General features: G+C 41.8%; 7 protein-coding genes and 2 long non-coding RNA genes across 12 annotated transcripts; 4 read left to right on the plus strand and 5 right to left on the minus strand.

The window, feature by feature from the left end:
• Positions 1 to 9,959: 9,959 nt before the first annotated feature.
• LOC141499667 (uncharacterized) lies at positions 9,960 to 22,928 on the plus strand. Its single transcript, XM_074202318.1, is given in 4 exon segments — positions 9,960 to 9,987; positions 15,586 to 15,684; positions 20,256 to 21,289; positions 21,343 to 22,928. Coding segments are annotated over 4 exon segments (1,896 nt in total). The 3' UTR covers positions 22,078 to 22,928.
• Positions 22,929 to 32,212: 9,284 nt separating this feature from the next.
• Positions 32,213 to 180,193, plus strand: LOC141497086 (uncharacterized). The gene is given in 8 exon segments (XM_074199674.1): positions 32,213 to 32,233; positions 34,433 to 34,559; positions 35,126 to 35,221; positions 37,536 to 38,985; positions 38,987 to 39,166; positions 137,627 to 138,637; positions 176,600 to 176,691; positions 179,138 to 180,193. Coding segments are annotated over 8 exon segments (2,982 nt in total). The 3' UTR covers positions 179,143 to 180,193.
• On the minus strand, positions 43,473 to 61,058 carry LOC141497092 (uncharacterized). Its single transcript, XM_074199685.1, has 4 exons — positions 60,639 to 61,058; positions 52,995 to 53,121; positions 52,486 to 52,581; positions 43,473 to 48,910 (listed from the first exon to the last, which is right to left on the minus strand). Exons 1-4 carry the CDS (start codon positions 60,654 to 60,656, stop codon positions 46,686 to 46,688), a joined length of 2,466 nt encoding a protein of 821 aa, XP_074055786.1. The 5' UTR covers positions 60,657 to 61,058; the 3' UTR covers positions 43,473 to 46,685.
• On the minus strand, positions 64,401 to 92,106 carry LOC141497057 (uncharacterized). The gene is given in 11 exon segments (XM_074199645.1): positions 64,401 to 65,852; positions 82,233 to 82,419; positions 82,422 to 82,668; positions 82,670 to 82,830; positions 82,919 to 83,181; positions 83,183 to 83,838; positions 84,318 to 84,331; positions 87,225 to 87,320; positions 87,756 to 87,879; positions 91,635 to 91,881; positions 92,027 to 92,106. Coding segments are annotated over 11 exon segments (3,366 nt in total). The 3' UTR covers positions 64,401 to 64,561.
• LOC141497189 (zinc finger protein 90-like) lies at positions 66,370 to 79,688 on the minus strand. Of its 4 annotated transcripts, none has more exons than XM_074199841.1 (5): positions 79,594 to 79,688; positions 78,947 to 79,073; positions 75,836 to 75,931; positions 68,929 to 69,025; positions 66,370 to 66,459 (listed from the first exon to the last, which is right to left on the minus strand). In XM_074199841.1, the coding sequence occupies exons 1-4, from the start codon at positions 79,651 to 79,653 to the stop codon at positions 68,943 to 68,945; spliced, it is 366 nt and encodes a 121-aa protein (XP_074055942.1). In that variant the 5' UTR covers positions 79,654 to 79,688; the 3' UTR covers positions 66,370 to 66,459; positions 68,929 to 68,942. The 4 variants fall into 4 exon arrangements, with proteins under 4 accessions (XP_074055942.1, XP_074055940.1, XP_074055941.1 ...); XM_074199839.1 differs by lacking the exon at positions 68,929 to 69,025 and adding an exon at positions 69,126 to 69,282 and having other exon boundaries at positions 66,375 to 66,459; XM_074199840.1 differs by lacking the exon at positions 66,370 to 66,459 and adding an exon at positions 69,126 to 69,282 and having other exon boundaries at positions 68,955 to 69,025.
• Positions 93,195 to 101,700, plus strand: LOC141497238 (uncharacterized). The gene is made up of 3 exons (XR_012471258.1): positions 93,195 to 93,244; positions 93,821 to 93,953; positions 101,116 to 101,700. It is a non-coding gene; the product is annotated as an uncharacterized LOC141497238 (long non-coding RNA).
• Positions 119,137 to 137,045, plus strand: LOC141497244 (uncharacterized). The gene is made up of 3 exons (XR_012471264.1): positions 119,137 to 125,751; positions 126,811 to 126,866; positions 127,190 to 137,045. It is a non-coding gene; the product is annotated as an uncharacterized LOC141497244 (long non-coding RNA).
• LOC141497228 (uncharacterized) lies at positions 152,026 to 163,308 on the minus strand. The gene is given in 5 exon segments (XM_074199875.1): positions 152,026 to 157,909; positions 158,254 to 158,422; positions 159,944 to 160,039; positions 161,919 to 162,045; positions 162,380 to 163,308. Coding segments are annotated over 5 exon segments (1,761 nt in total). The 5' UTR covers positions 162,392 to 163,308; the 3' UTR covers positions 152,026 to 156,552.
• A 21,363-nt stretch (positions 180,194 to 201,556) lies between the features above and the next one.
• Positions 201,557 to 249,758, minus strand: LOC141497212 (uncharacterized). Its single transcript, XM_074199859.1, is given in 7 exon segments — positions 201,557 to 204,803; positions 209,708 to 209,713; positions 234,013 to 235,546; positions 241,601 to 241,696; positions 243,163 to 243,289; positions 247,975 to 248,027; positions 249,678 to 249,758. Coding segments are annotated over 6 exon segments (3,789 nt in total). The 5' UTR covers positions 248,008 to 248,027; positions 249,678 to 249,758; the 3' UTR covers positions 201,557 to 202,810.
• Between the last annotated feature and the right edge of the window lie 8,003 nt (positions 249,759 to 257,761).

Raw genomic sequence — 257,761 nt, forward strand, 5'->3', positions numbered from 1 at the left:
GGAATGGCATGGTTTTTTTGAAAATTTGACTCAGTTCTCTGTATATTTTAGAAAGGAGTCCTTTGTCAGAAATACTGGTTGTAAAAATTGTTTCCCAATTTACCACATTTCTTTTGATCTTGGCTACAATGGTTTTGTCTGTGCAAAAGTTTTGAGTTTTATGTTTTTCTCCTTCCCTTTCTTTTTTGCTCCCTCTCCCTGAGAGAAAGCAATCTAATATAGGCTCTACATGTGTAACCATGCTAAACATGGATCCATATTAATCATGTTGTCAAAGAAGAATCAAATACAAGTAGAAGAGAAAAAGCATTAGAGAGAAAAAGAGAACATAACACATCAGACAACTTTTAAAAATCGAAGATAGCTAGCTTTGGTCTACTTTTAAACTCCACGGTTTCTTCTCTAGATATGGATGACATTTCCATGACAAGTCCTTTAGAATTGTCTTTGATTACTGTACTGGTGAACATGTCCATTATAGTTGATCGTCTTCCAGTGTTTGTTAGTTTCCATAATGTTCTGGTTCTGCTCATTTCACTGAAAATAAATTCATGCAGGTCTTTCCAGACTTTTTTGAAATCCCATTCCTCATAATTTCTTAGAGAAGTATAATGTTCCATCTCATTCACATAAATTTTTATTCAGCCATTCCTCAACTGATGGACATCTCAATTTCTGAATCTTTGCCATCACAAAAAAGAACTGCTTTGAATTTTTTGTGCATGTGGATTTTTGCCCACGTTGGGTTTACAGACCCAGTAGTGGTATTGCTGGATCAAAGAATATACCCAGTTTTATTGCCCCTTTGGGAATGATTCCATGATTTCTGCTCCCAAGAAAGGTTGGATCAGTACACAACTCCTCCAACAATGCATTAGAGACCTAGTTTTCCTACATCCCCTCCAACATTGATCATTTTCCTTTTCAGTCATATTGGTCAATCAGAGAGTTGTGAGGTGGTACCTCAGAATTGTTTTGAATTGCATTTCCTTATGATTTAGAGCAATTTTCATATGCCTATAGATAGTTTTAATTTCTTCATCTAAGAATTGCCTTTCCAAATCCTTTGACCATTTATCAGTTGGGGAATGACTTTTTTAAAAATAAATTTGGCTCAGTTCTCTATATATTTTGGAAACGAGCCCATTGTCAGACTAGTTATAAAAATAATTTCCCAACATGATGCATTCCTTTTAATCTTGGTTGCATTGGTTTTGTTTGTGCAAAACCTTTTCAATTTAATGTAATCAAAATTATCCCTTTGACATTTTATGTTCTCTTCATTGGTCAAAAACTGCTTCCCTTTCCAGAGATCTGACAGATATACCATTCCTTGTTCTCTTAATTAGTTTATAATATCATCCTTTATATCTAAATCCTGCACCCATTTCAACCTTATCTTGGGATAGGATGTGAGATGCTGGTCTGTACCTAATTTCTGCCAGATTCTCTATTACTTTCCCCAGCAGTTTTTACTGAAAAGTGAGTTCTTATCCCAAAAGCGGGAATCTTTGGTTTTATCAAATAACAATTATAGTCATTTACTGCTATTTCTTTTGCACCTAATCTATTCCACTGATCCACCAGCCTATTTCTTAACTAGTATCAAACAGATTTGATGACTGATGCTTTATAATATAACTTTAGTCTGGTATGTCTAGGCCACCTTCCTTTGCATTTTTTCATTAATTCCCTTGATATTCTTGACTTTTTCTTCCTCCATATGAATTTAGTTACTATTTTTTTCTAACTTAGGAAAGTAATTTTTTGAAAATCTGATTGATATATCACTGAAGAAGTAGTTTAATTTAGGTAGAATTGCCATGAGCAATTGACATTTGCCCAATTATTTAATAGATAATGAATTTTTTTTTAATTTTAGAAAGGTTTTGAGTTTTGCAATTTCTCCCCCAATCTTGCTTCCCTCCCCCATCCCCCACAGAAGACAGTCTGTTAGTCTTTACATCATTCCCATGGTTTGCATTGATTTAACTTGAATGTGATGAGAGAGAAATCATATCCTTAAGGAAGAAGATGGTGAGTTTTTTAAAGAACAGGCTGATTAGCAGAATTGGAGGGAGAGAAGTCATTTGGCAATCCAGTTTAGGTACTTTAATAAAGTGAACGAAGCCTGGGGAGAAGAGGATAGTCAAGTTAGAGAGGTGAGTTTCTGAAGAGATAGCCACAGGTTGACAAAGCTGAATTTCTAAGGAATTAGTCAAGTTAAGAGACAGCCTCAAGCTGACAGAGGAACTGGAGCACACAAATCCAGCTTAGAGAAAGGAAGGGGAAAAGAAACCAGGCAGCAGTGGGGAAGAAAGAGTGAATGGAGAAGTGATGACCCCTTATGTACAGTGGCTGTGCTAGGTGAGCCAGGGCAGGACTTTAAGGAGGGGCCTATCACCTGGTGGAGGTGTGATTTCCCACTGCCCATGCCTGTTGCAAGGTATTAGCCTAACCTTTGTTGAATGCTGAGCATACTTGGTGTCTTGGCACCGACTCCTGCTCTAAAGGCATGACCAAGCGCAGCTATGTTGCCACCCACCAGATCCAGACATAGGGATACCTGGAGGGGTTTCTAAAAGCCATGCAGAACCCATACAGCACTTTAACAGTATTGAAAAAGCAACACAGGGGAAGGCTAGTTGATGTAGTGGATAAAGCACCGGCCCTGGAGTCAGGAGTACCTGGGTTCAAATCTGGTCTCAGACACTTAATAATTACCTAGCTGTGTGGCCTTGGGCAAGCCACTTAACCCCCCTTTGCCTTGCAAAAACCTCAAAAAAAAAGCAACACAAAAAGATCACACTATATCTCTGTCCCCAGAACTCCCCTACAACATAATATGGTCTCCTGGGGGCATTTCTGTGCAAGTCATCTCGGCCATGTGTGCTTTCATCTGGAGGCCAAACCCTGGACCTTTCTCTGACTTCACCAGAGTTGGGCTTGTGAAGGAATTTCAAGGGCCTGGGTGGTGGGGGGCACAGGGAAGGCCCAAATTGATCCTCATCACTCCTTTTTTTCCCTCTGCTCTACCTCCTGATAGCATAGTTTTTCCCCAAAAGAAAAACTTCCAAGGGAAGGGAATGGCCCCCACGTACAGCCCACACAGTCAGGTTAGGGTTCTTTCCTGAAAGAACATCCCATGTTTCATATAGTTCATATGGAGACTTGTGATTCTTTTAAAATTGTTTCTTTGGTGGTCTTTAGCCCAATCATTCTTTTGGGGAACATTTTAAAATTTCATTTATCATTATCATTTGTTTCCATGTCCTTGATGGGTTGCAATGTTAGTTCCATTATGGCCCCAGAGAGGGAAGGGAATAAGTATTTATATCATGTTTATTATATGCTAAGGCTTTATAAATGAATAAATAAATAAATAAGTAAAAGTAACAATATAAATATATAAATAAATATAAATAAGTCTTTATCTCATTTGATCCTCACAGCAGTCCTGTAAAGTAGGTGCTGTGGTTATCCTCATTTTACAGTTGAGGAAACTGAGACAACAGATTTGCTCAGGGTCACCCAGCTGGGATGTTTCTGAGGTTGGATTTAAATTCAGGTCTTCCTGCCTCCAGGTCCAGCACTATATCTAGTAAGCTACCATGGAGTTTGAAAATGGATTTTCAGTTTTTGCCTTGAGTTCCTCCTGCTTCAGCATTTGATTACCTTTCCTGTGATTTCAAGGAACCTGTGCTAAGATTCTCATTTAGAAATCTCCATTGGGCCATCAAATCCATGTTTTCTTTTTCTATTTGGTTTTTCAAGCTCTCACAGAAAAGGTTGCTTAAATTTAGTGCCTTTTTATGTCATTTCACTTCTCCGTTCTTTATATGAGTTAGTTTCTCTTTGGTAGTCTCTTATGAATATTCATATTTTTCTTTTCATCTTTCACTTAAGTCCTGTCTTTGAATTTCAAAGTTTCTCCAGAATTTCTGTTCAGTAGAAATGCTTAAAAGCCCTCAACTTCATCAAAGATCATTTTTTCACTATTAAGAATAAAGTGATTCTTGGCTGTAATTCTGTAACTTTTTGCCCTCTGCAATATGACCAATCAAACAAACTCTCTGCTCCTATATAGTCCTGGTTACTAAATTGTTCAAGTCCTTGTAGTTAATTTTTTTTCTTTTCTGACTGCTTGTGGTTTCTTGGGTTTGTTGTTTTGTTTTGTTTTTTTGCTTGGAAGCTGCAAGTTTTTTCATAGAAATTTTCATTTTAGATTTCATTTAGGAGGTTTAACAAAGTATTTCTTTAAAATTTTTTTTTTATTTATTTAAGGCAATGAGGTTAAATAATAGCCCACACAGCTGGGCTATTATTAAGCGTCCAAGCAGAATTTGAACTCCGGTCCTCCTGACGTCAGGGCCAGTGTTCTATCCAATGTGCCACAGAAAGAAGGAGCTTGGAGAATGGCCTAAATTCTCAGTGATCTTGGTGAGAAATGATACTATACAAATAGGAATTTGTAATTCATGTTTAGGAATCAGGGACCTTCAAGGATGTGGCTGTGAACTTCTGCTGGAAGGAGTAGGGACAGCCAGTCCCTCCCCAAAATGAGCACTAGGAGGTGATGCTGGAGAACCAGAGGAACCTGGTCTGCCTGGGTGAGGGCAGCTTTGCCCTGGGTCTTTACTTCCTCTCATATTTCATACTCTCTAATTTCCAAACCTGATATAACCTACCAGTTAGAGCATAGGATGCCAGAAGTGGGGTAGCCCAGAAAACATCTATTCATGTGAGTGATCCCACTTAGACAGATAAGCCACTGTAAACAGAAGATGGAGCTTTGAAAAGCAATATTTCAGAGTTAATCACATTTTATTGTCATACAGTTTACTAAAAAATATGAAGAATACAGCATGGTTCCTTTCCTTTTAGCAAGACTAAATGAAAAATTCCTCTTCCTGAATCTAAGTCCATTCTATAACCTGTACCCCCAGTAATACCCCAAAATACATGTCCTGAAGTGGTCATGTTTCCTCCCTCCTACCCTCACCCTAGTCTGTCTAGACTGTCAATGATACTGAGAGAGAGAGAGAGAGAGAGAGAGAGAGAGAGAGAGAGAGAGAGAGAGAATGAACATAACTCAGTATTTGGGAAGCACAGAAAGTGTGGGAGAGAGGTGGCATTAGACTACCAAACTGAAGGTCTGCAGAGCCAATGTGCTGACCACATTGTTGTGTGTCTATGAAATCTGGACAGTCTATTGGTACCAGGCCAGGAAACTGAATCACTTCCATTTAAATTGTTTTAGGAAGATTCTAAAGATCTCCTGGCAGGAGAAGGTGCCAGATACTGAGATCCTTTCTCAAGCTGAACTGCCAAGCATTCAAAGGTTACTATGAAGAGGGCAACTACAATGAGCTGGCCATGTTGATGACTGTTATCCCTGGTAATTGAAGAAGACCATACATCAAATGATGTGACATGCATATTATGTTGATTAAAGAGAAAGTAATGTTGTGCAAAGACATCCTCCTCCCTGCCTCTTTCAGGACTGCCTTAACCCAGGGGCCTGATGGTATAGGAACTAGGACTTCTGGTGTTGGTCTAGATACATGGGAGACCTTGGCCCCTTAGATGGTAGGTCTTTCATGTTATCAAGGTACCATAGCCTGTTCTGTTGGGACATTATTATGTCAGTACAGTAAAACTAATCTATTTCTCGATGGTCTCATCATTAGTATAGTAATTTTATGGTGATGTTAAACACTCCTTAGTGAATTCCAACTTCCATGGTCACTGTTCTGCTATCTTATATCCACCAAAACTTTTCTTGCCAAAAAATGACTATTTTAGAGAGCTCACATAAGGGCAGTGCTCACAGGGAGGTCAGGAAAAGCAATACCAGGATACTCTGAAGGTCTCTCTTGAGAACTCTGGAATTGATTACACAGCATGGGAGGCACTGGCACAGGACCATGCAGTATAGCATGCCCTCCTCAGAGAGGGTGATGTGCTCTATGAGTAAGGCTGAATGGATGCAACTCAAAGGAAAGAGGAGATGCAGTTTAGAGAACTTGTTCACATGAACTATTTGTGCCTGACCTGTAGTAGAGCATTCTGAGCTCGTACTGGTCCGATCAGTCATACTTGAACACACTAACTCTTCATAGTGATGTTGTCTTGGTGTCGTCTTTGATAAGGACAAGAACCAACCAATAATTGTTGTGTCATTTGATCCTCACTCTAACCCTGAGGAGGTGCTGTTATCATCCCTGGTTTTCATTTGAGGAAACTAAGGTTTACATTTGAGGCACCTAGAGATTAAGTGACATAGCCAGGATCTCACAATTAATAAATGGATGAAAATGGATTTTAATTTATTTCTTTTTGATCCAGGTGCCACTTGCACCCTCAGAAGAATATACAAACCTGGAGGAAGGATTGGTGTAAATGGATATTAAATATATTTAACTCTTACCTGAAACAGGCCAAGGAGGGCATGGTTTGATCAGTAAACCAGGGGAAACTGAAGAAAACTTCAATCTAAAAGCTTCCCTAACTTTACTCCTCAAACCAGACACAAAACCAGTAAGTGAATACTCACTGAAGAAGTTAGCTGCTATTGTGGGGGAAATTGAGAAGAGTGTGGAACCTTCTAGAGAGGCTGTTCCCTTTTGTGGATGACATGGTGCCAGTTACATTTAGACCCAGAACCCTGAATGAGTGAGATAAAGGACCACTTAAATCAGTTTCACCTGACCACAGATACAGTGAAATCTAAGTGGAAGAAAAATGTCTTTTCAAGTCTATGGTTTGTGGTTTAAAGGGACCACTGATAGAACTCTGTCAGAAGTGTTTTTATGGGGTGGCTAGGTGGTGCAGTGGATAGAGCACCAGCCCTGGTGTACTTGAGTTCAAATCTGTCCTCAGACACTTCATAATTACCTAGCTGTGTGGCCTTGGGCAAGTCACTTAACCCCATTCCCTTGCAACCCCCCCCAAAAAGAAGTGTTTTTATGTGTTTCTATATAAATATATAAAATGTATTTTTTATATACGCAAACATCTATATGTGTGTATGTGTGTGTGTGTATACATATATATATATGTATATATATGTATGTATATACTTCATTCCCCTCGCTGCCATAACTCAGACAACTTCTCATTTTAGAACTCCCTAGTATTTCCTCCTCACCCCTGTGGCTTTTTTGTTGTTTTTTAGTCCTTTCTAACTCTTCATAACTCCATTTGGGATTTTCTTGGCAGAGATAACTGGAGGGCTTTGTGCTGTTTCCTTCTCCAACTCATTTTACAGATGAAGAAACTGAGAGAGACAGGAAATGTCTGAGGCCAGATTTGAATTTGGGGCTTCCTATCCTGTGTATCCACTGGGCCATCTGGCTACTCCCAGCTTTTTTTGTTTTATATATTATTTTACTTCATGAGCATGTCATGCTCTTGAGGGCAGGAACCGTCTTTTGGTTTGTAAGTCCCTAGAGCTTAGCACATTGTGGACATTTTGTCTTTGATGCCTTACCTCGATTTGAAACAGATATAAAAGATACTGAATATAGATCATGTCTTAAACCCAACATTAGGCAATTATTTTGACTTTGAGTAAACACAAAGTTTGATGACATACAAGTGGGAAGACTCCTCTTGAAACAAAGACCTTTGTGCTAGCATTCTTATGGCGTTATTTGACTGAATCATAAAACAACATGGTCTTTAATAAACTAAATAGATAAACTAAAAACTGAGAGTTCCTGGGTGAATGTGAGCTAATTGTGACTTACTGCCAATAAGAAACTATGGATCAAAACTAGAGAAAAACATGTATTCAAAGAAATGTCCAATTGATAAAGAAAATGACCTTATTATGTGGTGAGCATAAAGAATAATTCTGCTAATTATGATGATCCCTTGGTATCTTTGTCATGTAGAGTATGTAGGGAAGACCTTCTGCCTGTTGGCTGAACATTTTGTTGTGAATTGATGAGGGTTTTTGTATGTACGCCATTTACACATAGGATCGCTGATATTGCTAGAGCTGTACATCTTTTGTGGGAGGCACCTTTGGTACCAATGAGATCCCAATTCAATCTTAGCATTTTGTATATTAAATAAAATAACATACCTTATTTTCTTTCTTATCCTCTTCTGATCTATATATTTGGGGGGGGTGGTATAAATTTTGTTACCTAGCTTGGATCCATCCCTGTCTTCAGATCATTTCTTCATTTTGTCACTTCATGTAGGTCTTATTTGTGGCTTCACTAATTCTTACTACCTGAATTAGATAAAAGATTTAAAACTTTTTCAGTCATGTTAAAAAAGGAATACGAAATCGATTTTTGATGAAAAAAAATCAGAATTCAGATGGAAGAACAGAAAGCCAAGATATTGAAGGAAATAATAAATAAAAGTAGAGCTGAAGAGCTGGGGCATCCCAGGTTCCCAACATCATATGAAAAGGCAGAAATTATAAAAAGTCTCATTGGTTCAAAATAGTCTGTCATTCTGATACTAGATCAATTTAAGAAGGGGCTTTTTTAAGGTTTTTGCGAGGTAAATGGGGTTTAGTGGCTCGCCCAAGGCCACACAGCTAGGCCATTATTAAGTGTCTGAGGCCGCATTTGAACCCGCGCCGCCTCCAGGGAGCCCCGGGCCCGGCCGGGCCGGCAGAGTGAAGGGCACCAGCCAGGGCGGATTCGAACTCGGGTCCCTCCTCCCCTCGGGCTCCGCCTGTGCCCAGGGGCGGCCTCTGCCCGCAGGAGCCCGGAGGCCTCGAGGCTGGGGGGGGGCGGTTACCGTGGAAACGGGGGGGCGGGGCGCTGCGCCCCCGTGACTTCCGTTTCCGGATCCCGCCTCACCCCGGCTGAGGGAGGGGAGCCGGAGTTTGCGTAGTGCGGCCCCCTCGGCCCGCCCCCTCCGCGAGCTCCCCTCTTCATTGGCTAGCGGGGAGAGGCCTGCCCAATCAGAGGGGCCGCCGCCTCCTCGTCCCCAGCGCCGTCCAATGGGAGATGCGGCCGCCGCCGGGCTGGGCGAGGCTGCGGGGGGCGGGCGCTCCGAGGACCCGGGGGCGGCAGGTGCCGGGACGGCGTGACCCGAGGCCTGACCCCGGGGTCCCTGGGGCGCCGGCGCCTCCTGTCAGGCCCCCCGTGCCCCCCGCCTGCGCCCCCCAGGCCTGTCCGCGCGCTTCCTGCGGCCCTTGGGACCGAGCGGGTCCGAGGCGCCTCCGCCCGCCGGGAGGGCCCCGTGGCCCTGACCGCGAGGCGCCCGGGATGATGCCAGGGGGCGCGCCGCGGGGGCCGTGCCAGGGGGCGCGCCGCGGGGGCCGTGCCGGGGGGGGGGGGCGCACCGGGGCACTGCGGGCATCGCGGCCCCCAGAGCCTGGCAGGACCGCCGTGCGGCCGTCCGGCCCGCGGGCCCCGCCTGGCCGCGAGGAGGAGCCGGGCGGCGGCCATGGCCCGGCCTCGCGGCCCGCGGGCCCGGTGAGGCCTTGCCCGCGCTTCTGTGGGCCGCCCCCGGGCTCCCGTCCGCTGGGGGCCTTCTTCTTTGCCTTCGCTTCTGGTGCCCGCGGCCGAGCCCGGCGTGCCTTCCCCACACTGGCAGCTGGCGGCCCTAGGCTGAGCCCCCCGCCCCGGCTCTTGTCTTGGACTCCTGCCCCAGGCTCCCCCCGAGTGCGCCGGCTCCAGGGGTGGGCAAGCACGAGGGCTGTGTGTCCGTGCCGCCACCCCGGGGACCCCTTGTTTCCCTCCACACTTGTCCCGTTGCGGAAGGTGCTCCCTCTTCACTGCCGCCCGGGACCCCCGGCTCCCCCCGGCTCGGTGCAGGCCCCCCACCCGAAGCACTTCTGATCGCCCCCCTCTCTCCTCAGCCGGCTCCATTTAGACAAATGAATCGGGGCCCAAGACCTGATTGTGAAGTCCTTGCAACTCTGCGGGTGCCCCTAAAGGATCAAGATAGTCTTTTCCAGGGCAGGAGTTCAGGAGCCCCCACCAATGTACTTTGCTCCGTCATTGCCAGTTGGTAGGATTTAGTCCACTAGACTGCACTGACTTTTAGATCTATTTACTAAAATAATGATAAAAACATTTGATATAAAATATTCTCCCCCCCCCAAAAAAAAGTCTTTCTTCCCAGTGTATATAGAATCCAGAAGAACCTGGGTTCAGACTTCGAAAGCACACGAAGCCTAATTTGTAGCTTCTGGAAGCCCTTTTTTCCCTGGAATACGGGGGTATTCAACATTACCTTTCCACCTGGGGTGACTTCTCTGCTGGACCCTGAGAAGCTGCGAGTTTTCATCTAAGTCAGTTGTTTCAGGTTCACAGCTCGGATTCAGATTGGGAAATCCTCCGCTTGCTCACAGGCATGTCAGCCTATCTATGGCCATCCAGCCCTTCATTCCCATGGTCTTCAACATGGGAAGTAGAAGGATTGCCTTAGTCCCAACCCCAGGGCTTTGAGACTGTCCTTAAACCTGAGTGCTGTGGCTGGGTAGTTTAGCAGGTATGAAAGGGACCAACCTTGGAGATTGAATGGAAGAGAGACAATCACAAGAATGTCATGTTTAGGAGAGTTTGCTAAACTTCTCTACCTGGATTCAGTGACATTTGCTCACTTATCATCAGTAGAGCTTTGCATTCCTTGACTCAAGGAAGCTAAACTGCCCTTTGAGTGCATGGGAACTTCTTGATACCGGCATCAAACATGGAATCCCTTCTGTCCTCTAGGACCTGGCAACCAACCGGTCCTCAGACTAGTTTGTCTTTTGTGCTTGTCTTTCTCCCTGGCTTGGCTTATGACGCTTTTCCTCTATCATGACTCTTAATATTCCTCCTTGAATTCTCTCATTGTTTCAGAGTGTTGATTTGTGAAATGTGGTGGAAGGTATTGGTCTAAATCTGTTTTCTGTCAACTTCCAAATTTCACAGTCAATTAGCATTTTTGGATTACCAATGCATGCCAGGCACTAGAGATCCAAAGAAGGATAAGACAGTCCTTGCCCCAAAGGAGTGAGGGAATGTCAGATGTTCAAAGTCTTTAAAAAGCAGGAAGGGGGTAAGGCTGGGTTAGTCCATCATCTGAGTAGATATGATCATTGAATCCCATAGGAATGGATAATTCACCGAGTGAAGAAGCATGGAAGAGCCCTCAAGACAGGTCTTTGGGGGATACCTACAGTTACTAGGAATAACCTGGAAAAGCAAGGAGTCCTTTCCCCAATACTTTGTATTCTTGCATTTATTGGGCAATATTAATCAGCTCAATTGTTTCTGACTTCTCTATGGCTAGCATTTTTATAATGCTTTAAAGTTTGCAAAAAGCTCTATGAGCATCTTAGGTGTTTATCTTTTCCATTTTACCAATGAAGAAACTGAATCTGGGGGTGTTTGACTTGACCAGGGTCAAATAAGAGTCTCAATTTGAACTAGTAAGTGTCTCAGCTTGAACTCAAGTCTTCCTGACTCCCAATCCACTATCAGCCACTGTGCCATTTAATTACTTAGTTTGATTGCTTTATCATTACAACTGTAAATTAATTTAGATCAAATCATTTTTTATTAAATTTTAAACCAGTTCACAGGTCTGCCAGGAGTTTTCACTCACATTTTTCATATTCATAATTTGAAACACTTTTTTTGCTCTGGTTATAAAGAATTCTCATTATGCCTTAAAAACTCTTTATATTTTGATCACTTGTCTTTTCATCTAATAAATCTATATCAATTCTCCATGGATTTTGGATGTTAGATTATTTTCAGAAATGTTGGATACAAAGACTTTTCCCCCTATTCTATATTTAAACCTTTTTTCTGGATACATTTGTGTGTGTGTCACTGTTTTGTCTTTCATGTGTGTGATTATCAATTGATTCCTTAGTTTAACAGAACATCCCAGCCTCTACTTTTTTGGGGGGGCAAGGGGGAGGCAATGCTATATAATGGTCTATTGAGATCATTTATCCACTTACTATTGTGGATATAGGGCCACCTTGGAGACAAGAAGAGGCAGTTCAAGTTTTGTCTCTGACATATATCTATGTGACCAGTTATTTAACTTATGGGTGTCCTAGGCAATTAGCTAAAATTAAATTATAGAAGATTTACTTCATGAAATCACAATTCATGGGGTTATTTTGCATGAGGTGTTGGCCTAAACCAGTTTCTCCCAAAATATTCAGCAAATGTTGAGATAATGCAATAAGCTGTTTTTTTCAAGGATCCTCCTACTAGGTATGTCTTAAAACATAAAGTGGAATTATCACCACCACCACCCCCCCCCCCCCAGATGATAACTTTGAGTCACCTTTCCATCTTTTATCTGTTTGGTCAGTTTGCATATGAAAGGGTCTACCTAGTTGTAGGTTTCTCATTTGGGAATTAAAATTTCTGGCTTAATTGAAAAACCACTGTTCCCTTCATGGAGTATGCACATATCTGCTCATATATCTTGAGGTACAGGTTGATTTTCCCTTGCTTTTATCATATTCTCGCCTCTCTCAATTCTTTCCCTCGTTGAGTTGTCTTATAAAATAACCTCTGGTGGGTCAGCTATGCACAATATTCCTCTTGGCTGCCTTGAAATTCTATTTGTATTCTCTCCTTGGTTTTCAGGAAATTTGTCATCTAGCATATGATGTTTCTCTGTATTTTTCTGAGAGCAGTGATTCTCAGATTGTCTTGCTATACTCTTTCCTAGTTGTTCTGTCTGATACACATCTCAGGCCGTCCCTCAGTTTTGCCATTTTGTACATCTCACTACACTGGTTCATTCTTCTTTATAGTTGAGTCACTGTACTCCGCAGAGAGGTCCCTGCTCTTCCATCGTCATTTGTACTCTGTCAGTTCTCCTAATTCTCATCTTCCATCTTCTTGAATTCTTTTTTTTTCTTTTTTTTTTTAGGGTTTTTTTTTGCAGGGCAAATGGGGTTAAGTGGCTTGCCCAAGGCCACACAGCCAAGTTATTATTAAGTGTCTAAGGTTGGATTTGAACTCAGGTACTCCTGACTCCAGGGCCGGTGCTCTTTATACTGCGCCACCTAGCCACCCCCTTTTCTCTTTATATATTTGGATAATATCTGATCCATGATTTGGGGATATTTAAAGTGAATGCATGACTTCATGACTTAATGGTATTTGTGTGACTTTGAGTTGTGAAGGTAAAGCAGGATATATTGGACTGAATATGGGACTGAATGAAAACCCTGGGTTGGAATCGAAGCTCGGCTATTTTTTGGTCGTCCTCATGTCCTTCCCACTTTATCCTTACCCAGTGTCCGTTGTAGCTCTGGGATTGGCATTATTTTACAGGAAGTATTTTAAAACTCTTATGAACTGTTGATAAGGTTCTGTTTGGTGTATAATCTGATACAAATTGAACCTCCCAGTTGGTCCTCCATAAATGCTTCATTTGTACAGGGGGCTTATGAGAATTTGTGCCTATCGGCTAGGTCCCCTCTCAACTTGCTTCTTGATTCGGTCCCATTGCTAGTCTTACTATCCTGAGCTATAATCTAAGGAGTTGCCTAGGAAGGAGGATTGGATTTGCTAGTGTAGCTTGGCACCTTCTCTCTAACTTCTAGCACTAAGAGAGTTGCTTTGAGCATGAAGTGGTCATGTGACTTGCCCAGGGTCACAGAACCTCAGGATATCAGAAGTGACAGTTAAACTTCTATCTTCCTAACTTCAAGGTCAGCTTTCCATCTATCCATGTGACTCCTCATTCCTCATTGGCTAAAAATATTTCAACATATTCTATTAAATAACTAAGCTCAGAACCCCAGATGAGTTTATTAGACATTACTATTTAATAAACTAGAGAAACATACTTTATCAACAGTAATTGCTCATGTCTCCCTACTTATTAAATCCCTTAATCTCCTAGAATTATTAAAATTGCTGCAAATATACGTTATTAACAATAAAACGAGTAGCAAAACCATGACAGAAGATTATTTAAAATAACACATGACTTTTTATTTTTGAAAACACAGTCCTCAGCTGTTTATTTCACTTAAAGGCTAAAATAGTTCCATCAAGAAGATCCTTCCATCTTCTGCCTCTGTCTTCTCTATCTCTTCAGCCATGACAGAAAATTTTCTTTAGTTTCTCCTAAGCCAGCATTCTCAACAGTATCATCAAGCTGATAGTTACAAAAAATACCCTGCCATTGCCACAACATTGCATTTGACTTTTCAAGTTGCAGTAATGAGTGAAGTGAATAGAACCAGAAAGCAATTTATACTTTATCACATCAACGATATAATGACAAACAAGTTTTAAAGCTTAAGAGTTAGGATCAAATCAATGACCATCTGTGATTCCAAAGGAGCAATAATGAAAAACAACCCACTTCTTGACAGAAGGGATGCTTTTAAGATGCAGAATTGAGGAGTGGCTAGGTGGTGCAGTGGATAGAGCACCACCCCTGGAGTCAGGAGTACCTGAGTTCAAATCCAGCCTCAGACACTTAATGAAAAACAAAACCTAAAAAAAAAAGATGCAGAATTGGGCATGCATTTTTGGATATGGCCAGTGTGGAAATTTGTTTTTCTTGACTGCAGTATAACTAATGCAAGAATTCTGTGCTTGTTTTAGTTGGTGGGGGTGGGACAGAGAAAATAAAAGTTGAAAAAAAAAAAGATGGTCATAATATCCCTAACTTTTCTGGAGGAGTCTAGTGAAATGGGTGCTAGACCTACAGAGATAGTCGTGAGAAACATTTGGTACCATTCCTGCCAACCTAATTTCTCTTCCCACATCTATATAAGGGGTGTATCCTGACTGAGTGTATTTGATATTTTAGGAGTCAGTGACATTCAGGGACGCGACTGGATTTCACTACTGAGGAGTGGAGGCAACTAGGCCCTGCCCAGAAGGAGCCGTACAGGGAGGTGATGCTGGAGAACTACTAGAATTTGGCCAGCCTGGGTGAGGACCCCAGAATCTGCCCACTGCAAGATCTTTGCTTCCTCCCTTAGAAACTGATGTAGGTGTCTCAGGCATTTCCTGAGCCTTTTGAAGAAAGATGGGATGGAAGGATAGCCTGTTCACAGGTTAAAGTCATAGGACCCTACATCTTGACCTCAGAGCCTCTAGTCCCATGCCCACATTTTACATATGAAGAAACTGAGTCATACAGGGTCCTGGGTTGCCCACATTTGCATAGGTGATAACCATCAGCAGTGGCATTTGAACCTCTGGAGCCAGTATTTCTTCCCTGCTACCCTGCTGCCTCCAAGGATGTTTGGAGGATGGGACTAACTTTCTACATCTGGAAATGGTCAGTTTGATGTTGTTGCTCCTGGTCCTTCCTCCCCTGTTTCTTCAGAACTAAGATCACCCTCTAACAAACTCACAGAGACCCAAAGACAAGAAATGTTCCATATCTGTTCATAGTGAACAAATTGATCATATAAACTCATTTTCTCTCCAAACTAAGTCCATTCTGTAAACCATTTCTTTGTACTTCCTAATATCAGAAACAATCTTCTCCAGAGGTCCATTTGCCATCCTTGGGGGTCTCCTTATTGTATTTTCTTAATCCCTTAGAGAGGGTACTTACAATTGAATCCTAAGGTAGTTCTCTGGCCCCAAACACTTTCTCATTTGTAATAAACAGGACTTGCAGACTCCAAACCACGTGTGATCTGCCAACTGGAGCAAGGGGAAACACCATCCTTGCCAGGGAGAGATGTTATCCAAAGAGGCAGCTGTCCAGGTGAGGCAGCTTTACCTTGCAGGCAGTGGCTCATTGAGCCATTTAAACGATATATTGGTGAAGGAATGTCACAACTGGATTTTCATGATTTTTTTTTTCTCTTGATTCTCTCCATTTGATACAACTCACCCTCATTTTTCTTTAGTGACTCATCAGCTGTGTGAGGTCACCCCAAATTCTATCTTCAACCCTTTTATGTCAAATGTTGCATAGGTCCAGAAAATGGATAAAGAAAGGATCCAACTGGACAATTCAGAAATAGATGGTGACTTTGTTTTTGTTTTTTAGGTTTTTGCAAGGCAAATGAGGTTAAGTGGCTTGCCCAAGGCCACACAACTAGGTCATTATTAAGTGTCTGAGGCCAGATTTGAACTCAGGTACTCCTTACTCCAGGGCCTGTGCTCTATCCACTGTACCACCCAGCTGCCCTGACTATGACCTGTTCTTGATGAAACTGCCATGCTTGAATTTTGTATTCAATCCCTACACTTTTTCTAGATGTTTATCAGCTATCTCTTTATAATCCATTCTAGAATTTTCTCAAGTCAAACTCACTGACCTGTAGTGGATGGAGATTCTACTCCTTTTTTTTTTTAAATTGGGCATTTGCCTACTTCTAATTTTATGATATTTTGCCTGTTTCCATGATCTGTAAAAAGATGCTCCAATGGTTTAGCTATCACATCTGCCAGAAGTTTCAGTACCATTAGTATTTCATCCAGGTCAAGGGACTTGAATTCATTAGGAAAAACTAGATCCCTCTTACTCTCTCTTTGTTTACACTGTGTATTAGTTCTGAGTCATTTTTATTTTGACCTTTCCACTGCAGAGTTCATTTGTCTTGGCCAAGAAAACAGGAACTAAAAACAAGTTTGTTGTCACCATGCATAGTTCCCATCCTTCCTTTGATTCTCCTCTGTCTCTGAGCATAATGAAGATGACAACAATGGCAACAGCCTTTTCATGATCTAGTTTTGCATGCCTACCTGAATTCATTCGGAGGTTGAGTATACTGAATGCTGATTTTTCAGCAATGGCCTTCAGTGACTTAGCCTTGCTTTTCTCTTTTATACATTCCATTCTGAATCAAATTTAATTGAGGAGGTTCCTGTGCCATTCACATTGGTTTCTTCAGACAAGTCCCATTTTTTTCATCTCACTATAATTATTTCAAGAAATTTTCTAGGTAATAGAGCATTCATCTTTGAACATCTCCCATCCTTTCTGGGATCACTTCTCAGGTAGCATTTTATAACATGGGTCCTACCTGTATGTCCTATGAGATCCTCTTTGAAAGCCAATTAAATGTACGTCAACTGTACCCATTTCAGCCCTAGATAAATCTAAATAAAAATTAAAATTAAATGCCTGAATAGAATTTTAGAAAAGTTAGATAAGCCAAACCTAAGGGGAATAGAAAGGAGTATGCTGTACATAGCAACTTTACAAAACTTGACCACTTATTAGGGTTTAAAACTTCAAAACAAATGCAGAAAAGCAGAAACATTAAGCATCTCATATATAGCCTTTAGTGTAATAAAAATATTTAATAAAAGACTGAAGAAAAAAGTATTTAAAAATTAGCAAGATGCTAAATAAACAATCCTAACGAATTGGTTTATCAGAGAAACTAGAACAATTCATTAAAAAGGAGACAATATGGGGCGGCTAGGTGGCATAGTGGATAAAGCACCGGCCTTGGAGTCAGGAGTACCTGGGTTCAAATCCGGTCTCAGACACTTAATAATTACCTAGCTGTGTGGCCTTGGGCAAGCCACTTAACCCCATTTGCCTTGCAAAAACCTAAAAAAGAAACCTAAAAAAAAAATGAGACAATGTGAAAATTCATTACAATGAAAAAAATACCCCAAAATTTTGTGAGATGGCCAATACAGTCCTCCTAACAACAGAAAAGGGAATATAGATCAATTGGGGCATAAGACTAAAAAAAAACCCCTAGAAATCAAGAATGTTTTTAAAAGCCAATTAGAGAACTAAATAACAATCCTATAAATTAATAAAGAGATGATCAAAATTGGAAGCAAAAAAAAAAATTGAATTTGTGTACAAAACTAAGAATAGTTTTGTTTCTGTCTACACCTAACTCTTTGTGACCACATTTAGGGTTTTCTTGGCAAAGATACTGGAATAGTCTGCCTTTTCCTTCTCTAGCTCATTTTACAGATGAAGAACTGAGGCAGTTAAGTGATTTTTTCAGAGTCGAGACCTAGTAAGTGTGTGAGGTCAGATTTGAACTCAGGTTCTCTTGTCTCCAGGGCTGGCACTCTGGGCCCCCAGCTGCCTGAAACGCAAATTATTATTATTATTATTTTTGTTGTTGTTACATAAATCATTAGCCAATAAACTAAAACAATGAAATAAATTAATATTTGCAAAGAACCCATATTAACAAAACAATAGAGAATTTAGACAACCCATTCTTAGAAACAGAAATTGAACAAGCCAGAAATGAACTCCCATGGGAAAAACTCTATAACAAAAATTCAAAGATTTAAAAAATAATAAAGTTATGTTGGTAGGGCTGTTTGTGGGTAAGGCTATATAAGCAGACATCCAAAAATGGAGTTTGAGCTTTTCAACAATTCAAAGACCTTGCAATTAGGAATGACATTTATTTGTAGGTTTGTTTGGGTTTTTTTGCAAGGCAAATGGGGTTAAGTGGCTTGCCCAAGGCCACACAGCTAGGTCGGATTTGAACTCAGGTACTCCTGACTCCAGTCTGTGCTCTAACCACTGTGCCACATGGCTGCCGTGGGAATGACATTATTTTTGAGAACAAAAGGAGGAGCATTGAAAAATTAGAAAGTAGCATCATAAATAGGGAAAATAATGTTTGGTTATAAAACTTATAGCATCACAAATGTGAGTAATAATATGATTGACTGGAAATTTGAAGCCCTAGGCCAACAACCCTTCCTTCCATTTTGTTGCTATTATAAAATACTAATTGCTTATGGTAAAACAAGTTAATATGACACCTTTATAAGATAAGAAAAATAACTTGGGAGAAAAACTCTAGGTTCTTCCCTCTGAAGGTTTCCATATCTTCACTCAGTTCCAGAATTACATTCAAAATTGGATTTCTGGGGCATGTAGGTGGTGCAGCATATAAAGTTCCAGCCCTGGAGTCAGGAGGACTTGAGTTCAAATTTGGCCTGAGACACTTGATACTTATTAGCTGTGTAACTTTGGACAAATCTGTTTACCCCATTGCCTCACCCCCCCCCCAACCCCACCAAAAAAATGGGATTTCCTCTTCTTGGTTCTTCCATCTCTGGAAGGTTGAAATCATCCCTATGTTAAGTCAGTAATTCAGTTCTTTTGGCAGAGAGAATATGTGCAGGCACTCCAGTAGATGACTAGATAATTGAAGTACTTATCTTCTCCCATGACTTCTTTTTACCAGGCTTTTGACCTGTTTCTACACTTTTCATAGATTTCCTTTCTGATCAGGTAGTATATAGTATACAACATCACTTGTTTCTTTATCATTAGACCTTCATCCAAATAGTCTCCATTCCTCTCTCTAGTTCCTGGATTTCCTCACCTTGATATGTGATGCAATCCTTCATTTTACCTTTTCTTTCAAAAAAAAATTGCTCATACAGAGCCATTGTTGTTTTATTCATTGGTACCTTGGAGGTAAATTTGATGCTAGTTTATTTTAGAATTAATTTGCCTTATCTTAGGACTTCTGGTTTCTTGTGTTTGTTGCCTAATCTTTGAGTATTTGTGTTTAGACACAATGCTGTGATTTGAGGAAAGTGTTTTTTCTTTGTATTTCTGTGTTTTTTCTATATTCGAGATGGCTCCTGTCTTCACTATTACTGATCCATCTTAGCTATGAAATGCAGAAAGATAGGGGGGGGGAATAAATTAAGGGAATAACTACTGGCCAAGAGGAAACAAAAATTATCCTGTATGAAAAATTATCCTGAAGAAGATATGATGGTTTACTTAGAAAATTCTATATAATCAACCTTAAAACAGACTGAGGTTATTTACCCCCTAGCAAAGTAGTGGGATGAAAAATGAACCCTCAAAATCATCATTTCTGTTTGACCATAAAACTGCAGAAGGTAAAGATAGAAATTTCACTATGTAATAGAATATACATGCATCAAGATGAGGAATCATAAAAATGTAAAATAATCGTTACAGAGCCGAAGGAAAAGAATTCATTGGAGAGATTTAGTGGTCATGAATGGACCACATCAACTAAATAAAAAATATTTAAAAAAAGATTAAATACAGTTTGATCAGAATTAGATAAAAGCATACATAGAAACAGAACATCTAAGATATGATGATCAAATAATTTTTTAAAATTAGGGATGGGAGGGGTGTGTGTGTGTGTGTGTGTGTGTGTGTGTGTGTGTGTGTATGTAGGTTAAATGACTCTAACTCATGTCCTCTTTGTTCCAGAGCAGATGCTCTATCCACTGTACCATCTAGCTGCCCTGAAAATAATCTTTTTTTTTTTTTTGCTGGAAAACTGTTGGTATTTTTCAAAGGGAGAAAATGATATTTACATTTTCTATTTCTTTCAGATTGGAAAACAGAGCATGAAAACAAGGAGTTATTCCCCAAATTGGGCATTTCATCCCAGGAAAGAATTTTAAGAGATAGTCCCTTTGTTGCCACATTGGGAACTGGCCAGGAATGGTATAACCAATTAGAAAAGCATCAAAGCAATGAGAAGAAATATTCTCAAAATGTAAGAATTACACAAAGGAAACCTTCCAATAAATCAAGAGATAGTGAACATAATAAATATGTTGGAATTGTCAATGTGATCTTTGTTCCATCAGAAAGAAGAAAGAGTCTTGACAAGCATGTTACACACAAAAAGTGTTTGAGACTATGTTCAGACCTAAGGATAAATGATGGAACATGCTCCAAAAAGATATTTTCTAAGTATAATGAATGTGGACAGTCATGTAGGTATAATTCAGCTCTACTTAAAACCCATAGAATATGTGCTAGAGAGAAACATTTTGCATGTAATGATTGTGAGAAAACTTTCAAGTTCAGATTAATACTTATTCAACATCAAAGAATTCATGCTGGAGAGAAACTTTATGAATGTCATATATGTGGAAAGGGCTTTAGTCAGAGGTCAGGACTTACTCAACATCAGACAATTCATACTGGAGAGAAACCTTATGAATGTAATATATGTGGGAAAGGCTTCAGTCAGAGATCAGGCCTTACTCAACATCACACAACTCATACTGGAGAAAAGCCTTATGAATGTAACGTATGTGGAAAGATCTTCCGATTGAGAACACAACTTACTCAGCATCAGACAATTCATAACGGAGAAAATCCTTATGAATGTAATGTATGTGGGAAGGGCTTTAGTTTGAAATTGGGCCTTGCTCAACATCAGAAAATTCATACTGGAGAAAAGCCTTTTGAATGTTATATATGTGGGAAAGGCTTCAGTCAGAGATCAGGACTTACTCAACATCATAAAATTCATACTGGAGAAAAATTTTATGAATTTAATGTGTGTGGGAAGGGATTCAAGCAGAAATCAAGACTTAGCAACAGATAAATCATATTAGAGAAAAATATAAATGTGATACATGTAGAAAGACCTTCCATTGTAGGAAGGAATTTATTCTGCATCAGACAATTCATACTGGAGAGAAACATTATAAATGTAATGAATGTGAGAAGGCCTTCCGCTGGAGGAGAGGACTTACTCTACATCAGAGAACTCATGGTGGTGAGAAACCTTTTGAATGTAATGAATGTGGTAAGGCTTTCCGCTGGAGGAGAGGACTTACTGTTCATCAGAGAATTCATATTGGTGAAAAACCTTATAAATGTAATGAATGTGGAAAAGCCTTCAGTCAAAGATCAAGACTTACTCAACACCAGGTAATTCATACAGGAGAGAAACCTTATGAATGTCATGAATGTGGGAAGGCCTTTTGACAGAAAACTGCTCTTACTGAACATCAGACAATTCATACTGGTGAGAAACCATATGAATGTCATGAATGTGGAAAAGCTTTTCGCCAGAAGACTGGACTAAATCAACATCAGACAACTCATACTGGTGAAAAGCCTTATGAATGTGGTAACTGTGGGAAGGCCTTCCACCAAAGAACACAGCTTACTCAACATCAGAGAATTCATACTGGTGAGAAACCTTTTGAATGTAATGAATGTGCTAAGGCCTTTGGTCACAGCCGAGAACTTAAATGGCATCAGAGAATTCATACTGGAGAGAGACCTTATGGGTGTAACGAATGTGGGAATGCCTTCCGCTTGAGCACACATCTTACTCGCCATAAAAGAATTCATACTGGGAGAGAGACCTTATGGAGTGTAGTGAATGTGGAAATGCTTTCCGCTTGAGCACACACCTTACCCGACATAAAAAAATCCATATTGGAGAGACACCTCATGAATGTAATGAGTGTGGAAAAGCCTTTCAGCTGAAAATACAGCTTACTCACCATAAGAAAATTCATACTGGAAAGAAACTCTAAATTTAATTATGTTTGTGGAAAGGCTTTCCTGCACCACAAACACCTTAGGCAGGGACATATGGTGTATGTGGAAAACCCTTTAACTAGGGTATATAACTTAATATTCTATATTTCATAATGGAATGAGGCCTTAAGAGGATAGTGGACCTAGGAATGATTTAGGCCAGCATTAACAATCCTTTGTTGAGAGTTAGAGAACTGAAACTAAAGGGAAACCAAGCAAATTCAAGCCTACTTTCCCATGTTGGCTATTTCAGAATTTTTCTCCAAAACACTGCAGTCTTCCTCCCAGAAATCTCCTAGTTCTTGCACCTTCTTCATTTGCTGAGGAAATTTGGAGTAATTTTATAGGTGCTCATTACTTGACATCTACTCAGAAGTAAATTCAAGAACTTAACTTCCCTCTGACTAAAATTTTGGGGACAACTGTTTTAAGCAGAAATCAGTCGCAGACCAACATTTATACTAAATGATACAATACTTTCAAATGATTTGAAAGCTGTATATGAAATATTTTCTTTTAAAATAAATTAGAAGGGGCAGCTGGGTAGAACAATAGATAGAGCACCGACCCTGGGAGTCAGGAGTTCAAATGTGGCCCTAGACAATTACCTAGCTGTGTGACTTTGTGCAAGTCACTCAACTCCCATTGCCTTTAAAATAAATTTAAAAAGATAAATTGTAAGAACCCAATAGAGTGTATCTTGGATAACTTTGGATAGGGGGAAGAATCTTAACCAAATGGTTATCATTAAAAAATAAAATAAATCATTTTATTGCAAAAAATTTAAAATTTATCAATGAAAAAAATCTTAAGCTAGAATAAGAAAAGTCATGAAAAAAGACCTACTTCAACTACCATTGATACCAGTGTGATATCTAAGAGATACTGGAAATTAAATTGTTAAATTTGTTAGGCCAAAGACCATTACCTAATATGTTTTTAGAGTATGGAATCAGATAAACATTGGAAGGATCTTCCCAAGGTTTTACCAGAACATTGTTATTGGCACAGAATCTGTCTGGGACAGATGAGGAAACAAGACTAGTGATTGTGACTTGCCCTTGTTGATACAAATAGTAAGAACATGAGAATATGATTCAAGCCCAGGTCTTCCTGACTCTTAGTCTGGCACTTTAATCATTTAACAAGATCTATTGCCTCCCTAGGCCATCAGAGACATACATCCAAACACAAGTGACTCCCAGATAGTAGGGCCCAAAGTATACACTTTACTAAGTCATGTGGGACTCGGGTCATCTGCAGAGGGTATACTTATAAAAGCTCCCAAGGCAGGGACCCAGCTGTCCTTCAGTCAATAAAATTTATTATTCTACTGTATGTCAGGTGTTAATTGAGATAGAAGATGAGAGGGAAGAAGCACCACACATCAATTTCTTTGTTCTATTTTATCACGGTTGAAATTCTGGTTATATGGCCAATTATCCAACTGGTGTTTTTTGCAGTATATAATATCAAATGATAATCTAAATGGTATTAGAAGTTCCTAATGATTTCAATGTCAGTATGATGAGCAAACTCCAAGTACCCCAGGGTTCTGGATTTAGCCCGGGGCTGTTTGACATTTTTATCAATTAGTTGCATAAATGTCTTGTTCATAAAATTTTCAGCTGACAATAAGATGAATGAAAGGTAGGATCAAATGGAAGGTAGAATCTGTCTCAAAAAATCTTGACAATGCAACAGCACTGGGCTGAGTATAATAAAATTCAATAGAACTAAATGAAAAGTCACATTTATATATGAAGAAGTCAAAATAGGGAAGAAATTCTAAAAAAAAGATCTGAGTTTAGTGAACCATAAGCTCCAAATGAATCAGTAGAATGTTATGACAGTCAAAAGTTAATATCTTGGGGTGGCACAGTGGATAGAGCCCTGGCCCTGGAGTCAGGAGTACCTGAGTTCAAATCCAGCCTCAGACACTTAATAATGATCTAGCTGTGTGGCCTTGGGCAAGCCACTTAACCCCATTGCCTTGCAAAAACTGAAAAAAAAAATAAATATCTTAAGCTGATTTTAAGGAGTGGAATTTCCACAAATAGGGAAGTGATATCCCTCCAGTTCACTCATAGTTTTCTTTTGCACTTGAAGAAGACCAAAATGACATCATGAGCTCTGAAGCCTCCACCACAGGTTGGGCACAAATAGTCCATATGAACATTGGGATATACTCTAGTTTTGGTAGCTCTCCAGAGTATTGCATTCTGGAATGTGCTGAAGGCTGTCCAGAAGGGGCAGCCAAAACTGTAAAGGAGCATGAAGAATGAGAATATTTTTTTTTAGGTTTGTTTTTTTTTGCAAGGCAAATGGGGTTAAGTGTTGTGCCCAAGGCCACACGGCTAGGTAATTACTAAGTGTCTGAGACCGGATTTGAACTCAGGTACTCCTGACTCCAGGGCCGGTGCTCTATCCACTACACCACCTAGCCACCCCCAAAATGAGAATATTTTGAAGGAAGAGGTCAAGTGTAGCCTCAGGAAAAGAAGCCTCTCCTCTTTAAGGTTTGCATAGTGTTTTACAGGCATTGCCTCAGTCAATCCTTTTAACAATCCTGTGAAGTATTAGTTACTTTCATGTTACAGATGAGGAATCTGAGGCAAAGGGAGGTCAGCGATTTGTCCATGGTAATAGCTGGTAAACATCAGAGACAGAATTTTAACTTGGGTCTTTCTGACTAAGCACAATTCACTATACTATCAGTTACAAGTAGCCATGTTGTCCTCCATAAAGAGAAGGCCCAATTCCTCGTTAAATACTGGACTAAAGAAAGTGAGGGTGAAGGATGATGTCAGATTTTGACAGTATGGACAGGAGAGAGCTCATAGGAAAATGATTATCTCAGTGAGATCCTCTGTTAAAAGGGTGGAAATAGATATGGAAAGCTTGAAGAGAGAAGAGTTGGAACTTTATGTATACAGTGAGGACACGGTAAAAAGATTTTTATGAGAGTCCAGGTAAGATTAGGTATTTCTGTGACCTGTTTCAGCAGTACATGAATAGGCACAGAAGAGGTGAATGAAGAAGAGGGGAATCCAGAGTTGGGGTTCAGCAAGCATTATAGACCAAGTTGCACACTGGTCAGATTTTGAGAGATTGGGGTATATACTAAAATTATAAAAAATGGTTTACATAATTTCACAAAAATGTATGTGACTTGAACCAGCCTCTAACCTTTGTCTGGAGCCATCCAGTGCAAGCTAGAGACAGGAGAGCAAATCATTTCTGTATGAGGAAAATGATGTTTGCAAGCACAAGGCCCACCTCTTAAAAAGGAGGGCTTGGGGCAGCTAGGTGGTGCAGTGGATAAAGCACCGGCCCTGGAGTCAGGAGTACCTGGGTTCAAATCTGGTCTCAGACACTTAATAATTACCTAGCTGTGTGAGACCTTGGGCAAGCCACTTAACCCCATTACCTTGCAAAACCTTTAAAAAAGAAAGTAGGTCTTAAGTCTACTGAGGCTAAAACCACTTGCATACATGAAAAGGTTGGCCCGCAACACAGTCATTCTTAGGTCCAGACAGTTCCAACGGTTGCAATTTCTTGGTACAATCCAGACATTCTTGGGTGCCATGGGAACAGTCACTGTCTTAAATATTGGGGTAGTAATTACTCTTACCAAGTATAGAACCAGAATTCTGGGACAAGAACAGGAGTGCAGTACAGTGAATGTGATAATGGGTAATCCTGGAAAATAGGGAGAGCTAACTCCCTCACTGAATACTTAGTGCTGGTCCAAGCAATACATTTTTACCAGAGGGTGGTATCCAGAGAGAAAAGGATTATTTTTATGCCATGCTCAGGGCACAGCCTCCTTGCTAAGCCTTAGTTCTAGGAAACAGGGTATAATATATTTTAACAAGTTCAATGAAGGTGCAAGTTGTAAGAGCCTGACAGACTAGCAAGCCAGGTGTTTGAAAAAGCATCATTGTGTAGAATGAAGTTCTCTGGTGTAATGCAAGGAGGGAATGAGACAGAGAGGAAGGACCTATGGGCCAAGTTCTGAACTTTTACTGTGCCAACCAAAAAACATGTATTATAAAACATTTTTATCACTCCCAAATTAGTATTTGCCCTCCTCCACTAAGGAACTAACTCCTCTCAGCTATGGATCCACAAACACAGAATTAAGTTTGGCCTGGTTTCAGTTTTTGTCCTTTGTTATTGAAAACCAAAATGACATCATTACATTTGAGACAAATTACAGTGTATCATCCTGTGGCTGATCAGACCAATATGAGCTAGGAATACTCTACCACAGGTTGGGCACAAATAGTCCATGTGAACACCTGGGGTGGGTACCCTAACCTTACGTATGTCACATTTCCTTGAGCTGCTTGAATTCTGCCTTCCTCATGGAAGGCAGCACCCTCACTGATGAGAGCATTCCATGTAGGGTGTTCCTGTGCCAGTGTCTCTCATAATTCAAATGTTCTTCAATGAGACCTTCAGGGTGTCATGGTCTATTGCTTCTTCTGATCCTGATCCCCTTGTGAGCACTTGCCCTGTGTGAGTTTTGGCAAGCATACGTCTGGCATTCTAACATGTCCAGCCCATCATAGTTGTGCTCTCTGTTGAATGTTGAAATGCTAGACAGTTTAGCTCAAGAAAGAACCTCAGTGTCTGGTGTCTTCTCCTGCCAGGTGATCTTCAGAATCTTCCTAAGACACTTTAAATGGAAGCCATTCAGTTTCCTTACAAGGTCATATAGCAATGAGGTCAGCACAATGACCCTGTAGATCCTCAGTCTGGTAGTCAGTCTAAATAACTCTTCTCTCTCACTTTCTGTCTGAGCCTCCCAAATACTGAGTTAGTTCTTGCAATGCGAGTATCAACCACATTGTCATTGTGAACCTCCTTGGAAAGGATACTGCCAAAGTAAGCGAACTTTTCCACAGTCCTCAAAACTTCTCCATTTGCTGTAATCAATGGTCTACATATGATGTGGTGCTGGCTGATGGAGCAACTGTGTTTTCTTGTTCATTGTTAGATCAAAATTAGAACAATCATCAGAGAATGGATCCATATGTAGTTGCATCTCAGTCTCAGAGGCTGCATTGACTGCACAGTCATATGCAAACAGAAGATCTGGCACCAACACTCCCTGCACTTAGGTCTTGGCTTGTAGATTTTACAAGTTGAAGAACTTGCCATCAGTGTGATTGCTGACCTTGAGGTCATGTTCATCCTTAGTGAAGACATTTGGTAACATGGCTGAAAAGATTATACTAAAAAGTATGGGAGCAAGGACACATCCTTGTTTTACTCCATTGGTGACTGGGAAATTTTTTTTAAATTTTTTTGCAAGGCAAATGGGGTTAAGTGGCTCACCTGAGGTCACACAGCTAGGTCATTATTAAGTGTCTGAGGCTGGATTTGAACCCAGGTACTCATGACTCCAGGGCCAGTGTTTTATCCACTGCACCACCTAGCTGCCCCTGTGACTGGGAAATCTTGAGAGCATTGTCCACTATCCAAAACCCAGGCATGCATACCGTCATGGAACCGACATACAATATTGATGAACTTCTCTGGGTAACCATATTTAGACATAAGTTTCCCAAAACCCTCATGATTGATATGAAAGGCCTTGGTCAGATCTACAAATGTTCTTTACATACCTCTTATGTTTCTGGCATTTTTCTGGGAGTTGTCAAGCAGCAAACACCATACTGACCTTCCTTTACCCTTAATGAAACCACATGTGCTCGGGGAAGGTGACCAACTTCCAAGTGAAGGATCAGCCTATTGAGAAGGACTCTGGCAAGAATCTTACCAGTAAGGACTAAAAGAGAAATACTCCTGTGATTGTCAAAGGACAATCAATTCCCTTTACTTTTATGGAGATGGACAATAGAGGCATCCTGGAATGCTTGGGAGATAACCTCTTCATGCCATATAACCTGGAAAATTTCAGTTAAGTATTTGGATGAGTAATGGACCCCCCCCCACCCCCCCATAGATCTCAGGCTGGAATAGAATCGGCACCAGGTGCTTTGCCACTCGAAAGGAGCCTAATGGCTTTTAAAACCTCTTCTTCAGTGGGAACTTCAGCTAGGAACTGATTGACTTCAACTTGAAGTAAATATTCATTGACTTATGCATTGATGATCTGTTAAGAATTCTGTGGAAGTGTTCAGCCCATCTCTCTAGAATCTTGTCCCTATCATTAATCAATGTGGATCTATCAGCACTGAGTAGTTGAGATGTATCATATGTCTTTGGTTCACAGATAGCCTTCAGGGCATCATAAAAGCATTTTTCTTTGTTACTATCTGCATAAAATTGAATTTTATCTGCCTTCTTACTGAGCCAAGAGTCCTGCCATCTATCTAAGCTTCACATGGACTTGACTTTTGAAGGAATTAAAGACTGCCTTAGAAATGGCTGAACTATCCTGCTGGTAAACCCTGGAGTTCTCATTTTTCAGTATTTCACCATCATTTTCATCAGACCAGTCTTAGTGTTTGTGTTTTGGCCCAGATGAGCAAATGCAGTGCTATACACCAGATCTCTGAAAGCTGCTCACTCCTTTTCTACTCCATTATTGCCATCTGTGTGTTGGCTCAGTCTTCCCTCCAAGTTAACAATAAACTGTTCCCCTCAGAGAGACACTCTAATCTCTCGACCTAGTATTCATTTTGCCTTGGGGCTGCTGCTTTGTTTGAATATGAGTATTCAGCTTAGAGAGGATGAGTGTGATCAGTGCAGCACTCTAGCACCACCCTAGCCTTTATCACTCTCACATCCTGTCAATATCTGCTACTCCAATTAGGCGAGGGTGTAATTAGATCTTATTTAGCTTGAGAACAAAGAAGGCTTCTTGCCAATTTTTTGTGGAATAATGCCAAATTTTCCAAGTCGTCCGAAGAGGGAGCCACCCCTCCCTGAACCCCAAGAATTATGGTGCTTACATTCAGGAATGGCCAGTTCCTGAAGAGATAGGCAATGTTAATCAAGCTGTTTTAAATATATGCATGAGATCAATCCTGCTCATCTCCCTTCCCTGTACACCTGGGGTGAATTGGGCGGGGGTGGGGGGGTGTCAGTGATTCTCTATAGCTAAACTATAAGGTCTTACCTTGGAAAATCTTATATCCTGTGTATTAAACATACAGATGGTTTCAGAAAATCCTAAAAAAAACCGCATGAATTGATACAAGTGAAATGAGCAAAATCAGGAAGATACCTACTTTGATCAATATAATGACTCAAGACAATTCCAAAGGATTCATGATGAAAAATGCTATCTACCTCTAGAGCAAAAACAGAAACTCAATGCAAAATGAAGCATACTTTTTTCATTTTATTTTTCCAACCTTTTGTTTGTGTTTTCAAGGTGGCTAATATGGGGATCTGTTTTGCATGACTTCATATGTATAATTTTTGAAGAAAGGATAAGAAGAGAATTTAGAATTCAAATTTAAAAAATGATGCATTTGTATGTATGTATAAATGTGTTTGTATAAACAAAATTTTCAGCATACAATCACCAATTGTATATGAGACATTTCTTTTTTTTTTAATTTATTTTTATTAAAGATATCATTTGAGTTTTACAATTTTCCTCCCAATCTCACTCATCATCTGGCCTCGGGACCCGGCCTCGGCCACTTGTGGATAGAGAGAGCTGGCCTTGTTCAGCCTGGAGAAAGGCAGGAGAGCTGTTGGCATGGGGAAGAGGGAATAGACCTGGTCTGGGAGGCAGAGCCAGGAGGTGGAGGAAGAGGCTGTTCCAGGCCTGGTGCCTGGGGAAGACTCCAGACTCAAGATTTCCACCTAGCCACCCAAAGGAACCCTTTATTGTCCAGGCGATGTCTGCTCATGACCGAGATGGTGACTGTCAAATTTGACCTTTCCTGCCTATTTCATTATAAAAAGCAAAGCCCCTCCTGAGCATCCCACTGCTTGGGCCCCTCCTTTTTAGGAAGGAGCTTTTTGAGCAGAGCGCTCTGTTGAGATCTCAATGGACTGAAGGAAAGGCTAGAGAGAATCAGCTGGGACTCTGTCCAGAAAGCAAGCTAGCTGATGAGATGAGTCCTGAAGACTAGAGTCAAGAAAACCCTGGAGTGCAGAACCCATTCCCTTCAGTTGGTATTGATTAATCTATCTCTAAGAAATCAGGACCTTTAGTCCTCCAGTGAGTCCACCATGTGTTGACAATACCAGCTCCTGGGAATGTCATGGAAAGTGGAGCTACAGAAGTGTGGTGGCTCCTAGTTTGGTCCATGGCCCATGAAGGATCTGTTTCTTGGGGGTTTTTTGCAAGGCAATGGGGTTAAGTGGCTTGCCCAAGGCCACATGGCTAGGTAATTATCAAGTGTCTGAGACCGGATTTGAACCCAGGTACTCCTGACTCCAAGGCTGGTGCTCTATTCACTGTGCCACCTAGCTGCCCCTACTATTGGGCTTTTGTTGAAGCTCCCTAGTGAGTTTAAAAGGCAGTAGGTGCCAGGTATGTTCAGGAGATTCCCTGAGATCCATCTTTCCTTCCTTGAAGGTTGGTTGAATCACTAAGGTGGGTATGAGCAGAGGATGGGGAACTTCTCAGCCTCTGAGGTCAGCCCTCACTTAGCTGAAGTTGTCCAACAGGTGAACAGGAAGTCAAGAAGAGTAAACTAGAAATTACACCAAGGGTTGTCAGGCTGGGAGAGGAATCAGAAGCAAATGCCTCAGAAGGTAAATGAAGTAAATAAGACATGTAGTGGTCTTCTGGGAGGAGTCAGCAGCCTTCAGGCTACAGTCGCTCTCTCTCTCTAAGCATCATATTTCCTTTCTGCAGAAACAGGGTGATTATACCTTACATGTTTGTACGACTCAAGTGAAGGCAAACACTAGAATGTCTGTCATGAGACCAGAAACGAATGTCCTTAATCATTTAAAGAAAAAGGTGGCTTTGGGGGAAATTCCTCTTTATGGATTTGTTAAGGTCTAGTTAGAATTATGTGCTTGAATGTAGACTTGTGCGGTTAAGGTAGAAGGTCACTCTTGGAAAGATGTTGAATAGTCTGAAATTGTGTCATTCTAAAGAACTTGAAGGAAGAGGACGTTTTCATCTAGTAAAACCCTATTGGTTATTAACACAGTGTTTTTAACTCTTTTCTCTGATTGTAAATTAATACATGATTGTACATTAACAATATGACTTGGAAAACATGGATGATTTCCAATAAATGACAAGATAGAAATGTGTGACTTAGTTCTTCTGGGGTTGAGGTACACATGTGTTTGATTTCTTTCTTTTTAGTTTTTTTGCAAGGCAATGGAGTTAAGTGACTTGCCTAGGGTCACACAGGTAATTTTGTGTCTGAGACTGGATTTGAACTCGGGTCCTCCTGACTCCAGGGCCAGTGCTCTATCCACTACCTCACCTAGCTACCCCTGATTTCTTTCTTTAAAAAAAATTTTTTCATACTAACAAAAATCTATTTTCTTTCCTGACCACTTCCCCCTCCTTTCCTTGAAAAAAAGGAAGGAAAACAAAACCCTTCTAATATATCTGCATAATCAGGAGAGAAAAAAAATCCCTGTATATGCCATGTCCAAGAAATTTGTCTCTCTGCCCTCTGAGTCCATCCCCAGTCTCTCAAGATGTGAATCCTTTGGTCATGACATTGCATGCCATGTCACTTTAGCTCTTTTGTGGTCCATTGGCTTCCCTTTATATAGATTTTTTTTCTATCTATAAAATAGACAGTATTTACTTCTGCTTTGTAACTCACAGAGTTGTTGAGAAATAATTCAGGACCATACCAATCAAATTACCAACAAAATTATTTTACAGAACTAGAAACGATAATTTTTAAAAAATCATTTAGAAGAGCAAAAGGTCAAAAATATCAAAGTATCAAGGAAAAAATGTAATGCCAGATCTCAAATTGTATTATATGGCAGTGCAATTAGGTGGATTACTGCTATTAGGTATACAATACACAATTGTTAATGGCCATAGTAATCTTGTGTTTGACAAATCCAAAGATCCATGCTTTTGGAACAAAAAAAAGTCACTCCTTAACAAAAATTGCTAGCAAAACTGGAAAGTAGTATAGCAGAAACTAGGTATAGACCAATAATTTACACTATCAAAGTGGGTACATGATTTAGAAATTAAGGGTGATATCATAAGTAAATTAGGAAGATGGAATATTTTATCTGTCAGATTTATGGATAAGGGAATTATTTATGACTAAGAGATAGCATTATGAGATATAAATTGATAATTTTGATTAAATCAAATTAAAAATGTTTTACATAAACAAAACCTATGTAGCTAAGATCAGAAGGAAATATAGAGAATTGAGTCAAATTTACAGGATATGAACAGTTTTCAAAAGAAGAAATCAAAACTATCCATAGTCACATGAAAGATATTCTAAATCACCATTCATTAGAGAAAATGCAAATGAAAACAACTCTGAGGTACCACCTCACACTTATCAGGTTGGCTAATATGGCAGGACAAATGACATATGTTGTAGATGAGGAAAAAACATGGGAGGGGAAAGTAAGTTGGAGTTGTGAACTGATCTAACTGTTCTAATATGTTTTTAACTATGCCCAAAGGGCTATAAAACTGCATACCCTTTAACCTAGTAATAAACATTCTACTAGGTCTGTACCCTGAGGAGGTCAAAGAAAAAGATAAAGGACATATATGAACAAAACTATATCAGCTCTTTTTGTGTTGGCAGGGAATTGTAAATTTGAGGGGATGCCCTTCATTTGGGGAATGGAAGAACAATAGGATATGATTATGATGGAATACTGTTGTTCTTTGAGCAATGATGAGCAGAATGGTTTCAGAAAAAATTGTTAAGATTTCTCTGGCTGATGCAAAGTAAAATGAGCAGAACCAAAGAACATTCTGTATAGTAACAGCAATACTGTAAAATGATTAACTGTGAATGACTTCACTATTTTCATCAATACAATGATCTAAGACAGTTCTAAAGGATTTAAGATAAAAATTCCTGTTCACCAGAAAAAAAACTGATGGTATATGAATATATGGATTTTAAAAATTTTTGTTTATGTGTAATTAAGAAAACTAAAAGGGAAAAGTTAAGCACGCTTTTTAGTACAAAATATACATAGAGTGATTATTTCATTGCTGGTTAAGAATCTAGTATAAACTGAGTCATAGGTAATGCTGTTATTTAGTTGTATTTGACTCTTTGTGACCCCATTTGAAATTTTCCTGACAGAAATGCTGCAGCAGTTTGCCTTTTCTTTCTTTCTTTCTTTTTTTTTTAAGGCAGTGGGGTTAAGTGGCTTGCCCAAGGCCATACAGCTAGGTAATTATTAAGTGTCTGAGGCCAGATTTGAACTCAGGTACTCTTGACTGCAGGGCTGGTGCTCTATCCACTGCACCACCTAGCCGCCCCTTCTTTCTTCAGATCATTTTGAGGAGCTGAAGTAGACAAGGTTAAATGACTTGCCCAGGGTCACACAATAAATATCTGAAACAGATTTGAACTCAAGACAAGAAGTCTTCCTGACTTTAGGCTCAGCACTCTATCCACTGTGCCACTTAGATACCTCTGAGTTGATTACATAGTGAATATGTGACTTCAGAATATGCTGAATCCTGTACATATCAATGACTCTTGTAGCTTTGTCATGTCCTAGCCCCGAATTCACTTCCCTCTGCCTCCCTTTCATCATTCCTGGTAGCAGTCATGGGACACTTCTGAGGGTACGCCCGACAAAGGAGTGCTGTGATTGTGTTGACGTGTGAGCTTTCCATGAAGATGCTCTCTCTGCCCATTAGGGGAACATCCCCTGCTCAGAGTGAGGCTATGAACAAAGAGGGATTTGAATACCTTCCTGATTGAATTAGTTTACTCCCCATGTTGTAACATTTTGTTGCTCCATGTCACCCCAGTGCTCAGTCTGGGTAGCAAGCCTCTTAGTCTTCCTTGGTTGCCTGTCCATTACAGGGCTCCACCATTAGAGGACAGCGAGATGGAATAGTGGATAGGGTTTCATTTTCTTTAATCTTTGGTTTCGTTTCCTTGGCTAATTCTGTTTTTATGTTATACATTTAAAAACATGATTCAGAACAGATTCACAGGCTTCACTAGACACCAGAGTGGGGCCCTTGATCAAAAGTTAATCCTTGTCTTGGAGTTGTCTTCTTTACTTAGATCTCTAAGTGTACAAGGGAGAGTCTCTAGATAAACATTCATGCCTGGTGTTTCAGGAATTAGTCACCTTCAAGGATGTGGCAGTGATCTTCACCCCGGAGGAGTGGGGGCACCTGGATCCTTCTCAGAAGGAGCTATACCGGGAGGTGATGCTGGAAAATTTCAGAAACCTAGTCTGCCTAGGTGAGGAAGCTTTCCATGGGACCTTGGATCTACCCAAGGCATATATGTTTCCTCCCTAAGTAAATATTGTGAGGGCATCTATAGTGTTGAACATGAATCGTTTGGCATGAAGACATCAGAGATTGTTTATTCTTTTGCGGCCAACATAACAGTATTTCGCAAATAAAAAGTTTTCAAAAGACAGTAACTATTTTCAAGTTAAAAGTTTTGTTTTTATACACCTAGAAGAAGACTTGGTTTTATCATCCCTGAGTTGAGGACCCTATCCATTATCTTCCCTTAGGGCTTAGATTCTCCCTTAAAGTTCTAGATCCTGATGCCTAAAGTACAAAATATTGCTTTCCTCTTAAGAAATTGATCCAGTAAACTTTTTTTTTTAGCCCACATCTACTCTGAGATGCCTCCCCCTGTCTTCCTAGGAAGACATTCCAGAGGATCTTCCTGAGTTTTGTATACTCCCCTCTGGATCCTCCTAAAATGCCAAATTTTCCCAAAACAGACAAAGGCAGGGATTTGGTATTTGAGATAGCTTCTGTTTCTAACACTTTCCTATTTCCAGTGTGCAGGGCTTGTTGCTTCCAAACCATATATGATTTATCAGCTGGAGAAAGGGGGAACACCATGGAAGTCAGGGGGAATGGGCTCAAGAAGCACCTATCCGGGTGAGTGAGCATTCTGGGAGAACAAAACATGGTAAGTCACAGCTCAGCCATACACAGGGAACATCATCATAAGATCATAGGTCAGGGAACTCCTCTCAAGATTCCTCAGGACTGAGAAGGAAAGGTGAAGCTATCTGGCATAGCCTCTGTCACAGCTCCATCTCCATTGACATGTCTTTTCCCATTTCAAAGGAAGAGGTGCCTTAGTGCAGGTCCATTTTTTATATCAAATTCTTCTATGTTTTCAGTATTTCTGTTTTTGAATATTTCTTGTGGTCTCATTGAGTCACTGATTTCAGTTGTCTATTTTAGTTTTCAGAGAGTGTCCCATTTTGTGATTAAGGCGTACCATTTTCTAAGCTACTCCCTAGTAGCTCTTTCTAGTTCTTACCTATCGCCAGAGCTTTTACTTCATTTTTTAAATCTCTTGATACATTTCTCTTAGGGATTCCTGTATTCCTAGTGAAAAGCCATTTGTTTCTTTTAAATCTTCACTCATACTGTTTCTGGTCCTAGGCTGGATTATTGGGCATATCTGGATATACAATACTTTTTTTTTATACTGGTGATTTCTTTGGTTTACTCATTTTTCTAGATTTTTGTTTCTGAACTGGGCTTTGGGAGGGATCATTGGTTATATGTTATCTCTCCCCTACTGGAACTAGCCTGTTCTTTCCTGTTACTGACCCCCCCCATCTTCTGAATTTAGGTCTCTCTAGATTTTTGAGGTCCAAGGTCCTCTGTGGTATCTCAGGACAGAGTGCCAGGAACCTCGAAACTATCTTGGTTTGAGTGCTGCCCTGCTGATGTTGGTTGCTCACATTCCTGGTGTCTTCTGAGTTACTAGCTATGAGTTTCTAATCTCCTTGGATTAGACCTAGTAATCCCTTTGGATTAGATCAACTTCTCTGGGGATGTCCTCTACTCCTCCTGTTTCTAGACACAGGCCATATATCTGTCCAGTCTCTGGTCTTGTTGGGATACTGGCTTATTTGCCCTGGGTCTGACTTTCCTGGTGACCCTCTTTCCTATTACTATTGTTTGATTTAGTACTAGAAAAGTTATCTGTAGCAGAAAGATGCAAAATTAATGAAGGGCCTGAGTATTAATGAGAGGAAAGGAATATTTCTGGAGGTGATAATGATAGGTAATTAAGTAAGAGTTAGAAAATCAGTCTATCACAATAGCAGTGTAAAAATATATATTCCATCTGATAATAAGACAGCCAGCTGGGTCTAGTTCATCAAGGGCTGTGCTCAGATTCAGTGAGACCTGAATTCAAATGTGACATTAGACAGCTGTATAACCCTAGCAAGTCACTTACAGTCTTGGTTTCCTCATCTGTAAAATGGGAATGTTAATTACCTTTCTTCCAAGAGTGTTGTGAGGATCAGATAAGAAAATATTTGTAAAGAATTTAGCCCAGGGGCAGCTAGGTGGTGTAGTGGATAAAGCACTGGCCTTGGAGTCGGGAGTACCTGGGTTCAAATCCGGTCTCAGACACTTAATAATTACTTAGCTGTGTGGCCTTGGGCAAGCCACTTAACACCATTTGCCTTGCAAAAAAAACCTAAAAAAAAAAAGAATTTAGCCCAGTGCCTACACATTGTCAAGGCTATATAAATGTCAGCTATCATAGCTATTAGTATGATGAACACCTCTTCTGGGAGACTGAGTCTGACTTGGGACATCTTCCAATTCTGTTCATGTCTTTAGATGAACAAGGAAGCCAATTCAATACAGCCAACAGTCTTGAACTCCAGCTCCCTGTGCCATTCAAGTCTAGGGGACAGCTTTCTTAGCCTATAGGAAAAGAATTAAGCTAATTTATGTGGGAAAAAGGTAGGAAAGGGGGTGGGGGACTTAGCCTATTACATCTATCATGGAGATACAAGATAGTTATTCAGTATTCATGGATGGGCCAATACAATTCAATTACTTTGTGGTTTTATGCTATTTTCAGTCACAGTTCCAAGAAGTAGACAGTTTTAAAATAAGAACAAAAAATCAGGTATAGCAAAAGATAAGAAAAAAGATCTAACATTTACAAGAGCTCTCAATATTACATCAAAAAACAGTGATTGTAAAAATTCCTACACTAGTTAAAAAGTAAATTTGTGGAATGGAAGAAATAAGCAAGGGTTAGAAACAGACTTATCAGCCTGGGAAGCAAATTATTCTTTGGAAAAACTGTTTGGAAGGCAGGTTTGGAGGAAATAGGTCTAGCAAATATACTTTTGATGGAGAATAAAGTATAGGATTAAATGTATGACAGGTAAATGGGGGATATTTACATTTTTTTAATATTTTTCAGATTGGGAAGCTCTGCTTGAAGCCAGGGAGTCCTCTCAAAAGTTAGTCATTTCTATGGAAAAGTTATCTCAAGAAATACTCAAAAGGGATGATCTTTTCATCTCCAAGTTGGAAGGAGTCTGGGACTATTATGCCAAGTTGAAGAGCCAGAAAAGCAGTGAAGAAAAATATTTTCAGCCTTCAAAAGCCATGGTAAATAAATCTCCCAGTAAAATGAAAACTTCTGAATATGATAAATATAATAGAAACTTTAGTCTGGGACCAATTGTTTTTGCAAAACAGACTGTAATAGGAAAGAATTCCCATAAATGTCCTACCAAGAAAAAATATCAACTTTATGTAGACCATAGGAAATATAATCAAATGTGCTTAAAGAAGATATATTCCAATTATATTGAATGTGAAAAATCCTATAGATATAATTTAGCTTTTATTAAAAATCATAGAAAATATACTAGAGAGAAAAGTTATGAATGTAATGAATGTAGGAAAGCCTTCTACCTTACCTCACAGCTTACTCAACATCAAACAGTTCATCCTGGGGAGAAACCATTTGACTGTAATATATGTGGTAGGGCCTTCTGCCTGAAAACACAACTAACTCAACATCTGACAATCCATACTGGCAAGAAGCCATATGAATGCAATGAATATGAGAAGTCCTTCAGCCAGAGCTCACAACTTACTCAACATGAGAGAATACATACAGGACAGAAACCTTTTGAATATAATGAATGTGGGAAGGCTTTCCACCTGAGAACACAGCTTAATCAGCATCAGTGAATGCATACCAGAGAGAAGCCTTATAAATGCAGTGAATGTGGAAAGTCCTTCAGTCACAAAACAGAATTTAATAGACATAATAAAATTCACACAGGAGACAAACTTTATGAATGTAATGAATGTGGCATGGCATTCCGCTTAAGCACACACCGTGTTAGACACCGGAGAATTCATACTGGAGAGAAACCTTATGAATGTAATGAATGTGGGATGGCCTTCCACCTGAGAGCACAGCTTACTCAACATAATTATCAACATAATAAAATTCATACTACAGAGAATCATTATACATGTACTGAGTGTGAAAAGACTTTCCAATACAGAATAAGCCTTACTAGACATCACAGACATACTGGAGAAAAACCTTATGCATGCAATGACTGTGGGAAGGCCTTTAGCCAGAGGTCACAACTTAATCTACATCAGAGAATTCATACTGGAGAGAAACCTTACGAATGTAGTGACTGTGGAAAGGCTTTTAGCCAGAGATCACAACTTAATCTGCATAAGAGAATTCATACTGGGGAGAAACCTTATAAATGCACTGAGTGTGGAAAGACTTTCTGTCATAGGTCAGGACTTACTCAACATCAGACAGTTTATACTGGAGAGAAACCTTATAAATGTAATGAATGTGGAAAGGCCTTCCAACAGAAGATGGGACTCACTACATCAGAGAATTCATACTGGTGAGAAACCTTATGAATGCAGTGAATGTGGAAAGACCTTCAGTCAGAGGTCACGGCTTACTCAACATCAGAAAATTCATAATGGAAAGAAAATTTATGAATGTCATGACTGAGGGAAGACTTTTCTCCTGAGCAAACAGCTTTGCCAAGAAAACTCCAGGTAGGGGGGAAAAAAATCAGACACATCTGAATGACTCAGCAAAGTGCTTAATAGATGTTTTATTCAAAATATCTTGGTTCTCCTAAACCAAAAGAGATTATTGCAGTTAATCATCATTTGACTTTCTTTCGAGGCTGGTTTCTTGTATACTTTTTTTAAATTTTTTTAGGGTTTTTTTTTTTGGCAAGGCAAATGGGGTTAAGTGGCTTGCCCAAGGCCACACAGCTAGGTCATTATTAAGTGTCCAAGACCAGATTTGAACCCAGGTACTCCTGACTCCAGGGCCGGTGCTTTATCCACTATGCCACCTAGCCACTCCTTTCTTGTATATTATTGAAGTCACATCTGGTTTTCCTATTTTCACTTTGCAAAAATTAATTTATTCCCATAATGCTTTGATTCCCTCTTATTTGTTCTTACCATAAAAATATTCCAATACATTCAACATTTATTAGCCATTCCCTAATTAGTAGACAACCACTTTTCCAGTTCTTTGCGAATCCCAGAACAAGAGGTAGAAAATTGTCATATAGCCCAACCAACTGACATGGTGGTAGGAGTCAGCAACCTTGAGTTCCAATCTGACCTGAGACATTAGCTGTGGTGACCCAATCCATGTCACATAGTCTTTCAATCTTAGTTTCCTCATCTGTAAAAATGGGGATAATAATAGCCCCTATCTCACAGGATTGTTGCAAGGACAAATAAAATGTAAAGTGCTTGCAAACCTTAACAGATTCCCTGAATTGCTCTTAGTGTGCCAAGATCATTTTAATTGAGCATGGTTTGAGGCCTAGCACCTATGAGATGGGCTAAACTGTCTCCGAGTTCACTAATTGAGTGAACAGTTGAGCAAGCAGTTTTTCAATCAATAAAGATGTATTAAGTATTGACTATGTACTATTGTGCTAAACATTGGGGACACAGAAAAAAGCCAGACAGTTCATGGCTTCAAGGAACTCACATATTAGTGGAAGAAACAACATGTAAATAGAGGGGTATGGACAGGATATATGAACAATAGATAGAAGATAGGCATCTTAGGACAAGGCATTGGCAATGGGGAAGACCAGGAAAGGACTCCTGCAGACAGAGATTTGAACTGAGTCTTCAAAAGTCAGAAAATTAAAATGAAGGGGGAAGGGGACAGTATTCTAGGGATGGGGGGCAGACAGGTCTGACCATGTCACCCCCTTATTCAGTCAACTCCAGTGGCTCCCTATTATCTCCTGGATCAAACACAAAGTCTTCCAGTATTCAAAGTCTTCCCTCCAACCACTTTTCAAATATTTTTCTACCTGATTGCCCTTCATGTATTCTGTGATGCAATAACATCAACCATGCTGTTGTTAACACTTCCATCTCTCACCTCTGGGTATTTTCTCTGGCTGTCTACCTGACCTGAAATGTTTTTCCTCCTGATCTCTACCACCAGCCTTCTCTGGCTTCACTGGGATCCCAGCTAAAGCCCCATCTTCTGCAAGAAACTTTTCCAGTTCTCTTTAACTTTAGTACCCTCCCTCTGAGATTAGGTCCAGCTTTTTCTGGTACATGGCTTGTTCGTACATAGTTGTTTACTTGTTAACTGACAAAACCACAGCCATGTTCAAAAAACTCCAAGTAGACCAGCACAACTTGGTCAAAGTGAAGAAGGGTGGCATCTGAGTGATGTGAGAAGAAGATGAGGGGAAAAAATAGTTCTCAGTGATTTCTCTCAAAAAATAGGAGGCAAGGTTCTCACCTGAGAGGGTTGGGGAGGGTTGGTCTTCTGAGATTAGAGATGGAATGAAAAGGTTTGGGAGATCCACTGTGGAGAAGAGGATAATGAGCTCATCACAAAGATAGAAACAGATTGCTTTGGAGCAGTGAAGTCCCTGTAGAGGTTCCGTAGCAAATGGGGCGAGGGATCACTTGGTGTGGTTTCATGATTTCCTCTACCTTCATCACACAGAAGCATCCCTAAGTAGTCTGAGGTTTGGCTACAATGAGGTAAGAAGGCCTCAAGAGAAGAAAATGGTAGGAGTAGAACTGGTTCACCATGGAAGAAAGATGAAAAAAGGAGGACAGTCTACGAACAAGTAATAGCTTGGGAAAGAATTGAGGGGTCAAAGGATTGAACAATGATGATGTTTGTCCTTCATCCTCAAAGAAGACCATGACATCAGGGAGGTGTCATGATAAGCACATGAATTGCATTTGAGTGAGGGGGAGTTTTGCTAAGTCACCAATGTCACTATTTTCTTCAGGTCCATCTGGGTCCAGAAGTCAGATGAATCAGGACCACTGGAGATGGCCCAAAGGATTGGAAGTCATAATTAGATTGAAGAACAGGAATTAGGGTTCCAAGGCAGAGGAAGAATGATAAAAAAAATTGTGAACAGATAAAGTAATTTCAAAGTTCATGAACAGGGAAATGAATAACTTGTAGATGCTGGCAAAAATCATGCCACAGCAATTTATATATGTAACTGCAGTACAGTAGAATGGGGTCATAGGAAATGAGTATATTTGAGAAACTAGTCTGAGTAGTAGTGCACAACAGTCTGTTCTAAAATGTGACATATATCAACCCCAAAATGCAAATTGTCCAATAAAAACCATTGGACTTCCATCTCCATCATGGACATCCATCATTCACTTGGCTGTAAGAGATCTTCCTAAAATGCAGTTCTAACCTTGACTTCCCCAAACAACTCCGTTGGCTTTTTCCAGGATCAAATACAAAATCCTGTTTTGCCTTCAAAGTCCTTTATAACCTTTTCCTCCTTCCAGTCTTCCCATTCCTACTTCTCCACCCTAGGGTCACTGGTCTCCTTTCTGTTCCTTGCACAAGATATTTTGCCCATTTCTTTGGCTGCTTTCCATGGTTCTCTCTCATCCCTGCCTCTTGTCTTTCTTTCTTTACTGCAAGTAATCTTTCCTCTGTTGATTTTCTCCAATTTGTCCCATCTCTAGCTTGTTTATAAGTAGTTGTGTTTTTTAATTTTTTTAGTTTCTGCAAGGCAATGGGGTTCAGTGGCTTGATCAAGGCCACACAGCTAGGTAATTATTGTCCGAGGCTGGATTTGAAATCAGGTACTCCTGACTCCAGAGCTGGTGCTCTATCCACTGTGCCACCTAGTGCCCCTAAATAGTTGTTTGCATGTCATCTTTCCCATTAAACTTTAAGTTCCAGGCACATAATATACTTGAATCTACCCTTTACAATCCATTCAGTTCTTGGCGCTAATTCCCTTAGTGGATCTTGGGGGATACCTTCGGTCTGGAACTAAGGGGCAAACCTATCCTCTGTGAGCTGGAACTCTAAAATTGGCACTGAGAATCAGATGGGAGATGAGGCAGTTGCCTGGCTTCCTGCCCACTCCATGAGCTCATGATCAACCCTCTGAATTTTTGTTCTTTCCTGATCTTAGGTGATAAATGTTCCACTATGGGAGCTCTCAGAAGACCTTGAGTTCAGAAGATCCAGAGGGCCTGTCCATGATTGGTGCATTATGGCAAGCTTCTCTTCATCTTCTGGGGCCAGGAGCAGTGATCTAAATCAAGGCCTGATGAGCACCTTGAGGAAGAGGAATTGAATCACTGTTCTCTCCAACTTCCCTGAGCAGAACCTTCTCCCCAGCTATTCCTGCCCACCATTGGCTTCCTTCCTCCATAAGGTCTGGCTTGCTTGCATTTTTATCTCACCTTCCACACAATTCTCAATACACAGTAAGCACATAATAATTGTTTTTCCATGATGTTCTAATGCTTTGGAAGGGTAGTCAATTCAGAGTGGATGGCAGGTGACCTGAGAGTATAAGGCAATAATCTATGGGGGGGGAACCAGGAAACTACTCCTGTTGAGATTGTCACTCAAAACAGGATCTTGAAGGAAGCCAAGCATTCTTGGAGCCAAAGGGAAGAACATTCTAGGAATGGCAGACAGTCACTGCAAAAGATACAGACATGGAGAGTGCCATGAGCATCTCTCGTAAGGCACATGAGCCAGTATGGCTGGAGAATTTGGAAGCTGTGAACATGGAAAAGTGCAGGTTGTTCAGAACTTTAAATGCCAGAAACATGATGAGGAGTAATTGGAATTGGCTGAGGTGACTTGGCTAGATCTACACTTTGGGGAAAATCACCTTGTATCTATTTTAATGGAATCATTTTATTGCAAAGGATGGGGGGAGATTGCACAGTAATGATCTTGAAGTAAAAAAAAAATTAGTAAAAATTTTCAAAAATACACAGAGATGCAGAAGGCAAAACACAGGACAACATTGGAGTATGAATTTATTAAATACTTTTTAAATGCTATACACAGTACATCTATAGTTTCGTATAAAGTCCTTTTATATGGAAATACTTGTAAAGTTTGCATTAATAAACTTTTTTTTAAAAAAAACTCATTTTGGCAGTTGTGCAGAGAAAGGACTGGAGTGAAGAGACTTGGGATGGGCCAATTAGGAGGTGGTAGTAATGAAGCTCTGAACTATGGAGGTGGCTCTCTAAATAAAGAGAAGGGGTTGGGGGAAAGTTACAAGATTTAATTTAGTTGAATATGTAGGGTGAGTGAATATAAGGAGTCAGGGCTGACACTGAGATTACAAAACTGGATGACTGGGAGGGAATAATGAAGTCTGAAAAGGGGGAACGTTTTGAGAAAACGAGTTCTATTTTGAACATGGTAAGTTTGAGATGTCTGTGATGCACCAAGTTTAAAATGTCCAGTAGGCAGTGGGTAATGTAGAAATGGAAGAGGCTGAAGTTGGATACAAAGATCTGAGGATCATCTGCATAGATAATTGAGTTCATGAGAGCTGGAAAGGTCACTTAGAGGTTACAAAGAAGAGAACAAAATTTTAGGGGAATCTATTAAAGAAAACTGAGAAGAGGTCAGACAGGAAAGACAACCAGGATAAAGTAGAATCTCAAAAACCCAGAGTAAATTTTTCAGAAGAAAAGGTAGTCAAGGGGGGAGTGGCTAGTGGCACAGTGGATAGAGCACCAGCCTTGGAGTTAGGAGTCCCCGAGTTCAAATCCAACCTCAGACACTTAGTAATTACCTAGCTGTATGACCTTGGGCAAGCCACTTAACCCCATTGCCTTGCAAAAAAAAAAAGGAAAGGTAGTCAACTATAATATGTTGTGAAAGGATTGAGGACTGAGAAAGGGCCATTAGAATTGGTTTAAGAGTTCATTAATTTTGAAGAATTTTTAGCTTTAATATGAGGTATCAACTCAAATAGCAAAGGGTTTAGAAATAGGATAGGAGAGGAATGGAAACATTGAGTATAGCCACTTTTTCAAGAACTTTATCTGAGAATGGGACATACACAGTTATAGTTGACAGCCATGGTAGAATCTCGTGAATGTTTTTCAATGAGAGAAAAAGGGGGTAGCACAGTGGATAGAATATCAGTCCTGGAGTCAGGAGAAGTTGAGTTCAAATTCAGCCTCAGAAACTTACCTGTGTGACCTTGGGCAAGTCAGTTAAGTCATGCAAAAACAAAAAGAATGAGGGAAATTTGGCCATATGTACATATGCCATCAGGAAAGGAAACAGTAGATAAGGGCAGCTAGGTGGTGCAGTGGGTAAAGCACCAGCCCTGGAGTCAGGAGTACCTGGGTTCAAATCCAGTCTCAGTGTGTGGCCTTGGGCAAGCCACTTAACCCCATTGCCTTGCAAAAAACTAAAAAAAAACAGTAGATAAGGAGAGGTTGAACATCAAAGATAATAAGTTAAAGAATTAAGATTTAGAGTACTCATAGAGGGGTCAATCTTGACAAGATGGGACATTTTTCCCGTAGAATCTAAAGTGAAAGAGGAAATGGGAAAATGAAGATAAAGGGAGATTTAAATTAGAAGGCAACTAAATCAGATTAAAATATAATTGGAAAATATCTAACAAATAAATAAAATGACAATATAACATGCTGCCCACTGTTATTTTGAGTATGACATTACTGCTTTGGGTAAATGGCTTCACTTTTTTCATTGCTTGTGGGGTAATGTAGGGCACTTGAAGAGCTATGCATAGACCCTTGCTCCAAGAGAATCAGTCAGCTTTGTGGAGGACAGTCTGGAGATCAGCTCTCTGACATTGGGTTCCTAATGGGTCAATACTGAAGCTTGCCTCAAAAAGAACCAGCTCCACTAGATTTGTTCCTGAGGCTGTTTGCCATTGTACATACACTCCCATCTCAAGCTCTAATTGTAAGTAGTAATCAAGTCAAGGCTATCATTGGTCCTGATTCCAAATCACCATCCCTCCTTGACTTGCTGTTCCTCAATATATTCTGACTCTTCATAACAAAATAAGAGGTCATGGAGGCAGGAATTGTTTTGCTTGACATGGTAAATGCCTAATACAGTCTTCATTCATTCACTGAGCCAGGAGATCAGATAGGTGGTTATAATTGGTTGAGTGCTAAGAACCTGAATTAAGGTAGTCTTTCGTGAGTGGATTATATTAGTTGGAAATAGTAAGATTTGGCAATTGATTTGGAATGTGCACATGATAAATGTTTATAGAGTGAAAGAATTTAACTGTAGCCAGCTGGGAAAGATAAGACTGAGAGTTGAACACTAATGAGAGTATATGATTACTGAGATGAGGTCTTGGAGTTGGTTAGGAGGTGAAAGCAAAGGCACAAGAAAAGGAATTAGCCTTGACAAGGTGCAAGGATCCAGCAGGACTATAAAGAAGAGATATGAGAGGACAACTCCCAACTTAACATTCAAAAAATGGGAAGCCCACAGAAACAGGTATTACACATTGCACAGATTTTGGAATTTTTTTCTATACATTGAACAGTTGTGCTGATTTTTTCTCTAAGAAATACTATCATATGGGATGGCTCTCTAGGAGGAGGACAAGGAAGAATACTTGAGATAACTATGAGGTAGGAAAGGGAAGATATCAATAAAAATCTATTTTTAAAAAAATGATAGCTCTGAAATATTCATGTCCATTCTCTTCAATATTTCTCTACAGTATAAGGTATGTGCTCAAGAGGGTTTCCTATTTTCACTGTATAAAGGTTTCCATTCAATATGAATGCCATGACATTTAAGTTCTGTTCTGTGTCTAAAGGTTTTTGTACATTCATAAAGAAAAAGTGTATCTCTGCTTTGAGACTAAAAGGGAGGGGAAAATGCTTGACAATTCTAGAAACTTCTAGAGAGTGAAAGTGAAGCCAGTCTCTTGGAATGTGACAGTCTAAATCACCTGCAGTACATGTGAGGATTTTAGAAAGTAGGCACAGAAGGAAGACAAAGATTTTAGAATAGCTGCCCTGAAAAGTACACTAGAATTTGCTGAAGCTAAAAGCACATCCCTTTAAACTGAAAGATCTTATTTTTAGGACTGCTTGGGGAAACAGTTCTCCTTTTCCAACATTCAAACGGCCTTCCCATAGAAATTATCTGATTTTTAGGATAGTGCTATAGCTAAAAGTTCCATGTTCATTATTTTCACAAGATTTCTATCTTCAACAGCAGATGAGAAATGTTTAATCATGACATCCAAAGTTACTTTCCATTATGAATTCTCTGATGCTGAGTAAGCTGTGTCTTTAGACGAAATGACAATACACATTCATTGCATTCATAAGGTTTCTCACCAGTATGAATTCTTTTATGTCGAGTTAGATGTGTGCTAAGGCGAAAGGCATTCCCACATTCATTACACTCATAAGGTTTCTCTCCAGTATGAATTCTTTGATGCCGTTTAAGTTCTGGTCGGTGGTTAAAGGCCTTCCCACATTCACTACAGTCATAAGGTTTCTCACCAGTATGAATTCTCTGATGTTGGCTAAGTTGTGCTCTCAATCGAAACACCTTCCCACATTCTTTACATTCATAAGGTTTCTCACCTGTATGAATTGTCTGATGTTCAGTAAGTCCTGTCCTCTGGCGAAAGGTTTTTCCACATTCATTACATTCATATCGTTTCTCACCAGTATGAATTGTCTGATGTTGAGTAAGTCCTTGGCTCAGGCGGAAGGCTTTCCCACAAACTTTACATTTATAAGGTTTCTCTCCAGTGTGAATTCTTTGGTGCTGAGTAAGTTGTGAGCTCAAGGGGAAGGCCTTTCCACATTCATCACATTTATAACATTTCTCTCCAGTGTGAATTCTCTGATGCTGAGTGAGATATGAACTCAGGGGAAAAGTCTTCCCACATTCATTGCATTCATAAGGTTTTTCTCCACTATGAATTTTCTGGTGTAGTGTAAGTCCTCTGCTCCATCGGAAGTCCTTCCCACATTCATCACATTTGTAAATCTTCTCTCCAGTATGAATTCTATAATGTCGAGTAAGTTCTGCCCGCTGACTGAAGGCTTTCCCACATTCCTTACATTCATAAGGTTTCTCTCCAGTATGAACTGTCTGATGTTGAGTAAGACCTGTACTCAGGCGGAAAGCTTTGCCACATTCATTGCATTCATAAGGCTTCTCACCAGTATGAATCGTCTGATGTTCAGTAAGCTGTGTTCTCAGGCGGAAGGCCTTTCCACATTCATTACACTCATATGGTTTCTCTCCAGTATGAATTCTATGATGTCGAATAAGATCTGCCCTTTGACTGAAGGCCTTTCCACATTCACTGCACTCATAAGGTTTCTCTCCAGTATGTGTTGCCTGATGTTGTGTAAGTCCTGTGTTCAGGCGAAAGCTCTTCCCACATTCAGCACATTCATAAGGTTTCTCTCCAGTATGTATTGTCTGATGTTCAGTAAGCTGTGTTCTCAGGCGGAAGGCCTTCCCACATTCGTTACACTTGTAAGGTTTCTCTCCAGTATGAATCGTTTTATGTTGAGTAAGTCCTGTACTCAGTCGGAAGGCCTTCCCACAGATTTTACATTTATAAGGTTTCTCTCCAGTATGAATTCTCTGATGCTGAGTGAGATATGTATTCACAGGGAAGGCCTTCCCACATTCATTACATTTAAAAGATTTTTCTCCAGTATGAATTGTCTGATGATGAATAAGTCCTGTGCTTAGACGAAAGGCTTTTCCACATTCATTACATTCATAAGGCTTCTTCCCAGTATGAATTGTCTGATGTTGGGTAAGTTGTACTCTCTGCTGAAAGGTTTTCCCACATTCATTACATTTATAAGGTTTCTCTCCAGTATGAATTCTCTGATGTTTAATAAGCCTTGATTTCCACCGGAAGGCCTTCCCACATTCACTACATTCATAAAACTTCTCTCCTGTATGAATTTTAGGTCGATTAAGCAGTAAACTCTGGTGGAAGTTTTTCCCACTTTCATTACCTTGATGTTTTTCTCCAATTTGTAATTTATGATTTTCAGTGAACTCTGATGTATACTTGAAAGATTTCCCACATTCATTATACTTAGAACATATCTTTTTCACACAGATTCTGCCATATTTTCTTAGTTCTGTATGTAATCTGAAGTACTTTTTAAGTGTATCATATTTACAGAAACTCTTTCCTACATATAGTCTCTGTTGTGAAAAAAGGATTAGACCTCGATTGATGCTTCTGCCAAATTTATTATATTCTTGGACTCTTAGTTTATTGTGAAATTTTTTGGGGGCGATTTTTACTTGCTGAGAACATTTCTTATTGCTCTGCTGCCTCTGTAACTTGGTCTCACACTCCCAGGCTTTTTCTATTTTGGAGATACAGGTACTATTTCCTGTGATTCTTTCTTGAAATGATCCTTCCATTGAAATACTTAGCATTACAGCTGACACCTTGGTTTCAGGCCCAGTACCCCAATCTGAAAGACATAAGAAAAATGACTCTATTATTCCTCCTCCATTGTATTCTCTAACAAGGAAAAAAATAGGCATATTTTTTCACTGATAAGCAGTCAAGATTAATGGATAGAGCTTGAATTTACATCAAATTAGGTTCATATTACTTGTCTATCCCTAATTAGTTTTGTTATCAAATAATTTAACTGTTCTGTATCTCAGGTAATTTTCTTTTTTTCCCCTTTTTTTTAAAAAAAAAAAAAAGGTTTTTACAAAGCAATGGGGGTTAAGTGGCTTGCCCAAGGCCACACAGCTAGGTAATTATTAAGTGTCTGAGGCCAGGTTTGAACTCAGGTCCTCCTGACTCCAGGGCCAGTGCTCTATCCACTGTGCCACCTAGCTGTCTTCAGGTAATTTTCAAACAAGAAATTGATTACCATCTCCACTGTTGGAGGGGGTTATCACATTAATGCAAGCACAAATTCTTGAGAGACCGCCATGTATTTTCCTCAAAACTATGTTCCATGTCTCAGTAGTTCATGTCAAGCAGGACAGTTAAAGCTGGGGTTGTTCCAATTCTAGATTACCATTTACTTCCAAGTGTTGACTATCTAGTCCAGTCCACTAAATTTGAACTATCTGTGAAAAACTCAAGACAGTTTTCATCCTTATTACTGAAAAATACATGCTATCTGGTCATGCTAGACCCCTTTCCTGTCTATCATTTTAAATTATTTCCCTTGAAATAGCTAGCTGGCATTTACAAAGAGCTTTACAGAGATTTCTAATTCTCACAACAACACCAGGAGATAGGTATTATTATTATTATTATTCTCATCTTTGTGTATTGTAAGGCAGACCTGAAGAGTCAAGAAAAAAAAAGGAAGTACCCAAGGCCAGATTTGAGTTGAGGTCTTAGAGACTCCAAGTCTAGGTGTCTATCGAGCAGGTCACTTGGCTGCCTCTAATAAAATTCTTTTACCTTCTACTCCTCCATATGAATTTTGTTGGTTAATTTGAAACAAAGAAAAACAAGTAAACAAAACCAACAAACAATGACTGTGCCCACAGATGCAATAGCTTGTGCCTGTAGTTCATCAGTTCTCTACAAAAAAGACAGAACATTTATCACACAACCAGTTATTATAATTGACTGACTTAAATTTCATTAATATTATTGTTTTCTTTTTGCAAGGCAATGGGGTTAAGTGACTTGCCCAAAGTCACACAGCTAGGTAATTTTTAAGTGCCTGAGGTCATATTTGAATTCAGGTCCTCCTGACTCCAGGGCCGGTGCTCTATCCATTGCATCACCTAGTTGCCCCTCATTAATATTATTATGACCCTTGTGAATATTGTTATCCTAATCCTGTTTTCATTCTTCACTAGTTAAAAGATTTCCCTCATTCCTCAGAATTCAGCCTTTTTGTTTTTACTTATGGCACAACAGTATTATTACTAATAGCTTTAGCATTTATGCATTGCTTTAATGTTTCCAAAGTACTTTATCTCATGCTGTAACGAACAACTATTATTTAATTGGCTCCTTACAACTTTGCAGTGAAGTAGAAATATTATTTGCCTCATTTTGTGTTCAGTCACTTTTCAGTGATGTCTGATTTTTTCCTGACTATATATGAGTTTTTCCTAGCAAAATACTAAAGTGGTTTGCCACTTCCTTCTCCAAGTCATTTTATAGATTAGGAAACTGAGGTAACAGGGTTGCCTAGGGTCACACTGACAATAGGTCTAAAACCAGCTTTGTACTCATGAAGAAGAGTCTTTCTGACTCCAGGCCCAGCCTTCTTTCCACTATGTAGCCTAGCTGCCCTATAGCCTAAGTTATTTTCCCAGCGTCACAAAGATGGAAAGTGTCTGGCAATATCTGAACTTGGGTCTTCCTTATTCCAAGTTAATGAACAAGATAATTTGCCACCTAGCTACCCATTATATCATTATGCTAAAATTTAGTTAACCATTTCCCAGTAAATGGGCATCAGTTTGTTTTTGAAGAAAGATAGAACTATGATATAGATAGATCAAAGAAGAGTATACTGGAACTATTACCTTTCTTGCTTTGGAAACAATGCCTCTTATGATAGTAATTTCTATTTGGCTGCCATATCATAATGTCCTCCAAGTCCATTAAAATACCTGAATTTTTTCATTGTCATGTAGCCCTGCCACACTTGCACTGAATTTGTAAAGTTTAATTTTTGAGTCAAAGTATAGAATTTGGTATTTATTCAATTATTAAATCTCATGTTACTCAATGTGGTCATTTCTTCAAGACCTTCTTTGGTCTTGAAGCTCTCTTTCTACTTTCTCACAAACCACATGCTAGAGTACAAAAATAATAGTGACTAGTGATCCCCCTTAAGATTTCTGAAAATTGCTAGAAAGTGGAAGTTCCAGTGATTAGAATCATACAGGGCAGACCTGAGGTTGCAAGATGAAGTCTGTTTTGATTTTCAAGGAGCCATCTCAGAATGGGTTGCCCTGTATCCAAATATATTACTATCACAAGATGTGATTTCTGTCAAATGATGTCAGGCAAGAATCAAAGGATTGACAATAAAATACAAGACAATCATATCAGAATCAATTGTAATGCAACATCATTGAATGATGTAACAACCAAAGTTGCTACCTAAGTTCTACTAGGACAAATTCTTGGGAAATGTCCTGGGAGCTAATCCATGTGCTTTTTCAAGCTCCCCTGGAGCCTGACCAGCAGACACATGTAAGCAGGTACAAGCCTGAGGGCAAATTCATATAATACAGCGTTCCTATTTTTAAAAAGCCAAGGCTGAGAAAAGGGATCTGTTGACAGACAAGCCTGATGTATCTGAATTCCCAGAGTATCTCAATGGGAAAAGGATGTCTTGGGAGAGGCTTTGGGAAAAAAGCAGCATCCCAGGCAACACAATGCGAATGGTAATGCCTTATCCCACTAAATTCCAAAGCAAGTATCCGCAATACAATGGAATGTTTCTTTGAATAATGCTTGTGCCCATTGAACTTCAATAACCAGATGTTATGGTGTTCATTAGTTAGTGTCTCAATACTCACCCGAAAGACCATCTACTCAGGAAAGTCTAGCAAAACATGCTATGTTAAAGTGATGGAGCACTGTCATATCATCACTCCACAATAAGGAAACAGAATCAGAAGCATGAGAGTCACAATGACTACGTGGTGTAACAACCCTTGGTTGCCACTGTTTAGACCCAGTTCTCCATCTTTCATTGAATGCTGACTGCTGTGATTTGTCAAACGTGGCTTCTGCATCTAATCCTCTGAGTTTTGTTTATTTAATTAATTGTGCCAATTTTTTAAAAAGTTGAACCATCCTTTCTTGAAACTCTGGCCTAATTCCAACTTGTCAGTCTAGAGTTTGCTTTCTCTGGAACTATAAGCACATAAGAGAGGAGAGAGGCCAGGACATACTTGTTTAAGTGACAGTGAGGATCCGTGAAAGGCTTTTCAGCTTTTCTCTTCAGGTCAGGCCATCACCAACTGACCAGGGCTTCCCCTGAGTCCTGAGAAGGTGGTTGGTCACCTGACCTGTTGCTTTTCCAAGACTCCTGTTACTCACCTTGACTGTAACTTCTTGGAACTGCTTCTCTGGGGAGCCAAGGTGCTTCCCCTTGCTCCAGTTGGTAGATCACATCTGGTTTGGAAACTTCAAGTCCTATTCATTGAAAACAAGAAAGTAAGTATTGAGAACAGACAAGACCCCAGAATTCAATTCTGAGTTTGTCTCTTAAAAAAAAAAAGGCCATCTGGTAGTTCAAGGATCCTCAGAAAGACACTCTTTGTTGTGTTGCTCAGAAACAGGGAAGAATGGGCTATAGACTAGAGTTAAGAAAGACTTTTTGGGATCTAAAAATCTTAGATCTGAAGGAACAAAGATTAGAGAAGTGAAAGTCAAAAGTAAGCAATATAAACAAACTGTCAGGTTCTTCTCTTTGTCCTGGCCACAAAAGGATTAGCAACCTGAGTCTTCCTGCTCAGACAGAACTACCTGCTCAACCACTCCCATGACACTGGGATGCATGCAGGAAGGGAAGAGACAAAGACCCTTGGGGAGCTTGTGGGCCTCACCCAGGCACACCAGGTTCCAGTAATTCTCTAGCATCACCTCCCGATAGAGCTCCTTCTGGGCAGAGCCCAGATTTCCCCACTCCTCTGGAGTGAAGTCCACAGCCACATCCTGGAATGTCACTGATTCCTGAAACAACAAAGACATTTAGTATTATCCATGGATCACTGTCACAAACACACACACACACACACACACACACACACACACACACACACACACACACAAGAAATCAAAGACACTACTAGGCCTTTTATGATTATAGCAGTTGTAGTTTCCTTCTAAGTTCTTCTTACATGTGACTTTGTCACAGGAGGATAACTGTGTTGTGCATTTTGCTCTCAATCCCCAAAATTATAATGTTGGAGATTAAGATGCTGCCACTAACATCGATTATCAATGATGCAAAGAGGCAAGAAGGGAATGTAATGATCGAAGCCTGGCCAGGAGCTAGGAAGACCTGAGTTCAAATCCTATCTCAGATACCTACTAGCTATATGACCCTAGATAAGTCACAGAACCACAGGTTCCTCTAAGGCCTCAATTGCCTCAACTGTAAAGTGAGGATAATAATAATAGCAGTACCTCTCTTGAAGGCTGTTGTGAGGAACAAATATGATAACATTTGGTCAAATAGTTACAGATGTAAAGCCTCTATCAGTTTATTTTCTGTTGGGGATAGGAGGGAGGAAAAAGAGGGAAGGAGAAAAATTATAAAACTAAAGCCCTGGGGCAGCTAGGTGGCCCAGTGGATAAAGCACTGGCACTGGAGTCAGGAGTACCTGGGTTCAAATCTGGTCTCAGACACTTAATAATTACCTAGCTGTGTGGCCTTGGTCAAGACAACTTTAGAACATGCTAATGAAAAACAATGAGTTTTATGAGTCATGTACAAGATTAGACCATCAAGAGACAAGTCAGCAAAGTTGTCACCAAAAAGTCATCATTCTGGTGTTCTTTCCCATGTTGCAGAAATGCTGAGATGCCTTACTGATATGGGAAAGATCTACATTCTAAAGGACAAGGACTCCCACAGCACCAAGGCCATTACCAAAAGTCCTGTTTCTGACTAGATCAGGTCACAGAGGATGATGGTTCTGGAAAAGGCAATGAGAAAGATGTCTCTGAACAATATTCCCCTTGCTATAATTGACATAATGTGCGTGTCATGACATCAATTCATTTTATGTCATGGTCGTCTTCAATTCTGAAGGACCACAGTCATCATTACCAACATCATCACGTACAATTTTCTTTGTTCTTTATGCAAATAGTTGTGTTTATTAATATTTCTCAAATTTGGAATAATAAAAACAATTTTTTAAAAGAGAATGTGGAATGATACATAAATAGACAGACTAACAGCTGATTGCCTAGCCAGACTCAAAAAATAGTCAAGAGTGGTTCAACAGAAGGTCTTTATTGGAGATCCCCAGGGACCTATCCTAAATAACACTATCATTACTATACTGTTAAAAGGCAGAGATGGCATGCTAGTCGCATTTGCCAACAAAACAAAATTGGGACGTGCTAACATAACAGCTTACAAAGTTCCTATTGAAGATCCTTGCAGGAAAGAGCCCTGGGTTGAATCAAATAAGATGAGACTGGGAAAGTGGATGAGGTAGGTCATCCTCTGAGGGTGGACAGCAAAGCTGGAGTTTTGAAGTTGCAGTGAGATAACAAAAATTCTTTGGAACCTTCCAAAGAGAAAAGAGAGATCCTCAGCAAAGCCTCCCTGTACTGCTTTAAAAGTTAATCAATGGGGGTGGGGGTGGGGGGTGGAGCCAAGATGGAAACAAGAGAGGATCCTCTCTTAGGCGCTCTCTCATAAAACTTATAAAATAAGGACTCTAAATTTTTGAGAGACAGAACCCACAGAGGGACCCAGTGAAGCAGTTCTCCTACTCAAGGTAACCTGAAAAAGAGCAGAAAGGCTCTGCTCCCCAGGGTTGGAGGGGCAGCTGCCAGAGGGGTGGCCTGCCAGAGCGAAAGAACTTCAGCCTCCCGAAGGCAGCCCCAGGGTGCTGGGAGCCCCAGCGCACAGCAGCGGGGGAGTTTCCTGACCTACACCTTGGGAGCACCGAGTACAACTTGGGGGAACAGCGGGGGACCTCTGCCAGAGCGCCCTCAGGGCACACAGCTAGCAGCAGTGGCCAAGGCAGTCCAGATCCAGGAAAGAGAGAAGCAGGCAGAGCGGGTAAGCAGGAGCCCCAGGGCATGAGCCCATTGGACCTAGAGAGGGGAGTGAAGAGAGAGATTGCTGAGCTCTGTCCTCTGCCCTTGGAACAGGACTCTGGGGCTCTGACTACATTCAGATCCTGATCACAGTCTAGGCCCCCCATAGAACAGCTGGGCCCCACCACCACCTCAGCCCTGTGGCGGGGGGGGGGGGGCACAGACCAGGAGGACAGAGCCTCACACCCTTGTGGGAGTGTCCCAAAAGCTCAGGAAGCACCCCCAAAACAGGCTCAGGCTGGGAAAATGAGCAAGCAGAGAAAAAAAGAGGAACACCATTGAGAAATATTTTGCATATGAGCCCAAGAAGGATCAAAATGCTCAGTCTGAAGATGAGGAAGCACAAGCTCCTGCATCTAAAGACTCCAAGAAAAACAGAAATTGGGCTCAGGCTATGACAGAGCTCAAAAAAGACTTTGAAAAACATGAAAATGAAGTCAGCAGCCTAGTCAAGTAAATCCAAAAAAAAAAAATGCTGAAGAAAATAGCATGCTAAAAACCAGCTTAGGTCAAAAGGATAAAACAGTTCAAAAAGTTATTGAGGAGAATGCTTTAAAAAGCAGAATGGGCCAGATGGAAAAAGAGATAAGAAAGCTTTCTGAGGAAAATAAATCCTTCAGACAAAGAATAGAACTCAGGGAGAATTACGAATTTACGAGAAATCAGGAATCAATACTTCAAAACCAAAAGAATGAAAAATTAGAAGAAAATATGAAACATCTCATTGAAAAAACAACTGATACGGAAAACAGATTTAGTAAAGATAATCTAAAAATTATTGGAATACCTGGAAGTCATGATCAGGAAAAGAGCCTTGACATCATTTTCAAAGAATTACTACAGGAAAATTGCCCTGATATCCTAGAAGCAGAGGGCAAAATAGAAATGGAGAGAATCCACAGATCCCCCCAAGAAAGAAATCCCCCAAAAACCAACTCCAGGGAATATTATAGCCAAGTTCCAGAACTCCCAACTCAAAGAGAAAATATTACAAGCAGCCAGAAGGACACAATTCAAATATCGTGGAGCTGCAGTCAGTATCACACAGGACTTAGCAGCAACTACATTAAAAGCTCATAGGGCTTGGAATATAATATACCAGAAGGCAAAAGAACTTAGAATGCAACCGAGAATCAACTACCCGGCAAAACTGAATGTCCTCTTCCAGGGAAAAAGGTGGATTTTCAATGAACCAGGAGAATTTCAAATGTTCCTGTTGGAATTGTCAGAGCTGAACAGAAGGTTTGATCTTCAGATACAGGACTCAGGTAAGCATAGAGATTGGAGAAGGGGGGAAATATGAGGGACTTAATGAGGATGAACTGCATGTATTCCTGCATAGAAAAATGACACTGATAATACTCATATGAACCTTCTCAGTTAATAGAGCAGGTAGAGGGAGCTTTTATAGTTGAAGCACAGGAGAAAGATGAATTTGAAGATAAAATATGGTGTAAAAATGGAGTCAATAGAAAAAAGGGAAATGGAATGGGAGAAAGAAAAAGGAGAGGAGGAATAGGCCAAGATATTTCATATAATAAGTTTTTTCTTTATTACAATGAGCTATTGCAATGATATGGAAGGGGGGAGGCAAGGGCGAATGAGGGAACCTTTGCTTTCATCAGAGGTGACTAGGAGAGGAAACAGCATATATGCTCAATGGGGTATAGGCATCTGGAGTAAGAAGGAAGGGGGATGGGGGAAGGGTGGGGATGTGAATAGAGGAGAAGGATGGACCATGGTGGTCAGATTTAACACATTTTCTTTTTTACTTCTTGCAGGGGGCTGGGATTGGATGGCCTGTCTGGGATCACAGGGCCAGGTGGATTCTGGGCCTAAGGGGTGGTATGGGGGCTCAGGGCCTCTTGGCCCCAGGACCAGGGATCTGTCTGCTGTGCCACTCAGTTACCCTACAGCAGAGTCAGTGAAAGGAGAGAGAAAATATAGTACATGGTAGTGGAGAAATAAGTAAGGAGGGAGTTGCAATCAGCAATGGCAATGCTGGAAAAATATGGAAGTAACTTTTGTGATGGACTTATCATAAAGAATGTGATCCATCCATGACAGAGCTGGTAGTGTTGGAACACAGACTGAAGCACATTTATTATTACTATTATTATTATTATTATTTTGGGGGAGCGTAGGGCAGATGGGGCTGGGTGGCCTGCCTGGGGCCACATAGCAGGGTGATCGTTGGGTGTCTGAGACCAGATTTGGACCCAGGTGCTCCTGGCTCAAGGGCCAGTGCTCTCTCACCCAGCCGCCCCTACTATTTTACTATTTACTATTACTATTTTATTATATTTTGGGTCTTTTCTTTCTTTTTTTGGTTTTTGCAGGGCAGTGGGGTTGGGTTGGCTTGCATGTCACTCAGGTGGGTGATTGTTGGGTGTATGGGGCTGGATATGGACTCGGGTGCTCCTGGCTCCAGGGCTGGTGCTCCGTCCACTGCACCATCTGGCCATACCTACAATTATTACTATTACTTTTTTTAATTTTAATTTTTTTCTCTCCCCTTTACTTTATTGCTCAAGTGAGTCTATATTTTTTTGGGGGAGGAGGTATTTTGTTTACTCTTAAACAAGAATATTTTATTCATGTATAAAAAACATTATTTGTCCAAAATAAGAATAAATATTAAATTAAAAAAATAAAAAAAATAAAGGTTAGTCAATAAACTTTTATGAGACATCTACTATATAAACTTGAATCATGGAAGAAAAGCCACTTAACTGGTCAGATCTTTGGGCTCAGCATCATCCCTCTCCCACTCCAAGGAGGTCAATGACACAATGAGAAAAGTTTCATTTGTGCCAAAATATTTATATCAACACTATTTGTTTAAAAAAAGAGAGAGAAATTAGAAGCAAAAGAGCTCAGATACTGGATAATGCTCAAATTTATGAAGGTAATGGATTATTATTGTATTACAAGAAAAAATGAATGTGAATAATTCTAAGAAATGGAGAAATTTATGCAACAATGCAGAAGAGCAACAGAATGACATAAATGACTGTGACAATGTAAATGAATGTAATCACAGCTAATAAACTAACTTGTATGTAGTGCTTTAAGGTCTACTAAGGACTTTCTCCATATTATCTCATTTGATTTTTAAAACCTTTGTCCCATATGAGGCAGTATTTGAACCCAGGCCTTCCTAATTCCAGTTTCAACTCTATCCAATATTCTATCCAATTGAAGTACAATGGAAATTAGTGATTCTCAATTACTGATGTTTAAAAAAAAATTCCGTTGCCCTCTGTGTTAGTAAGCAGTAACTACAAAAAAGAAAAATTATAAATATTATTTTCCGTCTTTGCTTAATCTTTTTTAAAATGGCTTGGCAAGGGGCAGCTAGGTGGCACAGTGGATAGAGCACCGGCCCTGAAGTCAGGAGTACCTGAGTTCAAATTCAACCTCAGACAGTTAATAATTACATAGCTGTATGGTCTTGGGCAAGTTACTTAACCCCACTGCCTTGCAAAAACCTGAAAAAAAAACCCTGCAGCCTTTAAAAATGGCTTGGCAATATCCAAAGATTGGCATTTGAAAGAAATATTCCTTGGAAAAGAAGAATAAATTATGAAGACCAATGGCATCTGGTGGAGGGAAAAGTGAATTAAAATCTTGAAATTGGATGGTGGGGCAGCTAGGTGTCGCAATGTATAAGGGCATAGGTCCTGGATTCAGGAAGACCTGAATTCAAATCTGGTCATAGAAATGTAATAATTAATGAGCTGTGTGATTCTGGGCAAATCACTCAACCCCATTGCCTTGCAAAAATAACCCCCCCCAAAAAAAACCCAATTGGATGGCACAGATGTTCCATCCCCAATTCAATTAATCACTGAATGCCTAGAAAACTTTTGTATATCAATTATTTTCTTTCTCTTTGTCTCTCTCTCTCTCTTTTTGTTAGGTTTTTGCAATGCAAACGGGGTTAAGTGACTTGCCCAAGGCCACACAGCTAGGTAATTATTAAGTGTCTGAGGCTGGATTTGAACTCAGGGCCGCCTGACTCCAGGGCTGGTGCTTTACCCACTGTGCCACCTAGCCACCCACCTATATCAATTAAAAGAATATGAAAAAGTCTTTAATTTGAGAAGGTTCAACTATTTTGATAATTTAGATATACAGATGACATTACACAGAAGACATTAAGTGACTGGTTGAAACAAGCTAGTTCTCTGAAGGAGGAAGCAGCTTTAAGCAGCTCTCACATGATGGATCCTATAAAATCATCAAGTCTCTCAGAGGCCAGGAGAACTTCGTGAAAATTCTGTTTTTGACCATACTCTCCCCATGATCTTGTGTGTATAAAGTAAGACTCTAGACTGCACTTTGGGGGTATAATTTTATAACTACTCATTACTGCTGGTGACAGTGAGGCAGCACAGTATATAAACTATTGGGCCTGGAGTCTCGAGTTTAGTAGACCTGAGTTCAAATCCAGCCACAGACACTTATTCTGTAAGAGACCCTGGGCAAGTCATTTTAGCCTATATGCATTTCCTCAACTATAAAATGAACTGGAGAAGAAAATGGCAAATCACTTCAGTGGTTTTCTTTAACAAGAAAATTACAAATGGGATCACAAATAATCAGACACGACTAAACAACAATAATGTTTGTCCTTCATTTTCAAGGAAGACCAACTCATCAGAGAGATGATGCATGAAAAAAACCCATGAACTTGATTTGAGAGAGGAGCTGCTGTATGTACCAAGTCAGCAGCCTTAGTTTCTCCTCCAGTCATCCAGATCTAGGGACCAGATAATGAATCAGTAAGACTGGAGACAGCTCTGGATGCAAGGCCCAAGGTCAAAGAGCTAGTAAGAGTCATGTGTCTGAGGTTGGTTGGATTGGAACTCCTGAACTCCCGACTCCAAGGTCAGTGCTCTATCCGCATGACCACCTAGCTGCCTCTTTTTTCAGTTTTTTGTGAACTAAACAAAGATATCTTTTCAATCAATGAGCAAGTATTGACGATGTGCCAGGAAATGGGCCGATGGCATGTACAAGGCACCAATGTGTCGGTGGCCGCCCCTTCACTGCAGCGAGGCCCCGGCCGGGGGCGCCGCCCGCGGTCAGCGAGCTTCATCCTCCTAAGTTCAAGGCTAGTCTCGGCCGCTCCTGGCTACGTGACCTCGGACAAACCATTCACCCGTTTGCCTCAGCGTCCTCATTTGTAGAAGGAGTTGGAGAAAGAGGCGGCCCACCAAGAAAACTGCAAATGAGGTTACAAAGGATCCCGGGGCCAGTGGCTTCCTGGGGCCCACGCGCCGGGGCGGGCTCGAGCTCCGAGGGGGCCGGGCGCCGGGCAGCCGGGGGGCGCGCGGGGCGTCCTCCCTCCGCCGAGAGCCCGGGACCGGCCGCCGAGCCCCCCGCACCCCCGGACTGCTCACCTGGGGGCCCGAGGCCATGGCCCCCGGCTCCTCCGGGCGCGGGGTCACGCGAAGGGGGCGCGGCGGGAGGAGCCCCGCCCCGGATGTGGAGGGGGCGGCAGAGGATTGGCCACAGAGGCGGGCCCCGCCCCTCGACCACGACGAATGGATTGGCTACGGGCGGGGCGATCGGGGGCGCGTGCGCGGAGCGCGGCTTGGGCTTCTCACTGCGGTCGTCTCCGAATTCGGGCTTGGGCCGCTCCGCGCCCTGCTCCTCCCGGCGCCTGCCGGCTCAGGCCTCTGGCCGCCCCTCTCCCTGGAGCGGGACGGAGAAGTCGCGACCGGGCGGCGGCAGCCCCGAGGGCGGACGTGACGCCACCCGTCATGATCCCGCGGGGGCGGGGGGGTGAGAGTGGCGGAAGCCGCCCCAGACTTCCGCTACCACTTCGGCCAATCCGGTGAGTGCGTTGTGCCGTGGGGTCGGAGGGTCTCGGGAGAGAGCGCACAGAGGGGGCTTCTGGGAAACGTAGTCCTGCCGCCCGAGCCTGTGAGTGCGCATGCCCGTGCCGCAAGCAGCCGCAGTAGGCCGGAGCCCTCCCCCTCCGGAAGGGGCCGCGTCCGGTCCCGGCTCGTGGGGGAGGGGAGGCTGCGGACCCCCCCGCGGGGTCCAGGGGGTGCTTCCCGGCCGCCCCCGGGCAGGGCGCAGCCCCACGCGTCCGCTTTTCTCTTCGGACCTGCGGGGGCACCGGGGGCCGGCCTGGGCGTCGGGAGGCCGCAGTGGGCACCGCAGCGGGCAGCGCAGCACACGCAGGCTCCTCTGGGCCGGGGGCTGCGCCGGACAGCGGGCCGGGGCCTTACTGGGCTCCCACTCCGGTCACCCTGGGGACCTGGCCGTGACCTCCAGGGCTCTTGGTTGGGTCCAGATCCACAGAACACACTGCCCAGGGGATAGTTCAAGCAGCCTCGAAACACCCCAAATTTAACATGTCCAAAAAAGAATTTCGCCTCCCTCCAACCCATTTTCCCCAAAATTATTTCTTTTGAGCACTCGTGACCCCTCCAGGTTCCCAGGGTCCCAACCTTATTGTCACAATCTCAGTGGACACTTACTCCCCTGGAAAGAAAGGATTATTAATAACCAATTAATTGGGGAGGAGGTTTGCAGGGTTTTTTCACCTTCTAATTCCTCATTTGAAGGCTAGGTTAGATGAGACTGGGCTGCTCTCAATCATGGGCATGACCCCCACTCAAGTGGTCTGGGGGGAAGACATCCTTTTGTATGCAACGATAGAGGCAAAATGATCTGGACATGGAGATGAGTCTCTTGGGCCAGAGTGACATAACCAGTCACTCCCCTCATTAAAATAAGCCCACCTTATGCTGAATATATATTTATTGTCCAATTAACTAATTAGAATTGCTACCTACCTGCCGGGAAAAAGTACTGAAAAAAGTATTTAGGCACTCAGGGGATCCCAAGCTTGATCTTTGGCTTCCAAAAGTACCAATGACCACATCTTAACATTATTTGCTAATCATAATCAATAAATTGGTTGCCCAGAAATGACATCTCTTGGACTTCTCATTCATCAAACCTTCATGCCCCTACATCCTGTCCTTTGCAGTCTTGGTGGTTCTGCCTCCATCATCTCTCACACCAATCCTGCTGTCTCCACTCTCCCTCATCCCCTTGCTTTCATCCTCCTTCACTTCTCACCCACTGAGCCTATAATGTTAACTGATGATCCTGCTTCTAACTCTGCCCTCTCCATTTCACGCTCCAACCAGCAGGCAAAATAACCTTTCTCCAAAAGAATTCTAAATGCCATAGTAGCTATGTATAACTCCTAAGAATAAAAAGTACCAACTCCCTATCTTGGAATTTTAAAACCTCCACAATCTGCTTTCATACTCTACATTCCACTAGAAGTCAGGAATCATTTCTTTAACACTTACAATGTGCCAGACCCTTGAGTTAAGAGGTAAGGATACAAAAAAAGGCAGAGAGCGGACAGTAGTTTAGAAGGGAGCAGAGATTAGCAGGGCAGTGTTGAAACTGTCATATGAAACTTGGAATAAACACATACAAAAACCCCAAACTATACACAGTAGATATTTTCTGTTCACATTCATTCTTTTTCTGTATTCTTTGCCCAGGGCAAGTATTTTTAACCTGGAGTTCAGGATTAGATTTCAGGGCATAGGGGGAAAATTTTATCTTTATTTAATTTTTATAACTTATGAAACTTTAATATTTCTTTTGATTATGAGTTTAAAAAATAAATTTTCTAAGAAGAGATTCATGGAATTGATTATTCAGTCAAAAAAATTCATAACATGAGAAAAGTTAAAAATCTCTGGTCTACAGGACAGCTAGGTGGCGCAGTGGATAGAGCACTGGCTCTGGAATTAGGAGTTACCTGAGTTCAAATCCAGCCTCAGACACTTAATAATTACTTAGCTGTGTGGCCTTGGGCAAGACACTTAACTCCATTGCCTTTCCAAAAAAAAAAAACCTAAAAAAAATCTCTGGTGTATAAAATATATTATTTTCACTTTTTAAAATGTTTTATATATTATTTTCTCATGGTTAGTTTGCCCTTTAGTTCTGATTCTCCTTTCACAACAGGACCACTATAGAAATGTATTAAGCATGATTGTACATATAAAACATATTATTTGCTATCATGGGGGGGAAAGAAGGGAGGTAGAAAAATATGGAAGTCAAAAATCTTACAAAAAGATGAAATGTTGAAAACTATCTTTGCATGTAATTGGAAAAAATTTAGAATAAAATAACTTAAAAAATAATTTCTGGTCTAAGGAAATGTTCGTGTTTGTGATGTTTGACAAGTACATAATAATGAAAAGGAAAATTTCTTTAAAATGTTGTACCACACTGCCATGTGTTTGTATTTCTATGACTGACCATCTACCACCACAAAACTTCATCATTGAACCCTCCTTTGAATAAAGCATAGTAAAGCCAAACAAATTCATACATCCTAAAATGCACTCTTCCCTTTCAAACCCTGTGAGCTTCATTTAATGCTCAACTCCATAGCCACCCATTATGTGGGATCCCCTTAGTTGGGACTACTGTACCCATCTTCACATTACAGGCCAATTCCCCAGGGTGTTCTCTACTTTAAAAAGCTCTGAGAAGTGCAGGGCTTTTAAGTTATTGTCTATATCTCTTGGAGCATAGTGAATTACATATAATTTAAAAAGCAGCATTTCTTTAGTTGGACAATTTAACTGTCTGGGAATATCTTGATCTAAATGAATAGAGTGAAAATGGATCATTTCTGGAGTAATATCCTGGAATCAGCAAGGAGAAAAATGGAATTAAAGGAGTGGACTAAGAAAATAGTCTTAAAGAAGGGGAAGAATATTTTTCCTATGAGACAGGAATGAGTGTATGGCTGATAGCCTTCAGATGATTAAGTAGGCAGGTTGAGGAAGTATCTAGGAGATTTTCCCTAATTTTCTTAGAAAATGAAGAGACTAAACCATGGAATAAGTTTGACATTGTAGATTTGAGAATGAATAGCTACTGTGAAAAAGGGTTCTGCTCAGTTTCAATTCTCTAATTTTTTTTTTTAGGTTTATTTTTTGCGAGTCAATGGGGTTAAATGGCTTTCCTAAGGTCCCAATTATTAAGTGTCTGAGGCCGGATTTGAACCCAAGTACTCCTGACTCCAGGGCCAGTGCTCTATCCACTGCACCACCTAGCAACCCCAATCAATTCTCTAATTTTTAATAAAGGATGATAACTGAACAAATCATTGGTTTGTTATATTCATTCATATTATTATGTTCTGATGTTGGGTAAGTTTTGTGCACTGGTTTAAGGGCTTTCCAAATTTGTTAAATACATATTTTTTTTCCCTAAATAGTACAGACTGATGATTAGAGTTCTTACTCAGAAATAGAGCCTTCCTTCAGTCATTAGATCCATATATTTCTTTTGTAGAATGAGTTCTCTGATGGTGAGTATATTCTCTTCTCTGGTGGAATGACACTCCACATTTACTACATTCATAAGGTTTTAATCCAGAATGAATTCTTTTATGTTCTATAAGTTGTGTGCCCCAACAGAAGGCCTTTTCACATTTATCACATTCATAAGGTTTCTCTCCAGTATGAATTCTCCGATGCTGATTAAGCTGTGCTTTTAGTCGGAAAGCCTTCCCACATTCATTACATTCATAAGGTTTCTCACCAGTGTGAATTCTCTGGTGTTCAGTAAGTGCTGTGCTTAGGCGGAATGATTTCTCACATTCCTTACATTCATAAGGTTTCTCACCAGTATGAATTGTCTGATGTTGAATAAGCTTTACCTTTTGGCTAAAGGCCTTCCTACATTCAATACATTCATATGGTTTCTCTCCAGTATGAATTTTCTGATGCTCAGTAAGGTTAGAGCGCCTACAAAAGGCCTTCCCACATTGACTACATTTATAAGGTTTTTCTCCAGTATGAATTCTACGATGTTGATTAAGTTGTGCTTTTAGTCGGAAGGTCTTCCCACAGTCGATACATTCATGAGGTTTCTCACCAGTATGGATTCTCTGGTGCTCAGTAAGAGTTGTGCTCAGGCAGAAGGCCCTGCCACATTCATTGCATTCAAAAGGTTTCTCACCAGTATGAATTCTCTGGTGTTCAGTGAGGTTTGAACGCCGGCAGAAGGCTTTGCCACATTCACTACACTGATAAGGTTTCTCACCACTATGAATCTTCTGATGTTCATTAAGCTGTCCTTTTTGGCGGAAAGCCTTACCACATTCGTTACATTCAAATGGTTTCTCACCTGTATGAATTGACTGATGTTGGTTAAGTTGGGCTTTAAGTCTAAAGGCTTTCCCACATATATTACATTCATAGGGTTTCTCACCAGTATGGATTCTCTGATGTTTAGTAAGAGCTGCGCTCAGGCAGAAGGCCCTCCCACATTCATGACACTGATAAGGTTTTTCACCAGTGTGAATTCTCTGATGTTCAGTGAGGTTTGAACGCCTGCAAAAGGCCTTCCCACACTCATTACAATGATAAGGCTTCTCACCAGTATGAATTTTCTGATGTTCATTAAGTTGTCCTTTTAGTCGAAAGGCTTTTCCACATTCATTACATTTATATGGTTTTTCACCAGTATGAATCGTCTGATGTTGGTTAAGTTGGGCTTTTAAACGAAAGGTCTTCCCACACATGTTACACTGATAAGGTTTTTCACTGATAGGAATATTCTGATATCCAGGAATCTCCATCCTTAAGCAAAATGTGCTCCTATGTTCATTATTTTCATAAAATTTCTTTCCAGTATGAATTTTTTTATGAAGTGTAAATCCCTTCCTTGGGTTAGTCTTCTCACATTCATTAATATCATAGTGCCTCTTTTCAATACACAATCCAGCATTGTCAATAAAGACTGAATTATCCATAAGGCATTTCTTATTTTTAGATAGTGTTTTATTTGAGCACCTATTACTACAGTTTCTTGTACCTGTATGTAGTCTAAAGTACTCTCTATTGGGATCACATGTACTCAGAGTTTTTCCTACTACATGCTGTGGTAATAGAACTGACCTTAGATTGAAGCTTCTGCAATAACTGTTATTTTCAGAGTCTGTAAATTTATTGAGATAGTCTTTTGGGGTGATTTTGACTTCCCAAAGATGTCTCTCTTCATTCCTCAGATGATTTTCTAACTTGATATTATATTCCAATGATTCTCCCACTGAAGAAAGGATACCATTCTTCTTGTGTATCTGCTGGAATGATTCTTCCTTTGAAATATTTAATTTTGGAGTAGAATCCATGGATTCATACTTAGTTTCCCAATCTGAAAGAAACAAAAAATTAAAAAGACTATTGCTGCTTCTGTGTATATAGTGTATGCAATACTACCTCTGAATAAATCAAGAAATATTATTTTCAAACCACATTTTTCTGAAAAATGGGTTCAAGTTCTGGTCAAATAAAGAATCCCTCCCTCCAATAGTTTCTGTTCCTGGGTGGATCCAACAGTAGAAGCCATATGCGGTTATTTTGAGAACTTTCTTTTGATTTAGTGCAAACTACACACTGACTTGTCCATTTAAAAAATCAGTTTCAGTTTTCATGATGATGACAATCATCAAATATTATCTCACTAAATCTATTTTCTAGCAAACTATAAATTCTTTATTTATTTATTTATCAGCAAGCTGGATAAAATAATGAAAGCCTCCCCTAGTAGTTTGTCCTCTACCCTAAATCCAACACTAAGCTGTCATATGCATTTCCCTCTAAGTCTTCCTAATGGAGTACTTGTCACTAATCTATTTTTCTTTTTTAAATTAGTATGACATAATTTTTCTAACTTTCAAATATAATTTTTAAAGCATTTGTTGCCAAACAATATTTGTTCCTATCTTTATGGATAAATGTTATTGATATCCTTTTTTTAATTTTAATTTTGCATTGATAGTCTTAATTTCAAAAGCTTTTTCATATGAATTACATTGTTGTTTTGCATATTTATTTATTTATTTTTGGTTTTTGCTAGGCAGTGGGGTGAAGTGACTTTCCCAAAGTCACACAGTCTGAGGCTGGATTTGAATTCAGGGCCGGTGCTCTATCCCACCTAGCTGCCCTCATGTTTTGCATATTTCATAAAAATTGCTATTGTAATTAGACTGGCATCACAGGATCTCTGGATTTAGTTGTATTATAATGTTGATTTGATTGAAATAATCCATCCATGAACACTGAATTTCTCTCATCATTTAGGTCCTCCTTTCTTCCCCCCAAAATAACTTGGTTTACCTATTATCTTGCCCAATATAGTGTAAATTCATTGAGGACAAGATGTCCTTTTTAGTTTCTATATTCCCCTGTGCTTGCCACAGGGCTTGGAACATAATTGGTAGACTATAATACTAGGTGATTTCAATGTCAAGGTGGACACAGGAGAAGAAGGTAAAAAATATTTTTAAGAATATAGTTCAGGGGGGGCAGCTAGGTAGTGCAGTGGATAGAGCACTGGCCTTGGAGTCAGGAGTACCTGAGTTCAAATCTGACTTCAAATACTTAATAATTACCTAGCTGTGTGGCCTTGGGCAAGCCACTTAACCCCATTGCCTTGAAAAAAATATATAGTTCAGGAAGAAACAAGAAAGGACAAAAAGCTTCTATATGAGACAGAATGTGATGACTATATCAAAAATACTTTCTTTGAAAAGAGTCAAAGACACTGCATATAAGCACCAAATACTATCCCCAAACTGGTATAACTGCCAGACAATCACTACTCCACTGACTGGGCAGTTAGACCACCAAAGATTCACATAAACTGTGCTCAACCTATGGTAGAGCATTCCCAGCTCACATTGGTCTGATCAGTCATAATCAAGACACAGTGTAACTTGACTCCACCTTACTGATGCCACACTGCTCTTCTTCAAGAATGAAGGACAATAATCATAAGACCACAAAAATTCAGAATACTCAAGAAATAAACTATTTACAACTATATGAAATACACCCCATATCCTTAAGAGTAAGATGAATGGAAATTAAAATAACCCTGAAGATTCAGCAAATTAAAAATATGATATAAAGGGGCGGCTAGGTGGCACAGTGGATAAAGCACCGGCCCTGGAGTCAGGAGTACCTGGGTTCAAATCCGGTCTAAGACACTTAATAATTACCTAGCTGCGTGCGTGGCCTTGGGCAAGCACCTTAACCCCATTTGCCTTGCAAAAAAAAAAACTAAAAAAAAAGTCCCTAGCTCAAGTTAGAAGGGCAAGTAGTGTGACATTTAAAAAGTCCAAGAAACATTGTCTCTGATGATATGTTCATTTTATTAATAATGCTAGCATGTTATTAATAAGAGATTAGTGCCACTCTCACAGTGGTACTTGAAGGAATGGGTGCTACTGAAGGTGGCAATCAATTCAGATAGGTTAAGAATTGAGAAAATTAGCATTATAATGTAGGGTCAGCTTGGTCAGAGACTTATCAATTTCCATATTACTTGTCTGAAAAAAAAGAGAAAATCCACACTTTCCCAGACCTGACTGAGTAAACATAATGAATAAGAATCCACCCATTAACCTAAACTAAGAATTTCTTTATGCTCTTTGATTAGATCTTATTCTTAGTCATTCTTTATGCAAGAGTTCCATCACTGGTTAATTTCTGTGACATATGCAAAAGGTTGCCTCTCTGCTCCTTCCTTCAATCACCTTCACTTTCTATGAGACTTCCCAGGTTTCTCTTAATTTTTTTTTAAGGTTTTTTGAAAGGCAAATGGGGTTAAGTGACTTACCCAAGGCCACGCGGCTAGGTAATTATAAAGCGTCTGAAGCTGGATTTGAACTCAGGTCTTCCTGATTCCAGGGCCAGTGCTCTATCCACTGTGCCACCTAGCAACCCCGAAACATACCATGTTAACTAAACAGCATGGCATCCTGAGAAAGAGACAGGAGGCTACATTTGCCAAGTGAGTCAAACCATCATCAATACCTGAATCATTGTTTCCCCTCAGTCCTGATAGTGATAGCCCAGGATATTGGGTCCAAGAGCCTTGCGAATAGCAATATTTCCAGTTCAATACTCTCAGGCACCATAATGGGAAGATACAGGCTGGCTTTTGCTTCTGCAGGCGATAAACTCACAACGGCTAAAGACCCAGAATGAAAATCCTTGTCACCAAGGGCCTTGGAAAGGATGTCAAATGGTTCAACATTACAAACTAATTTGAGTGTAGCAGTGGAAATGACATTTAAAAAGAGGCATGGCCATGTGCCATGCTGCTACACCTTAAGGACCTTTCCCTGACTTGTATTTTTTTTTTTTTTTAGTTTTTGCTAGGCAATGGGGTTAAGTGGCTTGCCCAAAGCCACACGGCTAGATAATTATTGTGTCTGAGGTTAGATTTGAACTCAGGTACTCCTGACTCCAAGGCCAGTTCTCTATTTACTGCGCCACCTGGCTGCCCACTCTTTCCCTGACTTGTAATTGAAACCTTCTCAATTTATTGATTCCCTCATTAGACTGTGAGTTCCTGGAAAGTAGGGACTGTCTGACTTTTCTGTTTGTATGTGCAGTACTTAACACTGTGCTTAATACATAGTAAGCATATAAATGCTTTTTAAAAATACTCCAAAATGCTAATGAGCTTTGCTACTGATAGTAGACTCCGGAGTCTGTCTTTCAACATGTCCTCAGAGTATATGCTCAACAACAGGAGACCTATGCCCAGGGCTAGTTTATGAGCTTTATCTATTTAACTCCTTAATGAAATCAATAAAAGTTGAACCACTTCCAGGCAACAGTAACATTAGGTCAATGTGTCAGTCTTCCAACACCAGCTAAGCCTCAATGTTTATTCCTATCTCTTGTCTCTTTGTCGATTTGCATGGTATAAGGTGAAATCTCAGGGATTTTTTCCCCTTTAGATTTTGAAAATTTTTTAATTATATCCTTGTAAAGAAAAATTTAATTACAAAATTCCAAAAATGATCAGAAGTAATAAGGTAGCAACCTGATCATTTCTTTTCTTTATGTGAATAAGACCCTTTAGAAAATATAAAAGGGTACGGCTAGGTGGCACAGTGGATAGAGCACTGGCCCTGGAGTCAGGAGTACCTGAGTTCAAATCCAGTCTCAGACACTTAATATTACCTATCTGTGTGGCGCTGGGCAAGCCACTTAACCCCATTGCCTTGCAAAAAACCTAAAAATGAGTGCATGACAAATAGTTGAGCTTGAACCCACAGACCTAAGGGGCTAAAAAAAGAGGCTCTTTGTTCAACATTTCATGAGAAATTCACATTAAAGGACCCATTTGCCAGGCAGAATACAGATGGAAGAATATAGACAATATCCAGCCAAATTCTCCCAACATTCCACGAGAGGAAAACTTTAAAGGAATACCACAAAATAAATTCTGGAAGAGGCACAGTCAACAAAATGGTAAGGTGAGACATTTTTCCATTTAACTCCATGACACGTTAGCAGTTTGGAACAAGAGGTTGTGACCCTGGGAAGGGCAATGGCCCAGAATGCACATGACAGTCACACTAGTTGCAGGTCTCAGAGGTAACAGTGACAGCAGGAGCAGCTTCAGGATCTTTCAACCCAGAGGCAGTCAAAGGGACTGGACAACTGATCAGAAAGAGCCACTGGGGAAATGTGTGCTAGCACTGGATGGAGCTAGGGTGCTGTTTGACACCTTCATTATCCCTAAGCACTTCTGGGTCACAGTTCCAGAGCAGCGAAGAACAATTGTGGCTGCAGGGGATCAGAGGCCCTCTCTGGATGAGGACCAGAGTACAGACCAGAAGAGCACTGGCCACATGTCTCAGGATTACACCACCTCAGAAGCACCAAAAACTTTCAAACCCTCAGAACTAGTTTTGGAAAAGTCTGAACATAATCGAAATTTAATATAAAGTTTAAATTCAAGAAATAAGCTGGGAAAATTAACAAACAACTAAAAAAGACCTTGACCATAAAAAAAGTTAAAATGATGACAGGAAAATCAAGACACAATCAGGAAAAGAAACAATGGCAAAACAATTATTTTTAAAATCAAAAGGGGACAGCTAGGTGGCGCAGTGGATAGAGCACCAGCCCTGGAGTCAGGAGTACCTCAGACAATAATTACCTAGCTGTGTGGTCTTGGGCAAGCCACTTAATCCCATTGCCTTGCAACCCCCCCAAAACAAAATCAAAGGGGGAGGGGCAAAATGAAAGATATAATTATGAAAAGAAAATTAATAGCTTGGTAAAAGGCATGGAAAAAAATGACACAGAAAATAACATGTTAAAAAAGTAGAACTGGACCAAAAAAGGGGATAAAAAAGTACTGAAGAAAATAATTTCTTAAAAACAATTCAAATATCAAATATGGAGCCATAGTCAGAATAACATGATTTGGCACCTTCTACATTAAAGGACTGGAGGACTTAAAATATGATATTCTGGAGGGTAAAGGTGTTAGTATTACAAACAAGAATTATCTACCCAATAAAACTGATTGTAAGTCTTCACAGGAAAAAAATGAATATTCAATAAAATAGAGAACTGTCAAGCATTCATTTTAAGAGCAGAGCTGAATGGAAAATTTTATTTTCAAATACATGTCTCTAGAGAAGCATAAATAGGTAAATAGGAAAGAAAAATAATAAGAGATTCGATGATGCTAAGCTGTTTACATTCCTACAAGGGGAGATGATGTTTGTAACTTCTAAGACCTTCTTATTAAGTTAGAAGGAGTTGACATAAACAGAGACCATGGAGGTGAGTTAAATATGATGGAATGATTTCAAAAAATAAAATTGGGGCGGCTAGGTGGCGTAGTGGATAAAGCACCGGCCTTGGAGTCAGGAGTAGCTGGGTTCAAATCCGGTCTCAGACACTTAATAATTCCCTAGCTGTGTGACCTTGGGCAAGCCACTTAACCCCATTTGCCTTGCAAAAAAAAACCCTATAAAAAAATAAAATTAATGGATGAGAAAGGAGGATCTACTGGTAGAAGGATGAGGAGAGAGGAAGAATGGGAGAAATTATTTTACATAGGGGAGGCTAGGTGGCGCAGTGGATAGAGGACCGGCCCTGGAGTCAGGAGGACCTGAGTTCAAATCTGACCTCGGACACTTAATAATCACCTAGCTGTGTGGCCTTGGGCAAGGCACTTAACCCCATTGCCTTGCAAAAAAAAACCTAAAAAAAAAAAAAATTATTTCACATAAAAGAGAAAAGAGGCAAGAAAAGAAGAGCTTTCACTGGGAAGATGGAGTGGCTAACAATATTGAACTTTCATCAGAATTGGCTCAAAGAGGAAATAACATACACACTGGGGTATAGAATCTATCTTACTATACAGGAAAGTAGGAGGAGACGGGGATGGGATGCCGAAGGGAGATCAGAGAGGCAGTAGTTAGAAGTAAAACACTTAGGAGGATGGAAAGGGTGACAGAAGAGAGTTTACCTTTTTATGCTTCTCTTGGTATTTTTACTTTTAGGTTTTTTTGCAAGGCAAGGCCACACAGCTAGGTGGATTATTAAGTGTCTGAGACCAGATTGGAACTGAGGTCCTCCTGACTCCAGGGCCGGTGCTCTATCTACTGTACCACCTAGCCGCCCCTATGCTTCTCTTAAATCTTGTATTTGAATGTCAAATTTTCTATTTAGCTCTGGTCTTTTGGAATCAGGAGTACTTGAAATGTCTTGATTTTTACAAATGTTCATTTCAGTCTTATAGTAATATACTTGGGTTTTTTTCTCTGTAAATTGTTCTTGGTTTTGAACTATAGGTCATCTACCTTCTAGAATATGATATTCCAAGTTCTTCAATCCTACTAAATCTTATATGATCCTGAGTGTGACTCCATCTTTTTTGAATGAATTCTTTCTAACTAATTTTTGTATTTTCTCCTTGTTCTAAAAGTGGGGAATTTGTGTGCAATATTCCTAGAGTTTTCATTTTAGATTCTCTTTCATGAGGTGATCAATGGATCCACTCAATGTCCATTTTATCTTCTGGTTCAAAATTGGGGCAGTTTCCTTGACAATTTCTTGAACTATGTCATCTAGACTTTTATTGATCAAGGCTTTCAGGTAATATTTCTTAAATTATCTCTTCTGTATCTATTTTCCATGTTACTTGTTTTTTAATGAGACATTTTTCATTCTTTTGATTTTGATTTTTTTTCTTGCTGTCTCAAGGAGTCATTAGGTTCTACTTGGCCAATTCTAATTTTTTTTTAATTTTATCTATTTAAGGCAATGGGGTTAAGTGACTTGCCCAAGGTCACACAGCTAGTCTGAGTCCAGATTTGAACTTAGGTCTTTCTGACTCTAGGGCCGGTGCTCTATTCACTGCACCACCTAGCTGCTCCGCAATTCTAATTTTTTTTTGTTTTTGTTTTTGCAAGTCAAACGGGGTTAAGTGGCTTGCCCAAGGCCACACAGCTAGGTAATTATTAAGTGTTTCAGACCGGATTTGAACCCAGATCCTCCTGACTCCAGGGCCGGTTCTTTATCCATTGCGCCACCTAGCTGCCCCAAGAAATTGTTTTCTTTTGTGAATTTTTGTACCTCTTTTTCTATGGAGCCAATTCTGCTTTTTAAGGAGCTGTTTTCTTCAGTGTATTTTTGTCTCTTTTACCATCTGGTTTATTCTGTTTTTAAAGGTGCTATTTTCTTCAGTTTTATCAAGCTGTTGATTTTTTTTCACTGATTTTCTTTTATCACTCATTTTCTTTCCCAATTTTTCTCTCTTATTTGAGTTTGATCATACTTTTGAGCTCTTCTAGGACTACTTTTTAGATGTGGGACTAATTCACATTTTTCTTTGAACTTTTAAATATAACAATTTTGACTCTGTTATGTTCTGAGTTTTGAGCTTCCCTGTCACCATAGTTACTTTATATGGCCAGTTTTTTATTTTGCTATTGTTTGTTCATTTTTCCAATTAATTTCTTGACTTTTGTTTTTAAGGGGTTTTTTTTTGCAAGGCAGTGAGTGACTTGCCCAAGGTCACACAGCTAGGTAATTATTAAGTGTCTGAGGCCAGCTTTGAGAACTCAGGTCCTCCTAGCACCAGGGCTGGTGCTCTATTCACTGCACTAATTTCTGGACTTTTAACTTCCCAGGGTGGAGGGGAACATTGTCCCAAGTGTTGGGATTTTTTTGTGCAACTATTTTCAGAGCTAGTGGTAGGTCTTTAAGTTTTCAGTTCTTCCAAGTTGGTGTGATCTAAGGAAAGGTGTGTTTACTACTCTCCTGGTCTATGCTCTGATTTGTTACTACAGGTATTCTCTTTCACTCTGGAACAGTGACCAGGGTTACTGCTCCTATGCAGCTAAAAGCTGCTGGTTGGTTCTTGTCTTTTGTTATGGAAGAAGACCAAAATAACATCACCATGTTTGAGACAAATTACAGTGCACTGGACTGTGGCTGATAAGACTACTAAGAGCTCAGAATGCTCTACCACAGAATCAGCACAAATAGTTCATGTGAACACCTGGAGAGGATACTCTAAACTTATGGATGTCATTCTGCCTTCCTCATAGAGTGCAGTACCCTCACTGATGAGGGCACGCCATGCTGGGCGGTCCTGTGCCAGGGTCTCCCATACTGTACACTCAATTCTAAAGTTCTTCAGTGAGACCTTCAGGGGGTCTTGGTATCACTTCTCCTGAACTCCCTTGTGAGCGCTTGCCCTGTGGGAGTTCTCCATAAAATGGATTTTTTGGGCAAGCATATGTCTGGCATTCAACAACGTGTCCAGCCCATTGTAGTTGCACTCCCTGTAGTAATGTGGAATGCTAGACAGTTTAGCTGAGAAAGGACCTCAGTGTCTGGTACCTTTTTCTGCTAGGTGATCTTCAGAATCTTCCTAAGACAATTTAAATGGAAATAATTCAGTTTCCTGACATGGTGCCAGTAGACCATCCAGGTTTAAGAGGCATACACCAATGAGATCAACACAACAGCTCTATAGACTTTCAGTCTGGATAGTTCATCTAATACCTCTTCTCTCCAACACCTTCTTTCTGGGACTGAGACCCAGATCCTTGTATAGGCAATGTTACCAAAGATAAGTCCATATCCCAAAGAGATCAAATTAAAATGGAAAGGACCTAATGTACAAAAATATTTATAGCACGTCTTTTTGTGGTAGCAAAGAATTGGAAATTGAGGCAATGTTCATTGATTGGGGAATTGGTTGAACAAGTTATAGTATATGATTGTGACAGATACAGCCGGGCTTTAAGAAATGATAAGCAGGATGGTTTCAGAAAAAATTTTGAAAAGAATTATATGAACTCAAGCAAAATGGAGTGAGCAGAATCAGGAGAACATGGTACACAAAAACAGCAATACTGTATGATAATCCACTTTAAAAGATGTGGTTAGCTACTCTGAAGGATCTAAAACAATTTCAAAGGATCCATGATGAAAAATGCTGTACACTTCCAGAAAGAGAACTGATGAATTTCTGTTTTTGCATCACGGCTAATATGGAAATATGTTTTGTATGACTCCTTTCAAGTAATTAATATCATGCTGCTTATCATCTCAGTGCAAGGGAAGGGCTGAGGGAAGAAAAGCAATTGCATCTCACAATTTTTTAAATGTTAAAAAGAAAGAAATATAATCCTATGAAGGCCCAAGTGAGCTACTGCTTGCAATGATGTACTTGCCTGACTAGACCCACTCACCTGAATGGTTAATCCTGGACATGTCTCCCTCTGGAATCCAAGGCGCTTCTCTTCGCTCCAACTGGTAGATAACATATGGTTTGGAAAATGCAAGTCCTGCTCAATGGAAATGGAACAGGGGTCAGGATCAGAGAAGCAAACTGGAATCCAATCCTAAAATTGTTTCTTTGTAGATGGTAGAAAGACCAAGGAGTAAGACAAAATATTTCTAAAGATGTTTGATAATACCTGAAGTACGGCAGTAAAAAGTACAAGGTTTAAATGACAAAAGCTGAAGGCTTTGGGAAAACAGACACATTGATATGTTGGTGAAGCTATGAAATAGTCCAGTCACTCTAGAGAGAATTTTGAATTATGCCGCCAATGTTAAAACATTCTGAGTATCTTTTAACCCACTGAAGGTGTTACTGGATCTATACCCCAAAGAGATAAAGAGGAAAAGAACTTACAGGTACAGAAAAAGAATAGGGGAGCAAGCGCAAGTAGCCTACTAAGAAGTGATCAAAAAGGAAAAGCTTCCTGACGTGAAGTGAAGTGTACAGAACTGGCCAAACATTGGACATATAAAAGTAATGTTACAACAATGATCAACAGTGAAAGACTTGGGTACTCTAAACAGTATGATGAGCCAAGACAATGCCAAATGACTCCTGTTGAAATACTAACCACCAGCAAAGAGAGAATGGATGAGCTGAGTACAGATTGAAACATCTTTATTTTTCTGGCTTTCTATTTTTTTTTTTAGCAACATAGCTAATATAGAAATAGATTTTATGTGACTTCACATGTAGAATTGATATATTGCTTGCTTTCTTAATGGTTTAAAGGGAGGGAGAGAAGTTGGAATTTGGAAGTTGAAAACTATTTAATGAAGTTTTCAAATGAATTTTTTAAAAAAGGCAATCTCAGAAAATATATGAAAACAACTATAAAATACCTTTATGATAAATAATATTAGATCTAAATAAGTGAACAAATGTCAACAGCTTATGGGTAAGCCGAGCTAATATAATAAAAATAACAATTCTACCTAAATTAAATTACTTATTCAGTGCCATGTCAATCAAACTTCCAAAAAATTACTTTATTGAGTAAGAAAAAGTAGTAACTAAATTCATATGGAGGAACAAAAGGTCAAGAATATCAAGGGAATTAAAATGCAAAGGAAGATAGTCTAGCCATATCAGATCTAAAATTATATTATAAAGACTCAGTCATCAAAACTGTTGGTTGAATGGTGGATCAGTGGAATAGATTAAGTGCAAAAGAAATAGTAGTGGGGCGACTAGGTGGCACAGTGGATAGAGCACCAGCCCTGGAGTCAGGAGGATCTGAGTTCAAATCCAGCACTTAATTATCTAGCTGTGTGACCTTGGGCAAGTCACTTAACCCCACTGCCTTGCAAAAATAAAAAAAAAGTAGTAAATGACCATAATAATCTGTTGTTTGATAAACCCAAAGATTGCAGCTTCTTTGATTAAAACTGATGGGGAAAACTGGACGATACTATGACAAAAACTAGGCATAGATCATCATCTCTCCCTATACTAAGATAAAGTAAAAATGGGTACAGAATTTAGACATAAAAGGTAGTATCATATGGCTAGTCAATAGAACAAGGAATAGTTTATCGTCAGATCCATGGAAAGGAGCAGTTTATGTCCAAGGAAGAGGGAAGAGAATATTATAAAATGCAAAATGGATCATTTTGTTAACATTAAATTGAAAAATTTTGCACAAATAAAACCAATGGCAACCAAGATTAAAAGGAAGGTAGTAAGTTGGGAAACAATTTTTACAACTAGTATTTCTGACAAAGGACTCGTTTCTAAAATATATAGAGAATTGAGTCAATTTATAAGAACACAAGTTATTCCCCAGTTGACAAATGGTCAAAGGAAATGAAAAATCAATTCTCAGATGAAGAAATTAAAGTTATCTATAGTCATATGAAATAATGCTCTAAATCAATATTGATTAGAGAGATGTAAATTAAAAGAACTCTGAGGTACTACCTCATATCTATCAGATTGACTGATATGAAAATCATCAATGTTGGAAGGGATGTGAAAAACTGGGATTTGCATTGTTGATGGAGTTGTGAACAGATCCAACCTTTCTGGAGCGCAATCTGGAATTACCCCTAAAGTTCAATAAAACTGCATACTCTCACCCAACAGCACCACTACTAGGTCTGTGGCCCACAAAGATCACAAAAAAGGGTAAAAACCCCACATATACAAAAATATTTGCAGCAGCTCTTTTTTGTAAGTGGAAAAGAATTGGAAATTGAAGAGATGGCCATCCGTTGGGGAGTGACTGAACAAACTGTGGTATATGAATGATGCAGAACACTATTGTTCTAGAAGAAATCATGAGGGACAGGACTTCAGAATAGCCTGGAAAGATGCTGAGTGAAGTGAGAAGAACCAGAACAAGGCTGCGCATACTAAAAGCAATATGGGGTGATGGTCAACCATGAGGGACTTGTTCATTTTAGCAGTACAATAATGAATGACAATTTTAAAAGACTGTCATGGAAAATACCATCCATATTGAAAGAACGGACTATGGAGTTTAAATGCAGAGCAAAACCTACCATCTTCAATTTTTAAAGGTTGTCTTATGAATTATGTTTTTCCCCCCTCTAACGTTTTTTCCCATTTTGATTTGATTTTTTTTCACAACATGGTCAATATGGATCTGTGCTTGACATTGTTATATTGCTTTGTGTCAGGGGAGGGAAGAAGGAAGGGAGGGAGGGAGAAAAATGTGAAACGAAATCCTTGCAAAAAAAGATTGTTAAAACCTACCATTGCATAGAGTTGGAAAAAGAAATAAATAAAATAGAAACAGTGAAAAAACCGCTGGGGAAACAGTTACTTAAAAAAAAGGCAAACTTTTCACAGATGAACAGGAAGTTTATGTGAAAGGACTAGCAATCTCTGATCCCTGCATTTCGATCATTAAGAAGTGAACGTTTGAGATGCTGTAAATCATGGGATGGTGGAAGGCGAGCATTTGAGGAAGCTCAGCGGCCATCTATGCCAGCTGAAGTGGGAAAGCAAGGCCCTGCTAGGGAGTCTGGGGAGCAGGGGAAGCTAGCCTTACCCAGGCAAACCAGGTTCCCATAGGTCTCCAGCATTACGTCCCTATAAAACTCCTTCTGAGAAGAGTTCAGGTGCATCCACTCCTCCTGGGTGAAGTTCACGGCCACATCCTTGAAAGTCACTGATTCCTGAAACGGCAAATCGATCCGTTTACCTAAGAGGCAGCAACAGGTCTGATCCGAGCTCGTACACAAAGATGGAAATTCGGTTTCTGCTCTGGCAAACTGAAGGTTTTAACAAACGAGTTACACGTAACAAAAAGGCGATGAGAGTATGTTATTTTGTTTAGGTCCCAGGACATTTCTAGTTGATTAGTGTTTATCGTAGAACACATTAAAAAGAATCCGTTAACGCAGGACACGCGTTCCTCTGGCCCCGGGGCTCGCCGGGCGCAGCTCCGCGCTGATGCCCCCGGGCTGGGCCCCGGGACTCCCTGCCCTTGCCCCCCGCTGCCCCTCCGACTGCCAACCGCAGCCTTCACCTGAGGGAGGCCGTGCCAGCCCGCCGCGCCCCCGCGTCCGGTGCCCATGCCCTGCTGCGCTGCCCGTCCGGGGCACCCCCGGGCACACACACGCACACGCGTGCACCGACGCGTGTGGGGGAGACGCGGCTCACGGCGGCCGCCCAGCGAGGCCGGGGAGGACCCACCTGGAGCGGCGGCCGGGCGGGCGGCGGCGGGCCCGGGGCGGCGGGGGGCGCCGGCGCCATCTCCTCCCGGGCGGGCGGAGGCGGGGGAGGGGCGCCGGCCCCGCCCCCGGGAGCTTCCGCGGGGGGCGGGCCCGGAAGGAGGCTCGGGGGCGGGGCCGGGCCGGGAGCCGCGCATTGGCCCAAGCCGCCCGCCCGACGACCAATGGGAGCCGCGGCTGGGCGAGGGGGGCGGGGCTGAGGCAGGCCCGAGGCGCCCGGCGCTGGCTGGGCCCGAGCCCGGCGGGGCCCGGCCGCGGGCGCCCGTCTCCCCGGGCCTGGGGCGCGGGGCTGCGGCTGCGGCCGCCGGCAGAGCGGGGCCCCGGCCCCCACGGCCCGCACCGGACTCCAAGAGGGTGGGGGTGGGGGCGAGGAGGAGGGGCGGATGTGACGTCCTACAGCCCCGCCCCGTGCCATTCCCGCTCCAATCCCGGACCGCCAGGCTGACTCCACCTTCCCTCGGGCGAGCAAAGCTTCCTGGGACTTGTAGTCCTCGGGCCGGCTGCGCGTGCGCATCGGGGGAGCCCGGCTGGCGGCCTTGTCTCCGGCCCCAGGTCTACGCGTGCGCAGGTCAGGGTCGGGGTCCGGGGCCCGGCTTGGGGCCCCCTCCTCTGGCCGCCCCTCCCCCCGCAGCCCCCTCACGTGAGACCCCGTGATAGGCGCCGGCTGCGGGGGGGGGGCGCCCAGCCCCTACCCAGGAGTGAGCGGGCACACAGAGCTGGCAAGCCCCCGGCCCCGGGCGGGGCCCCCGTGAGCTTGGGGGGCGGTGGTCCGGGGGCCCCTTTCTGCAGCACCTTCCTCCCAGCTGGGGCGCCCAGGCCCTTCCCTGCCCCAGTCTGAGCCGTGGAGGGGCGTCGGGCCTGCGCTCCCTCGGAGCCCGGGGCGCCTTTCCCCCAGGGGCCCCACCTGGTGCCCAGGTGCCCGGCTCCTGCCCAGCCCTTGGGGTGCAGAGGACGGCGCAGTTCGGTGGCACGGGCAGGCACGGCCCCAGCACGGGGCAGGAGTGGTGGCAGCACCTCGGCCTCGGGGTGTGGGGGTCCCGGAGGCCCGCCGAGGGAGGAGGGGTCAGGTGGGCAAAGGGCCTGACAGCTTTGTGTCCTTTAGGGCAGAGGGAGCCCCCGCGGGGGGACAGGGCAGTCTGCCTGGACAGAGCCCCCCAGCAGGCTGCCAGTTCAAGCACGAGGCCCAAAGGGCCAGAAGGAGAGGGGGGCATATGTCCGAGATTTGCTAAGGTGAAATCAAAAGGCCTGGGCAGCACCTTGGATGGGGAGATGAGAAATCGGCAGTCCCACAACGATAACCACAATGAGCATTTGCACAGCAGCTAAAGCTTTACAAACGTTCGTTCATTTTCTCCTCACAACAACCTCGTGTAGTTGTTCAGTCACATTCATCTCTCCATGACCCCACTTGGGCTGGTTCACCATTTCCTTCTCCAGCTCACGAAACTGAGACCAACAGGGTTTAGGAACTCGCCTAGGGTCACCAGCTAACACATGTCCAAATCCAGATTTCCACAACCAAAACAGCCATCCACTGGGCCACAAACGAACAAACTGAGATTGGGGAGGCTTGATGGATTAGTTTAGGGTCACGCTAATGCTAACCTAAATCACAACACATATCTGACAATCTCTCTTGGCCTAATTGGACCTTCTCTTATAGACCTCAATAGAGTGGGGTTGGAGAAGAACAAATGTGCCAACCCCCACACCCCTCCCTATTTCATACCAAACAGGTTAGAATTTTGTATTTTTGGAAGAAAAAGTTTGGAATAGCCACTGAACTCTTGTCCCTGGAACAGACAGGAGGCCAGGACCACTGGATCAGAGAGCACATTCCAGAGAGTAAGGTGCAAGAAGACTGAAAAGGTAGAATGACACAGGTTATGAAGGACTTTAAATGCCTATATATTTTGTATTTATTTCTGGTGATGACAAGCCATTGGATTTAAGGAATAGAGTGGCATCTTTGGATGTGTTTTAGGAAAACCACTTTGTGATGAATAAAGAATGGATGGCAGTGGGCAAAGATGTGATCTACTAGCAGGACATAAGAATCAAGCAGTAAGTGATTACAGCTTGTATGGGGGCAACAGCAGAAGAGGGAAGGGAGAGCTTTTGAGAGATGTGGCAAAGGTGACATCAACAGGCCTTGGGAACCACTTGGAAATGAATCCGACATGACTTCTGGTCTGACAACCTGAAGGACTGGGAGAATGCTACTGCCCTGGACAGTACTAGATAGGCAGGAGGCAGAAGTGTTTAGGGAGAAAGATAATCAGTTTGTCTCTGAAATATTGAGTTTAAGATGTCTACTAGTAGTTTAACATATCTGAAAGGCAATTGGAGATGTGAAAATGAAGCTCAGCGGAGAGACTGGGGCAGGGAAGTTGGATTTGATTACCATTAGCATATAGACAGTGACTAAATCCACAGGAGCCAAGGAGATCACCAAGGGAAGTTGTACAGAGACAGGAGATAAGGACAAGGATTTATTACAGAAACCTGAGGGACATCTGTGGCTAGAGGCTGATTTGGAAGAGGATCTTGCTGAGAAGGAAAGCTTTTTCTCAGTCATCATATTCATATAGTTCCTTTGTAGAATGCATTCTCTGATGTTTACTTAGAGCTGTATTTCAGTAGAAGGCCTTTCCACATTCATTACATTCATAAGGTTTCTCTCCTGTATGAACTCTCTGATGTTGAGTAAGTCCTGTGATCCACCTGAAGGCCTTCCCACATTCATCACATTCATAAAGTTTCTGTCCAGTATGAATTTTCTGATGTTAAGTCCTGACCTATGTCCAAAAGCCTTTCCACATTCATCACATTCATAAGGTTTCTCTCCAGTATGAATTCTCCAATGTTGAGTAAGCTGCACTTGTAGGCAGAAGGTCTTCCCACATTCATTACATTCATGTTTCTCACCAGTGTGAATTCTCTGGTGTTCAGTAAGTGCTGTGCTTAGACGGAATGATTTCTCACATTCCTTACATTCATAAGGTTTCTCACCAGTATGAATTGTCTGATGTTGAATAAGCTTTACTTTTTTGGCTAAAGGCTTTCCTACATCCAATACATTCATGAGGTTTCTCTCCAGTATGAATTTTCTGATGCTCAGTAAGGTTTTACTGTTTACAAAAAGCCTTTCCACATTGACTACATTTATAAGGTTTTTCTCCAGTATGAATTCTACAATGTTGATTGAGTTGTGCTTTTAGTCGGAAGGAAGGTCTTCCCACAGTCGATACATTCATGAGGTTACTCACCAGTATGAATTCTCCGATGTTCAGTAAGAGTTGTGCTCAGGCAAAAGGCCCTCCCACATTCATTACATTCAAAAGGTTTCTCACCAGTATGAATTCTTTGATGTTGAAAAAACTTTAGTTTCTGACTAAAGGCCTTTTGACATTCCATACATTCATAAGGTTTGTCTCCAGTATGAGTTTTCTGATGCTCTGTAAGGTTTGAGCGCTTGCAGAAAGCCTTGCCACATTCATTACACTGATAAGGTTTCTCACCACTATGAATTTTATGATGTTCAGTGAGCCACCCCTTTTAGTCTAAAGGCCTTTCCACATTCATTACATTCAAATGGTTTCTCACCAGTGTGAATGGACTGATGTTGATTCAGCTGTGCTTTAACTCTAAAGGCTTTCCCACATATATTACATTCATATGGTTTCTCTCTGGTATGGATTCTCTGATGTACAGTTAAGGCAGTACTCATACAAAAGGCCCTTCCACATTCATTACACTCATAAGGTTTCTGACCAGAATGAATTTTCTGATGTTTACTAAGGTATGTGCGGTGGCAGAAAGCCCTCCCACATTTGTTACATTTATAAGGTTTCTCACCACTATGAATTTTGTGATGTTCATTAAGATGTCCTTTTAGTTGAAAGGCCTTCCCACATTCATTGCATTTGTAGGGTTTCTCACCAGTATGAATTCTCTGGTGTTCAGTGAGGTTTGAATGCCTGCAGAAGGCCTTCCCACATTCACTACATTTATAGGGTTTCTCACCAGTATGAATTTTCTGGTGTTCACTAAGTTGTCCTTTTAGTCGAAAGGCCTTCCCACATTCATTACATTTATATGGTTTCTCACCAGTATGAATTGTCTGATGTTGACTTAGTTGGGCTTTTAATCGAAATGTCTTTCCACGGACATTACATTGATAAGGTTTCTCACTATTGAGAATGTCCTGATATTTGGGAATATCAGTTTTTAGGCAAAAGGTACTTTCACATTCATTACTTTCATAAGGTTGCTTGCTCTCCAGTATGAATTTTCTCAGGAAAAATACATTGTTTCTTTGAAAAAAATATTACAGTCATAAATTTTCTCTATAGTAACTCTTCCACAACTGTTAAAAAAAAAAAAAGCTGAATTATACTTCCAGGTCTTCCCAGATTTGTTATATTTAACTTTTTTCTTTGGGTATCTACTGCTATATTTTGGTCTATCTCTATGCAGTCTAAAGTACTTCCCACGTGTGTCATTTGTACTCAGACTCTTTCCTACTTTTTGCTGTGGTGAAAAGACTGGTTCTGGATTGAGGGTTCTGTCATAACTAGATTGTTCATGGACTCTGGATTTATTAAGATATTTCTTTTGTATGATGTTGACTTGCCAAAAATGCTTTTCTTCATTAGTCAGATGACTCTTGTTGCATGGTACCACATTTCCTGGATTCTCTCAATGAGAAAAGGACAAGACTATGCCTCATAAGTATGTCCTGGGATGATTTTTCAGTTGAAATACTCAGCTTTGGAGTGGGTTCCTGCCATTCTTGCTGAGTTTCCCAATCTGAAATAAATGAAAAATGTAAATAAACTCTACTGTTGTTACATACACAGCATACATAATCCTTACAAATAAACGAAGAAAAATCATTGTCAAACTTTGTTTTCCAAAAAAAAAATACAATCTAGTTCTATCATTAGTTCTGGTCAAATAAAGAACCCCTCCCTCCAAGTTTCTGCTCCTGGCCAGATCCAACACTAGCAGCTAGATCTAATTCCATTTACGTCTTTCTTATCTTGGAATTTATTGACTTTTTCATTTTTAAAAACCAGATCCAGATAGTTTTCAGAATGACTATATTCATCAAGAAAATTTATTCTAGAAACCTATTTTTTAGCTATCTGGGCTCATGTGTGTGTCTTTGTGTGTGTGTTTAAACAATTCGGATTAAAAAAAAATGGAAGCCTCCCCCAGTAGTACTAGATTCAATACTGGGCTGCCATATGCATCTCCTTCTAATTCTTCCTTATGAAGTACATATCATTAATCTGCTTTTTTTTTAAACTACTACCAGATAGTTGAGTATAATTTTCAGATCATCTAACGCAAGAAGATTTTCATCCCTATCTTTATGGATTAAGGTCAATGATATTCACCTTGAAGCTTTTCCTTATGAATGTTGTTTTGTATATTTCAAACAATTTTTTTTGTAATTAGATTGGCACCTCATGGTATCTGAAGATAAATTTTGTAGTACTATCATTTTCATTAGGTTGAAATATTCAATCCATAAATATTGAATCTCTCTCTAATCATTTAGGCCTTTCTTTCTGTAATTAAAAATTGCTTATTTACATATCTTCCCCAACATAGTATAGTTTCATTGAGGACAAAGTAGTAGTTCCTATGTTGTTTCACTATGCTCTATGCTTCCTATAGTATCCAGAATATTACTGGGAGAATTTAATACTTTAATGACTTGAATGTCAAAGTACGCAAAGTGGAGAAAGGTTAAAAAATATATAGAAAAATCTGATTCAAAAAGAAACGAGAGAGGTCAAAGGGCTTCTAAATGACAGGATATAACACAGTGAGATAATTATAAATCTGGAATACATTTTTCAACAAGGTTTTAAAATTAAAACTGAAGTTTCTTCTGAAACCCAGCAAATTGGTAGACTATTACAATATCATCAATCTAGAAAGTGTTCTTGTGACAATGCAAATTAGGGGGCCATCCAGACTGGTCCAACTACTCTGGAAAACAATTTAAAAGCATATAAGAAAAATTCTTAAAAGTGTACATAACCAAGGTTTATACCATAAATACGAACTCAAAAGAGGTGAAAGACATACTGAAAAGTCCCATATGAACCTTAAAACTAACTGCATTTATGAAATGTCAGTCTGTGCCATGCCAATCAAACCTCCCTAACCACCACCTTGATCCCTATACCCATCAGCTTCTGAGAGTGATAGCCTAGGATATTGGATCCAAGAGCCTTGGGAATAGCAATGTTTCCAGCCCAATGCCCACAGCCATCATCCTGGGAAGCAAGGGGAGATGCAGGTTTACCACTAATCCTGCAGGGGGGGTTTAAGCTACAGCTCTTAAAGATCCAGAAACAAAATCCTCATCACCAAAGGCTGTGGCAAGTGGATCAAAATTACAAACTGATGTGACTTTAGCAGTGAAAAATGACATTAAAGAAGAGGAATGATCATCTGCCTTGCCAGTGCTTCCCAAGGACCATGAGACCTTTCCCTAACTTGCAGTCGGTCCCTATGTGAAATTTCTTCCATTAGAATGTAAACTCCTGGAGGGCAAGGAGTATCTGACCTTCCTATTTATATGTCCATCCCTTTAATTCCACTTAATAAATATGTTTTAGAACCATCCCAACTGTATTTTGGCACAAATACTGGACTTTGTTTTCTTTCTTACTCCACTTCCTTGAGATACAAGCTCAACAGGAAGAGAGTTTCTGCCAGGGATAGCTAAGTCACTTGGTTTACTTAACACCAAAATGAAGCCAATAATGGTTGACCCACTTCCCAGCACCACTAATAGAACATCAGTGTGCCTGTTTTTCAACACTAGCTCCCCCTCAGTGACTGCTCCCATCTCATTGCCAATTTGCATGGTATAGGGGGAAAACCCGCCAGCTTGGTTTTCTTTCAGTTTTTGAAAATTGTTTAGTTACATCAGTGTAAAGAAAATTTTCATAACATAATTCCAAAAAATCTGTTAAAAAGCAAACCCCAAAAAGCAATAGGGAAGCAACCATGCCATTACTTCTATTTTTTTTAAGGTGAAATAAGACACTTTAAGAAATACAAAGGAATGAATAATCAAGTGAGGTGAATCAAGAAAATGATTGTTGGGGAGGCTAGGTGTCACAGTGGATAGAGCACTGGCCCTGGAGTCAGGAGGATCTGGGTTCAAATTCAGCCTGAGGTACTTAATAATTACCTAGCTGTGTGGCCTTGGGCAAGTCATTTAACCCCACTGCCTTGCAAAAACCTTTAAAAAAAAGAAAAAAAATGATTATTACTCTTGAGGTAATGCCAAAAAAGGAAGAGACCAGAGATCGAATCCATTTTAAGGGCCCTTCCTTCTTTACCCCAGCTGAAGAGGGGCATGATGAGGATTGGGGTCTGGGCAGTGACTTGTTCAGGAGAAAATGAAGCTTAATGAAGGAACTCATGACAAGCAGGCTCCTCCTGGATCCACAGCCTTAGGGAGCTGAAAGCAGTGTTCCCTGTTCAACACAGGGATTCTCCCTAAAGACCAAACTCAACAATTGTTTGCAATGGTCCATCTGCCTGGATGGACTCACTCACCCTGATGGCTAATCCCTGGTATATCTCCTTCAGGAATCCATGGTGTTTCCCTCCGTTCCAAGTGGTAGATGACATATGGTTTGTAAAATATGAGCCCTGCTCAATGGAAATGGAAGAAGGAGGGGTCAGGACAGAGAACTATATTAGAATGGAAGAGAATTAGAATATACAGTATCTTAAATCTCCGTAAGAGATCCTAGGGAAACAGTGTTACTAAAGAGGAAAGGGGAAGGAATAATGGTGTATGTATCAGATATAATGTGAAACAATTTAAGAATATAATCTTTTATCAAAACGCAAAAACTTCCATCACTGAACAGGAAGTGTATGCCCATCTACTCTCTCTCAGAACCAAAATCTCTGCCTTCCAAACATAAGACACACCCAGAATCAAAGAATCACAGAATTCAAGCCTTGGAAAGACCCTTAGATGCCTTCGAGTCCAGTCCATATAGCCTACAATATTTACTAAGTAATGAACAGAGGCCTTCCAGTGGGGAAATGTGGAGAACTGGGGGAAGCTATCCTTACCCAAGGAGACCAAGTTATGGTAGTTCTCCAGCATTACATCCCTGTAAAACTTCTCAGTAGGGTCCAAGAATGTCCACTCCTCCTGGGTGAAGTCCACCACCACATCCTTGAAGGTCACTGCTTCCTGAAACATCAAGGACATCTGAGTTTACAAAAGACCCATAGCTAGTCCTTGTGGAAAGCTGGGACAGCGCACCAGCCTTGGAATCCGGAGGATGGAGATTCAAATCCAGCCTCAGACACCTGACCTTTACTGGTTATGTGGCCTTGGGCAAGACACTTAACCCTGATTACCTCACACCCAGGGCAATCTCTAGTTGTCCCGATTCATATCTGGCCACTGGACCTAGATGGTTCTGGAGGAGGCTGGTAACTTTGCATAGCCCCCCCCCCCCAAATCCAACTCATGAGCTTGTCATGATATCACCTCACTGATGTCCTGGTCTTCCTCAAGAATGAAAGACATAGGGGCGGCTAGGTGGCATAGTGGATAGAGCACTGGCCTTGGAGTCAGGAGTACCTGGGTTCAGGTCTGGTCTCAGACACTTAATGACTGCCTAGCCCTGTGGCCTTGGGCAAAAACCTAAAAAAACCAAAAAACAAAACAAGAATGAAGGACATGGTGCAGTGGATAGAGCACTGGACCTGGAGTCAGGAGGATCTGAGCTCAAATCCAGCCTCAGGCACTTAATTACCCAGCTGAATGACTTTGGGCAATGCCTGGTAAAAAGTTAAAAAAAAGGACAAACTCCATTTAGTCCTTGTAACAGAGGTGAGGAGGGAGTAAACAAACAAAATTCTGTTTCTACTTCATTAAATTGAATAAAATGTTAAATAAAATTGCTCATAACAGAAACTATTGAGTTTTTCTGTTATTTTGTTTTTAAAATTACAATTTCATCTATTTCTAATCCTTGGTTTTGGTTTTGGTAAACTTTAACATTTGTGTGCTAGAAAAGTACATTTTTTATAAATCTCATTTGTGTATTGAACTCTGACAACAAATGTGTCTGCCAAAAAAGCCAAGCCCCCAAATAATTAAAAAAAACCGAACCCAGAGATGGAAGAACAGAACAAAAGGACAATATGAAGGACCAGAGGAAGATGTGAAAGTAGAGCAAGGCAATCTGGGAATTAATGGAAATAATATAAATTGATGAAATCCAAGTGCTATATTTTAGGTAATAATACTTTTGTGCAGCCTTTAACACAAGTCACTCTCATCTATCTCTATGATATTTGCTCTACAATTGGTTTTCTTATCCCTGCTTTCTCCTGGTTCTCCTACCTTCTGACCACTGCTTCCCAGTTTCCCCTGCTGGATCTTCAACCCCATCAGGCCCACCCCGAATGGGGGAGTCCTCAAGACTCTTTCAGGGACTCTCCTTTTCTCCCTCTTCTATACTGTGCTACTAGGTGATCTCATCAGTTCCCATCAGTTTAGATATCATCTCCAGGCAGAGGGTCTCCACATTTGCATATCTTACTCTTTTTTTTTTTGTTTGTTTTTTGCAAGGCAGTGGGGTTAAGTGGCTTGTCCAAGGCCACACAGCTAGGTAATTATTAAGTACCTCAGGCTGAATTTGAACTCAAGTCCTCCTGACTCCAGGGCCAGTGCTCCACCTAGCTACCCCCTACATTTGCATATCTAACCATAATCTCCTGCATCACCAAGTATCTGGTGGACAACCTTATTAATCTGGGCTGTGATCAGCATTTCCAACTCAAATTGTCCAAAACTCTTGATCATCCCCACCAAAACCTTTCCTTTTTTATGTGCCTATTATTGTCCAAGGCTCGACCATCCTCTGGGTTACCCAGGCTTTAAATCTCAGTGTCATCTCTGACACTCCCTCACACTCTCTACAAAGAACCTTCTCCTTTCATGACATCTCTCTCTCCCATGGGCCTCCTTATTAACACAACCACTACCCCAGTGCAGGTTTTCATCATCTCATACCTAGTTCCCAGAGTGTACAAGAATCTTTCAGTTGATAGGGAGATTAAGTGGTAAAGAACAATATTGTTTAATTGAACTATCTCCAGTCATACTTTTAATATTAAGAATTGTTTAATAGAGAGGAGATAGGAAAGGGTTTGAGCTGGAAAAGTGGGGGGGACTAATTACTGTACATGTGAAGAATGTGAGAGATGGTGGAATGAGGGCTTTGAGATTTTACTCAAACGGGAACAGGGACTGGCCAGAAAGATGAAGGGGGTCACCCCTTACATTCATGGTTCCCATTCCCCATAAGCCATGCATTGATTCTCTTAATGTACTCTTATTCCCTTGAATTCTAGAATGATCCAGGGGCCTATCTGGATAGATTCTTATTAATTAAATGGAAACTTCTTTCTCATTAATTACTTATATCACTCTACTTGTTTCATGCAATATTACCTAAACCCTCCTCTCCATTCTTCATTGGATGGGAAGAAACACCTCAATTTAGTAACATCTTTTTCAACAATGACTTTCCCCTCTAAGCCCTCTCAGTGGAGAACTTTAGTTCTTTACTGAGAGAAGATGAGGCCATTCTTCACTAACTGGAATTTTTTCCTTTCTCTTTTCTGCAAAGTCCATTGTCATCATTGTCCTTTCTTTCAATCTTTTTATCCAGCTTTATCTTGCCCTTCCCGTGGTCTTGGACACTGTTGACCACATTCTCCTGGATCCCTTCTTCTCTTGAGGTTTTTATGATATATTTTTCTTTGGGGTCTCCTCCCACCTGTCCTACCCTTCTCTAAGTCTCCTCTGGTGGGACATTAAGTATATTTGGCCTAACTCTTAGTATTACCCAGGGATCTGACATGGGCCCAGGATTTGTTTGCTTCTTTCTACAATGTCCTTCATTGACCATTATCTCTCTTTTTGGTTACAGGAAAATGCTGGCACTACAAAATGCTTTCTAAGTATTCCAGCTGACCCTTGAGTGTCTGTGAGAAGCATTTTTAGTTATCCAAGTTCATTGAAAATTTACCAGTAACTGGTACTTGAAACTTCAGGGACGTATAAACTTAAGTAAAAAGGTAGGTTAATAACTTTTAAGACCTTTGTGTTTGTTGCAAGACTGGGCAAGCAGAAACACAGAGCCAGAGCATCACTGTTGCCGTGTCAATAAGCTTCTGGAGATCTCGGGGTGTGACAGAGGCAGGCCTGTCTGCCATGTGTCTCGAGGCTTCCAGTTCCCCTCCTGTCCCTTCACCTCCGGTGTGCTGGGCCAGTGCAGGGTCATGCCAAGATCTTGGGTACCAAGGCCACAGGAAGACCTCAGACCCAATCACCTGCCTTCGTCAGCAGAGCTGTTGCCCTGCACCTGCCCATCCCTCCTCTTGGGGTTTCTCTACCCATCTGGCCTTCCAGCCTTGGTCCCCCAAGTCCCCTCTGACCGATCACTGTGGCCGCCCTCTCCGTGCCTGCCGCGCGGCGCCTTGGGGCAGGGGCTGCTGCGGGCGCTTGGCACAAGGCACAGACGCTTGGCACAAGGCACAGGCGCTTGGCACAAGGCACAGGCGCTTGGCACAAGGCACAGGCGCTTGGCACAAGGCACAGACGCTTGGCACAAGGCACAGGCGCTTGGCACAAGGCAGACGCTTGGCACAAGGCACAGGCGCTTGGCGCTGTCGCTGCTCCGGGTCGGCCCCTCCGCTGCGCCCCGCGGGCTCCAAAGCTCTTTCCCTGCCCCGTGGCCCAGGGCTCGCCGGGCCTGGCTGCTTGCGGGGGACCCTCCGGTCGCCGGGCCTCGGTCCGGCCCCAGCTGGCCAGCCCCGGGTCCAGGCCTCGGTCCGGCCCCAGCGCGGCCTCCAGGCTCCGGGCCGGGCCCCAGGGCGGGCCGGGCCCGGGGGGCTGCGCGTCCGCCCCGCGCCCGCCTCACTCACCCCGTCCTCTCGGGGCCGGCGCCCCCCGGCAGCTCCCGGCCCGGGCGCGGGGAAGGGGCTTCCGCGGGGGTCCCGGCCGGCCCCGAGGCCGCCCAGGCCGCAGGTGAGCCGGGGCCACTCACGGGCGGGCGGCCGGGGGCGCCATGTGCGGCCGGGCCGGGGGGCGGGGGGGGCGGGGCGGCAGCGAGGGCCCCGGGAGGGAGGGCGGTGCCAGCCGGGAGCCGCTCCGCCGCGGACCAATGGGAGCCTGCGGCCGCCCAGGGGGCGGGGCCGGGCGCCTGGCCACTTCCTCCGGCCGGCGACGCGGAGCGCGGGCCAGAGGAAGGGGCGGACGTGACGTCACCCGCTGTCGCGGGGCAGCCCCGCCCCTGCGTGCCTCCCGCTCCAATCACGAGCAGGGCCTGCCGCCCTTCGCCCTCGCCTGGGCGGGCAAAGCTTCCTGGGACGTGTAGTTCTCGAGCCGCCCGCGCATGCGCCCCGGAGGAGCCCGCCTCCTCGGCCCTCGCCCCCACCTTTCCCTTCCTCCTCTCCATCAGCTCCTCTTCCTCGTCCCCCTCCTCACCCGCCCTCCTTCCCAGCCCCCAGCCTCAGCTCCCATCTGGGTGGTGCGCTGGATGAAGGCCGGCCTCGGAGGCGGCGGGACGCGAGTTCGAATCCGCCCGCAGACACTCGTTACTAGCTGTGTGACCTTGGGCAAGTCACTTCACCCGGATCGCCCCTGATTCTTATCTGGTCACTGGTGATTCCGGAGGAGAAAGTGAGGCTCAAATCCAGTTCCCACGCCCCTCACGGCACCATCTCCCGGAGGACAAACGTGGCGCCCACCTTTTCCTGGCCCCTTCCCTGTGCCCGCCTCCTCGGGCACCCTGGGCCCTACCTGCCCGGCCCATCTTCAGTCGAAGGCCACTCCCCTCTTCCCCGGATCTGCCACAAATGCTTCCCCAACCTTTCAAAAGTGAGCCTCGGGGGCTTGTCTCCAGCAGACCCCCCAAACCTGAGTAATCAGCAAACTTAGAGAATGTTAATAACCCTAACTCGGTTTTGCTCCAGATCCTGGAAGTTAACTTTGTCACTTATCAGGCTAACTCAGAAGGTTACTACATCCTTACTAGTTAAGGCCAAATTCTTGGAATACCCTCCTCCCACGTGAGTTGTTATTATTGCTCCCACTTCACAAATGAGCAAACTGAGGTGACGATAGGTTAAGGGACAGCGTATTCCTGGAAATCTCCCGGGCTACATCCGCCTTCCCCCAAATCCTTCAACCTCACTGGGATTCCAGGAGTACACAGAGGCTGTCCAACCTGGGGCATATTGGTTAAAATGTAAAGCACATAAGAAGGAAAAATATGAAAAATTCTGGGATGCTGCTACTGGGTTTATATACCAGAGAAATTCACAAAAAGGGGAAAGATCAAAAATCTTGTGACGCTTTATTGGGGGGGAGAAGAGAACTGGCAAAGAAGGGGAACTCATCAGAAAGAGAATGATTGAAAAAGTTGTATATTTATTAGTCAGTAAATATTTACACTCCAACTTTGTCACCTACAGGCACCCTAACTTCTAGGGATACAAAAAGAAGCTAAAACATTACTGCAACAAATGAAAGGGTAAGAGCTGACTTTTAAAAATCTTAGTATAGATGTGATGTGGAGGCAGGATGACTCGTGAGGGTTTTTTTGGTTTTACTTCTTAAAACTCCATCCTTTTCTAATTCTGAGGGGCCTGCATGAGGACTACTTTTGGAAGCTTTGTATGAACAAATGCAGAGTGAACTGTTCCCGCAGACCGGGAAGAATACTTTATGTAATAACCACACCAAATAACTGAAAAATTTGAGAACTAACCAAAGCAATGACCAGTTACAAGGTGAGAGGACATTTTAAGAACCTGTTCCTCACCTACAGAGGTGATGGATTCAAGGTGCAGAGCAAGCAATTGTTTTGTCCACGGCAGATGGGAAATTTATTTTGCTTGTCTCTACTTCTTTGCTGTAAGGATAGTAATAGTGTTCAAAAAAAGAAAAAATGTAGAGTCCTTAAAAATGTTTTATAAAACCTTTAGAACAGAAGGAAGCAGCAACAAATAGGACATCTCTGAAAATCACATATCAAATTTATTAGAGTTTTCCCAAAAGTCTGCGAGGAATTCATGATTTCAGGGGTTTTCTTCTTGTCCAAGCTCAGAGACCTCTGCATACGGATGTGAAGCAATTCTGGGATAGTGCTGTAAGTCATCCACATGATATCATCATCCAGAGCCCAAAGGATGGTCATGATGCCAAGCTCAGGGCATAGCTTGCTGGCTTTTGGACACCAGGTATCTCCTAATAGCTTGAAAAAGTGCTAATTCTTATTTTAGTTCATCCCCTTTTCATCATTTCCCTTTATAGAGCAAGATATTTCATTCTACATTAATTTTGTTGTTTTGTCTAGTTCAAGTAATTGTTCCTCTGCTCAACTGAATAATATAATGCTTAATATTTAAATTATATTTAGTAGTGACTCCAGAGAATGCCCTTTCTATCCACTGCCACATCTAGCTGCCACACCCAGGTACATGAGTACAAATCTGACTTGGCTCTTACTGGCTGTGTGACCTTGGACAAGTCACTTCACCCTGACTGCCCGGCATCCAGGCTCATCTCACCTAAGGAGCTGTGGGAGCCTGGGCAAGTCACTTCACCCAGGTTGGCTCAGTTTCCTCATCTGTAAAATGGACTGGAGAAGGAAATGGCAAACTGGTCCAGTAGTTTGGCCAAGACAGCCCTGAAGGGGGCTAGGGCAGGGACCCTTCTCAAGCCCCCCCAGGATCCCCGGCTGAGAGGTCCTCCTCCAGGGTCCCCGGATCATGGAAAGAGCAAGTGCAGAGAAAGGTCACAGAAATGAGTTTCCAGTGACCCGACCCCTGGCCCGCAGCTCCCGCGTCACCTCTGGCCCCCACTTGAGGGCAGGTGGACTGGAGGTTGGACCTGGTCATCAGTCTGTTCATCTGGATGCGGAAAAGGGGCCTGGGTCCACCACTGGCCTGGGAGTCCTGGAGGGAGGGGCCCCAGGCTAGGCATGCAGTGACCCAGAGCTTGCAGTCTACCAAGACCTTCAGATCTTTTTCAGAATAAGAGACACCTAGGCCTGCCCCCCCATCTTGTGCTTATTTACCTAGCTCCCCCTCGAATTCCAGAATTCCATTTCATTAAAGTGAGTGCAGAGAGCTAGCCTAGATTTCAGTGGTTTGACCCGAGACACAAATCCAACCTGCTAAATGTTTTTGTAGGAGCCGTGAGCTAAGAATGGTTTATCCTTGGTAAACAATCATAAATCTATTTAAAATGTAGCTTGCAGGATCCACAAAAGTGGGGTGGGGGAAGGGGTTTGCCCTATACCAGAAGAATCCACTTTTGTCCGCTGTGTTAGAAGGGCCTTTTCTCAGGTCAGTGTTTACAACATTAAATTGCAAAGCTCCAACCCCAGATTCCTGGGGTCCCACTCACATTGACTCTGAGTCCAGGCTCATCCAACCAGTTTGGAATCCCTCTGGTTGCATTACTCTCAGTCTACGTCTGTCCATCTTCTCCACAAAAATAATATGAGATACTTCGTAAACCTAGGCGCTCTCTCATAAATCTTGGAAACTAAGGACTCTAACTAAACTTTCGAGAGACAGAATCCACAGAGGGACCCAGGGAGGCAGTTCTACTACTCAAGGTAACCTGGAAAAGAGCAGAAAGGCTCTGCTCCCTAGGGTTGGAGGGGCGGCCCGCCAGAGCCAAGGAACTTCAGCCTCCGGGAGGCAGCCCCAGGGAGCTGGGGGGAGTCTCCTGCGCTGCACCCCGAGGAGCACTGGGCATAAAGAGGGGAAACAGCGGGGGACCTCTGCCAGAGCGAGCACGTGGAGCCCAGCCCTCAGGGCACACAGCCAGCAGCTTGGTCTTTCCCCAGCCCTGATCCAGGAACAGAAGCAGGAGTCCCCAGGGCATGAGCCCATTGAGCTGAGGGAGGGGAGTGAAGAGAGAGACTGCAGAGCTCTGTCCTCTGCCCCTGGAACAGGACTCTGGGGCTCTGACCACATTCAGATCCTGATTGCATCTAGGGCCCCCCATAGAACAGCAGGGCCCCCCCACCTCAGCCCCATGGCAGAGGGGGGTGCTTATAGTCATTCAAAGACCAGGAGGGAGGACAGAGCCTCACACACTGAGACCCTTGTGGAAGTGGCCCAAAAGCTCAGGAAGCACCCCAAAATAGGATAATGCTGGGAAAATGAGCAAGCAGAGAAACAAGAGGAAGACCATTGAGAAATACATTATCTATGAACCCTAGAAGGATCAATATACTCAGTCTGAAGATGAGGAAGCACAAGCTCCTGCATCTAAAGACTCCAAGAAAAACAGAAATTGGGCTCAGGCTATGACAGAGCTCAAAAAAGACTTTGAAAATCAAATGAGGGAGTTAGAAGAAAAACTGGGAAAAGAAAGGAGAGAGATTCAGGAAAAACATGAAAATGAATTCAGCAGCTTAGTCAAGGAAATCCCCCCCCCAAAAAAAAATGCTGAAGAAAATAGCATGCTAAAAACCAGCTTAGGTCAAATGGATAAAACAATTCAAAAAGTTATGGAGGGGGGGTGGCTAGGTGGCACAGTGGATAGAGCACCAGCCCTGGAGTCAGGAGGACCTGAGTTCAAATCCGGCCTCAGACACTTAATAATTACCTAGCTGTGTGGCCTTGGGCAAGTCACTTAACCTCATTGCCTTACAAAAACAAAGAAGTCTGTGATTTCTCTTTGGGGTGGCTAGGTGGTGTAGTGGATAAAGCACTGGCCTTGGAATCAGGTGTACCTGGGTTCAAATCTGGTCTAAGACACTTAATAACGATCTAGCTGTGTGGCCTTGGGCAAGCCACTTAACCCCATTTGCCTTGCCAAAAAAACCTAAAAACAAAAAAGTTATGGAGGAGAAGAATGCTTTAAAAAGCAAAATTGGCCAGATGGAAATAAGAAAACTCTCTGAGAAGAACAAATCCTTCATACAAAGAATAGAATTCAGGGAGATGATGAATTTACCAGAAATCAGGAATCAATACTTCAAAACCAAAAAAATGAAAAATTAGCAGAAAATGTGAAACATCTCATTGAAAAAACAACTGATATGGAAAACAGACTTAGGAAAGATAATTTAAAAATTATTGGAATACCTGAAAGTCATGATCAGGAAAAGAGCCTTGACATCATTTTCAAAGAATTACTACAGGAAAATTGCTCTGATATTCTAGAAGCAGAGGGCAAAATAGAAATGGAGAGAATCCACTGATCCCCCTGAGAAAGAGATCCCCTAAAACCAACCACTAGGAATATTATAGCCAAGTTCCAGAACTCCCAAGTCAAAGAGAAAATATTACAAGCAGCTAGAAGGACACAGTTCAAATATCATGGAGCTGCAGGCAGGATCACACAGGACTTAGCAGCAACTACATTGGAAGCTCCTAGGGCTTGGAATACATTATACCGGAAGGCAAAAGAGCTTAGAATGCAACCAGGAATGAACTACCCAGCAAGGCTGAATGTCCTCTTCCAGGGAAAAAAGATGGACTTTCAATGAACCAGGGGAATTTCAAATGTTCCTTTTGGAATGGCCAGAGCTGAACAGAAGGTTTGATCTTCAGATACAGGACTCGGGTGAAGCATGGAGATTGGAGGAGAGGGGGAAATATGAGGGACTTAATGAGGATGAACTGCATGTATTCCTGCATAGAAAAATGACACTGATAATACTCATATGAACCTTCTCAGTTAATAGAGCAGGTAGAAGGAGCTTTTATAGTTGAAGCACAGGAGAAAGCTGAATTTGAAGATAAAATATGGAGTACAATCGAGTCAACAGAAAAAAAGGAGATGTAATGGGAGAAAGAAAAAGGAGAGGGGAATAGGCCAAGATATTTCATATAATAAGATTTTTCTTTATTACAATGAGCTACTGCAATGGTATGGAAGGGGGGAAGGCAAGGGGGAATGAGGGAATCTGCTCTCATCAGAGGTGGCTAGGAGAGGAAACAGCATATATACTCAATGGGGTATAGACAACTGGAGTAAGAAGGAGAGGGGGGGCACAGGGAAGGGGGGGATGCAAGTGATGGACGAGAGGATGGACCATGGGAGGAGAGTGGTCAGATATAACACATTTTCTTTTTTACTTCTTGCAAGGGGCTGGGATTGGATGGCCTGCCCAGGACCACAGGGCCAGGTGGATTCTGGGCCTAAGGGGTGGTATGGGGGCTCAGGGCTTCTTGGCCCCAGGACCAGGGATTTGTCTGCTGCGCCACTCAGCGACCCTACAGCAGAGTCAGAGTGGAAGGAGAGAGAAAATATAGTACATGGTAGTGGAGAAATATGAAAGGAGGGAGTTGCAATCAGCAATGGCAATGGTGGAAAAATATGGAAGTAACTTTTACCATGGACTTATCATAAAGAATGTGACCCACTCGCGACAGAGTTGTTGGTGTTGGAACAAAGACTCAAGCACATTTTTTATTATTATTATTTTTTGGGGGGTGCAGGGCAAATGGGGATGGGTGGCCCACCTGGGGCCACAAAGCAGGGTGATTGTTGGGTGTCTGAGGCCAGATTTGGACCCGGGTGCTCCTGGCTCAAGGCCCAATGCTCTGTCTGCCACCTAGCCACCCCTACTATTATTACTATTTTATTTTATTTTGGGTTTTTTCTTTTTTTTTTTTTTGGTTTTTGTAGGGCATTGGGGTTCGGGTGGCTTGCATGTCACACAGCTGGGTGATTGTTGGGTGTACGGGGCCGGATGTGGGCTTGGGTGCTCAAGACTCCAGGGCTGGTGCTCCATCCACTGCGCCACCTGGCCATACCTACAATTATTACTGTTTTTTTATTTTTAATTTTTTTTTATCGCTCAAGTGAGTCTATATTTTTTTTGGGGGGGTATTTTCTTTACTCTTAAATAAGAATATTTTATTAATGTATAAAAACATTTGTACAAAATGAGAATAAATAAATATTAAATATTTTAAAAAAAGTTTTGCCCAAATTTAGGTAAAACACATCCACAGCATTTTTCTCATCTCGCTTGAGAGGCTCACCAAAAAAGGAAATTAGGATCATCTGACTTGACTCATCCTTGAAACCATGCTGGGAATTCTTACTCCTCTCCTTTTAGAATTCTCATCAGCTCTCTATTTAGTAATTGCTCCTAGAATTTTCCCAGGTGTTGAAGACAAGCTTACTGGCTGATAGAGCATGGATTGTTCTCTTAACAGGGATGACATTTGCCCTTTCTCAATCTTTGAAGAATTTCTCTCCTTTTGCATAATATTCCACATGCCATGAAGAGTGTCACTCATCTAGACTGGGGAACATGAATTCATCCAGAACTGAGAGGGCCCTTTTATTGTCTCCTTGATCTTGATAATCTTTTTTCTTCTTATTTCCATTACAAAGGGCAAGAATTGGGTAGCTCTATTTTTTCTTTCATCAGTTTCTTTTATCAACTATCATGTCTCCTGGAGCAATAGTGCTCTTCATTCTTTGAGCCTTCTTTTAAAAACTCCTCTTTTGGTGTCCTTAGCTTCTCTCACCAACCTCAGCCCATTGGGAGCTCTAGTGTTTCTGATACTCTTTTTTTCCAGGAGTGTGTTAAAACCTTTATTCATCTTTTGACATTTGACTTTGATTCTGTGCATTCTTTTAAGACTCTAATTTGGGGAGTTCCCTTTGCATCCACACTGATCTCTTCAGTTAAATTCCACTTTTCCATTTCACTGGAATGATTTTTCCAGTGCATCTTCAGAATTTCATTCTTGAGCACTTCCCATCCCTTCTGGTCTAACTTTCCTGAGGCATTTTATTTCTTCCCCTGAACTTCATAAAATTTCCTTTCATAATGTCTATGATATGTGTCAGAACATGCCCAGATTTCCTCTCCTTTTTTTTTTTTAAACAACAATTTTGGGGCAGAGTGATCACTTCCTTTCCAATTCTTCTTTGATTAGCCACAGGTGAACACACTGTGACTTAGCTCTATCACAGTGATATCAATTTTGTCTTCTTCAATAATGAAGGGCAAGAACCCATCCCAACCACCAGGTCCTCCCTGTTAGTGAAAACCAAATTCAGAAGAGAATGTCCCTGGTTGGCTTCTCCACTTTTTGATAGACTTTTTTTTTAGGTTTTCGTAAGGCAAATGGGGTTAAGTGGCTTGCCCAAGGCCACACAGCTAGGTAATTATTAAGTGTCTGAGGCCGTATTTGAACTCAGGTACTCCTGACTCCAGGGCCGGTGCTCTATCCATTGCACCACCTAGCTGCCCAGAAAGAGTATTTCTTGATCACATGATACCATATTTTGGTATAGGATTGGGCAGTTTTCTTTTATGATTTCTTAAAATACAATATCTAGGTTTTACTTTTTGGGTCATGGTGTTTTGGAGTATGATTCCTAGGTTGTTTTTTCTTCTTTGATGTAAGTCACTTCTTTATATAAATCCCTTTAATATTCTCCCTGCCCCCAGTCTTGTAGTTTTGTTTTTTTATTTCTTTTTTCTCAGAATCATCAATTTATGATTAGTTCAATCCAGTGATTTGGGAGTCTTTTACTTTGCTAACATAGGTGATGTGACTCAGTTATGTTCTAGCTGTCTGATCCTGAACAAGTAACTTAACCACGCTGCCTCAGTTTCCTTATCTGTAAAACATAGATAATAATAATAATACCTATCTCCCAGAATTATTGTGAAGATCAAATTAGATAATTGTAAAATACTTAGCATAGTACCTGGTACAGCATCAGTGAATCTGAAGACTAGCTTGCCCAGTATGTTCAAATATTTTAGATATGTCATTTTTACCTCCATTGTTCATGGATGATTACACCAACCTGATAAAAATGACAGTATTACCTAAATTAATTTATGAATTTAATGCTATGGTAATCCAAGTACAAAGGGAATGCTGACTAAAGTATATTAGATTGATATTTCAAAAAGACATTAAAGAAAATGATCTGTAAAGTTAGGAATTGTCATTTTAGGATTATAACTCAAGATTATTTTATAAAGCAGACATGAAACTATTGTTTTAAAAGACATAAAGTTAGGGGCAGCTAGATAGTGCAGTGGATAGAGCACCGGCCCTGGAGTCAAGATAACCTGAGTTAAAATCTGGCCTGAGACACTTAATTACCTAGCTGCGTGACCTTGGACAAGTCACTTAACCCCATTGCCTTAAATTAAAAAAAATATATAAAAGTTGATTTGTGGCACATTCCACATAGGGAAGACCTAAATGCAACAACCTCATGTTGTATCAAATTAAGAGCAAAACTAATGAGGTGTGGATCTTTCTTTGATATGAGCTGCTAGAGGGAAATTTTCTGAAAAATCTAGTTAAATAATTTTTAATGGATACACAAAATAAGATTTTGTTGAGCCAAACCTATAAGTATTATTTATATTTTTTTCATTTCTTTCAGACTGGAAGACTCAGCAAAAATGCAAGGAATTATCTCAAAATGTGAACATTCCAGTGGAAGAAACATCACTGGAAAAACTTTTATTTATTTTTTTAGGTTTTATAAGGCAATGAAGTTAAGTGAAGTTAAGTCAGAGCCACACAGCTAGGTAATTATTAAGTGTCTGAGACTGAATTTGAACCCAGGTCCTCCTGACTCCAGGGCTGGTGCTTTATCCACTGTGCCACCTAGCCACCCCTCGACACCTTTTAAAATAGTAGAGTGGGGAATGCAAAGGGAAAAATAGATGTACCACCCTAACAGCAACATGGGAGTGATGTTCAACCTTGAAGGACTTGCTCATTCCATCAGGGCAACAATCAGGAACAATTTCGGGCTGTCTGCAAAGGAGAGTGCCATCTGTATCCAGATAAGGAGCTGTGGAGTTTGAACAAAGTGCAAGGACTATCCCATGCAATTTAGAAAAACACAGATATCTTATTGTCTGATCTTGTCACTTCTTAGACTTCTCTTCTTTAAGGATATGATTTCTCTCTCATCACACCCAATTTGGATCAAGGTACAACATGGAAACAAAGTAAAGACTGACAGAGTGCTTTCTGTGGGGGTGGGGGGTGGGGGGAGGGAAGTAAGACTGGGGGGGGGGAATAATACCTTTAATAAAAATTAATTTAAAATTAAAGCAGATGTACCAATAAAAACTGGGCATGGGTGAAAAACAACCAGGGAAAATGCATTATGCATGAAGGCTTCACAGACATTAATATCAGTACTTCATTTATAGTCTATTTACATACATACACACATACACACAAACCAAATTACATAGTATTTCACTACCTAAAATTAGTTAAGAAATAGAGAGCAAAATTAGAATAGACGTTAAACACAACTGTACATGTACAATCTATATCAGGACTTGCAATTAGGGGGAGGGTGATAGCAAGATATGGCACTCAAAAGCTTACAAAAAGATGAATGTTGAGTTGTATGTGATTGGGAAAAAAATAACATTTTTAGGAACTATTTAGGATCTTATATAAAACAAATTTAACAAAAAGATAAACAAAATTCTACCTGAATATAAATGAAATATTTTTTTTAGATTTTTTTTGCAAGGCAATGGGGTTAAGTGGTTTGCCCAAGGCCACATAACCAGGTAATTATTAAGTGTCTGAGTCTGAATTTGAACTCAGGTCCTCCTGACTCCAGGGCTGGTGCTCTTTCCACTGCACCACCTAGCCACCCCCTAGAAATGAAATATTCTAAATTCTTGGTGATAACTGAGTGGAGCTAAAAATAGATCAACATATTTCTCAATTACATACAGCACCTCTGCAAAAACTGATCATGTATAAGAAACTTCATAAAATAATGAGGAACCCTGAAGAGATGAGGAAAAAGGGTAAAAACATTACTTGTACAAAAATATTTATAGCAGCCCTGTTTGTGGTGGCAAAGAATTGGAAATCAAGTAAATGTCCTTCAACTGGGGAATGGCTTAGCAAACTGTGGTATATGTATGTCATGGAGCACTATTGTTCTATTAGAAACCAGGAGAGACGGGATTTCAGGGAAACCTGGAGGGATTTGCATGAACTGATGCTGAGTGAGATGAGCAGAACCAGAAAAACACTGTGCACCCTAACAGCAACATGGGGGTGATGTTCAACCTTGAAGGACTTGCTCATTCCATCAGCGCAACAATTGGGAACAATTTTAGGCTGTCTGCAAATGAGAGTGCCATCTGTATCCAGATAAGGAGCTGTGGAGTTTGAACAAAGTGCAAGGACTATTCCCTTTAATTCGGAAAAAAAAAAACCCAGATGTCTTATTGTTTGATCTGGTTACCTCTGAGAATTCTGTTCTCTTTAAGGATCTGATTTCTCTCTCATCACACCCAATTTGGATCAAGGTACAACATGGAAACAAAGTAAAGACTGATGGAGTGCTATTTGTGGGGTGGGGGTGGGGGGAGTGAAGCAAGATTGGGGGAAAATTGTAAAACTCAAATAATATCTTTAATAAAAATTTAAAAAAATTACAACCCAAATATCCTACTGTTTTAAACAAGGACTAATAAAAAATATATAAAATATATAAAAAAATATAAAACATAACCAGCAAATGTTTTGAATATGAAATCTAAATTAAGAATTCTATTATTTTCATTTCAAAGGTTGTGCTTATACACACATAAAGAAGCTGAAGTTCATAGTTTTTCTTTAGTATTCTAAATACCCAAATAAAGATAATGTTTCATTAGAAAAAAAAATAAAATAATGAGGAAAAGGAAAAAGATATAACACTTTTAAAGCTTAAAGACTTTCTGAAATAATGCAATGACCAATCATGAGGTATGAATAAGGGAATGAAATATGCTTCCCACTCCTGGACAGAGATGATAGGCTAGAAGTGCAAAATGAGTCATACCATCTACCTGCAAATTTTGCTTGACTTTGCTTGACTATATTTATGACAAAGAAGGACTTTTTTGTAATATTTTATGTTTCATAGGAATTGAGAGAATAAGGTCAAAAAAAGAAGTACAATGGAACATTTAAAAAACAAACATGAAAGAACAGAAGGAAGTTTATAAGGAAAAGAGACAATCAGAACATAGTTGGTTCTATGACATGAAATTTCCCATGTGCTTAGAAATAAACCATAAGTAATAAGAGATCATGGTTTCAAATATATTATAACCCCTTTTTCTGATCTTCTCCATGTGTAGAAAATGTTTGGCAAGTTCTTTATAAAAACAGAAAATTTAAAGAAATAGTGACCTCAGTGCCACAGTGATCGACTTGTTTCATTTTCAATTTCAAATTACTTTCCAGATGGAAGTTGGCAATTTCATCAATAAGATGTTAATAGGCTAATTCTTCAATTGTCCCTCCAAATTTTATAATTTTTCCTTTTTATCATCTTTTCCAATCTTATGGATATGATATGGAAAATATACTTCTACAGATTTATACAAGCAAAAGCCTGACAACATCATGTATCCAATGACTGAGTGATTCTACAGAGTGAATTCATTATCTTGACTTTCCACCTGTCATTTCCATGTTGTAAAGAGTTTTAGGTTTTGCAAGGCAAATGGGCTTAAGTGGCTTACCCAAGGCCACACAGCTAGGTAATTATTGTCTGAGACCAGATTTGAACCCAGGTACTCCTGACTCCAGGGCGGTGCTTTATCCACTGAACCACCTAGCCACCCCTCACCTGTCATTTCCAAAAAATATGATGAACACTCTATGGAGTCTTGTAAAATGAATGTGGTAGAATCAGGCGATGCTCATGACGTGAATGAGGAAAATATGGAAGATTAGGCTTTGTATCTTCCTCCAGCAGGATTTCTCATATTCCCTACGTTCAGAAAGAATTTGCTTTGAGCATAATCTATTACATTTTCTCACATTTGTATACTGTCTGAAGCACATTTTATGAGATTCCCACATATTGAGACTCTTCATCTCTTTGCTGGGGGAAAAGAAATGACCCTTCAAGAATACTTTTTCCATTGTCAGTATAGTCAAAGCCTCTTGACTGATGTGAAGGCTTCATTTGTGTAACTGTCACTTGCCAGGAATGCTGCTTCTCTTGGCTCTGCTGCCTCTCTAATCTAGAATCACATTTCAAGGCTTTGTCTAAACTAGAAAAACAGGGACTGTCTGACATGCGTTTTTCTTGTGGCAATTCTTCCACTGAAATGCACAGCTGTTCTTGAGATGCTTCTCTGGATTCATGTAGAATCTTCCACTCTGAAAGAAATGGAAAAAAAATGTAAATTATCCCCATTATCTCTGCAGAATCACAGTCCTGACTGACTCTTTACATTCACTGAGAAAAATGATTCCATTAAGCCTATTTGCCAGCACAATGCATGGTACTTCTAGTTAGATAACAACAGGCTCCCTTAGCAGCTTGTACTCTTGGATTCGGTGGTACAATACTAACCTGCCATATACATCTGCCTCTGAGGTTTCCTTACTGCCATTAATCTACTTTTTAATTTTTTAAAAAAGTACTGCATCATTCTGAAAGTAATTGCTCTTTCAGGTAATTTTGAGACCTCCTAGTGCCAGACTCATTTTCATTCTTTATTTCTATGTAATGATATTTTGATATTCGGGATCTTTTCTTTTTCCACATAAAGATTGTAACAATCATCTTATGTTCTATCTATTTCTATGCAGTGTTATTTTCAAAATAGATAGGCACAGCATTAAAACTGGATTCTGAGGGGCAGCTAAGTGGCACAATGGACAGAGCACTGGCCCTGGAGTCAGGAGGACCTGAGTTCAAATGTGACTTCAGACACTTAATAATGACCTAGCTGTGTGACTCTCAGCAAGTCACTTAACCCCATTGCCTTGCAAAAAACCCAAACAAACAAATAAAACTGGATTCTGTGAAAAATTTTTTGTTTGCATGTTGTACCCCACCCCCCACCAGGAGAATGTCAGTTCCTTCAAGGCAAGGATGATTTCTTTTTTCTCTTTATATATTCCCTTGCTCAAATCCTTGTTGCCTCTAGGATCAATACAAAATGATGTCTGGCATTCCAAACATAACCTTCTTCTACTCTAGTCCCAATCATTCAGTTGCTCTTCCTCCAACAGACCCCCATACCTGGAACCCTCTCCCACCCCTGTTCCAAATGCTGACCTCTCTAGCTTCCTTCTGTTTCCAATTCAAATCCCTTCCCCAACCCCTCTTAACAATAGCACCTTCCCATCATTCTCAAGAAATAAGAATTATTTCTTCTTTATCCTGTAGGTAGTTTGCATTGTATATATATTTGTTTGCTTCTTCTAGGTAGATTGGAATTTCCTTGAGGGCAGGAACTCTTTTGCCTCTTTTTGTGCACTGTACTTTTATATGATACATAATAGGCACTTAATAAAAGATGTGCTTGACTCTCTCCTCTCCTCTCCCCTAAGAGCTCAAGGCTCATACAGACCCAGGCAACCCCAACTGAATCTGCTAAAAAAAGAGACTTGGAAGGGATGCAAAGTGAAGAATCCTGCCTAGATAATTCAGAGCCTTCCTGAAGATTCATTGGCATCTAGTTGGGAAGACACCTTTGTGGGGGTCCAGCCTCCGCGGGGTCCTTGGAACCTGACAGGAGGGATAGAGTTGGCAAAATGAGTTGAGTCAACAAGTGGGTAAAGGCAGGAGCAGGCTGACGGACTGTCAGCGGCTTGGATTTATTTTTATAGTCTCAGAATCATGTGTGTTTCAAGCAAGCTAAGATCATTTTCTTGGTTACAAGAGTGGACAATTTTCATCAACAATAATATAGTTCATATGGTAACAAGTTTTAATCATGTGATTACAAGTTTAAGTAATAATCATATAGTTAATTGATTTCTTATCCCTACTTAGACCATGATGACCTTAACCTGTCTGTTGCCTTATTTATTGCTACATTGTATAATTGTTAATTCATTTCAAGTTATTAATTAAGCAATTCTTTTAATGGAAAGTTTTTTATATTTTTTGTGTAGGTAATGTTTTTCGATACACTCCCTTAACAGTCTGTAGTGAGGGTCTTTATGCTTGTCCACCCATCTGTTAACTCTTACAATAACCAATTTTTCTTTCAGGCCTTGTTGGTAGAAGCCAGTTTCTGCGACTTTTTTATTCTTTCCCATGAAACTAAGGCTGCTGGACTTCACATATTGGTCACCTGTACTAACTCTTTTCTCACTATCTTTTTCATATATTCCTGTGTATGTTAAGGGGGGGCAAAAGTATTAATTTCCCTGGAATTCTATCTGACCCATCTTGTATCTGTTTTCCCTGTATATATTCTGGCATCTCCTTAGAATTCCCAGTGCTGGGTTTTCCAGAGATTTCATAATGTTGAAGCCTTTTGTATGCCTCAGAGAGAGGCAGTCCTGTTAAATTTGGACAGAGTTTACAATCTGTTTTATTCAGGGAATTTCTCTGGAATCCTTCCTTTATAGTCATTCCAGTATTAGGGTGAGTAAATATTGTAATCAATAATAGACCTATAAATATTGGTATGTATGGAATCCCTATACATATTGAAGAAGGAAATGTTCCATCAGGCAGTGTGACTGCCTTGAGTCTTCTTGCTGCAACAGCTTAGAGACCCTGGCTCCCAACACATCTTCCAGTGGAGGGCAAGGCTGGCCTTAACTAGCAGAGTCCCAAAGGAGAGAAGACTTGGTGGAGGGCTGTTTCCCAGAAGTAGGACATGCTGGGAGCATCCTGAGATCTGCTCAGTACAGGGAGGCTCAACCCAAGGAGATTCTCGAGTCTGTCCTGCCAGTCCTGCCAGGGAGCTGATGGATTGAGGGGGCAGGATGAGACCTGTTTCTGGGCACTGCCTTGGAAGGAATTTAGTTTGCTTGACTGTGTATTTATTACAAGAAATTTTTCTTTTTTTTCAATGTGGTGGGAAATGGGAGGGAGAGAACAGAGATTTCTGTAAATTAAAAAAAAACCTTTAAAAAAAGAGAGAGGTGTGGGTTCACTGTATCATTAGCTTTAGGACTCTGGAATTGGGGAGCCTTGATTGACAAGCCAAGAAGAAGCAGGATGTGAATGGAGCAGCCTGTCTTCTCCCCTCCTTCCCTTCCCCCTCATAATTGCTAAAGGGGATGGACTTCAACTGCAGACGTAACTTGCTGGTCACTACAGACAGTGTTCTCCAAGTAGCAGCTACCTGAATCTGTGACATTGCCCCAGGAAGACCATGGAGTGACCCCAGGAGATGTGTGATCAGCTTCTCAGAGGGTCACAAGAAGAGTCACCTCCCTCTCCCCCTACACTGGCAGAAGACTTTTCTCCTACTTAACCACAACTTCACCTCCTCCTCCTCCTCCTCCTCCTCCTCCTCCTCCTCCTCCTCCTCCTCCTCCTGTATTTTCTTATATTTGTCCAGATAGAAGGCAAGGGTCTTGAAGACAAGGACTTTTTCTTTTTGTCTCCAGCCTCTAGCTTGGCACATATTGGGTATTAAATAAATACTTGTTGGCTGACTGGCAATCATCAGGGTGCTCTCCCTTGTGTCTCCTTCTTCAAAGTCAAACTTCTTGAAAAAGCAGCCTATAAAAAATAACCAAAGACACAAAGAATTATTGGTGAGACTGGAATAAAACAGAGCTGCTCATTGAGAGACAGTGAGTTATGATTTCCATCACTCTGTCCTTGGAGTGAGGTTTAAGTCTTGCCCTTTGCACTCTCTAGCTGTGGATTACTATGGACGAGTCCTTTCATGTTCCTCAACCCTAGAATGAAAATAAAATGATCTTACCTTCTCTCCTGGTGCCTATGAGCACCTTAAAATCTAAGGCCTATTACAAGTTACAAGGGGTCACTAGGGAGGGGTTAAGCTGTCCTCTCTGGGGAGTGGGCAAGCCCCTTGAATGAATCAGAAGGGGTCATTCGGGGGTGGCTAGGTGGCGCAGTGGATAGAGCACCAGCCCTGGAGTCAGGAGGACCTGAGTTCAAATCCGGCCTCAGACATTTTGTAATGACCTAGCTGTGTGGCCTTGGGCAAGCCACTTAACCCCACTGCCTTGCAAAAAAAAAAAAGCCTAAAAAACAAAGAATTTAGGACAGATATCATCCCCCGGATGTTGAACCTTTAACACCAGAACTTGAAGCAATTTGTAGGACTACTAAATAGGCATTTTACATTTCATTTTGGCCGAACACCGTCCATACAATACATTCTCTACAGTCACATCATTGTGATGTGTATAAAAAGATTTATAGATGATGACAAGACATTCCCTGGAAGTATAGTTCAAAGAATTCAAGAGTTTTGGGTGTGTCTGAAGTAGATATTTCTAAAGGCTTGATCTCAGGATCCCAGTTCAGTTACCTATGAACAGGTAAAACCTAAAAACCCACAAATCTAAACAGGCAGTTAATGACTCAGGATCAAACTGCCTTAACTAAACCCCCTAAAGGAGTTATTCTAGTCCAATGTCAAACAAATGCCCCTGTGGAGAAGAGTACCCCTCATTCCTGAAGGAAGGCCTTTAGTTAGAACTTTATTTTCGCAGTTTTATAAGGATATTTCCATTTGCCTGATTTTTTTTATTTCATGTTCAAAAAACTTTTAATGTTTTTTCTTCATTGAAAACATTTTCTTCTGAGTTGATGATGTACTGTTTGATTTTTCCTTTGGGATTCCCTCTTCTGATTCCTGTGGTATTCCAATTACATGCTCCCCTGTGCCAGCCAGTTTTATTGCCTACAGTGATGGTGAGAATCAATTCTTGGTGGGAGCCATTATTGATTACACTCTTGCTTAGTTGCTAAACTAGTTTTTTAGATCAGAGCCATGGTTGGGAACAGGAAAATGGGCATTGCACTAAGCTCCTGTTGGAGATGTGCTTATGCCATGGATTCCAATGTAATCTTCCTGCTCTTCTGGGATTTTTCTTTGTCCCCTGGTGACTGTCATCAGAGGCAGATCTTGGTCCATGGGTAAATGAATAAATGAATAAGGCAAAATGGCTCTTTATTGTATTGTATTTTTCAATGTCATCAAGCATGATAGGAATGAATGAAATTGGATGTTCCCAGGAGAAGTGGCATGTCTAGCCCCCCTCCCCAGCCTAGGAACTGTTTGCTAAGCACCTCCTAGCTATGCCTCGATCCTTCTCTGACTATTCCCCTTACTCATCTAGGTATTAGACCCTTTGCAGGATGACTGCTTCAGGTTTGAGGTCTTCCTAAACCATCTCCACTAGTGCATTTTCCTTTCACATTCAGCCACAATGCACAAAGAACTCAAAGCAGAATCCCTGCTTTTTTCTGTCTGCTTCTGTCTCTCTTATCTCCTTGTCTCTGTCTCCTCCTTTTTCTTCCCTGCCTCCTCACCTTCCTTTCCTTCTCACTCTCTTCTCCCATGTGGTTTAGGACTGCTCACTTTCCTTAGGAATCCTAAAAGGGAGAAAAGTCACCCAGTGGTGACTACCTTTACATGGAAACAAGTTCATGTGTTTTACCCAGGTGTGTCTGAGATGAAAACTCAAGTTCCCAGGACCTTCCTCTTTTTGTTTTTCTCTGCCAGGCCATGGGTGGCTCTTTGGGGGGACCCCAGAGAATGCTGCCTCCTCGGGACCTCAGGTACTGATATGGCCTTAAAGGTAGAGGAGCTATAAACATCCATATCATAAGCTTCTTCCACAGCAACACCCAGCATCAGTGGGAAGAGTGGGTATATATTTCCTGCCCTCAATGAATTTTGTGTTAGGGGATTGTTTTGGGCATGCCCATATTTCTGCATGGCGGCCCCCTGCATTTTGCCTTTTCCCATCTCCTGGGAGGGATGGCCTCCTTTGATTAGCTACATAAACAGAACAGGCTTTGTCTTTAAAACTGGACAGTGAGATGTCTCTCTTTACTCACTCTTTCCTGTGACCAGAGGGGAAAGAACACAATTCATCTCTAGCAGGGACCATGAATTGATGTTTCAGGACACATCCCTTCCTTCCCCCTCCCGTTCTGTTACCCCGAGGCTTCAAGAAACAGATTCCTTTCTGTTTCCCTCTCAGTTTTAGCCCCCAGTGGTGATCCCAGCAGGGTCGAGAGTTTGAGCCGGGATTGCAAGCAGGATAATGTAGTCAGGTCAGCTAGTTTGTCCTTAGAAGCCTGGGCTCAAGACTGAAGAGGGGATGGACTTAGAACCGGGACTGTGCTCTGTGAGACCTGAGCTAAATTATGGACCTAATCCCCTTTCTCACTCCCCAGACACAGAGGTGAGGTATCTCCCATGTGTCAGGGGATGTCAAGGAAGTAAGTTTGGATTGTTGAAACCTAAATTGGAAGAAAGCTTAAATATAGGGGTTAAAATACACAACAGAAAAATATAGATTAGACATGAAGTATTATCTTCTGGGATTTACCATTAAACCTATAGGTGGTGATTATCTTTAAGACAGTCACCAGGAACTGAGGGAATCACAGATGTATTTATCCAAAAAACAAAGAATAGGGAAAAATCATTAACCATCCTTAGGGACCTAAACATAGAAGTTGAACAATTTCTTTGCCTAAGACTGTTCCACAAAGATTAACATCCTTGGATAATATTATCTGAACTTTGGCTGTCCCTTCTGGGAGGATGGGCTCCTGGCATCCTGAGCATCATCTTCTTAGTTGGTAATTAACAAAGGTGGGCAGCTAGGTGGCACAGTGGATAGAGCACCGGTCCTGGAGTCAGGAGGACCTGAGTTCAAATCCAGTCTCAGACGCTTAATAATTACCTAGCTGTATGGCCTTGAGGAAGTCACATAATCCCATTACCTTGCAAAAATCCAAAAATAAATAAATAAATAAAGTTAGGGGGAAGGTACCTCAGAGTCTTAATTTCTTACTAGGTTTGGCAAGGTGACTATCTTCTAAAGGAAATTAATCTTTTATCACAATAGTTTTTTTTAGATTTTTGCAAGGCAATCGGAGTTAAGTGACTTGCCCAAGGCCAAATAGCTAGGTAATTATTAAGCGTCTGAGCCTGGATTTGAACTCAGGTCCTCCTGACTCCAGGGCCGGTGCTCTATCCAATGCACCACCTAGCCGCCCCCCCCCCACAACATAGTTTTGAGAAATGATTGTTCAAAGTATATTTGTCATTATACCTCTTAAAGTAGATATCTCTTTGTATGAACTGGGATGCAGGGACTCTTGAGGGAACCATCAGTCAGGGCTAGAGTTATTTTCAGAGTCAAGACACCAAAACCCTTGAGAGTAGTAGAGAATCCTAGAAGGGTGAAATATTAGACAGTAGGGTCAAGATTGGCAGTGTTACACATGTTTTATGGAGGGTAAATACCATCTATGTAGAAAATTAAATGCAAAGATATACTGAGTAATTTCCAGGGTTAGGGTAATATGAAGAGTCACTTGTTAATGAGGACTCCCAGAGGTCCAAAGGAAGGGTATCCCAGAATGAGACAGGGATGGGACTGACAGGAAAGGAGTGGGTAGAGGATTGGCCCTCCTGAGGCCTTGGCTGCCTGGAAATAATAGCTTTCAATAAACCTCAGTATAATACATGCATGAGTTGTCTTTGATAGTTTGCTGCTGATTTGCTACACAGAACAATATTCATTTATAAAAGTATTTGCTGCCAAGAAAAACCAGAAGAAAATGGATGGGAGACTGATCCCCCATCACTCCAGGATGCTCAGGTTAAATCAAATTCACTGAGAAAGTTCGGCCTCCTGGCACCATCCCTTTGAACAACCCACTCAGTCCACTTAAATCATCATTCTCCTCACCCCAAGACCCCAATAACATCTAGAATCAGAGAACAGAAACAATATGGGAGGGGGATAAAATTGGTGGGAGAGATTGGGAGTTGGCATTGAATCCATCAGGAGAAACTTCCCATTTACTAGGGGCAGTCAGAGGAGTCTCCCCCCCCCCCCCATCAGACAGTACATTTCCTGTAATTCTAAGTTTGTGCCCTGCCCCTTTCCAGGGGGCCCTTACTAAAGGACATGGGCAACTAGAGTTTCTTAGTTGGTCTCTGTGAATAAGTCCAAAAGTCCAGTCACAATGCTTTGGGCTGCCAAAGCAGACCCTTATTGGTCCCCATCATAGGTGACTATGTTAAAGATAGCTTTGTCTAAGCAGGCTCTCTCTCTCTCTCTCTGTCTGTCTCTCTCTCCCCTCTCCTTTCCTTTCTGACTCTTTTTTCTGTCTGCTTCTGTCTCTCTTATCTCCTTGTCTCTATCTCCTCCTTCTTCCCTGCCTCCTCACCTTCCTTTCCTTCTCACTCTCTTCTCCCATGTGGTTTAGGACTGCTCACTTTCCTTAGGAATCCTAGAAGGGAGAAAAGTCACCCAGCAGGCCATGGGTGGCTCTTTGGGGGACCCCAGAGAATGCTGCCTCCTCAGGTCCTGGGGAAGCTGGATCCTAAAAAGTGAGAATTCATGCTCTTTTTCTCTTCCTCTCTTCCTCATTATCAATCAGTCACCAAGCCTTCATTAAACACTTGGACTGTTTGTGCCCAACCCGTGGTAGAGCATCCTGAGCTCCTATTGAGCTGCTCAGCCATTTGCCTCAAATATAGTGAAGTCATTTTGGTCTTCTTCAAAAATGAAGGATAAGGACCATTCAGTAAATATTTATTAACTGCCAGGACACTGGGCTAAGATGAACATAGAATAGCAAAAGTTGTTCTCTTTAGGGGTTTGATTCCAGTGAGGGAAGAAACACGTCCAACTGGAAATAAGTCCATTCAAGACTGATACCAAATAAATGGAAGATAGCCTCTGAGGGGAAGGATCTCGTAGCAGCATATCAATAGGTGCCAGCCCCCCCCCAAACCCACAGTCCTTGATGAAGGTCAGATGCCAGTTCTCCAGTACTGCCAGTCTCGACATTCCAATACTGAAGAACTGGATTTAATGTAAAAAGGGAGATTGAGCTCTCTGAGGCTTCCCAATATCCCCCAACCCTCACCCCTAGTATTGGGTCTGAATTTCATTCCTCTGTGCCCCACCTCCAGATGCAAGCAACCTTTCTCCCACATCATCAGTTCATCTTGCTGAGTACTTGTGAGGTTGGTGACCAATACTCCTATCCTGGTATATATCCTGGAGTGAGTATGAAAATGAATGTATATCAATAGCTAAGGAATAGTGCCAGAGCTCCTTCGGAAACTGCCAGGATTTCCAGGTACATGAGCAGGTGACAAAAGTCTGAAAGGTTTTGTGTTTGAGATGATGAAACAGGTCCCTTATTGACCATTAAGCTAGAAGAAAGGATGACTTGCCCCCTCTCTCTAGAGGTGTGGGGAGCGGGTGGTAATCATGGGTAAGAGAACTGTATGTACAATCAGCAAGGCTGGAGTTTAAATCAAAGCATCAAAGATGCTTACTAGCTGTATGCCCCTAGGCAAGTTGCTAAACCTTTGCCTGCCTCAGTCTCCTCATCTGTAAAATGAGGATCATAATAGCACTTAGCTCCCAAGACTGGAGGATCAAAGGAAATAACAAATGCTTTGTAAACCTTAAAACTCTGTTGATTCTTGTCCTTCATTATCAAAGAAGACCAAAATGACATCACCATGTTTGAGACAAATGACTTGTCCAACTATGGCTGATCAGACCAACACGAGCCTGGAATGTTCTATCATAGGTCAGCTATAAATAGTCCATGTGAACACCATGAGACTTTCAGGTTGTCTCTTGACCCCCTTGTGAGCACTTGCTCTGTGTGAGTTCTCCATAAAATAGTTTTTTGAGGCAAGTGTACATCTGGCATTCTAACAATGTGTCCAGCCCATCGCAGTTGGATTCTCTGTAATAATGCTGGAATGCTAGGCAGTTTAGCTTGAGAAAGAACTTCAGTGACTGGGATCTTCTGCTTGGCAATCTTCAGAATCTTCCTAAGACAATTTAAATGGAAGTGATTCAATTTCCTGACATGGTGCTGGTAAAACTGTCCAGATTTAGCAATGAGGTCAGCACATCGGCTCTGTAGACCTTCAGTTTGTTCGTCAGTCTAATACCTCTTCTCTCCTACACTTTCTTTCCAAGCCTCCCAAATACTGAGCAAGCTCTAGCACTGTGAGTGTCAACCTCATTGTCAGTGTGAACCACCTTGGAAAGGACACTGCCAAGGTAAGTGAATTTGTCCACAGTGCTCAAAACTTCTCCATTTGCTGTCATCTATGGTTCCACATATGGATGGATACTTGTACTAATTTTGGTGTAACAATTAACACCAAGAAAACATAGGTGTTCCATCCGCCACACCTCAGGGTTCTACCATGTGGGTGAATAAAAGAACCACAGAGGATAAGAAAAAGTGCCTAACTCCTCTCTTGAGAAGCCAGACTTCCCCAAGTGTAAACCTGGCCAGGGCATAGAGCCCCCCTGGTGGGGAAGAGGGCACGGAACTCCAGATGTTCCTGTCAGTAAGAGCTGTCATGACTACTCCTAATGCTGGAGTAGGCAAATTACTTTGAAGTTATAATGAGATTCAACAAAGCAATAGAAAAGTTGGAATGGGAAAGGCAAAACCTTGGGGGCCTCTTCTCATATTAGCTCTCTTACATTCTTTTGATTTATTTGAATTTTTTATTGATATTTTCTTTTGATATGATAGACATAGCCCAAACTCAACCAAGTTCCCTTTGATTTCCAAGAGATAGAGAATAAGATAGAAGGAAAGGAAAGGAAAGGCTTGGATTGCAAAGGAGCCAAGGGCAGAGGGTGAAGGTGGGAGAAGGGGGGGGAGTCACATTTGTTGCAACATTTCCTAGACAGCCATGAAGGTCCTTTGTAGGTCAATATACTTGAGATGCTCTGTAGAGAATTCATTCTGTGGGTCTCTCCCTCCAAAGATCAGCTGCTTTTGGGGGGGTCTGTACCTGGGCAACCAGATTATTTATTTAGCTGAGGAAGAAGAATGAAAGAAAAAAGAATGGACATTTGCAGAGAAAAGGAAATAGCCTCAATCCACGCTGGATTGATGCTAAGGGCAGGTGCCAGTAGAAAAGGAAGAGGGACTCAGTCCTCCTGGCCCTTGTGGAAAGGATGTAAGCAGAAAGATGAATCCGAAGAGGCAAGGAGAGGGGGCAGTAGGGTGATTCAGTGTATAGAGCACTGGCTCTGGAGTCTGGAGGACCTGAGTTCAAAGCTGATCTCAGACACTTATTACTTAGCTGTGGGGTCTTGGGCAAGTCACTTCACCCCATTTCCTTATTAAAACTAAAAGAAAAAAAAGTGATCATAGAGGCAAGGAGATTCAGTCTCTCATTCTCTGCTCTGCCATTTTCCAGGTCATGGAAGAGGACTGGCTACTCCCATAAAGTGACCCAGCTGAGAATCTGATACTTGCTTCAGAGTGCAGAGCCAGTTAGGCGGATGGTCTGGCTGAAGTTAGGAGGACCTGCAGTGGGATTCCACCTCACTCACTGTGACCCTGGACAATCGGCAAATCAACATTTATAAAGTGCCAGGTTCTCTGATGTCTCTTAACTTCATTTAGCCTCAGTGTTGCATCTGCAAAATGGGGATCATAGCACTTAACTCCCAGAGTTGTGAGGATCAAGTGCAGTACAAAGTGATGCACAGCTATTCTTGCATGAGAGTTGCTTAGAACATGGAGAGCTTAAGGGAGTTGCTCGGGGCAACACAGCTAGTGTTTTTATCAAAACTTGGACCCAGGCAAGCTTAACTCTGAGGCCGGCTCTAGAGAGAGGACTATGCCATGAAGATCTATGAAGAGCGGCTCAGTCCTCAGACAAGGGGCCCCAGAACTGAGCAGTCACTGTAGCAGCAGCAGGCCCTGACGTAGGCAGCGCAGTTCCCTGGGAGCACAGAACTGCTCTGGAGTCCACACAGGGGACTGTTCCCATCAGGGGCAGCCTTTGTAGGGTCAGCAACTCAAACCTGGCCGGAATCACTGAGGCTTCGGCTTTACCTCGACACAATGAGGGAGCCTCATGGGGAGCATCTGAGACTCCCTGCAGATGGCAAAAGGGCATCGAAGGTGGACTCTGCACCGTATTTATGTGAGTGATAGTCCTCTACCCATGGGTCTGAGAGGACGGGGAATGTTATCACAGCACTCAGCTGAGAGGAAACCTACTGCTGGTCCTAGCTCAGATTTAGAAGAGATCAGGGAAGAATCGGTAGCAGAGTAAGGCTCAGGGTTGTCGTTAGGAACATCGCCAGGGACGGGGCGCTTTTATGGCAGCCCAGCATCTGGGATGGGAAACCGCCCTTGGGCACCTTAACTGAAGGGCCGGCGAATTCCACAGTCTAGCCAACAAGTCTGGGGCAGGCCAGGCCAGGCAGGACACAGCAGCAAGCCCAGGGCCCACATTTTCTAAGCAAACACGACGTCCCTTAACAACGAGGGGTCTGCCCGCTGCTCTCCGGCCACAGATGGCAGTTCCCCCTCCTCGGTTCACCCCCATCTCATCGGGAGAGCCTCCGGAGCCCGAGCAAGCCCATCCCTGCTCCGACCGGCGGCCCCGCAGGCGTCACCCCGCCTTCCTGCGCAGCAGGGGAGCCCCCACTTGTGAGCCCCCCGCTTCCTCTGGTTCTGGGGGCCTGGCTTGGCCTCTCTGCGGCTTTTCTCCATTTCCCCACCCTTGGGCTCAAGCGACACAAGCCGCATGGCCGCCCTCGCCGGGCCCACTGCCGGCCCCTCTGCAGCTCCTTCCACGACTCGTCCACGGGCCCCGAATCGGGGTCTGGGAGCCCCGCCGGGGCCCTGGCGCTGGGGGCGCCCTCCCGGGGTCAGCACCTCGGAGAGCGCCCGGCGCCCCGGCCGTGGGGGAAGGGCGCTCCCGGGGCGGGCCCGGAGCCCGGCCCCAGCCCGGCCGCCGCCGCCGAACTACACGTCCCAGAAGGCCGTGCGCTCCCCGGCGGCTTTTGCCATGGCAACGGCGGCCGGGGCGGAGGCGCCGTCGCGGGATTGGCCCGGAGGCGGCGAGGGGCGGGGCCGCCGAGGACGCGGGCGGCCCCCAGCGACTTCCGCTTCCTCCTGCGCTCCTCGCGGCTCCGCCATCAGACCGGGCCGGGCCCCCGCCGACTTCGGGTGCTGGCGGCCCGCTCGGCTCCGGCGCGTCCTCGGCCGCTGCCAGTGGCCCAGCCCCGCGTCCCGGGCCGCGGTGAGTGGGAGGCCGAGGCCGGCCCGGGGAGCGCCCGCCGCCGCAGCCGGCCGAGGCGCCGCCGCTCGGGGAGGGGGAGGGGAAGGGGTGCGGCCTGGAGCGACGCGCATGAGCGTGGCCACTCGGCGCCCGGCGGGAGGACACGCCCCCTCGGGAGCGGGCGCGCCTATTGGCGGGGAGGGCAGGGGCCGGGACCGGCGGCCAATCGGAAGCGCCGCTGCTGCTCTTTCCCCGCCCCCGCCCGCCTCCCGGCCTGGAGACCCCGCCCCCTCCGCGCCTTGCTCTCCCTCCTCTTCCTCCTCCCCCCCCCCCCCCGTGTCCCCCTGGGAAGCGCGCGGGCCCGGGGCGCCCCCGGCCGAGGGGGGCCAGTCCGACCCAGCCGGGGCCCGGGGTGGGGGCCCCCCAGCTGCCTCCGCGCCGGGCTTTGGGGACGGCCACGCAGCGGCCGGATCTGAACCCAGGGCCGCGCCCCACCCACCGCGCCGCCCTCCGTGAGGACCCCCAGGCGGAGGGAGGGCGGGGCCGGCCTGGGGGCTCCTGGCCCTCGGGGGCTGTGGGAACTGGGGGGAGGGGAAGGGGTCCCCGAGAAATGAGGAAGGAGACCCAGGTCAGACCCCCGGGGGCCCCAGAGGTAGAGGCTCTGCGGTCAGAGAGGGAGGAGGCGACCCGGGGAGAGGGGGTGGGGAGCAGAGAGGGGGGCCCCTGCCCCTCCCCCTCCTGCCAGGCTCAGCCCCACCCCCGCTCCCCTCCTTTTGGGGCCCCCTTCCCCCTCTTCCCCCCTCCTGCCAGGCTCAGGCCCCCCCACCGCTCCCCTCCTTTGGGGCCCCCTCCCCCCTCCTGCCAGGCTCAGGCCCCGCTCCCCTCCTTTTGGGGCCCCCTTGTCTTGTGGCTCTCTGGACACGTCCTGCCTCCTCACCCACTGCCCGGGAGAGAGTGCAGGAGGGAGCCGGGGCCAGGCCTGGCTGGCATGGCCCAGTGCGGAGCTGTGCCCTGGTCATGCAAGAGGCCTCCACATCGCCCCGTGCCGCCTCCCCTCGCTGTCGCCACGAGAGGCCATTGCATTCAGGGACCCCAGCCTGACGAGCTGCCCCTGCCCCTCCCGGTCGATGGGCACCTGCTTTATTTCCAGAGCTTTCTTTCCCAAAAGTTCTCCAATGAATGTTCCCGTTAGGGAATATCCCAGGCTGGAGAAGGCTGAAGAAGCTGGAGCCCTTGGGCCAAGCCGCAGGTTCTCACCCTGCCCGTCCTGGGGTCTGTCTGCCCCAGCTGCCGTTTTCTTCTTCCCTTGCCCCCCCCCCCCCATTGCTGGTTTTGTTTTTGCCAGTTTGAAGCCTCTGAGCTGTTTACATCGAGTTTCTCTTATAAGAGATTTGGAATATTGTTGCACCCCCTTTGGCCCGGTGCTTAGAGCCTGGACCTCCTGTCTGTGGAGGAATGGCTCTGCCCACCTCTGTAGCTTGAGGATCTGTTCCCTTGGCCCCCAGTCCATTCCCACTTGATTGATTGATTGATTGCAAGGCAATGGGGTTATGTGGCTTACCCAAGGCCACATAGCTAGGTCATTATTAAGTGTCTGAGGCCGGATTTGAACCCAGGTCCTCCTGACTCCAAGGCCGGTGCTCTATCCACTGTGCCACCTAGCCGCCCCTATTCTCACTTTAGGCCTGTTCTTCCTACTCTAAACCTGAAATCTTTTCATCTGATCCTCTTTCTCCCCCCTTCTCTTCCCGATCTTCTCCCTTCTAACCCCCCACCCCACCTCTTCTGGCTGGCTGGTGTTGTCCTTCATTCTCAGTGAAGACCAAAATGGCATCTCTTATGTTTGAGACAAATGACACTGTCCAACTGTGACCCATCAGACCCGTATGAACGAGGAACGCTCCGTCACAGCTCAGGCACAGATAGTCCATGGGAACATCTGGGGTGGGTTCTCATGTTTCCTGCCTTGCTCACAGAACGCAGCCTCCTCTCTGATGGGGGTACACATGCTGGGAGGCCCTGGGCCAGAATCGCCCATGGCGCACAATCAGTTCTAAAGTTCTTAAGAGAGACTTTTGGAAAAGGAGAGACTATTGGAGGAAGATGAAGAGGAAAGGGATCAGAGAAAGGCAGAGGAGAGTAAGAGATATAGGGAAGGGAGGGAGGAGCAAGGAGCAGGAAGAGAAGGGGCTTCAGAAGAAGGGAGACAATATGTTTTAGGGAAGGGATAGAGAAATAAGATCAGTCAAAGAGGGACAAGGAAGGCCGTCGTACAAAGGTGACTGTCAGAAGAGCAGTCCACCTCAAATGTTCGCGTGGCCTATTTGTGGCCAGCCTGTGATGAAGCTTTCCAGGTTCATAGTGGCCTGTCTGATCAGCCCAAGAAACAGGAACCTGCCATAGCTTTGGTTGTCTTTGAGAACCTCTTCCTCGTCCATCCAGCCTTCTCTCCCCCTCTAAAACTGAGTCTTCATGTCTTCTGCCTAACCTGTGCTTTGGAGGGGGATTTCTTCCATCCTCAGTCCTTGCTCAGGTTTGTAAGCAGGCGTCTTTGGGGTTTCTTTTTGGAAGCTTTACTGATTGTGGTTTTGAGCAGATAAGTTCAGATTTCCCCCACTCTCCCCCAGGAAAGCTCTTGACAGAAAGTAAAATAAACCTCCCCTTTCTTAATAAACAGAAATCTATTTTCTCTTGCCCCCACCCCCCACTTCTGACCTAGTGTCAAACCCGTAGCCCAAGCAATCTGCTCCTTGGCCTCCCTCAGGCACCCTGAAGGACAGGAGGGGCCCTGGGCAGAGTCTGCTCTAATCTTGGCTCTGTTCAACTCATTATTCATTGCTTTATAAAAGTCCTCAATCTGGTTGGCTTTTTCTATACTGATGTCAGTAGCAATGCTTCTGCTGTTCCTGCCTCGACTCCTCACGCAGTGTCCCAGTCCCCCTGGAGCATTCTTCTTGCTCCTCCTTTGAAGCCCAGTTGGCCTCCACCACACTCCTAGAACTTTTCTGATTTCCTAAAAAGGGACCTTTCTCCTGGGCATTTGGATCCATTACTCCCAACATGACCTTCCCCCTATCCTTGGAACCAAAGCTGTTTAGCAAAGCGGCCAAGAGTCAGCTTAGGGAAGAGTCCATTCCCTTAACCCCCTCCTTACTCTCCCATTACTTCCTCTCTTCTCAGACCTGGGTTCAGATCCTGCCTCATACTATCTGAAAGACCCTGGGCCTGTCCCCGAACTCCTCTCAGACTCAAGTTCCTCAATGGTAGTAGTAAGAGTGATAGAATGTAAAGACCCTTTACAGTTGGCAAAGCCTCTTTCATGTACGAGCTCACTTGACCCTCATAACCCCCTGGAAGGTGGGGCTGCTAGTATTGGGCCCATTTGGCAGGTGATAAACCAAGACTGAGTGGTGTGTGGCTTTCCCAGGGCCTGAAGCAACAGTTGAACTTGGGTCTTCTGATCAAAAGACTTTTTAAGATTCCATAAGGTCAAGCTGCTCTTGCCAGCCTTGTCATCCCATGAATTATTTTCATTCCCTTCCATCCCCTCTGTACCAGTTCCTACTAGGCCTCCTGCTTCCCTGAATTCCTCATATACTTTGTCACTTACTGCCCACTGAGCTTCCCCTGAATGGCATTCAGGTACCACATGTTTAGTTCAACTCATCCCTCCAGGCAAGAGGCAGCCTTACCATTTCCAGTTTTTTCCTACCACAGAGAATGTAAAATCTTTCATATGCTCCCCCCAAACCTGTGCCAACCCTGCTGCTGGGGGAGGGGGTCTGCCAGTCTTTCCCCACTCCAATCAATCAAAGTGCAGCTCCAACCCTGTCACTCCCTACTGGGTAAACTGCAGTAGCTCTCTCTTGCTCCAGGAGCAAATACAAAACCCTCTGTTTGACTTTCCAAGCCCTTCCTAACCTGCTCCTCACAACCTCCCTGACCTCCTGGCTGCTTCTCACCCACAACATTACCCTCTCCCAGCTCCTGGTGTTCTTTCCATTTCTCCCTCCTTGGCCCTTTGCCTTTGCTCTGGCCCTTGGTTTAGTCACTAAAACTTCTGTCCTCTTTTCCCATGACCCTTTTCTTCTCCCCTCCCTCTGATGTCCCCTATTAGCCTTCCCCCCAACACACAAACACACTTCAGCCCCCTTGTTCTCCCACATGTCTGGTCTTTTTCCTTCTCTTTCTGCCTCTTGCATCCCTCCTCCCCCTTACTCTGATGCTATAGACCAGAGGTTCTTAATCTCATGGCCATTATCCCCAAGTCGGGGACCCTCTCCCAGCCTCGACTCCTTCCCTCTCGGGATAGGAACAAAGGCAAAAAGCAGTTCAGTCCAGGTTCTTCAGGACTGGGGCAACAACTCATCTACCACTCCTGCTCCCCCAGGAAGGGAGGAAGAAGACACATTTTCTCTGTTCTGAGGACCATGGGAATCGTATGGCATCCACCTTTATATGACCTTCACAGTTGGTCCCATCACCTGGGAAAGGACTGAACAAATTGTGTGTTGTATTTATAGCTGTATCCACCCCCCCCCCATTTTTCTTCATATTTCCTACCCATCAGTCAAGTCCACTGTTGGGGGCACTCAGCTTGGAGCTCTTCTTAACCTTGCCTCCTTCCTTCCTGCTGCTTCCAGATTGCCTCCATCCTTTCCAGATAGAACCCTTCCTCTTGCTGCCCCAGCCCTTCCTGCTCATGACGTCTGGATGCTCCTACCTGAGTCCTGTGGGTTCTGCCTCCACCCTGAGCTCGCACTCATATCTCCGCTGTCCCACTTGGCTGGGCCTATGCTCTTCAAGGATGCCGCTGAGCTCTCTGTTGCTAAGCCAGTTGGCCTTTTTCCAGTGTGTTCCTCCTTGACCTTTCTTGAGGGTTGATGCGGGTGATCAGTCCCTCCTTGGTGTTCTTTCTTCTCCTCCCTGTCTGATTGGATCCAGAGAAACTCCAGGCAGTTTCTGTGACTAGCATTAGCCTGACCTCATGGGTCTCCCTGCCTCTCCCCACTCCAGTCTTTCCTTAATACTACAAGAGCAGCTGGGTGGCATAGTAGATAGAGCCCTGGCCTTGGAGTCAGGAGGATGGGAGTTCGAATCTGGTCTCAGACACTTCCTAGCTGTCTGACCTTGGACAGGCTCCTTCATCTTGACTGCCCCACATCCAGGGTTGTCTCCAGTCCTCATCCATATCTGGTCACTGAACTGAGTTGGCTCCAGAGAAGAGAGAGAGAGGTTGGTGACCTAGCACAACCCCACCTCCCTCAAATCTTGTTCACTTGTCTGTCATGGTGTCATGTGTCCCCTGATGTCATGGTCTTCTTCAAGAATGAAGGACAAACATCATCATCCATGACCTCTGGTGGACTCTAGGGTAAAATGCCAGCTCCTGTGCTTGGCATTTTAAGCCCTTCCCAGTCTGGCTTCAGCTCCATGACCAGGCTAACTATCAGCCCTTCTCTTTCTCCTTCTGTCCAAACTGGACAACTTGGCCACTCAGATTTCTAAGCTTTGACTTTGTGCCTGCCTCTGTTTCTCCCCAAGGAGAATGCCAAGAGCATTCCTTTCCTCACTTCCTTCCAGTCTTAAGTCATGTGCTTGCTCCTACAGGAGATCTTTTCTGATCCTCCCTCTCCCCGATTTGCCTTGTATGGACTTTCTAAATATTGTGTCCATGTTGTTCACTCCTCCCCCCGTCCGCAGGTAAACTCCTTGAGGGCAGAAATTATTTCATTTTTAGCTTTGTACTCCTAGCACCTGCCTGGGCCGGGAGTAGGGACTCCATAAGGTCTTGGTGACTAATTCTTCCACCTCCTGGGCCCCTTCTTGCTTCTCTTTCTCTTTCGGAACCCTCCTCTTGATTCCTTTCTCTTTTGCTTCTTCCTGAACCCTTCTGGCCCTTTCCTTTTCCGCTTTTTCCCTTTTCCTGGACCCCTCTTTCCTCTTTTTTTTACTCTTCTTCCTGATTACTATTTTCTCTTTCTCCTCCTCCTCCTCTTCTTCCTTCTCTTGGGAAATTCCTTCAGCAGTCTGTGGGGTCGATGATTGGCTCTGCCATGTTGAATGGCAGTGGGCCCCTTGGCCAGGCTCACCCCCAAGGTCCCTTCCAGATCTAAAGAGTCTGGAACAATGGGGAAGAGCCACATCCCTCACATTGGGATTGGTATGGCATCAGCTCTGGGTGAACCCAACTCCCTCCCCTCTGCACTTTGGGTGGCTCACTTCTAGTGTGTGGACATTTGTATGAGACTATTTCGGCTTCCAAACTGCCTGCCCTGCTTGTCATCTTTTGCAGGTTAATTTCTTGGACCATCACACTATGAAACTTCCCCCATCCCTCTCCCCCTGCCCTTATTTGTGAAGGGCTTCTCCCCATTTACTTGTACTTTATTTACCTGGTTGCATGTGTGCACTGATTTCCTTTCTCCCCTTGCTTCTGATGCATTGGTACAGACCCTTGTCCACATTAGGTAATGAATTACTGGATAATTTATTGAGCTTTGAGGAGCAATGGGATGCATCAAATAGAGAGAGTTCATTTCAAAGTCAGGAAAACATGAGTTCAAGGGCTTCATCTGGCCAGGGGATGTGACCTTGGGCAGGTCAATAAGGCAACTCTAAGACAAGAGGGTGCCCAGAATGCGCTAATTCTATTTTTATTCAATTCAATTGTTTTCAGATTTTTGATTTTCCTCTGATTTACCTTAGCAGGACATTCTAGCCAGTGATTCTTAGGGGTTCAGACATGGCCTTTGAGCCTTCTCATGTGCCTTTTTTCTTCCCAACTCTTTCCCCAGATGATGCTGTTCTTCCTTATTGGACAGGACCTTTGATTAAGACAGACTTACCCCTAAAGCCCTGATAGCTAGGGCTCATCCACCCATTAAGTGAGTGGAAACCTTTCCTGAAATTCATCTCTGCCCTTCAAGTGGCAATTCCTACCTCTTCCATGGAGGGATGTTGCTAGAAAGGGGTGGAGACAGAAAATGGAGCCCCACCTGGGTTCTGTGAATGTGTGTTTTATTTTTTAAATGGTGACTAGGTTTCATTATCTTTGATTTCCTTGGTAATACTTTGTACTTTATTGCATGCATTTTTATAACCTGCCTCCCAGAGTTTAACCTATATTTGTTGCCTCTATTCAGCCCTTTGCAGTCTGACTTCTGACCCCATCTCCTAACTAAAACTCTCCTCTCAAGTTACCATGGTCTCCTCATTGGTAAATCTATTGGTCTTTCTTCAGCATTATAGATTTCCCCAGTTGGAAGGAATCTCAGTTGGCCCCATGGTCCAGTGTATACACCAAAGAAATCTTTACTCTCCTTTTTACTCACTTTTACTCACTTTTCATTTAAAGGGCATTTCCAGTGTTTTCAATCTGCTTTTTCTGCCTATGCAGCCCTCTTTCACACTTACTTCTTCCTCCCTGCCTCTCCTGCCATCTGCAGGCCAGTGTCCAATCTTTGTAGTGACTGCTTCCCATGCCAGAAATGATCTCCCAGTTCACTGACATCTCTGAAAATCACATACCTCTTCTTCATAAATCCTTTTTGGACAGCCTCTCTCCCAGAAAATATCCCTTTATGTTTATTTCTCTCTTTATGGATAGTTAGAGATTTTTACTCTCCCATTAAAACAGAAACTCCTTGAGGGCAGGGACCATTCTACTGTTTTGTTTGTATCTCTCATGCCTGGCAAGGAAAGGTGGGCACTTCATAGTTGTCGACTCGCAGATGAGAAGTAATCTCTGTCATTCCTCTTCCCTTTCCCTCCCTGGTGAGCAAAGACTACTTCTACCCCTAGAACCTAGCACAGTTTAGCATGATAGGTGCTGAAAAAAGATTTTGATTGAATCCTTTTTGAAAATTGGAGGAATACTAGATGAAGTGAGTTAGGAACTCTGCATTCAGGCAAGAAGGATACTAAGTACTGGGATCCACGGAAGAAGCTCAGTGCTGTCCCTTCCCTCCAGGAGCTTGCATTCTGATGGGGGTGACACCATGGACATTCTGAGAATATGGAAGGTAACCTTAGAGGAAAAGACCCTAGCAGGTGGGGGGAGAATTAGGAATGACCCGTTCTGAATGGTGGGCTTTGAACTGAGTTTTGGAGGGAATCAGGGAGTTTGAGAATTAAGAGGAGGGAAAAGCATGGCAGTTATAGGGGGGTCCTAGCATCAGAAAATAGAAGATCTCATGAAAGGAAAAGCTACAAGGTCAGTGTTGCTGTAACAAAGGAGATAGAGGGTAAGAAAGCACATATATGAAAACTGAAAAGGTGGTTAGAGGCTAGGTTGTTAGAACCAAGCAAAGAACTTTGTATTTGATACTGAAATGATAGGGAGCTGTTGAGTGTCATGGGAAGATGGTCGGCAACTAAGTGGAGCATGAATTGCCGTGGGAAAGGCTTGTGGCACGGACACCAACCAGCAGACTATTGGATTAGAGAGAATGTTGTTGCAGTCTGATTTCTTTTTTTGATGGGTGGGATCAGGTAAACAACAAATATTTAGTAAATATTTGTTGTCAATCAATTTATCATTTTTTGTCAGCTGAATCTAACTGGAATTTGGTAAGTGGGGTGGTGGGGTGGGATGATCATTAAGGCTGACCCTGGATCAAAGAGACTTAAAGATGTGGAAGCTAAGATTAGCTTTGGACTTGGAATCAAGAAAGATTAGTTTTATTTTCCTTTGGCTCACTTTCATTTAAAGGGCATTTTCAGTCTTTTCAATCTACTTTTTCCTGCCTATGCAGCCCTCCTTCACACTTGCTTCTTCCTCCCTGCCTCTTCTGCCATCTACAGGTCAGTGTCCAACCTCTCCCTGGTGTTAATTAGTATTAATGTGAACCAATCAATCACACAAGCTTCCTGAGCTATCTGGAAAACAAAGCAACTTGGGGGGGCGTTGCTCCCTAAGTTGTGAAGATCAAAGGGATGGTGAATGTCCTAGAAGTCCCAAGTAAAGGGTTTTGTTTTTGTTATACAGTTGTAGCAGTCTTGTCCAAACTCTCTTATGACCCAATTTAGGGTTGGCAGATACTAGAGTGGTTTACTGTTTCTTTCTCTAACTCATTTTACAGATAAGGAAGTTGAGGCAAACAGGGCTAATAAGTGATTGACCCAGTTCCCACAAGAAGTAAGTATCTAAGGCCAGATTTGAACTCTGGAAGATGAATTTTCCTATCTTCAGGCCTGGCACTTTGTGCAGTGTGCCAATTAGCGGCTCCTAATGTAAAGGCTAGCTGTGTTATAATAGAAAGAAAAGACTTCCATCACAACTCATGGGGAGAGAGAAGCCTTCGAGTGTGGGGAGAGGCCTTCTTCAGTGTTTAGCTGCAATATGTGGGTCATATGTGGAATTATGTATACCCTTTGACCCAAAACTATCATTACTAGGTCTGTATCATAAAAAAAAGAGTTAAAAAAATACAAAAATATTTATAGCAACTCTTTTTGTAGTGCCCATCAACTGGGGAATGGTTAAACAAATGGTTGCATATGAATATGATTGGAGTGCCATTGTTCTATAAGAAGCCATGAGGACGAGACTTCAGAATAGCCTGGAAAGACTTGCAGGAACTGACGCAGAGTGAAGTGAGAAGAACATTATTCACACTAACAACAACTTGGGATGATGATCAATTAGGACGGACCTGAACATTTCAGCAGTATAATTCTCAAAGACAATTCTCAAAGACATGTGATGAAAAATTCCATCCATATCCAGAGAAGGAACTGTGAAGTCTAAATGCAGACCAAACTCACTATCTTCAGTTTTCAAAAGTTGTCTGATGTGTTTTTTCTTTTTTTCTCTCTAATGTTTTTTCCTCTATTTGGATTTGATTCTTCTTTCACAACATGATTAATATGGATCTATGTTTTAGCACTATTATACATATATAGCTTAGATTACTTTCTCTTGGGGGGAGGGAAGGGAGGGAGAGAGAAAAATGTAAAACTCAAAACCTTGCAAAAAAAAATGATTCTTGAAAACGACCATTGCATGTAGTTGGAAAAATAAATAAAATAAAATGAAATAAAAATTGAACCTTCAGATCACATTTTCAGGTTTTTGGTAGTAATCCTGTTTCAGTTCCTCTCATGTGCATTTTTAAAAAGACATTGTTGATCAAAATAATTGATAATTAATGGAGAGCAGTTATGATGCCTCTTCTGGACAGGAATAACTGGCATTCATGTTGGGTATTTGATTGTTAAGTGTGTGGTAAAAACAGAGTTGGGATTCAATTGTTTTCCTTTGAAAGAATGACTTTGGAGAGATAGGTGATGAGCTGATGGGGTGGGCAGCCTGGTGGGGTATGCACAAAACTGGGGTCTGTAAGAATATTTGAAAGTAGGGGCAGCTAAGTGGCACAATGGATAGAGCACCAACCCTGGAGTCAGGAGGATCTGAGTTCAATTCAGCTTCAGACACTTAATAATTACCTAATTGTGTCACCTTAGGCAAGTCACTTAACCCCATTACCATGCAAAAACAAACAAACAAAAAAAGAATATTTAAAAGTCTAGAATGATATCAGGAGGAGGAAGAGGATGACTAAAATCAGCCAAAGGGTTGTTTTCCTAAGTTGTAGGGGTTGGAGCAAGAAAAGGATCCCTGGTAGGCTAAAACCTAGGTGACATTGTGAATGTCCAGCAGTTGTGCAGGATCAGTTAAAGTGCCACTGAGAAGACACACACCCTTCAGTTCTGTTCTGTTTCTCTTTTCTCTCCCAAAGAGGAGGATTTTTCACTTTTTAAATCAGAACCAAAATGAGTCTTAGCAGGGAACCCCCAATGACTATGCAGCTACTCTGTACATATGTGCTCAAAGCACCAGGCCTGGGGGAATGCCAGTCTTGTTTCTGAAAAGGCATTCAGTGATCTTTTAGAAAAAACTTAGAGAAATGGTGATGCTTCAAACTGGAAAAAGAATGCTTCAGCCTCTAGGCCAGCGAGCTCTGTGGCTGCTGTCCCTGGCAGACTCCTAGAACACACCTCTAAAGGTGGTAAAAGGGTGGGGCAGTGGAGAGAGCTGGCCTCAGTGGATAGTAGGTGCCAGAGCTGTCCATTCCAGAGAAGGAGCTGCCTTGCATTGGTGGTGGGTATTTCCTTCCAGTACTCTCGCTCTACCCTGTCCATATATGGTGGGTTGCCTCTTTGAATGTACGCTCTTTGAGGGCAGTGACTATGTTTTTGCTTTCTTTTGAATCCTCATTGTCTACATAGTAGGTGTTTAATCAATGCTTATTGACTGTTGCCATGAGAATTTCCTTACTACACATGCTCCCAATGAAATCCTAGGCCTTGACCCCCTACAAAGAACCATTAATGTTAGGGTGAATGGTCAGTTGGAAAAGGCAGCTCTGAGCAGTGCTAGTCAGGGCTGCTCTATCATGAGCATTTTGCTATGGACTAACCCCTATTTCCTTAATTGACAGGGTTTCTCTGAAAAAGCCTTAGGTACTATGTCTGGGTCAAATGCAGGGCTGGGGTTAGGTGATTAAAATAGAGTTATATGGATTATCACTTGAATGGGTAGACCTAAAGAGGTGCCATCTACCCAAGGGTCTAAACCAGCTTGGTGGGCCCCAGGAGGCCATCCTCAGCTCAACCTTTTTATCAATGATAGTAGATGAAGGCATAGATGGCATGCCTGTTAGCATTTATGGAAGACTGGCACCTCGAACGGAGAGTTGATATTCATATGAGACAGTGGACACATAAAAGGTCCCATTAGGGAATGACCTGATCGCACAAGATGAAATATTTACAGAAATGAATGTAAAGGTTTACACTTGAGTTAAATACATCTTTTAACTGTTCAAGTAGAGATTGGAAAGAGTTGTGGAAATCAACTGACACAATTGAAATATGGATAAATGTGCCCTTGGGCTCAAGAAATCAAGATGGGAGGAGTTGTGGTTAGATATTTTGACAGAAGAAACTTGGGGATTTCATTCTCAAAATGACTAGCTGTAGGATATGGCAGAAGATCAAGTGTTCTTAGGGTGCAGTGATATGACAACTACATGGTGGGCCTGAACTCAAGAAGACCATAATTTATGGGGCAGCTAGGTAATATAGTGGACAGAACATGAACTTTGGAGAAAGGAGGACCTGAGTTCAAATCTGGTCTCACACATTTGATGCTTACTAACTGTATGACTTTAGGCAAATCACTTAACTCCATTGGCTTCCAAAAAAAAAAGCAAATAAAAGAAGATCTAAGTTTAAATAAGACTTAGATGCTTATTATTAGCTCTGTGCTTCCTGGACAAGTCATTTAATTTCAGTTTCCTCATCTTTAAAACTGAGAATAATAATACACAATCCCCAGGATTTGTCTGAGGATCAAAGTGCTTAACACAGTGCCTGAAACATAGTTGATATTTGTCCTTCATGCTTGAAGAGGACCAATGATATCATGATGTTGGGGTCAGGGTATAGTGTGTTCAGCTATGCCTGATCAGCGATCAGCTCAATATGAGCTCAGAAGATTCTGCCATAGTTCTGGGCACAAATAGTACATTTGAACATTTGGGAAGGAGATACCTGGAACATAATAAGCACTGAATAAATATTAGCTGCTTTTTAACTATTGCAGTAAGAGACACTCAGTTTATTGGTCATCAAAACTAAAAAAAAAAGTATTTCCCCAAGTTCCTATAGACCCAGAAAATCTATTGTTGGCCCTGCTAATAGAATTTCAGCCTACATTTTTCAGTCCTGTCCACCAGTTAAAGATTTCAGTTGGTTTTTGATTAGTAAATTTCCATCTTCTTTCTTATCAATCAAATCTGTTGTTGGAAAGTCATCAGAAAGTTTATATTTTTAAGTTATGTGTTGAAAACTTCATCTAGAAGATTCTTTTTTTTTTAGGGTTTTTTTTTTTTGCAAGGCAAATGGGGTTAAGTGGCTTGCCCAAGGCCACACAGCTAGGTAATATATTAAGTGTCTGAGACTGGATTTGAACCCAGGTACTCCTGACTCCACAGCCAGTGCTTTGTCCACTGCGCCACCTAGCTGCCTGCATCTAGAAGATTCTTAAACAGGTCAAATGATCATCTCCAACTTTTTTAAGTGTGTAGATAAAAGTTTTTGTGGATCACAGATTTGTATTGTTTTTCAGCCATGTGGAAACCAACGAAATCTCCAAGAAGAGAAGGATGTGGATTGATCATTAGATTTGGCAATTCGGAGATCATTGGAAACTTTTAAGAGAACGGTTTTATTGAGTTTTATAGTGGTGTCTTCAAAGAAATCAGGGACTTTTGAAAAGGGATGGATGTGGAGGGAAAAGACTGATTGGAATTCAGATCACAATCTATCCAAGCCTACTCATCCTTTTCTACTTAATTCTTTCCCTCTCGGGGAAAAAAGGTCAGCCAGGGTTCAGAAGTCTCCTGTGGAAGGGCACCTGTAGAAACCACAAAGGCACAAAGTGAGAAAGAGGTTGGTTTTGCCAGTTCTGCTGTTTCAGATGCCTTGTTTAAGTTGTCACAGCTTCCCCAGTCTTGGATGAATTAAGGAGCTGATGTAGTGAAGGCTTGCTGAACCCTTTTCGAGGTTGCTTATCCACCTTTGGTCACCCATCACCCAACTCACTCACCCATGGCTCCAAGAAGTAGTAGCCTGTGCTGTGGTCACATCCCTGTAAAACTGTCTTGGTGGATAAACTAAGCCAGATTCAGGGTAACAGAGAAGCCTCAAACCCATCAGTGATTTAGGAAGGATGCCTATCCCAAGTATGGCGAAGATTTTCTAGTAGAATGGGTGGTTGAGAACAATATATTCCAGTGATCATGAAGGCAACTGAAGCTTTGAAGAGCTTAGAGGTTTAGACAGACATCAAAGATGCCAGGGTTATTCACTGCATGGCCAGTCTTCTTGATTTTCAAACTGCTGCTGCATTTTGACAACTCTGGAAGAAAGAGTGAGGCTGATGACTGCAACTTTGCCTCACTTAAATCCAGGTCCCTTACAATCAGGACATTACTCCAAGATATCATTGGTTCTCTGGAATAACAGGGTGAGCAACAATTTAGGAAACAAGTCCAAGATTATCAGAACCTGTCTTCCTGTTCCACAATTGGTCCAACTATCAAACTTTGGAGACCACCACTTCAGGTTATTCAGTACTCCATTTTAAAAAATGATGTCTTGATACATTTTGTATTTTATACTTCAATTCTAATGAATACTATTCTCCTGCCCAATAGCCTCCCCTACCCTAAATACATGAATACATACAGAGCTGTCAACCTGCAAAACTCTGGAATATGACTGGACCAGATTAAAATGTAATAGGGAAATGTTTAACAAAATAAAATCTGTAATACAACCTAGATAATGTTAGTTTGTGGTTTTCGAAGTCAATATGTAATGGGCAGGGATCCAGTTTCTTTTTGATTTTGATACTACTGCATACATATAGACAGAAATGCAGTGAATGATCACTAGCATCTAGTAACTGAGCAAAACTTTCTCTTACTGCTAGTCCAACCTAAACCCACATTTGTGGTCTATTATTTCCAGATGAAGAGAAAGGAAATGTGTTTCATGATACATCATTTGGAGGTGACAGTTCCTTTGGAATTACTTCATATACATTTTCCTATGTTTTTTGAATGTCTTTTAATCCTTGTTTTGTTTTTTTTTAAGGTTTTTGCAAGGCAATGGGGTTAAGTGGCTTGCCCAAGGCCACACAACTAGGTATTCCTTGTTAACATATTTATTTATTACAGTTCACAGTTATATTCCTTTTTGTACTTTTTTTCTAAAGTGCTGTTGTGAATATTTAAGCACATAAAACTTTTTTATATTTGAGATTGACCTCCTTGGGATTATTGAATCAAAGTTAATACTAATTTTTTTCTATGACTGCAAATTGTTTTACCCTGAAGCAGCATTGATTTTTCTAACTGTTACTACTTCCATCATTTGAATAAGATAATAATGTCTGCAGTCCTAATTCAGAATTGTTTCAGTTTTCATTTCTTCTTCTTTGAAGCACTGATTGTTAGTATGCATTTCTTCTTTACAAAATGAAGTTTTGGGCTTTTTTACTACCAGATCATGGGGAGGTGATTTTTTTTTTTTTGTCTTATAGATTTAGGTCAGTTTCCTATAAATTTTGGATTCAATTGAGTAAACATTAAGCATGTCTTATGTACAGACATTTTGATCGGTACAGGGTATTAAAAAAACACACACACACAAGGGGTGGCTAGGTGGTGCAGTGATTAGAGCACCAGCCCTGAATTCAGGAGGACCTGAGTTCAAATGTGACCTCAGACACTTAATAATTACCCAGCTATGTGGCCATGGACAAGCCGCTTAACCCTATTGCCTTGCAAAACACACACATGTGCGCGCACACACACACACACACACACACACACCAAACCAATGACAGTTCCTGTCTCAAAGAAGCTTCCCTTCTACTGCTACTTCTAAGATGTTATAGCATATACATACATACACAAACTATGATCCATACAAAATAATTTCAAGAGGGAGAAAATGCTAATAAATAAACTTGAGGGATCAGAAGAGATCTTGTATAGAAGGTATAGTTCATGAGCTGGATGTTGAAAGTTACTGGTATTCTATGAGAGAATAGAAGGCAAAACATTCTGGCCAGGAAGAAGGTACAGTTTGGGTAAAGACTTATAGGCAGGAGTTAGGAAGGTATTTATGTAGCACAGAGTTCCTTATCAGAATACACATTCTTTATTTTAAGATGAATGTGGCCTCCTCAGAGCTTTTGCCCTACCTCTGTATCTTAAATATGTTATAAGATAGAAGGACTTATTGCCTGTTGCAGAGAAGCAGTGTACATAGTGATAGGAACTCAAGATTTAGAGGTGGAAGAGCAGTATGGCATGGTAAGAGGAGCACAGGATTAATTTTTTGTTATTTTAATAGAAGTTTTTCCCAGTTATTCCTAAAGATAGTTTTCAGCATTCATTTAATGTTCTCCTGCCCTTCCCTCCCATTCCCCAAGATAGCAAGCAGTCTTATATAGATTTTACATTCATTGTCATGTTAAACACATTTCCATATTAGTCATTTAATGAAAGAAGAACCAGAACAAAGGGGGAAACCCACGATAAAGAAAAAACAAAAAAAAGTGAAAATGGGATGCTTTAATTTGCATTCAGACTCCATCCTTTCTCTGGATGTGGTTGGCATTTTACATCACAAGTCTTTTAGAATTGTCTTTGATTATCATATTACTGAGAAGAATTAAGTCTGTCTTAGCTGACCATCACACAATATTGATATTATTGTGTCCATTGCTCTCCTGGTTCTGCATATTTCACTCAGCATCAGTTCATAAGTCTTTCCAGGTTTTCTGAAATCTTCCCATTCTTTTCTTATACAACAAAAGTATTGCATTTTATTTTTATACCCAATTAGTTCAGCCATTCCCACATTGATGGGCATCCCCTCAATTTTCTAATTCTTTGCCAACACAAAAAGAGCTGCTATAAGTATCTTAGTACATGTGGGTAAATATTATTTCTGTGGGGTATAGACCTCGTAGTAGTATTGCTGGATCAAAGAATATGCACAGTTTTATACCCCTCTGGGCACAGTTCTAAATTGATCTCCAGAATAGTTGATTCATTTCACAACTCTACCAACAATACATTGGTGTCCCAGTTTTCCCATTACCCCCTCCAACTTTTTTCATTTTCCTTTTCTGTTATATTAGTCAGTCTGATAGGTGTGAGGTGGTACCTCAGAATTGCTTTAATTTGGATTTCTTAAATTAATAGTGACTTTAGAGCATTTTTTAGAGCATGTTTTGATATGACTGTAGATAGCTTTAATTTCTTCATCTGAAAACTGTCAGTTCATATCCTTTGACCATTTATCAATTGAGAAATGCCTTGAATTTTCATGAATTTGACTTAGTTCTCTATATATTTTTAGAAATGAGACCTTTATCAGAAAGACTGACTGTAAGAAGTTTCCCAGCTTTCTACTTTTCTTCTAATCTTGGTTGCATTGTTTTTCTTTGGAGCATAGAATTTACAGGTGAAGAAAAGCAGAGATTTAGAGGTGAAGAAGCAGTGGGACAGGGTGAGGAAAGCACAGTTGAAAAACTGATGTGGTGAGAGAATAGGATTTAGAAATGAAGAAACAGTGTGGTGTGGTGAGAAGAATACAAGATTTAGAGGTGGAAAAGAAAAGCATAGGATTTAGAAGTGGAAAAGTATTGTGGCATGGTGAGAGTAGCTCGTTTGAAAGACTTGGGCAAGGTTAGTCTAGAGAAGACTGGGAGAGAAATTGAAGGGATTTGGGGGTGGTTGAGTGTCGTAGTGGATAGATCACTGGGCCTGGAGTCAAAAGTACCTGAGTTCAAATCCAGCCTCAGACACTTAATAATTTTCTAGTTGTGTGGCCTTGGGCAAGCCACTTAACCCTGTTGCCTTGCAAAAAAAAAAAAAAAAAGAAATTGAAGAGATTTGAAATGTCCCATTGGCCCAATAGGATAGAACCAGAAATTGATGATTTAAGTTACAAAGGGGTTTGTTTGAGAGGCAAGATGACAGGAAAAACTTCTTGAAACTTAGAGCTCTCTAAAGACCTCTTTTTAGGTAGTGGATTCCTCCTCCCTTCTTGGTCTTCAAGGAGAGACTGGACAACCATTTGTTGACTGTGTTATAGTAGAAATTGCTTTGATGAGTTAAAAATAAAAAAGATAATCCAGCTTAAGATTTAAGCTTAAGTGACTTGGTAAGTCACTAAATAAATAACTCTTTAAGTACCAGTTTCTTCATTTGTAGAGGGAATAACTGACCAACCTACTTTACAAGGTTGCTATGAGGATTAGTGTGAAAGCTTCTTTTCAACCATGCATTTACCATTATCAGATGTCTCAGGCTGAATTTGAACTCAGGTCCTCCTAAATCCAGGGCCAGTGCTCTATCCACTATACCATCCCACTGAGCTGTATTTTCAAACTAGAACTTTGAAAGCTGAAGTGGAAAAGGGTTCTGTGTGAACAGCAGTTAAATATGGGTCAGTTTGGCCTGAGAGTTAGGCAGACACCATTCCAAAGGGACAAGGGTTGTAGTCTATTGCACTAAGATCAATTGAAGGGAGTCCAGTTCAGATCCCAGAATCCTCCAGTGCTGTATCTTGACCAATCCTGGAGAAGTTTGCAGGAGCCCCAGGGAGGATTCTCTTTTCTTTGTGAAGGACAAGGCCACCCTGGAATGGGTTTGCCCTGATGGGCCTGCATAGTCCATTGTGTGCTGGGGAATGTACTAACAGAGCAGAGCAGCACAGAACCGTGAGTGGCAAGCTATGCTGTCCTAGTGTTAAAGCTATTGCCAATCATGTCATACTGATGAATAGCCCAGAGGTGAAATGTGTGAGAGGAGGGACTGTATTGAAAATTAGTCCATCATGAAACAGGCTTGTGTATTGGGTTGTTGCATTCTATCATATCATTCTGATAAGTAACTCAAAGGTGGAAAGTCTGAAAAGAAAGGCCATAGTGACAATTAGTCCATTGAGAGAGGTGTTTATCATATTGTTGCAATCTGCCGCCAGGTGTCATATGCCGGTGTTTGCTCAACATTAGTGGTGCATTGTAGTGCCTTGCTGATATGGGAGGAAGAAAAGACAAGGAAAGGTCAAGTTGACAATTAGACCATTGTAGATATCATATTGCTTGTCATTGATGATACGCCATTGTACCTCACTGATGTGGAAGTGAAGCCAGACCCACAAAAGCCGGACCATCTCCAATAGTTCTGTTTCCCTATCAATCAGATCACAGAATAGAATGATTCTGGTAAAGGCGAGTGAGGAGCATGTCTTGCAGAGCATACTTCTCACTATAATAAACATAATTATATAACTCTTAACACCAATCACTTGGTTGGCCAGTGTAGTTCTCTTTGATACTGAAGGACTAGGAGATAGAGAGGTGGAGTGGGGACACTAGAATGAACTTACAAGTCAGAGAGTCTTTTGTTTATAACACATAGAAGCTGTATCAACTTGGAAAAGCATCCTAAACTCAGGTAACTCTCTTAAAACTGAGTTGATTTATTGGGAGGAGGCAATTTCCTCACTTCACTGTTGTCTTTCTGAACCAATAAGATCACAAGTCCTATCCTCTTACCCTCCTCAAAGGGGATTAGACCACCTTAAGATAGTATCATTTTTTTGTTCTACCCCTGTGGAGTTTTCGAGTGCTGTTAATGGCAGATGGAGGACACAGGATTAAGTGAGCAGAACTTGTTTGTCTCCCAACAGGAAGAGTAGAGATACTTACATTTTGTTATTTCTTTCAGATTGAGAGGTGGCACTGAAAGCAGGGTCATCTCCAAAGCTGGACTTCTCTATGGAACAGTCATCCCAAGAAATACTCACATGGGATCGTCCCTGTGTTTCTAGTTTGGGAGAAACTTCAGAATGTGATGCCAGGATAGAGAAGCAGCCCAGGAAAGTAGTGAGACATCCCAGGTACGTAAGTCACCCTAGGGAAACTCCTGAAAACATAAGAGGCCATGAAAGTAATGAAAACAGCAACAGGTTTGGGCTAGGGCCAGGCAAACTTCTATAGTAAAAAAAAAAAATTATAGAAAAAAAAGGCTTCTTTAGGAAAAGGACTCCAGGGCTATTCACACATCTAGTTTGAGTTCACTAGTAGATACAGGATAACAGATTTCGAGCTAGAACGAAAGGATTCTCTAAGAAAAACTCAGAGGCCCTCTAGTCATAAGTATTATAGAATCTGCTCTAAAGTATGATGCAAGTGGTAAATCCTTCATTAGGATTCAGACCTTTTAGGTATTAATGAATTCAATGAAAGCAGTGTTTGCCTGAAAACCACTAACCACAGTCTTTCCATTATTTCCCTCACAGACTTGGTCCTGGAGAAAAACCCTATAAATGTAATGAATGTGGGAAGGCCTTCCGACAAAGCTCACAACTTATTGTACATCACAGAATTCACACTGGTGAGAAACCTTATGAATGTAATGAATGTGGGAAGGCCTTCCGTGAGAGCAAAGAACTTATCCGACACCAGAGAATTCACACTGGGGAGAAACCTTATGAATGCAAAGAATGTGGGAAGGGCTTCAGAGAGAGCAAAGAACTTACTCGACATCAGAGAATTCATACTGGAGAGAAACCGTATGAATGTAAAGACTGTGGGAAGGCCTTCAGACGCAGAACTGGACTTAATGAACATCAAAGAATTCATACTGGGGAGAAACCGTATGAATGTAATGAATGTGGGAAGGCCTTCAGACGGAGGACTGGACTTAATGAACACCAGAGAATTCATACTGGAGAAAAACCTTATGAATGTAGTGAATGTGGGAAAGCTTTCCGTGAGAGCAAAGAACTTATTCAACACCAGAGAATTCACACTGGGGAGAAACCTTATGAATGCAAAGAATGTGGGAAAGCCTTCAGACGGAGCACGGGACTTACTGATCATCAGAGAATTCATACTGGAGAGAAACCTTATGAATGCAATCAATGTGGCAAGACCTTCCGCTGGAGAACAGAACTTACTTCCCATCACACAATTCATACTGGAGAGAAACCTTATGAATGTAGTGAATGTGGGAAGACCTTCCGCTTGAGTGCCCATCTTATTCAACATAGGAGTATTCATACTGGTGAGAAACCTTATGAATGCAATGTTTGTGGGAAGGCCTTCAGATGGATCACAGGACTTGCTTCTCATCACAGAATTCATACGGGAGAGAAACCCTATGAATGTAACATATGTGGAAAGACCTTCCGTCAGAGTACACAACTTTCTAGACATCATAGGATGCATACTGGAGAGAAACCCTATGAATGTACTGAATGTGGAAAGGCCTTCTGCTTGAGCACACAACTTATTCAACACCAGAGAATTCATAACAGAATGAAGCCTTTTGAATGGTAAGACTTCACAAAGGTCATGAACATGAGGTATGGTTGACACGGAAAGACTCACTGAAATTTGGAGAAATCTTAAAGACCAAATCCCAATCAAATTTCCCACACTGGCTATCACCTCAGCCTTCAAAAGTCAGTCACTTGTCACTGCCCTCCTTCCACCCTACAATGAGATGTAAAAGTTACTCATTGAGAAAATTGTGGCAATCTGACCAGAACTTATTCCTACAGCTCTGCTCCTTAAAAATTCTGTGAGCCATCACCTGCTCTCTTTTTGTTCCTTCTGGTCTCAGAAGGATGGGTACAACTACTTGCTAAAACTACATCCTCTGCCTGTACATTTGGTCTCAGGCCCTCTCACCTGTTCCCGGAGTCAGTGTTTCACTCCATAACTCTTCACTGACTCTATTCCTGCTGCTTATAAACATGTTTGTGTCTCACCAATATTTTGTTTTCAAAGGCTGCCGTTCTAATTGTTCTATTGATGTTCTTCTCAGAAGCCATCAGTTTTCTTCTGATCATCAAATCCAATGGCCTTTTCCTCTTTGAAGTCTTAAGGCTGCTGAGTCTCCTTCTACATAGTCTCCCTGATAGCACTTGGGTTTCTTCCAATATTTAGCTCTTCCTTTTTGTCTCCATTGGCCATTCTTTGGTAAAAATCTTATCTGTCCTTTTATGGAAACCAAGGACTGAAAGAAAAAAATATTCAGGAAGAGCAGAAAAGCGAGGAGCTGGAGGAAAAGTTAGGACATGATGGGATTGGGCAACAGAAGGCTAAGAACAAATTCCTCTCCTGTCTTCCTTGGTCGCCAGCACTTCTAAAAGCAAATCTGCCAGCTCCAGCTATATCCTGAGGAAGGATGGCTTCATTATTTTTCAAAAGCATTTTATCTCAATACAGAAAGAGAAACGGCATGTTATTTCTTTAAGTGAAGACTCAGACTGGACTTCCTAGACTTCAACAGGAAATGAGACCACCCTTCAGGAGTCCTCCAGAAGGTTAAATTTATCAGGGATCAGATTCAGGTAACCAGGAAGTCAATTAAGGCACTGACATGCAAGTGAAGTGAGACTCATCAGAGTGACAAGAACACTGGACTGGTCATTGCAGGACAATGCAATGTATAATTGTGATATTTTAAAGGAGGGAAGGGTAAATTAGCAGAGGTGGAATGTACTGGGTCACTGTTGGAGTGACCTCTGGGGACCTATGAGCATGAAGAGGAAATGGAAGAAGAGAGAAAGGTGCCTTATTTACTGAATAATAAGTCTTCTGTCACAGAAGGGGGATTTTAGTGTGTGTGTGTGTGTGTGTGTGTGTGTGTGTGTGTGTGTGTGTGTGTGTGTGTGTGTGTGTGTGTGTGTGAAGTTATTTCCTCAAAGCTACTGACCAGGGTTATGTGAAATATTTGGGACTCTTTGGTCCCAGTAGCCTGGACTGAGTGTCAATCAGAGCGCAGCTACTTCCAAAGCTTTGATTGTCCTCTTAAAGCAGATGACCCTTGGATTCCAACCCTGACTCATCTTGGAGCACCAGCTGGCTACAAGACATCTCATGTGGGTCAGGGGCACCACCCTTCATCTCACCTTTTGGGTGCAAACCTTGGTGCTATTTTTACCCCTTTTCTAATTTGTTACCAAGTCTTTTCAGTTCTACCTCTGGTCTCTTTCTCATTCATGTCCTTTCCTCTCTGCTCACCTAACTTCTTCAGCACCTGTTTGGATTATGCAGTTACCATCTACAATCCTCTTTCCTGGCTTGCCACTTATAGCTTCCTAATGATGCCAGAAATCATCCTTGGTTCCCATGTTGCCTGCAGAGTAATTATCAAATTCCTTTTGACTGATGGTAAAGTCTTCCCAAATCTCATGCCAAGAAACCTCCCCAAGTTTGTCTCATCTTGTTCCCTTTGACCTCCTCCATTGTCTGACCTCATTGGATTGGTTGCTGTCCCACAAACACACCTCCACTCTTAGGCTTTTTTGCTTTTGCTTGTGGTGCTTTCTATACCTGGAACAGTCTCTCCTCCCTTCCACCTGCTGAATTCTTGCAGGTCCTTCAAAGCCAAACTTGGGTGTCACTGTTCCCTCCTCCTATTTGTCCCCCAAGACCTTACATAGCACTTTGTTTTTACTTATGTGGTCTTTTGTCTTGTAGTCACTTGTGTCTGTGTTGTATCCATGGGGCAAGGGCCTGTGTTTTATCTAACCTTTGTATGTCCCCCCAGGATATGGCACAAGGATCTGTCCTCATTTCATGAATAATAAATGTTGATTGAATTGACTTGACTAAGAAACAGGTTTTACTGTAGAGTTTACCTAACTGAACTGGTAACCTGTAAATGGGTCCCATCCCTCTCCTAGGGGCCTGCTAAGCTTTGACTTTTTAAGTGCTTCATACTCCAAATGGCTTCCCTCTGCTCCCATAAAAGTCACTTTTCAGGGTATTATAGCATAGAGTAGTTCCATCTTCCTAGAATGAAGAATTTTTCTACTCTAACTTCCCTCGGATATTTTCCGCATTACCCCAAATGAACTTATAATTGGCAGGTGCTCAGATAGTATTGCAGAGATATTTTAGGTTGGACTAGAACTCACTATATGCAAGTCATATAAAATTAAGATTGACATTCCTGCTCCTATTTCATGCAACCTTGCTTATAAAGGGAAGAGTGAATCTGTTGTATAGACACGGGTGGTAATAGACCTGCATTAGCTAATTAAGGAAAACTTAGGTGGTTAAAATCTGAAGCAGGAAATGCACTCCAATCATGTTGAACACCTGCATCATAACTTTGGTCTCCAATCCTGGAAACATCACTTCCAAAACTACCCTCACTATCACTTAGGTAATGGTTGAGGTTATCGGGAAAGGGGAGGAACAAGAGGTGATTTGGGGGAGATTTGTGGAGGAGACTGGACATCCAGGCTGAGCCGTCACACTTGAGTGTTCTCCAGCATCTCCAGGTCTTCTCCCTGAAAGATGGAATAATTGATTATTTTCCCCATTCCCCTTTTACCAGCAGCTTCTTCCTTGAGGCTTAGGCTCCTCCCTTGAAGGCTATTGGGGTACATAGGCCTTGGTTCCTAACATCCCAGGAGGATCTTGTCAACTTCAAGGCTCAAAAAACCTTGACTATGTGATCAAAGGATGTGAATGAGCACAAATGATCGATAAGCACCTGAAAATTGTATCAATTCTTATCAGAGATATAAATATACACAACTCAGTTATATAACATTGAGTTCTACAAAGCACTTTCACAGACTCGGCTTTCAAAGTCCCAGAGGCCATCCTGATCTATCCCTAAACAAGACTCTCCCTTCATTGTACCTGAAAGTGGTTTTCCAGAATTTACTTCAAAATCTACAGTGAACTCTGAGACTTCTTTGACAAAGATGAGCCCCACCCCCCAAAAAAGGCACATAATGGAGACAAAGGGTATAGAAGGGATGGCAAGCACAGCAATACACTGCTGGTCCAAATGTTTGGGCAGGCAACATGGAATTATACTGAAAAAATTTGTAATTACTATTGGGTATGTGCCCCAAGAGGATCAAAAATCTTTGAAGATTCATAGCACTTTCTGAAGATTGGAATGGGGTTTGTACCAAAAGGGAGATGACTATACAAAGAGGCAGCCTCGCATAGCAGATAGCCTTCCTTGGAGTCAAGAGGGCCTGGATTCATGTCCTACATTTGTCTGATAACTGACTGGGACTCTGGGCAAGTCCCTTTCCCTGAGTTTCTGAGGTAATAGTCCAAGACTTCAGAGAAGCTGCCTTGGTAAAGGCAGTGTCCTTCCCAGAGTTCCTTGTACTGAGAAACCCACATTCAGGTTCATTTCAAGAAATGACATCTTTAGAAGAACCTTCAAAGATGTCTTGAACTGGTGCTGAGTGAAGCAGGCAGAAATAAGAAGGCAAACTCGGCCTCCAGTAATGTCAAGAACAGCCATGTTGAAAACCTGAAATTTTAACCAATTATGGACTTCAGAGACCTCTGGCAGGGACCAAAGGTGGGGAAGAAGCAGCAGTCACAAATTTCCAGATGTGGCCATTGTACTTTGTTTTGCTTGGCTGTATTTATTTATTAGGAGGATGCTTCTTATTACTGCTGGGAAGAGAGGGTGGGGGAAGTGATTAGTGGCATTAAAAAAAGGGGGGATCATCAATAAACCATATTCAGGGGAAAGGCACCATTTTCCCTCATAAGATTGTTGATCATTCCCCTTCCAAGAGGTGAAGTATCCCCATCTTACAGATAAAGAAACAGATTCCGGTGGTAGGTTAAGAGAATGGCTTGTGATTGTGTAGCTAGTGTCGGATAATCCAGGCTTCAGCACTCCATCTCAGGAGCTAGACTTGTTATATTGCCAAACAGTTAATTATATTCAATATTGGGTAGAGTTGTGGAAAGATGGAGATTGTTACACACCCGAGGATCTGAGAATTGGGATGCAGTATGGAATCATACAAGTCACCGACCATTTCCCACTTTACTCTAGATCAGGGAGGGGGAACCCTTTTTTTTTTTTTTTGTTATTGGTCAGGAGCCATTCAGATATTTATAACATCATTTGTGGTCATTCAAAATTACCAACTTAAAAATTAGCCTGCTCTAGGCTGGGAACTCAGAAAACCAGCACAGTATCTAGATGTTTAATAAATAGTAATTGGCTGTGAAATTCTCTATCCTAATAATGTATGTAGGATGAATGTGGGAGACAGGAAGGCAGCAGAGGTGACTGGCTTGAGTCTGGACAGGGTGATTAGATTTAGGTCACATTTCTGACAGGGAATGATGAGTAGTACAGACCTCGGAGATGGGACTCTTTTTTAAATTAATTTTTATTAAAGATATTATTTGAGTTTTACAATTTTCCCCCAATCTTGCTTCCCTCCCCCATCCCCCCACAGAAAGTACTCTGTCATTCTTTACTTCGTTTCCATGTTGTACCTTGATCCAAATTGTGTGTGATGAGAGAGAAATCATATCCTTAAAGAAGAGAAGTCTAAGACGTAACAAGATCAGACAATAAGGTATCTGGTTTTTCTAAATTAAAGGGAATAGTTCTTGAACTTTGTTCAAACTCCACAGCTCCTTATCTGGATACAGCTGGCACTCTCCTTTGCAGACAGCCCCAAATTATTCCTGATTGTTGCACTGATGGAATGAGCGAGTCCTTCAAGGTTGATCATCACTCCCATGTTGCTGTTAGGGTGGACAGTGTTCTTCTGGTTCTGCTCACCTCACTCAGCATCAGTTCATGCAAATCCCGCCAGGCTTCCTTGAAATCCCGTCCCTCCTGGTTCCTAATAGAACAATAGTGTTCCATGACATACATAGACCACAGTTTGCTAAGCCATTCCCCAATGGAAGGACATTTACTTGACTTCCAATTTTTTGCCACCACAAACAGGGCTGCTATGAATATTTTTGTACAAGTGATGTTTTTACCCTTTTTCATCATCTCTTCAGGGTATAGACCCGGTAGTGGTATTGCTGGATCAAAGGGCATGTACATTTTTGTTGCCCTTTGGGCATAGTTCCAAATAGCTCTCTAGAAGGGTTGGATGAGTTCACAGCTCCACCAACAGTGTAATAGTGTCCCAGATTTCCCACATCCCTTCCAACAATGATCATTATCCTTCCTGGTCATATTGGCCAATCTGAGAGGTGGGAGGTGGTACCTCAGAGAAGCTTTAATTTGCATTTCTCTAATAATTGATGATTTAGAGCATTTTTTCATATGGCTATGGATTACTTTGAAGAGCTGGGACTCTTAAAAAGGACTTGGGGACTTAAGAGAGCAAATGGGAGGGAATGTGTAGGTAGAGCATGGACCAGGGATCTAGCAGAATAATGATTGGAGGGGAGGGGGACATTTGCACCCAAAGGTTGCCTTGGGGACTTTTTCTTTGGTTATACTCTTAAACAACCTTTGCCTCATTCAGACAGTTTGGAGGAATTATCAATGAACTATAATGTTCCCAAACTTGCGGAGTGCTACAGAGACCGTCAGCTGTCTTGGATGTGAGCACTTGCTGAATAAGAGATTTACTTCCCTGAGCACCCACATTTTCTGGGCCAGCGTACTATCTCAGGTCCCCTGACACTATTTCAGAGTGGATGTTTCTTAACCTTTGAGGGTCATGAACCCTTTGACAACCTGGTGAGCTTTCAAAGTAACATTTTAAATTCAAAATTGAGTCAGCTGAGTGGTACAATGGATAGAGTGCAGGACCTGACTCAGGAAGATCTGAGTTCAAATTCTGCCTCAGGCACTGACCAGTTCTGTGACCCTGAGCAAGTCACTGAACTTATCTGTTCTTTATTCATCTCAACTGTAAAATGGGGATCATTTTGATACCTACTTCATAGGGTTGACATGGAGAAGATAACAGATGGAAATCAGTTTGCAAACCTTCAAGTGCTATATAAATGCCATCTATTACTATATTGAAAGTTATCAGAATCTTAGGAAGAACAAGTTAACAGATCTCAGATTAGGAACCCTGTCTTGAAATCAAGATGGAAGAGTGGAGATGTCAAGAGATTTGACCAAGCTCACTGACTTAGAGCTGGGATGAGAATTAAAACCCCAGTTTTATATCCTACTGCCTAGGTCCTGGAGACAAAGTCTTCCTGTGACCTGATAAAAGGAAGCATGTTTGGGTTAACTTAGGCTTTGTTGAAAAATATTCAGAAGAAAACATTGATGATATCTAGATGTTCCTGAGCCATCCTTTGGAGGTAAGTGTTGGAACTCAAGTGGAGTCTGGAGACTAAGGATTTCAGTTCAGTCCTGGTGGCATTGATGTTGTAGCAGATTTTCTTTTCTCTGCAGAGGAGTCTGGGCATGTTCACAAGCTTGCCATCTCCCTAGACCTTGCAGTCTCTGATGAAGATCTTGAGGCGATATTGGGCTTCAAGGACACCTGACCCTACCTCTAGCTTCTCTCACTTCCCAATTCCTAGTAACTCTGCTATCACTGACGCCTCTTCACCCCATCTTAGGCAGAGTCATCACATTATGATTGGTGGGAATAGAGTGAACCAGGTCCAAAATTTCCCAGTGCACAGTTGAGGTGTCCCAAGGTAGCAATCCCCAGCTTTGAGGGAAGGGGGGCATTTCATTCCTGGCTTAGGCACTTAGGCCTAGTTCTACCCCATCCCAGATGGCTCCTTAGTATGTCTTTGGTCTCTTCCAGTTTCTCTGAACTAGAGGGCCTTGCTGGACTTATCTCTACATGAAGCTAGGACAGATCAGAGACCCTAAGGGCCCTGTAGGTCTGTTATGGTCCAAACTTTCTCCTTTTTTTAACTGCTTCTTCATGCAAGGGAAGTGCTAGAGGTTGTTACTTCATTCTAGGCCACTAGGAAAATTCAGTCATTTCTCTCTGTTTTTGAAATTTCAATGTCAGATTGCCATTCAACTTCACCCTAGGATATTCACTCAACTGGGGGACCAAATGCAACTTGGTTCTCATAGGTATCCTCACTGAAATGTGGCTGCTTGAGTCTTGATGAACAGTCAAAATATCACTTAAAAGTGTGAACAAATCCTAGAAAATATAGGAGAGGTGGGTGAAGTTCATGGATCATAGAATGATGCCACACAAGAAATCTATTGGTTTAGGGGGATGACTGATATTACGAGTAAGGTCCCTCAGATATCCTCTTTGATTTACATCATATAGATCTTGTTCATGCATAATTATTTGTCTGCTGTTCTCCCCAAGAATGTGAACTCCTTGAGGGCAGGGATTCTGTTTTTTGCTTTTGTCCTCTAGTGCTTAGTATAGTTCCTGATACACCATAAGTGCTTAATAAAAGCCCAATGACTCACGGACATACCTCTAGGTCTACATATGTGATAAGGCAGTCAGGTGGTACACTGGGTAGAGCACTGGCTTTGGAATCAGGAGGACAGGAGTTTGAATCCAACCTCACTAGCTGTGTGACCTTGGGCAAGTCACTTCACCCTGATTGACTCCCATCCAGGGTCACCTCCAGTCATCCTGATTCCTATCTGGCTATTGGACACAGATGACTCTGGAGGAGAAAGTGAGGCTGGTGACTTAGCACAGTGACCCCCTCACTCAAATGCAATTCATGTGCCCGTCAAGGCATCACCTCCCTAATGTTGCCTTCTTTGAAAATGAAGGACAAACATCATTATGTTTGGGGCCAAATTGAAGTCGAGAATTCTAGTAGGAGACCCCAGCAACAAGCCAGTCCAGGGCAGTGAGGAGGACTGAGTTCTCCATCTTTCCACTTTTCCTGTTGGTCAGAGGACAGTCTAGTAAGCTTCTAACAGGTAGAAGACTTGGACTTCCTCTTGGCCTTAGTAGTGGAGAAATCTCTGCACTTTTTTCTGAGTGGAGAGACTCATTAAGAACAAATTACTCAGGGGGCGGCTAGGTGGCGTAGTGGATAAAGCACCGGCCTTGGAGTCAGGAGTACCTGGGTTCAAATCCGGTCTCAGACACTTAATAATTACCTAGCTGTGTGGCCTTGGGCAAGCCACTTAACCCCATTGCCTTGCAAAAAAAAAAACCTAAAAAAAAACCAAATTACTCCAAAGAAAAACAACTTTGAGACAGGGAGATGTGCACCCCAGGACTCAGAAGAGAACTACAGCTAAGGGGAATTTCATAACTCCTGATAATCAGGAACCATTAATTGTTCTATAACCACATAAGCTCTCTCTGTTTAAGTCCCACAGACCTCATGAGTGGGAAGGTATATTCTAGTTTGAGGGGAATATTTTATAGTAATTATTTTTCCTCCCACCTCAGTATATATCCCTTTATGAAATCTGGTTACTTAACAATTAGTGAAGAGTACATTGCTTGTGAGCTAATGAACAACACTACTAGAGCCCCTGCCCCCCCCCCCCCAGGCTTTCAGGCTCACCTCTTAAATTAGGAGGGGTGAAGTCAGCTTCTCTTTGGGGGCCTGCCCTGGCAACTGAAGAGACAATGAGGGAAATCATTCAAGAGAGTGGTATATCTTATAAAAAAGACAGATGAAAACATTTGGCTCGGACAGGAAGTGATATGATTTTGACTTCATTAGGATATGGAACTCCCCAGGGGAGAACCCCTTTACCCTAATGTAGGCTGTACTTACCATGGGTCCTATATGGCATAATGGATAGAGTGCTGGGCCTGAAGTCAGAAGATCTGAATTCAAATCCAACCTCAGCTACTTAACTAGCCATGTGACCTTGGGCAAGTCATTTAACTTGAATTAATAAACATTCTGTTTATTCATCTTTAAAATAAGCCGGAGAAGGAAATGCCAACCACTTCCATATCTTTGCCAAGGAAATCCCAAGGGATCACAGAGTCAAACATGACTAAAATGACTGAACAACAATCTATTTTGCTTCTCTATAACTTAGAGCCAGGAGGACTGAGAGGCTGTGCCTTGCCTATGGTCACAAAGCCCCCACTATGCTGCCTCTTAGAAAAAGGAGGAAAGTGAAAATGAGCCATACTTATGTGAGCAAGTCCAGGAGCCAGACAGTGTGGGTGAAGATCAATAAAGAAAAAAAATGATGCTGTCGTCAGAATATACCAGTGATCCCCTGAACTGACTGAGACACTGAAAATGAGTTTGAGAAAATACAACAGATGATAGAGCGAACTAATAATATTGAGCCGGTTAAGTAGTATAGTGGACAGATTGCTAGACTTGAGATGGGAAGACCAGAGTTAAAATTCATTCTCAAACACTGACAAGTTGAGTGACCATGGACAAGTCACTGACTGGATCATAGATTACAAGCCTAGTTCAGAGAAATGATATAGTAGTGATAAGAGACAAAATTATTAACATGCATATGAAAGAAAATCCTAGATCACTAATAAGAGAAACAAAGTAATCCTGAGTTTTATCTTACACTTAGCAAATTGGCAAAGATGACAGAACACAAGAATAGGTAATATTGTGACTTATGGAGAGATGGGCACTCAGATGAATTGGGAATAAAGCTGTAGATTGAAGGATATGATTGGAAAAGTAATTGAGAATTACGCAAAGAAAGTAGTAAAATGTCGATATTCTTTGACTTCAATTCGAGGCACTTGTTAAAAGGAGATCACTAGCCAAAAAGGCCTCATAATATAGCAAAATATTTATAAAGCACATTGGAAACAAATTAGATGCTCATTAATTGGGGAATGGCTAAACAAATAATACATGATTGCCGTGAAACATGACTGCTATTATGAGATAAATACAAAGAATTCTGCCCAAAGATCTCCATGAACTAATACAGACTGAAACAAACAGAACCAGGCAACAATTTACACAATTACAACACAATTTAAAAAGAATAGCCCCCCATACACATAAAATTCTTGACTTGCCTTGATGATAATTTAATTGTTGAAAAGGGGTTAGAAACCAACACGGAAAAATTCTGTTTTGGATCATTGTACTGTGGACTTCCAACTAAATGATTTAGCTGAAGCCGCTCTCTCCAAATTTATCAATGAAAGCTTTCTAAAATAAGTTGTATTGATTTTTTTAAATTTCTTACATTATCCTAGAGAGAACAAAGAATTTTTCTAAAGAAGAAAAAAAGTAAACAGAGCATCAGCCCTGGAGTCAGGGGGACCTGAGTTCAAATGTGGTCTTAGACACTAATACTTAACTGTGTAACCTTGGGCAAGACACTAGACCCTGTCGCCTTGCAAAAACAACCAAAAAGAAGAAAAAGATTTAGCAAAACTAACTTGAAAATAATGATATATCTAGGTCAACCAATAAGTATGTATATCAAGGACCTACTATGTACCCAACACTATGCTTAGAGTTGGGGATTCAAATAAAGGTCTCTGCTCTCAAGGAGATTAGTCAAATGGAGGAAATAGACAAGTAACTATATACAAACAATGTAAGAGATGATCAATCAAAGGAGGGCACCAGAATTAAGGGGGTAAGGGGGAAAACTTCTGTAGAATAAACTGGAGTTTACTGAATGTTGTCATCAGACGTAGGATTTCTAGGAAATGATTTGTTTATCCAAATGATTTATCACTTTGGCAACAGAGGAAAAACTTGTGGCAGGGATTCTAATAATCAGACTTTTGTAATAGTCCAAACATAAGGTGTTCAGACTACTAGGGTAGTGGCAGTGTTGAGGAAGAGAAGGGGTCATAGTAGAAACAGAGGACTTGACAAAGAGCTTGGACATGGGGTGGAGGAATTGAGAGTGAGGAGTCAAAGACAACTCCTAGGTTGTGAGCCTATTAGGGAAGGTTAGAAGTGAGGGGGCTTTGGGGTGGGGAAGATAATGTGAATTCCATTTTGAACATTGAGTTAAAGATGTCTACAGGCAGCCAGTCTGAGATGTCCAATAGACAGCTGGAGATGTGAGATTGAAAGTCAGTAGAGAGGTTGGAGCTGGAGAGTCATCAGCATAGAGAGGATGGGGGCACAATAGTTTTGAGGGAGAAAAGAAAAGGGTCCAGCTTAGAACCCTATAGGATATCCACAGATTGTCAGTGTGACCTAGATGAAGATCTATTAAAGGAGACAGAGGTCAGGAAGATAGAAGGAGAACCAGGAGAGGGTCTTGAAAACCTAGAGAGAAGAGAGGATCAAGTTGGAGAGAAAGAGAATATGCATTGCAAAAGAGATCTTAGGGTTAGCAATTAAGAGATCCTTAGTAACTTTGGAGAGAGCAGTTTCAGTTGATTGATGGGGTAGGAAGCCAAACTAAAGAGTTAAGAAGAGAATGAGAAGAAAGGAAGTGGGAGAACCTGTTGCAGACCATCTGAGATAAAGCACAACTAGTGGGCATGGACAGATCAAGAAAGGACTTTAGGAGGATGAGGAAGTCACAGGTGTATAGATAGGCAGTAGGGAAGTACCCAGGAGACAGGGAGAAATGAAGGTGAGTGAGAGAATGGGAGTACTAGAAGGGGCCTTGGCAAGAAGGGCCACTCACCAAGGTGAAGGTGATTATGCCAAGGCACCATCCCAAGATGGGAGATGAGGAGGAGAAAAGGAGGACCTCTTGACAAATGGCCCCAATTTTTCAGTGAAATACAAGTGGGGAGGTGAAGGACTGGCAGTGTGCATAGCCACACACTGCTGCCAAAGTGATGCACAGAGCCGATGTTGTGACTGCCCTGCTCATTCAGCTTGTGTCCTCCCAGTGCCTCCAAGACGACCATATCCTAATACTATACTCCACCCAGGCTTCATTCCAGTCACACTGGCTTTGTTTTTCAACCCAATACTGCCTCTACCATCATCCCAGAGCCTTTTGCATTCGCCCTCTCCCATGCCTAAACCACCCTCGATGCTCTCTTGGGTCTCACAGGCTCCCCCCCACTCCTCACCCCTGTCTTTCAGGATGCAACTAAGCATCATATCCTGGCTCTTTCCTGCTCCTTCCAACCTCTTGTACCACTGTCTGTTATTCATTTGTATTTACTCTTACTAATTTTTTTCCTGCCTTTCCTTATATATGTTTTTGTTAGGGTGCTGGGTTACACAATAAACCTGAGTTCATATCCTGTCTCAGTAGTTTAGCAGCTGTGGGATCCTGGATAAGTCACTTACCTACTTCACCTTATTCATCTCTAAAATGGGGATAATAATAGCAGCTACTTTACAGGGTTGTTGGTATAGGATTAAATGAAATAATATTTGTCAGGTGCTTTGCAGTCCTTAAAGGACTATGTAAAGTTAGGTGATGCAGTGACCTGAGGGCTGAGCCTGGAGTCAGGAAGACCTAAGTATCGATGATGATGATGATGATGATGATAATGATGATTGATGTTGTTCCTTCATTCTCAAAGACCACCATGTCTACTGGGAAGTGATGGCAAGTGAATTGGATTTTGGTGAGGTGGGACTGTGCTAAGTCACCAGCATCACTTTCTCCTCTGGAACCATTTGGATCCAGTGATCAGATAGGAATCAGAATGACTGGAGATGACCCTGGATGGGAGGCAATCAAGGTGAAGTGATTTGTCCAAGGTCACACAACTAGTATCTCAGGTCAGATTTGACCTCAGGTCCTGATTGATGCTTTACCCAAGGCACAACCTAGTTTCTAGGGTATACTGATAAAATCTTGGTGCTGATAAGGGTAGCCAGCTCCTTAGTGATGGCCAAGCAGAGTGTTCCCAAGTAACATGGATCCCAGCCCTTCTGGGAAGGAAACATATTGAAATTGGTTCCAGTTGATTACCTATGTGGGGAGAGGTGTCTTGATGGGCTACATAGCCAGAACTACAAAAAGGCTCCTCTCCACCACATGGCTAATGGACTAGAACCAATTACAGAATGTTGGCACATCTGCCAAAATCCATGGGCATCTTTGGAGCACTGCCCACACTCAGGGTTGGGCTCATTGGCCAGTTCTTGTTATCATTTCAATTCCTCTTTTTGGGAGGGGGAATCAGGAACTATCTCTACAAGAAGGTGGCATCTACACTAAGCTGAGGTGGGGTGAGAAGGAAGAGGCCTGGGTAATGGCACTCAGGTCCTTCCAAGAAGATCACTTTGACTGAAACATAGAAGCCCAGCAGCTCCCAGAACAATCTACCCAAGAAGACAGTCAGGGACCAGTGGGGCAAAGCATCAACAGAAATGGCCTGCACAGCAGTCCCCAGGGCAGCAGACTAGAGCAACAGTCACCATAAGAGCAGGGGAGGGCATTTCTAGAAGTCATCCAGGGTCCTGCAGTGGCCAGGGTAGAAGCAGCCTTTCCATAGTGCTTCCTTTATGGGCTCCTCATGTATGATGTAGAGCTACAGAGCATGAGCAGTGAGGGGAGCCAGAGGCAGCTGTCTCTAGAAACCAGGGATGGAAAAGATGGATCACAGTCTTCATCTAAGGCTTCAAGGTCTGGGAGACACAGAGACCCCTATTGACGTCCAGAAGGTGTTTCCACAACAGCTTCCATGGCCCAATATATATCCAGGACCCCAATCCAGCATGAAAAAATGACACTACCAGGTTCTGGAGTAACTAGAATCAAGTCCATGTGATTCTTTTTTGGGGGGTATTAAGTGACTTGCCCAAGGTCACACAGCTAAGTAAGTATCTGAGGTCACATTTGAACTCAGGTCCTCCTGACTCCAGGGCCAGTGCTCTATCCATTGCACCATCTAGCTGCCCCATATGTAATTCTTTGTCACAACCCCAAAGGGGACAGTTTCCTTAGCTCTAATGGAAGTCAGGGAAAATTCCAGGAACTGGCCATCACATCCCTTGTTGCCTCTTCCCTCATCCTCATCACCACCCCACTCTACCCACCAGTCTACTGGTGCTGCGGCCTCTGACCTGCACATCCCCTTCACATCTCAGGTCTGCACCATCCTCCCCATTCCTTGTCAGAACCCTGTAGAGTCCCCCCTTCCATAAGCTCCTGCACAGACTCTGGTCAGGGTTCCCTCTCTTGCCTCAAGGTCTCTTCTCTGAATCCATTGTTCCCCAGTCCCCAGTCTGTTGTGTCAGTCTGCCCTCTCCAAAAGTCCTCATGCCCTCCATTTGAACTGTCCCCATCAGTCTGGTCAACCTACTGCATGCTCCTCCTACCCTGGTTGGAGGACTTAATATAGATGGTACTTGATCTAAGGGACTCTGAGACTGAAGTGAGGAAGGAGTGCATTAGAAGGCATAGGGGATAGTCCAGGCAAAGGCAAGCAGGAGGGTAGTGAAAGTTTCTGTAAGGAAGAGACCAGCTGGGCAGGACCAGAGAATGCAGGGAGGGGAGTGAGATACACTGAAGTGGCAGGGCTCCAGGCAGTTGTGAGGACTTGAAATGTTAAATGGAATTTGTATTTTATGCCCGAGGCAAAAGAAGGACAATGAAGTTATGGGGTTGGGAATATGCTCTGGTCCTATCTGCTCAAGATATGTTTGTGAGTTCTATGGTGCATGGACTACAGTCAGGAGAGCCTTGGAACCTTTGCCATCTTCAGAGTGAGAGATGGATCTGGGAAAGGGCAGAAATGGCAATATTTGCCAACTTGTTGGTCATGAGGAGTGAAAACTCAGTTTCTATAGGTCAAGTTAATGACCACTTATTTATAATATTCTAAGAAACCCTGGAATGGATTTTATGACTGTTTTAATAAAATGCCGTTGTGTTAGATATGGTGGTGGTCATGCACTATAATTTTTCATTCCTTCCTTGCTGGATGCCAGTCAGTAACATTTATCAAGTGCCTATCATTGGGACAAGCACTGTCAACATTCTTTTCAGTTTTTTTTACTTTTGCAAAAAAAAAAGCTTGAAAAAATAATTCCTTCTTTCACTCTATAGGAGCATATATCTAGTAGTGTTCTGAGTCAGGGATGTATTATTTAGTGACTTTTCCCCATAGCATTCCCAATTGTTTTCCTGAGCACTGCAATCAATTCAGTTTCTCCAAGAGTTCTGTGGAACCTTTCTGCTCACTGGCCCCCAACATTTGCTCTTTTCATCTTTTATCATCTTCGGCAGTTTGATGGGTATGGAGGCAACTTCAGAATTCCTAGCTGGTGATCTTGAAGCAAAGGCTGGATGAGCCCTTGGCAGGTGTTCAGATTGGGCTTGAATTCAGTCTATTAAAGTGTTTTGCCTCTCACTATACTAGACATCTCTAAGTGTTCATTATTAACAGAGATAACATTGTTAACAAATCTGAGTTGATTTAATTTGTATGTCTTTCATCAACTGAGAATTTGAATACATTCCCAGGTGTTTTCTAATCAACGGTACTCTTTTTTCAAAAACGACTGCTCAGTCACACTCCTTGGATATATCTATCTAGAAATCTATCCGATTTTCCAATCAGAAGATGGTCAAATCCTACTATAACTGGAATGAAGCATGGAAGAGGCAGCTACCCTAAGAATCTTCTTCAGATCATAAAGCAATGACCTGGGGTCTTCTCCTGCTTGAGACATATATAGCTAGGGTTTCCTTGAGTTCTCAAGGAAAAATGTTCCATCCTTTGGTGTTAGGAAAGGGAATACAGACAAAGAAGGTAAACAGCCAGGCAGCCTGAATCCCAGACAGGTGGCTGGTGGAAGAAAAAAAATTTTCAACTTCTTTCTTCATACCTAAGGAGAGGAATTAGAGGCATGATGCTATGGTGAAAAAAGATAACAGAGGAAGGCACCAAAGAGCAATGCCACATGTAGAGTAATGAAGACTATTATTACTTCTGGCCAAAGAGAAAAATAATAACCTTGTGTCACTGACAAACTCTATTTCCAAGTTGGGCAAGACTACCTATTTATGGTAAAATTGAGGAATAAAGTCATACTTTTGAGGCTGGTGTGGAGTAGAAAGACAAATGAGGGATAGTATGAGGTTAGGAGAGGGAGAGACATTTGAAAATTGATGAAGAGGCAATCCTCAGGACCCAGGGACCACATCCAGATTAGAATGTTTTTACAGTGGACACTGCAAGTTGAGCAGGTTTTCCTTTCCTTTGTTCCACCTACATTTGGCATAAACTTTCAATCAGTTCCTCTAGTCTCTTCAGGATGGCAATACCTGATCTACCTATAGTGCTTTGCAGCAATGTCAACATCTCCAGAGGACAAAAAATACAAATGGACTAGAATCCTGATTCCATAAGGGTTTCTTTGTATTACAAATCCCAGGGTGAGCAATGAGTTATATGCTCCACAGAAAACCTGCTCTTTAGTCAATTCCATTCAACATCCATCCATCATCCCCTGCAGTTGTGTGTCAGGTCTTGGGGAAGGTACAGAGCTTAAATTCAATGGGAGAACATGTAGATAAAAAATGATATAGAATAATCTTGGGGTGAAGGAGTCACTATGTTTTCTAGTCCTTGGGAAGCTGTCTCCTTTGAAATAAAAGGATTAGAAGAGGTGGAGAAATGGAAGATATGCATTCCAGGTACGTGGGAAATCCAGAACAAAGGACCACAGATGGAGGATAGACTTTCCTGTGTGAGTAACAGGTCCAAGTCAATATGGACCTTGCATTACATCGTTGGGGTAACAGGAAGCAACTGCAGGTCTTGAAGAGCATGGTTAGATCCATGCTTAGATCACTCTGTTGACTGAGTGGAGTCATGAATTGGAGAATGAAAATTCTTGTAAGGGAAGGGAAATCAATCAGGAAGCCATTATAATAGTCTGAGTGAAAAGTCTCTAATAGGGGTAAATAAAGAGAAGGTAAGGATGAGAGATACTATGGAGGGCAAACTGAAGAGCCTTGATAATAGGGTTTCCTAACTGGTAGAAAGAAAAACTGGAAATGAAGAGGATCCAGAACAGATTCTTGGAGAACATTTGATATGAGGGGACAGGAAAGGGGCCAAAATCCTGTAAAGAGGAGAGAGACGATACAGAAAAAAGAAACAGAAGAGCCAAGTATGGGAACTACAAGGAAGCGAGAATTAGAGTGCTCAAGAGTCAATTATTTCACATAATGATAAGGAAGAAAAGGAGGATAAGGACCAAACAGGTTTATTTGCTCACTGGAAAGTTGGTGACAACTCTGAAAGAAGCTTCAAAAGACTATTTGAAATAGAGCGGGGGAAAAGGATAGCTTTTTTTTTTTAAGTGCTGGGTATGTCCTGTGTAACTTGGGCAAGTCACTTGGTATCCATGGTCTTTAGTTCTTTACATGTAAAATGAAAGAGTTGAATTCAAAGGTTTGAGTCCCTTCCCATTATGATTCAATGATTTTAGAAAGGTGGGAAAGAATTAGGAGAAAGTAAAACCACAAATGTGTTAGAGATGACTTGCACACTGAGTTCAAGAACAAGCAGAAGAGGACTAAATGAGTGGGAAGGGGCAAACTTTCCAACACTGACATTCTGTGGTTCTGGAAATCACATGCTGTTTCGAAAATGTGGCCTTTTACCTCATAGCCTTTTTTTTTTCAACATTTTTCTCTAGCATGAATCCTCTGATGAAGAGTAAGTTTTGACCTCTGACTGAAGGTATCTCCCCATTTGTTACACTCATAAGGTTTCTCATCAATATGAATTCTCTGATGTAAAATAAATTATGACTTCCATCTGAAGGCCTTTCCACATTCACTACATTCATAAGATTTCTCTCTAGTATGAATTATCTGATGTACCTTAAACTGTGAACTCTGTTTGAAAGCCTTCCCACATTGATTACATTTGTAAGGTTTTTCTCCAGTATGAACTCTCTGATGGACAGTAAGACCTGTTCTGAAACTAAAGGCTTTCCCACATTCATCACTTTCATAAGGTTTTTCTCCAGTGTGAATTCTTTGATGCTGAATAAGGTATGAATGGCACATGAAGACCTTCCTACATACAGTGCATTCATAAGTTTTCTCTCCAGTATGAATTCTCTGATGTACAATGAGTTGAGACTTCTGGTTGAAGACCTTTTCACATTCTTTACATTTATAATGTTTCTCCCTAGCATGAATTCTCTGATGTTGAGTACACTGTGAACTTTGTGTGAAGGTCTTTCCACATTTATCACATTCATAAGGTTTTTCATCCATATGAATTTTTTGATGAAGAGTATGTTCTGATCTCCATCTAAAGGTTTTTCCACATTCATTACATTCATATGACTTCTCTCTAGTATGAGTTGTTTGATGTACATTAAAATGTGAGATCTGTCTGAAAGCCTTCCCACAGTCCTTACATTTGTAAGGTTTTTCTCCAGTATGTAATCTCTGATGGACAATAAGACCTGTTCTGAAATTGAAGGCTTTCCCACATATATCACATTTATAAGGCTTCTCTCCAGTATGAATTCTCTGGTGCTTAGTAAGGTGTGAGTGCCATTTGAAGACTTTCCAACATTCAGTACATTCATAAGTTTTCTCCCCAGTATGAATTCTCTGATGTACAATGAGTTGAGACCTCTGGCTGAACACTTTCTTGCATTCTTGACATTCATACTGTTTTTGTCCAGTATGAACTCTCTGATGTTCAATACATTGTGAGCTCTGTGTGAAAGTTTTCCCACACACGTTACATTCATAAGGTTTCTCTCCAGTATGGATTCTCTGATGTTGTATAAGTCCGGTGATCCATCCGAAGGTCTTCTGACATTCCTTACATTTATAAGGTTTTTCTCCATGGTGCCCATCAAGGTGTGAGCGCTGGCTAAAGGCCTTCCCACATTCGTTACACTTATATGGTTTCTTTCTAGTGTGAATTCTATGTTGTAAAGTAAGTTGTGAGTCTTTGGACAAAGTCTTCTCATATTCATGATATTTCTGGGGTTTCTCTCCAGTATGAATTCTATAAGAAGCAATGGGTAAATTATGGTTAATACATGATTTCTTTTAAGAACATATTTTATGATAATAAATAGGGTATTATAAATTAAGATATGATATAAGTTAAGTTTCATACATGAATTACTTAGCATATCACTTACTGGAATAGATTCTGTTACATTTACTTAAGTCTAAATAATAGACTCTGAAACTATTTCAATGGGGATATCACATTTATGGAAAACTCTTTCCTATAGATGTTGTCTATAGAAGAAAAATGATTGACCCTAGACTGAAAACTAAGCCATGTTTGTTTCTTTTATGGCTTCTCACTTTCTTATGAATTTTCCTTAGGAGGATTTCTACTTGCCTAGATGGATCTCCTCATCATGAGAGTTCTTTTTTAACTTGGCATTAGGTTCTTCCCACTTGGAGAAACAGGGATGATCCTTTATGAGCTGTTCAGGTGATGACTCTTCTGAAGAAGGGCCAAACTTTGAAGATGACTTCTTGGGTTCAGGGATAACCTCTGAATCTGTGAGGAGGAAAAGTGTAAAAATCTCTCAAACCCCTTTACCCCAGATAGCAAAAAGATAATTTGTTGCTTACTTAGTTCTGTCTTCTCTCTCCTACCTTAAGAAATTATCTTAAAAAATCACAGGTTAAGACAAATAAAAGGTCACTTTTTGATTATCATAACATTTGGAGTTTTTAAATTTAGCTGTCTGTGGATTGTCAATCTTTATTATTAAAAACTTTTATTAATGCATCATTATTTTTTCCAAGTTATTATAACATGTGAAAAGCAGATAAATATGCTCTTACAGGTCAGAGAAAATAAAAGGTCTTTATATCATTAACATATTTAAACAAAGCTCTGGAATTTGGGTGACAACAAATTCATATATAAATTAAAACTTAAAAGTCAGATCTACAATATCACTGAAAGTAGAACTTAAAATTCAGTTCTTTTCTCACTTCTTTCCCAAGAAAAGATACTCACAAATCCTAATAATGAGCTTAAACTTGATGGAGAATGTGTCAGCAAAACAAAAATGAAATCTTTTTTTGAGTTATCTGTCCTTCAGATTGAATTCCCTTTGTCCTTCTTTAGTTCACATCCACTTCCTTCAAGTTTTCCCAAATTTGTCATTCCTCAGTTCAGTTCCTGATATTCTATAGCCTCTAAGTCATCTTCATCTTCAATTCTCTTTATTCAGCCAAACATGGATTTCCTTCTCTAGTTCCCTAACCTTCTCCTTTTGAAACCTCAAGTCAAAAGCAACCCAACCTCATAGAGGGACTGATACAAATGGGTCACAGACTCTGACTTAATGATCCTACACCTAGGTCCATTGATCCCTGACTGAAAGGAAATGACAATATATTTCTTTTTTTTTAGTTTAGTTTTTTTTTTTTTGGTAAGGCAACCAGGGTTAAGTGGCTTGCCCAAGGCCACACAGCTAGGTAATTATTAAGTGTCTGAGACCGGATTTGAACCCAGGTACTCCTGACTCCAGGGCCGGTGCTTTATCCACTACGCCACCTAGCTGCCCCGACAATATATTTCTAATGGCTGGTTGAGAAATGCAAAAGCCTGGAGATGATCCAAGTGTTCAATGAAGGAATTGTGGCTAAACAAGGTCTGGCATATCCGTGCATTGTTGGTCCTTCAGGTTTGCCACAGTGACATGAGAGGGATTGACAGTCTTGGAGATAAGAAGAAAGCAGGCTCAGAGACCATACAGTGACTTTAACAACAGCAACAAAACCTTCACTGATGCCCAGGAGAAAAGGACAGAGATGTCCAAAAAGCCTTTGGGTTATTGTTGTGTAAGGAATATACACATGTGAAGAGAGAATGAACTGACAGGAGGGAGGCCAGAGAATAGGCAGTTCCAGGGATCAGTCCTGAGCCACTACTAAGGAGGGAAGTTTCAGAAGAGTGATTCCCTGCAGGGAAGAGAAGACCAAGGAAGCTCCCGGCAGAACTGGCTGGTCAGTCATTTACAAGAGCTTCTCCCACCATGGCTACCTGTTGGCCTCCATGACTCACCTGCACAGATGCTCGGGGGAACATCTCTCTCTGGCATCCAGGGGGCTTTGCCTCTCTCCAACTGGCAGATCACGTCTGGATTGGAAATGGCCAGGCCTGTTATTGAAAAGACCTGGTGTCAGAGAACTACCCAACGAGCTCAATCCTAGTCCCTTTCCCTTTCTGGGAAACACAACCTACTGGTAATGCACTGAGCATGCTCCACAGGACCACCGAAGGGTAGTACTTGGAAGTGGGAATGAGCTCCACAGTGGCTCTGGGCTCAGAAAAGGGCCGGGGCATTTGTCCCAATACCTGCTAAGAGGTTGGAGACTGCTGATGTATTCAACACCTAGGACAAGAAAGGAGTGGGGGTGGGCCATCCCCAGAGATATTAAATGCCGCATCCAGATTGCAGCTATACTTCTGAGAACAGGTTAAGTAGTTAACCTAGTAACCTCTCTCAAGGCCACGGAGGGATTAGGAATCTCTGGTCTCCAAGGAAGAGAAGGAGAACATCATTTAAAAAAAACTAGATAATTTTGATTACATTAAATTAAAAAGCTTTTGCTCAAACAGAACCACTGTAACAAAGATCAAAAGAAATATAGAAAATTGGGAAACAATTTTTACAACTAGTATTTCTTTTTTTCTTTTTCTTTTTGTTTTTGCAAGGCAAATGGGATTAAGTGGCTTGCCCAAGGCCACACAGCTAGGTAATTATTAAGTGTCTGAGGCCAGAACTGAACTCAGGTCCTCCTGACTCCAGGGCCGGTGCTCTATCCACTGCACCACCTAGCTGCCCCAACTAGTATTTCTGACAAAGGACTCATTTCTAAAATATACAGAGAACTGAGTCAAATTTTCAAAAAAAACAAGCCATTCACCAATTGACAAATAGTCAAAGGATATGCAAAGGCAATTTAAAGGTGAGGAGATCAAAGCGATCCATACTCATATGAAAAATTGCTCTAAATCATTATTCTTTAGAGAATTGCAAATTAAAGCATCTCTGAGGTATCACCTCACACCTCTCAGAACTGGCTGATATGACCAGAAAGCACAATGATCAATGTTGAAAGGGATGAGGGAAATCTGGGACACTAATACATTGTTGGTGGAGCTGTGAGCTCATCCAACCTTTCTGGAGAGAAATTTGGAATTATGCCCAGAGGGAAACAAAAATGTGCATACCCTTTGATCCAGCAATACCATTACTGGGTTTATACCCTGAAGAGATGATGAAAAAGGGTAAAAACATCACTTGTACAAAAATATTCATAGCAGCCCTGTTTGTGGTAGCAAAGAGTTGCAAATGAAGTCAATGTCCTTCAATTGGGGAATGGCTTAACAAACTGTGGTCTATGTATGTCAGGGAACACTATTGTTTTATTAGAAACCAGGAGGGATGGGAATTCAGGGAAGCCTGGAGGGGTTTGCATGAATTGATGCTGAGCGAGATGAGCAGAACCAGAGGAACACTGTACTCCCCAACAGCAACATGGGGGCGATGATCAACCTTCATGGATTCACTCATTCCATCAGTGCAACAATCAGGGACAATTTGGGGCTGTCTGCAAAGGAGAATACCATCTGTATCCAGGGAAAGAATTGTGGAGTTTGAACAAAGATCAAAGACTATTACCTTTAATTTAAAAAAAAACCAATATCTAATTATGTAATTTTGCTATCTCTTATACTTCCTTAAGGATATTATTTCTCTCTCATCACATTCAGCTTAGATCAATGTATGTGATGGAAACAAGACTAACAGCCTGCCTTCTGGGAGGGAAGAAAGAATAGGGGAAAAATCATAAAACTCAAAATAAATAAAATCTTTCTAATGAAAATTTAAAAAAATTTAAAAAAGGAATCTCTGGTCTTTGGATGCCAAACAACAGTTAACACTCAAGAAATCCCAGGGCATTTGCTAAGAGGAAAGAAAGTCCCTCCATGGGGAAGAGTTTGGGCTTCAGGAGAAGCCTGTGGTCCTTACCTAGGCAGATGAGGGTCTTACAGTTCTCCAGCATCACCTCCTGGTACAGCCTCTTCTGAGAAGGATCCAGTTGCCTCCACTCTTCTAAGGAGAAGTCTATGGACACATCCTGGAAGGTCACCAATTTCTGAAATAACAAACAGTCGAGTGCTAAACTAGGGACCACCCTTCTGATGGACCTGGGGGGACAAGGGAAGCTGATAGGATTTGTAAGTAGTTATTGTACTGCTCAGAAATTCAAGGTTCCAAACCATACATTTATTGAGGGCCTACTGTATGCCAAGCTTGTACTAGATTCTCAATAATGCTACAAAAGGAGAAGAGTGTCACTTCATGGTCTTTCTATTTAACCAAGTACTTACAACTCTGTGAAGCAGGACCTGCCAACACTCTTCATCACCCTCCCCCATTGTAAAGATGAGAAAGTTGAATCCAAGAAATCCCAGAATATCAGCCTCTACCTGAATCAGCATCCTGTCTCTCTTGTCTCCATCAAGGTGAGCCCAGGCTCCAGGGAAAAACCCTCATGAAGGGCAAAACCCTAGGAGTTGCATCCCATTGCACTGCCCAGGAGCTGGGGCCATGAGGAACCTCTTCTTTATCTCAACCTCAACTTGCTCTCTGGACGTTCCTGGAACCAAACAGAATAACCTATTGTCTCTTCCACCAGAGAGCCCTTCAGTTACTTGAAGGCAGCCATCATGGCCCCCTAAGTCTTCTCTTCCTTCAAGTGATCCTCAAACGGCAAGAAGTCCTTCGGATTCCTCCACGATCCAAGATTTATCCATGGCCTTCAGCACTGAACAGGATAAACACACCGGATGTTGTCTGATGAGGGCAGAGGCCAGAAGGACCGTGAGCTGCCCAGGCCCTGCGACCCCCATCCCCAACACAGCCTACACTGGCCTCCCACATCTCAGGGAACGGAGATGGCCCAGTTCACACGGCATGTCCTGCCAATCAGCTCTCACCTGAGCACAGCGAAGTTCCCAGAGACAGGTCCCTGCCCCAACGGGGTGGCACCCCTACTTGCAGACTTGCAGTGGTCAGCCTCCTGAAGGGATGGACTCCGACTTTCTTGGCCATCTCTTTTTCTAAATTTTTTTTAAATTTATTTAAGGCCATGGGATTAAGTGACTCGCCGCCGGGTCAGATGAAGTGTCAGGCCAGGCTGGTGCTGCACCCAGCGCCACCTGCTCCTTGCCATCTCTGGCTACACAGCACCGGTACGGGGGCCGCGGTGCGGCGGTAACAGGGTCACCCTGCTTGGGGCGCAGCCCGGCTCCCCGGCTCCCCCTGCCCCGGCCGCTTCTCCTCCACCCCGAAGCTCCCGCTCGGGGCCGTGGGGCGCGAGGCGGCCAACGCGGAGTTCAGGGTGGGGCCCCGGTTCTCCGCCCCTGCTGCGCCCCCCGCATCGCGCCTGCTCCGCGGCACCCCCGGCCTGCGCCGCTTCCCCGAGGGCTCCCTGGGGGGCGGCGGCCGCTGGGGGCCCCGGGGGGCGGCGGCGGAGGACCCGGATCGACCCGCCCAACCCAGCGGAGCTCCGCCCTGGCCACGTGCTCCGCCTGCCTCCTGATTGGGTCGCAGGCCTCACGGCCGCCTCCGGCTTGACCAATTGCCGCATGAGGGGAGGAAAGGGGGCGGAGCGGGGGGAGGAGGGGCTGGGCTGTGCGCGGCGCGCCAAGGCGTCCCCGCAAGGCTTTCTGGGAATCGTAGTCCGCGGGGCGGCCCGTCCCCGGCCCTGTGGAGCCCCCACAAAGCCTCTCCGCCCGGGGCGGGGAGTCAGGTGTGCTTCGGGGAGGGGGCCCCAGCAGGAGGGCCCAGATCCCCCCACCTAGGCACCGCGTCTCCTCTTTGTTTGGGGGAGTCCCGCCTCTGTGGGTGTTTTCGTGCCAGTCTCGTGCTCTGGCCTTGACAACTTCCTTTGGCTGGAAGTCAGGAAGGGGAAGCTTCACTTGGGGGGCTGGGAGTACCTCCCCCGCCAGCCCCCCAAGGGCTGTGGGCACACCTGACAATGAAATGCGGACGCCTGCTGGTCCCTTTCTGGTCGGGGGCTTCCCTGCCCATCACACGCATCAGCCTCGGCCTTGCAGGGCCTTGGGTGGGGGCCACCAGGGAGGCCAGACGCAGGAGCGGTCTGTGCAGGCGATGGGGAGAGGCTGGAGGAAGAAGCGGGGATTTCTCTCCTCCCGAAGCTGACGCCTGTGCAGCGGAGTTGTGCCCAGGGAGATGCCCCCTCGCAGCCGTCCAAAGCCTCAGTGACTCGAGAGCTTAAGGCCCAAGCGAGAAAGGGCAAACAATGCAGTCACTCAGGGGAAGAAATGACAGGGGAGAGGTGGTTAGGGACTTAAGGAAAGACTGAGGGGCGGCCAGGTGGCCCAGTGGATAGAGCCCCGGCCCTGGAGTCAGGAGGACCTGAGTTCAAATCTAGCCTCAGACACTTAATGGCCTAGCTGTGTGGCTTTGGAAGTCACCTAACCCCACGGATGAAACAAAAATACCCCAAAGACTGAGCTCTGGCAATGGAGAGCTGAATGGCAGAGGAACACTTTGGGAACTGGGCAGAATATGCCCATCTGCTGCAGCTGGAGGGAGGCTGCATTAGCAATTGTGAAGCAGTTGATGGTGCAGTGAATAGAGAATTGGGCTAGAGGCAGGAATGTCTGACTCTAAAATCCCTATTTTCGCATTTCCCAGCTGTGCGGCCCTAAGTAAGTTTCTGAGCCTCTGTTTGCTCCAGTTTCCTGAGCTCTGAAATGGAAATCATAACAGCACTTCACTTCTTCGGTTGTTCTTATATTTAAAAAATGCTTAGAACACGGTGCCTGGCAGATAGGTCCAGGATAGGAGCGCTGGGGCTGGTGGCGGCTACGCAGGGGTCCTGTCTAAATGCTCCTCTGCTTCCCTTCCCCTTTGGGGGATCAGAGTAAATGTCTAGCTCTCCATCTGCTTGACCTCACGTAGTTGTGGCAGGACAAGAGTTCAGGGGAAGCGGGAGAGCGTGGCCTTGAAGTCAGGCACTTCCCAGGAAGGAGGCAAGTTCAGGGGAATATTTGCCGAACCATTGACTGAGGAAATGGGGTAGGCATGGGGCCAAGTTGACGGCCAATAAAAAGGGGCAGAGGGGCGGCCAGGTGGCGCGGTGGATAGCGCCCCGGCCCCGGAGCCAGGACCCCCTGAGTTCAAAGCCGGCCTCAGCCACTTAATGTGGCCTTGGCCAAGCCGCTTAAGCCTATTGCCCTGAAAGAACCTAACAAAAAAAATAAAAGGGGTAGAGAATGTTTTTTCTGCCAAGGGTCATTTGGGTGTTTATAGGCGCTGGTGGGCTACAGGCGATGCAACAGCTGCTTCACTCCTCCGACGCTCCCAGATTCACTGCATTTCAGGTCCTGTTGCCCCGGCAACAGGCCAGCACGGCGGCTCGGAGCTTCTACACCCTTCCACCTACCAAATGGCCCTTTGAGGGGGTACCCTCGTGGGGGCTGGGGCCACAGCCGACGTGATGCCGAGGCACCCCCTCCTCCAGGGGGGCCACGGCCGTGTCAGCTGGGGGCGCTGCCGGCCCCGGCTCCCCAACAACCTCCCGAGGGCTCCCTGCACTTCGGGGCTCTGCTCAGTCTGCAGGCCGCCCCCCTCCAGGGCCAACTCCAACCCCAAGTTCGACCCGGCGCCCGCCCCGGGCGGGGCCAGGCCCAAGCTGGAGGCGGGCGCGCGGCCAAGGGGACGGCACGGCTCTGGGCATGCGCACCAGCTACGCGGTCCTCGCGACTACGTTTCCCAGAAGCGCTTCCGGGGGCGTGGCTGGGCTCGAAGCGGGCTTCCGGCTCGGCTTCCGAAGTTGGCGTCCCTTCCGCTTCTGCCCCCGCTCAGCCCGGCTCCGCCCCATCCCCCGCCCGCCTGCGTGAGTGAAAGGCCGGGCAGGGCGGGCGGAGGGCAGGGCGGGCAGGAGGGCTGGTGAGACGGGCATTGACGCGTGCGCAGTGTTGGCCGCCGGCTCCTGGGCCGGCTTCGGGGAATAGCACATCCGGGATTGGGGGGGCGGGGCCCAGGCCTGGCAGCCAATCAGCGGCGTCTCTGGTCCGCCGAGGCACGTGCGAGACGCGGCTGTGCACGTGGTCCACGAGGGGCGCCCCGGGGGTGCGGGCGGGGGTGGGGTCCCCTCCTTCGGTGGGGTGGGGGCTCCTGGGGAGCAGGCCCCGCCTCGAGGCCCGGGTCCGCCACTCGGCTTCCTTGCCCTCCCCAGCCGGAAGTGCCCGAGGCCCCGCCCCCGGGGCCGCCCCTTCGCCCTCCGACCCCAGCCTGGCCCTTGGCTTTGACCCTGGGGTCGGCCCCCCACTCTCCCTGTGGGAGCCTCTCCCGAGGTCACCCCAGATTCCGCGCTCCGGGCCCCGGGGGCCTCACCGGCAGCTTGGAGGAGGTTCCCGCCCGGCGCGCGGCCTTGACCTTGCCCTTCAGGCAGGCTCTCTAATGACCCCGGCTCGGGCAGGGCCCTGTGTGGCCCCGGGCCCCTGCAGCCGGACAGCACGGCCCGGCCCGAGCGCTGGAGTCCAGCTCGCCCAGCCCTCGGCCCGCGGCTCGGCCCGCGGCTCCGGGTTGGGACTCGCCCATTTTCCCGGCGCCTGTGTGTTGGGCCAGGTCCGGCACCAGCCCTGACTTCCTCTCACCTTCTTTCTTCCGCAGCTCACTTAGCATTTTTTTTTCTTTGGGGATTTCATTCTATGTAATAACCACCCCCCCCCCCCCCGAATTCTATTTGAACTTGTGCCCAAGCTGTTTTTTCCTCTCAGGTTTTGCTCTTAGGTGTTTTGAAGTTCCAAGCTTTTTCTGCATTTGGTCATTATAATTTTTCTGGTGGAATTCTGTTTTAGTGACTCATTCTAACAGCCTTCTTTCAGACTTTGGAATTCATGGCTAGGTACAAGGTCCGGCACACTTCAGGAAGAAATGGCTAATCAGAACTTGTGTTCTCGTAGGTCTTTCTGCTTCTGATATTGAACTTCGTGCTATTCTTGGCTTTCAGGGATAGCTTGGACTGGGGTCCTGCAGCTTTTGGTGCTTTCAAAATGATCTCACCCGGGCAGATTTCTTGGGCTGAATCCTGCAAGTTTCTGAGCTAAATTTGACTCTGAACAGCATGTCTGTGGACTTGCCCCATTTGGAGCTCCAGGACAGGATCCTGCTGCTGGATTCATCCTCTTCTCAGCTCACCAGGAGGTTCTGTTGGTTCAAATGAACAGAACTTCAGATTCCATTTGGGTCTGGAATTTCTTCCCCAATCATTCTGCTGCAGGTCTCAGACTGGCTGGGAGGTTGGAACTGAGACCAGTCCTGAACTTAGAGTCACAAAGCCACTACTGACTTCTGAACTTGTTTCTCTATCTATAAGCAAGGACCTGCAATAGTTTATACTCCATCCATGGGTATGGGACATGCTGCATCTGTGAACAGAAACTGGGTTGTAAGCCACTGAGCTCTCAGATGGTGCTTGTACATGTGTTCTGTACAAAGATCCTTCTAGTCTTTGGACTACCATCACTTCTGCTGGCTCCTGGCTTTTCCCTGTGCTGGAGTATTCTGTTTCCCAGACAGACCATACCCTCAATATCCATAGAGTTCTCTGGGTGCCAACTTGGGGGTGGAGAAATGACTCACTGTGCTTTTTTTCTTGAATTTTCCTATCAAGGTTTAGCCTTTTTTTTCCCCCTAGATCTTTCTGTAGGAGTTTTGAAGGAGACCTCAGCAATATTTCTTCCTCTTATTTTGCCATCTTGACTGCCTCCCAGGAAGATTGATTTGTCAACTGAATGGAGGATGGACTGAAGTGAGGTGAGACTAGAGATACCCAGAGGCTATTTTTAACAGTTCAGGAGTGTGGTTGTTGAGAGCCTGCACAGGGCTGGGGTGGTGCCTGTGTCATAGGAGAGATGTTATAAAGGTAGAAAAGAGTAGACTTGCCAACCAATTGAAGATGAGAATAAAGGATGGGAGAGATTAAGGAGCTGGAAGGATGGCGGGAAGAGGGTAGTGTTTGGGGGAAAGATGAGTTCTGTTTTGAGCTTGTTGAATTTAAGATGTTCAACTGACAGAGATGCCAGATAGGATGTTAGGAGGGAGGTTAGAGCTTATTCAAATAATAGGGCTGTCCAAAAGTATGTGAGGTGACCTAGAGAGGGGGTGGTTAGATAACGGTTTTCCTTCTCTGGAGCTCTTGAAGCAAAGGCTGTATAACCCCTGATGTTTGATTAAGGAGTTTTGGTTTTGATTCGCTCCTACAAAATTTCATGGTCACACCCACAAAAATAAAGAGTGTATTTAATAAAGTGATTATAAAACAGGTAGCAATAAATCAGTTTTACAGCAAAAGTAACCAGTAAGTCCTAATATAATAAAAAGAAGAGCAAAGCCTACATAAGCATAAATATTAACAGAAAACATCACCAGTTAGGGGGAACTTCAACATCTGAATATCTGAATCAATAGCGGCTGGGGAGTCCTGGGGTATAGCCTCCAGAGTCCCAGTTGGGAAGGTCCCAGGCAGAGCGTCCTCTCCATCGGTGAGACTCCAATTAGGCTGAGGTCTAATTAGATCTTATATAGCTTAAGAACAAAGAAGGCTTCTTGCCAATTTTCCTGTAGAATAATGCCAAATTTTCTTGGTTGTCCAAGGAGGGAGCCACCCCTCCCCAAACCCCAAGAATTATGGTGTTTACATTCAGGAATGGCTAGTTCCTGAAGAGATAGGCAATGTTAATCAAATAGGCCTAGAGAGTCTGGCCAGGACCAGTCAAGGACATTCAGCAATTCTTTTAAATACTCAAGCTGTTTTAAGTATGTGCATAAGAGCAATCCTACTCATCTCCCCTCCCTGTACATCAGGGGTAAATTGAGAGTCAGTAATTCTCTGTAGCTAAACTATAAGACCTTACCATGGAAAATCTTATATCTTATGTATTAACTATACACCTGATGAGTGCAGAGGGAATCTCGCTGGTCAGTGTTAAACTCAACAACTTGATGCTTCCTGAATCCTGACCCTTAGTCTGCCACTGTGCCTAGCATTACAAAGAAAGACAAAAACTGGTCCCCTGCTCTCACAGAAGATAGCACCAGCCTTGCTGAGGTCATTGGAAATTTCTAAGGTTGAGTTTGGGAATCAGAATTAGAGAGAACAGAGGCTTTCCTGAGCCTGCCTCATGTACTACTTGGGACTCAAAGCCAGCATAGTTCATGGAAAGGAGGACACAGAGAACTTGCAAGGACCAAAAAATCTTGTGGGAGTTATAGGTATGGTGAAGGGTTCTCTTTTGAGGCCACCATCACTGGACTACTTGAATGCTTGGTGCTTCTCTGGTCTGTTGATGGACTCCTTTGAGGCCTGGAGTAAAGGTTGCCTTACCCATAGGAGTTGCCACCTTGAGGGCCTGAAATAGAGCTGAAACCCTGTCAGGCCAGATTTGGAGAAATAGAGAGAAAATGTCCCAGAATAATTTCCACAGCAGACAATGAACCCAACCTGGCTATGTAACTCCAACCTTAATTCCATTTCTGACTCAAGGAGGCAACTTGTAGCTAGATAGAATGTAGGATTTGGAATCAGGAAGATGAGATTGTATTCTGCTTCAAACATTCCCTATCTGTGTGATCCTTGCCAAGTCATTTAACATCTGTCTAAATTATAAAATGGGGTTAATAATATTATTTGCCTTACAGGTATGTGTGAAGGTCAAATGAGATAATATTTGTAAAGTTCTTATTATTGTGGTCTTATTCTTACATGCCATTTTTCACTATACAAATGACTCCCTAATCTGTATTTATATTTAGCTCCAATTTATCATCAACTGCCTATTGGGTCCCACCCCCCAAACATCTAAAACTGAATTCATTATCTTTATATTCAAACCTTTCCCTCTTGTAAACTTCTCCATTTCTGATAAAGTCGCCACCCTCCTTCCAGTGTCTCAGGTTTAGCTTGACGTTGAAGGGATTCTTCATTGTTTCCTCACGTCACATCTCCTGTAAGTTTTCAAATCTTGCAATTTGAATGGTTTTCACAACTTCTCTTTTCACTCTTGTAGCTACCACCCTAATTCAGGGCATCATCACCTTTTGTTTTGATTATTCTGGTGGCCTTTCAGTTAGTCTCCACCCTCAACACTCTATAATTATTGCACTATGAAAACATCTATTCAGCAAATTTCATTGATTCCCTTTGGCTTTGAGTTCATAATAAGCTGCTCTTTTTAGCTTTTTTGGCCCTTCACAACCTTGTCTCAGCCTAGTTTACTCAGATTGTTAAAATGCTTGCATTCCTGTACTTGGTGGTCTAGCCAAACAGGCCTTTTTTCCAGCCTTCACTCCCAGAATATTTAGTCTTTAATCCTTCTGCCTTTGCCCTGGCTCCTCTATTTGCCTGCAGTCTATTCTTTCATTTCCTCCACCCCAGAGTCCATCTCTTTCCTTTGCATGTAGCTCAGGTACCTTCAGTATGAAATCTTTGCTGATCCTCCCCTAGTAGTCTATCTCCCTACTTTAATTGTGTGAATTTATATTTATGAATGTCATATTTATGCTCTAAATGTTTATATACTTGTTGCCTCCATAAGAATGTCAGCATTTTGGATTTTGTCATTCTTTTTACGAACATACTCAGTGCCTTTCCTAGTTCCAGTTTATGTTTCATAAACATAATATATACACTCTTGTATACACACAGACAACACAGAGACCCCCCCACTTATAACCACTCAGTTATGTATGTTGTCTCTCTGTGCTGGCACTTAGTAACTGCTTAGGAAATGGTAGTAGGAGAATTGGAAGTAAAGTAGATGCCCTTTGTTTGGGGAGTGGCGAAGTAAGTTTTGCTTTATGACCATAATGGAAATTCCTGTACTGGAAGAGACAATGACCATGGGGAATACAGAGAAGCATGAAAAAACTTATATGAACTGATACAAAGTAAAGTCAGAAGAATCAGGAAAACAAAAACACAACCATACAACAAGTCTGAAAGGGAAAAGAGAAATGACTGTAAAATGTGTCATAGTGTAGAGGAGAGATCATCATGGATTCAAGAATGAATAGATGAAAAATAGAAATTTGTGCACATACACTGTAGCCCCACACTGTAGTGATATTATCCCTACCCTCAAGGAATTTACATTGTAGTGGAGAGAGACAATACATAGAGGGGAGAAGTGACCTGGAAGGAATTTGCAGAGTTATTTGTCCTTCATAGTTGAAGAGGACAAATGATGTATTGACTTGTGTTTGAATTGGACAAAAACAGAGTTGTTCACAGTTGTCAGTCTCACTCTCCCTGAGTTATCACAGTCCAGGTGCTGTATAGAAGTGAAGATGACTGGTGATGGCCCAGGAAGCAGTGGATAACCTTGGTGTCTCGAAAGTTTGACCAAGCTATAAGCATCTGCTTTGGCTGTCTTCATGGCCATTAGAACATAATGTCCTCATCTGCTCATTCCTCCAGGGAAAATTGTTACATATTGGATAGATACCTCCTTAACTCACCAGTGGGTTTGAAGGTTAAATGGGAAGTTCAGGGATGAAGGGAGGGTGGGCTGCTGAGCCCCTTTCAGGGTTCTTGATCTACCTTTGGTGTCCAGCTGATCAGCCAATATTCACCTGTGGCTCCAAGAAGCTGCAGCATGGGCAGTAGCCACACTCTGCTATTGTCTTAGTAGATGGGCTACACCAGGTTTGGAAGGTTACAGGTGTGGTTGTATTGAAGGAAGAAATGGTGATGGGATTGACACTTTCCAAGAATGATAATAATACTATTTGACTGTAGTTCCGGAACAAGACTTCCAGGTCTTTGAGTACATGAAGGATGCATACATGAGAAGGTTGCTGTTAAGAAGGTGGCTGGAACCTTCTAGGAAGGGTGGGCTATGGGAAGCACTAGACATTGTGATAAGTGAGATTGTGTTTGTACCAGTGCTTTGCAACCCTGCAGGATCATATGAGTATCTCCTCTTACAGTTTTTGTGGACCTGTGGGATTCAGGATCCCTCTAACACTTGAGATTCTGAGACTGAAATATAAGTAGAAGCATATAGTCAAAACCTGTGGATAAAAAATACCTTTAATAATGAATTACTTATGTCCTTTGCTAATGTTTGGCTGGATTTGTAGAAATATTAAAAAAAACTAAGGGGGAACAGGCTGTAATGGAGATGCCTTAGCAAACATCCTTCAGTAGTTAAAGTTGTACAACTACAGGACAAGTGGTGAGAGAGAGAGAGAGAGAGTGAGTGTGTGTATGTGTGTATGTGTGTGTGAGAGAGAGAGAGAGAGAGAGAGAGAGAGAGAGACATGACATCCTCAGTGGGGTGATGTCATCTCTCATTGGGCATTATTGTTTTATATGGCATGCTTACTCATTTTGCAAATGATATAAAGCTTGGACGACAGGGTGGGGCCTAAGGATCTCAAGAAGTCAGAAAAATGGGTCACATGTAATAATATTTAGTAGTAATGTTAAGTTCTACCCTTGGGTTTAAAAATCAACATTTCAGGGCAGTTAGGTAGTGCAGTGGATAGAGCACTGGCCCTGGAGGCCTTAGGAGGACCTGAGTTCAAATCTCATCACAGACACTTGATACATACCAGTTATGTGTGACCTTGGATAAGTCACTTAACCCCATTATCTTGCCAAAAAAAATCCAAAAAATAATTAAAAAAAAATAGAAAACATAAAGGGTAATACTTGGGTTAAGGAAAAAAAAAGATAGGTAGAGAAAGGAAGGTACACCAAGATAGATGGTCATCTAATAAAAGATTTTAAGGGCTTAGTAAACCATACACTCAACAATTGTCAGTTATTATGTGACAACCAGTACAGACAGCTACATTCCCAGAGAAGCCTAGTGTCTGCATAAAGTGACAATGATCCTGCTCACCCTGCTCTCATCAGATCACATCAAGAATATTTACTGTGGGGGCAGCTAGGTGGCACAGCACCAGCCCTGGAGTCAGGAGGACCTGAGTTCAAATCTGGCCTCAAACACTTAATAATGACCTAGCTGTGTGGCCTTGGGCAAGCCACTTAACCCCATTTGCCTTGCAAAAACCTAAAAAAAAAAGAATATTTACTGTGTTCAGTTCTGAACTGTAGGAATGATATGGATAAGTTGGAAAGCATGCAGAGAAGACTAGTTGAGATCCTCATGAAGATTAGTCAGAGGATTGCTGAAGTGTATTTAGCAAAGAGAAGAGAAGACTCAGGGACTCTAGACCTCTTAGTGCTTATGGGTCTGAGATTTTGTGATTTCTGGATTCATTTTCTCATATTAAAATGGATATGATTGTGCTTATAGTTCCTGCTTCTAAGAGCTATTGTGAATAAGTTAATCTGTTAACCAGTTATTCAGTGAGCAAACATTTCTTCAGTACCTGCATTGTACCAATCATAGTACTAAGCTCAGAGAATACAAAGAAAGGCAGGAAACAGTTCCTATTCCTAAGGAACTCATAGTCTAATGGAAGGCAGCATGTAAACAACTGTGTATCAACAAATTATAGACAGGATAAATTGGAGATAGTCAATAGAGTCACAGCAATGAAGCAAAACGTTTCGCATAACTGTATATTAAAATTCTCATTTTGTTGCATTGTTCAAAATCTAAGACAATTTGCACTCAGTAGATGACTAACTTGGAATACCTTGAATCCTCAATGCTACAAGAAGTATCCCGTGCAATTCTACCAACTTCACCTCCTGAAATTCATCAGAGGGTGCTCCCTGGCAAGTACATATATATTTGTTTCAGGAACCAGTGTCATTCAAGGATGTGGCTATGGATTTCTCCTGGGAGGAGTGGGGGCAACTGGTCTCTTCTCAGAAGAAGCTATACCAGGAAGTCATGCTGGAGAACTATAAGAACCTGGTCAGTCTGGGTGAGGATCACAGGCTCCCCCCACCCCGGGACCTATACTCTGCCTAGATTAGATCCCCAATCACTCTGGGACCAAGACTACTAAAGTTACCTACTTCGCTGTTCCTAGGTGAAGGATCTCTGTACAGGTGAAATCTGGCTGTTGGATTGGGCTATCCCTGTTCCACACCTACTCTTATGTTCCTTCAGGTCTAAGATCCTTTCTTCTTGTTCCAGATACCTTGAATACATCAGCAATCCTTTCCTCCCTGCTTTGGGGTACAAGATCTAGAGCATCCTTCAGTGGTCTTGCGGACCACACTCAGGGCATTGCCAGCATGCTGTGTATTCTCAGAAGGGGAAAGGGACTAGGATTGAGTTCTTTGAGAGGTTTTGCTGATAACACATCTTTTCAATGGACAGGTCTGGTTATTTCCAAGTCTGAAGTGATCTGTCAGGAAAGAGGGGAAACCCCCTGGATGCCAGAGGGAGATTCCCCCCCCCCCCAGCATCTGTGCAGGTAAGTTATGGCAACTAACAGTTAATCATTGTAGGGGAAGCTCTTGTAAATAATTGACCAGGCAGCTCTCTTGGGAGCTTCCTTAGCCTTCTCTTCCCTGTAGGAAATCATTCTTCTGACACTTCCCTCCTCAGGACTGAACACTGGAGTCACACATGCGTCATCATCAGTCAAAAGGCATTTTGTTTATCTCTGTCCTTTTTAGTACTAATATTTTATTGCTATTGTTATTTTTTCCTAGTTACTTAGTCATTGTGTAGATTCTGAGCCTATTTTTTTTTCTGCTTCCATGAATCACTGTCAGATCATCCTTATGTCTCAGTGCTTTTCAGTGACAGGCCAGAAGAGCCAATAATGCACAAATGTGTCAAACCTTTTTTAACCACAACTCCTTCATTGAACACTCGGATCACCTCTAGAGCTTTTGTATTTCTCATCTAGCCATTAGAAATTTGTTTGCAGCCAAAGTTTTCATTTCCTTTTTAGTCACTTGCTTAGGGGATAATCCAGAGCCTGTGATCATTTATATCTAGTGCTAGGTGACTGGTTGGTTTGGACTACAGACCTCAGAAGGAGAAGGTTATAGGTCTGGAGAAAAGAAATGATAAAAGAGCAGGGAATTGTGAAGATGACTTGGGAGTTGTATAGAAGGTCAGTGGCTAAACTGAGGCATTCCACAGATTTTGGGAAAACTTGAAGCAGTTGGTTTTGAGCTAAAGAAGGACAGTGGAAATTCAGTCTGAGAGAGCAAAAGGACCCAAGGAGAAGATGTCCTCTGGGATAAATAAAGATAAGGTAGTTGCTAAAGTAAGATAAGTGAGAAATTAAATTAGTAAAGATAAAGAAGATGGCTGGATATAGTTCTTACATTCTAACACTACTGAAATCCCACTTCTCTAAGAAAGCTTTCTTGATATCCTTTAATGCTGGAACAGGGATAGGTTTTTTTTTTTCTTTGAATCCCCAGCCCATAGTCCTAACTTCAGGCCTTAATAAATTCTTGTTGACTGATTGGTTGAGTCATTGTGTCAATTATTTTCTTGGCTTTGTTGACTTCCCTCTGCATTTCCAGGCTTCTCTGTATTCATTAGATATCATATAAATGAAAATTTTAGAAATAGATCATTTTCTTTATTATATATCCAAAATCTATCATATGAACCAAATCAAGGTAGCCAGATTAAGAAGAGAATTAAACAGAGGAAAGCCTTTGCCTCAGACATCTGTAATCTCTAATTATACTTTAATGTCTTCATATTGGGATGACAAAAATACGTCAGGACTGAGAGTTCGATAGATTAATGGACAGGATATGGATAAGCTTTTCAGAAAAATTACAAATCACAGATAACCACATGAAAAATGCTACAAATGGTTTTGTAAACATAAGGCATTATCTTTTTTTGTTCTACCCTATAACCTTTAGCAGTCATGTTTCCTGAGATGGAAGACAAAAAGACTAGTACTAAGTAAGTGGCAAATAATTTTGTTCTAACACAGAAAACCATATTTAAATAATATATTTTTAAAATTTCCAGATTGGGAAGCGATGCCTGAACCCAAGAAGTCAGCTCCAAATCTTGACACTTATATTGAAGAATCTTCTCCTGCACAGCTCACAAGGGATTATTCTTGTGTCTCTAAGTGGGGAGAAGCTTCAGAACCTGATGCCAGGTTTAAAAGGAAGCAGTGTGATGAGATACAATCTAGGCAAGTAAAAGTCCCCTTAAGGAAAACTCCAGTACAGAGAAAAGCCATGAAAGAAGCAAATATGACTTAATTTTTGGTCTAGGACCATTCCTTTTTTCTTCATTGTGGTGTGTCTATAGGAAAAAGTTCTCTATAAGTATGATACTCAGAGGAAGAGTTAGCTTAAAATTTAGTTTATAATTATAATAAGTTCATAAGTTATATTTCATATGCTCTTAGATATGGTAGGATGTGTGTTTAAGAAAAAGTTTAGAAAAGCAATGAATATGGGAAAACTTTAACCGTAGATTGTTATTTCACAGAATTCATACTGGAGAGAAACCCCATAATTGTGATGACTATGGGAAGGCATTGCTCAAAGACTCACAACTTATTGTACATCATAGAGTATATACTGGAGAGAAATCTTATAAATGTAATGAATGTGGGAAGGCCTTCAGCCAGAGATCTTACTTTGTTGTACATCAGAGAATTCGTACTGGAGAGAAACCTCATGAATGTAAAGAATGTGGGAAAGCTTTCAGATGGAGCACAGGACTTGTTTGACATCAGATTACTCATACCGGAGAGAAACCTTATAAATGTAATGCATGTGAAAAGGCCTTCAGACAGAGACCTGGACTTATTGAACACCGGAGAATTCACACTAGTGAGTAACTGTATGAATATAATGAGTGTGGGAAAGCCTTCAATCAGAAGTCAAAACTTACTCTTCATCAGGGAATTCATACTGGGAAAAAATCTTATGAATGTAAAGAATGTGAGGAGGTCTTAGAACACAAAATCTGCTTTTCATCAGATGATTCACAAAATCATAGAATCATAAAATCAACAAATTTGAAAGTTGGAAACCATCTGTTATACAGTCTTCTTCTCTTGTATAATAAATTATAACAGTAAATTCTCCGCCTCCACATTGTACCCAATCTTATTCTGACTATTTCAAGACCTTAGTCAAGTGCTTACATAAGTGCTTACAGTGTGTTAGGCATCATGCCAAATGTGGAGATATAGCCAAGAAAACCAACAAATCCTTTCCACCCTCTTGCTCTTTTTATTTTCTTTTTTAAATGAATTTATTTTTATTTTTGTACAAATGATTTTTTTATAATTACTAAAATATTTTTGTTTAAGAGTGAACATAATACCCCTTCACCTAAAGAATATAGACCCTCATGAGAAATAGAGGAAAGAGAAAAAAAATGTGCTTCAGTCTGTGTTGCAATACTACCAGCTCTGTCTCAAGTGGATCACATTCTTTTTAAGTCCATCACAAAAGCTACTTCCATATTTTTCCACCTTTGCTGTTACTGATCACAACTCCTTCCCCCACTACCATATACTGTATTTTCTCTCTCCTTTCACTCTGTCCCACTTCTAAAATGTACTGTAGGGTAGCTGAGTGGCACAGCAGACAGCACCGGCCATGTACCAAATTCTTTTCACATCCAAAATGTTACTATCATTCAAAATACATGATTTTTTTTACATTAAATGTTGTCATTTTGAGAGAAAACTGTTATGATCCCATAGAAAAAATATTCAATGCCAACCATCAGCTGCTTTTTTTTTTTTAGATTTTTTTTCAAGGCAATGGGGTTAAGTGGCTTGCCCAAGGCCACACAGCTAGGGAATTATTAAGTGTCTGAGATTGGATTTGAACCCAGGTCCTCCTGACTCCTAGGCTGATGCTCCATTCACTGTGCCACCTAGCTGCCCCTCATCATATGCTTTTAAAAAATATTTTATTACTTCTTATTTTGACAGTCATTTCTGGGAACCATTCTTCCCAAATCATCTTCTCTTCCTCTCTTCCCTGTTTCTGTCAGATACACCCAGATTTTCCAGGTTACCTAGATTCCCAGATTTGGAGCTATCCTCACTTTCTCATTTTCTTCCTCCATGTATTTGGTTTATTCTTTAACTTGCATAGCATTTCTCCCATCTCTCCCTTCTTGCCACTCCCACTTGAATGCAGGCTTTTTTCCCCCCACTTTGCAGCTAGACCATTAGAGTGGCCTAAGTCATCTCCCAGCCTCCAGAAGACTCTTCTTTCTCCAATTCATCCTCCACTCAGTCAAAAGAAGGATATTCTGGAAGCCTTGTTCTGTGTCCTTCCTTAGGTTGAGAACCTCTGGTGGCTTCCTATTACTATGAGGATGGAATTAAAACTCCACATTGACATAGACCTTCTCCTTTCACAGAACCTTCCACTCCATCTTCCATCTTTGGACCTTTGCACTGGCTGTCCCTTATGCTTGGAATATATATTTTCCTTTCCCTCTTCAATCCATTGGTGCATCCCTCACTCCCACTCTACATGTTGTCTCATTGAATGTAAACTCTGTGCTTCCCCCTACAACAGACTAGTTCTGTGTACTCAGTTCCTGGAAAATAAATGTTTATTGAGTTAAATTGATTAGGGAGCAGGTTCTAAGTGGAGAGTAAAGCTCCCTGTTCACCCCTTGTTCCCCTTGGATGAAGACTTTGGCTAAGGCAGAAAATGCAGAATCTATCTTCACCACCTTGTAAATATATTCCTGGCTTCTTAAAGCCCTCTGTCTGGTGCCCTGCTCTGGTTTTTTTGCGTCCCTCCAAATCCTATTTGCTTATGAATGGAGGAATTGGTGTTTTTCTACTTTTCCCTCTTCCCCCAGCTTCCTGCCTGAGATTGAGGCTGCCTCATTGGCTCACTCCTGATTCTTAACTCTAAAGGAGAAGGGTTAGGAACACCTTTGAGCTGGAGGCTCATGGAAAATCTTTCCATGTTTGTCCCCGTCAAATTGGCAGAGGTTTCAAGTCCCTGCCTGAATTGTTGCTTTAGGGGTCTACAAAGGATTCTTGGAGTAGCTGCTCATTAGATGAGACCTAGAAATTGCCCAAGGACATGATGCACACTTTCTATCAGAGATGTGTTGCCAGACAGATACACGTCCAAGGAATATGACTGAGAAATCTTTGAAAGTAGCAGTTATAATTACTAAGTATCTGAAAATGTGGTCAGATTCTTTAGTAATCAGAGAAATATATATTAAAATATACTCAGAGGTACATTTTTACAATATTAATAGATACTCAAAATTGTACATTCACAGACTGAGTGGCAAGGGATATCAGAGGTCTTTTAGCCTTGACTTGGGAAAAGAAAATTCCCCTTACATCATATCTGACAGATGATCATCCAGCTTCTGCTTTAGGACACGTGAATTCTGAAGTTTTACTCATCCCGTTGCCAAGGATGACAAAAGATGAAAATAGCATATGGTGAAAGGACAGTGGGAAGACAGAACCTGTTGGTGAAATTGTGAACTGATCCCAATGCTGAAAAACAATTTGGAATTCTACTAAAAGAAAATCATGGATGACCCTTGCCCAGTGAGAAAGTGTTGGTTGGGAATGTCTTCTCATGTCTCCAAGTCCTGCTTGTTCTTCATAATTCTGCAATATTCACTATTTTTGTGTGTGAATGAGGTGGTTCCATTTACTTTGTTGTAATTACTGTGTCTATTGTTTTCTTGGCTCTTCTGACTTCCCTCTGCATCATTTCATATAGATCTTAAGTGTTTCTCTGTATTCATCTTTGTATTCATTTCTTATAGCCTAGTATTTTTCCATATTCATGCATCACAGTTTATTTAGACATTCTTTAACTGATGGGCTTCTATACTGATTAAGGAATTAAGGCAGTGTGAAGTTTTAAATCACTTATTTGCATAATGCCAAATTGTTTTCCAGATGATTGTACTGATTTTCAGCTCCTCCAGCACTGCAACTGTGCCTGTTGTCTCACAACCCTTCCAATATTATCCTCATTTTTTGTTATCTTTTCCAATTTTCAGGGTATGAGGTGGAACCAGAGGGTTGTTTTGATTTGAATTTCTTTTAATATTAATGAGTTAAAACATTCCTTCATATTTGCTCATTCCATCAGTGCAACAATCAGGGACAATTTTGGGCTGTCTGCAAAGGAGAATCCCATCTGTATCCAGATAAGGAGCTGTGGAGTTTGAACAAAGTTCAAGGACTGTTCCCTTTAATTTGGAAAAAAAACCAGATATCTTATTGTCTGATCTTGTTATCTCTTATACTTTATGTTTCTTCCTTAAGGATATGATTTCTCTCTCATCACATTCAATTTGGATCAATGTACAGCATGGAAACAATGGAAAGACTGATACATTGCTTTCCATGGGGTGGGGTGGGGGGAGGGGAAGTAAGATTGGGGGAAAATTGTAAAACTCAAATAATATCTTTAATAAAGATAAATTAAAAAAATAAAAAAAAATCCTTCATTTGATTGTTCTGAAGGCCAGGAGTTAAGAGGGAACAGGATGTAATGGTATCTGGTACATACTAGATCTTACATGTTGGGGGCGGCCAGGTGGTGCAGTGGATAGAACACTGGCCCTGGAGTCAGGAGTACCTGAGTTCAAATCCGACCTCAGACACTTAATAATTGCCTAGCTGTGTGGCCTTGGGCAAGCCACTTAACCCCACTGCCTTGCAAAAAAAAAAAGAAAAAGCTGAGAAGTAGATCTTACATGTTTATTGATTAGTTGATGTCTTCACCCTGGCCTGGACTCCTCTCCTCCCATGGTCCTTTCAGATCCTGCAAGAGTTGCTTTTTCCTAGTGGAGTACCTGGTCCCAACCAAGTATTTGCTTTCCACATCACATATACCACGACAAAAGATGTGAAGATTCAGGGTTCAGCAGTGCTAAGGTTTCCACATCAGTTGCCCATAATCCCCTGCAATGTCAGTATTGAGAATCATTTCATGTAGTGGTCCTAGCAGCAGAAAGCATAGGGAGGGACTCCTTTCCCCCAAAATCCTCTTCAGTGGGTGGCTTGGAACACTTAGCAATCTCTATTGATTCTGGCTCAAAAGAAGCCAGAGGGGTGGCTAGGCAGCGCAATGGATAAAGCACCGGCCCTGGAGTCAGGAGTACCTGGGTTCAAATCTGGTCTCAGACACTTAATAATTATCTAGCTGTGGGGCCTTGACCCCATTTGCCTTGCAAAAACCTAAAAAAAAAAAAGCCAGAACTACCTTGCTGACCAACTGTGGACTGGAAGCTAATTATGACTCAGTCATATGGAAGTAGGCAGAAATGTAGGGGTTCGGATCCAGGGGAAAGTAAAGGACAAACCATCCCTCAGCCTAGTATGCTGCCTGCTTCATTCTGTCACCATTGTGGTCTGATGCTTCCTGTCCTGGCCCCTGGAGAGGAAGAAGTCAGAGACACTGATACAAGTCCTGACCTCAGGATTTCCCAGCTCCTGGTGGACTTGTACTATTCTCAAATTTTGGTTTTTTTTTTTAATCTATTAATACTAGACTTCAATATTACAAAACCAAGCTTTTTGCAGTATTTTTCCATCTGGGGTCTTTTGCCCACCAAGTCCAAATTAAGCTCTATAACTTCACATTAACTCATTTCAAAGGGAAACCCTTTCATTAAATATATTGCCATTAAACCCTATCACTTCCACAGCAGATGACTGTATGAATGGCTTCACTGGACGTATTGTCCTCTTTCATGAGACACTACCACAAAGCTAATCATGGTTGTCCTTTCCCTAAGGTCATAAAGGCCAAGGGAGGGCTCATGGGCATCAAGGTGAACAAAAGTGTAGTGACCCTTATAGGGACCAGTGGTAAGTCTACCACCCGAAGTCTGGATGGGCTGAGTGCTGTGCTTAGTATAAGAAGGATGTGTCTGACTAACAAATGACATTGTGTACCAAAGGCTGGGGATAATATACCTTCCCCACTTACCATCCTGGAGATGGCTAGTGTATTGGCCTGGGATTCCAGTAATTGCTAAAGTAATGGCATTGCCATTGAGGAGCCAGAGATCCTACCTGAAGGAGAACATGAACTGAAACATTTTCAATATGTCACTGAGAAGGACCAGATTGAAAAGGGTGCCTCCATCTACCTCAGGCCATCAAGATCTACCCCTTGTACAAGCAAAGAGTCCTGAGGTCAGGGCTCATGACATTTGTCTTCAAGACCTGGGGTAGAAAGAAGGAAAATGTCAAGGCTGCCCAGTGAGTACACAACAAGTGGGCCTCAGCTAATAGCCAGGTCTCCCGGCAAATATACCCCAAGTGCCAAGTCAGGAGTTCTGAGCCAGTCCGAAGAGGGACACTGCTAACTCTATTGTCTCCTTGCCTGGGGGCTCCTCCTTTTCTGGTCCAGTCTTGTAAGACAAGAACAGTCTTGGCAGAGGTCAGCACTAGGATTACAGAGGAATAAAATAAGCCTTTGATTGCTGCCTCTGGGGCTAAACAGTCACTTTCCATTCCCCATTCTTCTCCCTTTTAGGATGGATGACTTCCTTTGAACACTGACCAGGTAATGTCTGTCTTAAAATTGGAGCCAGAGCTGACCACAGTGTCGTGAATGAGGCCTGATCAGTGCAAAGGACAGGAGGACACTGGCACCCAACTTGACCCAAGATCCCATAAACTTTCTGGCTGCTAGGTCCCATTGATGATGCACAAGGAGCTTGTGATCCACCAAAAACCCCCAACCCTCCTAGAACTGCTGTCCCCTCTTCATGTAATGAAGTGGATGTTTTAAAATATTCAATTTCAGGACATTCTATTCCTACAGCATTCATTTTACTAGATTTTACCTGATGTTTTAGTCTAGCTGACACCCCTCCCCAGTATTGTATCAGCTACAGATCTGATGAGTTGAAATTTTTGCCCATATCAAAATCACTGATAAAAATGTTAAACAGAACCGATGTCAGGGATACTGTACTGAAGACTTCTTGCCATGTTGACACTATTCCATTAACATTCCATAAATAGTCATTTAGTCTTCCAAGATAGACTAAAATACTTGAATAGGGTTGTAATGGCTGGCATTTAAATGTTGCCTTAAATATTTTATATGTTATTAATTTGATCTTTTCAATAACTCAGGGAGATGCCATTATAATCCTAATTTTACAGATGGGAAAACTGAAGCTGAGCGATGTTCTTTGACCAGCACAACCAGACATTATCATCTGAAATAGGATTCAAACTTGGATTTTATCTGACTCCCAAGTCCAATACCTTTAACAAAAGAACCTCCTATCTAATTCACATCCTATCTTTTCTATGAGATTAGCATGGGATACTTTCTCAAAAGGTTTGCCAAAATTTAGGCAAACTCTTTAGCATTTCCATTATCTGCTAGTTTATCCTTTTAGCAAAGGAAATATGCTTGGGGAAGCCAGTCTTGTTCTTTGTGATTACTGCTTCTCTTTCTAGATACTTACTAGCCATCTGTTTTTTTAGGGTTTTTTTTTTTGCAAGGCAATGGGGTTAAGTGACTTGCCCAAGGCCACATAGCTAGGTAATTATTAAGTGTCTGAGGCTGAATTTGAACTCAGGTCCTCCTGACTCCAGGGCTGGTGCTCTATCCACTGTGCCACCTAGTCACCCCTCACTAGCCATCTCTTTAATGATCTGTTTGAAAATTTTCTCAATTACGATCATAATAATTGCATAATCATAGACTTTTTATATATCTTCTTTGGGGTCATTTGTTCTATGCAATTTTGCATCATTTAGTTTTGAATTTTTGCTTTTGTTGTCCTCATTTTTTTCAGGTTACTTGTCTCTTCTGATTTCATTCTGCAGCAGTTCATGTAAATCTTCCAAAGCTTCTCAGTATTTATCATCACATGATCTCTGTACATAGTACATAGTACATAGTACTATACTATTAGATCAATGTAACATAATTGGCTTAGATGTCATCAATCAATGGGAATTTCTTTGTTTCTAATTCTGATGCTATAAATATTTTGGCATATTTGGGACCTTTATTGACAATGATCTCAGAAATTAGGCTGGAACAAAGGAAATGGACATTTTATCCATTTTACATACGTAATTCCAAATTGCTTCCCATTGTGCTTCACAGTTCTCCCAACAATGTATTCACGTATTGTCTTTACATAACATTAGACATAACATTCATAAGGTCTGTACCCTGTCAGAACTGACAAAGATCCAGGACGTGGCCGTGACCTTCACCCCGGGGGAGTGGGGGCTCCTGGCCACCCCCCAGAAGGAGTTGTACTGAGAGGTGATTCTGGAGACCTTGAGCCACCTGGCCTGCTTGGGTGAGGCCAGCCCCTTCTGCCCCAGATCCTCTTCGGGGGTGGGGGTGACTCCAAGGCCAGTTATTTGTCTGCAAAGGGTCTTTGGCTTCTTGGGCTTGTTGCCCTTACCCACTCTATGTGTCCTCTGCTTCAAGACCCTCCCCCTTCCTCCCCATACCCCAGATGAGCTAGTCTTCTTTCTGGGCTCTTTTCCAGGAGCATCATACACTGGCATCCTTCTGAGGTCCTTAGTCCTTACTATTGGCTTTCTTACTTGATTGCTTTATAAAGGGGGGGGGGGGCTAGGATGGAGTTCAGAAGGGGTTCCCTGGTCACAATAATTTTCCACATTAATGAATAGGACTTGTCATTTCCAAGCCAGCTGTGATCTGCCATTTGGAGAGAGGAGAAGGCCCTTGGAAGTCAGAGGGAGATGCCCCCAGAGCAGCAGTGCAGGTGAGTGCATGGCTGGGAGCCCACTGCTCCTTTGGTCATCTATGGGGGAAGCCCTAATATTTTTAAAATAGAGTCTTGGACCTGGACTAAGACTGGGACTGTGGTCTGGACAAGTCACCACCACCTACCTCATTTTTCCCATTTGTAAGATGAAAATCATAGGATTGCTTCCCAGAGTTAATGGAAAAAGGGAATGAGACAATCCATGTGAAGCACTTTGTAAATCTTGAATGAAAGAGAGAAGCTAGTTCTCTTAAAGGTCAAAGAATCAGGCTTTGTAAGTGTGCTGGGTGAGAAATGTGACCCAGCTTCCATTCCTGGATGAAACAAGAAGTGGAAAATTTAATCGATTAAAAGCTAAGTACTTTTCCTCAAGGCATAAACATTCTTGTGTCATTTCCCACTCTTTCTGACCTCAGTTTTGGGGTTTTCTTAGCAAAGATACTGGAGTGGTTTTGCCATTTCCTTCTCCAGCCCATTTTACAGATGAAGAAACTGAGGCAAACTTAGGGTCACACAACTCTTAAGGGTCAGAGGCCAGATTTGAACTCCTGAAGAGGATTCTGCCTGCCTGCAGGGCTGGTGCTCTGTGCACCTAGCTGCCTTACAGTACATAGCAGGCCAGAAAGCTGATGCAGCCCATGTTCCATGAAGAGTCCACTCTGGCCTATATTTAGGTGCTATGCTGTATTTATTCTTGGATAGCATTTCTCTGATATCTTTCAACAAACGCCTGCTCTTTGCTTATACAGCAAAACCTTGCTCATTACCACTGGAGCTCCTCTTCTCATTGCAACTCTTGGAAATAATTAGGGATTATAAATTTAGAGCTGGAAACTGAGGCTATTGAATCTAGCCCTTTCATTTTGTATTTGAGGAAATGGAGGCTCTAGGAAGATAACTGATCTTGCCTAAGAGCATCTAGGTAGTAAGTATCAGAAGTTGGATTTAAACCTAGGTCCTTTGACATTAGAGCTAGGGCTCTGATTCTCTGTTTTAATCTTCTCAGTGGAAACAAGGGCTTCATATTACTTCCTCTTTGTCATGACTGTCTCCTCCCAACATCATATGGCTGTTGGGGCATAAAAATTGAAATTCATCTTTCAACTGAGGTTAGATAAAATCAAATTGCAATTTAAATTTGAAGAGAAAATCTTTGGTTAGTAAAAACTCCAGAAATTATAATTAATAATGGAAAAAGTTAACCCCAATTACCTTAATAGCAAAACAGGATAATTTTTAACATCCATTTAAAAAAAACATTGAATTTGAGTTTTTTCCTTTCTCTACTCCTCTCTCCCTTGAGATGGTAAGCAATTTGATAAAAGGGTATAGATGGGCAATCTTCTAAAAGATATTTCCATATTATTCATGTGAAAGAGGACATTGGCCAAAAAAAAAGAAAGTGAAAAATAAGGCTTCTATTTGCATTCAGACTCCCATCAATTCTTTGTCTGGATGTGTAGAGTATTTTCTTCGTCATAAAGCCCATGGAATTCTCTTGGATTCTTGTATTACTGAGAATAGCTAAGTCATTCCCACTTGATCGTTATACACTATTACAATTACTGGGTATAGTATTCTGATTCTACTCATTTTGCTTCAGTTCATCAAGTCTAATTAGTTTTTTTTCTGAAATCATCTTACTGGTCATTTCTCATAGCCCAATAGTATTCCATCACAGTCAAATCACAGCTTGTTCAGACATTCCTCAATCGACAGTTGGTCATCTCCTTATATAATATATCTCCAATATGATATGGATTCTTATGTTACCCAGAAAGCAAACTGCCTAGAGCTTTTGCAAAGTTCTCCTTGTGCTGCATCTTAGGACTTACTAGGATCATGGTCTGCTTTTTTGCAGAGATGCAATAGAGTATTGACTAAGTCACTAAATTCTTTGGAACAAAGGATCATAGCTTTCCCTCCTTCACATACTAGAGAGAAGAATCAGTACTAAAGCGCTTTAGGAATTGTAGAGAGCTGTACAAACCCAAGGTAGTGTTTTGTTTTGTTTTGTTTTCTTTTTAGTTTTTTTCTTTTCTTTTGCAACGCAATGGGGTTAAGTGGCTTGCCCAAGGCCACACAGCTAGGTAATTATTAATTGTCTGAGGTCGGATTTGAACTCAGGTACTCCTGACTTCAGGGCTGGTGCTCATCCACTGTGCCACCTAGCTGCCCCAGGTAGTGTCATCTTTATTCCATCCAACATATTTTACATTTCTTTCTCTTCACAGAGAAGACATAAGATGAACCAAAATAAGTAGATATTACCTTTCTTACTTCAGGGAAAATAGGATTATTACACTTATTATCTTTTTTAAAGTTAGAGGTGATATTAGAAACCAAGGAGTCAACTCCAAAGTTTGACATTTCGACAGAAGAATCGTCTCTGGAAAGAATCAAAAGGAAACTGCTTAGTGTCTCCTAGTTGGGAAAAAACTTCAGAATGTGAGCCTGGGTCAATGAAAGATCAATGAAAGTTTAAAAAGTCATTTAAAAATCCAATAAAATGAGATGAAATAGTAAATATATGAACTGTGAACTGATCCATTTTGGAGAACAATTTGGAATTATGCCCAAATAGTTATGAAGCTATTTACCCTGTCATCCAGCTAAACCACTTGTAGGTGTCTTTTCCCAAGGTGATCATTGAAAAAGGAAAAAAACCTATAAGATCTAAAATATTTTACAGCAGCTTTTTTTGAGGTGGCAAACAACTGGAAATTGAGGGAATGCCCATCAATTGGGGAATGCCTGAAGTTGAAGTATATGATTGTGATAGAATACTATTATGCTGATTGAGTTTATAAAAACAGGGAAAGTATAACATGAAATAATGAAATAAACAGAGCCAAGAAAATATTATTTCCAATAACAGTCATATTGTTTAAAGAGCAATTTTGAATGACTAAATTATTTTGAACATTATAAATACTCAGGTCAACTTCAGAAAAAAATGTGACCCGGGGGCAACTGGTTGATGCAGTAGATAGAGCACCAGCCCTGGAGTCAGGAGGATCTGAGTTCAAATCTGGCTTCAGATACTTAAGTACCTAGCTATGTGACCTTGGCAAGTTGCTCAACCCCACTGCCTTGCAAAAACAAACAAACAAACAAACAAACAAAGATGTGATCCATTTCCAGAGAAAGAACTGATAAATAGAAGTGTGATTGTATTTGTGAAATGGTGACCTTCTCTGGTACAGGGTGGGGGTAGAGGGACATAGCTTGGAACTTAACATATAACAGAAAATAAAATAAAATTGAAAAGAAGAGGTAAGTTTGATAGAATCTTGAGTTTACAACCATTCCTTTTTCCACAGTGGGGAATATTTTATAAAAGACTCTCTGTAAAAATGATACCTAAAAAAGTCTTAGTCTGTTCAGAAGCCTATGTAACTACAGCAGAATCTCTTCAGAGTTCTTTTGTTCCTTTTTTTTTTTAAGGTTTTTTTGGGCAAAGCAATGGGGTTAAGTGGCTTGCCCAAGGTCACACAGCTAGGTAATTTTTAAGTGTCTGAGGCTGAATTTGAACTCAGGTCCTCCTGACTCCAGGGCTGGTGCTCTATCCACTGTGCCTTAGTGGCCCCCTAGCCGCCTCCTAGCCACCCCCAGAGTTATTTTCTATAGATAGTGAATGTGTATAATAATTAAGCTGTAATACAGACCCAATTAAATATAGGACACATACTTAAAATTTATAAATGTGATGAATGTGGGAAAGCTTTTAACTACATATCATCTTTTACTTCCCTTTACAGGATTCATACTAGAGAGAAATCTTATAAATGTAATGAATGTGGGAAGGCTTTCTACCAGAGCTCATAACTTTCTTTACATCATAAAATTCATTCCAGTGAGAAACCTTTGGAATGTAATGAATGTGGGAGGCCCTTCAAACAGATCATAGGTATTATTCTGCATCAGAGACATCATACTGGACAGAAAAATTATGACAATAATGGATGTACAAAGGTCTTTACCTGGAATACATATCTTATTCTGCATTATAGAATTCACACTGGAAAGAAAACTTATGTATGTAAAGAATGTGGGGAGACTTTTCAAGGGAGCTCACAACTTATACCACATCAGAGGATTCATGCTGGAGAGAAACCTTATGAATGTCTTGAATGTGGGAAAGCCTTCCCTTGGATATCATATCTTACATTACATCAGATAATTCACACTGGAGAGAACCCTACAAATATAGAGAATGTGGGAAGGCTCTTTGAAGGAGTACAGGACTTGCTGATCATCAGAGAATTCATACTGGTGAGAAAACTTTTGAATGTAATGAATCTCAACTTAATTCAATACCAGAGTTCATGCTGCAGGGAAACATTACAAATCCAGGGAATGTGGAAAGGTGTTTAGTGAGAATGAACTACTCACCATACGTCAGAGAATTCATCATGGAGAAAGACTTTACAAATGCCACAAATGTGGCAAGATCTCCAACCAAAACTTAGACTTTATTCTGCATCAAAGGTAGAAACCTTTTGAATGCCATGATCACAGGAAGGCCGTTACTATTCACAAATTTTATAGACATAAGAGTTTCTACTGGAGAGAAACCTTATGAATGTAATGACTGTAGATAGGCTTTTTGTGTTAGTTCTCAGCTTTCTTAACATCAGAAAATTCATCTTGGGAAAAAACCTGATGAATGCAAAGAATGTGAGAACACTCTTTGGTAGAGTATACAACTTTATCAGCGTCTCATAATTCCTACCGAAGAATGCCTTTTGATTAGTAAAGCTTTGTGAAGGAAATGAATACAAGATTTTCTCTAGAGCATAAATTGGAATTTAGAGAAATGGAACTAAAGAGAAACCCTGTAGATGAAAGAACTCCAAGTACAGTTCCCCACAATGGCTTTTTCTCCTCTCCTTATGTTCCTAGCCTCCCTTCTAATTCTCATTGAAACTTCAAAGTATTCATTGAGATAGTGTAGCAATTTGACCAGAACTTCCCCTTTCCAACTCCCTTTTAATGTTCTCAATCATTACCTGCTTTCTTCCGGTCACAGAGGAAGAAATATATTTCCTTTAATGTAAATTTTTCCTGTAAATCTTTTGCCTCAAATACTTTATCCAATCCCTTTCAGTCTAACATGTTACTCAAGCAGCCATTTCCTCTCTTTTATTCATCTTAATCTAACTTCCCTTCATTGGTTTCTCTTTAACTTCTAAATATGCTTAGGTCTCACCAGTAGTCTTCTCCCACAATGGACTCTACCCAATCTCCATTCTCCAAATGCATAGACCTTTTTTTTAGAAAATTCCAGGTATTTCATGTTTTCCTTTACTCCTTTTCAATTCAGTATTTAATGTTGTTGAACCCTTCCCCACTTCCCTCCTCCCCCTGCTTTTCAGATCTCCAAGGTTTGTCTTTTCTTATATCTTTAACTGTATCTTTTCCCTTTTGTAGGGTTTGCCTTTGACAACCCTTTAAATTTGTTAGTAATGATTTCTCCTGGGTCTTTCTTTTTTACTTTCTTTCCTTTTTGAGAATTTTTTTAACCTTGATAGGAAAACTAAGGTGTTAGTTACAATAACAATTCCTACAATGTTAAAATAAGAACAACAGAAGGTAGAAGTCTGGAAAGAAAGGACTGGTTGATTTGTCATTTCTAGTTTTAAAAATTATTTAGTAGGACCAAGAAACCTGTAGTGACTTCAATAATATAAATTAAAAGAACCAGAAAAATTCATTAATCTGATACTTGTGCAATTATAATGACCAAGCATGACATTAAAGAAGAGATATGAGAATACACCTCCCTCCCTTCGGAACAGTTCTATATGATGTTTGTTATACAAGATGGTTTTCTGGACAAGGAAAAGAATCTAATGAGAAAAAAAACAAGGATGTAAAATTGAAAAAATACTAATAAACATTTCCTAGAAATTGGGGAATGGCTTAGCAAACTGTGGTATATGTATGTCATGGAACACTGTTGTTCTATTAGAAACCAGGAGGGACGGGATTTCAAGGAAGCCTGGAGGGATTTGCATGGACTGATGCTGAGAGAGATGAGCAGAACCAGAAAAGCACTGTACACCCTAACAGCAACATGGGAGTGATGTTCAACCTTGAAGGACTCGCTCATTCCATCAGGGCAACAATCAGGAACAATTTTGGGCTGTCTGCAAAGGAGAGTACCATCTGTATCCAGATAAGGAGCTGTGGAGTTTGAACAAAGTGCAAGGACTATTCCCTTTAATTTAGAAAAAAAAACCAGATATCTTATTGTCTGATCTTGTTACCTCTTAGACTTCTCTTTAAGGATATGATTTCTCTCTCATCACACCCAATTTGGATCAAGGTACAACATGGAAACAAAGTAAAGACCGATAGAGTGCTCTCTGTGGGGGGGAGGGGGGAGGGAAGCAAGATTGGGGGAAAATGTAAAACTCAAATAATATCTTTAATAAAAATAAATTTAAAAAAAGAAAAAAACCATTTCCTAGAAACCATAAATGAGTTTTAAAAAATTGATGACTTCAGTTTTGTTTCTTTTCACAAGTCATTTATCTCCAATATAAATCCTCTAACGTAAAGTTGTAGTTTCCTTCAGAGACCCTTCCCATGTTCTTTCCATCAATAAGTTTTCTCTGCATTATGAATTATTTGATAGAGAGCTGTCATCCAGGTGAAGCTCTTCTCATATATATTGCATTCATATTTTTTCTGTCCAATATGAAATGTCTGGTGTATGATCTGGTTGAAAACTTTCCACATTGATATTTCTTTCCAGAAATGTTGTGTAAGAACTGGGAAGAAGGGGCAGCCAGGTGGCACAGTGGATAAAACACTGACCCTGGAGTCAGGAGTACCTGAGTTCAAATCCAGCCTCAGACACTTAATAATTACCTAGCTGTGTGGCCTTGGGCAAGCCACTTAACCCCATTGCCTTGCAAAAACCTAAAAACAAAAGCAAAACAAACAAACAAAAAAAAGAAATGTATTGAGTGCAGAAAATCCTTCAGCCAAAACTCATAGCTTATTCTGTATCAGAGAATCAAGATTGGAGCAAAACCTGTTGAATTCAATGAAGGTAGGCAAGCTTCAGATTAAGCTGATCTATTTGTTCAGAGAGTCCATACTGGAGAGAAACCTCATAAATAGACTGAATGTGACTTTCCACTGGATCCCAGCTTTTACTCAAAAATTGGAATTCATCTTGGCGGGAAGCTTTATGAGTGTTTTGACTGTAGAAAAGCTTTCATCTGGATCACCGTCATTACTTAGCGTCAGAATGCATTGTGGAGAGAAGTCTTATGAGCATTTTGAAGATGGGAAGGTCTTCCATAATAGTTCACAACTTATTCAACACTGAAGTTCATCCTGGAGAGAAACTTTATGAATACAAACGATTTGGAAGGACTTTTCATAGTGGAGAGAAAGGAAGAGGATGTAAGAAAGCTGTTGGAACTCCCAATATACTCAATATTGAAAGTCAGTGGAGCAAAGCCTTAGGATGCCTAATGAGCATAACAAGGCTATCTTGCTTGGTGATGGTCACAGCTCTCTCAGGACCAGAGAATTAAACTGAAGAAAAAGCTTGATGAATATTAAGAATATGGGAAGAACTTAAGCCAGAGAGAATAGCTACTCCAGAAAATTCCTATTATAAGACAGATTATGGAACAACTGAGGACACCCCTTTGCCCAGATCACAGATTGTATTCAATATCAGAAAATTATAAAGAAACTTAAAGATTGTAGTGAATATGGAAAGGCCTTCAACTAGATCTCACCACTTTACATCAAAACATACTGGAGAGAAACTTTATGAATAAGAAATGTGGCAAGGCTTTCAGTCAATTCACAATGCTCATGGCCAAATTATGGAAAGGAGCCTTATGAATGTGAAGAGCACAGAAAAGCCTCATGCCAGAGCACATGGCTCATTCAATATCAGAATTCATATTGAGATGATGGGTAAAGCCTTACCAAAAAAAATGAATGTGAGAAGAATTTCACATAGAGAATTCAAAATAAAGGGAAATCCTAGAGATGAGGAAGATCTCTGCTGAATTCTTTTTATTTATTTATTTTGCAAGGCAGTGGGGTTAAGTGGCTTGTCCAAGGTCACATAGCTAGGTCATTATTGTCTGAGCTTGGATTTGAACTCAGGTACACCTGACTCCAGGGCCAGTGCTCTAGCCACTGCGCCACCTAGCTGCCCCTGTTGAATTCTTTTTTTTTTTAGGTTTTTTTGCAAGGCAAATGGGGTTAAGCCCTGTTGAATTCTTAACAGTAGTACTTTTAAATTTTTTCTTATTCAAGACCCTAGTCATCTTTCCCAAACTACAGAGATCAATGATCTCACAAGAACTTCTTTTCCAATCTAATCCCTCCTGAAGTGACTCAGTCCATGGTTGAATAACTGTGATAGCTAGGAAGTTTTTCCTGACATCAAGTCAAATTTGTATCTTTGAAACTTCCACTTTTTTTTTCCGGGATGTTCTCTGTCAGCTAGCAGAATAACTTTCCCTAGATGGCTGCCTTTCAGATGCTTGAAGATAGCTATTACGCCTGCTGTTCTCCCAGACTCATAGACAATGTTAATTAATGTGTCCCAGCAACTGTGCTAAAGTTTAGGACTATAAATAAAAAAAATCAAGGCTTATATTCATAAAGCAGAGCTGGAAAGGAAGTTTAGAGGAGCCACTGGAGTTGGGAAGTGATTTTTGAGGTCTGATTTGGGACAAGGTAAAGGAACAAAAATCTCACCTATAAGAGCTAGAGCACCCAGAGATAAGAATCCAGGGTTGTGGAGGGGCAGGCAATGAGGATGATGGCCAGAGTATAGACAGCATGCTGGGGAGATGTCTGGAAACTAATATGCAGGCTGAATTTTGAGCAAGATAGTTTTACACTCTAAGGGTGGAGGTGAGGGTAGTAGGGTAGAAGTCTCAATACACAAGTCCCTACTCAAGGTGTGCTCCCAGGATATTATGTCAACCAACCTGTAGAAATAAATTAACCTATAGAAAAGGGATGTACTGAGATTTACCAAGAATAGTTAAAAAAAAATCCCCCTGAACCTGACAGAATGCACATGAAATCCCTGAAGATCCTTTGTGGAATGGGCTCAAACTTAAAAGTACAGCAGAGGAGCAGTTAGGTGGCACAGTGGATAGAGCACTGGTCCTAGAGTCAGGAGGACCTGAGTTCAAATCCGACCTCAGTCACTTAATAATGACCTAGCTGTGTGGCCTTGGGCAAGCCACTTAACCCCGTTGCCTTGCAAAAACTAGAAAAAAAATACAATGGAGTGAGGTAATATATGACCAAATTATGCCTCTCAATTCTTGGCTTAAATCCTTTTAGCCCTTTATGGAGTCACATTGTTCTCTTTAAGTATAGCAGTCTGGGTTCAATGGATCTTTCTAAGAATCCAGAGTCAGCACTTTTTGGTCTTGAGGGATCATAATTGCTGAAGCTGCCATCCTCTTGGGGAGACTGTATTTATACCTCCAACTGTGGGCACTTTCTCTGTCACCAGCTACTACTTCTCTAACAGACTTTGCTATTGACTCGGCCTGTCAGTGAAACCTCTAATAGATTTCTGTCTCAACAGTTGCACATAAATTTTCACCTCAGAATACTTATTCATTTAAAAATCTGGTGCTGTAGAGTTTGCTGTTTTATTTGTTGTTGTACATTATTTTTATGGATATTTTATTTTATTTTTCCAATTACTTGTTATGGCTTCCTGGGTTACTCCTAGCCATTTTTTCCCAGTTTTGTCATCTTCTCTGAATGTTGTTCCCAGTCCCAAGAGGCACTGCTCCTCTTGTTGCACCTTTACCTCTTCCCTACTGCCATGAGTAAGTCTGATTCTCATCCTATTGACTTTGAAGGGAGCTGGAATATGAAATGCAACACAAGCAAGACTAATAATAGTTTACTCCCAGATAAAGAGCCTTCTGAGTGCTAGGCCCTGTGCAAGCCCTTTCCAAATATTTCCTTTGATTTTCACAACTGTCCTGGAATGTCTTATCCCTATGATTAATCCCATTTCACAGGTGAGCAAACTGAGGCAGAGAGTGTCTTGCCCAAGTCCATAGCCAATATTTCAAGATAGATCTGAACTTCTTCAAATTTTAGTGCATTATTTACTGAATCATATTGCTGCCTCTCATAAGAGAAAGCTTCAAAACAGAAAGAAAATAATGTGAGCAGGAGAAAGAGGAAAGTAAACAGTGAAGGTGGAAGTCAAAATGCCATCCACACTGCAATCTATTTGAATTCTGCAGCCTGCACTGAGGTGACTCCCAATGAGCTCCCCAGCTCCCCTGGAATAGAAGCAAACCTTGAGGAGGTGGTGCCAGACTGGCCTGTGACCATCTGGGATGTTAAGGGAAACCTCTTTGCATGGATTTACCCTTTGTGGAAGGGTGAGGATGTTCTGAGACTGCCCTCATCTACTACCTCTTATTTTTCACGTTGTGGAAAATTTAACCATGGTGAAAAAATGGAGAGGGATGACACCGGGTTGTCTTTGACTCTTTTAACATTTGCAGCATGCTATTGCCATTTTAAAACTCTCATTTTGGTAATATCCATTATTTTACATATTTAATTAGAATGTATGTGTCAGTGTATTAATATTTGACTTTCCCTCAAATCTGATTCAATTCTGCCAATTTGAGTGTTAGCAGTGAGACTTCAAACCAAGGGAAGACACAATGTGGGAGTGAAATAAATTCAAAATAATAAATTTGATCCTTATGCTTCCAAGGCTAGCACTCCTAGAGAGAGATCATTGACTGGGTCATCAAGGTACCCTATGGAGTGGCTGGCATGGGGTCTACTCATTCATATCCTTTTGACTGACTTCCTCAGTTAAACCTCACATGGGTGTATCCAGGTGCCTGGAGAAGGAGGACCATCATGATTTCACAATGAAAATTCTCTCTGGGTACTGGACACAACCAATCCAAAGTTCCTTCTTTCAGTCCATGGTCAAAAGACTGGATACTGTCAGTTCTTCAGGCAATCGATACCCATTTATTAAGTATCTACTCTGGGCAGTTGTATACTCAACACCAGAACAGGTGCTAAGGCAAAAGTTTACTTTTGAGGAGTTCTCTGTCTTTGGACTTGGAACAAATTCTCTATATTCAGGGGAATTTGGAAATCATCAATAGAGGGAAGATAATAGCATTAGGAATCATTGGGAAATGTTTCAGAATCCCTGTAGCCACTCTGAGGCAGAGATCCAGGCCCTCCATTATACACCATCAGAAATATCCAGAAGCTGAGTCCCCAGTCCACACCCCGTATGCCATGCACCTCTAACTGTCTGGGCAGCAGGTACGAAAGCCTGTATGATGGGGTTCTCATTAACTGATCCTTTGTTATACTTCTCTTTACCTCATGAATCACAACTCAAACCCCCAAGTTCCTATCATTCAAAATGCTTTGCTAACTTTGGCAGTTTCTAAAGCTGCTGCCCTCTTCTAGCTACCCCACCCCACCCCCACTTCATGCGTCCTCTGCAGGAATTTCTTGTGCATCATTTTGAGAACATTGTGCTTAAAAGAGGTCATAGAACCATTAGTTCTTATTTCTGGTTTTCTTGTACAAGGGAGCTCAAGGGCAGGATTTGAACTCAGGTCTATGAAATCTGCAGCCATTGCTCTGTTCACAGGACCACACCGCTTCTTTGGCAGAAGCTCTTATATTATCAGACTCTAAGGTCTCTTAGTGCTGAATCCCTGATCAGTCTAGAACCACCCAGGATGCAGATTCCCGTTGTTTGGAAGATACTTTGTAAAGGAGTTTGTGATTTTCTCTTGCAGGCAAGGTCATTCATCTCACAGAGGACAGAAAAGTGGCATTTTCATTTTAAGACTGTCAGTACCAGGTCCACCCTTCTATTGGGGACAATGTGGCAGTAGTCTCCCCTTGCACTGAGTTGTAGGAGACCACAAAATGTGTTGGAGAAGGAAGGTCACAGAAAGTCTCTTTAGGTAAAATAACTTGTGCCTCCTGGGACCCCACTTGTGGAGACCTGATACTAGTCTTGATAGAGGAACAGTTGAGTCTGAAGAAAGAGGACCTCTGGGTGTGAATGTGTCACCTAGTCATACCAGCTGCAAAGGGCATGGGCTGGCAAGAGGAGGTTTTTGTCTCAGTTCCTCATCTAAGTCTCTCTCAACTGTGCTGAGGACCATTATAATGTAAGCTACAGTAATAGTCAATCTTGTCCTCAGGCTGGGCCCCCTTGATGGTGAAGGCAGCTTTGTCCCCAAGGAGGAACCCTGAGAACCAGGCAGGGACACCTGAGACCAGACTAATGCTGAAATAAGTAGGCTTAGTAGCCAGAGGTGACCACCCTTGTGGCGAATGAAGGAAAAACATCAACACAGATTGCACAGGAGGACAAGTAAGATGAATACTGGTACCTGCTTCTCTTTGGGATCTTAGCACATTTTGTGATCCACACTGTCCAAGGCTTTGTAGCTGAAGTAGACTTTTTGTCTGGAACTCCTATTTCTTTGCAATTCTCATTTAAGCAAACTATCTCTGAGAATTAGATTGAGTCACCTAATCTCCCCCCTGCCGCAGCTCCTCAGCTGTAAAATGAAAGGATTGGACTTAATGATTTCTGAGCTCCCTTCTAGCTGCAAATCTGTGATTCCATAAAGACAAAAAACACTGATGTTGTGTGTATATATGTATATTTTTATATGTCACAAATATAATCTCATTAAAGGGTTTCACTGGAAAATTTGTGGGTGGTCACAAGGAACGGGAAAGGGTTAGAACAGTTAGAAAAGGGTTTTTGAAGATTTCCAGTACAATGAGATCATCAATTGATTATTGGCTAAAATGGAGGTGATATCAGTAGTGATATTTTACTCATAAATATACAGGCTAAACCTTGATAGGAGAGCATATGAGGTTTGGACATTCAGAACAGTTTTCCCCTCATCCCTTATCACAACCACATCAAAAATCTGTCAAGTTCTAATGACCCTTACCTTCTAGGGCCATTATGAGGATCAGATGAGATCACAGATAAGGAAGCCTTTGCCAATTTTAAAGAATATAAAGATTACTAGTGATATTACAATGGAGATGGTATGTAGCTGACACTGGAGGGATGAAGTTGGGTGAGCTATTCTTGAGGATTGTCACCAGGGGAGGGGAATGGGATCCCTAAGCCACTGCCCAAAAAAGATGAAGCCATGGAACAAGAGGCCTGTCACAACCAGGACTTGTCTTGAATTATTTATCCTTGGTGTTTTCTCATTAACAAGAAATAGCTATGGGCCTTGGCTCCAGCAAGGTTGCTGTGGGACTACCACGGGTACATGATGACAGAGCATGATCACAGCCAGAGGTGGATTGGTGGTTCACGGAGGATTGCTTGTCCTACAGCTATGTCATGACTCCACCCAATGGGACCACCTCAGGGCCAGGTCAGAATCTGCCCCACCTACCTCAGTATTACCTCCAGAGTCAGTAGGTATCCCAATAAGTAGAATTTGGAGAGTTCTTTGCATGAAGGGATGCTCCAGTCTCCCAGGATGGTGTGGAATTTTAGGATAAGAGGACCTAGAAGGAGCCCAGGAACCCACACCATGAGGGAAGTGTTGCCATGATAGGAAAGTGAATTAAATTTGAGTGATGGAGGTTGTGCCAAGTCACCAGCCTCACTTTCTCCTCTGGAGTTATCTGGGTCCAGTGACCAATTAAGCATCAGGACTGAAGATGGCCCTGAATGGGGGGGGGGGCAATCAGGGATAAGTGACTTGCCCAAGATCACACAGCTACTAAGTATCAAGTGTTTGATGTTGAATTTGAATTCAGGACCTCCTAACTCCAGGGTGCCATTGCACCATCTAGCTGCCCCAACCAGTATGGGGACCATGAACTAAAAGTTAGAATTGAACATGGAACAACTGATTGGTTAAAAATTGGAAAAGAAGTACAACAAGGTTGTACTTATATTTATTTAATGTTTATGCAAAGTACATTAGCAAAATGCCAAGTTGGAGCAACCCCAAGGTAGAATTCAGGTTGCCGGGAGAAATATTAGCACCATAATGGAAGTAGAAAGTGAAGAAGTTAAGAAGCATGTGGATGAGGTGAAAGAGGAGAGTGTATGGGGCAGCTAGGTGGCGCAGTGAATAGAGCACTGACCTTGGAGTCAGGAGTACCTGGGTTCAAATCCAACCTCAGACACTTAATAATTACCTAGCCGTGTGGCCTTAGGCAAGCCACTTAACCCCATTGCCTTGAAAAATCTAAAAAAAAAAAAAGAAAGATGAGAGAGAGTGTAAAAGCTGACTTGAGAGGGCAGAGGCAAGATGGCAACAAGAGAGGTTCATCTCTTAGGCGCTCTCTCATAAAACTTATAAACTAAGGACTCTAAATTTTCGAGAGGCAGAACCCACAGAGGGACCCAGTGAGGCAGTTCTCCTACTCAAGGTAACCTGGAAAAGAGCAGAAAGGCTCCGCTCCCTGGGGTTGGAGGGGCGGCCTGCCAGAGGGGTGGCCCGCCAGAGCCAAAGAACTTAAGCCTCCCAGAGGCAGCTGCAGGGCGCTGGGAGCCCCAGATCACAGCAGCGGGGGAGTTTCCTGAGCTACGCCCCGGGGAGCACTGGGGACAACTTGGGGGAGCAGCAGGGGACCTCTGCTAGAGCGAGAACATGAAGCCCAGTTGTGGCCACTGCATTCCAGATCCAAGAAACATAAACAGGTGGAGCCAGTAAGCAGGAGCTCCCAGGGCATGAGCCCATTGAGCTGAGGGAGGGGAGTGAAGAGAGACTGCTGAGTTCTTTCCTCTGCCCCTGGAACAGGATGCTGGGGTTCTGACCACATTCAAATCCTGATCCCAGTCTAGGCCCCCCCATAGAACAGCAGGGTGCCCCCCACCTCAGCCCCATGGCAGAGGGGGCGCATATGGTCATTCACGGATCAGGAGGGAGGACAGAGCCTCACACACTGAGATCCTTGTGGGAATGTCCCCAAAGCTCAGGAAGCACCCCCAAAACAAGCTCAGGCTGGAAAAATGAGCAAGCAGAGAAAAAAAAAAGGAACACCATTGAGAAATATTTTGCCTGTGAGCCCAAGAAGGATCAAAACACTCAGTCCGAAGAGGAGGAAGCACAAGCTCCTGCATCTAAAGACTCCAAGAAAAACAGAAATTGGGCTCAGGCTATGACAGAGCTCAAAAAAGACTCTGAAAATCAAATGAGGGCGTTAGAAGAAAAACTGGGAAAAGAAAGGCGAGCGCTGCAGGAAAAACATGAAAATGAAGTCAGCAGCCTAGTCAAGGAAATCGAAAAAAATGCTGAAGAAAATAGCATGCTAAAACCCAGCTTAGGTCAAATGGATAAAACAGTTCAAAAAGTTATTGAGGAGAAGAATGCTTTAAAAAGCAGAATGGGCCAAATGGAAAAAAGAGATAAGAAAACTCTCTGAGGAAAACAAATCCTTCAGACAAAGAATAGAACTCAGGGAGATTGATGAATTTACGAGAAATCAGGACTCAATACTTCAAAACCAAAAGAATGAAAAATTAGAAGAAAATGTGAAACATCTCATTGAAAAAACAACTGATATGGAAAACAGATTTAGGAAAGGTAATTTTAAAATTATTGGAATACCTGAAAGTCATGATCAGGAAAAGAGCCTTGACATCATTTTCAGACAATTTTTTTTTTTAGGTTTTTGCAAGGCAAACGGGATTAAGTGGCTTGCCCAAGGCCATGCAGCTAGGTAATTATTGTCTGAGACCGGATTTGAACCCAGGTACTCCTGACTCCAGGGCCAGTGCTTTATCCACTACGCCACCTAGCCGCCCCTCTTGACATCATTTTCAAAGAATTACTACAGGAAAATTGCCCTGATATCCTAGAAGCAGAGAGCAAAATAGAAATGGAGAGAATCTACCAATTCCCCCAAGAAAGAGATCCCAAAAAACCAACCCCCAGGAATATTATAGCCAAGTTCCAGAACTCCCAACTCAAAGAGAAAATATTACAAGCAGCCAGAAGGACACAATTCAAATACTGTAGAGATGCAATCAGGATCTCACAGGACTTAGCAGCAACTACATTGGAAGCTTGTAGGGCTTGGAATATAATAGGAATATAATTGGAAGGCAAAAGAGCTCAGAATGCAACTGAGAATCAACTACCCAGCAAAACTGAATGTGCTCTTCCAGGGAAAAAGATGGACTTTCAATGAACCAGGGGAATTTCAAATGTTGTTGTTGGAATGGCCAGAGCTGAACAGAAGGTTTGATCTTCAGATATAGGACTCAGGTGAAGCATAGAGATTGGAGGAGAAGGGGAAAATATGAGGGACTTAATGAAGATGAACTGCATGTATTCCTGCATAGAAAAATGACACTGATAATACTCATATGAACCTCCTCAGTTAATAGAGCAGGTAGAGGGAGCTTTTATAGTTGAAGCACAGGAGAAAGCTGAATTCGAAGATAAAATATGGTGTAAAAATGGAGTCAGTAGAAAAAAGGGAAATGTAATGGGAGAAAGAAAAAGGAGAGGGGGAATAGGCTAAGACAGTTCATATAATAAGATTTTTCTTTATTACAATGAGCTATTGCAATGATATGGAAGGGGGAAGGCAAGGGGGAATGAGGGAATCTTTGCTCTCATCAGAGGTGGCTAGGAGAGGAAACAGAAAATATACTCAATGGGGTATAGACACCTGGAGTAAGGAGAGAAGCAGGATGGGGGAAGGGGTGGGGGTGTGAATGAAGGAGAGGGTGGACCATGGGGGGACAGTGGTCAGATATAACACATTTTCTTTCTTACTTCTTGCAAGCGGCGGGGATTGGATGGTCTGTCCTGGACCCTAGGCCCAGGTGGATGCTGGGCCTAAGGGGTGGTATGGGGGCTCAGGGCCTCTTGGCCCCAGGACCAGGGATCTGTCTGCTGCGCCACTCAGCTACCCTACAGCAGAGTCAGAGTGAAAGAAGAGAGAAAATATAGTACATGGTAGTGAAGTACGAGGGGAGGGAGTTGCGATCAGCAATGGCAATGGTGGAGAAGTATGGAAATGACTTTTGTGATGGACTTATCATAAAGAATGTGATCCACCTGTGACAGAGTTGGTGGTGTTGGAACACAGACTGAAGCACATTTATTATTATTATTTTTTTGGGGGGGTACAGGGCAAATGGGGCTGGGTGGCCTGCCTGGGGCCACATAGCAGGGTGATCCTTTGGTGTCTGAGGCCGGATTTGGACCTAGGTGCTCCTGGCTCAAGGGCCAGTGCTCTGTCCACCACCCAGTCACCCCTACTATTATTACTATCTTATTTTGGGTCTTTTTTTTTTTTTTTTGGTTTTTGCAGGGCAGTGGGGTTGGGGTGGCTTGCATGTCACACAGCTGGGTGATTGTTGGGTCTATGGGGCTGGATATGGGCTTGGGTGCTCCTGGCTCCAGGGCTGGTGCTCCATCCACTGCACCACCTGGCCATACCTACAATTATTACTATTATTTTTTAACTTTAATTTTTTTTCTCTCCCCTTTGCTTTATCACTCAAGCAAGTCTATATTTTTTGGGGGGAGGGGGTATTTTGTTTACTCTTAAACAAGAACATTTTATTAATGTATAAAGAAATATTATTTGTACAAATGAGAATAAATATTAAATATAAAAAAGCTGACTTGAAGCTTAATATCAAAAAAAGTTAAGATCTTGGCAATCATATCCATCACTTCTAACATGGAGAAGAAATGGAAGCAGGATCAGATTTTCTATCCTTGAGCTCAAAGATCACTGCAGGTGGTGACTGTAGCCATGAAATTAAGACACCTGCTTAGTGGAAGGAAAAGTACTAAAAGAATTATGATTTCAAATTGATCAATATGTGTAATGAATTTACTAATAATTTAGTTTCTAGAGAGTCTTCCCAGGCAGAATCAAGAAAACCAAGCAGCCTGGAGTAATACATTTATTCTGACAAACCTGCATTCTTTCCCTTGCATGTGAAAAGTGAGAAAAAAGTTAAGTGAGAGAAAGAATAAAGCTCTGATTTCTTTCCTTCACCAAATATTTTCCCCTAGTTGTCATATTAAAAGAAATACTTTTTCTTGTTCAAAGACATTCTGTTTTTGAGAACATTCAATTGTGTCCTTTTGTTCAATTCAACAATTTGTGAAACTCTTTATCCCATTTAAATGCTTTTCATCATTTATTATAGTGATAAGATTTTTTTCCTAATATGAATTCTCTGATGGGAAATAAGGGTTGACTCATGTCTGAATGCATTACCATACTGATTACATTTATAAGATTTTTCTCCATTGTGGATTCTGATTTTAATTTAAAAAAAAAGTTCTGTGTAAAAACCTTTCCACATTAATCATTTTTATAAAGTTTCTGTCTAGTGTGTATTTTCTGATGTAGAGTAAGACGGTACCTCCGAGTATAAGCTTTACCACATTGATTACATTCATAAGGTTTCTCTCCAGTGTGGATTATCTGATGTTCAGTAAGATGGGCCTTCCGAGTAAAAGCCTTTCCACATTGATTACATTCATAAGGTTTCTCTCCAGTGTGGATTCTCTGATGTACAATAAGCCGAGTCCTCTGAATAAAAGCTTTGCCACACTGATTACATTCATAAGGTTTTTCTCCAGTGTGGATTCTTTGATGTACAATAAGACGGGACCTCTGAGTAAAACCTTTTCCACATTGATTACATTCATATGGTTTCTCTCCAGTATGGGATCTCTGATGTGTAATAAGACAGGACTTCAATGGAAAAGCCTTTCCACATTGATTACATTCATACGGTTTCTCTCCAGTGTGGATTCTCTGATGTTCGGTAAGACGGGCCTTCCAAGTAAAAGTCTTTCCACACTCATTACATTCATAAAGCTCTCCAGTGTGGATTTTCTGATGTGCAGTAAGACTCAACCTCCAAATAAATACTTTTCCACAGTGATTACATTCATAAAGCTCCTCGCCAGTGTGGATTTTCTGATGTGCAGTAAGACTTTCCTTCCATGTAAAAGTCTTTCCACACTGATCACATTCATAAGGTTTCTCTCCAGTGTGGATTCTCTGATGTGTAATAAGACGGATCTTCTGTACGAAAGCCTTTCCACAGTGATGACATTCATAAGGTTTCTCTCCAGAGTGGATTTTTTGATGTTTACTAAGACTTTCCTTCCATGTAAAAGCCTTTCCACAGTGATTACATTCAAAGAGTTTCTCTCCAGTGTGGGTTCTCTGATGTTTAGTAAGAGAGGTCTTCTCTACAAAAGCCTTCCCACACTCTTTACACTCATATGGTTTGTCTCCAGCATGGATTCTCTGATGAAAAGTAAGACATTTCTTCCATCTGAAAGTTTTTTCACATTGATAACATTTATAAGGTTTCTTTGTAGTGTGGATCCTCTGATGTGAAGTAAGACTATTGATCCGTGTAAAAGCCTTTCCACACTGATTACATTCATAAGGTTTCTCTCCTGTGTGGATTCTCTGATGGACAATAAGACCTTCCTTCCTAGTAAAAGTCTTTCCACACTGATTACATTCATAAGGTTTCTCTCCAGTGTGGATCTTCTGATGTGTAATAAGATCAATATTACTTGGAAAAGTCTTTCCACACTGATGACATTCATATTGTTTCTTTCCAGTGTGAGTTTGCTGATGCCTAGTAAGAGAGGTCTTTTGTGAAAAAGCCTTGCCACATTGATGACATTCATATGGTTTTTCTCCAGCATGGATTTTCTGATGTGTAGTAAGTGTTCTCCTCTCTCTAAAGGCCTTCCCACACTGATTACATTTATAAGGTTTTTTCCCAGTGTGGATCCTCTGATGTGCAGTAAGACTAAATCTCCGAGTAAAAGCCTTTCCACATTGATTACATTCATATGGTTTCTTTCCAGAATGTGTTTGCTGATGTCTAGTAAGAGAGGTCTTCTGTGGAAAAGTCTTTCCACACTGATTACATTCATATGGTTTCTCTCCAGCATGGATTTTCTGATGTGCAGTAAGCGCTTTCCTCTTTCTAAAAATCTTTCCACATTGATTACATTCATAAGGTTTATCTCCAGTGTGTATGCTCTGATGTTTAATAAGAGAGGTCTTCTGTGAAAAAGACTTGCCACACTGATTTTTTTCGTATGGTTTCTCTCCAGCATGGATTCTCTGAAGCACAGTAAGATCTCTCCTTCCTTTAGAAGACTTTTCACACTGATTATAGTCAAAAAGTTTCTCTCCAGTTTGGATTCGCTCATGTGTAGCACAGAGTTCTCTCTCCGTAAAATCACAGGGATTGTCATTCATGATTCTTTGGTTGTGAGTTTCTTTCACAGAAAGCTTTTTCTGTCCAGTAATCTTTTTCATTTCAAATCTGATCTCTTTTTCTGAAAGAAACAAAATAAATATATAGATATTACATACATACATACACACATACATTCCCTCCATTGGCAGAATGTGAACTCATATACTTTTTATTTCCCCAGGTAAAGGAAAAAAAAACGCATTGACCTTACATGGACAGAACCAAACACTTAAAATTCCACTTGCTCACATCCCAAGCAAAATATGATTTATAAAGCAACACACACAAACATATTGACACTATCTTGACATCTTGGTCACACAGGTGGGGCCAACATTCTCATGATGTTCATAACTCAGGCTAGGAGCTCAGAACAGTCGAGTGACTTGACACAAACAGATGACCCTAGAACACAAACCCCATGAATGGGCATGCTCTGTTCACTGACTCAACAAATATCTCCACTTTCAGTCTTTCCATTTCTCTTTCATTTTCTGTACTTTCAATCCTTTCTAAAGATGTGTCCCATATGCTAAACAGCTAAATTATTTGATGATTAATCCCACCTGTAAGCATAATGCAATTGATGAACACTTTCAATCATATTTTTTTCTCTTGGAAGACTTGAGGTCACATGCAGAATCCCAGTGACGTTTCTGTATTCACTGAGGCATGAGATTTAGTTCTGACCCATTACTTTTATGGCAAAGCCATTATTTCTTTTTTAAAAAATTACCTTTAATTGTTCCAGCTCATTAAAATGAAAATCACCCTAAAAAACCCAATATTTTAAAAATGATTAGCATTCCCCATGTCTGAAAATATGTCTCATTCAGGAATTAGAGTAATCATTCTTTTGTAAGGAAGTTGTCAGTGTGCTTCACTACTAGTTCTCTTGCAGCCCTTCCCATTTAAAATTCACACATCCCATGAAGGATTGAGACACTGGTCCAAGGGATTTGAGCTAAAAATTTGTAAGAGGCAACCTAAACAGTAATTAACTGTCCAATTTGGTTAAATATTTTTATCCTCTGGGACAACAACTATGTGTGTATTTCAACTTTAACAGCTTTGGTTCTGCAGTGATTCCAAACTATCATGATCAGGAATACACTGCTTCTGAGGATCAATGGGGGCAAATAAAATGCCCTGCCTACAATAAAAGAGACTAAGGCAGAGCTCTGAGCCAATGGCACTTTATGAAATGATCCATGGCTTTCTCTAATGAAGTGCATCTCAGATCTTCCTCAGGATCTGAGATGTCCTCTCCTTCCAGGGCCCTACTTTTAATAGGAGTCAGTATCTTAAATACAGAATAATTTCATTGGTTCACATATGATGCACAGGCTAAAATATGTAAAATAATGTCAGTAGGTGGTCATAAAATGTACGGTTTTCTAGCTGCGTGGCCTTGGGCAAGCTACTTAACCCCATCTGCCTTGCAAAAAAAACCTAAAAAAAAAAAAAGTATGTTTTTTATATAGGAGATGACAGACTATACATACTGACCAAATGGCCATATGATGGTCATAAGACAGTCTTCTGCTTTTGTTTAATGAGAGTGAAAGTCCAGAGGTACAAAAATAAATTGGGACTTTCCATGTATCTCAGTCAGCTCTGTTAAGCTGTGCTTTGTCACCAAGACAAGGAAAACAAGTGTGGAGTCCTCTACCTAGCTTCCTATGATTACACAAGTGATCTTAACATCTCCCCTACACAGTTCTGAGACCCAATATTGATACAGATTATCATTTGAGGGGGGGTCTTTACTCATTTAATCAACTTTCTTACATGCAGTGATTACATAATATTCTTTTTCTAAGTGCCACATAGTCTTTTACTTTCTCAACTTAATATCAAATTATTTCCAAATTTCCAGGAAGATTGGACATTTGTGTGCAAATGGTCACAGGCATGCAAAGACCTCAATGGCAGGCTGTCACTGCACCAGAGTAGTCTTTTCATTCATGACTTACCTTGTCATTGCATCTCATCAAACCTACAATCACCAGATCAAAATTGTACTTGGGCTTACATTCTTGCAGCAGTGATGGCAGGCTATTTGAAAACCATGGTCCAAGGCATGCATAGTAGAGGTTATCATGAAATCATCATGGACCACCACAATCTTTCTACAAAACCAGGCTTTACTCAAGTACTACTACTTATTGAAATGCCAGATTGTTTTCTAATTTGAACTTATCCTCTGTTTATGTTGCTCTTCTATCTTATGGTTTTTTGGGTTTTTTTTAGATTTTTCAAGGAAATGGGGTTAAGTGACTTGCCACACGGCTAGGTAATTATTAAGTGTCTGAGGTCGGATTTGAACCCAGGTACTCCTGACTCCAAGGCCAGTGCTCTATTCACTGCACCACCTAGCCACCCCTATCTTATGGTTTTTCAAAGGAATTGGCTAGCAATATGAGTTAATCATTCAGTAGACTTTCAGTGAAAGGTTAGTAGTCAGTTTAATCAGTGGAAGAAAAAATTCTGTTCTTTCAAAGATTGTTTTCTAAAGGAATATTATTTTTTAAAAATGAAAGCAAATTTGCAATTGATCAGCAAGTACATTTATCAAGTATACTACTTGTCATGGGCCAATAGAAAAATAAATGTTTTTCATAGTAATTAGCAAGTTATTTTCACTGGTTTGAGAGTTTGAAAAGGAATTTCTATCCCTCAACACAAACTTGTCCAATTCTTCATCCATTTTCCACCTCATACATGTGTGAACAATTTTACTAAATACTGTTTAAAAAGTAGACTACATAAACTAAAAAGAAAAAAATCAGACTACAACTGGTGGTGTAGAGGATACAATGCTGAACCTTGAATCATCAAGACCTGAGTTCCAATCCCAACTAAGAAACAGTTTCTTTGTCTATAAAACGGGCATTATAATAGCCCATAACTCCTAGGGTTCTTATGAAGATAATATTGAGTCAATATTCATACAGGGCAGAACACATAGTAGGTGCTGTATAAAAACCAGGTTTTACTTTTATTTGATTTTGACTATTTTCTCCCCAATTCTGCCCCACCCCCTTCTTTAAGCTTATTACTCATTCCTGTAGTCCCTTATTTCTCTGGTGCACTACTTTTCCTTATATCAGCTCTTGTTTGTAAACTAGATTCTGAACTCTGGGACAGCAGAGACTATCTTTTGTCTTTCTTTGTAGCCTCATAGCTTAGCCTGTAACAGAAGACACATCACAGGAGCTTTTCCAAATCTTTTCATCACTCCTAAAGACTCTGTTAAGGCTGGTTTCCACTACTACTCCACCACTGAAACAACTGGAGACTTATCAAGGGCTATCTTATCCACTTAGTCTCATATAAATCAGAAACTTTCCTCTCCTATTTGACCTCCATTTTGGATGAAAAATTTATTCTTCTGTCCGCTAATATTACATGTACATATAATCTCATTCCAAGCTCTCAACTACCCTAAATGCATATAAAATGATTCTATATATATTTCTGTTTATCATTTCATTGCCTGTAGATAGCATGTAGATAGCATCTTTCTTCATTTGTCCTTCATATTTAATTTGACTATTTATAAGTCAATAAAAAAATAGAAAAAAGAATCCCTGCAACCTAGTTCCCAATTTCACTGTTTGATTGAAACACATCTCTTGAAAATTCCCAATAATCTCAAAATTGGTAAATTCAATGACCTTCTCTTGATTTTCATCCTTCTTGACTTCTCTGCAGGCTTTGGCATTGTTAATCTCCTCCTTTTCTCAATATTCCCCTCTCAAGATTTTAGTGACATTAATCTCTCCTGAGATTAAAAAGGAAACTCATTCTCTTTCTGCCAATCTTGCCATCTTCTTCTATTCCTGAAGCTCCCCAAGACATCTCCCAAGAGTTGGGTTAAGAAATGAAATGCTATTCAATCCTTCTCAACTCTTACATTTCCACTCCTGACACATGTATTCCATCTGTTGCAAAGTCCTATCGATTATGCCTTTGAAATATCTTTCACAGATAACCCTTTCTTTCTCAATTTTCTAACTGAAGGCAATATAAAATACTTGGGAATCTACCACCCAAGACAAACCCAGAATTATACAACATTTTTCACACTGATAAATTAGAATTAAACAATTGGAAAAAAATATCAATGCTCATGGTCAGATTGAGTTAGCATAATAAAAATGAGAATTCTACCTAAATTAAATTACTTCTTCATTGCCATATCAATCAAGCTACCAAATTATTTTTAAGAGCTAGAAAAAAATAGTAGTGAGGAACAAAATAGTGGAGGAACAAAAGGTCAAGAATATTAAGGAAATTAATGAAAAAAAATGTAAAGGAATGTGGCCTAGCTATACCAGATCTAAAACTATGTTATAAAGTGGCAAAATAGAGTGGTGGATCAGTGGAATACATTAGGTACAAAAGAAACAGTAGTAAATGACTATAGTAATCTATGGTTTGATAAACCTAAAGATTCCAGCTTCTGGGATTAAAAATACTATTTAACAAAAACTGCTAGGAAAACTGAAAAATAGTAAACTTTCTTTCTTAGTTTTTCTCCCCTTAATTCTTTTTGGGTAATTCAAGGTAGAGGGCTCCACACAAGTCCACAGCTTGACTAATAAAGAAATTTTACATGTACAACCTATATCAGATTATTTGCTGAGGAGGGGGATGAAAAAAAATGTGGAACTCAAAAGCTTGCAAAAGATGAATATTGAAAACCATCTTTGAATGAAATTGGAAAATAAATAAAGGAGAAAGAAAATGCTAAAACACTGTCCCTTTCTTTGTTCAGATACCAATCACTTCAAATATTTTAAGTCTACTCCCAGTCCAGTCATTTCCCAACTCAATGGTCAAATTCTTCCTCCCAAAACTCTCAGCTAACCATGTCACCACTCAGTAATCTACAGACCTATTCTCTTCCCCACCAGACTATGAGGTTCATGGGAGCATAAGTTCCTTGAATCTATTTATGTGCTCAGAGATTTACAAAGGGTCTGGACCTTTGTAGGGACTTAGATGTTTGTTGACCTACAGAAGGTCTAGGAAAGAACTCCTCTAGATAGCCTAATATGTTCTTGCACTTTCAGAAGCATTCCTACACCCAGATTCCAGACAATGACTTCTTTTAAGATCATAAATTGATCCCTGGCAGGGAGCTGAAAGGCCATGGAGTTCATCTCCCTAATTTGACAGGTGAAGAAACTGAGGCTCATTGGTTCGGTAACTGATCCAGGTAATTACTACCAGGAAAATCTGAAAAAGAATCCCAAAAATCCCCAAATCTAGAACTTCACTGTAACACATAGAAGCCTGAGCATCACAGCTCTCATAGAACTGCTTTCCTCACTCACCTGGACAGAATTTCCTCAGGTCTTCTTGTTTCAGCTTCCATGGAGCTTCCTTTTGCTCAAAATAAGAGATCACATCTTGTCTGGGAACTGGAAGCCCTGGGCAGGGAAATCAGTTGAGGATGAAGATGGAAATTTGTAGTTTAATTCTCTTTTTGGCAAAAGGGTTTAAATACAAAGCTGTTGCATTTTGGCAATCACTCCATTTTGTTTACACATTCAAGCCTGGACTCATTCATTCATGCTTGCAATGTAAGTAGACCAAAATAGGATGTGTTGTCCCAAATGTACTGAAAAATAGCTACCCCCTCCCTCCCACTGTCCTATCAAATTCCCTTCTGGTAGGATAGCTTCATTCCCAAACTGGGTAAAATGGGGGATTGTGCAAGGCCAGCCTCAAGCCCCAGAAACAGCTTCTGCCCTGCTCTTTTCCCTTGTTCCCCATCCCTAAAACATAGAAACCTGTGTACTCTTCATCTAGGGTGTCTTTGCCACCTTAGGTTAACTCTCCTCCCGGCAAACTCAGTAAGTACTAATTGTTCCAAATGTTCTTTCTTGGCCAGGCCGTCAGGGTAGTTATTTTTCAGGGCTATGGGGAGAGGTGGGAGAGAAGATCATGGAATCATGTTGGAATGAGGAAATCTGGTCTTGGTGTAACTTCTTCATATAAGGATGACATCATCACACTCTTTCTAATATCTAGAAATCAAAGGCAGATGATAGTGCAGTGCAGCAAGCCCTGGGCTAGAGTGAGGGTTACAGCTTCAGATAGTCACTAGTTGTTTGTCACTGGACAATCACTTGACTTCCACTTGCCTCAATTTCCTCAACTGTCAAATGGTGATAATAATATCATGCTAACTTGGGCATTTAATATTATTATGAAAGGAAATGATACCGTCAAGAAAGCACTTGTCCTAGCATCTGGTAAACAATAACTGAAAATAAATGCTTATTCCCTTCCCTTCCTTTCCCACCATCTGTGATAGAATTTTAGTGTCATATCGAGGAAGATTAAGGACAAATTGCTACACAAGGGACTACTAAGCTTCAAAGTGACGCTTGTTGAAAAGAAGAAAATTTCAAATACCAGATCATTCCAAAGAGGAAGGGGTTGTTATAAGAAAAAGTTGAACGGTTATCAGAGATTTGGCAGGCAAAATTCATGTGGGGGTAAATAACCTCTGAGATTGGTTCTACATCTGAGTGGATTCCACATTGATTTGATCTTTGACCTGAAGCTACCAAAAATCCGTAAGAGATAACTTCAGGAACAACAAAGAAGACCCTCAGCTTCCTATCACACAATGCAAAGATATTTTACAAGAAAATCAGCCTGTGGGAGGACCCTGTCTCTTAGACACAGGAGATCTGCCCTTTCCCCACTCTAAATTGATCAGTGCTCCAAACCCTCTATAGTAAAGAATGAAGATGTTCCCATTGATTGCAGACTCAATGTTACCAGGGGAAGGATCCTTACCCACGGAATGCAGATTCCGGGCATTCTCCAGCATGACTTCCTTATATAACCGTTTCTGAGAATGGTCCAAGAGCCTCCATTCTTCCCGGGTGAAGTCCACTGCCACATCCTTGAATGTCACCATCTCCTAGACCATCAAAAGGCATCAGGTATAGAGCTGAAAGACTCTTCAGAATTAAACAGTTCAGGGGGCAGCTAGGTTTTATAGTGGATAGAGCACCGGCCCTGGAATCAGGAGTGCTTGAGTTCAAATCCGGCCTCAGACACTTAATAATTACCTAGCTATAAGGCCTTGGGCAAGCCACTTAACCCCATTGCCTTAGAAAATCTAAAAAAAAAATAAAATAAAAATAAATAAATAAAAACATGTTATTAAAAAAAAGAATTAAACAGTTCAGTCTTCACTAATTCTAGGAGGAAACTGAAGCAAGGGATTTGCCCAGAGGTCATGAGAGTCAGAGTCAGCTCTATTACCCAAGGTCTTTTAAGAGCCCAATGGAATTTTGAGAAAAGCATTTTAGGTGATCAGTTAGAATAAAATGTCTCACAAGATGGATGTGTGGAGAAGAAAGAGAGAAGGTGATATGAAACATCTTCCTTCTCAGACCTGATAGGAGATGAATTCTGGTAAGATGACAAGGTAGGTCAGAAATTTCCAGACTCTTCTGATTTTTCTCACCAAACTTACTGAAAATCTTCATAAAATGAACAAAAATAAAGGGGTAAAGTCTTAGGAGGACATCTTGAGAGGACTAGAGAAGACTCTAGGGGCTGAGGTTTGGCCTGAAGGCAGTATAGACACTTCCACTGGATCAGTAAATAGGAAGCCTTGAGGAATACAGTAAGAAATTTCACCTCAGCCACTTTTACCTCAGAAATTTTCATCTAAAGCAAAGCTAATGCTGAGTTGGGGAATGATCTCATGATGTTCTGGATGTCCAGTCTGGTATTGCTAGTCAGACTCTGGCTACAGCTATGGGGAAGGAGGAGCGAGTACCACAGGGAGTAAGATTATTTTGGGGATACCTTGGCTGGAATTGAGTGAAGGAGTGGAATCCATGAGGTTAAGCTCCAACAGAATTTAGAATACAACAGTAGGAAGGAGTTGAGGACTAGGGCAAAAATTTCCACAACTCAAGTTAAAATTTGATAATTATTAAACTGCTAAAAATAAAATAAAAATAAAGATAAAAATGAATAAGCAAAGAAAAAAGAACCTGACCACTATTAGTAACTTTGGTGTAAAAGAAGATTTGGGATCATATTCCGAGAAGAGTGAAGTTAAAAATAAAAGCCACTCCTGCACTAAAATGGACACAAATCCAAAAAGAAATCTTCAAAGAAATTAAAAAGGAAGTAAAAAAATCAAATCAGAAAGAATGAAAAAAGTTAGGGGGAAAAAGTATTTCAAGAAAATTATGAGAAAAAAGTTAACCAATTAGAAAAAGAGAAAGAAAATTTTAGAAACAAACAAAAAAAAGAAATTTAAAAGTCAAGTAGGAACAGGGAAAAAAAATGAAAAAATTAATGAAAAAAATTACCAATCTGAAAAAGAGATATAAAGTTTTAAAGAAGAAAATTACTCCTGGAAAATTTGATTTGAGCAAGAGGAACTGAATGTTACTTTAAATCACCAATATATAAAAAGATGAGGAAAAATAAGAGAATCTGAAACATCTCTTTGGAAACCACTGATCTGTATTGTGTCATTTTGTTATCTCTAATATTTTCTTTTGGATCTGATTCTTCTCTCACAACATGTTCAATATCAATCTATGTTTAGCATGGTTCAAATGTTAAACCTATGTCAGATTACTTTGTCTGGGGGAATGGGAAGGGAAGGAGGAAGAAAAATTGTAAAGTTCAAAACCTTGCAAAAAATGATTGGTAAAATCTACCAACTGTATGTAGTTGGAAAAACAAAACTATAAAACTATAAAACTATATATATATAACAACTGATCTATACAACAGATCAAGCAGAGACAATGTAAGACTTGTAGGACAACCTGAAAGTTATGATCAGAAAAAGAATCAGGATACAATATTACAAGAGATTATTAAAGAAAATGGCTCTGAATTTATAGACCAAGAAGTTAGAACAGAAACATAAAGATCAGGGCGGCTAGATGGCACAGTGGATAAAGCACCAGCCCTTGAGACAGGAATACCTGGGTTCAAATCTGGTCTCAGACACTTAATAATTACCTAGCTGTGTGGCCTTGGGCAAGCCACTTAACCCCATTTGCCTTGCAAAAAAACATAAAGATCACTGCTTGAAAAAGATCCCAGGAAGAAAATTTAAGAGCCAAATTTCAAAATTCTCAGGTTAAAGAGAAAATATTTGAAGTAAAAAGAAAAAAAAATTTAGATGCTGTAGAAAAACATTCAAGGACTGCACAAGACCTAGTAGCTGCTATACTAAAAGACTATAGAACATTGTATTTCAAAGAGCAAAAGAGCTTGGGTTCCATCAAAAAAAACAACTTCTCATTCAGTGAGAGATGTAAAATGGTCCTAAACATAAAGAGTTTTTTGAAGAACTTAAAAAGATTTTAATTAAGAGGGGTGGCTAGGTAGCACAGTGGATAGAGCACTGGCCCTGGAGTCAGAGTACCAGAGTTCAATTCCCGACTCAGATACTTAATATTTACCTAGCTGGTGACCTTGGGCAAGTCACTTAACCCCATCTGCTTTGCAAAATCCTAAAAATAAATAAAGTGAAAAAATTAATTAAGAGAGATTAAGGAAAAAAAGTAAAAAAAATGTGAATCACTTCATCAGAAAAGCAGCTGATCTGGAGATCTGATTGAGAAGAAATACTATCAGAATAATAGGACTACAAGAAAATTATGATTGAAAAGAATATGTATCTTGATATGATAATAAGAAATTATTAACAATGAAAATTGACCTAAGGTTCTAGAACAAGGCAAAGCAAAAATGAAATAATCCATCAGTAGCTAAAAGAGAGGAAGAAAGTTTGCTAGGAGGAAAACTTACAGGAATGTCATAGCCAAGTTTCCAAGCTCCCAGGCTAAGGAGGAAATATTGGAAACAAGAAAAAAAACAATTTAAATGTCAAGGAGCTACAATAAAGGTCAGATGAGACCCTGCATCTATCATATTGAAGGACTGTATTTTGTGGAATGCAATGTTTCATAGAGCAAAAAAGCTGAACTAATGACCATGGCTAATTTACCCAGCAAAGTATAATCCTCTGGATTATGGGAAAAAAAGAAAATTTAATAAACTCAAGGTCTGTCAATTTCTGTGACAAAAACATCAGGACTTAAGGAAAAATCTGACATATGACAACCAGGAGAACTATAAGGCGCACATTATAGACCAATTGTTTGGGACTCACTAAGATCAAAATGTTTACTTTTCATATGTAAAAATATTAACAATACTCTTATGACTGTCATTATTATTTGGGTTGTTTGCAAGAAGGAACTGACCTAAGTAGGATGGGATGATTCTAAAAAATAAAAGTGTGTAAGGAGAGATTAAAAAAGAGCAATTATGGGGCGGCTAAAGCACAAGCCCTGGAGTCAGGAGTACCTGGGTTCAAATCCGGCCTCAGACACTTAATAATGACCTAGCTGTGTGGCCTGAAACATCAGTGCCAAAATGCAGAGTTTCAGGTCAAGGACCTAAAGAAACAATTCATGTACCAAGAAATCATGCAGAAGAGGATCTCCATGAACTGGGGAATGGTATAACAAACTGCGGATGATTCTGATGGAATATGATTGGGCTCCAAGAAATGATGGGGAGCATGACTTCGGTGGAGACTAAGATGGAAATGTTTTATGGGACTGCACAAATATCCTGTAAACCAGACTGCTGATCATCTCCGAGAGGGAGGGAGGAGGGAAGAAGAGAAGGTGGAGCTCCAAAGTGTGAAAAGATATTAAAACATTGGTTTCAAATATAATTGGGAAAAAGAAAATATGATCTTACTAAAAAAGAAATGGTAAAAGGGAGATCTTGGAAGGCTTATGTGATCCGAGGCCGCAGCGTCCGGGAGATCAATTTTTGTTGGAGAAGACTGCCAAAGCTGTGTTTGTGAGTGGTTCTCTGGCCCTTTGGTGGGTCCGAGGAGAGGTTGGGGAAAGAAGCAAGAGACGCGCATGTGTCTGTGTCTGCATGTATGTGCCTGTGTGTCTGTTTACATGTGTGTCTCTGTGTGTGTGCGTGTCTGCATGTATGCCTGTGTGCATGCCTGTGCCTGTGTGTATCTGCATGTATGTGCCTGTGTGTCTGTTTACATGTGTGTCTCTGTGTGTGCGTGTCTGCATGTATGTCTGTGTGCATGCCTGTGCCTGTGTGTATCTGCATGTATGTGTCTGTGTGTGTGTGCGTGCCTGTGTCTGTGGGTGTGAGGCCATCCTTGAAGAACTGCTGCCCAGAGGGGGCTGGTGCGGGCTGGTGCGGGCTGGTGCGGTGGCACAGGGCGCCGCCCTGGGCAGGGACCAGCCCCGGCGTGCCCGCCCCCCACCCGGGGGCTCCGCCAAAGCCCCGCTTCAGGGGGCAGGTGTGGCTTCCGCGCCCGCCCCTCCCCCCAGGGCCTTCTGCCTCTCGGGGGGCGCGCCGGGGGGGGGCTCGGGGACCCCCGGGGGAGGCGCCCCCAGCAGCGCGGCGGCCGGGGGCCCCTGGGCGACACCTGGGGGGCCGAGCCGGGCCGGGGAGCCGCCCGGGGGCTCGGAGCGGGGCCCGGGGGTCGCGGCCCACGTGACTGTCGGCGGGCGCCGGGGGGGGGGGCCGGGGACCCCGCGGGGGTGGGGGGCGGCGCAGCCCGAGGCCAGGCCGCCACGTGGCCCCCCTCCCCCGACCTACCTGGGCCGAGCGGGCGCTTCCGGGGGAGCCGGGGCGGGGCGGGGGCGGGGCGGGGCCAGGAGGGGCGGGGCCGGGGGCGGGCCGAGACCCAGGCCGCGCCGCTCCCCCGCTTCCGGCTTCCTGCCGCGCCGCGCCGCCCCGCCCCGGCCCCGCCCCCGCCCCGCTTCCGGCTTCCTGCCGCGCCGCCCCGCCCCCGCCCCCGCCCCCGCCCCGGCCCCGCCCCGCCCCGCCCCGGCCCCGCCCCGCCCCGCACTCTCCCGTCCATGCCAGGGCCCAGCAGTTTTTCATCCTGACAGGCGGACGCGCGGACGGACGTACGGGCGCACGGGCGCAGATGGAGGGCAGAGCGGCTGCCGCGCCCGGCAGGAGGCGGACGGCGCAGGGAGCGGGCGGGGATCGCCAGGAGCGCGGGCCGCGGGCCTCGGGCCTCCGCCACCTGCTCCGTGCCCGCGCCGTCACGCACGCCGCACGGACCGGCGCCGCTCTAACGAGGACGTGCCCGGGTCGGGACCCCCAGCTTTGCAGCTGCTGGGCTTTCCGAAGGGAGTCCGAACAAACTGCGGGGATCGTCCCTTTGTTCCTCGGGCAAAAATAAACATTGAGCTTGACTTGCAAAGGAATGCTGAGGCTTGCCAGTCCGGGCCGACCCCTGGGCCTAGTCCGACAGAGTCCTGCTCCGACGCCAGGAAGACCCGAGTTCAACTCCTGCTCCAAACCCTTTGTCAAATGTCTGTTCACTCACCCGTAAGACAGACATAGTAACAGCATTGATGGCAAAAGGGTGTCGTGACGATCCAGTGAGATAACACAGAGAAAACTTTCCCAAACCTAACACGCTATGCAACTCTGCGGGACTCCAATGTTTTCTCCTCCTTGGCCTGGTGAACCTGCACCTACAGCGGTGACCCTTCTCCGTACACACGCACACACCCTTCTCACTACTGATAGAACCAAAACCCGTCTTCTTTGTATGTCCCTAGGTATAAAAAAGATAACTTTAACTTTACATGGGCAGAACTAATCATTCAAAAATACCTCTAGGGGCGGCTAGGTGGCACAGTGGATAGAGCACCGGCCCTGGAGTCAGGAGGACCTGAATTCAAATCCAACCTCACCCAATAATGACCTAGCTGTGTGGCCTTGGGCAAGCCGCTTAATCCCGTTGTCTCACAAAAAACTAAAAAATAAATAAAAATAAATAAAAATACCTCTAGCTCACACCCCAAGGATAATTTAATTTACAAAGAGTTGCACAGATAATCACATTGGATCTAGACAGTAAGCATGTAACACTGGCAGGGTTGGCATTCCCATGACATTCACAATTCAGATCATGAGCTCAGATTGGTTCAGTGACTTGACCCAAGTCCCCATTATCTGAGACTAGAAAATAAGTTCTGCTCTCTTCACAGTACTCCACAAATGGGCTCCACTTTCAGTCTTTCCATTCCCTTTCACTGCTTTCATCCCATTCATTCACTGTCAATGCTTTCTTCATAGACACAATGACATTTGGTGCACATATAAATTTCATGATCCATCCTACCTGAAGCATAACGTAATTTCCCTGGTGATCACTTTCAATCTTTTTTTCTCTTTTAATATCTGAGGTCACCAGTCCTGTTTTTTGTAGAAGAGATTTTGTTCTGACCCATTACTTTTTTTCTTAGGTTTTTTGCTAGGCAACGGGGTTAAGCGGCTTGCCCAAGGCCACACAGCTAAGTATGGACCAAGTGTCTGAGGTCGAATTTGAACTCAGGTCCTCCTGACTCCAGGGCCGGTACTCTATCCACTGTGCCACCTAGCCGCCCCTGACTCATTACTTTTAAGGGATAACCATTATGTCCTTATTTTTTTAAAAATATTTTAAAATGAAAAAATTATCTTTAAATGGTCCAACTCACTAAAATAAAATTGAAAATTTTCAAAAATAATTTTTAACAACATATGGCATTTCCCATTTTTGAAAATATGTGTCTCATATGGCATTTTGAGTTCATATCCTTTTTTAAAAAAAAAGTTTGCAAGGCAATGGGGTTCAGTGAGTTGTGGAAAGTCATACAGCTAGGTACTTATTAAATGTTTGAGACCAGATTTCAACTTAGTTCCTCCTCACTCCAGGGCTGGTGCTCTATCCACCGCCCCACCTTGCTACCCAATTCATACCCTTTTGTAAGGAAGTTGACAACAGGCTTCACAATAGGCAAGTGCTCTTGCAGCTCTTCTCATTTAGAGGTTCTCACATCCTTGGACAGATTGAGATAATAGTCCAAGGGATTTGAACTAAGAATTTCTCATTGGGAACTCAAGTAAATGTCTGGTTTGATTACCAAGATATTTATCTTCTGGTACAAATCTGTGCATGTTTCATCCTTAATGGCTTAGTCTCTGCAGAGTTGCCAAACTATCATGATCAAGAATATACAACTCTTAGGGGTAGCTAGGTGGCGCAGTGCATAGAGCACTGGCCCTGAAGTCAGGAGGACCTGAGTTCAAATGTGATCTCAGACACTTAATCATTACCTAGCTGTGTGACATTGGGCAAGTTACTTAACCCTATTTGTCTTAAATAAAATATTTTTTTAAAAAGAATACACTGCTTTCGAGGATCATGTGTAGCAAATAACTATACTGCTTACAATAAAAGAGAATAAGGGAGAACTCTGAGGCAATGACTCTTTATTAAATGGTCCATGGCTTTCTCTAATGAAATGGATCTCAGATCTTCCTCATGATCTGAGATGCCTTCTCCTTCCAGGGCCCTAATTTGATAGGAGTTGGTATCTCAGATACAAAATAATTTGATTGCTTGATAGATGATCCATTATATTTTAAGATGTAGTAATAATCAGCCTCATTCTCAGGCTGGGTCCCCCTTGATGGTGAGGGTAACTTTTTTCCCCAAGGAGGGCCCCTGAGAATTGGGTAGGAGTACCTGGTGAAAGATTGTTGGTATAGATGAGAGGTCTGGGAAGTTGACCAGATTTCTGCTGGAACCAGGAAGGATAGTGCCCAGAGGTAACCGTCCCTGTGCTGGAGTCACAGGTCACAGTGACTGTTCCTCCTGGAATCACTATCTTGAGTCACCACAGCCTGAGAATTCACCCTTGAAACCAATAGGACAGGCACATAAAACAAAATTAGAGACAGGAATAACTCTGCCAAGACCCCAGTTTCCTGACCAGATCAGCCCCTTCTTCTTACCCAAGAGCCCAGAGCATCTGACCCCAACCTTTGCAGAGAGTAAGTAGGACAAGGAGAAGAATCAAGGCCATAGTGTGGATGCTCTGCTTCCTGGAACCCCAGAGCTTGGGCTGGACTCCTACCAGTCCTTCCTACCAGTCCCCCAACTCAACCCCCTCCTGGGAGGCTGGAGCATTCTTTCACGTAAATAATTCTCCAAATTGTACTTTTTGATGCCCTCAGCTGGGGCCCCTGCTGGCTCTAGATTCAATATTGAGATAAGGAGGGCAGACTTGGCCTGGCCCTGAGGTTACCGACAGGACTCAAAGAGAACACACCTGCAGATGTCCAAGCATTGATGGACACCCATTGTCAACTCTGGTGGTGGCTGCAAGATTTCTCTGCCGTGAGCATGTTTTGCCAAAAAGTAGTCCCACAGATACCACTGCAAGCCCCAAGCTACTGGGTTTTTTAAAATTAAATTAAATTAAATTTTTCCCCAGTTACATTTAAAAATGATTTTTTTGGCAGGAACATCTATTTATTAGGTCAAAAAATTCATTTTAAGCAATACAATGAGAATATCACAATGCTAGATACAAGCATAAAATAAAATTTAACATTCATTTTTTAACCTTTGAGTTCTGGATTCTCTCCCTTCTTCCCATCCTACTGCTGGTCATTGAGAAAGTCAATTATTTGATAAAGGTTAAAATTGTGTAGCCATGTAAAATATTGCCATAATAGTCATGTTGTGAAAGTAAACATAGATCTTTCCTACACTGCCCCTCCCCCAAAAAAGAAACCTCAAAAAAAAGAAAGTGGGAGGGGGAAGTATGCTTCAATCTGTATTTCAGATACCATCAGCTTTTTCTTTGGGAATGCATTGCATTCTTTATCATAAGTCATCATCATCATCATCATCATCATCATCATCATCATCATCATCATCACCATCAGGGCCAAAGCATTACTAAGAAAAGGTAAGTCATCCACAGCTGATCATCCTACAATATGGCTATTACTTTGTATACAGTATATTTCCCATGGCATCTGCTCATATCTTTTCAGGTTTTACTGAGAGCATCCTGTTCATCATTTATTATTGCAGAATAGTATTCTATCATAATCACATACCACACTTTGTTCAACCATAGTCCATTGATGGGTATCCCCTCAATTTCATTTCTTGACACCAGAAAAGAACTGCCATAAATAATCTTATACATGTAGGTCCTTTTCCTTCCTGTTTTACCTCTCTTCTGGAATATAGACCTGGTTGTGCCATTGCTGGGTGAAAGGGTGGGCATGATTTTATAGCCCTTTGGGCATAGTTGCAAATTGTTCTACAGAATTGTTGAATCATTTCACAACTCCTCCAACAATGCATTAATGTCTCATTTTCCCTACATCCCTTCCAATATTTGTCATTTTCTCTTTCTGTCCTATTAGCCAACCCAACAGGTATAAGGAAAGCTGCACAATTGTTCTAATTTACATTTCTCCAAACATATCCTCATTCAACTTCCTCCAAATGTCTATCATGTCTAGGTATTCTAACATTCCGTTTGCCTCCTTAACATCCTTCTTGTTTATTTTGTGGTTAGATTTATCTAAATCCAAGAGTAGGAGGTTGAGGTCTCCTACTAGTAATGTTTTGCTGTCTATGTCTTCCTGTAACTCATTCAGCTTCTCCTCCAACAATTTGGATGCTATTCCACTTGGTGCATACATATTTAGTATTGAAATTGCTTCATTGTCTATGGTACCTTTTAGGAGGATATAGTTTCCTTCCTTATGTCTTTTAATAAGATATATTTTTGCAGCTGCTTTGTCTGAGAAGCAAAATATATTTTGCTCTAAACTTTTACCTTTATTCTATATGTATCTCTCTGCTTCAAATGAGTTTCTGGTAAGCAGTATATTGTAGGCTTCTGGTTTTTAATCCAGTCTGCTATTTGCTTACGTTTTATGGGAGAGTTCATCCCATTCACACTCAAAGTTCTAATTACTAACTCTTTATTGCCCTTCATGCTATCTTCCCTCTGTCTGTAGTTTTCCCCTTTTCACTTTATTCATATTTCCCAGTATTTTGTTTCTGAATATCACCACCTTCAGTGTGTTTGCCCCCTTGTATCCAACACCTTTCTTTCCCCTTTTCCTTTGCCCCTTCTTTCTTCTATTAGTTCCTCTTTTCCTCCCCCCCTTGCACTTTCCCCTTTTAATACTTGAAAGATAAGATAAGTTTCTAAATTTAACTGAATGTGTGTATGTTAACTTTAGATCCAATCTGATGAGAGTAAGATTCAGGCGGTTCTCATCTCCTCCTTTCTTCCCCTTTATTGCAATAGGTCCTTTGTACCTCTTTATGTAATGTGAATCACCCCATTCATTCTCCTCCATTCTCCCATCTCTTTACTGTCCCCTCTTTTTAAGCAGACATTGTTTTTAAATCATTCTACCAGAGTCACAGATAAGTCATGAATGTCCATCACTTCTGGCTAAGTATATTATCTCTAATAGAGTTATAATTCTCAAGAATTAAGAGAATCTTTCTCTCAGGTGGGAATATGGCCAGTTTCATCTTATTGGATGGTGGTTTTTTTCTTTACCCTTTTTTTACCTTTTCATATATCTCTTGAGTCTCCTGTTTGATGTCTCAATTTTCTATTTAGCTTTGGTCTTTTCATCAGGAAAAATTGGAAGTCTCTTATTTCATTAAATGTCCATCTTTTACCCTGGAAGAGAAGGCTCAGTTTTTGCCAGATAGTGGATTCTTGGCTGCATTCCAAGCTCCCTTGCTCTTTGGAAGATCTCATTCCAGGCTCTTTGATCCCATAGTGTTGATGCAGCTAGGTCCTGTGTAATCCTTACTTTGGTTTCTTGGTATCTAAATTGTTTCTTTCTGGCTACTTGCAGGACTTTCTATTTTATCTGATAGTTCTGGAATTTGGCCACAATATTCCTTGATGTTTTAATTTTGGGATCCCTTTCCATAGGGAACTGATGTATTCTTTCTTTCTTTCTTTCTTTCTTTCTTTCTTTCTTTCTTTCTTTCTTTCTTTCTTTTTTGTAGTTTTTTTTTTGCAAGGCAATGGGGTTAAGTGACTTGCCAAAGGCCACACAGCTAGGTAATTATTAAGTGTCTGAGGCTGGATTTGAACCCCAGGGCCAGTGCTCTATCCACTGTACCACCTAGCTGCCACTCGATGTATTCTTTCAATAACTATTTTTCCCTCTGGTTCCATGATATCAGGGCAGTTTTCCATCACTCAATCCTGTAATATTAAGTTCAGACTTTTTTCTCTTCAATGTTTTCAGGAAACCCAAGGATTCTTAAGTTGTCACTCCTGCATCTATTTGAGAGGTCAATGCTTTAGCTGATGAGGTATTTTAAGTTTCCTTCTATTTTTTTTCAATTTTTTGGTTTCATTTAATAGATTCTTGCTGTCTCATGAAGTCATTAGTTTCCACAGATTCCATTTTTCTTTTCAGTTTTTGCAAGGTAATGGGGTTAAGTGGCTTGCCCAAGGCCACACAGCTAGGCAATTATTAAGTGTCTGAGGCCAGATTTGAACTCAGGTACTCCTGACTCCAGGGCTGGTGCTCTATCCACTGTACCACCTAGCCACTCCTATTCCATTTTTTTAAGAGAAGAATTTTCTTCATTTACCTTTTGCAACTCATTTTCCAATTGGTCAATTCTATTTTTGAAGGAGTTTTTCATTTGCCCAAATGTAGTTTTGAGAGGATTTTCTTTTTGCATTTGCCCAATTAAAGATTTGAGAGAATTATTTTCTTTTTTGTATTTGGCCAATTGTATTTGCCAAAGATTTGTTTTCTTGTTGTGAGATGTTAATTTTCTCTTGAGTTTTTTTTCCCAATTTCTCCAAATGATTTTTACCCTCCTTCCTGATTTCTTCTAGGAAGTCTTTCTGGGCTGGAGACCAATTCATAATCTCCTTAGAAGTTCTAGAACTCTCTGGGTTCAGATCTGTGCTTCAAAGTAGCTTTCAACAGGCCCCCTTTTCCTTCTTCATTTTCCTAGGATCTTGTGTTGGGGCAGGGGCTGGTTCACAGAGGTTTGGTTTTGAAAACCCTAGAGGCTTTGCTCACTGAGTTTAGTAACTGCAAGTGAGCTGGCCAATAAGGGTTGCTAGAGGTTTTCTCTGGAGTGTCTGTGGCCTTGATTTGAGGCCCTCTCCCTAGGCCTGGAAGAGGTGGGGGGGGGAACAGCAGGGTCTGAATTTTCCTTGAACAATATGGGCTGTGCCCTGGGGAGAGAATGTTAATCTCCCTATTCAGCTGAGGGAGCTCTGCTGCCCATGTCTGAGCCTGGGGGGCAGGGGGAGTTGGGGGGCTGTTATTGTGTCCTGGGAAGAGGGCTCTGATGAAAGTATGGAGCTCACTGCCCAGGCTGAGTGGATCAATGTCCAGCAGCACTCTGCAGCTCTCTGTGCTGGAACTCGCCCTCTAGCTCTGCTGGCTTTCCCCGACCACTGCTACCTCGGCCAGAGACTCATACCCTGGCTTCCACAGTCAAAACCTCCACAGCTAAGGTTGGTCCTTTGGCTTCACCCTGCCCCCACTGGCTCTCTACTCTCTGACCCTGGTTCCCCCACAATCCCAGAAGACAGATTTTGAGGTAGATTTTCCTCTCCTACCTTCTCTTTCTGGGTTTTGTCAATTGGATTTCTGTTAAAAGATTTCTTTCATATTATTTCTGAGGGGAAGCCAGGAGACTTTAGCACAGTGCCTGTCTTCTCTCTGCCATCTGGCCTGGAAGAATTCATATTTTTCTTGGAGATTTTGGATTTAGAATCTTTAATTTTGTTTTCTTCTTCTGAGTATTTTGATTTTCCTTATCCCCATAAAAGTCAGATTTTTTTCCTACTTTTTTTGGTTCATTTCCCCAGCCTATAACATGATTTTAACTCTTTGTTAATGTGGAGTTTTGCTTCCAAAGGGTAGGGTTCAGTGTCCCAAGTTTGGGGGGTTTTTTTGAAGCTATTTTCAGAGATACTTCTAGGAACTTGCAAGTTTTCAATTCTTCCTAAGGAGGGTTTGTATCACTCTTCTGACCTGTGCTCTGGTCTGTAGGTGACCACAAGCATTCCTTTCTGTCCTGGAACCATGTGAAGATTCCCAGCTCTGCTGCAGCTGTAAGCTTTCTTGTACTTCTGCCTTTTTTTTCCCTGGGATTGGGTCCCCAGACTGTGACCCAGATCTGGGTATGGATCAAGTTACAGAGTCCTGCCTCGGTGATAGCAAATTTCCTTATGATCCCCTTACTATCTGTGGTCTGAGAGTTCTGGCAGCAGTGACTGCTACTGATTCAGAGATCCCTTCTGATCTGCTGGGGTCTGGGCTGGGCTACTGAAACCTGTGCTGAACTGCTCTACTCTCACCTCAGTGTGGCAGACTTTTCCTGTTGACTTTCCAAATTGTCCTCAAAAATCTCTGGGCTGAGGTCTGGAAACCACCACCACTGCCACTGACCTAGTCATCCTGTGGTTTGTTCCGATTTCTGGGGCTGGTTTGCTCAGGTGAGGCCTGCATTGTTCTGTGTTTATTTCTCATCTCAGTGCAGGAGACCTTTTACTGTCAAATCTTCTGAGTTGTCCTGGGCTGGAAAATTGTTTCACTCAATCTTTTTATGAGTTCTGCTACTCTAGAACATGTTTTAAGTCATTATATAAAGGTATTTGGAGTGGTTTGCAGGAGATCATCAGAGAATTTCTGCCTTTATTTCTGTTATCACTTGTTAATGAGAAAACACTAAGGATAGGTAACTTGTGCCAGGTCCCTGGATATGCCACACATCTGGTTCCATAGAACCATCTCTTGGGTTGTGGTCTTGGGATCCCATTCTCCTCCCCTAGAGACAGTCCTCAAGAATAGACCAACCTGCTCACTGACCACAGTCACCAACTCTATTCTTCCACTATTAGATACAAAGCATCCCCCATATTAATAGCATCACTAGAAATAGCCATCATATACCACTTTAAGGTTGGCAAAGCATTCCTCATCTATGATCTTATGTCATTCTCACAATGACCCGGAAGCTAGGAGTCATTAGAAATAGAAGATTCTTGGTGCTGGTCAAATCAAGGATGAGGGAATTCTTCTCTCCAGGCCCAAACCTCACCAGTTGCTGACATAACTGTGGAAGCCACCCTTCCATCAAGCTTATATATAATTACATATTTCTGAGAAATATCAATACTGGTATTGTCGTCTGCATTTTAGGTAGTAATTATTATTCTCTTTGTACAGGCAATCCTTTTCAATTGAAAATTTATTTTATTTGTCCAATTATATGCAAAACTAGTTTTCCAACATGCATCCATCTGCAAATTTCTGAGTTCCAAATTTTTATAACACCCTCCCTTTCCTCCCCTCTCCCCAAGGTGGCAAATAGATAAAAATCGTACATGTGCAATTGTGTTTAATATATTTCCATATTAATTATGTTGAGAAAGAGGAATTAAAACTATGTAGAAAGAAAAAAAATATGATGAAGAAAGAAAAAACCCAGAAGAAGTTTTTAAAAAGTTTACATGGTATACTTTGCTCTGCATCAAGACCCCACAGGGGTCTGAGTTCAAATCCGGCCTCAGACACTTAATAATTACCTAGCTGTGTGAACTTAGGCAAGCCACTTAACCCCATTTGCCTTGCCAAAAAAAAAACCCAAAACCCTAAAAAAAATAAAATTAAAAACCACCCCTGATTTCTTACAGAACAATAGAACTCTATTACATTCATATACCATAACTTGTCCAACCAGTCCCCAATAGATGGGCATCCCCTCAATTTCCAATTTTTCCACCACAAAAAGAGCTGTGATAAATATTTTTGAACATGGGGGCCTTTTCCCATTTTGTATGATTTCTGTGAGGTATAGACCTAGTATGGATATTCCTGGATCAAATGGCATAATCAGTTTTATTGCTTTTGGGGCATGGTCTGACAATCTTCTAAAACCCTTTTCTATCTATTCCAACCCTCCTCCATTCATGGTGACCTCTCTCCTGGTGTGAGGAAGGGGCTAGAAAAGGTGCCCTAAAAATGTCTACTCAACCAACCCTGGCCTCATTACCACAGCATGATGGAATCCCACAAAAAAGTGTACAAAACCTTCTTCAAATGCCTCTCACCATTAGTGCATGAAATATGCACACACTCATAGACAACACAAGATCCAATAGACCTGAAGTAGATTCTTACAGCTATTACTGTAAGAGAACCCAGCAAGTATCATTCAAATAGCAGCCCTGAGTGAAGCAAGGCTGAAAAATGAAGGCCAGATTACTGAAATCAGAGCTGGATACATGTTTTTCTGGATCAGGTGCAGTGAAGGGGAGCATCATAAAGCTGGGGTAGATTTTGTAATCAAAACTAGTCTAAGGGCAACTAGGTGGCACAGTGAAAAGAGCACCAGCCTTGGAGTCAGGAGGACCTGAGTTCAAATCCAACTTAGCTGTGTGACCTTGGGCAAGTCCTTGCAAAAAAAACAAAAAAATTAAAAAAAAACCAGTCTAGTCAACAAGATTGTATATCTGCCAAAAGAAGTGAACCACAGGCTCATGACAATGAGATTGCCAGTTCCAGGAAAATGCCAAGCCATCATCAATCATGTCTATGTTCCCACCATGGCAAATCCTGAAGAGGTCAAAGACAAATTTTATGAAGACCTTATTATTAATGTACCAAAAAATGACAAGTTTACAATTCTGGGTGACTTTAATGCTAGAATAGACTCAGATTACCTAATATGGCGGGTAGTCCTTGGGAGGAATGGAGTTGGAAACAGCAATGGTCACCTAAAACTGAAGACTTGTGCATCTCATGACCTTTTCATCATAGAGGCTGTTTTCCACTTACCTAAATGAAATGAAACTTCTTGAATGAATCATCACAGAAAACACTGGCATCTAATAAACCATGTGATTGTAAGGAGAGACAGACAAGATAAGAGAGTGATGAAGACAATGTATGGTAGAGTGCTGGACTGATCACAGACTCATCCTATCCAAGCTAAATTTTCATATTCAACCAAAGTGGTGGCCCCAAGGCAAAATGAATACTAGAAGAATTAAAGTCTCTGAATTAAAGTTGCTAACTTGGAGGAAAAGTTGAGTCAAAACACAATTGGCAGGGGTAGCTAGGTGGCACAGTGGATAGAGCACCGGCCCTGGAGTCAGGAGTACCTGAGTCCAAATCCGACCTCAGACACTTAATAATTAGGCCTTGGGCAAGCCACTTAACCCCATTGCCTTGCAAAAACTAAAAAAAACAAACAAACAAAAAACCACAATTGGCAACAGTGGAGCAGAATAGAAGTGCTCAGCTTACAGAGATCTGCTCTTCATTTCAGAGTGGAGCACTGCATTTCCTCATCTGGGTCAGGAACTCCAAAACATCAAGGCTGGTTTGATGAAAGTGATGGGGAAATACAGAAGCTGCTAAATAAAAAACAACTCCACAGGGTTTATCTGTAGGACAGTTCATGAATTTCTAAGAAGGCAGTATTTAATTCCATCAAAAATAAACTATAAGTGAAGCTTAGAGAGATTCAGAATTTTTGGCTCAGGAGGAAGACAGATGAAATTCAGTTTTTTTGTTGATATTAACAATCCAAAATCCTTTCATGACTCCCTGAAAGCTATTTATAGGGCAAAGTTATCAATGATGATTCTCAACTACTCACTGCTGATTGAGCCACATTGATTAGTGATAGAGACATGATCCTAGAGATATACATAGAGTTTTTAACAGACCATCTTCAAGCAGTGCAGAAGCTATTGACCATTTATTTAACCTCAAGTTGAAGTCAATTTATTCCTAACTGAAGGTTCAACTGAAGAAGAGGTTTTTGAATGCCATTAGGCTCCTTTCATGTGGCAAAACATCTGGTGCTGATTCTATTTCACTGAGATTTACAAGGTTAGGGAGGGAGGTTCAAATGTCCATACAAAAACTGACTGAAGTTTTTCAGTTAATATGGTGTAAGGATTGTTATCCCCCAAGAATTCAAGGATGCCATCGATTTTTATTTGATAATGGAGGACAGGAACTAGCCAACCAGAGGTTTTTCAAAGTGGCTGACCAAATCACATTCTTTGGATTATGAAGAAATCAAGGGAGTTCCAAAGAAAAACTCTACTTTTGCTTCATTGACTGTGTGCATCACAACAACTAGGTGAGATAGGAGTGCCAAATCATCTTACTTGTCTCTTGAGCAACTTGTATGAGGGCCATGAGGAAACAGAACCGAACATAAAACAATTTATTGTTTTGAGATTAGAAAAGGAATAAGAGAAGATTGTATATTTTCACCTTATTTATTTAAATTTTCTGCAAAGTGCATCACGTGAAATGCAAGGCTGGAGGAATCAAAAGTTGGAATTGAGAGGAGAGTGTAAAAGCTGACTTGAAACAACTGGACCCATTTAATTCCAGAAAACAGAGGGAGAAGAAATGGAAGTAGTGTCATATTTTTCTATCCTTGGGTTCAAAGATCACTGCAGATGGTGACTGTAGCTATAAAATTAAAACACCTGCTTCTTGGAAGTAAAGTGTTAAAAGAGAATTGATGTTCATATTGATCAATATGACATATGTAGTGAATTTACTAATTTACTAATAATTTAGTTTCTAGAGATCCTTTTCAGACTGTCCTGGGAATCAGAGAAACAAAGCAGTGTAGAATTTGTTAATCCTGACATGACTTCATCCTTTCTGTGAATAGTACTTGCCTCTGTTAAGTGAAGTGAATCAGAAAACTGTATGACCTGTTTTGTACCCAAGCACAATAATGGGGTACTCTCAAGACTATATAATCAACCTGGGCATTCCCACAGGATTTGAGGATCCCTATATTGTCCTTCTTTTGTGACCAAGTCTCCCAAAACCTGCTTTACTTGTATTTTCCTACACTAGTGGGCTTATCCTAAGAATATCACTCAAAAACTGATTGTTTTGTGATTCACCTTCCCCCTATATTCCCACTTATGATCATGTATATAATCTCTGCTTCTACTGCAGAAAGGTAGAGATATCCCAATTTGTAAATCTATTTCTTGCAATGAAAATAATTATTGAATTACTCCATGATTACTGGCTCTCTGTGTCTGGCCTTTTCTCTTTTACACAGATTAGAGACTTGCTCAGTAAAATTTTGTTAACAGAAGCTATGGCAAATCTGGACAGTATATGAAAAATTAGAGCTATCCTCTTGCCAACAAAGGTTCTCATAGTTAATGCTATAGGTTTTTCCAGTAACCATGTAGACTTTCATTATAAGGAAAGATGAGTGCCACAGAATAAAAGGTTTTGAATTGTGGTGCAGAAGACTTTTGAGGGTTCCTTGGCAGCCAAAAGATGAAATCAATCAATACCTCAAGAAATTAATTTCAACAATTCACTGGGGGCGGCTAGGTGGCCCAGTGGATAGAGCACTGGCCCTGGAGTCAGGAGTACCTGGGTTCAAATCCAGTCTCAGACATTTAATAATTGCCTAGCTGTGTGGCCTTGGGCGAGCCACTTAACCCCATTTGCCTGGCAAAAAAACCCCCCTAAAAAACAAAACAAAAAAAATTCACTGGAAGATTGAACACTTAAGCTGAAAAAACTATAACCACATAATTAGGAGAGAGGGGTCATTGGAAACTAACCTTATGTTAGGAAAGGTAAAAGGTAAAAGGTAAAAGGAGAGGGTGGCTAGGTGGTGCAGTGGATGGTACACTGGCCCTGGAGTCAGGAGTACCTGAGTTCAAATGTGGCCTCAGACACTCAAGAATAGCCTAGCTGTGTGGCCTTGGGTAAGCCACTTAACCCCATTTGCCTTGCAAAAACCAAAAACAAACAAACAAACAAAAAAAGCTTACAGCCTTCTTGAAGATGAGACCAAGGGCTGCTAGGTGCCACCTCACCACACCACATAAGAGTAAGAACGTGGAATCAAGAAGACTCAATTTCATGGGTTGAAGTCCAGGTTAAGATACTTACTAGGTTTGTGATCCTGGCAAATCACTGAACCCTGTTTATCTTAGTTTCATCATCAGTAAAATGAGCTGAAGAAGGAAATGGCAAATCTCTCCAGTATCCTTGCCAAGAAACCCCAAACCCCATCCCCAGTGGGGCCATGAAAAGTCAAGACAAAAATGAGATGACTGAGCAACAAACAAGGCAAGATTGTCATGATAACTTTAAGCAATCAGGTCTAATTTGATGACAATGGTTTCCATAAGTCACAGCCTTGTTTTATGAAAGATTGCATTAGTCATTTCAAGACCACTGAATCTAATTGTCCAAAGTAAAATCCAGTCAATGGAGGTAGAAAACTCTGAGCATTAGTAGTTTATTAATTAAGCATAAATGTACTAATAAAGAGGGCCAATGGTTTTCCCATTGAACTAAGAACTTGAAGAGAGCCCACCCTCATTTTAAGGATATAATAAAGAACCAAAGTTGATAGATGGAGAAAATAATGTAATTGATTAAAAAACTGATTGCATCATGGGGGCAGGGATACTATGCTTATCTGAAAGTCTGTTAAAAACTCCTCTTTCCATCTTGAAAATGATATACTCCTTTGATTAAATTTTATTCCTATGTTGTGCTATAACATAGCACAATAAAAATGGTGATTGCAAATGAAACTGCAAATCTACTATGTACCACTTGCTACTTCCTTCAAATATATCACAGAAATATTATAAAAATTTCTTTTTTCCTTCCCTCCCTTTGCACTAGAGATGGTTATAATTAGACAAAAATTATTCTGTATACAGTTTAACTTATCAGCTCTGTCTCTGGATGCAGATAAATGTCTTTCTTCACATGTCCTATATAATTAATATGGGTATTCACCAAGAGTTATGGATGGAAAATGAAAATTTAGACAACACATCAGGAAAAAGTATACTAGTAATGAAGTGACCAAAAAAAGAAATGTTGCCTCTCAGGGTAGTTCATGTCCATCAAGGTATTCCAACAAGATTGTTTTAGTGTTTGGGGATTTCTTTTTGAGGATGTTAAAAAGAAACCCAAACTCTATCACCACATCATATCAATTACTTATATGAGATTATTTTTTACCATTACTTTCCTGATTGATGTCAACTTGTATGCTTAAAAAGTAGGCTTAGTCACTGGCATCTCATTAAAGGGACTTGTCACTCCAATGTTTAGGAAAACACCAAAACAAAAATCTAAGAAATGCTTTTCAAAGGTAGATTCAAAATGGCTGAATGGTTTTTAGCATTTTTGCCTCGCTCACTCACTGTCTCTAAACATTATGCTAAAGAATTCCAGGATAACTTAGAAAATATGCTAGAGCAAATTCTAATCAGGAAATAAAAGCATTAAAATTAATTATTTTTTGTACTTATCGTGGGTTAGGATGATAAACAGAAAGGTCTGTGAATACTAAGATGGAGGCTGCCCAAGAGTAAAGACCATTATTAAAGTTACCATTAGTTGTGGGAGTGTTGGGGAATCATGAGAGACTGTGCCCTGGGATATTAAGGATTTTGCCACTGAGCAGGCAGTACCAGAATAGAAAGAGATTCCAAGTAACTCCTGAATCAGCACAGGGGACAGCTAATGATTCTGTCTTTTATTATCTGGTCAGTTCTTGGGTGGAAAGGAATAGCTGGGAGCAAGAGAGTGTGGCAGCTGTTTACTGAACAATGAAAAAGGTACAGAAACAGACTCTTTGGCAATGAGCCCATGAACAAGATGTTGACTAAGTTCTCACCTTCAAGCTTTTTACATAAAAGGGGAGTCATAGGAGCCAGCAGTTCAATCCCTCTGAACATAGAGAATCTTCAAGTAGGCTAATGGTGAGAGAGTTCAATAGCAATCTACTGAAACTCAAGTGTAAATTATCCAAATGTGGATCAGAGACATTTTGAACTTGGACTAGAAGGGCAGGGAATAGACCTCCCCTTGGATCACATATCACTTGGATGGAGAAAATAATGTAATTATTTAAAAAAACTGCATCATGAGGTAGGGACAGTATACTTAGCTGAAAGTCTCTTAAAAATTCCTCTTTCCATCTTGAAAATGGAAATGCCTGCCAACATGCATGGTCCTAGACTAAGCTATGAAAATAGCAGAAGGATATTAATAGTCTGACATCTCGCTACCACCTCCTCTTAATACAAGGACAAATCCAGTCTTTAGTTTACAATATCATAAATTTCTGCAGATTGGGGAAAAGCTTTCCATTCCACTTATATATTTCTTGTCTGCCTACCCAACTTGAGATGTGTAAGTTTAGAGTAACCACCCCAGTGTTCACATGGACTATTTGTGCCTGACCTTTGGCAGTGCATTCTGAGCTTGTATTGGTCTGATCAGCTACAGTCAGACACACTGTAATTTGTCTGAGAGATGTCATTTTGGTCGTCTTTGATAATGAAGGACAAGAATCAACCAACCCAACTTGGCCAAAGTTAGAAAAACAGAGACTATCTCTTGTTAATTCTTTCAAGTTTCATAAAAAAGCTTTTTATTCTCTTTACGCCTTTTTTCCTTTGGTTGATAAGACCAAAGGAAAAGGTCAGTTTGGTTTTACCAAGATACAATACTGCCTCCTCCAAAGGGGTTGTTGAATGCCCCATTTGACTATCTAAAACCCCTGAATACATGTGACAGATGCCTCTTATGTAGAATAAAGTTCCCTTAGATTCCCCTTCCTGATGGGCAGAGCAGGAGCAACAAAAGACTTTTTAGAAAGAAAGTGCAAGACTTCTTAACCAGATTAGTAGTGGATACTTTTTTTTTTCCTAAAAAATGTTCTACTCTGCCTTTTGTTCATCGGAATCCACTCCTCGACATCATGATCTTTGCATCATAGCAATCTTGAGGCAGAAACTATCTCAGATTACTGAGAAGTTTCTTGATTGTCACAAGCAGTGACCTGGATGTATTCTAAATACACACATACAAATTTCCTCTAAATTGCCTGAATTTTTATACCCTTGGGCAAACAACTCTGATTTCTTCTCTTCACCAAACATTTTCCCCCGGTTGATATAATATTAATAGAAATTCTTTTTCTAATACTAAAGACATTCTGCCTTTTAGAACAGTTCATTATGTTCTTTTCGGCAATCCTTGTTTATGAAACTTTGCATTCCATTTAAAGGTCTTTCGTCATTCATGTTAGTGTTAAGGCTTCTTTTTAATATGAATTCTCTGATGGGAAATAAGATCTGACTTTTGCCTGAAGGCTTTACTACACTGATTACATTCATAAGGCTTTTCTCCAGTATGGATCCTCTGATGTGTAGTTAGACTGGCCCTATGAGTAAAAGTCTTTCCACACTGATGACATTCATAAGGTTTCTCTCCAGTGTGGATCCTCTGATGTTCAGTAAGACTGTATCTCCAAGTAAAAGGCTTTCCACATTGATTACATTCATAAGGTTTCTCTCCAGTGTGTATTCTCTGATGCTTAGTAAGACTTTCTTTCCATGTAAAAGCCTTTCCACAGTGATTACATTTATAAGGTTTCTCTCCAGTATGAATTCTCTGATGTATAAGAAGACAGAACTTCCATGGAAATGCCTTTCCACATTCATTACATTCATAAATTGTGTCTCCTGTGTGGATTCTCTGATGTGCAGTAAGACGGGCCCTCTGAGTAAAAGTTTTTCCACACTGATCACATTCATAAGATGTGTCTCCAGTGTGGATTCTCTGATGTTCAGTAAGACGGGCCCTTCGTGTAAAAGCCTTTCCACATTGATTACATTCATAAGGTTTCTCTCCAGTGTGGATTCTCTGATGTATAGTAAGACTGTCCTTCCATGTAAAAGCCTTTCCACAGTGATTACATTTATAAGGTTTCTCTCCAGTGTGAATTCTCTGATGTGTAATAAGACAGGACTTTTGTGGAAACAGTTTTCCACATTGATTACATTCATAAGGTGTCTCTCCAGTGTGGATCCTGTGATGTGCAGTAAGACTGGCCCTCCGAGTAAAAGCCTTTCCACACTGATTACATTCATAAGGTTTCTCTCCAGTGTGGATTTTCTGATGAGTAGTAAGATGGCCCCTCTGAGTAAAAGCCTTTCCACATTGATTACATTCATAAGGTTTCTCTCCAGTGTGGATTTTCTGATGTGCAGTAAGGTGGTACCTCCGAGTAAATATCTTTTTACAGTGATTACATTCAAAAGATTTTGCTCTAGTGTGAATTCTCTGATGTAAAGTAATATTATTCTTCCATCTGAAAGTCTTTCCACATTGATAATATTTTAAAGGCTTCTTTCCAGTATAGATTCTCTGATGTTTAATAAATGAGATCTTTTGTGGAAAAGCCTTATCACACTCATTATATTCATATGGTTTCACTCCAGGGTGGATTCTCTGATGTAAAATAAGACTCTTCTTCCATCTGAAAGTCTTTCCACATTGATAACATTTATATGGTTTCTTTCCAGAGTGGATTCTCTGATGTTTAATAAGAGAGGTCTTTTGTGGAGAAATCCTTCCACACTGATTATATTCATATGAATTTTCTCTAGTGTGGATTCTTTGATGTGTAGTAAGATTGGACTTCTGTGTAAAAGACTTTGTACATTGCTTACATTCATAACGTTTCTCTCTATTTTGGATTCTCTCACGTGGAGCACAGAATTCTATCCATGTGAAATCACAGGGAAGATCCTTTTTGACTCTTTTCTTGTGAGTTTCTTTCACAGAAAGACTTAGTTTTTCAATAGTCTCCTTCATTTCAAGTCTGATTTCCTCTTCTGAAAAAACAAACAATAAAACAAATAAACACAGACACTATGCTCACATATAATTTTATATTCCCTTCCTTTCATTAGTAGAAGCAAAAATCATTTTTTTTATTTCACCAAATAAGGAAAATAATATCACGCTTACACAGGCAGAACTAATCATTTTTAAATGCCACTAGCTCACATCCTAAGAGTGATTTAATTTAGAAAGTACATTAAGTTCTGACAATGAACCTGTGACACAGGCAGGGACAGCATCCTCATGACATTCAAAACTCAGATCGTGAACTCAGGATGCTTGAGTGACTTCACCCAAATTCCAAAAAGTGATTCTGGGTCTCAAACTTTGTCAATGGACATGCTCTATTCACAGTACTCAACAAAATAGCTCCATTTTCACTCTTTCCATTTCCCTTTTATTGTCTTCATTTTTAATCCTTTCTGCATTGACACAACACCATTTGGTGCACATATACCATATAAGCAATTTATTTCATGATCCATTCTATCTGTAAGTGTAATGTAATTTCCCTGGTGATAACTTTCAATCTTATTTTTTCTGTTGCAGCATCTGAGGTCACATGCAGAATACCAACCCTGTAGTACTTTTTTTTTAAGGTTTTTGCAAGGCAAATGGGGTTAAGTGGCTTGCCCAAGACCACACAGCTAGGTAATTATCAAGTGTCTGAGACCGGATTTGAACCCAGGTACTCCTGACTCCAAGGCCGGTGCTTTATCCACTACGCCACCTAGTCGCCCCCATTACTTCCTTTTAAAAAAAAAGTTTAAATAGTCCAGCTCCCTAAAATCAAATTAAAATCCCTCTAAAAAAAACAGATTAAAAAACCCATGGCATTTCCCATGTCTGAAACTATGTCTCACATGGGAATTAGACTGAATCATCCTTTTGTAAGGAAGCTGTCAGCCTGCTTCACTATTAGTCCTCTTGCAGTCCTTCCTATTTAGAGTTTCACAAGGGGGCAGCTAGGTGGCACAGTGGATAAAGCACCGGCCTTGGAGTCAGGAGTACCTGGGTTCAAATCCGGTCTCAGACACTTGATAATTACCTAGCTGTGTGGTCTTGGGCAAGCCACTCAACCCCATTGCCTTGCAAAAAAAAGAAAAAGAAGAATTTCACACAGCTAATGAAGAATTGAGGCTATGGTCAAAGGGATTTGAGCAAAAAATTTGTCAATGGTAACTTAAGCAGTAGATAATTGTCCAATTTGGTGATAACAATATTAATCCTCTGAGACAACAAGAATTGCATGTTTCAATCTTAATAGCTGTATTTCTGTAAACTATAATGATCAAGAATACTTTGCTTTTGAGAAATAAATTGTCCTGCCTACAATAAAAGAGACCTAGAGTCAGAACTCTGAGTCAATGGTACTTTATTAAATGGTCCATGGTTTCCTTTAATAAAATGGATCTCAAAGCTTCCTCATGACCCAAGATGCCTGTCCTTCCAGGGTCATACTTTTATAGGAATTAATATCTCAAATACAGAATAATTTCATTGATTGATGTATGATGCTTAAGATAAACCATGTAAAACAATATGTAAGCAGGTGGTCACAAAATGGATGAGCACTTCTTAGGTTAGGCAGGAGGAGAAGGCACAAGCCTTACATATTGACTAGGTGGTCATAACATTGTCATCAGATAGTCTCCTGCTTATATTAGATGAGAGAGAATGGTCCAGAAATACCAAATAAATTGGAACTTTTCATGTTATAATGTCAACTCCGTCACACTGGGTTTTGTCATCAAAACAAGGAAAACCAAGGGTGGAGCCCTAGTTAGCTTTCTATTATTGTTCAAGTGATCTTAACATCTGCACCTCACAGTTCTGGGACCAATTATATTGATTGACACTGATTAGAATATAAGTAGGGGGTCCTCATTCATTAAATCAACTCTCTTACATTCAGTGATTACATTAAATTCTGACTGTTTCTGGTCAAGTGCAACATATTCTTTTACTTTCTCAACTTAATATCAAATTATTCCCAAGTTTTCATGTGCAAATGATCACAGGCAAGCAAAGACCCTCAGTGACTGTCTATCCCTGCCCCAGAGGAGTTGTCTGGCTTATTCCTGGCTTATTTTGTAATCACATCTCATCAAACCTTAATTAGAAGATTAAGCCTTTCCTTGGACTCATTTTTATAGCAGTGATAGCAGGCTATTTGAAAACCATGATTTCTACACATGCACAATAGAGATCATCATGAAATCATCACGGCCTATGCCAACGTTTCTACAAAAACACATCAAAGTGTTACTCAGTAAAATGAAAGGTTGTTTTCTAATTTTAATTTATCCTTTATTTAAATTACTCTTCTATCTCTTGGCTTTTTAATGGAATTGGTTGACAACAAGAGTTAAAAATTCAGTACAGTTTCAGTGAAAGAGTAGCCAGTTTATCAGTGGAAGAAAAGACAAAATTATATCTGAAGAAATTTTGTCTTTTCAAAGGTTGTCTGGTACATAAATATTACTTAATTAAAACACAGAGCAATATTTACAATTGACCTGCAAGTTTGTCAGATACACTACTTGTCATGAGCCAAGGAAGAAATCTTTATTACTTAATAAATAGTTAAATAGTTATTATAATTCATTTTGGCTAGTTTGAGAGGTTAACAAAATCCATTCCCTCAGAGGGAACTTGTCCAATTCTCCATCCATTTTCCATCTCAAACATGTGTCAGCATTTTCACTGATTTCTATTTAAAAAATAAGACTACTAGGACGGCTAGGTGGCGCAGTGGATAAAGCACTGGCCCTGGAGTCAGGTACCTGAATTCAAATCCGGCCTCAGACACTTAATAATTACCTGGCCGTGTGGCCTTGGGCAAGCCACTTAACCCCATTGCCTTGCAAAAACTTAAAAAAAAAAATAAGACTAGGGGGGCGGCTAGGTGTCACAGTGGATAGAGCATCGGGCCTGGAGTCAGGAGCACCTGAGTTCCAATCCGACCTCAGACACTTAATAATTACCTAGCTGTGTGGCCTTGGGCAAGCCACTTAACCCCATTGGCTTGCAAAAAAAAAATAAAGACTACACTTGATGTTGTAGTGGACCTTGAATGCTGGATCTTTATTTGGGAAGACCTGAGTTTCAATTCCAACTCAGAAAACTTACTAGTGCTATGACTATAGGCAAGTTACAGGACCACAGTTTGCCTCAGTTTCTCTATCTATAAAATAACAATAGCCACCTAACTCCCAGAGTTCTTATGAAGACAAAATGAGATAATATTTATATAGTGCAGGAAACATAGTTGGTGCTATATAAATGCTGGCTATTACTTTTATTTGATGTTGGTTAATTGCTCCTGAATTTTGCTCTCGTACTTTAACCATTATTATTCTCACTCCTTGTAGTTGCATCTTTCCCTGTTGTATCAGATATATTCCTTTTTTTTTTTTTTTGTTTTTAAAGATTTTATTTGAGTTTTGAGTTTTACAATTTTTCTCCCAATCTTACGGCCCCCTCCCCCCATGGAAAGCAATCTATCAGTCTTTATAAGCTATATTTCTTAACAAACAACCTCTATTCCCTGAATCAGTTCTTTTTTGCTGACTAGATTCCATCTTTTGCCTTCATTGCAACCTCATGGTTTAGCACTGTGGCTGAAACTGAAGATACATCACAACTTTTTCAAAATTTGTCATTGCTTGCCAACCCTGTATGAAGGCTTGCTTTTATCAGCACTCCATCACTGAAAAAGCAGGACACTAACCAAGGGTTAGCTTATCTTTTTCATTTTGCATAAATTAACTATCTTTTTTGACCTCCCCCTATCAGATGAAGAGAATATTCTTCTGTTTGCTGAAGGAAAACTCTTTACATGCACAAATAACTTCATTCCAAAACCTCATCTTCCTATATCTATGTAAAACTATTCTATACATATTTCTATTAATTAATTCTTTCTCTGTAGGCAGAGAATATCTTTCTTCATTTGTCCATTATACTTAATTTGGATATTTATAATAGTCAAAGGAAAAAAAGGGGGGGGGACAAACTGTCTGCAATCTAGCTCCCAATTTGACTGAAACACATCTCTGGAACATTACCAATAATTGTCAAATTGCCAAAATTCAATAGCCAGTTCTTCCATACTAATGATTCTATTCATATTCCCACAAATAAAACCATTTCTCTCTACTCCTTAAAGCACTCTCACTTGATTCATACACTCCCATGAGACTGATGTCTAATATTTTTCCTCCATTTCATAGTTAAAGAACCAGAGACAGTTTTTTCCAATTTCTGTCTCCAGTTGCTTTCTCTTACTTTCCTTGAAACTCTTTTTCCCCCCTTTTTCTTTTTTTTCCCTTTTGGTACTCTTCCCAGGCCCCAGTCCAATGTCTGACTACCATTAGACAGAAACAAGCATAACTATGTAAAATTATTCTCTCTCTCCATATAGATATATATATATATATATGTTATACATACATATATATTTCTAATTATCAATTCCTTCTCTAAATGCAATACCATCTTTATTTGTCCTTTATATTTAATTTTATATTTATAATATTCAAAGAAAAAATTATCAATAATCTTAAAATTGCCAAAATTCAATGGTGATTCTGAATTCTAATCCTCTTTGACTTCTCAGCAGGATTTAGCACTGTCAGTCTCCCCCTTTTGCTAAGATGTTCCTCTCTAGATTTTTTTTTTCAAGGCAAATGGGGTTAAGTGGCTTGCCCAAGGTCACACAGCTAGGTAATTATTAAGTGTCTGAGGTCGGATTTGAACCCAGGTCCCTCCTGACTCCAGGGCCGGTGCTCTATCCACTGCACTACCTAGCTGCCCCTCCCTCTCTAGATTTTAATGATATTACCCTCTACTGATTTTACTTCTACCAAATCAAAAGAGAATGCATTCTCTTTCCCCCAACCCTCCCATCTTCTTATTCCTAATATTAGCAAAGGTATCTCCAATAGTCCAAAGCCAGTTACTACTCATCAATTCTCACGGAGTCCCTCTCTTGACCCACATATTCAATCTGTTGCAAAGTCCTATTGATTTTGCTCTTGAGACATACTTGATATATAATCTTTTCTTTCTCAAGATTGTCATTTTCTCGTTCAGACACACCAGAGATATTGTAAAAGCCTGAGGCATAGCTGCCTCAGTCTCCCTTCAGTCCAGTCATTTCTCCACCCAGTTGTCAAATTCTTCTTCTTCTTAAAGCTCTCACCTGACCATGTCACCACTCAACCACTCCCAGTGGCTCCCCAGCAAATGAATCCAATACAAAACCCTCTTTAGGGTTGTTAAGGAGCTTCATCTCCAGTCTTTATTCTACTTCTCTGATCTTCTTTCATTCTATTTCTCCCCAATGGCAGTAGTGTGGCCCTCCTTTTTGTTCCAAGAACAGGATGTTCCATCTCTGGACTCCCTGGCTTTCCCTTGCCATCCCCATTGCCTAGAATTCTCTCCCTGACTTTCCTGATGCCCCAGTTAGAGACCACTTTCCACAATAAGCCTTTACCAGTTCCACTTAATTCTAGGGCCTTCCTTCTCTTTACTAGTTCCAATTTATCTTGTCTATAATAGATTTCTACATAGTCACTGGCAAGTTCTCTGTCCCATCACACTGTGAGCTCCTTCGGAGCAGGGAAAGTCCCTTATGTCTACTTATGTACTTTGTGCTTTACACAGGGCCTAGAACATCAAAAGCACTTCAATGTTTGTTGACTTGAAGAAGGTCTAAGAAAGAGCTCCTAGAGGATAGCCTCACCCCCTTTTCACTTTCAGAACACTTCCCTGCTCCCAATTCCAAACAATGACTTCTTTTAGTTCCATAGATTGATCCCTAAACTGAAAAGCTTTGGAGCTCGATCCCCCTCATTTTACAGATGGAGAAATTGAGGCTCAGTGTGGTTCAGTGACTGACCTAGGAAGGCACTGCCAGGAAATATCTGAAAAAAAGAATTCCCAAGGCAGGCCTTCATGTCCCCAAATTAGCACCTGCTCCATTATAACTCTCAGAAAGCTAGCATCAACGGTCTCAGTTATCTGCTTTCCTCACTCACCTGGACAGTGGCTCCTCAGGCCTTTCTGCTCCAGCATCCATGGAGCTTCCCTTTCCTTGAAATAAGAGATCACATCTTGTCTGGGAATTGGAAGCCCTGGGCAAGGAAATCAGGTGAGGAAGAAGATGGATTTAGTTTTCTTTTGGGAAAGGGCGGTGGATACAGAGCTGCTGTATTATGACAATAACTCCAAATGGTCCAAAATGGTCATGCATAGGAGCCTGGACCCAACCATTAGTGCTTTCAAAGCAAGTAACCCCAAATAGGATGTGCTGTCCCACCTGTTCTGAAAATGGCCAAACCCTCTGTCCCTACCCTTCACCCTCCATCCTATCAAGTTTCATTCTGGTAGAAACCTCTCATTCTAAAACTGGATGTAAAAAGCTTCTTGTGCAAGACCAACCTCCAGTCCCAGAAGCAGCTTTTGCCCTGTTCTTCTCCCCTGTCCCTCACTCCCTGAACCAAAGAGAAACCTTGGGTACTGTTCACTTGGGCAGACTTTGCCTCTTCAGGTGAGATTCTCCCACGGCCAAACTCAATAAACTTGAGTTGTTGCAAATTCTATTGCTTGACCAGTCTGCTGTGGCTGGTGACGCCAAAAACATGCAAGAAGGGATCCCGGGGTGGGACCCAGGCCTCCTAAAGTACAATCTCAAAGCATTTATTTTTGGAGCTCTGGAGAGGGGTGGGAGAGAAGATCATGGAAGCAGGGTGGAATCAGGAAATTTGGTCTTGGCACAACTTCTTCCTAGAAGGATGGATTCACTGCCCATTTTCTATTATTTAGAAATCAGATGCAGCTGATAGGGCAGCAGAATGAGCCATGGGCTAGAGTGAGGAGTGCCAGAATCTAATCCGGCCTCGGACATTACTAGCTATGGGCCCCTGGACAAATTGCTTTAACCTCCATTTGCCTCAGTTTCCTCAGCTAACAATTGGGGATAATACGACCTAACCATAAGGTTCTTATCAGGAAAAAGTGACATAATATGGTAAAGAAAGCGCTCGCCATAGCACTTGCAAACAACAAGTGAAACCAAATGCTTACTCCCTCCCCTTCCTTTCCCACTATCTGTGCTAGGATTTCAGGGTCAAAAGACAAGGGACGACTAAACTACAAGCGGATGCTTGTTGAGAAGAAACCTGTTCCAAATGCTGGGCTCATCCCAAAGAGGCGGGAAAAGCTGCCCGAGCAGTTTTTCGAGCTGGCAGGCAGAATTCAAGTCCAGGTAGATGGTAAGCTAAATAACCACTTCTGAGATTGGTTCCACATCAGAGACATGCCCATAGTGATTTGATCTGAAGCTCTCTAGAATTTGTTAGAGATGGCTTCAGGAACAACAAAGGAGAACCTGAGATTTGCCCAAGGTCACATCGCTAGTAAGAGCCGCACAATGCAAAGATATTTTACAGGAAAACTAGCCTGTGGGGGAATCCTGTCTTTTGGACCAGGAGACCTGCCATTTTCTCTAAATTGATCAGTGCTTCAAACCCTTCACAGTAACGAATGAAGAGATTCCCATCGATTGCAGACTCAGTATCACCAGGGGAAGGGTCCTTACCCACAGAGAGCAGGTTCTGGGCATTGTCCAGCATGACTTCCTTGTACAACTGCTTCTGACAAGGGTCCAAGAGGCTCCACTCCTCCTGGGTGAAGTCCACAGCCACATCCTTGAATGTCACCAATATCTAGACCATCAAAAGTCATCGGGTGTAGAGCTGAGAGACTCTTTAGAATTAAAGCATCCATCAATTTTAACGATGTTTGTCCTTCATTCTCAAAGAGGACCATGACATCAGGGAGATGAATTGAGCGAGGGGCTAAGTCACCAGCCTCACTTTCTCCTCCAGAACCATCTAGATCTAGTGGCCAAATATGAATCAGGACAACTGGAGATGGTCCTACATGTAAGGCAATCAAGCTTGAGTGACTTGCCCAAGGTCACACAGCTAATTGTTAAGTGTCAGAGACTGAATAGAGCACTGGTCTTAGAGTCCTCAATTCTAAAAGGAAATTGAAGTACAGAGAAGGGATTTGCCCAGAGGTCAACCAGTTACAATCAGGGCTAGAATTTAGTTCAATAAGAATTCGATGGAATTTAAAAAAAAAGCAATTTATGTGTCAGTTGGAATAAAACTGATAAATGACTTACAATGAAATGTGTCTCCCTGTGGAATCATGGAGAAAGTTTGTGTTCTACCTGTGAGGTGGGCGGTAGATATGTGCTGGAAAAAGAGAGAAAGTGGTGAGAACCTTCTTCCTCATTACACCTGATAGGAGATGAATTCTGGGAAGATGGTGGTAGAGGGTCAGAAATTTCCAGGTTCTCCAGATTTTTTTCCACAAACTGACTAAAAATATCATGAAATGAAAGTCAAACAGCAAAATAAAGGGGTAAGCTCTGAGGAAGACAACTTCAGAGAACTCAGAGTAGAGGCCAGGGACTGAGGTTTGGCCTGAAGATTCTCCACAGAATCAACAAACAGAAGTCTTGAAGAAAGGCCAAAGCCTCAAGAAATTTCACCTCAGTCACTTTTCCCTCACAAAAGCTTCCATCTAAAGCTAAGTAGATGATGAGTGAGTGGGGAAAGAGTTCTGTTTCTGGAAGCCATGCCTAGCTCTTCTGAGCAGGCATGATACCAACTGTGGTTGTGGGAGAGGAAGAACAAATGCCCCAAGGAGCAAGAACATATTGAGATAGTGTGGCTGAGGCTTAGTGGAGGAGAGGAATCCTGGAGGTTGAGTCCCCAGATAGAATTCAGAAAAGAACTGTAAGAAGGAAATGAGGACTAAAGCAACATTAACCACAGCTCTAGATTGGAACTTGATAATAAATTGGGCCCAAAAAGAAACCTTGAGAAAAATTAAAAAGAAATTAAAAGATCAAATCTGAGAAAATGAGAAAAAAAATGGGAAAAAATAAACAATTCAAGAAAATGAAATAAGAAAAAATCAGGAAAAATAAAAAAAAGCAGTCAAAAATTATGAAAAAAGTTAACCAATTAGGAAGATATACAATCTTTTTTTAAACTTAAAAAATTTTTAAACTGAAATACAAAAATAAGAAAGTTTCATGTGCTCAGTAAAACATAAGATAGAAATCATAATATAAAGGAATAAATTTCCATTTCAGTAGTTCGTTATTGTCCTTCCTTATCAAAATGCCAAGGGGTGGCTGGGTGGGGCAGTGGATAGAGCGCCGGCCCTGGAGTCAGGAGGACCTGAGTTCAAATTTGACTTCAGACACTTATTAATGACCTAGCTGTGTGGCCTAGGGCAGGTTGCTTAACCCCATTTCCTTGCAAAAAAAAATGCCAAAATGACTTCACTATGTTGGAATCAAATTACGATGTACCCCATTGTGGTTGATCAGAGGATGCTCTACCACAGGTCAGATACAAAGATGTGAACAACTGGGGTGTTTACTCTAAACTTAAGTATCTCGTGTTTCCTTTGAACTGCTTCAGAGGGCACTGAAGAGGGCATGTCATGCCGGGCAGCTAGCATCTCCCATGCCTTACAATCAGTTCCAAAGTTCTCAAGAGAGACTGTCTTCTGTGGGCCCTTGCCCTGTGTGTGGTATCTATAAAATAAGGTTTGTCAAAGACTATGCTATCAGGGAGGTGAAGTCAGAAGTATATGAATTGGATTTGAGTGGGGGAGGAGGGGCTGTGCTGTCATCAGCCTCACTTTCTCCTCCAGAGCCATCTGGGTTCACCAGTTAGAAATCAGGGTAACTGGAGATGGCTCTGGAAGTGAGGCAATCAGGGGTTAATTGACTTGCCCAAGGTCACACAGCTAATAGAAGCCAAATATTTGAGACTGCATTTAAACTCCTGTCCTGACTCCAAGGCCAGGGCTCTATTAATTGTTACACAAGCATACATTTGAGTTCTGACCCACTTGGCCAGTCCATCTGTAGTAACTTTTGAATGCCAGGCAGTTTAGCTCAAGAAAGGACCTCAGTGTCTGGTATCTTCTACCAATTGATCTCAGAGTCTTCCTAAGACAATTTAAAAGGAAGTGATTCAGTTTAATGACATGGTGCTGGTAGACGGGCCAGGTTTCATTAGGCATATAGCAATGAGGTCTACACAATGGTGCTGTAGACCTTCAGTTTGGTGGTCAGGTTTTCTCTCCCACACTTTCCTTCAGAGCCTCCCAAACACTTTGCTAACTCTAGTAATGCGTGTATCAACTTCATTATCAATGTGAATATTCCTGGAAAGGACACTACCTAGGTATACTTAAAATCAAATGGGGGGGCAGCACCAGTCTGGGATGTGGGAGCTTAGTGCTCAATACTTATTCCCCACCTTCTCCACTTGCTGTAATGATGGTTCCACTTATGGGACAGTTTTGGTATTAACTGTTAGACCAAAATGAGCACAAGCAGCAGAGAATCCATTCATACTTTGTGGCATCTCAGTTTTAGAGGCTGCATGGAGGGCACAGTCATCTGTAAAAGACCCTGCACCAACACTCCCTTCACTTTAGGTTTGGCTTGTAGACTTTTTTTTTTTAGGCTTTTTTTTTTCAAGGCAATGGGTTTAAGTGGCTTGCCCAAGGCCACACAGCTAGGTCATTATTAAGTGTCTGAGACCGGATTTGAACCCAGGTACTCCTGACTCCAAGGCTGTGCTCTATCCACTGCGCCACCTAGCTGCCCTCTTGTAGCCTTTTCAAGTTGAAGAATTTACCATCAGTGCAGTAGCTAACCTCAAAACTATGTATACAAGGAAGGCATAAAAACATGCTAAAAGGCATGAGAACAAGCATACAATCTTACATCACTTTATTGGTGAGAGCATTAGCCATTATCCAGCACCAAGACAAGTGTGCCAACCACCAACCATTATAAAATCAAAGAGCTTTTGCACAAATAAAACCAATGTAATCAAAATCAAAAGGAAAGCAGAAAATTGGAGAAAATACTTCACAATAAATATTTCTGATTAAGGCCTCATTTCTTAAACATGCATTTCTCAAATGGTATTCTCCAAGTGACAAATAATCAAAGGATATGAACAGGTGGTTTTCCGTCAAAGAAATCAAGTTTATCTATAAGGATATCAAAAATGTAAATAAAAACAACTCTGAAGTATCACCTCCCATCTGTCAGAATGGTGAAGATGACAAAAAGGGAAAATCATAAATGTTGGAAGCTATGTGGGAAAGCTGGGACACTAATGCATTGTTGGTGACTATGAGCCGATCCAATGGTTCTGGACGGCGATTTAAAACTATGCCCAAACTGTGCATATTCTGTGATCCTCTAATATACCACTGCTGGGTCTAGATCCTAAATACAATAAAGAAAAGGAAAAGAAACTAGTTGTACAAAAATATTTAGAGCAGTTCTTTTTGTGATGGCTAAGAGCGGGAAATCAAGAGAGAGCTGTCAACTGCAAAATGGCAAAGCAAACTGGTATAAGGTTGTTATGGAATAGCGTTGTGTTACTAGAAATGAGAAGCAGGATGACTGTAGAAAATGGCCAATAAGGAAGTGTTTTCCATGAATTGCATGTAGATAACCAAGGCAGATTGCTTCTTATTTCAGAGAGGATGGGAAGCAGGGAAAGAAGGGAAAAGGAGGGAGGGATAGAATATAGAACTCCAAACATTGCTTCAACATTTAATTGGGGGGAAATATTATATTTTAAAAAAAGAAACAGTAAAAGAGAGACCTGAGAAAGCTTGGGTGATCTGAGACAGAAGGACATGAGCCGTACACGGATCACAATTTCTACTCTGAAGCCAAGACCCAAAAGGACCAAAACGGATTCTACCTTCTGAGCTCTGTAGGCTTATTTGCATTTTCCTGGTTCTTGAGTTGCTCCAGGGAGAGCTTGACCAAAGAAACAAAGAAGAGGCTGGAGAAGGGAAGAGAAAGAAAGGATGAGAGAGAGAGAGAGAGAGAGAGAGAGAGAGAGAGAGAGAGAGAGAGTGTTCCTTGAAAATTAACTGTAATGAGGGAAAACTTAAAAACAAACAGGGAATGCCACCAATTTGGGGTGTGGGGGCTTAGTGTTCAAGAAACCAAGGGCCCAAAGAATGCTTAAAAGTCAGATGAGAGTAGGGCAAAGTTATTACTGCTGTGTTCAATTTCAAGTCTATTTTTTGGTAAATATCCATAAGGAAAGTGGGGCAGCTAGGTGGTGCAGTGGATAAAGCACTGGCAGATCTGAGTTCAAATCCAACCTCAGACACTTAATAATTACCTAGCTGTGTGACCTTGGGCAAGTCACTTAACCTCATTGCCTTGCCAAAAAAAAACTGGAAGGTATTATCAGTTTCATAGACCATTCCCTATGTCTATGGCAATAGATCTGATGACTCATGTTGGTTTAATCTGGGGACAGACTGCACTCACCTGAGGTGGAGGTCTGGGGCTCCCAGGGGCCATTCCATCTGAATCCAGGGTCCCTGTGGAGGCAGCAAAGGAGCAAAGTAACTCCATTCTGTCAAGTTCTTTATCTAGCTTGAAGTTTTGCTTCCCTTTGTGGATCCACTAATGTAAACTGCAATCAAAACTCTTACTAAAACTAAGAAAGGTTTAAATTCCGTGCCTTGGGGGGCGGCTAGATGGTGCAGTGGCTAAAGCACAGGCCCTGGAGTCAGGAGTACCTGGGTTCAAATTTGGTCTCAGACACTTAATAATGACCTAGCTGTGTGGGCTTGGGCAAGCCACTTAACCCCATTTGCCTTGCAAAAACCTAACCCCCCCCCTAAATTCCATGCCTTGCTAATAAGCTGGGGGCAGTCTGGAGCCCCTGGAAAGTCCCTCCCTTCTACCCCTCCATAGAAAAACCAGTCTTCCAGAATCCATCACCTCAGGCCCAGGCTAGCTGCTCAGGATCACTGCTTGGGAGCCTTTACCATAAAACTCCAAATGTGAAGTCTGGCTTTGACTCAGGACCTGCTTGTCGCAGGTCTTGGTCCTCTGCAGCCTGAGCTGGGGAGGGGGAAGGATCCCAGAAGAGAGGGCTTTCCCTTCTCTTCCTGGGCAGGAGACTGGTCTGCAGGGATTTCCGTCTGGCCTAGCCTGGCCTAGCCTGGCATTCAGGGTAGAGGCCCCAACCTGCAAAGGGAGGGAGGTAGCGGGGAGGGTCTGGATCATTGAAAATGAAGATGGTCTGCACAGGAAGACAACTTCCCTCCGTCCTCAATCTTTCTGTTTGTCCCTGTCCTGTATCCATCCTCTTAGAGAGATCCAGGAGGCAGAGTGGTTAGGGATCCCAGACTGGCGGAGGCCAGGCAGGGCCTCAGTGCTCCCTGAGTCGGAGCTCTCCCCCAAGCTCTCCTTTTGCCTTCCCAGCACCTCCACCCCGCTAACACTATCTAGACAACAGTCGCCGGACTTGATCTTGGTGGGAGAGAGGCTAAGGAAGGTTCGGGATGGGGAGGCCCTGGAATGGAGCCGCGATCGGGGGAAATCTCGGACCCCTCAGGGTTCTGAGGGAAGTAGAGGCAGGGAAGCCGGAGGCCCAAGGAAGGGGAGCAGGCATGGGGCAAGCCATTCTAACCGAGCTCATGGCAGGGAGGTCAGGGACTCCAGACTAACAAAGGGCTCCCTAGCCTGGGAAGGCCAGATGATTGCGTCCTGAAGTCTTAACCAGGAGGCAGGGAGGCCCGGGAGAGCCGAGGCTAGGAAACTGGAGCTGGGGCCGCGTGGCTGGGAGCGGAGCAGAAGCAGCCCAAGAGCCATGAGTTCAGGCCGGGGGTGCAGGGAAAGAGCTCTGAGAACTGGGAAGGCGGCCCTCTTGGGCCCTCAAAGGGGCGGCTCCGAGGGCAGGACAAGGGAGAGGCTGGAAAGGAAGACAGGACACCTGGGTCCTGAGAGGAAGGCCGAAATCCTGACTCCCAGACTCCTGTGGGCAAAGCCTGAAGTTGGGGAAAATGGGACCCAATGAGTCTGGGCAGGGTGAGCTGGGAAGTTTGGGAAGTGCTTGGGGGTCTGGAGAATGGGGGGGGGGGGCTCGTCCAGGAGCCAGGCTTGGGAGGAAGGGGTGCCCAAAGGCAAGGGCAACCAGGAGAGGCCAGGAAACCTGGGCAGGGGCTGTGGCTCCGACCTACCTGGGCCATGCAAGCACAGAACAGGAGGGAGGGGGCTCCCAGGCCCAAGAGAGGAGAGGACAGAGCTCTGACACCCAGGGAGGGCCAGGCGGGCTCGATTCAGGGACTTCCTGCTTCCCCTCGGGAAGGGGGTCCCTATTCCCAAGAACTCCACCCGGGGCAGCCCCTGAGGCCTCCAGGATCCGCCAATCACACCCAGGGCCAGGCCTCTAGGACCCTGGCTGCCTCTCCTCCCTAAACCCAGCCCTGCATTACGTGCCAGGCCTTCTCCACCACAAAGATCCCTTCTTCCGGCCTTAACTCCTCCCCAAGTCCAAGTGCAACTCACTCCACCTCCAGGGCTGAAACTCCACCCAGCAGGCTGGCCCTGCCTGAGAGCTCCTCCTCCAGCCCTGCCCCGGGAGGAAGGCCGCCTCTGCTCTGAGGCCTGGCAGCACATGGATCTTGGGCAATCTGGGGAGCTATAGCTCCCCTTTGTAAGGGAGGTCCCTGATGGAGGCACCTGAGTGGTGCCCAGGCAGCTGTGTTCTCCCATTGTCGCTGTGCTGAGGCCCAGGTGGCCAGGCCAGGTTGGAAAGGACCGGATGAGGAGCTGTGAGAAGAGGGATGAAGCTCATTGGATCAGAGGCCATGCGGTGACCGGGGCACTGGCCTTGGGTTCTGGAGGGCTCCAGACACTTAACCCTGATTGCCTCCCCTCCAGGGCCCTCTCCGGGCATCCCGATTCGTTCCTGGCTCCTGGATCCAGTTGGTTCTGGAGGAGAAACTGAGGCTGGTGACTTAGCATGGCACCCCTTCACTCAAATTCAGTTCGTGTGTTTGTCATGACGTCACCTCCCTGATGTCACAGTTGTCTTTGAAGTTGCTAGGTGGTACAGTGGATAGAGCACCGGCCCTGGAGTTGGGAAGATCTGAGCCCAAATCCGGCCTCAGACACTTCATAATGACCTAGCTGTGGGACCTAGGGCAGGCCACTTAACCCCCTTGCCTTGCACAAAAAAAGAAAACAAAAGGACAAATATTATTGTTTCTGTGTAAGATAATTTAGAAAAGCATTGAACAGAAGCGAAGCTCATGTTTTCCATCTACAACAGTTTGTTATTATTATGCTTTGAACTTTTCTTATATTATTATTTGAGAGGCCATTTTAGAATAAATGCTGAAATTTAGGGGCGGCTAGGTGGTGCAGTGTCTAGAGCATCGGCCCTGGAGTCAGGAGGACCTGAGTTCAAATCCACCTCAGACACTTAATAATGACCTAGCCGTGTGGCCATGTCTGCCTCTGCAGGACCGCTTAACCCCATTTCCTTGTAAAAACAAAACAAACAAACAAAAGAAATGCTGAAATTTGAAAAATGACTTCTAGGTGGTAATATTGAGTGTGGCCTTGGAAAATGAAATCCTTTTCTGATCTGGATGTGATGAAATTAGGAATTAGGCTATAAGAGAGTGCAGTTAAGGGTTAAAAACGGTTCTATCTTTAACCAGATAGATTTTATTTTAGGCAAAAATAATAACACCCTTTGTGAAATAACAAAGGACCCTGTAAATTCCCCTTTTCAAATTAGAGCTTTGGGAACGTACCAAGTAATTGTCTTGAGACCTTCTCTTTGGGCAAGGGCATCGCATTTTTTCAGTTCTAAAGAAGTGTCCAAAGAAGGCTGTCAGTTTATTAAGTAAAGGAAAAGCATTGCCCAACAAACTAGGACCAGACCGCTTCAGCATAGGCCTAACCTCAAATACAAGGGAAACAGATGAGTAAACTTTTTTTTGCAAGGCAGTGACTCCAAGGCTAGTGCTCTTTCCACTCTGCCACCTACATGCCCCTAGATGAGTAAACTTTAAAAAGAATTAATCAAATAAGACCAATGAATAAAAAAAGGAAATAATACAACACTAGGGAAACTGACTTTTAACTGGATGAAAGATTAAGGACTATTCAAGTCTAGGAGAGAGAGCAAACACCTGCAATTTCCTGAAATCAGCAAAGAGGTGTCCCAGTCCCCAAAGTTTCTAGAAAGAAACAAAGGAAAATGAAAACTAAAACTGACTCATCACTTGTTCCTGTTTAGCCATTTTTCAGCCATGTCTGCCTCTTCAGGACCACTTTTGATGTTTTCTTCACAGAGATACTGGAGTGTTTGGCATTTCCTTCTCCAGATCATTTTGGATATGAGGTACTGGGGCAAAGAGGCTGAAATGACTTGCCCAGGGTCATATGCCTAGTAAATGGCTGAGGCTGGATTTAAACTCAGGTCTCCCTGACTCTGGAATCAGCACTCAAATAATGAGCCACCTAGCCGTCCCCATTCTATTGTTTGAAAACTGCCTATTCATATCCTTTGACCATTTATCAATTGGAAGATGACCTGTATTGTACCTTATAAATATGAGTCAATTCTCTATATATTTTAGAAATCAGACCCTTATCAGCATTCCTAGGTGTTTCTCAGCTTTGTGTTTTCCTTCTAATCTTGGCAGCATTGGTTTTATTAGTGCAAAAACTTTTTAATGTAATATAAAATGTACTCTTAATTTTTGTTTAGTCAAAAATCTTTCCCCTTTTCATAGATCTAACAGAACATTTCTTGATCTCTCTCTCTCTCTCTCTCTCTCTCTCTCTCTCTCTGGAGGGGAGGGTGGGGTTTGCAAGACAATGGGGGTTAGATGACTTGCCCAAAGTCACACAGCTAAGTAATAGTATCTGAATCAGGATTTGAACTCAGGTCCTCCTGACTCCAGGACCAGTGCTCTATTCATTGTGCCAAATTTCTTGCTCTCTTAATTGGTCTATGGTAACATCCTTTGTATCTAAATCCTGTACCCGTTTTGACCTTATTTTGGAAAAGGGTGTGAGATGTGGGTCTATGCCTAGTTTTGGCTATACTATTTTCCAGGTTTCTCGACAATTTTTGTGAAATAGTGAGTTCTTATCCCAGAAACTAATGACTTTACCAACCCCATTAGGGCCATGCTTTTACAAGGAGCCAGAAAGAAAAGTATCACATAAAAAATAAAGAACTCCAATTATCATACAGTCCATGAATGACAGGAATAGATAGGAAATTATATTTTGAAAATCAAGAACATTAAAATTTACCCCCAAATCCAAGATCTCTAAACTGAACATGTTTCTCAAGGATCAAAAGAGGAATACTTAAGAGCCCACAATAATTTCTTGCCAGCTTTTTTAGCCCACAATAATTTCAAGAATTTGATGCAAAGCCCCAGTCTTAAATCAACTTTTCAATTTTGGGGGTGGGGCGTTGCAAGGCAACGGGGTTAAGTGATTTGCCCAAGGCCACACAGCTAGATAATTATTAAATGAACTCGGGTCCTCCTAATCTCAGGGCTGATACTCTATTCTACTTGCCCCTTAAATCAACTTTTAAGAGAAAAACTCATTAAGGTCACAGAAATTTCAATTCTTATAACAATAGAAAATGTTTTGCAAGGTAGATTCTCTAGGAATAGTAAGGCATCTCTTCCTAAAAGCAAAATAACTTGGAAGATGACATTTAGTGGGAATCAGAGACCTGACATGGATTCAGCTAAGACCTGAGTATTAATCCTTCAGGAAAGTGATCCTCAGTTTCCTTATCTCTAAAAGGAAGAATACAACCTCTGTTTTACCTTCTTGTTATTCTGGGTATGAGAGGAGCACATCCTAATCTTGAAGGGCTAAAGAGAGGGGTTCCTTCCCCAGGGCATCCTACAGTACTGGTGCCTCTCTGGGTCTGCCCTTTTGGAAGTCCTATATTCCTTCAAGACTCAGCTCAGATGAAACTTGCTTCATGAGACTTTTCTTTAACCTTAGACTGTCTCCACGTGCAAACTTACCTTGCATTTGTGTTAAACGCACACATATGTTTATATGTTTATGTCTAAAACTACAAACATAAGCATATACATAAAAAGCAGAGATTTAATGTTTAGATGTTATTTCATCTTATATAGATAGGACTTCCTAAATGCAGGGATTGTTTTATTTTGGGCACATAATAGGCATTTTCCAAGGTCCTCTTTACTCTTCTCATCATGGTTAAGCACTGAGTCTTGTGTGATTCTTCAGGATGCCATAGATGAGAATACTTCTGGTCCTTCTTTCCTATTCTATCTCCCAGAGTCTGTCCAAGGTCATGTATCTTATCATCTACCACACTCCCCTTTTCCTTTTGATTTCAGTCTTTCTCAGCATCAGGGTCTTTTCCAATAAATATTTTCCTCTCATTTGGGGGCTTAATATGTAAGCTTCAGCTTCAGTATTTGACCTTCCAATTAATGTCTGAAGGAATGTCTTTAAATATTGACTGATTTGCTCTTCTTGCTGTCCAAGGGTCTCTCAAAAGTTTTCTCCAGCACCTGATTCAGAAGCATTTCATCATAATCCAACTCTCAAGCCATACATTGCAACATGAAAGCCTAAGGCTTTGATTATATGGATCTTTGTCGGCAAGTATACTGTCCAGATTTTCCAGAGTTTTCCTTCCAAGAACAAGTGTATTGATTTCTTGTCTATAGTCACCATCTGTAATGGTCTTTGAGGCCAAGAACATCAACTATGACACTACTTCCATTTATTCTTCTTCTGTTTCCCAGAAAGTGACTGAACCTGGTGCCATGATCTTAATTTTTTTTATTAATTTTTATTGATTTATTTTGATTAATGTTCATTGATTGATTTCACCAAAAGGGGGATATTAAAGTAATATCACAATGCTCAAAATTACCAGAGGAAGAAATGAGAAATCATATGTTTAAATAAAGCATGACTGCTGTGCAAAGGGAATACAACTGTTGAATATGTATTAATCAGCCTATTTACAGATCAGTGTGCCACTGGAAACTGGCATCCATGACATTATCAAGGAAAGGCAAATGAGCAAGTCAATTCAGTATCATTGGAAGAGTCCAACACAAACACCCAACAATTCCATCTGTGACGGCAACAGAACTAAGGCATGTCCTCCAGCAGGACCAGTGGCTACAGTGGCTTGAGAATTTGAAGAAAGAACTAGTCATATGTTCACTAAAAGGAATTTAAATCATTGACCTAGAGCTAAAGGGTTCCCCCTTCTCATTCAATGACGAAGAATCTGAGGCCCAAGGAAGGCAAATGCTTTCTCAAGGTCACAGAGGCAAGTGTCAAAGCTGGATTGGAATCAGGTCCATTCACTCTAAGTTCTACCCTCTTCACATGATCCTTCAGGATCCTTTAAAGAGACTAAGCAAAAATCCCTTCTTGACATCAAGCTTCTTTATGTCCCTGTTTGAAGTCAGCATTGTCTATAATGAGATTCTCTCAGAAAACACTCCCATTCTAGCTTCCTGAGTGAACATCATAGGGACTAATTCATCAGTATGTACATTTTGAGGAAATGCTACCATTGGAAAATGAATGTATTCATTATTGAATAAGAGGAAGTGACAGGGCCAGATACCCTCTGCGAAATTTGGCAGTGATTTATTTCAGGGAAGTCTAAGAATTTACATTAGTGTTGTATTTTTCCCCAATTACAAATTAAAACAATTTTTACATTATTTTCAAATTCTTAGTTGCAGATTTTCTCCCTCCCTGCCCTACAATGAAAAGGCAAACAATTTGATAACTTTATTTCCATATTAGTCTGGGTATAAAAGAAAATAGACCAAAAAAACACTCTAAGAAAAATAAAGTAGGGGCAGCTAGGTGGCGGGTGTAGTGGATAAAGCACCAGCCCTGGAGTCAGGAGTACCTGGGTTCAAATCTGACCTCAGACACTTAATAATTACCTAGCTGTGTGGCCTTGGGCAAGCCACTTAACCCTGTTTGCCTTGCAAAAATAAAAAATAAAAAAATAAAGTAAAGTAAAATAAAGTAAGCTGCACTCAGACCCCATCAGTTCTTTCTCTGGAGACGGATAGCATTTTTCATTATATATCCCTTAGAGTTGTCTTGGATCATTGTATTGCTAAGAATAGGTAAGTCATTCACAAGTGTTCATTATTGTTGTTATTGCATAGTGTTCTCCTGGTTCTACTCATTTCACTTTGCATCAATTCATGTAAGAAATTCCAGGTTTTCTGAGAGTATGCTGCTCATCATTTCTTATAACGCATTTCCATTACAATCATATAATGAAACTTGTATAACCATTCCCCAATTGATGACCATCCCCTGAACTGTCAACAGAAGAGTTGCTAAAAAATTTAGGTACATGTAGGTCCTTTTCATTTTGGGTTTTTAAAATCTCTTTTGTAATAGTTTTTGCAATGGTATGGAGATGACGGGGAATGAGAGAGCTTCATTCTCATCAGAAATGGCTCACAAAGGAAGCACATATACTTAATAGGACATCAACTATGTAAGTAACTGCTCTGATGGACTTATGATAAAGAATGTGATCCACCCCAGAGACTTTGCTGATGGCATCAGAACACAGACTGAAGCATATTTTTTTTTCTCATTTTTTCACTTTATTTTTGGTAAGATTTTCTTATTTTTGTAAGGGGGGGATTATGTTAACTCTTACAACAAGACTATTTTAGTAATGTATAAATAAATTTTTAAAAAATAAATTAAAAATCTTTTTTTGTAGTGGTACTGAAGGATATACATGGTTTTATTGCCCTTTGGGCATCGTTATAAAGTGCTCTACAGAAAGGTTGAATCAGTTCACAACTCCACCAATACATTAGCAGTTCAGTTTTCTCACATCTCCTCTAACAGTTATCATTTTCTTTTTCTGTCCTGTTAGGTAGTCTAATATGTAGGAGCTAGTAGCTCACAATTGTTTTAATTTGCATTTTTCAATTGAGATTCAAAGCATTTTCATATGACTAAAACTAGCTTTGATGACTTCATCTGAAAAGTGACTGCTGATATTTTCAACCATTTATGGACTGAGAATTACACTTATTTCCTAAATTTACTTAAGCTGTCTGTATATATTTGAAAAATGAGGGTTTTTTTCTTTTAGAAAGATTTTATTTATTTTGAGTTTTACAATTTTTCCCCTAATCTTGCTTCCCTCCCCCCATCCCACCCCCTCACATTGTTTCCATGGTATACATTGATCTAAGTTGAATGTGATGAGAGAGAAATCATATCCTTAAGGAAGAAAAATAAAGTATAAGAGAGAGCAAAATTACATAATAAGATAATGGGTTTTTTTAAATTAAAGGTAATAGTCTTTGATCTTTGTTCAAACTCCACAATTCTTTCTCTCTATATAAATGATACTCTCCATCACAGATACCCCAAAATTGTCCCTGATGGAATGAGCGAGTCCATTAAGGTTGATCATCACCCCCATGTTGCTGTTAGGGTAGACAATGTTTTTTCTGTTTCTGCTCAATTTACCTCTGGTAAACAGAGAATCACTGAACCCCAATTCACCACTGATGTACAGGGAGGGGAGATGAGCAGGATTAATCTCATGCATATATTTAAAACAGCTTGAGTATTTAAAAGAACTGCTGAACATCCTTGACTGGTCCTGGCCAGACTCTCAAGGCTTAATATTGCCTATCTCTTCAGGAACTAGCCATTCCTGAATGAAAACACTATAATTCTTGGGGTTTGGGGAGTAGTAGCTCCCTCCTTGGACAACCTGAAAAATTTGGTTTTATTTCACAAAAATTGGCAAGAAGCCTTCTTTGTTCTCAAGCTATATGAGATCTAATTAGAGGGGTGGCTAGGTGGAGCAATAGATAGAGCACCAACCCTGGAGTCAGGAATACCTGAGTTCAAATGGGACCTCAGACACTTATTACCTAGCTGTGTGGCCTTGGGCAAGTCACTTAACCCCATTGCCTTGAAAAAACCTAAAAAAAAAAAGATTTAATTAGACCCCAGCTTAATTGGAGTTTCACCCATGGAGAGTATGCTCTGCCTAGGGCCTTCCCAATTGGAACTCTGAAGGCTGTAATCCAGGACTCCCCAGCTGATGTTGATTCAGATGTTAAAGCTCCCCCTGATTGGTGATGTTTTCTCTTTATATCTATGTTTTTGTAGGTTTTGCTCTTCTTTTTATTATATTGGGACTTACTGGTTACTTTTTCTGTAAAACTGATTTATTTCTACCTGTTTTATAATCACTTTA

This window comes from Macrotis lagotis, chromosome X (genome assembly GCF_037893015.1).
Source record: "Macrotis lagotis isolate mMagLag1 chromosome X, bilby.v1.9.chrom.fasta, whole genome shotgun sequence".
In the NCBI taxonomy this organism is placed as follows: Eukaryota; Metazoa; Chordata; class Mammalia; order Peramelemorphia; family Peramelidae; genus Macrotis; species Macrotis lagotis.

What these genes read in the sequence shown, in the direction of transcription:
- LOC141497092 (XM_074199685.1), bottom strand. An exon ending in CTGGAACCTGGTGTGCCTGG is followed by an intron (nt 52,582 to 52,994) that starts GTGAGGCCCACA and finishes TTCAATGAATAG; the next exon opens with GACTTGAAGTTTCCAAACCA. An exon ending in TCCAAGAAGTTACAGTCAAG is followed by an intron (nt 48,911 to 52,485) that starts GTGAGTAACAGG and finishes TATGTCTTTCAG; the next exon opens with ATTGGGGTACTGGGCCTGAA.
- LOC141497189 (XM_074199839.1), bottom strand. Translation starts at nt 79,653, where the DNA reads ATGGCGCCGGCGCCCCCCGCCGCCCCGGGCCCGCCGCCGCCCGCCCGG. An exon ending in CCGCCCGGCCGCCGCTCCAG is followed by an intron (nt 79,074 to 79,593) that starts GTGGGTCCTCCC and finishes TTGCCGTTTCAG; the next exon opens with GAATCAGTGACTTTCAAGGA. An exon ending in GTCCAGGATTAACCATTCAG is followed by an intron (nt 69,283 to 75,835) that starts GTGAGTGGGTCT and finishes CTGGGTCTTTAG; the next exon opens with CCGTTGTGAGTTTATCGCCT.